The following is a 288,358-nucleotide window of genomic DNA, read 5'->3' as shown; positions in this document are numbered from 1 at the left end:
AGTTCATAAAAGCATTCCTGTACTCCAGTTTGCCATAAACCTTTATAGATACTTCAAACTAGCAATAATAAAAGAGAAAAAGAGCCAGCTGCAGTGATGAGGGCTCAGAACAACAAGATAGACTTTTCTGTGGAGTGTTTTAAACATAGTCCATTTGATTCACAAAGATTTCAGGAAGCACTATAGGCACTTTTGTTGGTACACATGTTAGAAGGATAACCCTGTCAGCAGAAAAACTCCAATGGCACATCTCATCTTTTCTGATCAATGATAGACAAAGGGATACTTTTACATTCACTGAGGTGGAAAGTGAGAAGTCCACCTTTCTAAAGAGGGCTCCGCTGTGTCTTTCAAGGGACTTATTTACTTTAGGAACAGGCTTTTCTAGAGAGATTGGAAAGTAGCCTGCCTTTATGAGGCTAACCCCAGAGATCCACACAAGCATAGAATCATAGAAACATTTCAGTTGGAAAAGACCCTTAATGGTTATTACATATAGTATATTGAAATATGCTAGACAAGCAGTCCTGATCACAGGAGAGCACACAATAGCAGAGACATAAAGGGCACAAGAGCAATGTCTTATACAAACAAAAATAATTCCAGCACCAAAAATACTGGTAAAAAAAATCACTATCCCTTCCCTAGAGAGAAAAATTTGTTTTAAAAATCATCAAAATTAAAATCAGAATGAATTACATGAAGTGCATCACTAGCAAAAAGAGAAGTATAGTGTTATACACAATTCTGCCCTTGCCTGCAGATTTTTCTTTATGTAATTAATTGGGGAATGTATACTCTTAACTTATATATGCACTGTTGCTGATGAGATTTTCTTTGTTGTCTTACTATAAAAAGGGAGTTGCATTTCTTCTGAATTTAATACAATGCAATAATTGACTTTCCTGTTTTATTGGTCTTGATGTAAGTCATGACAACATTAGGGCTACTTTGTAAGGTGATGATTAACCTTTTTTTACTGTTTTCATTTCAAAAATTTATGAACAAAATTAAACAACTGCCTTGACGGACTATTATGTGCTTTTCTTAGCAGAAGGGACTAACTGTTATAATTTGTAAATTATGAAGTCTTGCATCCATTTAACAAAAATGCAGTACAAATTTAAGCAGAGAACATGTAGTCATAGATAGAAATTAAAGTGAATATTTATATGGTAAATAAATCTTATAGCACTAGAACTATACAGAGGCATAAGACACTACTAAATGAAGTGAGATGAAGATAGCAGTGCCATGTTCTTGTTCTGGGCTCCCCAGTATAAAAAAAAGAGATGGAGTTATTGGATGAAGAAAATTCAGCGAAGTCACAATTTGTTATTCATCTGCTTGTTTCTGATACTAATGACACCTGGCCAGCTCACACCAAGTGTACTGTAGAATAAAGTTCTTTCTTCAATTAATTTATGGAAGTCAAGAAATGCTAGTTAGTGCCCAGCTCTTGAAGAATTCACATCTGTGAGTTATTCTGCCCAAATATTTTCTTCCTTTCTCCTGCTGACCACATCTGATCAACAAGACACTTAAGTATTTGCAGAGCCAATCTACCAACTCCAGAAGGTAAAAAACTATAACTGACTAAGTAAACTCAAGGGAGATCTGTTACATAAAACAATGCAGGTAAAGAAAGAAAATATCTGTTATGGTCATCTTACCTTTTACTTTGACAAAATTTTAAGGCATGGTATACTTGGAAGCAGAGAACATCTCTTTTGTGACTGGAATAGCAATATTTCATCTCAAAAGAGAGGCTTATGAGGGAAAGTACACTGCTACAGTCCAATTTTATTACTCCACTATCAAAGGATACCAATCATACATTTCCTGAACACGGCTGCCATTGGCTTCATGTTCCTTGTTACACTGAATAAATAAAATCAAGAGAAAACAAAACTTTAAGCGTTCATACTTATACAGTACATGGACTTCTGTCTCACTTTTCTGGTTGCTTAGCTTGAGAAACAAAGCAAAAAAGGAGAAAGGCTACTGAGATATATCAACCTATGACTCGAAACATTTTTTCTGTCAAAGCCTATTCTTTCCTATGGTTTGTTATTTTAGATGATGAATTTGGAGTAACAATTATGACCGACACTGTACAAGTAGTAAGCAGTAAAATAAGACACAGTTAGAAGATTCTTTTCGGTTTCTTCTTTCTATATAAAAATTCTTCTGTCTCAATGAAATGCAGTGTTCAATCCTACCAGGTTAGACTTGGTTCAAGCTTTGTGCCACATTTTTAATCTGAATGCTCAGGGCCAAATTTTCTTCAGAATTACTCTAGTAACACTGACTGCACACAAGTACAATCAACATTTCTGAGATTTCTGCAGAAAAATACCTTGATCAACTGAAAAATACTAGGTCAGCCAAAACTGCATAATACATATTCTTTGTGTCTAGGACTTACTGTGCCTACCATGTCTGCAAGTTCTACCTATGGGGGAAAAAAAAGCCAGACCAGAAATTACTACTGAAACAGAAAGCAGCACTAGGGAAGGGTGAGTTGACACCTTTGATCTTACAGCTCATATGCCCCAGCAGGAAACATGAAGGCTACCTGAGGAAAGCCTGACACACACTCTGGTAGTTTGAACCCAAAGAAAGCACCGCAGCTGCTCACAGAGCAGGTTTCATTCCAAAATACATGGTTTCCTTAAAAAACCAATAAATTACCCCAGCTGAATTTGCAAGATCTTTGTTGATTTGGTTGGTTGTTCAGGTTTTTTTTTTACCCTAAACTATCTCCCAGAGTCAGTTTGTAAAACTGAACATAGGCCATCAGAAGAGTATAATTTTGATTGTGATGCTCCAAGAGTACATTCTACCATCATCTTTCATTTGATGTTTCCATAATTCTATCCATAGTGCTGCTTCCCCAACTCTCCAACCACAAAATCATCCTACCCTGAAAGAACCATATGCCAGCACTACCTCAAAAAAATAAAGTAGGAATTTATTTTCTTACCATATGTAAATGCTCTTGAAGAACACTCGCCTATTCCTGTCCTTTCATTTTGCCTCACCAAATTTTTCTGGTCTCAATCAAGACAGATTTCTTCACTTCCTACCCAGTGATATTTTTCACCTGCTTGAAGAAATACCTTCAATTTATCAATCTCTCTTCTTTCATCTACTGTGCAGCAGGCACCAGTTCTTCTCCTTGCTTGTCTTAAATCTCCCAGGCTCATTAGTCCTCTTCTCCCACCCTTGATCTTCATCTTCTTCACCTTTGTGATTGTCTTGCATGTGCTTTCTGATATCTGTGACTTTGTAAAAACCTTTTCCTTTAGCACTGCAGTACTTGTGCTTTCTTCTGTGACCATCTCTGCATGATCCTCTAACCCTGCAGTATTTCTTGTTATTGCTGTAAACTGCTCACCTTGTACTTTGCTTGCAGACCTGCCTCCATTGGCTTCTGAGGAATCAGACTATTTCTTTTGTCCTTTCCTGATCAAGATGCTCTCTCTTTCCACCTTCCATTCCATGAGTCATCCTCCTTTTTTTGTTCTTGTACACCTCTCCAACAGATTGATCCCACAGCTTTACTAAGAGATAATTGATATCTCCTTCTTCCCATTTGGGGAAATCTAAGTGATCAAACATCCCTGCTTTTCTCATCAGCTGTTGTTGTCACATACAAGGAAGTTATTGCTCTTATAACTGTTTCCAAACTTACAAAATTATACTTGGAGAGTGATGGCATTGCATTAAGCTGAAGAAACAAACACGTTTCACAGTTTTATGCTATATTTGTTCATGCTTTTAGGGTTGCAGCACTTTAGAAACAACTGCAGAATATGATTTTCTTAGGCTGTTTATACTGCCATCAAGAACAAGCCTTGCTGTAAGCTTTGAAGTTGGACATTTTTGCTTTACGCACAGTAGTGATCAGCATAAGCACTATTGAGGTGACATTGCCCAGTCTGTATCTCAGGTAGTTTCAGCTCTTAACTCAGGACTAAAATGGTGAATCAATGTCTCTCAATATCCCTTGACATCTTTCTTTAGAGAATAAAGGTTAGCAATGGGATTTCTGAAAAACAATCATTTATGTATATCAACCCGATGGGCTCCTATTTATTTTAATTTTTTAGATTTTGTAACAAGGGGGGATACTTTATGGAACATAAACTCCCCTAACAAGATCCAGAAAATTTACAATTATTCAATATTTTTGGCTAAAATATTTTCAGCTGAGCTATGTGAGGATACAAAAAATAACAAGGACAACCATTTTCAGACAACCTCTTGTCTTGTTGGCATCAATTGGTGATAGACTTTGCATTGACCTGGATCAGGTCCCAGTTAGTTGGAAACAGTATGTGCATGCTCCAGCACTCAGGTGATGAAATGGTTTGTTAGCAGAGCACATGGTTTTGATTAGTGGCCTAATGAACTAATGCCTTAAATCAACAGGAAATGCAGCATCTGGTCATCACTTCATTGCTTCCTTAAGCCCCAGACACATCTTACTATCACCTCCAGCTCTCTTATGCTACCCCATTGCACAACAATGTTAAGGAAGTAGTTTTTCTGAAGAAAAAAAAGAGTAGATATTAATATATTAATTACTACAAGCTAGACACAGGAAAAGAAGTGTTGCTGCTTCCAATATTCTATGGATGAAGTTTCTGACAACTGAGACAAAAATCTTAGGCCTTCTCTAGTTTTCACCATCCAGTATTTTCTACAGCATGTTTTTTGAATAACTGACCAGATTTAATGATGTAAAACATATTTATTCATTCATAAATGTATTTGTGTCTAGTTGATATTGAATTTATATGATATTAATATGCTATATCATATTGAGATGTTTCTGTGGAAAATACTTTTACTTGGTTTTTACAGAGTCCCCGATCCCTACCCAAAATTCTCATTAATAGGGATTCCATATTTCCACACAGCTTGTCAGTTTGATTATTTAAGTACTTATTCAGTGTACTAAAGACCCTAATCACCCCTTCAAAGCATGCAGCTCTATATAAGGCCTCCAATGTCTGAAATACATAAGGATCATCATCATCATAATAGCATGGCAGCTGTGCTTCCCATAAGCCAGAAAAGTTGATCCTGTACACAACAGACACACCTCAGCTACTGTGTGCCATCTGCCTAGTTAGCGGTTAGACAGCCACAGCAGATAGAAACAGCTGCTCCTGACAATATGAAAAACATCAGTACTTCCTTAAAGGCTTTGGCAATGTGGATAAACAATTTCAGTGAAAAGAATATTTTAAATTGCTGCAAATTTTCGATGCAACTGCTATTATGCATCACACCACAACAAAGTGATTATGCTCAGTAGAATGGATTTTGTTCAACTGTAAGAGTGTTGAGGGATTTTTTTGTTGTTCGTGTTGCTTTTGGCTTTGCTTTTTTCCCCCTCAGTTTTACAGAATACCAGTTAAAAAGGCTAAAAGATTATTTTGTCCTGGACAAGGTTTCATGGCGCACTAAAATAATTTACTGTGAGTTTTTTTTCTATTTCATTCTTTCAAGTAAAACAATTTTTACTTTCACAAGTTCACTGTGGTCTTCATCTTGAACTATTTATTTAGGCCATTTATGTAAAGACTGGATTTCCAAGAAACCTAAATACTGTGTCTGGTCTGCAGCAAAATGATGATTTATAATAAAGCCAAATAACGAACTACTTACAATTGTGGGGATAGGAGTGTGTTTGGGAACGCAGAGAAACAGCAAAATCCTTGATCTTGGCAGCTATGTGTTGCGAAAAGGTGAATTTTACAATGAGTAAATGTTCAAATGCAACAGATGCATAGAAAGATGACAGGCTATAGAGGATGGGTGAATGCATGTGCACTACACACACACACACTTCATACCTACACAGTTTTTCTCTTCTCCTTTGTTACTCCTCATGAATAAAGAGAAAAGCGCTAGGTGTCTGCTTCTGGAACGAAGCTGCTTGTTCAAACTGGGGGCTCTGTGCCCCTTTGGAGGTCAGCTGGCTGCAGGCAGGAGGAGTGGAGGATAGAACTGCTCTCTCTCACCTGCCTAACCATGCATAAGGGAGCAGACATTGCATGGTGCCTCTCACCACCTCCTTCCTCTCTGAGTGCTCACAGTCTGGAGATGGACTAGCAAATTACTATAAATAGGTACCAGCAGTGCAGAAGACAGGCATGGAAAGGGTTAGTAGTACAGACTCCACCTCAGAAACTGATAGGGAAGTAAGATTTATTTATAGAAAAAACCCAAAAGCTATCTGGAAACAATTGCTCTCTTATATTTTGTATATATTAAGCTTTCTAGCTATCTCTAATAAGTGTGAGATTTATATTAAGTGTGAAAAGATCAGTAATGGGAGGCAAATTAATGAGAAACCTGCTGTCACATTACAGCATACGTTTTTAATGGACGTTTTAAAATATTTGGACAAAATATCTATATATTTTTAAAAGTGAATTCTTTAACTGGTAAATGTAATTAGCTAAACCTAAAGCAAAAAACATAAAGGGACAAAAATTGATTTAATCAAAATATTCTGTCATTGCCATACATAAGCCACCAGAATATCTTTTCAACAAATGAAATTATTCTTTATTTTATGCTTTTAAAAATGCATTAGTGTAATTGCTCTGCAACAAATTACCTTCTGTGCTATAAGCGTGGCTACAACATCCCTCGCATGTACATCAATTGTGCATACTGTCATGATGTTCTGATGATCACCAGGGGTGAGTTCCCCTAACAGCATGTTTATAAGGGCATTCAGTTGAGCAATCTGCAAAATAATTATATTTCAATGGAGATATTACACTGTGGGGAAAAAAACCTATTATATGTCAAGTGCTAAATGGAGCAGTTATAGAGCCAAGACACATTTATTGGTGCTTTTAATCAAAGCAAATAACTTCTGCAAACTAATAATGGTATTGTTTTCTTACAATTTTAATTTTACTCCTGAATTACAAAAATACACTTTTCTGCGGGTTCCCAGAACTTAATTTCAGAACAGATAAATACTAGTCTGATACTGCACTTGGAATGCTACTCTGTAATTGCACATGTGAGAAAGCTACCAGATGTTTAAAGTATCACACATATACTCCAAAACTCTGCTTCCAAACCAGTCACAATACACTTTATGTTTACTACAGGAAATGCAGGGGCTGGGGAGGAGAGGGGAAACAACAACTCTCTGGGGCCTGATTGCCTTGGTCATGATGGCTTCTTTGTGTCAGAGGAACATGAAAAGCAGGATCCCTGAACAGCTTCCTTTATCAGACTGTTATGTAATTCCCCATCCTGATAGGAATGGTGACACTGAGGAGGTGGCCCGGAGTGCCTGTCTTGGTGGCCCTAGAAGCCACTGGCAGTCATTATGAATTAGATTTAATTCCCAGGCATCTGGACATCTTAATTTAAAAAGTGATGCTTCTGAACAAAAACAATAGATTTTTTGAATTTTTTTTGGGGGGAGGGTGGAGGGGAGGGAAGGGGTTTGGGACCCCAGAACAGTCCTTCTAAATAACACTTGCTATGAAATAACAGTAAGCACATATATGCTTTTTAAATGGTTCCAAGACAAATCTTTCTGACAGAGCCTGCCAAAGATATTTAGGCATTGATTTTGAAAAGCTGGTTCATGCAAAATCCCAACTTTGCAACAGGGGAATGTTTGCACTGATGAAAGAAAACACACTTACGTCCTTAGTAGATTGATATAGTAGCAAGTAGCGTTATTTTTTCTAGAGATCACTAGATTTTGGCATTTACATTTTATAAATCCAATCTGTGAAACTTTAGTGGTTTACACCATAAGACTTATGCCTTTGTTTAAAATTATCATTTTTATACATTTTGTGCATAACAGGCTTGCATACCTACTTGTGATTACAGACTTTCAGATGATTTCCAACCATCCTTCTATAACATTGAAGATTTCAACATCTTCAGCATAGTCTCAATATCTATCAAATAAATTGTTTTAACTGATTTAGTCATTTATTTTCACATGCTGCTGCCGCTTCAGTAATTTTTTCTCCAAAAAATGTTGCAGAGTTCCTTCTAAATTCACCATTATTCTACCTAACATAAATACTACTTCCTTTAACATCTTAAAGGAGCAATTTTAAAAAAATCATTAGTAAGTGTGAATAACATCACAGATTGTGTCATGATGCTTCTGAAGATCTTCTTGCTGAACCTGTTTCCTGGCAAAATGCAAAACACACAGACCTGGAACCTGGGCAGGCCAGGTGACTACAGCTCAGCACCCTGGAGGACAGAACAACCTCTATCCTAACCCCAGGCTCTGAGCTACACGAGTTACACTGTGAAAGACCTCAGTCCTGTAAAACACACTGTGATCTGCCTGCTCAGAACACAGGTTTGTTATGAATAAAACCTTTGGTGTTCTGCTCTTTTCACCCAGTCTCCTTTGAATAAAAAGCCCTACTTCACACCTTATGTGAATTTACAGAGACAGATGAAAATAACTCATTTTTTATGCTTGTCTTCAATTGTGCCTTTCTCCCCAAGCTCTAACAATAGGATACAAAAGCTTGTGAATCCAAGAGAAAGAATTTCCATTAAATGGAACCCATAGAGTTCCCTCAGAGGAGAAAAGAGCTATAGAACAAAAAATGGGGTAAAAATCACCAAACTTAATTTTCTCCCAGTATACTGTTTATGCAGTAACACAGTTTATGTGCTCCACAACGTGCAGCACTGAATGAATTTTTAGCCTGCTTCCTACCAGTATGAAGAGAACAATTTTGGTGGCCTACATCCAAAGACACAGCAGTGGATCACAGTTCATATTACTCAGTGATTGCATATAATTTGGCATCGCTGAAACAATCGCAGCTCTGAAAAGGTTGAGCTCTGGGCTATTATGAAGGCTAAATTAACTCTCATCACTTGAGTGAATGATCCATTCATATCAAGGTCAAAATCACTAGTTGAGCAGCAAAGGCAAGATGGCACTATAGCTGACTGACCTGCAGTTGCATATGGGTAAGATTTTATTATTCTCAGACAACCTGAATATTACTGAAAACATTAGTTACTTACTGTAGAAAAAGTTTAAATCTCCATGGATAAAGTAAAATACATCCTGTCCTTCCCCTGCTCACTTTGCTCCTTGGGTTCAGACAGAAGTATGAGTGCTTTAAGTGACTGAATTTGCTGAAGTAGGAATCAACGTTTAGGAGGAAAACAAGGTGAGGCATTTCTTAGTTTCCTCTTGAAAACTCTTAAACTAGCCTGTAGATCAGGCACTTGAGTGCATTAGCAAGACAAAGAGAACAGAGAAGTTGGTTAGCAGGTGCTAAAGGGAAACTAGGGTCTTTCAGAGAATACAATTTTCTTTTTCTCAAGGAAAAATAATTGTCTTTTTATTAATTTTTCTTTCCTTCTCTATCCCCAAATTGAGCAGATCAAACATGAAATCTCCATGTCATAGAATAGTCTGACACTGTTTTTTCAGAATGAAAATTAATAGCTATATTAGAAAACTTTTTTCAGAACAAAACTTTTTTTAAATAGTTGTCTGAAAAGACAATCTTTCAACTTTTCTGTTAATATTAATTTCCAGCTTTTGACTCAATATTAATCTTTGCATCCATCTGCACAGTCCTAAGTTAAGTTCTGATTCTCCATGGCTCACATTCTCCAGGCAGCCCATATTTCAGAGCACACGTTGCTGTGTGACTGCATTACATCCCATTATTGGCAGCAGGGGCTGAACTACAGGAAGACAGCATGGTTTGTCACGGGATACACAGCCCAGCAGAAGAATTCAAGTTCCACTAGGGAGGAGTGGGAAATAAAAAGAACTAGCTGCAGTTCCCAGTGTAGGCCCAAGGGAATCAGCAGCATGAACTGTGGAGCTACTCTGTTACTGGGACTTCTGCCTTATGCCACACTACAGTAATTACTTAGCTGCTATTTTTGGTTGAAAATACATGGTTTCATTTGCTTTTCTTGACAGGGAGTTTACCCAAAGCATCATTTTCCCACAGAAAATGTTAATGTCTTTTGGGTTTCTTTCACTTGTTTGTTTGGGTGTTTTTTGAGGGGAAAAATGTCACTAATTATTTTTGATCATCCAAACTTCCTGCTCCTCTTAGGAGCCTAGGCTGCATGTCAGGCAATTCTGTCTAAACCTCAGTACATACTTGTTCTGGCTCCTAAGCCTAGGTGGCTATGGTTATGCTGGCTCCTCAAACTGGCTAAATTATTTCATTTCCAGTGTGTAAGGATACTTTTAATTAGAAACATAAATCTTTACATTCTAAGATTTCTAATTCAGCTTCAACAATCTTTCCATCATCTTTACATAAAATTACACTTCAGTGAGCCTCAAGGGGAGACAAAAAAGAATACAGACAATAACCATACTTTGTACAATTAGCAAATGGTTCTGGGCTAACAGAATGGACAACAAAGATACTCATTTTCCCTTGAGTTCTCCTCAATGCTGCCTATTTGGCTATGACCTCAGGATCCACTGAGCTTCTCCATTAGATGTAATAGATAACATGGTCTGAACAGGGAGACTAAGGTCTGTAGAATTATTTGCTTCCTATCTTTGAATTCAGCAGAACATCAGGCAAGGAAATACACTAGTCAGTAATCTGACACATCCTTCGCAAAACACAGGGCACTGAAGAGTACACATAACCATTATTTATTCTACCAGGTTCTTATTGTCACCAAATTTTAGGTAACATTGTCAAATAACTTAAGTACTTTACAAACTGTTGATAGATGTTGAAGAAACCTACAGTTAGAATAATTTTCATTTGGCTAAAAACAGCGACTAAAGAACACAACTATCTAGGATGAAAAGTTCCCCTGCTCCGAATGGTTACCCTCAGAAATGATTTTCAGTAAAACAACTGCAGAGGAAGTGACATCATGGAGAAGTGGAACTCCCACCGTCCCCAGGGACCACAGAATCCTTCTGGTAAATAGCTCTTTTTAGAACTACTATAGTAGACATGTCAGAATTTTAGTTGTCATTGAAGGAAATTAAACCAAAGTAGAACAAAATGAATGGAGCCAAAGGGAGGCAAGTCATTCTCCTATTTTCTATATAACCTTACTCTCTAAACAGGTGTTTGACATCAGACAAAAGATGCTGTAAAAATGAAAGTATGTCCATTGTTTTAAGGTCATTTCCATTGGCATTTCTAAAGCATCATAACCTGAAATTCTAATCTGCAAAACAGCTCTGTGTAGCAGAACGATTCCCGTTTTGCTGAAATACAAGTTAAACCATTTGGGCACATAGGCGCATCTGGTCACCCTTCAAAATAAGGAACAGTTGCTTCTGTTACGTGCACATCTGAAGCATGCACATAACAAAATGACTTTGTTGATAAATGATTTACCAGTGAGGACATCTTTTCTCCAGATGGATTAATATTATTTTTATCACAATATTTTCCAACTCTCTTATGCAAAATATTTTTGGTCTGCCAATTTCTAGGAAGTTCCTTGAACATTACATTGTCTTAAAAAATATTAAGATTATAAAGAGGATTTGAAATTAACTCACTGCACTGGTGACAGCAGACACGTAATTAGAAATTGAGTGTTTGTTTCCAAGAAGGGATATACCAACATTAAGAGCTCTAGCCAGGATTTAGGAGATTTGCTTTCACAGAAGCTCTGAAGGTGTCATTTAAAGAATCACAGAACTTTCAAGTTCCCAGCTGTAAAGTAGAGCTAGTAGCACTTTCCTATCCACAGGAGTGAATACATTTCTTATATTTAGAAAGATTAGGAGATATCAAGATATAGAGTAGGAAAGCATTTCCCATGGAAACCAAAACCTAAAAAAGTTGGTGTAAAATTCAGTAGACAGTTTTTGTTCAAACAGTTGGTACTCAAAGAGTTACATTCAAACAAAAGCATATGAGAGACTCCCATTCAGTTTTTTCCCCCAAGAGATCTCAGCCATTGTCTCATCAGCCTTTAGAAAGTGCCCCAGCCACTGAGACATTCTTCAATTCCACTTTGATGTTACCCTATATTGTACAAATACTTGGTGACCTCATCCTTCTGCCCCAAACCAAAGTAAAATTTTCATCTATATAGATTGCTTTGCAACATTTGTCAAACCGATCTATGGTATGTTTAAGTTCATAGAAGTCCCCAATACACACAGAAATTTTTAAGATAGGAAAGAATGAGAATTATTATCTTCTACACTTGTTTGATCTAAGTTAGCAGTTCTTTCACCTCCTGATCATTCATATCCCCAAAATACTGGGGGGGGGGGGGGGGGGGGGGGGGGGAGGGGGGGGGGGAAGGTTCATTTAAAAATTCAGTTTTTAAAGTAGGGTATGAATAGAGAGACACCAAGCAGAGTCTGGATTATTACGTGTCCACATTGCATCATACACTACAGCATATGCCACAGTTGAAATAGCCATGATATGAGGAGTATCACAATACAACACACAAAAAAAAAATTTAACACCATACCTCATCAGAAGACTTCAGGTGCCTGCCCATACAGAGTAACACCATACAACTTCAGAAGGCTTCAGGCATCTGCCCTTCTTGTTCTTTAGCTCAACCTTTCATACCCCTCATGTTGATGCATTGCACCTGTGTGCCCTCTGTTCCCTTTGATGATTGGTCAGTGCTCCATGGCTCATTGCTTTCAATGCTGTTCACCTGCTTCTCATAGCTGTAAGCCCATTAGGGATGAGGCTCGGCCACAGCCCCACTCCCAATCACCACAAACTGTGTACCTAGATGTCCAGATATTTAATTCCTATAAGCCAGCCCTAGGATGTTAATTTACATTCACCATTGTGTGCACCTATCTCTTTTTACTGCCATTTTCCCTACTGCTTTAGCTACACATATCTGTTCAGCTCACAGCTCCTCTGTGCAGCTGTACAATGAGAAAGTCCTCCATGTCTTATACAGCTGACAAACTTTACTTTAGAATTAAGGTACAAACATTGCAGGAATAAAGTTATCCAAAATTCTGCAATAGCCTTCACAAAGGCTATTGTGCACATAAATGCTGGTTTCTGAATTACAAGAAGTTTTAATTTGTTAAACTTTGGCTCTTTTCAGATGCATAATCCTTGATTGAACAGTGCATATCCCATGTCCTAATGCTTTGACAGGTCTTCATTTCTTACACAGCAGACCTTTGTGAACAAAATGACAGAAGCACTAAAGAAGCAAGCAGGTTAGTGACTGCATCTTGGAATTTGACTTCTGAATCTTATGTGAAAGGCAGTTGGGTAATTTGCTGGTTATGGAAGAAAAAATAAACTCGGTGAGATATTTTCAGAAGTACTTTGAGATTTGGGAGTTCAATCCTGTAATACTCGTTTCCCCAATTTTTTTAATCCTTTGAGTTCAAAAACTCTCTAATGAAGGGAATTTAACAAGCTACAGGCTCCTACATAATGCAGAGTACTCAGAACACGAGAGATTATTTCAAGTAGCGAAACACTGTTCATTAGGGAAATGATCACATTTGCAAATCTTCTGAGCTCCATCTCCATGTGCTCATCATTTATTTGTTTCCATGGGGTTTTCATCCAATCTTTAATACTTGTCTATAAAATTTAAAAAAATAAACAAACAGCTTCTACTGCATTCTCAGCAATGCCCATGGTTTCCAACTCATCAGCAGGTGAATATTTATGAATATGTATGGTATACAAATGTAACAATATGAGTTTCAACATTTAAAATCTACTGATGCTGAAAAGTAATCTAAGAGGATTTTTATCTTTTGTGCTAGAATTCTGTTTGTTATAGGGAAGGAATCCTTAACTTTATGGTTTGATTTTTTGCTTGTTTTCAAAGTAAAACCACATTTCTAAAGTATTAAAATTCCACAAATAGGAATCAGTTCACTTCTTATTCAATATCTTTTTAGTAGCATTAATGGATGAGAGGTGTGCAGGTAACAAAATAGAAAAAACTAAATTTCAAACCAGAGATAAGCAGGTATATCTCTTTTACAATAAAAAATGCATTGGCTGAATTTGTCTCAAGATTCTCAGAGAAAATTCCATTTAGGTAAATGTTTGATACTCAGGGAAACTGAAAGAAAAGTATACATTATTTAGGTGCTGTAGTATAAGCAAGGACTCCAAATAAAACTGTCTTTTAATGGAATTAATATTAATGGGGAAAAACAATCCCAAAAGTTCTCTCTTGAAAAAAATCACCTGGAATATGTATTCAGTAAACAAGGTTGCATTACAGCTACTCTAAGTAAATCACTGTCTGGGTGCTCTACACCAGTGTGAAGTGACTTTATTCCTGAGAAATTACTCCACTATGCAAACAGCTCTGGGAGACACTTGAAGATGATGTATAACCACAATTATAAGTATCTTCCACATGTAAATCAGTAGACTAGAATGTAACAAAAAAAAGTCCACCTAACATGCCGAAACATATGTTTTTGCTTTGGGACTAATGATTCGTTGAATTCAAAACTTCAAATACCTCATGAGTATCAAAAATTCTCATTAACAAAAACCAGTTAGCTGCAACACTCCCATTTTACAGTGACAGCAATTCCATTGCAGCGGCAAAATCTTTATGGTACAAGATACTAAAACCAATAGAATGTTTAGAAATAAACTTTACAAAATATTTGGGTTCTGTAAAATAAGTTCAAGGTTAAATGAATTTCTATTTTCAAAAAATGAACAATGTTTTGTTCATGTAAAACTATATAAATAAAAAATAAGGAAGATCTTTTTCTTCATAATCTTGTCAGGCACTCTGTTTCATCAGAGCAGGAGCTTTTCCTATTCTTCCACAACAATAACTTCATCTCTGAGGTAACTGTGCACTCATGGACATTAAAATAAATTTTGTCCTCTTTTGGAGACTGAATGGCTTGTGTACAGCTGCAATTACCTCTGAGGAAAAGCTGATGAAAAGAGAAATCTGTGATGACCACTGAAAGGGACTCCTGTCATTCTGAACAAATGCAAGTAAAGCTGGATGCCAGATTAGTGACTTAATCATAAAATATAAGTCAATAGACAGGATTCTGTTATAATCCATCCAAGGCCAGGTTTTCATAGTTCTTATGTTACAAAATAGGACTGCTGCAAAGGTTATTCTTCTTGGGGATTATTAAATGGCCATTTTGAAACCTCCTCTCTTTAGGCTAAAGAAATATAGAAGAAAACGAAAGACAGTTGTATAATTTCCTGAAAGACACTATGACAAACTTATCCCCACCAGGAACCATCTTATCCATCTGAATCCATAATAACGTGCATTTAGGTTTGGAACTCCTCCAGCTTCAAATTGTTTTGCCGAATTTCATAAAAAGTAGTGAAAAAATCACTTTGTTTCCTCCTTGACGACCTCTGAAACACATTTCAGCCTTGGGCACTTTTTAAAACCATGCACAACAATTCAGAATAGAAAAAAATGACAGACCCCATACTCCAGCAGTGCCAGTAAATACCATTGCAATAATGTTATCATTCACTGTCAGATACTGAAAAGGTACAAATTGAGGCAGACACTGTGGGTTCACATGGTACTGTGTGAGGCTTTTTCTTCTCACTACTCTTCATTGCTTATTCGTGCAGACACCACTAATGCATTTCCATCCAAAGGAGGGTTATGGTAATGAACTACTAGTGCTTTTTTTATGCAAGCGAATTAAACTAAGTCAGAAGTCTAAGACTTCAGTTTGTAATATTGTTCAGTTCACAGACAAAATAATTTAATATATTTTCTTAGGCCACTTGAGAAGAGTTCATAGGTACAGAAAACTTGAGCAAAAACCCAAATATTCATTCTGCATGTGTGCTAAGCGTGAGGCATACCCAGAACCTGTTTTGTTTAAGACATATACTCCCCATATCTCTGTGGTCCTTCCTCATCCTGACCATTCAAGAACTGAGCCACAGGCCTGGGAATCGAGCCAGACATTTGTAGCAACACATGACAGTAGCATGCCCCTGAAAAATTGAATACTCTGCAGTCACTTAAAGCCTACTACAAAATACTCCATCTATACTTTTTTTTTCTATCACAGCTTATGCCTGCATTCCTTTGCTGCTGATAAGGCATGCTTATGTGGCTTTAGTACCATAAACAACTATGATCTCATCTAAAGTTTGCTTAACTAGGGTCATGCAACCATACAGGCATGGATTGTATTTATTTCTTTAGAATAAAAGATGAAGAGCATAGAGTCAGATCAATAAGTTGATTTCCTCATTTTGTCCAATAAAAACCAGCAATTCTGCCCTGAAAATTTAATTTTAAAGATTTGTCTGTGTGTTTCCCCACCAAGATTTTTATGCTCTCAATCAGTGTTAGTGTAAATGACCTACAGTTCCAATAATACATTTACAAACTTGTGGGAATCCTTCAACAGTCAGGCCAAGTCTTCAGGGTTCCACTGTATAAAAAGGTGCCTCTGGTCACTGCTACAGCCTGTGACCCAACAGAAGTGCTGCCCAGTGCTCATTGTCATGGTAAACTTGATTCTTCACCTGGTGGCCCCCAGTCACCATGAAATCATCCTTAACATTCAAAAAATATTAAAATTTAGAAAGCAGTGTATTTGCTGTTAAAGACGCATCAGGAAATTCACTAAGATTCTAGACCTGCTCTATTTTTTTTTTTTAATTGCCTAGGCAATAAATTTACATTTTCAGATAATCAAAGAATTTTACACATTAAAAAATTCTCTGGATGCCTATTCAAACTCAAACATTCTCTTCTGCTTCAAGGATTTTCTGTAGTCTACATCTGGATGCTGAGGAAATATTGACTCACTTTACTTTTAGAAGTGTGAGTAGATAAGGAAGAGCCTTTCTGTATTCAAAATATAAACACACCTGCATTAATGACTATCACATCACTTTGCTTAACTAATAATAAATTCTATGCATACAGAAAATAAACATTAAATCCAGCTGTTGGAATGGGACAGGAAGGGGTTCTACTCACATTTCATCACCTCTTCAAATCTAGGTTTCATATACACAGACAAACTTGGTGTGAACCAATAAGGAAGAATAATGCACACAACTGTGCCTTAATCTGGATGTAATCTTTTGATGTGATCACAGCTTCACTTGGGTTTTGAAGTATAGATAGTGTGACGTGGAGCCAGTGACATGGAGTGTGACAGTGAAACGTGACAGCACTCTTTATCACTGACCCTTAGATTGAAATAAGAAAAAAATTCTTACAGACCAATAATTTTACCAGAAAGAACAGCCCAGCCTTATATGCAAAAATGGTGTAAGACAATGATTAAATACACAATACTTGCCTGCAAAAGCAGTAACACTTTCTGCACTGACCTTCGTCTCTTCCTGCTGTGTCTTCCCCTGAAATGCCTGTGGAGGTCAGTAATGCACAAAGCTAATAGGGGACTGTGAGTGCCGGGCCTCTGCAATGTACTGATGATCGCATCTTTTTCTCTGCAAACAAAGGTCTGCTCGCTGTCAACACTTCACAGAAAATTGCTGGACTCGTCAATTAGGCCACTATAAACAAATGTATAAGCATATATGTATTTAGACATATACCTGTACACACACTTCTAAAATCATGAAGCCTGCAAATTAATATAAAAGCAAGGCAAAGCAGGTAATTTCTTATCTGGACAGCTCGCTCTCCAGTCTAACAACAGAAGTGGCAGACAATTGAGAATATTTCAAATACAGTAAGGGATAAGAGGAGGACATGTTGAGAGAATTATAAACATTAAGAAACTTGTTTGAAACAATTCTGCTTTTGGGGGCCCCAAGTGAGCTTTTCAGTTGTTCATTTGTTTAATTAGAGATTAATAACTGCATTTAGCCCTGTAGAAATGAACTTCTAGGACCTACTTGAATTACACAAGATAATTGGGCAAAATTTGAGAAAACTATTCCTTTTTGAATAATTTTTTTTCATTCCACATAGCTAACTGCTATCCTCAGTATGCCACACTTAGATATCCACTTTGCTCTTAACATTGCAATGAATGAGACCACTGCTGAGCAAACCAGTCAAATGAGCTTTTTCCAGCTAAATAAAGGAACAGACCAGTTTGTATATTTAGCACTGAAGGACAGATATAATGCAACAACACAAAAAGAGAACTATAGCCATAATACAAATTAATATAATTTTATGCTGTTTTATTATAAATAAAAAGCTAAACACCACCTTTGTTCTCTAAGCGTTGATATATAATTTTATATCCTGAATTTGTCATTCAAAAGCACCCAGATTAGGCTGCAAAAGTTATCTATGCACAAATTTGAACAAGCAACACCCTTTCTCAGTTATTTTTGTTCATGATGGCTCCTTAGGCACACAAATGCATGAATATTTTGCATAAGCAAAGGGATAAAAGTAAGTTTACAGCAGATATAGTCCGTTATATGAATGTCAATAACTACATTCAAATTCTGTATTGAATGTTTAAGTTAATGTTCAGCAGAAAATTTCTAGCTAAACTTTATGAAATCTGGGGACTCTTTCTGTGAAGAAGTTGCAGCAGCATAGCCACATAGGCATGACATACCCCAGCTCTTGGGAACTCTGGACCCAATTTAAGCTATTATAGTTCTTTTTTATCTAGACATATCACTATATAACACAATGACCTGGGCTCTGTTCTGCAATGACAGGCCATGACCAAATTCCCTCTGAATTCAGAGGAAACATCTGACAGCTAAGGAGTCGGGCTCCTGGATTGCCAGCTACTGGCACCCTAATGGCATTTACTTTTCTTTTTCAGCACTGCTGTTTTCCATATGAAAATGGGAAGTCATTCAGAATAATTTGACACTTTCTCATAGCATTGCTTTTCAAGGCCAAATGGTACTAAAGTCTTCTTCAAGCAGGATTTAGGATTATTTTTTAGAAATCATAAGAATGATGCTGTAAATCAAGACTGTTTTTATAAAGAGTTTCCTTCTATATATGTTTCCATTACAGCTCTTGCAAGCCTAGGCAAGGTGAATATTACAATAAAACAATATGTACAAGACAAGTTGATGATCTGAGACAGCCAGTACAGCTTCACTAATGACAAACTGTGCCTGACCAATGCTTTCTGTGAGGGAAGACCAAATGATGCCATCTACCTAACCTTCTGTAAAGCCCACAACACAGTATCACAGAGCACCCTTATCTCCAAATTGGAAATGGACATGGAAGCAAAGGGTGGGCTACTCAGTGGGTAAGGAATGGGCTGGATGGGCACCGAGGGTTATGGTGAGTGGCTCTACATTCATGTGGAGGCTGCTGATGAGTGGTGTTCCTCAGGGCTCTGTCTTGGGGCTGGTAGTTTTTAACATCTTTACCAATGGCACAGACAGTGAGACTGAGTGCAGCCTCAGCAAGTTAGCAGATTACACAAAACTGAACGATTGTTCTGTACCAACCCCAACCCCCCTAAAACCCCAAAACAAGTAAACAAAAAATGGGACCACACGACAATCACCATCTCTCCCCTTATTTTTATCAATTTGGCAGTCACTGAACCCCAGATACCCAAACAACACTCTATTGACAAATCTAAGGATGAAGAGAAAGCACAAATAAAGAAATTACTTTTAACTTGAGACCAAACTTCATAATCAGCCTGCAATCAGAATATATTTTAGAATCATTTCAATGTTTCGTTAACTGAATTTTCAAAAAATACAGGTGGATTCTTCATTTAGTTCTTGATCATGGAGGAGAAAAAAATCCTCTTTTAAATAATTTATCAGCTGTTTTATTTGAAACTTGTGAATACTCTTTAATGCAGAGATCATGAGAATGGACATTCAAAATTCAATGTACTCAGATTAGTTTAACTTTCTCAAAAATGTATGTCTAGTTGGGAAAGCTCTTTTTGTTACATTTTTTGTTGTCGGAATGTGGAGTACTTGAGAATATACCTTGATAAATCATGTTGATGCAGTTTTTATTTTGACTGAAATTCTGATTGGTACTCCAAGTTACTGACAGTGACAGATACATCATAACAGTTCATAAAATCATGGTTATTCTTATCTATATCCTGAAAAATACTTGAGTAACAGACACTTTTGTTTTTGAAACATCTGTTTCTAAACCCATGCTGTTTCACCTGAAAGATAGAACTTACTTATTGAATTAGGGTTCCTTAGAGGTTAAGCAGGTAATCCATGGAGATTGTTGCCTAAGTTTTCCTTAGCTGCCATTCATTAAATATGTTCCATCTCATGAACTATGAGCCATTTCACTTTTAAGCATTCTTATTTCCTTTAAATTTACCTAAAACTTTTATAGACTCTGTCAGTACTGCCCACAGACATTTAAGAGCCCACATTTAAAACATTGCCAGTAGAGAAGAATAAAACATTTAAAATCTAGATTTGATCTGACAACAGCATTATCATGTTTAAATTAGAAACAGATTAGACATAATTGAAGATAAAGAGGACACAAGCATCACTCCCATTTTGGTGGAGTGGGCTTTAAATTATCAGATTCATTCAGAATACATTACGCAGAAACATAGAATTGTTATCTTTCGACAGCCTTTTCTAAGAGTTTACAATTTCTCAGTTCAGTGAAGCTTGCCTCCAAGCTTGTTATCAGAACAAAAAATGAAAAATCATTTGGTTCAGAGCACAGAACTGATCTCACCTCCAAAAGTACACATTTTCTTCTGATAACCAACACTTCTTTGGACTGTAGAGGTACCGCTTCATGCTTTACAGTGAAGTCAATCTTTTTAAGATTCTTCCGCATTTCAGGTAATTCCTAACCACATTTCAAGCAGATATTGTTTGTCAGTTTGCAGAGCCAACACCCCCCCACACACAAACACATATTTTCATTCTCCCCAACTTTCCCTGCTTATTCTCTTTTTCTGAAAAAAATTAGCTGAGCTTGTGTAATTCCTTCCCTGTTGTAATTATGCAGTGACAAAGATGGACTCTCTACACAGAAGAACTTGCTAAATGCAGTTTATGGGAAAGATTAAAGATTATTCTTTACAATATTCTACATTTTCTAGTTAGAAAATGTTTACATATATTCAATTTTGAAATAATCGTCAGCAACACAAAAAATACCTCAGTGATGCAACTCATGATAAAATAGTTTGATAAATATATTATTTTGACCCATCCATAAGAAAGGCACAAAAATACACATAGCGACAACTGAATGTATTAGTAAGCCTCAAACATGTCTAGTCATTTTGCTTAACCTGCTTAGCTCTTAACAAGGGTGTGCTTGAACCCAGTCTGATCCAAAAAAAAATAAAGCCATATTCCTTACATTCCTGTTAGACATCCCAAAGGCTCATCTGTTCTACCAGCCATACCTGTTGCTTACAAAAAGGTCAGCCACAATTCTAGTTGAATATGGACATGGACTCACTCACAACAGTGTCATTAGATACAGTAATTAAAAGGCAAAGATATACATAAAGATAAATGTATTTTTCCCTTGATGTTGTTTTGAAAAAGTTACATGGGGCTTTTGCAAACATCTGTGTTTACTCTGAATCTCATTCAACTTAATTCTGCAATCCTGTGACACAGCTGAACCTCATTACCTCCATGCAAGTTATATTACTGAGAAAAGTTTCCTATCACTATTTGAAGAAAGTGGCTGGAAGTTTAATAAACACTAGCAATCCTCTGACAATGTGTAAACAAGAACACAATGAAATACCTGTCTATAAATTGTACATTAAAATGCATATTTCCATGCACGTGAAGTTGATTTTTTCAGCTGCGTTAAGAGGCGTGACAGATTAGAAATGAAGAGTAAAGAAATTATTGGGAAAGAGTCCCCATTTTCATATGCAGTGTACGTCTTCACATTTCCTGCAAATGATGGTAGGGAAAAAATAACTACAGAAACACATTTAGTCACTTGGAAAAATCAGGCTGATAGCAAAACTCTGATTCATAAAGAACCACTGTTTTAAACACTGAAAAAAATCAAACATTACAATGGTGCTATTTTTACTGCCTCAATTTTTGGTCTCCTAACACTTCCCTAATTAAAGTTACATTAAAGAGTATGGTTCAAATTTTCAAGAGGATTGCCTCCAATTCGCATGTACCATCTCTGCACCATTCCTGTACCTCTGTGTGCAAACAGGCACATGCTCATCATGGAGCAGCAAGGGCTGCTCCAAGCAGAAACACCCTCATCAACCAAAGGCCCAGTCCCAGAGGGCCTTAAGCATGGCAGCAGTGCCAGGCATTCATTCTGGGTGCATCAAAAGCCCCAGACACAGTCAGCAGTAAAACAGATCCTGGGTTTCACCAGCAGGTAGAGCCAGGATGGTAAGAGAGACAGAGATAAGGGCAAGCAAGAGCACACAGCTTGTGTGCCAGTGGGGTCCGCCTCACCTGGAGCACAGGTCCACAGCCAGGTCCGAGCACCCCCAGGGGCAGGGTTGAGGGGAGGCTGCAAGACAGGAACACCCCATAGCTCAGAGGAAGTGAGGCCACAGGGATGAGCTTCTGTGGAGTCCCCTGGGTGTGGGGAGGAGCCCCAGGAGGAGCTGGTCAGGGCCATTATTAGTGCACTCAGGACTCTGACAGTTTGCACACCTGCAAAGTGATTAAACTGCTAATTACTTGACCTACCTGCACAAAAGGGGTGCCCTAATCCTTCAAGGTTAAGATTACTCTGTAGATTTTTACAGTAAAGGGATTTAACCTGCCTCAGATTATGTACAGAAAAACCTTTTAATTTTGAGGCAGGGGTGAATTGAGACATTTTCAGTATTTGTTTGCCAAATCAAAATCATTTGCTTCCTGTGAGACTTTTAGCTCAGATCATCTGGAAAAATGCAGTAAGTCTCATGAACATTTTGGACCCTCAGAATTTTAATGAAATTCCAACTTCCCTTTACTAAGAAATTGTCCACTGAGCAGAAAGTGCTCCACACGTACAATTTCATCATCAACCCATTGAGTACCAGTCTTTGTTAAAGTGTTGTTCCAGAACAGAGACAGTGGCCCTCTTCCTCATGGCTACTTGACTTATTTCTTCCAGGGTATCCATCTGATCTACATAATGCTAAACAATCATCCAAAAGTGGAAAAGCAGAAGAGACAAAGATTAAATTCAAGAAAGAAAAGACATCCTTAAAGCTAAGTCACATGCCAAGACCTAAAATATTGCACTGATGGCAATGACAATTATAACTTGTCAGTCAGCAGCAGGTTTCCTGTCTGCTCTCTGAAACAACTTAATAAGAAATGAGTGCTTGGATACATGTTTCTCAAGTATCATAATTTCTGTTTCATGCATCACACTAACATCAAAAATTCAAAGTACCACTGTCATCAGGTAGAGACAAAACAGTGCACTTGCTATTACTCACATCCCCCAACATGTTGATTTAACTTACAGCACTTGCTAGTGAGATGGACTGCGATTCAGATCATTATGGCCATCAGTGTCACTTTCCAGTAGAGCTCCAAACATGCAATATTGTGTCCAACTTTTTCCTTTGTTTCCTTTTCACTATTGTAAAGTGTAACCAATTTATATTTAATCTATTTTTGCCTGTGTAAACTGTGATATTGTGATATATTTATTTATTGATATTTGTTTCCATCACATATGAAAAACCTGCAAAAGGAAGAAATTACACAAAGACTTTGCATGTCCTGCTAGTCTGGCAAAAATACTCTTGCACAAAAACTTGCATTTACATTAAATTTCTAGCATAATTATTTCACTGTAATTCACTAAACACTTTCATCTGTGGACATAACCTCCCAGCTTATAGAGAAGGAAATTATTGCAGATACATAGCTCAGCTATACTTGCAGATCTGGGAGCAGAAATAGTATCAGGTGTCCTGATGGGAAGTAGTAACCAAGAAAGCAAACATTCAACCTATAATCACAAAGAAACCAGCAGTTCTTGACAAGTGCCCAGCCTGAAATATGTGGAAGTTGACATCAAATTCTCAGTAAAACATTGACATCAAATGCTCAGTAAAACAGGCACTGTAAAGCCAAAGATTGCCTGTACACAATGCAGAAGTGAAAGTAGATGGCAAATTCCCGAACCAGCTTTGAAGAGAGTCCATCCAGCTGCAGATTTCAGTGTGTATTAGAAAGCCACTCTCAACTTGGCAAGTGAACCAGAAGAAATTAAAAATAAGTTAGCCAATATAATTTTAAAAATATGTGCCGGTGGCTGATGGAAATGGCCAGATACACTCATAAAACAAGAGAAGCAGAGGTTATGGAGAGTCAAATATGACGTCTCACTAGGAACAGATGGGAAAAAGTCCTCACATCCTCTCTTGAGATATTAGCCTTCTTGGCATTAGCCATTGGATAGGGGTGAGTCAGCTGGCAAAACAATTACATTCTAATGTAGCCTAGAGGAAAGGTCAACTGTGACACTTAAAAAAACAAACAAACAAACAAACAAACAAAAACGGAAAAGTAGCAAAAGTAAGAATAACTGGAAAGGGTCTTTTCCAAAGTATTTAACAGTCTATCTACAGGTGATACAGTATATAGCTGGTTTTGATTAGTTCCCCCGTAATATCATAGAAATTGCCATTGACATTTAGCCCAAAGAAAGTTTAAAAGTTATTTCAATGCTATTAAGAAAAAGCTGCACTTCAGATAAAGGAGTGGATTTAAATGTTGCCTCAGTGTTTTCATTCAGATACGGAAGAAGACACTTGATAGCTTTGAACAGCCCATCTAAAATCATGTGTTCTATGTATTCAGTGTAGAGTTTCCATTCATCAGAAAGAGGATCTGTCTGAAGGAAATACTGATTGTCCTGGAAAGAGTAATTTAGAGAATCAGTAACAGGGGTTTAGAATTGCTCTTCCCAGTGTGTATTTCTTATTCCAGCTAACTGAGTCCAGGAATAAAGAAACTCTCACTTTGATGAAGAAAAGCATTCCCACTATTTACAACATAATTACCTTTTCATTGTAACTTTTACAAGTACATCTGGAACTCGTTACAGAAAACTATTTCCCTTTGGAGTTAGATTTGCATCAGCAAATTGCAAATGTTTGAAAACATTTCTAGCTTTTACTTAGTCCTGGCTTTCCTAAAAGTATTTACACCTATTTAGTGACAATAGCTACTCCCAGAACAAAATATATACAAAATACTACTGTCATGTAGACTATCTGGAAAATCGTTCCCACTGTTTCTTTAATTGTACTTCATAGGGGTTTTTTTTTAAATCAGTTGATAGAAGAAAGGATTTCTGCCATTTTTTTTCTTGACAAAAAACGTGTTTGACTCACTCTATATAACATCCAGTTTCACATTATGCTTGAATATTCTGATTCTGTCATTCACAGTTTAAGCAAGTTCTCTCTGCCCGTTCATAATGGTCACAAAGACCTGCATTCTGCCAAGTCAGAGGCAGACATCATTTGTTTGTCAAAACTTTCCAAATAATGTAGTCTACTTGCTTTGCAACATGGTCTCCCACAGCCTCTGGCACAGATTTTAAATAGTTAAATTTGCAGTATAAAAAGAGTAAGAAAAACTCTTGTTCTACTTAAGGTTATCAGAACTATCTTTAAACAGATTCCTTCCTTCTTTATTCAATCTGTTCTGTACCAAATCTGAATTTACCAGTTATGCTGCAATAAACCTTTAATCATATCATTTGGGAAGAGTCTGACAATCAAATGTGCTCAGTCTTCTAGTCCTAAAAACACCTAATTCCAGGTTCTCAGTGGATTCAACATTCTTATTATGGCATATCAGTTGAATCTGCATCCTATTTACACATTAGTAAACAACCTGGCTTTTAATGTAAACAAAAAGTTCCAGGATAGCCTATAAAACTGAATATTTCTCCCTCTCCCTAGGATGGATGACTGGACAAAAACAGGACAAGTTTCTCTTACTGCAGCTCCTCTTTTTTCTTTCTATCATACTTTCTGTGTGAAATACTCAGATTTTAGTTCACAGACAATGCAGCCAAACTGGTAGAAATCTGGAAGTGGACATCACACTCTTTTGAAACTGGATGATATCAGCCCGTTCACTATAACCCTTTTGTGCCCAAACTGTGAGCCAGTTGCTCCCCCATTGCACTGACTGGTTTATCCAGCTGTGTGCTGGACATTTTGTCCTGAAGGACCCTGTGAGAGGCAGTATCAACAGCCTTACTGAAATCCAAGAGGATGACATCAGCTGGCTTCTCCCTTAGGTTAGCCAGGTGGGTTACTTTAACTTTTACTTTTTACTTTACTGATAAAAGGAAATCAGGTTTGATAAGCAAGGCTTTCCTCTCATGAAACTGTGCTGGCTGTGACCAGTGACTGCACTTTCAGGTGTTTTTCAATACCTCCCATAATAATCTTCTCCCTAACTTTACCAGGCACTGAAGTGACACCAACAGGCCTGTAGTTTCCAGGGTCCTATTTCTTGCCCTTCTTGAAAACTGGGACAATGCTTGCCAACCAGCTGGGACCTCTCCAGACTCCCAAGATTGCTCAAAAATCATTGAGAGGGGTTTTGCAATTACATCAGCTAGCTCCTTGAGGATTCTTGGATGAATCACATCAGGCCCCATAGATTTGTAAGGATCCAGCTGGAGCATCATATCCCACACAATTTCAGGATTTCCTGAGAGTTAGTTGATTATTCTCACAGTCATGGTCCTCCAGCTCAGGACTCTGAGACCCCTGCCTTGGTCCATCATCTGTGTTGAAGACAGAGGCAAAGAATGCATTAAACTGCTCAGCCTTGTCCATGTCCCTGTTTGTGAGGCGACCATCCTCATCCTGTAATGGGCTCATGTTATTCCCACACTGTATTTTGCCATTAATATATTCAAAAAAACTTTTTTATTGTCCCCCGCAGTTCTGGCCAGCTTTAATTCCAGGAATTTTGAGCAATACCTACAGATTGACTGATGTGCTGAAAATGTGTTCCATGCCTGAGAAGCCTCTTGTAACTCATAAGATCATTTTAAACTGCTTGCAGTCACTGGTGTGTTTTCATAAGATGTATTACATCCATTCCTTAACTTAAACAAACAAAAATACTTATGGTAAGAGATTTCCATTTTATGATCGTATAAACTACACATGAAATGCCAAATCGACACTCAGTGATTAAAGAAATACCAGTTTCAGATCCAAAATCTGCCTCTGGGCAAAAACCCAAGGGCTTCCTGAAACATTTTACATTGGGTGACAGAGGAGTTTCAGGTGCTGCACAGAGATGCTTTTGTTCTCACTTTTGTGAAACAGCCAGCAAGAACAGGGCTTATGCTGGCTGCAGGCAAGTCTAGTTACTGTTCAGGGATCCCAGGGGCTTTTCTGACGGTACAAGGGGGGTTCCTTTGGCAAAACTTCAGCAGTAAACATGGATGATACTAAAACAGTTATCAACTGCTATAACCAGGACTTCAAACACAAATGAAGATACTGTTATATAATAATGAAGTTCATGAAGACGAGAGATCAGTGACAAACCTCAGTGTGGTTTGTCACCATGCAGATCTGGACACTTACTTTAAGAGCATTGTGAAATCTAATTTCTGCTGCAGCTACGAAGATAGCCATATGACCTTTCTTTATATTTTTCTTAAAGTGAAAAAATTTCTTCAAATTTCATTGCAGAAATTTTCCTCCTCTTCCACATGACCCCTGCAGAGAATTAGAGAAATTAGGAGGAAAAAATTCAATGAGGAGTATACTTACAAGTATGATTCAATGCTCATTGAACGGATTATAAGAATCAAAAAGCATCCTATGAGAACTTTATGAGTACATTTCCATATTTTTCATGCACGTCAAAATATACCTTTAATTGCTTATATAAAGATGTGCAGATCCGAGCTTTTAGAGACAGGAAATAGAACCAAAATGTCACGGGCTACGTCAGCTTTCTTGTACATCTATGCAATCTCTGCTGTAATTATTTTCTATTGGGATTCTAAAGAACTGGATAAAGCCTGTCAACTTTTTGTCTAAAGTTTAAGTGTTTTGCTTTCACTGAATTTCATCAGAAGGTAATTTTGTTGCAAAGGAAAAAAAAATCTAAGCATCTGCATGTTCATTTTAAAGTGGAAGTTTAATATAATTTGAATTTCAATGAAATAAGATGAGAAAGTGTTCAGATTTCAAGTATTTTTAAATTTATCATGAACGTGTCAGAGCCTCCAGAACTTGTGTTTTGGTTCACAAGAGCATCTGCTTTTTAAAAACCTCCCAGTTTCCTGCTACTATTACTGCACTGTCAAGTTCCTTTTTATAGTATCTCCTTTTTTAAATCCTAATTCAGGGAGAAGTCATCTTCCATACTCATGAGTATCTATTTTCTACACAAGGAATAGATATCATTACAAGCTTGATCAGTAAAGGGAGAATTTAAAAATTTCCATGGCCTACATTTTGGCTGGAAGGATTGGCAAAATAGAACAAATTTTCTGAATGGTACAATAAATCTCAGAATGAACTAAATCACTAAATTCCCATGAAATCTGCTTGTAATCAGGCTAAAAATATTGTGGGAAAACTGCTTGTGTCATGGTTCCTTCAATAATTCTAATTTTGGTCTTGTTTGTAAGCCAGAAGTGCCTAACCTGAAAATGTGTGGAATGTTCCAAAAGCCATGGCAGCATTTTGAGAAGATTAGCAAAAACCAGCTGCAGGTTTATTTTGATTTCAGTTCAGCTTTCTCCTAAGTCATTTGACTAATTTCAGTATGTGTGGAAATATGTTTCCTTACTTTCTGATTACTTTAGAAACAGTTATTACTTTAAAAACAAAATTTAATCGCTTATATCCTAGCGATTGCAGGGTTAAAAATGAAGACACTACTCCAAGCATCTTAATATTTCTTTGAAGGAGAAAAGATTTTTAATTTCTATCACCAAAGTGTGAAAATGAACAAAAAAAAATTTGCTCTTCTTGTTATCATATAAGAGGTATGTAAGTATATACTTGTAAAACAGTAAGATAACTAAAAACACTGCATAGCAGAAGGAAAAAAGAGGCCCTTGGAACCAAGCTCCTATGAAAATACAGCATGTGTCCAATGGGAAGAGAGAAATTAGTAAGTATAATCCAGAAAACAGGAAAAGAAAATTACTGTGTTCCTTAGACTGCATATAAAAAATTGAAAATTCCTAGCTAATTACATAAAATTTATTTCAAACCCCAGTTGAAATATAACATATGTCTTTAGAGAAATAAATATATTGAACTATACTAATTAAGGTATATTAGATTAATTAATTTAATAATTAATGAAATTAGCAAATTAAGAATTCTAAAAATAATAATTAAATTAAGAAGAAGTTGGAGATTTTTCCTACTTATTATCTTTGATTCTCAAATGTCTCTTTTGTAGCAGGTGATTTCCTCATCAAACATTGACAGAACAACTGAAAAACTGGGATAAAAGCTAGAGCTGGTGGCAGGCCTTCCCAGTAGATTACTAAATACCAGCAAATTCGCAGAAAATTAACTGAACAATAAATAAAGAACTGCAATTTTATTCTAAAACATTTTACTCTAAAACCTGAATTTTCCTCAGATGTTCTTCTGTTAAAATAACAGAATAATCTGCTAATTAATTATAGGGTGTTTTGGGGGGTTGGTTTTTGTTTATGGTTTTTTGGGGGTGTGGGGGGGGCTTTTCTGGGATTGGTTTTTTTTGTTGTTTTAGTTTGGGGGTTATTTGTCTATTTTATTGTGAGGTGTTTTTGCTGGTGGTGGTTTGGTTTGGGGGTCTGTTTGCTTGGAAGTAAATTAGGAATGGCATTAGGAAATACACATAGGATCCTGGTTTACAGTTAGGTTTATTGCCTCTTCAAATGCAAGATTAACATTTTGTGTGAATAGTAACAGTGTTGAGGAAGATATTAAGAACTGAATGATGGGAACTAATTTAATAAAGCTATCAAAAATTAAATATAGAAAACAAAATAATGGAAAAATCTAGGTACCTTTAGAATGAATAGAAAACATTATCACAAAAGAAATATAACTTTATATAAGTACATAGATAAGAAAATAATATCTGTCTTATTTCTGTAACTAATCATTAGAATAAACTTTATCTTTGATCAGTTTGTAAGAGTGGTTCTGAGATGCAGTTAAGAATGATGATTGGAACAGCTGCTGAAAGACCCATACTTTGTGCTACTGGAAATCAGAGCAGATAAGATGCCCAGAAAATACCTCTTAGGAAGGCATGAAGTATTTGCATTATCCATTTCCGAAGCAACACGGGACACCGGAATAGCAATCATTAAATGTGAAGAAATACTCTGACGTAGCATTGTGAGACAGCACTGCAGCCTTGCACGTGGCACTGGCCAGGAATTGATGCTTCTTAGACATTACCTACCCTCTGCAGCTCTTAAGCTACAACAACAGGCCAAGAAGCCAGTGGTACAAAGCTCTAAGGAAACCATTCTGGCAGAATACATGAAAACAGCTGTCCTGAAGCACTGGACACACATCTGTCATAGTTACTCCACATACCCAAATAATGGCCTGAGATGAGAATTATTTTTTTTTTCTCTGATCTGGTTGTACTTTCAGTTAACATCACTTGGGGAAAAAACCCCGTGCTACAGGAGGCATTTCTGGAACTATTGTGAACTGCCTGTTGAATCTGGTTTGTCCATGTCCAAAATAAGTCTTCTTGTTATCACAGAACCATAAAATGGCCTGGGTTGAAAGGGACCTCACTGATCATCTAGTTCCAACCCTTGCCATGGGCAGGGATACCCTATGGAAATTGGTCATAATTATTTCCATGATACTGTGGGAAATGGCACTGAAGCTACCACTTCTGCAGATGTCAAGTCTGCAAAAGGCAAATAGCAGATGCCTAGCGGACAAATTCAATAAATATAACCAAAAAATTTATAGTGTGATTTTATATAATTTTTCCCAATAACATGTTTGCTGCATTTGAATATGTATTACCAGCAGCAGTCTCTGTTTATGGCAGTTTGTGGTTAAACATCCATAAAAGCTAACTCATTTGTTCTATTTTGAACTCACTACACTCATGCTGACAGCCCAAATTACAGTATTTTATTATATTGTATCTTTACTATGTACTTTATTTATCTCTGTTGTACCTTTTAGTATTTGGCATCTATTCAAAACCTTTACCTGTGCTCTCCTGCTGTTCTTGGGGGGTTTTGTAACTTCTTTTGCTTTGTACTCGGAGCACTATCTTACTTTCACACACTGCAAAGTTCATTAGTTTGGAGAGCTTATGCAATCTCTCAATGACACTAAATCCCATTTGTTCATCTGATTTGCTACACAGCTGCAAAGATGGCCTGTGTATTAAATCACCAATTGTGACCACCTGTAAAACACTGCTTGTAAATATGCTCTTCATGGCATAAAGCCAGCTTAATGCAGCAGTTAAATTTTTAAATTAAATGTCATAAGAAATGTGTACGTTACCTATGAGCAATTCACAATTCAACTGCTTTGCGTACTGCCCATTTACTGTTCGTTAAAATCCATGTGTTGGTTTTTTTATGTCTCTTCATCTGTTCTGCTAACAGAGCACCCATAAAAATTGGAACTTTTCATGGGGCATCTAAGTTTAATTCCTTCTGCAACAGCCACATTGACTTCATTTTTTTCCCAATTTCTTTGAAAGAAGATGATTTTCTTAGATCTAAAAAGTTTTCCCTCAGCTTCTCAAGCAATTCTATTTCCTGAAACCTTACAAATTCTCCTTTACAGTCTTACATAACTCAATGTATTCAACCATCTCTTTTTCATCCATCTTCTCTTTCATTTTGTTAGATATTTGGCTCATTTACTCATATATTATCTACTCTGATACTTTATATTTTCCACCACTAATTAGATTGCTATTATCTGAGAAATTTACAGAGTTTACATGCCATCATGGCACACAACTCTCACTGATTTTAGTAACTCCCATTGACTTTAATGTGAATTTTGTGGCTAACTCCCTGGCAAATCAGAAAATACAGCGTCTAGTGGATATAATCTGAGTTTAGAATCACTTATTTAGGAGAATAATCTTTTAAAAGCTTTTTCTGGTCTTGTGCTCTTGTATTATTACAACTTTTAATAGCTGAGGGACCAAAGAATACATTTTCACATAAATTAGAGTATTTGAGGTCTACATGTCAAGATTCAGAACAAATCAGGAAAGATTAGTCATTTCCCCCTGAGTCACAGTCAAATTTTGCCCTTGCTTTTATCATTACAGTCTATGGTGGTCTTCTCTCACCTATTGCAGATGAAAACACGACTTGAATAATGAATGAGTCTATGATCAAAAATATGCAAATCTTGTTCTTCATTTCAGTATTTGGACATATCAACTTCAATTTCCTAAATCCTCTCTACTAACTCAAGCTATTAATGATGCTAAGACAATTATCTAAATCTACCAGACTGCCTATTGTTCATTCAGCAGAAACCCCTATTTTGCAAGAATGTCAAACTGTTTCTGTAATATTTCATATATCATTTCCTTTTTCTTTCACAGTCTTTCTGTGTCTTAAGTAGTAGCCCGGGTGTCTACAGCTACAAGACAAGGAAGCTTTGTCTGAAAAATTAAATATTCTTATAGACCATCTGATATGACTAAGAAAATCAGGTCAGCTTTTAAATTCTCAACCCCTTCATCTATACCTTAATCTTGTGTTCTTTCCAACAGGACTAAAATCTGCTGTTACTTTTTGGTCATCTAAAAAAATACATCCCGTTTTTCCTCCTTCTTCATGTAATTCTAAAGGCAGGTTCTCCAGACCTGGGTATTTCTGTACCCATTTTTCATTCCTGACATCAAGCCAACTCTCACATAGCTGCAATCTCTAGTACAATTGATGACAGCAGGTTTTCACTGTTTGTTATATTTACTTTTAAAGTAAATCCAGCAGTTTACAAAACATAAACCTGAACATTAGAAATACTTACTGTAAATCAGAACATGAAGTCTTTATTAGACACCAAACTGTGATTATCCTTTATCTAATTTCAAGGGAAAAATTAATGGAAGTATTTTATATCATATATATATATATATATACACATAGGGAAACAGCTGTGGTCTGGAACACTTCCAGTGATCAAGGAGCTGGCAAAGTCCTGAGCCACCTTCTCAGACCAGTATGAAAGCTGGCCATGAAGAGGATATTTTTGATTCCAAAATGGCCAGAGTACCTTAAAGCAAAAAACTTTACATCTTGTGTTTCAGAGAGGTAGTTCCTGCAGTATCACTTACTGTGAGCAAACACCAGGACTGCATTCATTGTTTACTGTTGCCTCTTTGTCAAATAAGCTGTGATTGGAGTCCCAGTCACTGGACATCTCTGCATACAAAGTGACTTGCAGCCACAATGGCTGGCATGATATGCATCTATCTGGTATTCAAACTATTGAAAGCTTTTTCTTTTCCCACTTTTTTTTTACTGAGGAGACATTATTCCATGTGAAAGAAAGTTTTATATAAACGTATATAGTATTTATCCAGCAATAAAAGTCTTGAACATTGAAAAAATAGCTTTTGCCAAAATTATTAATTTCCCAAGATTTGCTGTTTAATTACATGAAGGCTAAAAGCTGCACATGAATCAGATTTAAATAAATCTTTAAAAAACAGGCTGTGCAAGTACAAAATTTAAAAAGGGGAGGAAAAGGAAAAGAAAGAAAGAAAAAAAATAAAGAGCAAAACCCCCAAACCTGTAGCTGTGGAAAACAGGCTAGCTGCAGCATGATTTATTTTCATCCTGCCACCCATTCACACTATATCAAATTTTACCTCTGAGCCCCGAAAATTTCTCAAGGCAGATAAATTTCCATTGGAGGTTTGCCTGGAGCCTTTTTCATGTCTGCCTCATCAGGTGTCCTACCAACGTGAATTACTCTAGTTCAAAGTATAATTTTAATACAAATTAATCACAGCACATACTCAAATATTTATCAAAATGTTTCTCAACCTAGTAATTTCACACTATAGAATTTTGAGATATGAAATAGATTAAAACTTTACCCTAGAAGCAGCTTCCAGTCCTTTTGACTCTTGAAATGCAGGATTTAATATTGTTACTAAGTGGTGACCATTCATCTGCCAAGCAAATCTCACATGATGAGAAGCTTTCTGCATTACAAATGTATGGAAAGTTCTATCTCAGAATTCAATTACAAATCTCAATACTTGCAATTCAGAGCAACAGCTCCAAAATAAAGCTCTTTAATTTCAGATTATAATTGAAAATGTAACCAAATTACTGTATATTCTATTGCTTTTGACACCACTGACAAATACAGGAACTAATCCTGTACCTGCCACGCACATTATCACTAATGCAAGTAATCCCATTCAAATTAAGAATGTGTAAACAAAAATTATTCATGTAAGTAAAAATTACAAGATAGGGTGGATAAATCCCCTGAAATTGAATGATACAATCCATTTATTTAGTTTCTTTCTCTAAGGTATGTGGTTTCACGTGCCCAGTCAAAGCTAAAAGTACAACTGAGACTACAAAATCTTAAATATCAGATACTGCACAGGATGCAGTCAGCAGAGCTGATACAGCTGTTGATCTTATGAACAAAGCAGCTCCCAGGATCTCCCTGCATTCCTCAGTTCATGTTCTCCACACACTCATAGTCTAGGAGACTCCTGACTCAAGCAGAGGGCTCAGCCTTATGAGCTGCTACGTAAGCAGGCACAGCCTACTGCCATGACAATACCATTAGAGGAAGTGAGACAGAAACAAACACTGACAGGATTATATGTAGAATTATTTTCTGTATTCTCCTGCCTCAGTTTTAGATCCTCAGCCCATCACTACACAGTCACAGCACAGATGTCTTACCAAGAAATGGCACTATAACGAAAATAATAACATCAAAGGAGCATTTGAGTAAGAAAACGTTTTTAAAGTCAACACCATCCTCATTTAAAAGGGCTGAATAAAAATGCTATCTGATCCCTTCAAATATTAAAAAGTTTCTCATACACAAGTCCACAACCAGTACCAGACTATCCTAACCATACTTGTGCCACATCGCTGATCCAGTGGAGATAGGAATACACTTCTCAGGGACTTTTTCATTGTTTCCAGCACCTTAACCATCAGTCATGCTTCAATCTGCCTCTGTTGCAGCTGGACTTCTTGTCAGATGTTATTAACAGTCCAGTACATGAAATTGTCAGTCCTTTAAATAGCAAGGTAAAGGCAATTACTTTGTAAGGTTAAAAGCAGAGTTTTGTGGAGAGACACCCTATTTTTATACATTAAAAAAAAAAAAAAAAAAGCAAGCCATATCTAGATCAAGCATGTGTCTTCTGTGCAAGAGTAATAACCATATTTCACAAAAAATTGAATAAGTCTATTGTGTAAATGAAGGACTCCCTAAGCACACATTAACAAGAGAGACCATAGCAATCTATCATCTCAACAATCCCTGAACAACAGGATCTGTAAGTAATTTGGATAGAAGAGTTTGTGACAGCTTCATAGGAATTACTTCAAGTTGCATAGGTAAAAATCTACAGAATAAAAGGAATAGAAATAGGATGTAGGTTGTTCTGTCAATTCACATATGATCAAGCATTGAAAGTAGCCTTGATAAAACAAGTTTTTTTCTCACTAGAATAAGAAGACAGGATATTACTGGAGTGCCTGAAAAGTCACATGAGAGCTAACCATAATGAGAAAATGAAATAAATATTGTGTTGCTAAAAGAAAATATAAATAAATTAAAAATATTTATTTTTATGTTTCAGTTAAAGCAAAACTTAGCACTGTATTTCTCATATAAAAACATTATACATATATATATCTATGTCTGTCTGTCTATCTATCTAATCTATCTATCTATAGCTTAGCTTGACTTGGCCTCCCAGTCAACCTATCAGTCCTGTGACTGAAGTGTAAAAACAGAAAAACCTGGATCTATCTCTTACAAGTTAAGGCCAAATTATTAATGTATAACAGAGTCTGGTACAGGCAGAAGTAAGTGTGCTGGCATTATTTCAGTTATAAATCTTTTACCTCACCTCCTTTTTTGTCCTTGTATCATCTTATATTGAGATAGTCACAAGAAATTTGACAAGTAGGGCAATGCTTGAAAACTGTACTATCCTTTTCTTTGAGGAACAATTCTGCTTTTCTCCATCTTATGGAACTCTCAAACAAGACACACACAAAGAAATGCTTGAAGGACAGTGAGAGCATATGGCAAAATACAACCCTCTCATCTCAACTTCTCTGCAAAAGAACTAAGCAGTTGCTGTCTATGAATGATTAGAATTTATCTGCTAGCCCATAGCTGTGAATAGTCAGAAAAGAGATATTTTAGAATAGTTCAGAAATGCTTGTCCACAGTAGATTAACCCTTCATGCCAACACATTTACTGCTGGCATAAGTGTGTTTTGTCAATAGGGAAGTGTTTACAATTTGACAACTTTGCAAGAATAGAAAGAAACAACAGAAAGTTTAAAAAGACAAGCTGAAAGGAACAAAAGGTAGTATGTCAATGCCCTTGCAAAAGGCCAGTTTTTCACTTACAATATGCCACCTAAAATTTAGCACCTTGATATTAAAGAAATCATTTATATTCTCTCTCCTCTGTTCAGGGATTGCTCCATGTGTAATGAGCAAAAGCAATTCAGGTTGATGCAGATCATTTCATCAGTACCTCACTGCACTTCACAAAAGCCACTAATGATCCTTCCTCTCCCTTCGATAAAGCTCAGTGGGAGCTGTGCCACAACGTTCATGGGAGTTAGAGGTATCTCAGTTCTCAGCACTGTTGTGTGAGGTACAAAAATAGTTCACAACTGCAACACATTACTGGAAACTTAGGCCACAAGATGGTGTTCTGAATGCACATTAGAAGCCAAACCAGCAGATCCCAAAACACCTCAATAATGACTGATTCATCTAAATTGTAACACCTTTTCTCCATACTTTTCTGAAACTTTGATGTCTCTCAGTGCTATTATTCACTAACTTCAAACAACTTTTGTAAGTAAAGCACACTAAAAATGAAAAAAGGCATATAACTTAGAAAAACGTGATCATAATAAAATAACACAATACATTGCACATAACAGCTGCCTCTACAGAAAGAGCTTTATGGGAATGCTACAGCATTTGTATTTACTAACCTGTTGCAATCCAGTGGGCTGTGTTTACTTTTCTGTGTTTGCCTTCCAACTCCAATGAAACTCTTCCCTGATGAATAAACTTCTTCACTGAACACTTTTGCTCTCTGACTCCCAAGTGCTGTTTTCTCCACCTGAAATGAGTAGCTGGTGTGAAAATCTTTAGGGAACACCAAAAGAGTTTGAGACATCAAAGCTGCTGCTATCCTCTTTTACCAATAAAATGTTTAATTTTGGCTACTTCAGCAAAAGTGCTTTCAGTAACTATCAGTGGCTTCATTCATTCATGTGTCACTAACACTGAAAGACATTGCTGGGTTTTTTACCCAATAAATAGGTGTGCAAAAAAATGCAGATTGAGACAACCAAAAAGTAACTGCCCACTTTGAAAACAGTTTAGGCTACCTAAAACTTCCATAAATCCTGTTTCTACAAGAGCACTGGTGTTGGCAACTTCTTGTATCTTCTATCATATAAAAACTAGAGAACTCAGTCAGGAATTTGAGGGTATTTGAAATCGCACATTTGTCCCCTCTTTGCCCCCTTCAGAGTGCCATCACTGAGAATTTTTAGCCCTGCCCCATCCCTGGGATTTCAGGTGGGAAATTTCAATATATCTGTTGTTCTTCACTTCCTTTTTTTCCATTAAGTCATCAAAACTCATTTTTCTAATTCAGGCAACCCCCAACACATTTAAAACATGTAAATCTAATCATAATAAATACAAAAAGCAAAAAAAGGTGAATACAATAGAATGCAAACCTGACAGGGTAGTGACTTTATCCTGAAGAGAGGATTACATGGCATCAGGTCACAAACTCAGTGCAGACACCAAAGTGAGACTGCAACAGTTAGTGTCAAACTTAAACTCTTAAGTCTTCACTGCAACACCTTCACTGAAAATCCCACTGCATTTAATTTTGAAATTAAATATAAGTTCTTCTTATATAAGTTCTTCTGCTCTCTGCTCCAGGGCAGTCAAATGCAATTCAGCTTTGATCCGAAACCCTTATATTGTCACAGCATACATAAACTGAGGAGAAAAAGGACAAAAACAGCTGTAGTTCTTTTGGTCTGCAGCATTCTGTGCAGAGCTCAGAACCTGTGGCTGTTAAAATCAGTCTGCACAGGGAGAGACAGCTTCATTCACGTGCTTATAGTTAAATGTTCTTTCCAAGTGCCTTTGAAACCAATTCCACTGTACTAAAGCCACTTTTTTCAAACAGCCACGATATGATAAAGGGATAATTTGCATTAATCAAATTTCAACTACTGCAAACAAACCATTTTGAAAAGCAGAGTCCTTCTCCCCAATAACTGCTAATTACAGTCAGAACATTCTAGCTTTCCTTGTCTCAAGTGAACATACACATTGTTCTTCTAACAATTCATGCATCATATACTACACTATGTTCCTAAGTCCACTACTTTTTGAAAAATAAAAGACATAAAATTGTATTTTATTGTTTATATTGTTTAAATATATTATCCCAGTACACACAGCAACATTTCAGGATAGTTACACAGCAACATTTCAGAAATTTTATTAAACAGAAAATACTAGTGCAGAAGAAAAGTTCCACTGGCTAACAGCTGCTGCCTTTTCTAGGGTTCCAAGTAATTTTTGTCTTTTAAATATAACAAATGTTCTTAAAACTTCTGAATGCATACACTTTGCTGGACATTTTCTGTTCCTCCTTCTAGGTCTATTTTGAAAATCTCTGCATAAGCTCATTTCAATTTCTAAAAATACATGTAATTATACTCACAAGTTTAAAGTCTTGGCACTTCTCTATTTCTAAGCATAAGATTCCAGTTAATCATAAAACTGTATAATACCAGCCTGTGATAGTGAAGATGCCCCTGTAAAAAAAAAAAAAAAAAGAGTAAAAAATGTTTTGCTTGATGCATGACAATTAATACCCATTTTGTTCTAGAAATGCATGAAATACAGAAAAACCTTTAAGTTTTGACAGACAAACTGAGCAGAGATGCACATGCAGTAGTATAACAGGGCACACACTTTGTGGTATCAAGATGATCTGTGGTAGAGTAAGCTGAATAAAGGAAATAATTTTCTAGAGCAGAAAGAGCGACAGAAGTAGCAGGTTTTGGGGGTTTAAACAAACCTCTCTTGTATGAATAAAATCCTATGGATTGGCATCAATCTGAAAGTATTTTCTATCATTCTGAAGATTTTTATCCTCCTTTTTCCAAATAAATGAAAAATGCAAAAAAGTACCAAAGAAATAACCCAAAACCCAAACCAACAACAACAACAAAAACAAAAAAAAAAAAAGAAAGAAAAAAAAGGAAGCCTTTTCAAGAAAATAAAATTAAAAAAAAAACAAACCAAAACAAACAAAAAAAATTCAAGTACTCAATATCAGATGTTCTGAGATTTTTTTCTTTTAATTTTCTTTTATTCCTTCCCAGACAAAATCCTTTGCCAATGCTGAGCGAAAGTTAGGAAAGGTTTGAATTTTTAAGGGTTCTTTTTTTGATGAGTTCACTATGAACAGTAAAAAACATCATCCTACCCTTAGAGCTATCTTTTCCTCAACATTGTGCAAGATGTAGTAAATATTTACATCCTTATGCTTCACTCTACTCCCCTGTATAATGATATGCTGCCATACCTACACTGTCTTTATCTAACGTCTGATTCATTAATGATTGTAAGGAACACTGAGAAGCTCACTTAAAAGCATAATATCAGAAACAGCTTTTTCAAGAAGCATCATAAATGAAGTGTCATTATAATAAAACCCAACTTTTCTATAAGAAAGGGTACAATTACATCCATATGTATTTCCTACACACTAGAAAGAATTATTTTTAAAATTTCTAATCAACAAAAATGCACTGATATCAAGTGCATTTAAGTACAAAAGGGATCATTCAGTAATGATTCTATTTTTAACATCTCATATTTGTGAACTGGAACCCAAGTAAAAGAACAGGCTTAAGCTGATCCTTACCAGACACCAGGCCACTAAGGGTTACAATCTGCATCTCTGCTTTGTTCCTGCTCTCCTATGCCAAGGTGCAACAGAGAGGCCTAGCTCCAGGTGATTCCATGTGCCATATGTGCTGCATTTCCTGCACACACTAGGAGTTGGGAACAGTATTTCCAGGTTTACAGCAAGTCTGTTTTTCTTGCTTTTTGCCATTTTAAGCCTGCTGTCTCCTGTTATTTATACATTTTATTTAATATGTGCTTTTTCTTTTTTTTCCCCAAATACCAAGGACAACTAAAAACATACAACAGACAGGCACAGCAGGGAAAATGCAAGTATGCACTCAAAGACACGCAGCCAAATTCAGCCCTTTGGAGAATCTGCTCACAGAAGCATGAAATTTTCACAGATGTCTGAGTAGTGCAAGGATAGCATGACTGACATGTTCTGCTGTCTTTGCTATCCAGAATATTTTTGTGGATGGCTCTAGATGTGGGAGGGGCTTCCCTTTCACAGCATTTGAAAATACAAATCCACATAGCCCTTTCCAAAAGAGGAAGGCATACTGAAATTGCTGACCCACATGCCGAGCTTTAGCCTTTCTGAGTGCTCCTACTGGCTTTGAAGGGGCCATTCATATGGAAAGTTACATTATTTAGCATGGGCTCAGTTGTATGGCCAGATTTTAGGACACATGCCAGCTTTGCTGAGGCACCTCAAACTGATTACCAGCTCTGCCGTGGAGGGGCAGCAATGAACGCGGGAGGCACAGACACCGCGGGTTGTGCTGCAGCTGTGCTCCAGAGAGCTCCAACAGCAGTGATGCTGGCACGGCAGGAGAAACAACAGGGAGACAAGACATTCAGGCAACAGTCTTGGGGCTATTATTAAGAGCTGCCATGCAGCACATCTCGACTAGAACACCCTAATGGCAAGGGTAGTTCCTCATACACAGACTCCTCATGGAGCAAGCAACCTCACCCAGGTTTGCAGAGGCAGTGAGATGGCAGTAATCAATGGCAGTAATTGTCCTCTCCAGCTAACATTTGGAGTGATGATCGTTTAAACACTGCCAGGAACAATAGAACAGTAAGATATATCCCATGCTACAGATTAATCAATTCTCAGATTAATGTGGAAATTAAGAGTCTACAAAAGCAACAAGCAATAGCACACATTTTTCATTTGTTACAAGAACTATGATCCAGATTTTGCCCTCTCCAAACATCTCTATCTCTTTAAAAAAAAAAAAAACCACAATATTTTAAAATAAATTCCATGCATAAGTCTATTTTTAGCAACCAAGTCTACAAAAACAGGGCTCAGTGTCAACAGTGTTGATCCAAAAAACACTTGCAACAAAACAATATACTTAACATCACAACCCAACTTCTGTGCTCTGATCAGAAAGACTGTTTTCTGACAACATTCATATAATTAAGTAACAGTGAATCTTTCATTAAATACAAGGGCTGATTCTCATCTCACAAGAATTGATGGCAAATTTGCTGGCTGACATTTGAAAGCAATATATTCCATTCATATCTAACATATATAACATGCTAAGTTTGGGATGTGGAGAGGGTCAGTGTGTTTGTTGTTGTTTTGTGTTCTTTTTTTCCCCACAGGAAAAGGATCTGGCAGCATACATCTGTTCCACAGTAAAAACAAAGTATTAATATTATCCAGTAATTCAGCTGCTTCCCAGCCTTTGGGCAAACTTTGCTGAAGAGAGCAGACTCCCTGTGTCATACTTGTTAATCTGTCCGTTTTCTCTTCAGGAATTTACATGAGAATATGTTTGTTTTCATGCAAGTTAAAGTCTGGTGGGTTTTTTTCAAATAGCTTACCAGAGTAATAACTGGCTGTAAAGCTACATCCTGCACTATGAGTGCTGAGTGTCTGCTTAGTAAAGAAAATGTGGTAAGCCAATATCATAATTGCACAAAATGGAATCCAGACACAATTCCAGATGATTACATTGAATGTTGATCACTGGGGATCTTTCAAATAGTGTAATAAAAACCCACAGCAACACTAGAAAAATTATAAACTTATAAATAAACAAAAAAAAAATTGCTTTATGTGCTGAACTTGGTTGCCCCCAAAAGATGAGAAAGAGCTTTCTTTTTATAGAAATCTACACTGATGTAGAAAATATACTTTCTGAAATGCCAGATGAAACCCAGAAAATTAATGTTTTCTATTTCTCCTGGGAGACTTTTTGAATTATCAAGGTAGAAACTCAGTAGGAAGCTTTTTAACATGTCAGTTTTATCAATTTTATCTGCCTTTGGAATGAAATTGCTGTCCTTGGCTGCCTTGATTTCAGGCACTCCTGACTCTCCTTTTTGCCAGGTACCAGTCATTCTTTCAGTGTATGAGCACAGGCCAAAAGATGAAGACATGCTTACATTCACTACTCCCAACTTGCAGGTCAGAACAGGGTAAGGGAATGCAACATTTGTACTGCCAGGGAGCTGGAAAAGGGCCTTTATATAAATGAAAGGTAAGTCTTCAAGTTATGGCCTAGGGGAGACTTAAATAGTGCTGACACGTTTCAGCTGCCCTCCCTGTGAATTCTCAAAGCAAGGACCGAATCCCAAGGTGTTGTCCCAGCAGCCAGGGCTCGGTGCTGGCCCTGCAGCTCCTGCAGGAGAAGACAGCTGTTTCAAGATCCCAGGCAAGAGCTGGGAGTGACTCTGACACAGCCACAGATCCTGAAAGCCAAAGGTTCATTCTTTCAGTTGAATGGATGAAAATCCTTCTTGAAACTAGAACTACAGGTGACCAAAGACATTTCTCTCTCTTAAAGAAAAAGTGAAGCTTGTGAAACGTATTCTGGTATACCTAGCATTAACTGCCCAACAAGAAATTCTAACACTGTTCAGAGATGATCTACATAATTCAAAATAGAATGTAATATGCTCCTCCTAAAAGAAGTTGTCAGTATCTGGTAGATTTTATTAAAATTGCTCATGATAAAACACACTATTTAATTACTAGCATGAAAGTGATTCTAGCATAAGAGAAGAAGGTAAAATGAGACCTCTCTGCCTTTTCAACAGTTAATACACTTGTGCATTAATGTAAAAATACAATGCTTTCTCATATGCATTTTTAATAATGCATTGCATTTTCTTAGATCTGTAGGATGTAATTTCTCTCTTGATGTCCTTGGGTATAATACCTAAAGCAATATATGACTACAACACATAATTTAAATAAATCTAGACTTCCTAAGATATTGGTCAAGAAGAGATTTGTGATTTTGTGCCCAACTTGACAGTCTATAAAATGGCACATGCCTAAGTTCTCAGCTTCTAAAATATACTATCTTTCCTAAGACATTTCATGTTGAACTTCTAAGATAAGACAACTATTTCCAAAGTGCTGAATTTACATTTCTACAATGCTGTGTGCAATCTAGAACTTTACATTTTTTAACCGGACAACCAAATTTCAAAACATTCGTTCTTCAGGTACTGTAATAAAGTAAATGTCAAAATAAGCAAACTTACACAGAACATAAAGACAGAAAACCAAATATTTTTAACAGACAGTGTCAGGTTTTCAATAAAATACAGCACAAGTTAGAGTTCGTGACAAACAGGTATTTTTAGCATGCATCTTAGAATCCACAAACTGTGGAGTTTATATGGCCATTCAATATTTATATGCAATATCAAAGAAGCAACTGAACAAAATGTGAATTTTCCTTACCCTGACTGAAAACTCTTGTACCAGGACAACCATGTCCACTGGGAAAGCAGCATTATTTGGAAAAAGGCCAGATCAGACAGATGGTAGAGAAAAGGGAATCAGTAAAATGTTCAGTGTTGAAAAGTTTCAGTAGCAATGTTACATGCTAAATGATAAAGAAACTGGTCAGTCTCTTCATCTTCTGATATTACTAAAACCAAACAAAGGTATAGCATAAACAAAATATTTTTGAAATTAAATTAATATAAATTAGATAGAAACTAATATAAATTATTATAAATGTAAATATACAAACTAATAAATATAATCATCTGTGCTTTTGAGAACATTATCTGAAATATTCAGTGAAATAAGGTACCAAACAGTAAATTTTTCTCTTTACATGTAATCCAAATATATTCTTGTGTTTTCCAAATAGTATGCAGTGTATTAAAAAACCCATGCCACTTAGCTACCTTGATTTTTAACATTAGTTTTTGGCACTAGGGTAATTTGATTCTTATCATTTTTATGAACTGCATGACCATCACTAAATTTCAAATTAATAACTTTGATTAAAAAATGACAGATTTAGTTCAGTCTGTTTAGTTTAATCAAGTTCAGGTGTATGATCAATAGGCTACTCCCTTCAAGCCACTGCTCTTTATTTGATGTAGTGCTGCTCACAAAAACCCAAGACAGACATGATCTGCTTTCATGTTTCATGCACTGAGCTTAGGGACACCCAGTTCAACTGCCAAAGTAAAGATTTAATCAGATCTAATTAAGCTATTAAACAAATATTCAAGCAAATCTGCTTCTGTTTCAAAGAGCACACAAAATGTTGATGTGGCATCATCATTCAGCCACTTTTACTCCCCAGTTGAATAACTCTGGAACACTGATAATCTGGGAATGAAGCTCTAACTACTACAACTGCATCCATAGTGGTCCTGGAGATAGGTGGCAGTGAAGAATGCAACAAACACCCGCTGAGACCCTGGGGGCAATCCTGGTGAGCTACAGTGAAACCAGGTATCATTTGCAGACCCTCTGGGCAGTTCAAGGAAAATATTTTAGATAGTCACTCTATTAGGGGTCCTGCAAACATTTTTGTGTTAAACACACGTCGTGTATCTGTACATGCTCTCTGTATCTGCTCCTATCCAGCTCAAAGACGTGGACAATGTGGATCCCACTGTGCCAGTCATCATGCTATGTAACTATTTTAGTTTGTGCTGCCACAAATAAAGAATTAAATATTAAAGTGGTACCTCTGGTATGAAATCTAGCTTTTGTTGTCAAGATTATTTCCTTGCCCAGTGACATGAAAGTGATCAGTATGCCATTATGTGGATAAAACAATTAAAAAGTTTTTCAGAACTAACTCTGTCATCTTGGACAGCAAAATTACTGCTGCAAGGAGCCACCAGCACATTTGTTTTCATTATAATCAAATGCACCATCCTCATCAAAATGATAATTTGACAGGGATTTTTTTGTTCAACTCATGACAATTTATCCATGTCAGTATTTATTATCTTACTGTCACAAAAGCTCCTGTGCAGACTGTGACTTCATTATCCATACATGAGTTTAAAGCAGTAGTTTGCCTGATAAGAAGTGCCAACCAGTTTATCATTCTGTATTTGCCAAAATTATTTTGTAACAGGTCACTGGGTTTTTCTCTTAGAAAGCAATCTGTATTGAACGTTTTCTTAAAGTATTAGATAGCCAATGCCTCTACTGGATTAGTACAGTTCATTGGAGTACAGTGCTATTGTTTCAATTAAACACATCTTGGAATAAGAATTATGGCAAGTTGTAATGAAAACAACTATTAATTCTCAACCATATTTTCTATTTAACACCTCTGTAAATTCTCAGAAGCAATTGCTTTTGTCCACGTATAGGAATATAAGCTGGAAAAAAGTGGATTTATTATTAGCAAAACATCAAAAATAATAAGTGCTGAGTCTTGGCAAAAATCTGAACATTTTACATACTACTCTGAAAAAGTAACAAAGGCACAACAAAATTTACCAACAAGGGTATTGCCATGTAACAATATACAGAAGACCACTTTAGTGATGAGTATTTAATTTATGAGAGAATTGGATTTCTGGTTGCAGTTTGCTCCTTCAAATGTTAAGATATTCTGTCTGTAAAAAGCCTTCTTATATTTTCTGTAGAACATTTTCCTAACTGCCACCAACCCTCAATATGCTCACCTTTGTATGATGCTGGTATGTACTTTCTAAACTTGCTTCCATCTCTTCTGTCTGAATTTTTTTCTGAGGTACACCATCTGAGCTGACCTCGAAAGTCAGCAACACTCTTCATGATGCACTGGTCTTTCTTGACTGGGATCTAACATTTTCTTTTATTTCTAATATCTGCCTGCGTTTGCAGGGACTCTATGGCTAAATTCCTGTGATTATGCGCTCCAGTTTCCAGATTTCTGTCAGGCATTTTGTTTCTTGTGCTCCTCTGTCTGCATCTGCAGTCTCTAATCGTACACCTACACTGCAACTTCTTTGGGACTCTGTCTTTGGTTAGTGTTTCCCTCAGCCCCAGATATTACCTCTTTTGACTTCAAAAATAAATCCCTCTAATGTACACATGCCAACACAAAGTACTTCAGTTCCCTAACACCTGCATCTTTCAGTACAAACATTCTCATCCTTTCTCTGACAGCTGTCTCTAGATCACTAGCTGAATATCATTGTGGCTGAAACAGAGCTGTTACTATCCTCACCCTTCTCTCTCTCCAAGTTAACCTTGCACAAGGTCTCCTGTCATAATACAGCCATCCTGCTGATTCCTCAAACAAATAATTCAGATATCTTCAACTTAGACTTCTCTATAGGTCCTCTAATAGCTATTTACAATAATTACAGAGCCTTGATGTTTAGTGAAGGAGGTAAAGATTTTCCCAACCATCCATATAGATAAAAGTCTTCTCCAAGCTCTTACCATCTTGGTTTCTCCTAATTTTGCCAAACGTCATCCTGTTGGATGGTCAAATAATAACACATATATCTTAGCTACACTGCTCTTCATGCTCAGGAGGAGATTTTCAGAAATAATTGTGCAGGATCATGTTATCTTCAAATCCTTCCTTCAAACTTTCTTTGTGGGTTGTTTTTTTTGTTTGTTTGGGTTTTTTGTTTTTGTTTTGGTTTTGGTTTTGGTTTTTTTGGGGTTTTTTTTGTTGGTTTGGTTGGTTGGTTGGTTGGTTTGGTTTGTGTATTTTACCACTGTGTCAGTTAAATGCTGAGAAAACTGCTGTATTATGCTCCCAGATCTGCACTTCCATCGGGTCTTCTGCTTCCTGGTTACACCTACACTGCAAGGTCTTTGGAGCAGGACCAGCTTCTTGTGTTTGTACAGTGCCACCCACAGCAAAACATGATTAGGACTTCTGGAGGACACAGACCAGTCCTGCAAACCACAGCAAAGCATCACTGTGGTAAGAGCAGCTGTCTCTGTCAGCACAACTTTCCTTGCTGCAAAAGGGAGAGAAACCCCAGCAGACCCTTCTTCCCACACTTGTCTGCTGCAGCTCCTCTTAACAAAACAGTGTCTGCTTGACTTGGAGGCAGTTTCTCCAAGGGACACATGAGTGTCTCACCCTTTGAAGCCTGTCTAGCAACCAACCAGCTCTTTCTTCCTCACCTGAGAAAGAACAAGGTAAAGCTTTAAGAGGCAGGGCAAACAAAAACTGTCAAAACGAGCAGGGTTAGATCCAGAACCTGTTATATTTAAAGGAAATGCTAAATTTACTGTAATGGGCTTTGACAAAAGTCCCCTGTTACAAAGAAAAACAGGCTGAAATGGGCTGAATCATCTCAGTAAGAGGCAGAGCTCTCTTCCAGTCCCACCACTACCTTATCCAGCCATTCCCAGCCACCTGCTGGCAGTTCACACTCCCTCTCCAGGCTGACTTCCTGTAAAACTAACATATTCCAGCTGTTCTGCAGTTCCAGGCCTTAACCCTTGCTTCCCTTTACTAAATACTCACTGTCTTCCTCTGCATCTTTGTTTTTCCGAAGGAATTTTGTGTCATGGTCTTCATGTAACTCTGTGATAAGGCCTAAAAGAAAAGGTGAACTGTTTAGATTGCAGAGTAAAAAAAAAATAAAAAAGCCCCAAATTGGGATCTTCTTCCTTTGAATTCAAGCATGGGAATTCTGGAGGGGTGAATAAGATAAAAATAATGATCTCTTCTGGATCTGAACATTTTGCAATCACTTGGTATTTTAATTCTAATGAGAACATAAAAATAAATGATAAACAGGCCTTAAGAATTTCCCTTTCAAATTTATATCTCAGGAACAAAATTATTCCTTGCCACCCAAGTTTTATATATATACTCTTTCCATACTTTTCGTATATATGTGGATATAAACGCCCTTATTCTAGCTCTGTAGGGAAACTGCTGCTTTGATAAATGTACAAAAAGCAGATACAGCCTTAGTACTGTTGCTATGTGTTACTGGCCATCATGAGAAAAAAGTCATGGAAAAAACCCTACAGTTTCTTTCTAAAAACAAAAGAAAGCCTTATTTTGTTTTCACTAAACTAAACAAAAAAATATTATGAGGATTTCATATGTGTCTTCTTGTCATACTCATAACCAGACACAGTATCAAGCACTATATCTCCCTCTTATTAGGATAAGGGTAAATAAGTTCTTGCTGTCATTAATTCTTCAAGAAGGTTGCTTTACTTTGTGGCTTTTCAAAATACATTTTCACATCCTCAGGTATTGTGTGTGGCCAGCCATTGTAACTGTTTCAGTTCAAGTGGAATCTGTCAGTAAGTCAAATGCAGGGCCATAATTTAGGGAGATGATGGGGGTAAAATACTCACATTTCTGAAAGAAACCTTTCAGCAGCAGGAGGTCTACAATGACTGCATAGATATGAGGATAACATGGTAGCAGGCATTTAAACCCATCTTGCACTCCAGCTGATCACATATGAAGAGTCGATTCATAGTCTGCATGCTCAATTCATTGTCTGTTTTGTGACAGGACACATTACAAAGTCATTAGCTGATATACCTCATTGCAGGACCAAGGTACTCTCAAATGCTTACACATGGAAAGAAGCACTTGGGGCTGCAGTGAACGTATCCATGAGGGATTGCATTGATGTGCACCTTACTGGAGGGAGGTATTTACACGAGGCAAGCCAGCTGTCAAAAGGAGAAAGCTGATTCAGTGCTCTCTATAAGGACTTCAGACATTTTGAGAAACAGCCTCATTTACAAGGAACAACAAGGTTTTGGTGATCAGCAGACATCCTAACAGGAGGCTAAAGTGCACTTCGGCCTACATCTGAACTTTCATGTAGTTGAGTCCTTATCAATCAATAAAGTAAAAATTATTGGAATAACAGTTTTTACTACAGAGAAATAAAGCAACAAAATTCATTTAAATTCTAACTTTTAAAAATTGTATACAGTGATAGATATCTACATTCTCAATCTTTAGAAGTATTTTTAATTATATATTACTTGTAAGGGAATCAGAAACTCTAGAGCATGAAAAGCAATTACAGCATTGTATATCCATAGGAAGTACTTCAACAGGTAGATATAGAGAAAGAAGAATAAAATGTATTACCCTAAAGCATGCAGAAATTGGTTCAGAAATGTTTCAAAATTCTGCAATTGAATTTTGAAGGCAAATATGGGAAATCCTATGCAAATAACAAAAAAATCCTGTGGATGAGGACTAATCTTCTCTACCGAGCCTATATCCATTGGATTTTCTCTGCCCTTAAGAAAACTAAACAATGAGATATGGAATATAATTTGGATGTTTATTTCTAGATCAAATATAAATTACTCCTTTGTTCCCTTTGCCTTTTGTAATTTGCGGGGTTTAGATCTTACCTCTTAAGTTTTCTAAATTCAGGGTCCATCTGAAATTTTTCACTATGATAGGAGCACCCTGTGAAAGAAGAGAGGCAGTGGTGTCTATCAACCCAGAACACAACTGACTTTCAAGACAGCTAAGATGGCAGTCGCAAGAGGTTTGGTTTATGCTTCATTTGAAGATGCTAAAATTATATGTCTGAAGAGTGGAAATTTGAGAAGAATTATTTTAACTCTGAGTTACAAATCTCTCCAATTTATTTTTATATTTGACGCTTTAGGGAGACTTATAGGGAAAATGAAAACACAAGTTTCCTACTTAAGCTTCTTTTTCTATAAAGTGGTATGCCAGTAAAATAGCCTTCAATTGCCACACCTCTAAATGACTGCCAGAGATCCAAGGCATGGAGACACAGGGCAAGAGACATAACTATCTATTTTTTTTGAGTAACTGGTGACCTTACTCAAACCTGTGTCTTTGTCAGTGATTATATCCTTCTACTATAATGTACAACAATGACATTTAACAGATTTGCTACAGCCAGCTCTTGCTAAGCAATGCATCAACCTACCAAAAGCAAAAGCCAATCAGTCTTTACAAGTTGCTAAGAAAGGTGTTTAGAAGTATTTAAAAGACACAATCTCTAAGCTGGCTAGCAATTTTCTGAAGATAGTTTCTAACTTCTTTCTTACTCAGATAGCTTCAAATGGTGATTTGGGCAGCTGGAACCTGGGGGCATATTTGCTTCATTACATAAAATATTTTGTCAGCTGGAGCTGATTTTTTGTTAGCATACAGATGGACACATAAAACCTTCAAAGACCTTACAAATATATTTTGTTTTAAATGTAAATACCACTCTGGTATCATTAATAGCCAAGCTAGCTTGTTTCTCTTAGCATTCTACACCTTATATGACAATAATCTCAGGGCTTTATTTTGCCTGATACAAATTTTCATTAAGCTTGCAGTGGGCTCTTTCTGTCTTTCCTGACTGATTCAGGTTTAATTGGCCTCTAAGGATAGTAAGCTGTTTGAGGACTCTTTCAGAATCTGTGTTCCTCTGCTTCTTTGCCAAATATTTTTTATTTCATCTAGCAATTTGTTTCTATCAGCTTCTTTTCTCCATTTTTGCTGCCAAAGCTGCTACATTTTTTCTCTTGTAAGGTAAACATTCCCCTCCATCAGTGGCCTTGGAAGAAGCACCATTTTTTTGGAAGCTCCACCTTTTATTTCAAAGTCCATTACGTTATGTCCCAAAAAGGTTTAGTCGGAAGATTTTTTTTCTACTTGCCTCTACTCCAGTCTAAGTGAATCTCTGTAATAGATGTGTGGGCTGACCATGCCATTTAACTTTTTTCCAGCAAGGCCAAATTGAGTATGAGGAAGTCGGAAGATAATTGAATCTAAGAGACAGGATGAAAAAAATAGAAAACCAAAAACCCTATTATATAAGAAATTCAAAATGATAGACAAAATTACTTTATTTTGCTTTCTAAATAACAGCATTCTTTTGGAAAGGAAACATTTTTCCTTCTTTCTATCAGCCTCCATTTCAGCAATATTTTATTTCCATAAAGAGTACTGAAGCTATTATTTGCTTGCTATACCTTTAATTGTGCTTTTATAGTTTCAGAAACAGTCCCATTCTGCAACAGTAATTAGCAGATCTCTAAGCTGGTAGCTCACAGTTTTTGGGCTGCCTTTGTAGCCAGTACTCCTCTTCTCCTCAATGCAGCTTTATTTATTTAACAGATTTCAAGCCATAACTTTTGTAGCAGTCAAAGCCATCTCTTTTTTCAAAGGTGGGCACAACTTTCAAATTGATGGCCATTGTATACAGCTGAATACTTAGAGAGCCAAGCTTGGCCTGAGATGGAGTCTGATTTTTCAGAATGACACTTGGTTTTTCAGTAGAGCAAACCCCAAATTCTGAACCATGATATTGTCAAATATGGTCACATGCTCATGTCACATTCTGATGTTCAAACGTCTTTTAAAATGGAAGGACAACTGCTCCAGAATTTGGAGTTCTCGATGGTAACAGCAGAAATTCTATCAAAAGGAATCTGGCAAAAGTCAGTAATGCACTATACAAAGTTTTTTATGTGTAAGAACTAATAATTGCTCAGAAAGGCTAAAACAACTCTTTATACTTTCTACAACAGGGAGAGACAAAAGACAGGACTCTTGAGAGATAAAAGTTAGGGAAAATAAATAATAGGGAAGAGATAGAGAAATAAAATATTAAGACAGAGAGATGACTGTCAGAAACAGTGTGCTTCTGATCCAAATGTGACAGATGCTTCCATTAAAGCAGCTGCCTCAAATTAATAAACACCCTGAATGAAATTCTGCATCCTCTAAACATCCAGGGGGATAAAATTCCACCACAATCCTGAAATTAAATGAAGTAACTGTATAGATGTTTAAGATTGCCATTAGCATGCCTTCTGTAGTCCTTCTTGAAATGAAAAGAATGAGAGAGAATAGAACTAAAAAGTTTAACAGTTTCATGCAAGTATTTATGCTTACCTGGCTGAAGAGAATCAGGAAAGTTTGTACTCCTAGCTCAGGTTTGTAGCTTGTCTTGGACCTTTCCATTTTTCTTCCTTAGCACATACAAAACTTCCATGCTTCAATAAATAGGGATCTGAGTTAACAAGCAATGATAAACAACAAAGCCCCACATTACCTCACAATCCTCAAATACATTTTGAAGTCTTGGGATTGTAAATTCATATTTCATTTGCCTGTTATGCACAAGTAATCTGCACACACTAAATGGACATTTCAAAAAGTGTGCTGTCAAACAGAAACTAAATGAGAAAAGAATAGAAAAGTTTTGGCCTCTGTGGCATTTTCCAGTTATGCTACTTCAAGTGTTCCTCAGATTAAGCACAGGTTAAAACATACTCAAAGAGAAATGTCAGTTTAAATTGCAGGGATCACTAATACATACTGAACACTGCACTTGAAAAACAAATCACATTTTGCATGCACACACCAGTCTTTAAACATTCAGATTGCAAACTGTTTATATTTGACATGCCAAGTCGGGGGGAGGGTTGGTGGTAATTTTTTAATAACTTAGGTTACTATTAATTTTTTAAAAATTGTTGTAATCCTTCACAACTGCTTACATGCTCTGGTTCTGAAATCTACAATCTTCTTACAATGTTTGGTGCTCAATTTCAAAACTAGTCTGTTTCTAAAGTATGAGAAAAGTCATGAACATTGAGTGAAAATTTAGAGCTCTCACTCAAAATAATAAGACTGTTTCACCTGACTTACTTTTTGTGGTGTAATGCTGAACCAAGCTTTAATGTGGCAAACCCTTTATGACTTTTGCTATAAAATATTCCAAAATGAAAAGATATAACTTGTGTTTAAGCAATAAATTTTCTACAAATTTCTAAACTTAATTAGATATTTTCATAGAAGTGAGACTTTTCTCTACTTGTATAGGCTTTATTGCAGGAGATTATACAGATGGAATAATGCAGTCTTGAATAAATTTTGAAACCAATGCAATGACTGGACAAGAGAAATTAACAAACAGCTTTTTTTACCTTAACATTCCCAGATGTAAAGATCCCTTGAAGTGACAACAGGCCGGTTAATTCTGCCCCCTTTTTACACATTCAGCATTCCAGAACAGGGTGCTCAGTTTGTTTTTTCACCCACAGTCTCACCCATAAGCAGGACAGAACAAAGTTTTGACCATTTCTACCGCAAAGCTCTCTGCCTTCCAGAAACAGACAGGAAACATCTGTTGCTCTTGCTTGAGGAGGCAAGAGGAACAAAGAGGCTTCTAAGAAATTTGTAGAGCTGCAGAAGAGACAAGCGTTAAAGGAGGCTGAAAACGAAGGCAGTGAAGGGATTAACACTGGAAGGTGACAGCTCACCTCCCTTACCCTGCTGGCCATGTTTTGAGCTGACCATGATTTTCCCACTCACTAGTGTTCAGTATTGTATGTGTTCTGAACAGGAAAACTGTAAAATTTGCCACATCCTTCAATCCTCGTGCATTTGAAATATTTTTATACCTACTTCTACCTCTGAAGATTGTTAAGACTTTCAGGGAAGCTGGGAAACACCCCTCACTCCAAATTTCTGACAAGCAAATACAAAATTGTCCCATAAAAAGCTAATTAGCGCAACTGAAAATTGAACTATTTTAATTCTTCAGGTAAATACTGACTGGGGAGGTATTTTTTTTTTAAGAAATGTATGGAAAGACCCAAAATTACATTAAGAATTCATATAGTTTTAAAAGGTGTGTTTTTTACAGGAAAAAAAAAAAAACAACTTGAATAGCTCCTTTGGAAGCTATTAAATAATTATGTGTTTAGGACACATTACACGTAGTAAAAACAGCAGTAAAAACAGTAAAAATGTACATGGAAAAATTATTATTAGATCCCATTACCTCAGATGGCAGTGTTGGCACAAATATCCCCACACAGAGCTCCGGATGTACATCAGGAACACGAGGCTGTGACACCTATGGCTGCCTATGGTACTGCCTCACGTCTCACTGGCATGGCAGCATGCCGGCCAAGCACCACTAAAAACAAAGGCCGCCGATGCCACACAGTTACACCTCTGCCCATGCCTGCTCCTGATTGTCCCTTTCCTTCTCAGCAGGACCTGGGCAGCCCTTGGGATGCTCCCCAAAAGTCAAAATGTTACTCAAGCTGTGCTCCATGTGCTGTTTGTGTGCACAGGCCTGTGGCAGCCGCAGAACTGAGGGGCCGAGAGGTCTGTGGGGCCATGGGGTCTGATGGGCCGTGGGGTCTGTGGGGCTGTGGGGCCATGGGGTCTGATGGGCCGTGGGGTCTGTGGGGCTGTGAGGCCATGGGGTCTGATGGGCTGTGGTGCCATGGGTGGGGTCTGTGGGGCCAAGGCATCTGAGGGGCCTGTTGGCCCTGCGCCCACCACCAGCGTCCTCTGGGGCCTGGAGCGTGCCAGGGCGGCTGCTAGGGCCCTCACCACAGCAGGGAAACAAGGCCTGGGTAACTGGGAAATGACCTTTTCCTCAGACAATAAATAAAACCAACGTGCAAAAGAGCCACAGAAGTGAAGATGCAAGCAAGCCTGATGCTGCCCCAGGCCCAATCCATTCTCCTGTACTTAGTTCCTAAGATAGACACAATATCCTTGTACCCCAAATGAAAGGATTGAGCCAAAACGTGGCTGAAGCAGCACAGTTCAAGCTTCAATGCATATCTGGTTTTCTCCATCATAAATCACCTAGAGTAGTGCACATTTCCAGGTACAAGTTTCCTTAGTCTGCAAGAAATAAGGCATATTATGGTAAATCTCAGTCTAGCATGTGGGCTTCTGCTGGGATTATGGTATCCATGACCTAGCAGGAAAATTACAAGACAGACAAGTGCACAGGTCAGTAAAGAACCAAAAGCCAGTAAGGACTGCTATGAAAGCATCATGAATGTCAAAAAGCCTTATGCAGCTCTCAATTTTCTGAGTGCCCTTTCCTTGCTTTATTGCATCTTATCTGACTCATCAACAGCCCCCCCCCAAATGGCTGCAGTCACACTTGTGTGCAACTCATACTCCAGAAGGTTTGTCTCCACTGTGTTCTGCAACCCTACTCCAGGTAACTTATCCAATCCATCTGTTCCTACCTCTTTCCCACCATCCTCACTTTGTCCCCAGGTTCACAAATCTTCCTACCAGCCCACAAGAGCACTCTTTTCTAACCTGCTTGTTCGGTGTCTGGTAGAAGCTGCTTTTTACCCAGTCACATACCTCAGGTCATCTTATGCTGCACCCCCATGCTGCTCTTGAAAAGTGTGACAGCCCTGTGTCTATCTGTTTCAAGCACACTTGCATATTACATGTTTCTTTATGCAAGGCTATAGCTGAGGTCCCAACAGGGAGCCAGTGTTTACATCCTAAGGGATACAGCTGTGCCAGATTAGCTTGTGCTCAACACCTCAGAAATAGGCAAAGAGTACAACAGAAATAGCAGAAGCTCAGAAAAGTGGAAGATCCCAGTGCAGGTTGCAGCCAAGCTAACAATGTAAGACCTGGCTACCACTCTTTCAGAGCCATCATTTTCACCACCAAACCCTCCAGCAGTTACATTTTTAGTACTAGAATCACAGTCCAGTACCTTCTAGAGTGAAGAATGGCTGACAGAATTAAACTCTCCAAAACCACAATGGCAGAAGCAGTAAGATCTTTTTGTATTCTACTACTTTCTTGAGGTACTGATAATGATTCATGCAATGGCCTAGACAGAGGACAGAAATCAAGAATCATTTTAAGCAGTAAATGTAGAGCAGTCCCACCTAATATCATAATGATGCCTCCACCACAGGGTAATCACATGAACAGAATCCCATTGATTTTCCCTGCAAATCTGATGTTTTCCTTCTGTTACATTCTCTGCTGTTTGTCTGTCAAATCAAAACAAGTCCTGATGGAAGAAAAACATCCAGTTTGGAAGCAACTGTGATGAAATAGCCATTTGTGGTGTTTGTGCATAAATGATAAATAAAATTCTGTGAATACTTTACATAGAAGAGTAGGTTCCATAGAAACATAGAAGTTAAGAATGTATGTAGGTGGGTTACCCAGTATATGTGAGTCAGGGACTCCTTTAGATAAGGTGAAATTTCAGTGATATTTAGTCCATGTCTGGTACCCAACTCAACCATCTCTCTGATGGTTCTTTTCTTGTCAGGGACCCACAAGACTCTTACCTGAAAGACCTTTACAGAGAAAGGTGTGTTGGATTATGTGATACCACTTATGAACTCATTTTTGCTGTTTGAAAATTATTTGCTATGGCAATCTGTCATCCTATAATCCTTATAAAGCTATTGCTTTTCAACAAATTTTGTAGAAAATGCAGCTATGTTGCAAGGTATATACAGACGTAAATTTTGTTACATCTGTAGGCAGGCCAGGAGCATGGTCAAGATTTGAACTTTTGGAAGCTGTAAGAAAAGTGGTGCTCAAGCAACAAATAGTTCTAAATCTTGCCGTTGGAACCCTTTCCTGGTGGTGTCCATCTCATGTTGAGCTCAAAATCTGTCTAACTGAGTCTTCTGACAGAAGAGAAGGCATAGCTGGGGAGGGAAGGTTATTTGCTTGCAGGTAATTTCCATAGCATTTTCTGCCAACTCCACAATAATAAGGCTTGAGAAGGGTACCAACTGGTCCAAATAAAGGCTTGTACAGTGTCAAGATGCCAAATGAGCTCTGGAATTACAGACACACTGTTTTGAGTCAGAAATGGCTTTCTTTTCCCTTAGTTCCAAGATGAAAGAAGGAATTATATGTAAAATGGCTTGTAAAAAATGCTTCCTTTTGATACAATCTTTTAGAATCTAGAGCACAGAACAACCTGATGCCAACCACTAGTACTCCTGTTGTGAAAAATGGCTCTATTCCTGTCTAGTTAAGTCAGCCATGTCATCTTCTGCCCTTTTTTACAGTACATGCTCTACACACCTGGTGTTAATGGTAGTGGTAAAAATCTGGAGGAAAGACAGCCGGCTGCTCATTAGTTCTTCACTTAAACAAGCCAAGAACCACTCTTGACAGGTGACTATTAAGTCCATTCCTTCATTCCCCAACACCCAGAACAACTTTGAGAGAACATATCAGAGCTTTCCTGAAGCCATTGGCAAAGCTTATCTTCTTGATTCCAGCTGTTCAAAATGCCTAAAACTAAGGCCTGATATTTCATTTTCAGACAAGCCCAAAAACGTGCTCGGCAGAGTCCCTTGCCAGAAGAAAATCTTCATAATCAGACCAGAAATCTGGCTCCTTACAAGCCTTTCAGTGATGATGATACAGTCCTTAGTCATACTGCTCCTTGACCTGGTAATTAACAATTATTAAAAGCTCTTGTTTTCTGCAAGAATTAGTGTTAGTTTGCAACTTGCAAAGATCAAACCATTAGTTCATTCAGGAATGAACACAATACTGAGATTATAGCAAGTGTATGTACAGGCCTTGTACTTACTGAAAGTTGAATCACTGAAATTGGTAATACAGGATGCTCTCAAACTCATGCTCTCTTGCAGACCCAGTTTTAAGATCTTCTTATTTAGTGATTGCAGAAGACTGTAAGAGATAAAACCAACCAAGGATCTAAAGGCTACCTTACCAAGAAACCATACAAAGCGAGAAGCCCGACATGAAAATAAGTATGTAAAATGTCAGACTGTACCAGTAAGAAGCAAGAAGCAAATCAAGCAACCATTGTCAGGAACCCATGAAGAACTGGAAAGCATTCTACAAAATGCATACTTTTGTCTTGGTATCACATGAATGCCTGGAGAACCAGAAAAGAGGCCATGAGGTAGCAACAATCCTAGATACACCAAAGATCTTGAGCTCGTGAATCTTTGCCCTAGAGGAGAGCAGGGAGCTATGAGCCATTGGGCCCTTTGGCTGCAGGCTTTCCATGAGACTTCCAGAGTTAGTTCTTCCAAAACATCTACCTTCTGAAGCTTAACAACAACATACCTATGTGCTACCTAAACACTAATGAAAGTAGCTACTTGATGGAGTGAGCATAAAAGCTCTGAGAAATAAACCGATCTCATCTTCAGCAATGAGACATCAAAACCATTGACACCAAAACAGCTTCATCCACACATGAGTAAAAGTGTCATTCCATAAAACTTGTGAAAAGCAGCTAGAATAAGGAAATAGCCCTCTTCCCTCCCACATAAAATAATGCATTAATACAGCTACTTATGGCTAAGAGATGAGGAACAGAATCCAAGTATTAGAAACACACTAATATGCTCTGTACACTACAACAGCTTTTGAAAACCAAGCCCATCCACCTGCCTAAAGGAAGGGATTCAGAGCATGTTAATATATTGACAACATCCACGGAACACTGCAAGTCTAAGCAGAACTGTCTTCCCTCAAGCTGCTGCTCTCATCCCAACCAATTTCATCCTTTCATTTTATTAAACAGACAATTAAACTGATGCTGAATTAACTCCCTTTTCTCTGTACCTGTCAATTCCTGTTGCTCTGAATCTCTAAAAGACTTGCATTAATTTTTTTTCCACCTAATTGCAAATTCAGAACATCTTTCCTACATGACTTCCAGTTCTCATTTTTCTAGGCTGAACTGTACCTGGTTTATCCTAAATTATCCTGGTCTATCCTCTGTCATTTGATACTCCAAAACTTTAGACTTCACAATAAAAGCTTTTCACTGTCATTAGAGCATTATATACAACCACTACTCTCTTTAATCTCATAGTTCTCACTTAGTCACAGCTCCTTATTAATACTCCATGTACTGTGCATGTGTCAGAGGACTTAAACACAGCCTATAGGATGGGGCCTACATATCCTTCATGCCCTGCTCAACATGAGAGCAAAACATCCCCACTACACCAACACAGCACATTCGTGTCCACGCACATACACATGGGGGTTTGCGAGCGAGGAGGTGGAAAATTACCATCTCTGTGTCCACAGGGAAAGAAAACACATTTCTGCTTCCCACCACCTACTGCAAAATAATAAAACATCTCAGGCTATCAAGACATATTATGAAATTACACCTTGTTAGTTAACAAGAAGCACAGTAAACTCAAGTCAAAAGAAAAAAAAAATAGTGTTTTATTAACTACCACACTGTTATAATACACTTTTAAACGTACAATAAGGTAGCCTTTAAATTTGAGGTGGTTTTAAGAATAACAAATGAACAGATTTCCAAATGTTTGTAAATAGGTGAACTGCAGTAATTATTGTTGTACATTTTTTGAAAATGGTATAGCACTTACAGACTGGCTATATAACTTCATTTTGTACATTTTCTATAATTGAAAATATAAACAGTAATTAAAAAATAAAAAGAAAATTCAGCATAATAAAAAACATATATGTTTATCAGTTAAATGTACTGGATACATACAATTTTTAAGGGAAGAAGCAAAAAAGGAAAGATGGCTGATATTTAAATGCAGATTGACTAACCAAAAACTAAACAACAAACAAACAAAAACCTCATAACCCCCCTAGTTCACTATGACTATATCCATATGTTTGGGAGTACTGTCAATATGGAAGTGAAAGTGATTTTTCTTTTGTATTTGCATATGTTATATTTTACTGGTAATTTACATGATGGCTTTTAAGGCCCTGGCATACAGATGTTTTTTTTGGAAAAAGATTTGATAAAAATCACTGCTGAGACGCAATACACCTTATTTTTGGTCCTCCAATGTTCAAAAGAAGGGATATACTTCACTATAACATCTGCCTTACCACCCAAATGCTTCAACCTATACATATTTATTTTTCTTAACATTTTAAGCTTTTTAAACATTGGTTATATTGCCCACCTTGGTTATTGAAAGAATATTAACAAGACATCATTTTGGCAAATTAAATCTTAAACATGGCTTTTCAATAGGATTTAAAAGGTGACTATCCCTAGAGTTCCATGTTAAAATGTAGTTTGCAAAATCTTACAAGAGTAATGCTTAAAATATTGTACATAGTTAACCTAATTAAAATAATTAGCTTCAAAATGACAAGTTGATGAGCTAAGTAAAGCCTACACTATGTAACATTTGCTTGGAAACTTGATTTGTCAGTTATGCATAATAAAAATTCCAGTCATCAAGAAAATTACAAAATTTCTTTTATCATAATGTGATTTCTTTTCACCCATCAACTTCTTTTATCTTACAATAGATAAATACCAACATGTTCTCATTTTTTTTACACTAAACCACACAGGATTGATGCATTTGGTTAGACTACCATTTCCATCGTTAAATTCTTTTTTTTTTTTTTTTAATATAACTTGGTAAAATTTCTTCTCTTCTAGATTCCAAAAGTACCTACAAAACCCATGCAATTTTACCATTTTAATATACTATGGAATATCATACAAAGTAAGGCATTTCAGTGTCATGTATAACCAAGTTACTGTCAATCCAAAAATTTTTGCACATCAATAAAAAGATATCTAAGAACTTAGGAACAATATTCTTCTCACTACTGTATAAAAATAACCACAATTAATAGGTATCTTGTGTAATATTTACTCCATTGTCTCGTTTCCCGAAACTGTGACAAGCTGTAAAGGTATTTCAGTGTTGGTAAGAATATCCTGATTGCTGGTGCCAGATGTATTAACAGTTCCTATTCCTGAAACAGAACCTTGTTGAATATTTGCAAGGATAAGTGTTGTTCCTCCTGCAGTAATCAAAGTATCATCAGATGTTGCTTCTACTGATGCCAGCACTGTACTGCTAGAGTGAATACCTTTTTTATTCTGATGTGTTTTAATGTGTTTGGCAAGATGGTCACTCCTCATAAAGCGTTTTGAACATTCTGGACAGACAAATTTCTTCTCACCTATCAAAGAAAGAAAAAAAATAATCAAGAACACTAAAAATTAAACTTAATGCTTTTTAGTCAGAATTCTAACTAGAATTATACTGAGGAAGAAAGTGATTGAACATGATAAACTTGTGCGTTACATTTCTTGACACCCATACTAATCCCATACAATTTATATAAGAACTGATTTAATTTTCTGTGTGTCACTGAGCTTGGGGAGATCTTTCAGGCATGCTAGAGAATACAGCCATCTCATATGCTCAGGCTGCTAAGTCTCACTGCAATTATTACCAATAAATAACTTCTAGGAGGAGAACAAAACCTACCAAATGATGCACAGAGAAGACTGTATGACCTATAGCAGAATCACACTTGAGACTGACACACAAGATCATAGGGCAATTCAGGTTTGAAAGGACCTCTGAATGTCTGTGTTCTGATCTCTTTCTAAGGAGTCACCTATGAAATCAGATCTGGTTGCTGAGGAATTTATCCAGTTTTCTTGAGAACCTTTAAGGATGGAGACTGCAGGAACTCTAAAGACATCCTCTTCCAGTGCCTGGCTATTCCCACAATTAAAAAGCTTTTATTTATAGCTGTTCTGAACCCTTCTTTTATTTCAACATACATCTGCTGTCTATTATCCTTCAACCAATACACCTTCATCAGGGAAAGTAACTGCCTTCTTAAGGATGGCATTTGCAGGTAGCTAGAGAATTACTACTAAGCCCCCCCTCCCTGCCACTACTGTTCTCTTTGTGCATCTGAATAAGGCAAATGTTCCAGCTTCCTGATCATCTTGGTCACTCATTAGTGAATTTAATCCTGTCATCAGTGTCTTTCTTATACTGGGTGCTGAAAACTAGATGCCATGTTCTAGATGCAGTCTAACCAGAAGAAGGGAATAATCCCTGGGATCAGGGTTCTTGCTTCTGTTGATACAGCAAAAATGATACAGGTATCATTGCTGCTGATCTTTGACCATGTTCCACTTGTCTATCAAGACTCCTGGGTACTTTTCAGAAGAACTGTTTCCAACCTTTCCATGCTTAGCCTGTGTTACCCTAAGTGTTAATTCCATCCCAGGTGCAGTACTTTGTGACTGTTCTTGCTGAATTTCCTAGGATTCCTGTTAACCCATTCCTTCAGCCTCCATCCCTCTGAATAGCAGCCTTGCCATCAAGTGCATTGATTGGTCACCCCAGTTTAGGGTCATCCACAAACCTAAGAAGGTTAACAGAAGAATTCTGTTGATTCCTCCAGGTCAATGATAAAAATCTTCTAAGAGGTCAAAGGATAGATCCCTGCAGTTCTCTACATTTTACTGGTAGGCAGGTACACTAGGATCTATTAACCACATCATATGAACTGGATCATTCAACTTGCCATTTTTAAAAACCATCAGCCTTTCCGTCCAGACAAACTGTAACCAGCTTGGATTTAGCATCCAAAATGTCTACACAAAAGCACACCATTAAGAACAACATTAATATTTTTCACAGACACCCAAAGACATTTTTCTAAGCAATGTAAATGCTGATAAACACAAAAATTATTTATCTACAGGTTTTTTCCAATACTATGATTTTAAAAGGTAAACATTCTGTTGAATGCAAATGCAAATTCAGTTTGTAAGAAAACAGATAAAACAGACAACAGATTTTAAACTAACTGCTCCTTGATAAGGTGGAATATCTACATTAATTTCTTTTCTTTGTACTAGACAGAAGGAGAAATGTGAACCTGAAGTTCCTAATCGGTGGTCTAACCACAAAACTAAAAGGTGTAGAATGATGCACCATCACATGCTCTTCATTGATTATAGGAATGATATCTAACCCCCAGGCCACCTAGTCCTCTTTTGTTCTTATTGAAGTTTTAAGATGGGAAAAGAGTTATAATCTGGTTCAAACAAATGAAATACATTGTTGAGCCTGAATCAAAGTATTCTGATTAAGCTACATTAAACATCAGCTTAAATGTCAGTTCTGAATCAAGAGGTGTGTGTTTTATCTCCTCAGACCTACCAAAGATTCCCAAGTGTATAAATAAGATTTAACTGATTTTGGAAAAATCACACTGCCTTAAAAGCAATCCAATTCAAAGATCTGTTCTCCTCTTAAAAGTTATTTATCCAAGCTCAGTCCATAGCACTCCTTCAGTTAAATACACCAGAATCAAGGACTGGAAACCTGTGTGCGTTCTTCGGTGTCGCTGGAGCTCATCGCTGCGAGTGAACCTTTTGCCACAGAACATCCAATTACAAACAAAGGGACGCTCTCCAGAATGCCAGCGGAGATGAGCTCTCAAATGTGAGGTCTTCCCATATACTTTGCCACATCCTGGTATGTGACAAATGTGTTGCTTCTTTTTTCCCAAGTTGGAGCCTCTGTTTAAAAAAGAAAAAAAAAAAAGAGAGAGAGAGAAGTTATTCATTCTAATACATTCCTCCAAAATACTGGTCATATACATACATGGGGCTACATATACCACAACAGATCTGCAAACCAACCCAAGAAACTTCATGTTCTTGTTCCCAATACAACTGGATTCCAGAACATGTCATAAGGAGCTGGAAATAAATTCTATAATGCTATCCCAGCTCCACAGAAAACGATAAATTCAGCTGTGTGTGAAATGTATGTGATAGAAGCATAATCTTTAAGAAGCATACATGTATATGAAATTGGAAAGACAGTTATGACAGCAGTTTGTACCACTTTGATTCTGAAGTGTCCCTATTTTACATTTCCCAGAGTTTCAGGCTTTTACCATATCAAAGATAGTTTTGGCAAAGAAAAACACAAAGTACTGCAACTGCCAAAATGGACACTGGAGATTCTGGCATCGGAGTAGAGAACAGATGGGACTTCTGGCATCTTGGGGAAACCTGAGAATCAGTTTGGGATTTGAAGGCAAGCAGACTAACCTGAATGCTTTCACTAAAGGAGGTGGAAGCTGATCTTGCTGACGTTTAAATGAATTCCTTGGTTTTCCAGTTAAAAAACAGAAATCCATCACAATGAACACAGAATTCACAGATCATATAATCCAGACTAAGCTTGATGCTTATTTTAAGGTGCTGTCTCCCTGAAATGGCAGGTGACCAGGGGAAGCACCTGATACAACGGCCTAATTTTTTTTTTTTAATCAAATCACAAGCGATAGACCCAGAGAAAAAGATCAGTCTGGCCAGTGCAGGGCATCATGATTGATTTTAGCCAATTTAAGAGTTTGCTACTGCTGAAAGGGGCACTTGAGGGAATAGGTCTGGCTGACAACATAGCTATATGAATGGTAAATGCTGGTACAAGGGAGGAGATTGAAAAATGCAGCCAGGCATCAGGCCACCTTATTCATCAGCAACATTAACTTGGAACACCGTAAGTGGATTCTGAAATTACAGTCTTGGGTGCTTCATCCTCCATGACTGATTATACAATTTTCAGCTGCTTCCCCATGGCAATTTTTTTCTTTAAACTGGGTGCTTTAGCTTCTGGTTTACATCTAACAAAAGTTCAGGTTAAAGTGTGTACACGCTTCAAGGAGCTAGCAATTGCCACAAGCATTTCTGAACACGCACAAAATGAATTCACTCTAAAACCTCACAGTGTCTAAAGGGGATTCCAACCTAATCACATATGTACCCAAAACATTACAGACAGTCCAGAAAAGGAAGGAGATAAAATCCCATTAAGTCCTTGGAAATGTTTCTACGAATTCTCAATATAGAGCAATCTTCATAGTGTTTCATTAGTCATTTTATCTCAGAAGATAAAAACATCACCTGTACCTACTAATTATTTGTCATGACAAATACAAGTTTTGATTTCAGAACAAATTCAATAGAAGCAGAAGCAGAGTCCAGAAGGCTTTTGATCCTGTTGCAGCAGGAGAATCATCTAAGGACTTTATCCTCACATCTTCTCCAAACAAACTCTAGTGTCTTCCCCTCCACAGAAATTTGTACAAATATTTTGTAAGTTGGCATGATATAGTACACAAATTGGATGAAATCAATTCTTCATCAGAATTCAATTTTGACATCAAAATTCCCTCAGAATAATGTTAATATTCCTATGTCAATCATTTGAAATGGCTTCATTGCACCTCTAGTCTAGACTGAAGGAAACCAAGGTTCAACTCATGGTCATTACTATGCATAGCCGATACAGAAGACACAATTCTAAGCACCTCACCTAACTGCTGACAGAATTCCTTAGCACACTCCCAAGTTCCAAGTGAGGGGGAAGTTAAGGGTCCACAGAATGAAACTCACAAGACTATTATGAATTAGCAACTAAGTGTATTTATTCTATACAACTTCATATGGGCACCTGCATGTTTGCTTCATGTGTGCTCTAAACTAACAGGATACAAGCCAAATTCTATCTGGACACTTTGCAGCTGTGACAGTCTGGCACTATGCCCTAACACATGATGCTGAGAGGCCTTTCTTGCTGGCCAATAGCCACCATCACTGAATAGATGTATGTGACTCCAGCCTACTCTTTGAGTGGAGTTTAAAAACTAATAATATTAAAGTATTTCCACAGTACATTTTAGCTTTATGAAGATTGGATATGATGTTTCTCAATAACCAGGCAGACTGCTCGAGTTTCTGCAGGAAACACCTTCATCCACTGAGAAACTGGACTTTATATTCAGAGTATTTCCAGCAATAACATTAAGTATTTCAAGGTTAAAACACACACTCATTAATTATTTGAAGAACGTGGTTTTTAGAGTTACGTACCTGCAGTGGTACTCAGAAGCACAGCTCCTCTATATATCAGACAGTAGTAGCTATATCTCAATGCAATTCCAGATGTAATTGTTAGGAGGGTGAAATCTCTAGGTGCAACTGAGAGAAGACTAAACTTTCTACTTACTTCAGACACCTTAACTAGAAGCCTAAAACATTCTATTTGGAAACAGAGTCATTCTTTGAGGCAAGTGTGTCTCTGTCCACTTGCTTATTCTCCATTTATTATATAAGCTTGGGGCTAAAAGGTATTAATTTACAAATCTAATAGATCATCTTCTTCCCTTCCTATTTTCCCTCCCACTAAATAAGGCAAAGATGATAGTGGCTTCCCACTTCTCAAAACTGGTACAAATCTGAGGACTGCAAATTAGTTCAATTCCAAAAGCCAACAACAAAAACCAGAAAGAACTTCTCAACTCGCCTCTGAATCCAGAAAAAAGAAAATGCAGCAAGAAACACCAAAACAAACACTATATGATAAATGAAATTATGATGAAGTCTGCATATGTGAAGCCATTTTCCTTCCTTTTCCTTCTCCATTCAGAGCATAGGAGCAATAGTATTAATTGAGTGAAACATTATTCAGCTTTTTCACACTGATTTAAAGTACTTTTCTTGTTTTAATAGTTACATGTTATTTCTGTACTATGCTAAATACAAAATCATTCATTTCTCCAGAGCTTTTTTTTCCCCTCATCATAGGTACTCACTCACAGTCTCTAAGAAAACATTAATGGCTTTATCTTATCATGACGTTTTGGCATGGTGAACCTCAACTAGTGCAATCGCTTTGTACCTCCAGCTATGAGGCAGAAAGAGATAAAGGCCAAAATTGTCAAACATCCACCAGCTTGAGGTGTCAAGGTTAATGTAGTAGAAGCATATTTTCTCAGAGTACTCTAGATGTTCATAGTCTGCTCAATCAAGTTCTTCACAGGAATGAACTCAGTACTCCTGCAGTGGAAAAAGTGGGGTATATAGATCTACACCTCCAAAATTTCAGAGCTCTGTGGCTGCAGTCCTGTGTCTTGTTCCCTAAACATTTCCCACTTGCTGCAATAAGTGAAGCAGGTGACAATCATTCTACAGCCCTGATCCATTCCCTCTCAGCCATCCCATCCATCAAATGGCACTGATGCCATTTGAAAAAAATAGTATGCAATCAAGTAATTTGAAACCCAGTGATAATGTATATGCACAAGGAATTAAGTTAAAGTTGCCCAGGATATCTTAACTAAGCATTTGCCCAATTTTAAATTTTGCAACTTCAACAACACTTTAAGAATTATGAATGTTATCTGAAAGAATTTACAAAAGCAAATGTTTTACCATCTGAAACTCTGTAAATCACCAGCAGAGTTGAAAGACTAATCAAAACTCAGAATTCCAGCACTAGGGATAAACAGGTAACTCTAGCAGCTATGGAATATTAACACTCAAATATTCTTTCAAGTGGGCTTATTCCTTTCTCCTAAACTCTGAAGGAATTCTGCATTCTGGTGGGAAAGTTGCTCTAGCAACTGTAAGCACTTTCACTCTTTTCTGTTTTCCCACCATTGTCTCCATTATCCTGTTTCTCTTCCAGTTCTAATTCTTCTCACATCCTGACTTCTTGTCCTACTTTTCCTAGTTACTTTGTATGTTTGATGTGTCCAGGCCTTCCTTTACAGGGGATTTCAGATTCTCATCTATCTTAACTCTGTCGTAGCTCTTACCTCAACTCTTTCCCAAAAATCGCATATCTGAGTTTTCAGACAGACTACACCCTTCTCCAGACTTCCCAAACCATCTCTCAAAAAGGTTCTCTCACGGCCTGAAACTTTCAAATTTCATTTTATAGCAACTCCACTCAGAAGGAAGAGGATTTTACAGTATAGATTTATAAATTAAACCACTGTAGTTTGGAATAGAGCATGAGGAAGATCAACACCTGGAATCTCTGTTTCCTAAGAGCACATGCAGTGCAAATCACATTTTCAGAGTTTCTCCTGAAACGAAACAAATCTCAACCCAGGGTGTACTTTGGGCAGATTTTTATAGCAGAGCCAGAGTTCACCAACAACTTAGAAATGTCTGTGCCATGCTGCAGTGAACTACACATAGAAATTTAACAAGAGGAATCTGATGGACAAAGATGCTGCATAACCCACAGATATTATCACCACCTTTGCTGGTGATGTAAATGTATCAGAGTCTTTTTCTCTTCAACACACTTAATGTTTACTCAGCATGGCTACCTGGGATATCACCTCCCTGTACTTGCAAGGCAGGTATCTTGAATGGGCAGCAAGAACTGACAAGAGACTTGACAAGAGAAATAACTTAGCCAGTGCTATTAGAACTCTTAGTGCCACTGGACACTGAGAGGTTCTTCAAAGACATTTTAGTGATTTACACTATAGTTCCCAAATAAATAAAGATCTTCATTTTAGTGAAGAAACTGTTATCAAAATGAACAAATTTTAGCATATTGGAAAGAAGCCTCTGCACAATTCTCTCAAGCACAAACACAACTAAATATTTTTCACTTGTAAAAGGCAGCTTAGTACACCTACCCCTTTCATATCCATAATCAAGGCATTCAAAATTAAGTATTTGGAAGTAGAATAAAATCTTCAGAACAAAAAAAAATAGTAATATTTTAATGAGATGCACAATAATAAAGCATTGTTCCAATGCAACACTGAAGTTTAATGAATTGGAACTTAGTACCTCTTTGTTAGTCAAGTCTCACTAATTTTGACTGAAAACAGTTCAAAATTTGTTATTTAGAAATATTATACAAACCTTGTTATATTATACAAACCTTGTTTTTCCTAGGAACCCAGTGAATAAGAAAACTAGGAAAACTGTATTTTTGTAACACTCCAAAGCAATTAAACTGTGGAAAACTGCTCAATCACTGAGGATATGCAGGAACACAGGATTTAATCAAGTTCTTGACATATGATAGGAAGCCAATTACAGATGTGCATATTCCAAAATATTTCATTTTCATATTTTTAGGGCAATGTTCTATCCCCCTCACTTGGGTGACATCTAACTCCACATTTTTTCAACTAATCTCAAAGGAGTAACTCAGAAAGGATGTAATAATCTGCTTTTTCATCTGCAAACCCCAAAATGGAAGTGGTAGTCCTTTATTGCATAAACTCCTTTGCGTAAACCTGTAGTTTTCTCTCACTGCAGACAAACGCTGTTAACAAAAGCTCATTTCTTCTTGCCCATTATTCATTTTTCATCATTATATGTGTGATATGACACTGAACTTTACATACCTTCCACCACCTTCTTTGCAGTTGGGACATGTACATGCCACTCGTCGCAGTCTTTTTCCCTCCTGATGTGGTTGGTCCCCTTCCTCATCTACGACCTGTACTCTCAAATGTGTTAGATCATTAGTATTCAGTGTAGAATCACCACTGAGCTGCCACTCTTCTGGATCAGGATCCTCTTCTTTAATCCTAATATCTGGGAAAAAGAACAAACACAGATCTGTAAGTAGCCCATTAAACAGACAGAAAGGAAACCATAAAGATCAAATGTTTTTATTCTTGAGAGCACTATGCCTGTCAAAAGTCAACAGCCTTAAGTGCATTCTGACATTGCTTCTGTGCCCTTGTAACCTGTAGTTAAAAGTTTATCTTACTATACATTTCAAAGTTGAAGATAAGCTATAACAAAGCATTATAGTTTAAGTTTGAACTGTTCTTGGTGAGGAATGCTGTCACCAGGAAAATATTACTTGCTTGAAACTTGGGAAAAACTGAGGAACAAGAGGTTGGACAGAGGCTGAAGAAAAAATAAACTCATGTTTCAAATGATCCTGAGTAGCCATTTCTGTTTCCACAGCATTTTTAAATTAATGTCACATTAAGTAGCAACAGCCTTCCTCAATGGTCTTCAGAAGGTTTTAAAATGCACAGAGATATATAAAGTAATGTGAGAAATCAATCTAATAAAAGGTTTTCACCCGAGAAATACTGAGATACCTAAGGAAAACAAATAAATTAATGGTTTTGTTCCATTTCCCCTTTTCACCTGAAATTTATGTCTTCTGCACAATACACAGAAAACATTTAGGGAAGAATGTTATTCGGCAGCATTAGACAGAGATAAGCAACAGATGAGCCACATCTATGTTTTGATATACCAGTAGCCAAAATAGGTCTTAGCAGTTTTCTGTATGCAAAAAGGCCTCCTAATTATTCCTTATAGGATGGACATTTGCAAGTATGTGTACCCTCTCCCTACAGAGCATTCATTCAATCTAATCCAAGAATTAATTACAGCGTCATAACAACAACTGTTTTAACAAATTTACATTTTAATAGGAACATCTTCGCCTCAAACACTATTCTGCATTCCCAGGGGACTCCAAGTCTGAATTCCAAAAAAAGACAGTTTGTATGCATTATACTAGAATGCTGAACCCCAGCCCCTTCTTTGGTTCAGCAGAGTAGTTTACTTTGCATTTTTTCTGTGAAAATGATTAGCCACTTATTAGCACAAACTAATAAGCAAACAAACATAATGCAGTGTTTGGTTTGTTTGTTTGTTAGCTTCAAGTTAACATCTGTCTATCTTTCTGGACACATTCAAGAGACTGCTTCTCCAGCAAAACAAACCCAATTATCATGTAGACTTTTATCCTTAAACACTGAAAGCTTAAGCATTTGAGCTTTGTGGCCACTCTTAAGTTCTTTCTGGGAGTCAGTGTATCAGCCATCGTATCTTTGTAATGAAGACAAAGCTGCAGATTACCTGATAAAATATAAGAAAAACTGTGCTGGGTCATAGGATGAAGAGCATCCTGTCCCAGTAGAGATCAGAAAAGCAACCAATAACAAAATACATAAAGAGTAATAGTTACCTGGTCTACCTTCAAAGTCATCCCCAGTATTCATCTATTTAGAGATAAGGGATATTGCTACACAAAAATTTGCTTGATGCTAATAGAGTCTCAGCCCAGTCACCCCCAACAGCACAGTTTGTTTTTCTTTTGCACACATAAAACCATATACAGGACTGCCCTGCACCCTACATCACTGATGTAACTACAGTTAAAGTAATTCTCTACAAAATCACTGTATTCAGAAGAGAATTACAGGTCAAAACCAGGGAAGTCTAGAATATTTATCTGGTTTGGCTGCAAAAGTCAGTGTTAGAAATGAAGTTTGCATGAATTGGATAGGCTCTGAGCTGTGGGAATCCAGAAGCAAGCACAGTCACATCTGCTGATTTTTTACACATGTAGTACAACTGTGATAAGCTTGCCCAAAGTCACCTGCACACCTTCACTGTTACCATCACAAGTTCACAATTTCAGACAGCACCATAATAAATATCTTTCATGTGGAGACCTAGAAAACCTGTGGCAACTTCTGGTCTTCTACATGAGCCACCAAACAACTTTGCCACCAAATTAAGCTACTTTCTGAGACTCAGCTAAAAAATAACTTTATTATCTGTATGTTATAAATAAAATTGCTTTTATATAAGCAAACATTGCACCACAATAAAGCAAAGTTTACAGAATTATCTTTCAAATAACTACTAAGTATATTAATACATTTTAGAGCAACTTTAGAAAAAAGCAGAAGCCTGATTCAGTCTTGCACAAAAGGACACATAATAGGAATTTAAATACAGCAAGGCTGCCAGCACAGTCCAATGCAAGTCTCCAACCAGTTCTTTAGGACTGTGTGTTACACATTATACTCCAAATTCTTTTACCAATCAAATGTAACACAAAGTATACACTGTATAAATTCTTGTCTTATTTAAAATAACAAATAAAGTACTGTTAATAAAATAACATACAGTTTTAAGAAGGTAATTTCATTATGATCTCCCTAACACTAGACAGTGTGCCTGCAAAGTCAGTAGCTGAATCCAGTTAAGACTGCATTGATATACTTTCAAACAGATATGCAAAGATGAATGGTACAAATTAGGGTATGGATCTGTGCTCCCAAGACCCAACTCCACTACTGAAGTCAAACATTCCACATGATTTCTCCTATTACCCTGACCTCCCAAAGTCACACTCTAATAATAGAGATACACATAAGAGTAGAAGCATGTCCAAAAAGTCTATTACTGCATGCCAGTATCCATGACTTTCTACCTTCTATGCAATGTCTGTTCCACTTCACAAAGTTTTGTCATGAGTTCCTTCCACTTTTTCATTAGTATCTCTCTGTTTATTCCCAGTTTCTCCCAATCACCACCATTCCTGCAGCAGCACAGAGACTTATAATAGTTCTATAATGATAGATGCACAATTGGGAAACTTGGACAAAAAAAAAGGACAGAAAAACACACCTAACAGTTGAGGATACTGGAGAAGACAACAATTCACATAGATATACAATAGTTTATAGCATTATTCTAAAAAATGCAACACTGAAATGAAGACAAAGTAGTACTGTGTTCTTAATTTTGTGCTGTGCTTTCTGGTTATCTTGGTAAGGCAGAAAGTGTAGCTATTGCTTTAGTTATTCATCAGAAGGAATATCTTCTACTCCTGGCACACAGAAAATTACAACATAAACTGGCAATGTACAGACAGGACTTTTTAATACTTATCTGAGTTGACTATACTTGAAACAAAACACAATTAGAAGAAATATCAATAGATAAAGTGTTTATATAACCTCTCCAGGAGTAGTATAGCAGAGAGTGAACTGCATCAACCCCACAATGAATGTGATTGCCTTAAATGAGGTCCTCAGAACCAATGAGTCTGTTGCCCTCCAAGTAGGTTTTTACATTATTTCAAGAGATAAGGTTAAAATTCCACCAGTATTTTTGGAAGGAGAAGGAGAGGCACTCATGAAGCTGTTGAAAGGGCAAACCATGGAGAAGAGCTGGAGATTAAGTGCTCTCCAATGCAATGGTATCTGAGATGATGAAAATTCACATAGATACCAGAGACGATGTGTATCCCCAGTGCTCTTCTAGATATGTTCTATTCTAATTCAGCCTCAACTGAGAGAATTTACATAAACTCTGCAAAAAAGAGGCCTAAAATAATTTATATAATCCATAAAGTCATGACAAGCTGATGCAAACACTAGCAACTTTGAGGCTACTTTTGTCTTCTACCAAGGCTAAATAAAGGTTACATTTTCTTCATTAGTCTTTTATTTCCATGCTTTCAAATTTCTATATGCCCTTACTTTTAAATTCGAGACTTAGTTCTAGGTAAGCATGAAGGGGAATTTTAGACAAAGATATTGTTTCAAACTGCCAACAGATTCTAAAAAACATATATTGTGTTCAGACTCTGCTTCCTTTCTAGTGTGCTAGATTTGGTTTAGGTTTGGCTTTTCCAAGATGGAAATTGGGATCTTGGTGAATAATTCTGTTCCAAAGGTAGTATTTCATAGTCATAGAAAGCCCAGAGCTGGCTACAATATGGAACCAGATTGAGTGCATTTGACAAATCAAACCAATAAGAAAGAGATTTGTTCGTTTAAAGTGTTTCAGAGAAGAGTAACTAAACTGACAGGATGAAACAATGCAGATGGAAACACAGTTTAAACTATACTTGAGGACATGTGAACTATAATCTAGTGTGGAGAGAAATACTGTTGCCCACTCCTATACCCAGGTCATTTACCTACTTCTCCAGGTATCAGATGAATGCATCAATTAATCTTCACATTACGTCTTGGTCTGTTTCAACCAGGACTTAAGAACATGCTATTTTCTTCATCTATGGAAAAAAGTTTTAGTTTGCCCAAGAGCCACAGAAACAGGGGTAAACTGAGAAGGGAAGGGGATGCAGATTTTTTAATATATATGCCTTTGCAGAATGTCACAAAGGCACACTTAGTATTACATTATAACAGTCTGCAAATTGTGAGCTTGTAGTTCAGCTGCTTTTCCTAGATGCTGAAAGCCACCCCCCCTTCCACTCAGCCAAGCTTTACAAGTTCCTGATCTGAGAAGCAGAAATATGGTTTGAACTGAAAACAGATTTGCAGCAGCACTGCACATACCTTCCCACCAATATCCTCACAAAATCACAATTTGACTGCCATTTCAATTGTTTCTGATTGTTTATTTTTCCAAATAGGGGCTTCCCTTCCTATCTTTCCCAAGAAAAGAGATATAAAGAGATGTTCATTTCCACTTCTTTTCCATCTTCTGTTGTTTTCTGTTTTCTCTACAGTTCAACCCCCATTCCCTTGGAATTTAAATTTCTTAAGACACTGTTCTTGTTCTTTGCCATCTAAACTGAACTATCTAAATTAAACTTCCTCTACTAGCTGACCAGCTGTTCAAGCCTTTCAGACAAGAAACTCAACAGAAAGAATGATTTTTACTCTGATTTGCCCCCAGATCTTAAGTGTGAATTTAGACATCTTTATTACATAATAAATTACAAGGCAACATGAGGTACACTGCAAAGCATCGTCTTGAAATACTGGTGAACCTCAACTCAGAAAAAAGACTGTCATCTAGATTCAACAGCTCTAAATCAAATTTTAAGCTTCTGAGGAAAAATAACTTATGTACAAGCCTAAGAGCAGGACCTTACAGTACTCAAGCAGTACCAGCAAAATGATTACAAATACAGCAACAGATTTGTTTCCTTGCAAGAAACACCACACAGTGTATGTACAACTGATCCTATACATTACTCTAAGCAAATATTTAAGTATTTGAATGATTAAAGTTCTTTAGGTAGTGCTACCTCAAGGAACACACTATGCATCAAGGAACAGTTACTTGCCCTACAGTAACTGTACTCACTTGAGGTGTCTACAGATTCTGGATTCTTATAGACAGTAATGCCTGCTGCAGCATGCACTTACTTCTATTCTTCTCAAAGCTGAAAATCTAAGAAGGTCTAACTAAATAGGGGAAGAAGAGTTCATCATGCTTAATACTGAAGAAGCCACTAACTCCAGAAATGTAAGGAAAGCAAGAGGACAGAGAATTCTCTGACCAGCAGGACTAAGTGTTTCTACATAGAAGAGTATCTGACTGCTACTAGTGTCAAACAACAGAATTGTCAGCAGTAATACAGGAAGACCAAATTGTTCAGTAAGTGTTTCTGTCCTGTATTTAAGTAAAAGCCAAATAATTGTCCTACTACTAGATGACAATGAAAAGCTTCCCACTGACAGTAAGTCAGGAGCATGTAAAAACAGCTACGGAAGCAAACACTTAATAAATCAACAGAATGATAATTTTCATTTGACACTTTTTAAGAGAAGGCTGAAGAGCTCTCTGCAGTTGTAATGCTGCGAGCCTTTGGCCATGTGAATGCGCCAGTGGGTTTGAAAAAAGCTAATACTGTGATAATACTGAAAAAGAGTAAACAAATACTCAAAGAAGTAGGGACAGAATTAGTGCACTCAAAATGCAATTATATGAACAATTAGATTTAAAACTAATTTTTTTATTTAAATCAATGACACCGTTGTTGATATAATATACTTGAGAGTTCTGCACAGCAAGTGTCTTACTAGGATGCAGGAAAACACTTTGATTAAATGAAGTACAAGACATACTTGGAATACATGAATTAAATACTGGCATGAATTTTAGATGCAGGTTGAGAACTATCATTTCTCTATGATAAATTATGAGGATGCCATTGACAATGTGCATTTTTATCACCTTTTACTCTTGAAATTACTGCCTTTTGTAAAAATACAAGTCTTCTACAAGCAGTAAAAGACAAGCCACCTACAACCCAGCCTGATCTTCAAGAGTGCAATAGGGCAATCAAGAGGGCAATCACAACTAGGGTCCTGGTGAGTATTCCTAGCATTATAAAAATACTGTCATTGTCCTTGCAAGAAACTTCAGATACTTTCTATGAGCCAGATGCACTGACAAGTTTGGTTCTGATCTCAGAGATCAGAACCAAAGTATGTGATCCTGCCAGGAGGTTTGAAAGGCAAGAAAACTGCACAGGACCTGAAACAATGGCCCTAAAGTGCTGAGACTGAAAAAAGACAGAAGACAAGTTTCCAGCCTTCTTCTTAAGAAGTTGTAGCAGTACTGGAAATAAAATTCTTTCCCTCTTTCACTCCATGGATACCTGCCATAGATCCCCATAGGTATATGAGAGCTTTCATTTTGTGTCAGGAGTATCTTGCAAAAGGAATGTGTACCTGAAACTGGGTAATATACTCTTTTGTGAACATCCTGAGGATATCTGAGACTAAGGTAACTCCAGCTAACCCCCTTAGCTCTGAGAATCTATGCTGCATCCCCAGACACTCACCATACACAACATGTATTTACTTAGGAGTAACATACATGCAAAAAACTTTCAGCTCACCACCACCAGCTGTGAAGAAAATTCATTAATAAGCAGTTTTGGAACAAAGAGGAGAAAAGCCCATGAAGTACTAATGCAGAGGAAGGATGCAACAATTCAGTATTTTCAAGAATTTGAAGAAAAAATATCATTCTATTCCACAATAGATATTGCACTAAAAAATTAACCAGACTAACTGAAGTTCTGCAAACTTTAAGTGAGATAATTTACTATATGCTGTTATAAGCACAACTGTGAAACACATAAAAGCATGATCATCTAATTCTTCCACAATTTATTAATTTCCTTTGAGAATGATGCTAAAATAAGAAATGTAATTTAAGCATGCTGACAGCAAACTATTTACACAAGATTGGTACATAAATAGCTCCAATTCCCATACTAACTTAAATTCATCCGTTTCAAATTTAATTTTCATATTAAGAAAATAGTGGGGAGAATTGTTTCAACTGTTTTGATTTTGTAACATAAAAGCTAAATGCCTCAAATGAAAATTGGACAGCCAGAGAGAGACTTTGTCAGATAAAAATATTTACTAAACATCACTACTTCAATCTACTTCATGCATTTCATAAGACTTTTTTCTTTTTAAAATGAGATTCTATTTCAAATTGATACCATGCCCTTGTCTCAAAGTCTTGTTATAAAGAATGCCTTAGAAGGAAAAACTGCATAATTGAAATTAAAATTAATAAGGTTAAAAACTGATACTTAAAAAGAAAAAACTAAGCTGTGAAACACTGAAAACCAGCCAAAATTGTTTTAAAAGTTCTAGATGCTGGAAGAAAGCTATGCTTTAAGTAGCACTCTGCTCTACTTCATCTGAAGCACTAAAACATTGAAACATGTCGTTTCAATGCAAGTAAAACTGTGAATGCTTCATTTTTAATTTTGTTTCAGCATTTAGACTGTTTTAGGAAACAGATATTAGACCAAAGCCTCACCAGGTATCAGCAGATGAAAGATAAATTGTCACTTGGGCAACTATTTCCCTTGAAAACTGTCAGGCAATGTTTTGGTCAAATTTAGAGCAGGTGAATTCCTTCGGCCTGCCCAAGCCGTCAGATTGCAGCAGGAGTGAGTGGAACTGCCAGCAGCTCCCACTCACCATCAGCTGGGCAAGTTACCTACAGGCCTGACTCTAGGGTCAAGGCAGCAGGAAGAGGAGTCCTGCAGGACCTGTGTACACTCCTGCACAACAGCAGCTGGAAAGAGAGATGGAGGAGTGAAGACCTCAGTTTTGGAGTGACACTTCAGTCAACTCTTGAAAGGAATCCCTTTGACTTGATTCCAGCTGTAGACCAACCTGGAAAACTGTTTGTAGGCTAGGGGTTATTTCTACTAAAATAAATGAATCTTCCAGGTGAGTGTGTCTGAGTTGATAAGCAGTAAAGTCCATTCTCAAGCCAATGCTACCTTCTTTCACGTCATTTGCTAGTGTCTTCAGGTGCTACTGCAATGGTCAAAAAGAAGTATGTAAAAAAAATTATCCAGCATCCTATTGCAAGTTATTGCAACCTATATAAGACCTGGTAAAGGTATTATATAGGTTGCATATATATGCATATGTATGGCTTGACCCCAAGCCATTTTTTCCGGGAAATAACCAATCCCAAACTGATTCACTACATTAATAAATTAGCTGAGACACTATTACAATTAGAATTTTATTAGCATCAAGTTTCCTTCAGCTGGACAATGGCTTGGGGGCAGGGAGAAAATCCAGTAACTTAAAAATTCTTCCAAGCTGACAAAACTTACAGGATCAGAAATATGAAGGCCAAGTTGGTACATTTCAGTTCCTGAAAGTTTTCCAAAATAAACACTACATTATATGAAATGTTTGAAGAAGAAATCTATATAAACATGCTAATAAAAAACTCCACCTTTCTTGACCAGGCAAGTCACTAAAGAGTAATGTGAACTGTGCATGTAATGGCTCTGTTTGTTATACAAAATACAGTATTTTATTATAAACTGCCAACAAAAGAAGTACACTTCTAGAGAGCTTTCTCAGGTTTAATTTCCTCTCAAAACCAGAACAATGAAGCCAATACACAGGTGAGAAAGGTGTCACCCTTCAGTGCTTAATATATAGATACTATTTGATACAGCTTTTTGCTAGAAAAGCAATGCTGAGGAGTCCTGGCTGTGAGTAACCAATACCCTTCCCCTGGTCACCACAATGCTGACCACAATGAGGAATGTGAGTTCTAATAAACATCCTGAGAAAAACAAGCTTGGCCAAAACTTTCCAGAACAAATTCACTGCAACGTAGGTCTGCACATACATGTGCCTCATAGAATGGACATTTTGGTACAAACTTAATTACTGGACATCTTTTGAAGAAAACTGTACATTTACTGGACAAAGCTCTTAGTTTTGTATTAGGGTTTCAATGGTTTTCCATTACGTAAACAAAATGTAGGACCTAGGTAAAAACATTTTTTCCCCTCACACACAAGAACAGTAAAGACATCCTCTGCTGCCTACCTGGGGAGTGAGCCTTGGAAGAACACCTCTCACACAATGGGCTGTAACAATGAAAATCTAAAACCTAACTGCTTTCCCAGCCACAGTGCTAACAGAACAAAGTACATTATTTGGACTTCAGATAATTACCAGCCATCTCTGACACAAAACTAGGAATATGTTCTTTTTATTTTTGCCCCAGGTAGATAAATTTTCTTAAATGAAAACAGAAAATACAGCCTGACTCTACTTGGTATGAAAGGAGTGCATTATCCAGCTTGGGGGAGAAAAACAGCGAAACCCTTCTTATCTTGCTTCAAAGCTCATTGGTAGTGGACAAAAAAAAAGCAATCAAGTAGCTTCACACCGTTTAACTTCTCTTGTTCTGCTGTCTCTTCCACTTACCTTCTTCTTTCGGTTTAAAATTAAACTTTTTCCTTATTTGCAAAACAACAATAGACTTCTGACTGAAAAAAGCCCCCTATGATTTCATAATCTGCTTCTAATTGTGTATTTATTCTCCAAACTGAAGAAAGGTTGTGAGGGGTTATAAATAAGAAGGAGAGGAACACCTCTGAAAAAGATTCTCTCAGACAAAATACCAGATGCATATGGAAAAGACACTGAAAGTCAATCAAGATAATGCAGTTTGATTCTGTCAGAAGCAGTGTCACACTAATCATTACTGTGGGAAAGTGAGGTTCTTCTAACATAAAGGAAGGGACAATTACATTCTCCCAAAATTTAGGGAATGGCAGTTTTAATAGCTTCCAATCCATTTATTATTCCTAGACAAGTAGGAAAAATGTTACTATAAATCTCCATCTTATCTTTAATATCACCAGGTGTTTATAGCTATGCACTTCAGGCAAGTTTCTGCTATTCATCCAGTACTTCTGTCTATTTAATCACATCTCATATATCCCATTTAGTCTCTTGCCTTCCCATGTGAAATTCCTTATAGGAGAATACAGTTAAAGAACACTCGATGGAACTCCCTTGCATTTTATTATAAACCATGAAACACTCTTGAGAATGATCAACAGACAAAATGATACACACCACAGATCAGACTCAACTTCTTTCTCATGTGCCTAGCTGGTTTGGGGTTTTTTTGCTTTCTTCTTTTCCTTTCTATTCTTCTTCTCAAGTTTCTGCTACAGTAGTCCACAAGCAATATCATTAGCTACATGATCCTATACTAAATATAAATCTCAGAAATAATCCTCCTTGTATTAACCATAGAGCTGATAATAATTAGTAAAGGGCTCTTTTTCTGAGACTTAGATTCTGACATCTGAGTTTAGTTGTGTTAACATGCAGGATTATATGCTTTTTGTACTGACATCTATATCCTCGGAGCTAACAATGTGTGATGGAGACAAACCAAGACTTCCTGTGGTCACTGTAAACAGAAAATTTAAGAATCAAGATCAGACAGAAGAGCAAATGCTGTGAGCAGAGCATATCCCTTTGGTGCTGTTGTCTACAAGCCAATGAAAAGTAGGCTTATCTAGATCTGAAAAACTTTACTTGATGGTAAGTTCATAATACAGAAGTAAATTCCAAAACAAAATTAACTGGAAAACATCCCAGCACAGTATTTTCAATTCAAATTTTAGATTTCAAATGGGAAAGCAAGCTTCATGACATAGAATACAGCAGTATCAGTAACTATACAGGTATTATAATCAGCAGGTCTTCTAGGCATGTTTCACTTAACATTGCGTTCTTCTCACAAGCTAAAATAGACATACAAACCATGCATACTTCACTTAAATATTTATGCTTCAGTATCTTGATGAACCAGAGGGCTGGATCCCATGATTACAGTAAAACAGCAATTCCCAAGCTACTTTGTGCAACCGTTTCCCCCAAATGACCTCTACTGCCCCTCGTAACTAGCCTGGGCACAACCCAATAATGTGTTTAAATGGCTTCTGGTATAGCAAAACCTCCTGAACTGAAATCATCTCTTACTCTTTTTGTTTAGCTAGTCATGCCCCAAAATTCAGAATGGACTGTATCAAATTTATCAAAAATAAACAGCCATGTTTATTTCTTCTCACATGAAGAAATACCTATTTTAAGAAAACAATATTTCTTCTCCACCAAGATATAACATGTGATACTCATAATTAATGATTGTACTGTAAAATGTAATACAAGTAAGCAGTACTGAAAATTCACACATATTCTTAAGCATAGCCTCCATTTTGATATATGCATGCTTGTTTCACTGACCCTTACACAAGTTTCCTACATCATAGTAACACTGATAGTAAATCAGTAGGAAATTATTTTAAAGAAAGAGCAGATGAATAGCAGCACCTCAGGAGATCTGAAAATTTTAAGAGGAAAAAAAATTGCATCAACAGAAATATTTGTATTTTCCATAGAAACATCATCTACTCAGGGCTAGGAAGAATGGGTATGTTAATGATACTGATGCCTTAGAAGAGTGGCAGCTGATAGCCACATTTCCCCCTTTTCAATTTAGTATACAAATCTTCTCCAGGGTAAACCTTTACGTACAAACACTGAAGCACTGTTAACCAATGTAACTATTTGGGAATTACATGAGCTCATACTAAAAGGAGTGAGGTAAGACTATGTTTTAAAATCACAGTTTCTAATTGAACAGCATTTTCACATAAAGTCTATCATCACCATTTTGAACCCACTGTATTTGTAGGCTTCAATAGCAAGACAATGATGTTCTGATTATCGCCATTTAAACCAACAACATGCAGTAATAAAAACCAATCTTTTGTAAAAGAGTAAGATAAATACCTGCAGGACTGCCAGCATTTTCTCCTTGATGCAGCTGAATACCAGCAGAATCTATAGAGTTTACTGTAACTGTCTGTAGATTTGGCAATTGAGCAGTGCTTAGACTAACTGGAGTTGATGTCAACGCACCACCTGCTGCAACTTGACCAAGAGTGAGAGTCTGCACAGGAGTCAGAGTTATTTGTTGACCAGGTGCATTCTGAATTTGCAAGTTCTGCAAGTTCTGAACTCCTTGCACTTGAAATGTCTGCCAGGTTATCTGCCCAGAAGGGGTCACTGTTTGTGCCTGAATTAAGAAAGTTCCAGGATTCAGCTGCAGTTGAAGATTTTGAAGAGCCTGTTGAGATATACTTTGACTTGCTTGAACACCATGGATTGTCTGTTGCGCAATACCTTGTACAATCTGGGCTTGACTGGTTGGCTGCTGCGACTCTTGTAGCTGTATGTGTTGTACAATTGGCTGTGCTGTGGAGACCTGAATATTCTGAGCTTGCGTGTCATCAGAGACTGATGTCTGGATGTAATTTCCCTGAAGATCAGAACCATGAACTTGACCACTAGTCGTGGTCAAGTCATTTGCATTTTGTTCCAATATACTTGAACTGTCTATGGTAACGGGCAATTGTGATGAAGATGACGTTGGCACAAATAAGTCATTATCAGTGGCAGTTTCTGTGATTTCAGGAGAAACTTGCTCACCAGTCCTCTCAGAAGTATCTGAACTCTCCATGGCCTGTCCAGTATTTATCAAGTGCCCATCTGCATTAATGCCTGCTGTCATGGTTTGAGAACCACTGCCAAGTCCCAGAGAATCTAGATCAACACTATTAATGGGTACAAAAGTGATATTCCCTGGCAGTCCAAGAGGGACGTTAGCAACCACTTGTGCTTGGCCAGGGTAAGACGAACCACCAATTGCAACTCCCTGAACCTGGACTTGACCAGACTGACCAGATAAGATATTCTGAATATTAGCTGAAGATGTTCCAGAGGCAATGATGGTTTGATTTGAGCCAGGAATGATCTGAATTTGACCAGTTTCTTGATTTATACTGCTATTATCAGAAGAGGCTGCAAAGCCAAGTTGAACCTGCTGACCATCCGCTGTCTGGATCTGGGGTATTACTTGGTATTGTACGTTAGACACCGTACCATTCGACGAATCTGATCCTGGTGCAACAGAAAAGATTTGTTGATTTTGCAAACTCTGAATAGGAAGGACATACTGCCCACTTGAAGTTACTGTGGCAGCACCTGGAATCTGTACTATATTACCAGCTTCATCCTTTATAGTGGTAGGAGCTGCAGACAAGACCTCCCATCTGTTTGGAGCTCCAGCTAATTGCACAGAAGCCAAATCCCCTGTCTGAATAAAAAGAAAAAAGAAAACAAAAAATTAAAACAAATGTTGTACAGACTATGTGTTAGACCAGTCATGCAATTCAGCACTAGATATTGATACACTACTGGAAAACATGCAGTACAGCTCATATGACCACCAGCAATTGGATCAAAACTATGAAATACAGATTTTACAAGGATCTGCTGCCTAAGTCAGGGTAGCCAGCCTGCGGGCCATGAGCTGCACGTTGCTCGCAGACATGTCAAATGCAGCTCCTATGTCATGGCTATGTCAGGTGACCAGCAGCAGGGTTATTCTGGTGGCAGGGCTGCTGGGTAATCCAAACCCCTGGCTGTGGGAAGGAGGGAGCTGGAAGGGGCTGCTGGAGTTCTCATCACCTGAGACTCAGACACACTCTCTGCCCAGCTAGGCACCTACTGCACACAAGTGGAGGAACCGCCATGAAGCCAGTACTGCCTCTATTTCCTGGAGCTCCACTGCCTTTCAACTCTGTTTGCTATTTGTGCATGTTGTGACTCCCAGCAGTACACAGAATGTTAAGAAGTGATGTAGGCACACAGTTGGAAAGACAGGACAACCTCAGTTTGCTACACTTAAACACAAAGCTCTAGTATTTATAAGCTTGTAGGAGTTAGTTTTGCTAAGGAAGAAGACTTCTAGACTAAGAACTTTTACACTGAAATCATATTTGTATTAGTCATATGCATCAGTTAGGAGGGGAAAAAAAATATTTCTTCATTAAGTTGGAACAATAGAAAAGGCCAGTGTTTCAGAGTAGACCCCAGATGCCTAAAGAAACTATTATGCATTTGGTTTTTATTCAGTAAAGAAAAGGTAAATTGCACTTACCTTTCTTTACCAAAGCCAGCTTTTTCAGAATAGAGTATTAAGAATTAGATTTAACATCCTGCAATGCCTAGCACAGATTTGCATAGTCAACCAGACTGGTATTGTAAGTAACCATCAATCTAAAAAATACGAAGTGTCTCCTTATTTGTTTAACCATACCACAGTAAACCAATGGAATAACATAATTAATAGCAACATGTAACTAACTTGTCCTACGACCAATTCAGCTCTGTGAAACACATCTAGTCTCTCTGGCAGAGCCCAGAGGACATAGAAAGAAAAGCTCTGGTTTGTCCTTCTGCACTCATCCTGTGATCACTCCTGGTAGGGAAGTTACCAGAACAAATCACAACTTTTTTGTGATGCTGCATTCTGACTCCCTTTAGAACAAAACCATCAGGACATGCAAAATACAGCACACATCTAATTCTTTCCTAACATAGCATTGAGACCCAGCCAGTCTGAAAGAATGCTGCAGTATGCACCTGAGTGAATTTAGTCCACAACATTAGATGGGACTTTGCTCGTTTCACATTCTCATCCTATTCCATCCCATAACACTACAATGTTTACATGTACAGGAAAAATAGTGTATTTAAGTCTGAGTACTTACTAGAAGTTTTACTGTGCTTACCAAGCTTCATTTTCAATAAGGAAGCACATATTGTGGTTCTAAATTCTTCTCAAGAACTGTAAAAATAATTATGGTGCAAAAACCAAAAGAATGCTAGCCTTCTTCAGCCCTCAAAAAAACAGACCCTTGACTCTTATTAAGACTTGGTCTCAGTGATCCATGGGGATCCTTTCCAGCTCAAAATATTCCATGGTTCATAAGTGTGATTCATAATTTTTCAGATAGTATATTAGTAAATAGATTCAGCATCACCAGAACAAAACTAATTTTATGGCCTTAATGCTTCAAGGAAAAGAAACATAATGAGGAGAATAATAATTCTCATTTATTATTTTCTTTCCCTCTTATACTGATCAACCTTTAATTTAAAAAACTGATTTAAATTTTTTGGTCTTTCAAGCTTGTAACTTACAATACTAGAAGAAAAAAGCATGTAATATTCCATATCACATATCTGACCTAGAAGAACACAACAAGTTCTATTTTCCTCTGCTACCACATTACCTTTATAGACTTGTGTTTAATATTGCTTAAAGTTGCTGAAATGCTGCTAAGAAAGTTCACTCAATTCACAAGCATATAAATACCTATTAAGTGAAGGTTTCATAAAATATCAAAAGACCTATAAAATCAGGGGTAAACATCAGTCATAAAATACCAAAGGCAAAAATATGACTGTTATATGCTTAAAGTGTGTCATTATAAATAAATGTATAATACAATGGGCTGATAGCTGTTAGAACAAAAGAGAAAGGAAAAGCAATATAAACCATTACAAGTCTGATATAATTTCTCACTGATTGAAAACCTATGTACAAGCAAATGTTGAAAGCTTAGGTTAAACTGGACTGATCTAATATGCAGTAACATGTCAATGTCTATTCATATGTAATATCCTCCACAGAAATACTTCAAAGGGAACCTGTCTCCTTAGTGATATGGAAATGACCTACTTTATTCTTCTCCCAAAACATATGTTGATTTCCATATTGGCATTTTCATGTTGGGCACACATCTCACGTTTTCATGATCTAGTGAAATCTTCCCTCAAAACCTGCTCTGCAACGATTTTAGCACAACAGAGCCAATCTTTTAGTAGATGCACTTGTCAGTCCATGGAGAAGTTCAGGGCAGCCATGCATGAGGATATGAAGCTATGCTACACATACAACATAAAATGCCTGTTATTCATATTGCTCTTACAGCTGGCTGTATCAGACACCACCAGCTGAATCATGTGGAGGGAGGAGCAAAAAGAGGGTGAGGCTTTCAAGAAACTATCTGGCAGCTATCAAAATTGCTAGCATTAAAGCATGAAAAACACCCGTATGGTAAAGAGTATTTGAGGATGATCTCTAATCTCAAATGGTCATCATCAGCCCGTCATAACAAGATTGACTTTGTTCTTCCACAAAGTCTGTTGAGACAAGAAGATATTTCTTGGACTTCTTTTCCTACTAACTAAAGAGTAACCATTCTTTATGCCCTCAGGCAATTAAGCACTTTTGTTGTAACTCAGTTGTTCTGCCACTGATACATGAGCGGCAACATCTGCAGCCCAGTCACTTACTGAGCTTTACATTCAAAATACGCCAGCATTTCTCAGTGAAAATTATTTAGAGGGTAGAGATAAAGTAACAGTTTCCTTATCAACTGGTACTCAGGCAGCAGTTATTTGGCAGCTGTTCCTTTAAGAGAAGGCTGGACTGTTTCAATCCAAAGGCTGTTTCAAGAGGAAGGGACAAAGATCTGAGGAAAGTTCAGCACAACTCAGCCAAGGAGAAGAGAACAGGAAGCAACAGGGAATTCACTGGAAGCAGCATCAGGAAACAAGAAAAAGAGACAGGAACAGAGCAAAGAGAGTAGCTGACACAAGGCATAGGATGATGAATTAATATCAAATGATATGTCCACCTGAAGAAAGGTCAAGTACCAACAAAGAGTGAAAGCTACAACCACTGTTCAGCCTGTCTTTTGATTCTTTAACAGGCCTTATATAATTTCCAGTGGCTAAAATAAAGAGATGTCTCTGAGAGAAAAGTCTCATCCCTGAAGAATCATGAGCCATGATAAATAAAAATCTAGTAATTGTCTTGTTCAATATATTTAGATAAAATTGCAGGAGCATTAAGTCAAATGTGGAAGGAGATAAGAGAAAGACAAAAGATAAAATAGCTTTCAGATGTGATCTAAACCATACTGAATGATAGGACTTAATAAAAAAAATAAAATATGTTTCACCAAAGTAAAATGGAGAGGAGGAAAGAAAAGACCCCGTAAGAACTGGTATTTGTCGTTGAGACACCTACATCTCAACTTGTCAAATGGGCACATGTCATTAGCCATCAGTATTTTATTACAAAAGTCCATCAAACATTTATCTGTGCTGGTGGACAGCTTCTTACTGCACTTTTCAGAAAGTCACTTTTGCCCCATTAAGCCCTGGAGCAAAAGCATCAGCCAAACAACCAGAGGTGGAAAGATAATGAGTCACGAGCTCCTAAACATTCAAAAATCACACACCTGATGAAGAAGATTGGACACTGCCTCATCCAAATTGTTGTTTTATGAAAGAGTTAGGGTTCTAATGCATGGGTTTAATAATACCATGTGTTTACCAAGCTACAGTAAACTATCTGTGCATTCTTAGGTCATTACAAATACAAGATAAAATGCACTTGCTTCAACTCTTTCATTAAAGTATGAGCTAATACATTCTATCATGTATTTGCCATAGGTTAAAAACATGTTCAACATCACTCACTGTGGTTCAGCTGACACAAAGCTGTTTGTTAAGACAAATTAATTCTGTTGCATGCTTGAGCCCTCTGCCAATGAAGCCACTCAATTTAGAGAAATACTTCTGTCCAAAATCAAATGTTTGGAAAAACAAAGAGCATTTTGGGGAGAAAACATATTATCTGGGGCTGCTTAAAATCTTATTTTAAAAGAAATTCCAATCTGGTGAAATATATCTAACTGTATCTCAGTTAAAGAATAGCTACATCTTTTTGCTTGACATGGACAACTGCAGCTAAAACTTCAACAGTTGGTTATCAATAAGCAGAAGTTCAGAACTTTTCCAAATTAAGACAATACAATATCCCTGACCTTAGTAGAAACAAGGAAGCTGAAGTACTAAGAAACTAGAAAACATTTTTAACTAGATCACAGGTTATTATCTTTTGTTAATTATTATTATTACTATTATCTTTTGTTTATTAATTATTAAATCTATATATGTATACAAATTTCAATGTAACTACATGCCAAACTAGCACTCTATGGAATGGTTTTTGTTCCTTTTAACTCAGCTGCTGAAGGGTCTATCAAATCATCAAGAGAACAAGAAAGAGGGCCTGGGATCAGTCAGCCTTACAGCTTGATCTTTGGGAAGGCATTGGAGCAAATAACCTTGAAAATAACCTTGAAAATATTAACCTTAATTGAAAATAATCTTGAGGGTAAAAAAACCAGTAGTGTTCAGAAGTAGTCAGCCTACACTTAGGAAGGGGAAATAATGCTGAAATAGCTCACCTCACAATGCCCTATGACTAGCTTGGTAGATGGGCTTAGGCAAGACATATTCTTTGTCACTACATTAGTCAGGTTTTTGACTCTGCCCCCCAAAATGTCAGAAAAAGCCTCTTGTTTATATCATATGGGTTATCAAACACTGCAACATGCTGCCCAGAGAGACAGTGGAGTCTCTAACGTTGGAGGTATTCAAACCCACTGGACACAGCTCTGAACAACTTCTTTGCACTGACTCTACTTTGAGCAAGGAGGGACAGACCAGACATTGTCCAGACATCCTCACCAGCCTCAACTTTCTATGAAATCTTAGACTTCTTGTTAATGTTTAATATTAGAGAACTTTTTTGTCTATGCTGTTTTTAAATATGGAAATGTTGCAAACCATACATTTTCTTGCTTTCTCCAAAACTATTAGGAGAAATAAAACAATTTTTTTTAAGAATATCCCTAAAGCACCTTCTAAAAGAACTGCAACACTTGGCTCTGATCCAGTATTAGAAAGACATAATTGGAATAACAAAACCAAAGAACATTTTAAAAGGTGAGCTTCTGGACAGCAGCAGGACAAATACACTGTTAGCCATCACATTCTAGTGAAACTTCTTTGTTTTGCAAAAGTAGAGAACAGAGAGAAGCAAGACAATTCCAGGCAGACTTTTCCATAGTGGCTGAACAGGTTCTGGTGCATCTGTTCACATCCAGAAACCTAGCATCAGGAAGCTATCTTATCACCCACAAAAGCAAAAATGGATGTCAGAATAATTCTGAACTTCCTCAAAATGACCACATAGGTCAGAAACCCAAGTAGTATGGTTAACTCTGACACACGTGGCATTCAGGCATATTTTTGCCTAGTGGATGGAAAACATGAAATTTAAAATGTCTTCCTCTTTCTCCATCCTGTCAGCACTATTCCTATTTCCTCCTAAACTGAGCTTAAACTAGGTACACCTCAGATGGTTAATCTTCTGAGACATAAACCAACTATAATTCTAGACTTTGATCAAATTCTGTGAAGCACCTATAGTCAATTCTAAAGCTCAAGATATGCCAAAGCAGTCTTAAAACACTCCAGCCTTTACTTGTCCAAGATACACAGAAATGCTTTGTCTACTGCAGAGGAATTATACTCATCTTTCCCCACATATGCAAATTATTAACCTGTCCAAATGTTTTCCACATCTTGTTGGTAAGCAACAACACAAATAAATCAAATAAATAATTCCTCCCAAACCTTGTTTTTTTTTTTTTAAAGACTAGCCAATCAGTGCAGCCCACTTCCCACGAGGTGCATCTACACACCCCAGCTGGGACAGCCATCTCTGACAGCTCCCATTCTCTGGCAGCTGTCAGAGCCAACAGTTTTCTCAGAGCCTGCCACTCTTCCCAATTCGCCTTCCAGACCTCCCATACAGCCTCCCAGCAGTCCTGCACCCTGTGCTCACCGAGCCAGTCCCACCCAGCACAACCATAAGAATGGCCCTTGGGAGCACGAGAGCTCCAAGACAGCCTTTAGCTTTGCATTACAATGAGGTGAGAGAAGATAACAACTGGTTATCATCTCAGCTTTGCAGCTTCTTAAACCATCATCTGATCATGCTACAACCACACAGCTGACCATCAAGGCTCTGCTTGACCTAAATATGTCTGCTCTTTTGTATCCTCCCTTATGTAAAGCTTTACCATCTTCTGCTTTGCTTCTCATTTTCACCTAATGCTAAAATCTTTGCAGATGTTTAAACTGGAATGAAACTAGAGTATTTATAACTAAATGAAAAATAATCCTAAATATCAAAGTTTGAAGTGGACTTATTAGTCAAAGATAAATAAAAGCAAGACCCAAACTAAAACTTCTCAGATTCTGAACTCCCAAGACAGAGAAAGACATCCTTAGAGGCCAAAACATGAGTTGTCATTCTAGGTCAGGCAGCAGCACACAGCATCCCAGCAAGGCTCTCACACAAACCAGCAGGCAGCAATATTCAAGGCAAAGTTCCCATGGCAAGTGTTTGAACCAACCATGGATGCAGCAGTATGGCAACCAAGGAAAAGATGCTCAGGGAAGTAAGCCACAAACTCAAGGCCATCTAAATTAATATCAAACACCATCAGATAACATACTGGGGTTGGTTGATCATTAGGCAGAGTAAATCACGGTGTCAAAGCTGAAAGACTTTGTGCATCTTCATCAATGCACAAAGACAAGATCGGCAGTAATGCCTGCTAGTGCCTCTCATCCAAAAAGAAATACAGTTCCAACCAGAATCATCAGCCAAGCCGAAAACCTTGCTGTCTAAAGACAACCTGCCAGGTCATTGACAGGATGGAAAGGAGAAGAGGGTTGAGCATAGTTCTGTCAATTGCCTTCTTCAGCTCCTTTTCATTACAAGCAGCTGCCATTTTCATTAGTCTTTTTACTTCCTCACTAATCCTTTCAGTGGTGTCACAGCAATGAGCATTCAAACTGTAGGCCTGGACTCAGACAGTGATACAGAATCACAGGATAATTTCAGCTGGAAAGGACCTCTGAAGGTCACCTGGTCCAACCCCTGGGCTCAAAGCAGGGCCAGCTAGATCATTACAAACACAATCACATTTGCTCCAGCTCTTCCCCAGATCCCAGACACGCAATATTCCCTGTGTTCCTAGGGGAGTTTTGCTGTTGCTTTTAAATCATACTGCTGGTCTCTTGGGGAGCAGCTGCAGCATACCATTTCAGCCAGGAAAGCAGTATGCTAGCCCAGCATGCTGGCTCCAGCCCTGCCAGTTTCTACCAAGCAAATGTCAGTAAAAGAGTAACAAAACAACCGCATTGCTATCCATTGACATACAGGCTCTTCAAGCACTTCTAAGAGGAAATACCTAGTTTGACTTCTACTATCCATTAGTGTAGGTTGGGAGTTCTGCCAGCTGTTCGGCAGTCAGAACTGCAGTCCAAGGATAGAATATAACAGGAAAGAGCTGCCCTCCCACTGCTACATTAGGCACCATCACCCATGCAGAGGTCTCAAACTGATTGAGCTATACTCCTGGGAAAGGGATGAGCATCACAAACTGCAGGAAGAGAATTATGTTTGTCTGTGCATATAGATTTCATTTTCCATACCACTTATGAGGTATCTACAATGTAAGACTTTTTAGCTTCCTCCTTTCTTCCACCCTCCAATATGATAATCACAGAGGACCAGGAAAAAAAAGACTCTTTATTGCACCAAAACTCTTTTGTTCTTCTGTTTTTCACAAGGAATGTATTTCAGGGCCCTTAGTCCCTCCCCCCTCTTTATTAAGGTCATATTAATTAACTCCAGCGTCTAGTTCAGCTACTGTTTGGTATCTCCTTCAATTTATATTTAGTTTCCACCCAAAATATTCTGAATCATTCAAGAGTTAGGTTGTAGGAGTGTAAAAATTACCAGAATGCTATAACCTAACTCACAGAAGATATGTAGGAAGGGCCTATCTGCACGTAGGGAAAGTAGTGAGTGAGCTTATATTCACTTAGGTTTTTAACTAAGATTTTGGCTTCTGTTGAATTGCATTTGCTTTCCCCTGAAAAGCCTCTTAAACATTAAGACAACAACATATTAACTTAATAGGAGTAAAGAAGTACCAATCAAAACTGTTTTGCCCATTTTGAACTGCCAGGAACCATGTGTCCTGCACCAGCATTCCAGTATCCTGTCAGACCTACTGCTCCTCCTCATCAATCAATCCATCCCCAAGATGCACAATTCCAGCTGTACAACGAGAACAATCTTAAAGATCAATACAGGAAAGTAAGCAATCATTTAATCATCATCTGTTTTTCAGTATGTTTATGCTCTTCAGCACTGTATGCATCCAGTACTATGAAACAAATCTTAGAGCTATCAGGCACTTTAGAACACCTAGAAAGATTTTTTAAACACACTGGTTGAGCAAATAAATAGGTTTGGCAGAAAGGATGCTTAAAAGGGGTTGGAATCCTAATACATTTTTGAGCTCTGTCATTAGTCTACAATCTGCTGTATGACCTCAGACAGCTATTTCGCTTCAGCTTCCCTTTACGTAAAGTAAGCTGTCATGTATAGATGAAAATTATTTTAAAGTTTAGCAAGTATTTAGAAACTTCTATCAGTAACACTTTGACATTTGTTAAAAGCTTGACAAAGCCACTTCATCCACCAGTACAATGCTTTGCAGTTTTTCTTCCTATTTGCAAAATCCTAACACCATACAACGCTGTTGCACAGCAAGTTTAAAAAACAAGACTTGCTTTAAAAGAAGGAAAAAAAGGCACATTTTTTTCTAATTTTAAAGACGTTTTTGTAAAAAAAAAAAAAAAATCAGAGGTAATATGTGCAATTTTCCAAGAGCCAAGGCCAAAAAATGACATCACGTCATTTTAGAAGATATTTTGGAACTCTCTTTAAATATACGAATATTTTTAGGTATCAGTTATTTAGAAATGCATAATCGCTTTGAATTTTATGAGCATATGTCAACACGAGATTTAGCTAGACCAATTAAGGAAGATGAGTTTTCATTAGGCTTTTGTTATAGGGATTGTTAAACTAGCTTCAGCAAGAATACGTTTCTAGCCTGCAAGATCCATCTCATCACACCAGGTCCCGAGGTCATCAAGGCTCCTTTCAGAGGCAACGGCGCATGAGAGATAAGGACAGAAAACGCTACGAGGAACCGCATGATAACTCTCCTTAGAAAAACAGCGCGATACAGGAAGCAGCTTTCCACCACCGCGTTCGCTTCTAAACAGCCATTTTACTTCACTACATCCTTCCCTACTGCTAGCCTTCATTTTGTGCTCCTGCCTGGCTGCGCGGTTCCAGGCTGACAGCCTGGCGAGGATACCGGGGGCGCGCTCAGGTGGAGGTGAGATGCCTCCCAGCCTCTCCGGGTTCCGAGCGAGCCGTTCCGGTGCCAGGGTCGGGGGAGGGAGGCTTCCCGCCTCCCCCCGTTTTTGAAAGTAAATGAAGGCGCCGCTCCCAATGGCGGGGGAGGGGGGAGCTTGGCTCCCTCCTCCTCCCGGGAGCCCGGCTCCTCCTGGAGAGGCAGGGGAGCCCGGGGACCCCTCTCCTGGCAGGTCGGCCTTGCTATCGTCCCTCCCCCCGGGCGGGCAGTGCCGTGTGTCCCGTCCCTCCCCCCGGGCGGGCGGGCTGGCTGTGCTGTCTCTCCCCCCGGCAGGCCGTGCGAGAGCGGCGGGGCGGGCACTCACCGCTCCGGCAGAGTGAGAGGCAGCGGCGGCGGCGGCCTCATCCTCCTCCGGCGACGGCGGGCCGATCTTGCTGCAGGTGGCCGCCAGCAGAGCGAGCGGTGACGGCTGCGCGTCCTACCCACAATGGGCGGGTTCAGGGAGAGAAGGGGGGTGGCGGTTAGTGCGGGACAGCGACCGGGCTCCTCGCAGACGCGCACACAGGAAGCGGCGGCGGCGGCACCGGCTCCGCACCCGCTCACAACGTGTCACCCGGGGGAGGGGGGGAAGGGGCCCAGCCGGGCCTGCGCTCACCTGGGGGGCGGCCGCCCCGGCGGAGGCCGAGGCGGCGCCGTTGCCGTGCTGGAGATATTCGCTGTGGCTGCTGCTGTCCACGTCTAAGGCAGCCATTTCCTCTTGTTTCACGGGCTTCTCGGGAGCTGCGGGCACAGCGGGGAGGGGGAGGGGAGAGTCACTGACGGGAGCGATCACCCCCCTCCCTCTCTCTCCCTCCCTCCCTTCCTCCCTCCCTCCCTCTCCCCCCCCTAACCCCAGAGCTCCCCCCGCCCTCCCGCACGGAGCCCTCCTCCTCCTCCTCCTCCTCCTCCCCGTGCTGCTGCCCCTGCCCCTCTTCTCCCTCCTCCCCCTGCTCCTCCTGCTGCTGCTCTCAGTGCCGCTCTCGCCTCGCTCGCACACGGACGCTCCGGGGCCGGAGCGGGGACGCGCAGGGCCGGAGCAGGAGCGGGGAGCCCCCGGGGCGGCTCGGTCGGTGCGTACGTACCGGTCATGGTGTGAGTGCGAGCGGCCGGCTGGCTGGCTGGCTGGGCGGGAGGCAGGCAGGCAGGCTGGCTGGCTCGCACACAGGCCCTGCTGGCTGGGGCTAGGCGGCTGCCGCCGGGGACATGCTTATTGTGCTCACGGCGGGCTGAAGCGGCGGCGGCGGCCCGAGCCTACTCCGGGTTTTTTTTCCTATTTTGATTGACGGTGCGGGAAAGCCGAAAGGTGGGGCTTGCCGCGGGAGAGGGGGCCCGGCCGACACCGCCGCCCGCCCGCCCGCCTGCCAGCCCGGAACTCCCGCCCACGCCCGCGCGCGCGCGCTCTCATTGGCTGCGCCGCGCCGCCGCCGCCGCTCGCACGGGCCGCCCGGGCTGCCAGTCACCCGCCGGGGGCGGGGGGGGCGCCCCATGCCGGGGCGGCTTCCTGTTTGCCAGGGCTAGTGCGGGGAACAATGAGCGGGACCCGCCGGGAGGCCGCGGCCCGCGCCGGCCGGGCACCCGCCGTCCCGGGAGGCGGCACCGCCGCCGCGCTCCCCTGACACCGCGGGGCCCGGCCGCCCGCAGGGGTCAGCGCGTAGGCACAGCTGCGTGGCGGTGGCGCTATGCCTCCGGCCCCCCCTCCCTCCGCGCCCCCGGCGCTGTTGTGCCCGGGGGGCGCCGGGCCAGGGCTGCGATCTTTCGAAGTCTCCCCGCCGGGGCTGTCACTCACGGCCGGCGACAGCCGCGGCTCCAGAGCGACGGCCGAGCAGCGCCCGGCCGACGGACAGCGCCGCCGCGCTTTGTCCCTCCGGCGCTAAGATGTCGGCGCGGCGTCCCCAGGGGAGCCGGTCCGCCCGGGCGGGCGCTGCCCGGGACCTGCCGCTGGCCGCCCCCCCCGCGGGACCGGGCGCTCGGGTCAGCGCCGGGAGCAGCGCCCGCCTCGGCGGGGCGACCCCGCCGTGCCGCCGTTGCATAAGCGCTGTGGCGGGCTCGCACCTGCCCGAGCCGGGCGGGGGAACCGAAAACCTCCACTGTCTCTAAGGCAGAGCAAAACCCGTCCCGGATAAGGCCGCGAGTTCGATTGTAACGCGCCTCGTCCTCCCAGCCGGGAGAACCTGCTGTGAGCTGGGCACCCGCGCCTTGGCACGGATCGAACATTGTACCAGCAGGCTTTATTTTCATCGTGTTAAGGAGAAAATAATAAGATTCCCCTCAACGTCAGTTTGCTGGTCTGTGTCTCGTGTTACGCAACACAAAGGAAACTGGGAGCTCTCGGATTGTTAAACTAAGACAGGAAATATGTTTTAAACGTTACATAAGTATATGATGATACAGGAATGATTATTAGTGGGGCCTGTTTCTCTGTAACACCACTTAGCTTGTGAAGGGTTCCTGTAAAGGGGAGCAATTTGGGCTTGGCCTTCCGTCACATCTGAGTGCATGTGCAGGGTCATAGGACAGTGTGTACTTTGAGACACCGATTTTCACCCTTAGCTTGCAAATTCTCCCGAGGAATGACTTTTTCATGGTTACCCTTAGTGTGGTGTTGCAAGGAGTCTGAATGAGGCCAGAAAACCTCAAACCTACTTTCCTGTTACGATCTTTATTGTAATTAGAACTGAGGATGAACTAGGAGATACAGTGAGCACAGTCTCGTATGTCCACAGTTGGGCTGAGTGTGTGGAGTCCCAGGCTCCTGAGATAAACTCACGGCCAAGTTAGTAACTAGGAAACCCAGAAGTACGGTCAGTCAGGATTTTCAACAGCCTCTCTGAGCAGAGAATAAACAGTGCTTTTTAATCAGTCCCAGCACTATGACCTTGCAGTAACTGCCCAAGCTTAACTTAGAAACTATTACAGAACAGGAAAAAATGCACTCAGAAAATGTGAATTTAATATCAGGAAGTTATGATGGATAAAGATTGTTCTTACTGTAAGATGTACAGTCTTATTACTAACCCATTTACTTTTGCTGGTATGTTGAGAGTACCTTCAGGTGACTTAATAGTAAGTTGTAAATTAATCCCCAGCCTTTTTGTCACAATTCATTTTTGCCAAGATAGTTAAAAAAACCCCTTCTGTTTGTTAAATGTCTGTATTTATTTACATATTCTTGTGTAATTCTACTTTAGACTTAGTTGTTGGCAAGATAGATAACACAGCCATAAAGAATAAGATTTTTTTCCAATTTATATTTTTTATTTTAATAAACAAAAAGTTGTAACTGGGAACAGAAGTCAGTATTTTTCTACAAAGTGTCAGAAATAATTTTTAGCCAGTGAAAGCTAATATACACAACCTTTAAAAATCCATCAGTATACATACATAAGGACATTTCAGGAAGAAAATGAAAATGTAAAATTGCCTGACTAGTGCAGTATTTTTTAAAAAAGACTTGTACAGCTAGTCTACAACTTGGAGTTTGTTTGGCAGTATTTAGTTGCTAGTGAAACATGTGAGAGTTTGTCATCCTGGAACCAGAACTATTACTGATGACTTTAGACTTTCAGTAACCAAGCTGCTCATTTAAAGACTGATGTATAAGAGAAATAATTTCTGTTAAGATGCTGTGATGGGGAAAAATTATATTGAAAAACGGGCCCTTGCTATTTAGCAGGGTATTGCCAAAGACTATCAATGGCATTTTGGTTTAGGAAGATCGTGTTGTCTGGGGCTTAATCTAAATATGAAAGGTGTTCTTTCTTCTACAGCTGGGTGGGTGCATGTTGAGAGCTGTCTGACTTGAGGGGGATGTTGTCAATAGAGTAGTTTACCTACATGGGTCTGATTGCAGGCTTGGGACATAAGTGCAGTGCTTTGAGACAGAAAGATTTGAAATACCAATAGTGGGATTGAGTTTATATATGAAAGAGCTTTCCAGTGCAATAAAACTCAGATGTAATCAGGCTTAACACTAGCAGAGAACCATCTTTTTCTAGTCAAATATCTAAAATTGGGGGACAGTGTTACATTAAATTCAGATAAAGAACTAAACCAGAATATGAATAACCTGTTTAAAAAGTAGACAAAAATATCAAGATAAATTACAAGAAAGTTGCAAAAAAGATATGCTGATATGAAAAAGAGGTATAAAGATACTCAGAATTATTAAATACAAACTGCTTGGTAATAGAAATCACATGTGGCTGTTTTCTGCTTCCCAGCAGCTATTAAGAACACGTTAGAAGAAAAAAAATACAAAAAAAAGGAAAATATGTTATTTGTGGGATTTTTTTTCCTTACCAACATACTAGCATTAAGAAATTAATCATTAGAAAAATCCTGGATACATGAGGGAATGCTGTATCAGAGCTGGACATCTGAGTTCCCCTAGGTGCTGGTTTTCCTGCAGAGTTAGCACTGGGGCAGTAGCCCCAGAGACTGAGCTCCATGCCCAACTAGAGGAGCTGTTGTTTTCTCTTTCTTGAGCTTGCCCACAAGATGTACCATATCCATATGTGATCTGAATAAATTAACCATGACCAGTTTATTCTTAAAGAGCCTTGCCTCTGTAAGGCCTTGCCTTCTGCTTCTAGGCAGTTCCTGGTTTACTGCAGGAATGTCCTGGGATGAATTCTCTATCAATTTGCAGAAAATGGTGTGTTGTAATTTAACATGTGTAGATATTAAGAAGGTAATACTGCTCTATAAATAATAAGAATACTTCTACCAGATACCAAAATGCAGCAGTTTCAGAACTGAGATGCAGCCTTTGGGGTAAGTAGCAAAATAATATGAAAGAGGAAACAATGTCTTCCAGTTTCTGATGAAACTTGAGCGAAGGTTTTGACAGATGAAACGAGATGCAACTTGGAAAGAATGCCAAAACTTGATACCTACGCTGTATTTCAGTTGTAAGCTCAATGCTGTATTTGTCCACTGTAACTTAAATCTCATATCTCATTGGTTTAAGTGAGTTGAGCTCAGTCTCAGTGTCAGTTCAGTACAAATTCAGAAGGAAGTGCACTGTCTTAACACAACTTCCATCCAGCACAGTGTCTGCTACACTTGGAAATAGCTTTTCTATTTCTATAGTCCTTCGAAATTGCTGAACTATGACATGTTATTTCTGTCTCTAGTGGTCCCTGCTATGGGTAGCCCTTCATTTCTTTAAAGGATTATGTTATTGAAGGTTTGTTGGTATGTGGTCCAGTTCAGTTTTCACAGCTGTGGTACTCCATTCCTGTCAAGTGGTGGTTTTGCCATGCTGAAGCCTAGAATGCAACTAGACAAGATGGACAGGAATGCATTCTGCTGGGACAGAATGTAACACCAGGAAAACTCAGGCTAAGTTCACTTTAGTTTGAAAGCTGGGTCTGAAATGCCTATGAAGATTCAGCAGGGATTCCATTCAACTATCTACCTTAAAACATGATCTTTACTGGAGGGACAACAAGCAGGATTATCTGTCAATCTCATACCTCAGAAAATAACTAGAACACCAAAAAAACTAACTATTCAGGAGAGATATATTGAATTTGAGATACCTTCTTCTGTTTTAGTAATCTGTTTAAAATTTCAGTAGAATCTGGAAAGCCATATGTTTTCCTAAGTGCTAAACATTTGCATGGTACTACAAAACCCAAGATAATGACAAGGTTTTGAATCAGACCTCTTAAACTTCCTAGCATTCAACTTCATTATGAATTTCAGCCTGCTTTTGCAATTTGTTTAAGTCTCAGGAGACATGAATAAGAGTGTAGCTAGCAGTCCTGGAGATACTGCACTCTTAATTTCTACATCCCATATGGGTCCATTTACTTAAGAATATTGGGTCATCTTTACATTGGGCCACAGGCAGGACTGACAGGAAGTTGACCTGTGAGGTTTTGTGAGTCAGCACAGAGTAGTTGAGATAGTTGCATGACTCGAGTTCATCAAATAGAGAAATGAGCCCTTGCAAGTATAAAATCAGCAGTGGTTAGAGTAGAGTCTTGGCTGGCATTGTGTCATCATCCTCCAGAAAGCACCTCCCTGTTCTTCTGGCTACAAGAACAAAAATTTTGCTGGGGGAAGTAGGCTTTAGCAGTAGGATGGTCTACCCAGAAGCTGAGCCAACCTAACAGCTCATGGACGTTGCCATAAGAAAATCCTGCAAAAATATGCTTCTGATACTGCAAGCTAAATTGAGTCAAACTAGACATAGGGAGCAACAGAGCTCCATGGGTGGGAGAGACAAAGAGAGGTAAGACTCTCTTCAGCAGCTGGAAGTAGACTAATTCAGGGTTTCAGACTTTCTGAACAGCACAGGAACTTGCTTTTGGCTGTGTTTTGTGTAAAGTGTCCTGTCAGTGGCCCAGGATTTCAAGCCTTTAGAGGAGCACAAATGTTACCTGAGAGCATGTGAAATATCAAGGCATTGGTTTAGTCTGCTGCATAAGTGTGATATCCAAGTGTAACCATATGAAGGACAAATAAAACTTAGTGAAATTGGATTTTAGGAGAGCATTTTTCTGTTTTAAATGGGGAAGCAATTCTAAGAGTACTGGTCTCTGCTTGAAAGAGCTCCATTAAAGAAAGGTCAAAGGGAAACGTGTGGTACCTGGATCCAGCTGTTAGCAGGGGAGACATTGGGTCCCACTGGTCTGCTGGCATCCAGTAGCAGCTGTGCATGGGGTAGAGGTAGGCCTAGCAAACTCCTGGGCGGCCGCAGCAGGAACATGCCCGCTCCAGGCTCTTTGTGTCCTTCACTGGAGGGCTGAAACACAATGCCTGGTAAGAGGAAGAACCTGTGAATAAGTAGCCTAACAACCCAGTTAGGCACAAACCTAAAGGCTGTGACTCTTCACCAACACAGATGACTGATCTTCAAGGAATGAGGCCAACAGAAAGTCTGTCCAAGCTCTACATGCACCAGTATGTGACGGCAGACCTCTGGAACGTTGCTTTCAACCTACTCACTGTATTTATGAATTTTTTTGAGCAATTGGGACAAAATAAGTCATGTTCCTTTTTAATCAGAAATTCTTCCTTGTTTGTTACAGCTGTAACTTTCCCCAGGTGATACATTTTTGTATATTTTGCAAATTTTCAAATTCGTTCGAGACATCTGGTATTTGACCCACAAACAGCTTCTGTTCTTAATAATGTTAGAGAAAACATGATTGTATTAAAGTATGTCATTACAATAGGGAACAAAGTTCAGTGTAATTGCCCAAGGTTTTAGGGGTTTTTTTTCCCCTTAATTTCATTATCTTGGTTTTAGTTGTGTAAAGAAATAAATAAAGAGTATATTAGTTGAATCTTGTAAAATATGTGTGTTTTTTATTTAACTGGCAGCACAGTCAATCTAAGTAAGAATATTTTTCATTAACAAAATTTCTTTCTACTGAAGATGAGACAAAGATATCTAATCTCCCTCCCATTTGGGAAGAGGCAACAGGAAAAAGCAGATCAGTACATAGCTGAAAACTTGCCATTGGCTAGTTAATCATTCTTCATTTCACCTCTCTTAAATGAGAAATAAATGTCTTTTTTCAAGCTTCCTAGAAGTTACTGTCTTTGGGCCCCATCATTGTCCTGTTTGTTTATCTTTAATTGGTGCCCGTCAAGGTCATCACAACAGATAAAATCTAATCATATAAATAATTGGGGGGAAAATTGTAGATCCATTAGGTAAGGTTAGAAAAATTGTTCAGATGAAGAGGCCACATAACTGTGACTTGCAGAATCAGTAATACAGCATCTAAAGATTTTCCTCCACTACCCATCACAAAACTAGAATGGAAGTAATTAAATAGATACATAGATAAAATACAAAGTCACCTGAATGGGAAAAAATCTTGTGTATTTCTTGTCTAGTGTAATTTTTTCTCACAATTTGCTGGTTTATTTTTAATCGTAGTAATAGAAAAGGAGGCCAGTGAAATAAAAGAGACTAGCAAATTATATGTGTGCACATATGTTTGCTGAAAATTTGAAAACAGAATGGCAGGAGTTACGAATTCTGAAAGGAGGTATTTCTGGAGGGATGAAGTGACTTACCTCCATGAATCACAGTCTGAATTCCCATTCCCAAAACAAAAGCAAGTAAGACTCCGTGGCTCCCTCTAGGAGAAGGAAGTCTGGGTCTGTAGTCCAAACCGTGTCCCATGCTTTCTCTGGCAAGTCTCAGTTCCAGCAGCCAGAAGGCCACAGTGTGATCTGAACAGTGAGAAATTAAATTAATGTCCCTGTAAGGTCCCTGTATGTAAGTTCTGAATTCTTACATATCTTCAGATGAAGGAGGTTTTTTGTTTCTTAGGGGGAAAAAAAAAAATCCCTGACAGGATCTTTGAAAAAGGAGTAGTGGTTAGCAACCTACAGAAAATGGCTAGACAGGAAACTTTGACATGAGAGCCTTCCCTGGGAGGTGTCAGATGCAAAGAATAACCAGAGCTCAGAAAGGTTCTCAGCGTTTTCTTTCAGTTGGTGCTAGGGGATTACACACAGCCCATGTCATCTCAGTCTGGGGGCTTAAATGCCCCCAAGGTGTCTGGTCCACTCTCCCTATGAGGAACCCCAGTTTTTGGAGAGTTCTGGCATGTTCACAGGGGCATATAAAACTTCTGTGGTCTTTCCTAGAAGCATCATTTTATTAGAGTAGACATAAGCATTAGGATGAACAGAACAAGTTAGGTTTGTGCCTACCTTTGAAAAAGGAGGTGGAAAGTTCCAGGGTTTATTTTATATTTTCCTATGTCTACATTTCTGCAAAGTCTGAATCTATGATTTGGACAAGACTTGGTAACAGATGCATTCCCCTTATCTCTTACCTTCCTGCTTTGCCACGGATAGCACTGGAACTGCATCACAAACACCAAGGAAGAGAAAGCTGAGTGAGATGAAATTCCACTTCTGGTCATAGGAGAAAACTGTTTGGGGGGAGGGGGGAAAGGTACTAATTAAAATTTATCTAAGAAACGCCTCAGTAAAAGAATCATCAATCTGTTTCAGCTTAAGTCTGAAAGAGGCATATTTGAGGCTGAAAATGATAATTAACACACTCATGGTGCTCACATAAAACGCCAGTGGATGCTTTTTAACTGCTAATTAACCTCTGGCTTCTATAAACATCCTTAAAAAATGCACATCTTCATCACCTTTATTGCAGCTCTCTAGCAATCACATACTTTACTTCTCAAACGATGCTGCAGATCATTCCTGGTCCTTTTTACCTGTTTCTATTTCCAAACTACTGCACAACCTTCCCAGTCTAATGACACTTGCAAAAATCTGCACATGCTGCAGGTGTCCTTCCTATTCCTAAAAATTAATTAACAAAAGTTAATTATTTTTTAATGTATTGTTTCTCTCTCTTGTGTCAATTAGTATCTGAGTTATTGAAGTGGATCATTGCTATTAGTTTGTTTTCACAAAGTTGGAAAATTCAAACTCCGCTATCATCTTAATTACTTACAAATGAAGGATAAAATTCCTTCTTTTCTGTGGCAGAGGTCCAAAAGACATAATGGAGACAGGATGTTGTGGCAAGCCTCCGTTCCCCATGCATTCCTCCAGTCTCAGCAGGATCACTCTGGCACTGGAGGCAAAGCGTGCATGCCGTGCAGAAGCACGACTCTGCAGTTCCAGGACACAGAGCCCACCACGTCTTTTACTTTTTAATAGTAGTGCCAGATTCTCAGCAACACATACTATGTTTAAGCAAAGTGGTAATTGAATAATCTGTGCATAGGAAAAAAAATTAATTCATTCTTCTTTTCCTCTCCCAAAGAAGTAACATTGCAATACTTTTTTTCCTAGCCTGGATTCCTACAGAGATTAAAATGGGGTTGAGATCATTATCTCTTCAGATGTAAAATAAATTTCTATGTGTGCGCATGTGTGCAGACAGATGTGCATGTACATACTTGCATGTTGTGCAAGAGAGAGGGAACAAGAACAAACAGTAGCCAATTTTAACCACATCTGATAGAGCAAAAAAAAAGGCTGAAAAATTCCTGTATGTTTCATAAGAACAAGCTGCTGAGTAAAAGGAGACCCACTGACGTTTGAATTAAGCCCTTATTGAACACCAAGAAAGCTGTGAAGATGAAAGATGTCACGAATCCCTACCCCACAGGAAAAGCTGCAGTCAGAGCTTCCAGCTATGTAGACCTAGGAGAATCCAAACAAGATTTGCCCAAGGGGAACCAAGCCCATCAGATCTGCAGCTCAGAGGACTACTGGTCAGCACTGGATTTCTAATCCATTGCTATCCAGCTTCAATGATGACATACTCCATTTTTTGCCCTTTGACTTTGGGGGAAAAAAGATATTTTTAAAATGCAGATTTCTCAAACCTGATGAGCTGAAACCCAGCATGAAAGGAAGAACTAGATTTTGTTCTTGAAGATCCTGTGGGATACCCTTTCAATAATCTACATGTGCAGCACAAAGAGAAAACAGCATCTTCCAGTTCATAGCAAACTGGAGATAAACTTCATGCCCTGGCAGCCTGGAGTTTGATCTTAAGGTAGCAGGAATCAGTGCTGTTAAAAAGCCTCTCATCCCACTTTCTGATCTGTCACATCAGTGATGTCCAGGGGTCTAACTATTCTTAGAGTTTGGTGAGGAACACACATCTTGGGCCTCTAAATGTTCCTGGTTTTTCTGCTATACAGGTGTGGTATCCTTGCAGGAGACACAGCTGAAGGAAGTTAAGTTGGAGTTCTTGGCACTGCTCACCCTTCTCAGTGCAGTGCAGGGCCCCCAGCTCTTCTGGTCTGCCAGAGACACTCCTGCCAGTGTCACACGTCTCTGGCACCTCCCTGGATGCTAAAGGAAATGGACAGGGAGAGGCGTCCAAGCCCAGTGCTGCACCATGGATCAATGGACACAATCTTCCAGAAACCACTTACCTGCTGTAGTGCTCGTCTCAGTCACATTTCTTCTGCTTCATAGCTTGGGAGTGTTGGACAAGGTTTGTTTACTTCAGCCCAGGGCTGTGTGTTCATGATCTGCCAGTAACACATCCAGGGACAAACTCTGGCACTCCAACATGCACAATCCCTTCTGGATGATTGCCTGACTTTTTATGTTCCAGTCACAGTAACTCAGCTTTCATCTATCCCTCTCTTCTTGCACTGTATACCTCAGACCCTCCTTTGCTAAGCACACATCTCCAAAATACAATCCAGGAATTTATTATTCTTCATATTGTGTAACGTGGAAACTTGCCTCTCAAGCTCAGCAATCTTGCTTGCAGGTGCTGAAGCAATCAATGCACCTAGGCTGCCTTGGATGCCTGTGGCCATATCTAGCTGTGCTCTGGTTCACTGTCCTTCATATCCCACACAAAGGAAAGATAATGAAAGGATTCAACATCCAGATCCTATTCACCTCTTCTTCCCAAAAAGATTAACTCCAGTAAAACAGATGTGCCCATTCTTGTCACTGGGTGACAAAGGGATGTGTGTAGCATTGTTATTCTTGCTGCTATATGTTTGTGATCTTATCCTGAGATTTTTTATGAACTTCTTTTTTTAATCTTTTGTTGCTAAGAGAATAATAATGATTTAGCAAGGCATAAGGAATCTCCAAGGCTTGGAGCAATAAAGTCTTCTAAACTCTTAACTACTATAAACTCTTAGAGTTTACTCTTAGTCATCTAAACTACCTACATTTTGCTATTATTTTAATATAAATACCCATTCAATTCAGTATGTTATACCTACTAGTCCCTGTTTTTCCTAATCCAAAATAAACTAGGTGAGTATCCTTCTTTTTGTGCTTTGTCATTCATTACTTAAGGATATAGGGAAGAGGTTAAAACAGCATGTTTGTTAAATAAGTAAATATTTAACAAGTTGACTCCAATTTTAACAGTCTAAGGGAACAGTATTATAAAACCTTAGAAAGCTGGCAGTACTCACTGATTTTTTTTTATGTGACTCTCAAGTTAGTCGTTGGAGCCATTTATTTCCTGGATGAATTATACAATTTCTGTAGGAGGACAATTCAGCATAAACATCTACAATAAAACAAGTCAATTTAATCTGCAAGTTAGTTTTAGTCCAGAGGGAGAGAGCTACCTTTTTCTTGTTTACTGCTCCTTAAAGAGTCAAGGCCTCAGAGCAGTAGGACCCTGCAGAAACTCAAAGATAACTCACACTTGATTTCTGTGGTTCTGGGACCCAGACCCTCACAGTTCTGTTGTAATTCACATTTGGAAATCAGCAAGCATTTCTTTATTCCCATGATTTTCAGGCAATGGAGGAGGCAGGCTGGGAAGCAGGTTTCTAAAGGCCACAGGAAAACAAAAGAAAACCGAAAATCCACAATAATTTTAGGGGTTTACAAATTATCTGTGAAACTTTGTAATCTGCCCCCAGGCTTTCCATGAGGAAAAGAAATTTATGGATCAAAATCAGAATAAAGGACCTCAGCTTTTGACTTCTGTAAACTGTGAGTTAGATATCACTTTTGTCAAATAGAAATCAATAGGAATTAAAGTACGTTAAGGGTTTCCCATGGGGACAGAGAGGCAGACACTCATCAAAATTCAGTGGCAACCAACACAGCAGTAAGCTGATGGTCCTTTCTCCCATTTCCTCACTGGTTTGTTCACATTTGCTATGTGGTCATCAGTTTGAGGGCTGCAAGCAGAGGCTTCACAGAGAGCAGAAGTGGCTTTATCTTAAGTGACAAAGCCTCACCCTGCCCAGTATCTTGTGTTTAATTCCAGCCTGTACCAGACCATTTAGGATGTATTAACCAAGTCCAAGAACACCCAACTAGTGAACGTGCAAAGTATTTTCATTGCTGCAGCTAATCTACAAAGACCAATATTTTTGTGTTTACACTGTGAGAAACAAAATATCCTTATCTCTCAATAAAAAACATTTGCTCTTTGTTGGATACCAACACTGTTCAACTCCAAAACTGTTTGAAATCCTGGCTTGCTTCTTATCTAACTCAGCAGTGCCGATAATAGAAAGAAATCAGAGAACTCCCTCTGATACTACTTTACCTCCCTGCTTGAGGACTCCAACCAGTGAGGATGTTCCCCTCATAAAATCTTTTTAGATTGTGGAAGACATTGTCTCCATTTCAGAGACACCAATGAGATGTGCAGGAGCATCAAGAGCCTTGTCAGAAGTTATATGTGAAGTCTCACAGCAGAACCAAAAAATAAATTTCCATTTTTTAATCCCAGTCCATCCTCCATGTCACCATCTTTCTATCTTGAAGAATGGATCAACAGTTTTTCTTTTCCTCTCTTCTGACTAAGTATCTAACTAGTGTTCCATTCTGTTCTTTGGAAAACATTTTTCCTTCCTCTTGTAGATGTTCCACATACCTTCACAATTTGCAAAGTGGTACTACACAGCACTGGTTGATGTTCCTGGAAGCAGCAGACCAGCTGCTGACACAGCTCCCAAGCTCAATCAGCCCAGGTTCTGCCTCCAGCATGTACCTGTAGCTATGCAGAAGGAGAACAACTTGAGGCATTAATGGTGACAGAGGCTCTGAATTTAGCAGCATCTCAGTCCTCTCCAGTGCCTCAAAGCCTGAGCCTGAAATCCTACAAAGCCCCCACAAGTCCTGCTGTTGCCTGGTCCATGCTCTCTGCTTTGGACCATTTTGCACAGGCTTGGCATTACAGCCCCATGGCATTACAGCCAACCTGAGATTTTCAGCATGGATGTTAATAGAGGCCATTCCCAACATTTTGTCCATTAATTCTACTGCCAATATACTGGCTGAAGACAAATTAGATCTGGTTTTCCACCTTTTCATTCAAGGTTGTGCTGTAGGTAATAAAACCCCAAAACTCATTTTTCCAAGCCTACCACCAGTACAATATTGGTAGCTGTTTCCTTGTGGGACAGTGCTCCTCTCTCAATCATCTCTGGTTTTCAAGCCTTGCCACCTGCCCATCTAAGTTGTTAATTCTCTCTGACATTTTTCTTTCAGAGTAGAAAGAGCCCATTGAAGAATATCACGCAGAGTCTCAAGCAGTTCCAGAATTGATTCCTCAAGGCTCAGGCTGTTGAGAGGGCAGCACGACACAGAGGCAGGCCCCAGCAGAATTTGTGGGCTCCTTTGAGCCAGCAGCATGCTGCTTGAAAAGCCTTTCTCCTTCAGACACATTCATGCCTCAAATCACTCACTACCAAATATAGAATGTATTCTTTAAAAGATACTACTTTCCTGACATGAGGTATCTAAAACTGTTGGAAAAAGCACAGCTGAAAAATACAATGATATCCCTGGCCATATATGAGATGTGATTAAATCAAAATGCCCCTGCAGGCTGACCTGGTGGCCATGCAGACCCTCCCTTCACTCACCCTGGTTGGCATCTGAGATTGAGCCAGGCTCCCAGGGGTGCCCAGGCATTCCCACTCCGCGGGCTGTGGGAGGGATCACGCCCGCTCCAGCTGCCTGCCTGTATCTAGGAAGGGGCATTCAGCAGGGTCCTGGTTAAATAACACAAAGATATTAAAGGTAACCAAAACAAAGATGTAACACTCTCTTGTCCAGAGGCTGTTCCACAGTTGCTGCTCCTGCTGCCATCTTATCTGGCCATTACAAAAATGGTTTGTCTCAATGTTTGGTCCCTGTCAAATAGAAAATTGCCAGCTCCTCTCCCAGCAGGGCTCCAGTCCCAGGCACCCAGCGCTCCCTTGGCCCCTGGCTGTTTTGCCCTGCTGCTCTCTGGCTGCTCCTGCAATGCCAGCCCTGCAGAGCCGTGGGTAAAGCAGCAGAACCTGCCTTAGGTGCACACACACTCATGGAGAGGCCCAGGAAGAGCCCAGAGGACCACGTGTGGTTTTACATTTGAAGTGTAATCATGATATTAAAAAAAAACAACAGTTTGCATGGCTTACCTAACATATCCTTTAATGCCTAGAAAAAGATAAAGGATGAGTGGGAGAAGGATAAAGCCCCTCCTGCTACTTTTTAACCCCTTTCATGCTGAATATGCTTCCTTTTTCCATTCTGGGAGGCAGACTCTCATTTTAGGGACAGGTTTTGCTCTAAAAAACATTCTAGATTCCTTCACACAAAGAAAATGTTTCTGATTCAGTGCTTATGCTGGGTAGTTGTTTTAGTCCCAAAAACTGTGCCCAGGAAGACCAGGGTAGTGATTACCCCCCTGTTCTTTCCACTGGTGAGGCCACATCTCAAAATCTGTGTTCAGTCCCCTCACTACAAGAAAGACCCTGAGGTGCTGGAGTGTGTCCAGAAAAACACAATGAAGATGCTGAAGGGTCTAGAGACTAAGTCCTGTGAGGAGCAGCTGAGGCAGCTGGGGGTGTTTAGCATGGGAAAAAGGAGGCTCAAGGGGGACCTCATGACTCCCCATCACCTGAGAGTGTAGCCAGTTGGAACTCAGCTCTTCTCCCAAGTAACAAGCAATAGAACAGGAGGAAACAGCCTCAAGTTGTGCCAGGGGAGGTTTAAATTGGATATTAGGAAAAATCTCTTCGCTGAAAGGGTTATCAAGCATTGAAATAGGCTGCTCAGAGAGATGTGATGCTTAGGGACATGGTTTAGTGGTGTACTTGGCAGTGCTGGGTCAATGGCTGGACTTGATCTTAAAGAACTTTTTCAACCTAAATAATTCTATGATACTAAAGAAGGTGGAATAACTCTCCCCCACTTTGTTTCTTTTTCATTGTTATCCAGCCTCTGATCTTTTTCCCCTGTGGCTGATCTTATCTCTGTGTTTTTCTCACATATCTTCTGAGACTACTCACTCCCTCCATCACCTGTGCAGCTGACACATTTGCTTCCATGCTGGACTCCCAAAGGAGCTCTGTTATGTAGCACAAACCAACCCAAAGCTGCAGTCACCTACCTTGTGGCCCAGCACTGCTTAGGCTCCTCTCTCTTCAGGTGTGTCCTTGATGGGTGTTTTGGGCTGATCCAGGCCTTGCTGTGGGGGCCCAAACCCCTCAAAGCTGGTGGTCCAAGCTGAGCTCATTGCTCCTTCCCAACCATGCTGCCCTGAATGCCATTGAGGCACAGCATCCACCAGGAAACAATGAACTTGAGGGAATTCCCTCTGCTGCTACAACACAAAGTGTGAAAATCAAGATCACAAATACCACTCTAATAAGGTATTCTGGATTTTGATACACATTTTCTTAAACACTCAGAGATTCCAGCTCATCTCCAACATCTTTCAGACTTTCAGTTAATATTTGTCGTTGTGCTTCTTTACCTTGTGCATAAAGACTGATGCTGTATAAGACAGTATTCAGGCCAAAACTGAAGGCTACACAAGCAAATGTCCCCTTCCTTTGTTGTGGAGTGTTTAACCATGGTATGAATTGAGCCATAAGAAAATGACAGCCATTTCCTGGAACTAGGACTCTTAGAAATAGATTAGGATAGTCACAATAAGAAGATGCAATTTATATACTAGAAAAGCCCATGCTTTGGGTTGTGTGCATCTGATGCAAAATAGCACTGAAATGCTGCAGCACTGGGTGGTCAGGCTGCTTGGTTGAATGAAGGGAAAAACACAAAGGGGAGGAGGGAAAGCAAAATTCTCAGGTCAGAGCACAAAAATTCTGCCCACTCTGTTGCTCCACCTGAACTTGATCACATTTGAACTGCTGGGACATGAGTACAAATACATCCCTTAAATGCTGGCCAGCTGATCATTTCTCTTGCAACATTTTGCACATTAATTTTGCTATCCTTTTATTTTAAGGCTGATAAAAACAGTCCAAACACTGAGGAAACCAGAAGACCCAGCATTCTTCCAGACTGACTTTGCATTCCTAGAAGGCAAATCTAGTTAAGGCAAGTCTTACTCCCCTGCAGGAACTGAAAGAAAACCCCACATACCCCTAGTTTATATCTTTGATCCACCAGCTTTACACATGGAGCCCAGCATGTCTCCCACAGAATTTTGCTGAGGGCTATTTTCCCCTTGTGCCAGTGAGATGTTGGGAGGTACAGTGTGCAACTGTTCCAGCTGCAGGACAACAGCTGGGGGCCAGGAAAATCAGAGGCAGAAAGGGCATCAAAACTATTTTCTGACTCATCACTAAAAAGCAATAGGAAAAAAATCTTTAAAATCCTCTCAAGATGTTTTAATATTACACAATAAAAATTATACAGATGTGATACAAGTCTCTCCTAAATAAACAGGAACTTTACAAGCAGCTATTAGAATAAGACACAGTTTGTAGTAACACTATTAAAACCTCAAAAGCATTTATGGTCTGGGTCTTCCCCTCTAACCCAGGGCATGCCAAAATGTAAAAAATAATTCTAGTGACAAGAAGACATACAGACAAAAATGGTCTTGCAACACTTTCTAAGCTGTAGAAATAGAAATGCAGAATAGCTGTAGAATAGTACAAATGCATTGGAATCCTGATTGCTCACAGGCATCCCTTGAGCAACAAACATCAGGTTTAACTATCAGGTCTTATCATAGAAGAGACACTCCACAGCTCTTGTTGGCCATATGGAAGTGGGCATCTCCCACCTCCCTCTCAAAGAACTTAATAGAAGCAAAGGAAACAACGTACCACACTTCATTAATGAACTGTTTCTAGCTGCTCTGAGTGGGAAGTTTTGGATCATGAATCTTCCCATCACAGTGGAGCAAAGAAAAGTAGCTGCTCCCAGCTGGACAGGATTTAATGCTGAACACAGTGCTGATAGATGGGCAGAAGGTATAATCAATCTATTTCATTGTTAGAATCAGCCCAAGTGTGGGATTCTGGGGGTAGCCTACACAGGTCTTTCCTTTGCAATGCAAGGCAAGGATCCAAGCATCTCCTAAGTGAACCTTGCCTTTTGGTGCTGATTCCTTAGCTTCTCTACTGGATTAACCACAAGGGACTGCAAAAGAAATCATCCATTCTGCTGGAGTCTGGTCAAGCAGGTAGCAGCAGGACCAGCAGAGTCACATCCCAGTGGTGTGGCAGGGACAGGCACCTCAGCAGGGCTGTGCCATGGCCAGTGTCTGTGACCAACAGTGATCATCCTGTCCTGTCTTGTGGTTTCTTATATCCCACCACAAAGCTCTTGCTTCACTTTCCTGACCCCGAATCTTTTTTGTGTTCCCTTCGTCCCTAGCCATTCTTGATATTCATAGAAGTTTTAATTATCTTCCTTCAGCTTTGTTTATTTTCTTTTCTTATTTTCCTCAGTATTTCCACCCAAAGTTACATGTTTTCTCCTGTCCTTTCCACTTGCACACTTGGAACAAACAGCCACTCTGTGAACTCTATACTTCTCCTTGCACAAACAAGGAGAAGAGAGGCATCGAGTAGAAATGAGAAACAGGGAATGAGGCTGACTTCACTGCAGCTGCAGTGCTGCCTCTGAGCAAGGCTAGTCCTCCTACATGAGCCTAGAGCCACCTACCTGCTTCATACCAACAGCAGTGACTTCAGCAACCCAAGTGCCTCATGGCTTTGCTTCCTCCTGCCTGACATTCAGATAGTGGAAGGCACGTGGGAAAGAACTCACCCTCTAAAATAACACCTTCAGCAGATCTTTCCTGAGCCCTCTGAGGTGCCAAGTGACTGCAGTGATTGCAGCAGTTCAGTGCACAAGCCCATGGCCCCCTGGCATAGCTCACCATTGTTCCCAGCTCCTTTCCTGAGCTCCAGTGAATCCTTGTGACTCCAGCATTGCACCCAGCCCAAGGGCAGCTCCAGCTGCCATTCTCCTGCTGTGACACTGGGCCCTGCCAAGAAAGCTCCTGCCTAAGGTCCCAGTTCCTCCAGCATGCTGGTGTGGAGGAAGTGGATTGCTGCCTTTGGCTAGTGGCCTCCAAGTGCCCCTCAGAAACCCCAGGGAGATGAATGGGCCTTGTGAACTCTTGCATACTCCTTCCTTGACGTGATTGGAGGGTCACAGACTTCAGAGAAAAGTAGACCAGTTCCTCCTGTCTACCCCTCAGTCAAAGTAGTCTTAGAAATTCTTTTAAGTAACAGCAAGCTATTTTTAAGTGGCTGATGTCTTTCAAATACTGAGTGGTATCACATATTCAGAGAGTCACAGCAAGATTTTTGTCTTGAAGAAGCTTAATTTCCTGAAGCACATATCAAAATCCTACCCTATGAATCCCTTCAGTGCAACAGAACTCTCCTAGTTAAAATTCTACACGAGTATATTTCTTTCCTCCCTGCTCCCTGAGGTACCATTCTCTCTATGTATGCTACAATAACAACTGTGGCTTTACTAAAATTGAACAAAATAACCAGATCTTTGTAGAGGATAATTAACAGCCAGCAGTGAATCTTTGTGCTGATTCAATGGGATATGAATGAGTGATGAAAATTCTCCTTTGCTGGAGAGTAAATGGGATATTGTTAGGTTTACATATGCTTTGCCTCCTGTATGATAGCATGTTTATGGTGTTCATCGTTTAAAGTCAGAAATACGTACACAGATATTTTGTGATTCTGTTCAGGCAGTTCTGCCTCAACATGTTTGCCTCTCTTTCTATCATTAACAAAATCCCCACTCCATCTGCATCTAATCCAAATTCCTCATGTCCATTCTGAGCAGGATGAGTAGACCTGAGCCTCTCCAGCTGTTCCTAGAGATATGAAGGTTCATTTCTGGAATTGAATTTCTGCAGTCTTACGTAAACTATCTAGGTTAGTTGTGCCCTCACACAGGATAGTTCACAGAGCATTTGGAGGTAAATCCAATGCCCTCACACAGGATAGTTCACAGAGCATTTGGAGGTAAATCCAATGCCCTCACACAGGATAGTTCACAGAGCATTTGGAGGTAAATCCACTGACATTACACAGGTCTGAAATACTTGGAGCCCCCAGATTTTTGTGTGCTTTTCATTCCATGATAGAAGATTCTCATGTTGTTCTTTCCTATTGGATAACTAAGTATGTGGGAAAAGTAGCAACTCTCATTTGAAATACTGCATGAATATCAATTGAGTGTACTCATCCATTATATATTTAATACAGGGATACCTCTCAACTCTAGAAAACAATTGTAGAATAATTGAAATGAGAACATGGGCTTTCTAAGGTAGAAATACTAGAGAATATTCTTAAAAAGGTGAGAGGAAGAAAATATGTCCATATATGTTTAAAAAATAATTGGTAAATGAAAATTTATAATAAGTAGTAAAACAAAGCAGCTCTCACCTGGCTGCATATTGCAAGTGAACTCCTGCATCACCAGAACATATGGAGATGCAACTGCTTGAGTGCAATGGCCAGACAGGGATGTGCAGTTTTGTCACTGCTGTTACCTGGGTGTGCATTGCTAAGCACACAAAAAACTTGGGAATGCTGCCAGAAGAGGAGCCTTTGCATCTAACCTTAGGCCTGTGAAATGGCTGGAAAAGCAATACCACGATCTCTGGCACATCAACAAGCATGCCAGGCACCTGGGCTGGTGTCCTGGAGTCCCAGCAGGCAAAGAGCCTCAGCAGGGAAATGCCATTGTGGGTCAGGGTTTGCCCAGACTGGAGAGATGGTCACACTTCACAGCAGACTCCTTGCAACAGGCCTCACACCATTTCTGTGACTGCTGCTCAGTAGGTGGGGCTTTTCTTTTCCCGTGCAGCCTCAAAATCCCCCCTTCAGACTAGACAGTTATTCACACTGAGGGTGTGTTTCCAAAGTGGAGATTTAAAAAGAGGATGGGGAGTAAATAAAAACATTGCAGCCATCAGCTGCAGACAGCAACCCTCTGACACGACCTCCAAAGGTGCCCTCAGAGCCTCTGACCTCCTCTGCCCTTGTATCATGTTTTAAAAGAGTCTTGAGTTATATTTTTCTTTGAAAACTAACAGGGATGAGAGGTTTTATAGGATGGTGTATTTGCTTGTTTTCCTTTTGACATGTAGGGCCTGTCTCTCCCAGAAGGGATTCTGGCTAACAGGGCAACTAATGAAACAATAATACTGTCTGAGACAGGGGAGCCAAAATCTGGAGAGGCAACTTTTTTCTTTTTTTTTTTTGTTTTGTTTTTAATCTGACTGTTTAACATTCCTTCTTCCTGACATCTATGGGAGTTTGGTCACCAACTGACAATTTGGAGAAAAAAATATTTTTTTGTAAAACATTCAAGAACTCCATTCCTTCTAGCAGAATGTCCACACTAACACACAGCCAGCAGCCCACAGAATGGTGTTTCAGGGAAAACTAGCATTTAGCACTGTAAGCATTTAAGGGGTTAAACAGAGCAGAAAAAGGGGATTCATCTTTTAAGTATCTGTCCACTGCCTTTTTAACCATCATACAAAAGAAAACAATAAAAATAAAATAAGAATTGGTCTGTAAATCACCTGTGGACAGGAGACATGATGAGTAAAGATATTTAGTTCATTTGGAGGGATTTCTTCCACACATCGTAAAATACGTGCTCTGTAGTCCTTAGCAAATGTATCCTGCACCGTGGTATAAATGAATGCGAACAGTTTGAACTGCTGGCCAGAAGGGCAAACTCGACAAGTGCTGCACTTGAAGTTATTCATTGCACAAACAGTCGAAAACGAGTCTGATTCTACACAGGTGCAAAAAAGTCGCTCTTTGTAGAGGAGAGTTTTTTGACATTAAATTAGTTTCAATAGATGGTGATGGAGATGCACATAATGAATTTGTAGCTATGGGGAGGGAGAGCGTTGCTTCTGACCCAGATAAAATGCGAAGAGCTCTGCTGATGTCCGCGCAGGAGGAGCCCTGGCCGCCCGCCCCCGCGGCTCCCTGCCTGGGCTGACAGCGCTCCAGCACCTTTCCCAGCTCCAGCAGCCTCGTCACAGCACAAACACAAACACGGATTACTACACTGAACACGTCAGGCTAAGTCAATAGTTTAATAACCACTATTAAGGCTTTTCCAAATCCATTTAACAACTGTAAATTATTCCAAAATAAAATAGCCTCAGCCAATCAGCTGTATAGTCACTGACCCACAACTATGTGCTTATTTCTCAATTAAGCAAATGTCCACATGCTGGTTGGCTTCAGCTGCTTTTGTGGTTTTGTATGTTGCAAGTTTCAGTATATAAATCCCGGTTCCCTGCCTGAGAGCCTCAGCTGTTTCCGACACCAGGTACCGCAGCTTCACCCTCGCTGAGCGAGGCTGGATAAGCTCCCGGTGCAGCCGCGCCCGCTCGCATCCCATCCAAAGCCGTGTGCCCAGCCCGAAGCCCCCGTGCGTACCTGTGCCGGGAGAAGTGCCGCCCTCGGGCTGGAGCCATGCTGAGCCCGCCGGGCCGAGCCGGGGCAGCTGCCCTCCCCTCCGGGAGCAGCGTCTCGGCTGCAGTCAGGCTCCAGAGCTGGCAGCGTCCCGGCGCTCGGCGGGCACTGGGAGCCAGCCCGGCCGCGCCGGGGATGGGGCGGGAGCAGCGCGGAGCGAGCCCGCGGCTCCGCTCCGGCGCTCGGAGCCAGAGGGGCTCAGGTAGCCAATCAGCCCGCCGGGGGAGCGGGGAGAGCCCGGCAGGCACAGCAGGAATAATTGGAGGGAGCTCCTAATTAATTTGATAATAACCCTATCCTGTGTTAACACACTCCACATGCAAAAATGGCTAAAAAGTGCCAATTAGCAGTGAAAGTGAAAGAAAGCACGTAAGGGGGAGCAACGGAACCTCGCAGCCAAGACCTGACAGCACACAGGTGTGCCAGGCCCTCAGGGGCACCGTCCCTCCTCCAGGACAGGGGTGACATGCCTTTGTGACCTTCTGTCTGCTACAGCATGCGTCTCCCATGGAAAGAGTTAGGTTCCTTCCCCATACTTGCATCCAACAACCTGCTGTAGATGGGCTCATGATACATTTTAGGTGAGCTGTAAATTCTTTTCCTGGCTGGTTTCAAAAGACTTAAAATCCTCATCCTCCTCAAACAGAGGGGAGTCTGTGGGATCTGAGTGGCTGCAAGCCCTGGGGAGAGGTAGAGCCAGTGTACAGGGCTCTGTACTCAGCCTCTTGGAAAGCAGGGCTGTAGCTGCATGGCCAAAAGGGGCATCAACAGGCGCCCTAACCCTTCCACAGCCATCAGCTTTCTCATTTCTCCTGCCACCCGTCCAGTCTGTCTGTCGGGAGGTTTGGGGTGCAGAGGGCAGAGCAGCCCCAGGAGCTCCCTGCCAGCAGGGAGCTGGCAGGATGGAGCCAGCAGAGCCGGCCTGGGCATGGCACCTGCAGCCCTCTGGAGAGCCAGGACATGCACGGACCTCAAAACTGCCCCTGCAGAACTCATCCCAGGCTGCTGCTAGCCCACAAATCAGATTTAGGATTTAATTTCTAAATACGCATGTTGGCCTGCCACCAGCATTTAAGATAGCCTTTTTTTTTCTTCTCCTATTACTCTGTGTCAAGCTGTTTTGTATTTTTACTCCTGAATTTTCTCAAAACTATGTGTCCTGTATTACAGCCTACTCCAAGGCCAAAACTGGCAATTTCAATATATTTTCCAGAAAATAGACAACTCAGATGTCATTACATGTTGTTAAAGTTTTACCAGGTATCTTGTACTCACCACTTACAAGGCTTCCATAAAGCATGCAGCTATAATGAGCTCCAGCTTTCTTTCCAGGCAAATATGAAAGAGGGTTTTTTTAATTAATATTTGTGAACCACAGTCCATGCTCTGTGGATGCTGTTGTGATTGCTGGAACACACAGATGGCTGGTGTTTTACTTATCTCCTAATCCTGCAAAGCACAGGACAGGTACAGACATTTGTGTAGACCCATCTCTGGGCAGGTCACAGAGCTGACAAGGAGAGGAAAGCAGGGAAGAGAGAGGGAGTTGCTGCAGGCTCCTGTTGGGACTAGAGAAGAGAAGGGGACTGGAGTCCAGCAGCCCATCTTACAGCAGCTCCCATTCACAGAGCATGAGGTGACTCCCAGCCACTCGATACCCAGCACGTGCTCTCAGGCACGGTTGGGATGAAGCAGCTGCCTCCAGCACAGCAGTGTCCCACATCTCAGGTTCACCAGCCTTTGGGAAGGTCAGCTGGGGGTAAATGGATGAGAGGAGAATTGCAGAAGACTCTCACCTGGGTGAGGGTGAGCCAGGACCCTTGGCACACCCTTGTGTCTTCAGCTGGGCTGAATTAATGTTTAACAAAGCCTCAGAGGGACTCCCACCCTTGAGGAGCCCCCCAGGCTGAGGAACTCAAAGTTGGAGCATGCACAGGGGTGAAAAGTGGGGTTTGCACCTGTACAGGAAGGCCAAGCAAGAATCCTCTCTGCACGTGGCTCTGACTTCAATGCTGGGGCCAAATCTTGGGTTTTAAACAAAGCCATAAAAGGCAAACTCTCTCCAAACATTCATAAGCCTCTTTAGAAAGGTTCAGTTTAAGACCAACCACAAACTAGGCACCTTGCCATGAGACTGCACTGCTTTTAGCTGACCCCATTTGTAATGGCAACCTGAGCAGGCTGTCAAATGCTGTAATGCAGCCTTCTGGCCCCCAGGGCAACTTCCTCCTGCGAATGCCAGAGCCAAATCTCTGCAACAGCAAGCTTTAAATCTGGAAACTCCAACTGCCCTCCCATCTCATTAGAGAATGGAAGTATTCACTGGGACACCGCGAACAGTAAATTGAATGCCCAAGTTAGGAATAAGGGAGGCTACATCTCTCACTGCTGTGAGAGCACTCATGTTTGGGAAGTGTCATTAAATAATAGTGGCAGCACTTGGTCACAGCATAGTCTGCCTTCTGCCTTTTAATTAAATGATAGCAAGAGGCTGTGCTTCATACCATGTGCAACAGAGAAGGCATTGGCTGTGAAAACCATCCCTGCCACTGCTGTCAGCTCCTGTACCAACACACTGCACAGGAGGAGGCATCTGCTCCTCTTTCCCTGGGAATTTATTAATTTTAGACTGCATTGCAGTAGAGCAGATTCACCCCCCAGTAGAAAAAGAAATAAAACACCCTCCTTCCTTAGAGCAAAGAGACCAAAACTGAAGCATGAGACAAAGTTAAAAAACCCCAACAAAAATAACTTTGATGTATTTGATGCAGGAAATGACATGGTTTCTCTAGCTACATTGCTATGAAATCTTAAGTGAAAGATTGCTTCCAGCAGAACACACTGATTAAATCTGAAGAGATTTAAGAAAAATTAAGATTCCAAGGCCAAATTAATTTTCTGATCAAGAAATCAAGATGGGTAAGGAATTGGGAGTGGCAGCTGAGTTGCAAGTCTTTCTTCCTTGATTGTGCTTCTGTATATTAAAGAAGCTTTAAAACCAAGGTACAGGAGAATAAAATGCTGACCTTTGATGTATGTGATATGCCATAAACTAGAACCAGTCCTCCAGATTTCTGTTTGTCAGCTTTGCATTTATGAAACAGAAGATGCCTTTGAATACAGTTTAAAATGATTACAGGTCTTTCTATGACTGAAGTTCACTCTTAAAGAGAGTAGCCTACATATATTGCCCCTTTTCCTTCATGGAGTGTAAAGAAAAAAGATCTGAAAGGTTTGAGAGCCATTGCTTCCTACTTCCCTCTTTTGCCTGGGATCTTAAACTCATGTAAAATCTTGTCCTTTTTTGCTAGAGAAATTTGTAGATTATTTTGTCCTCTCTGTGAGGGTAGAGGGGCTTCCTTGCTCCTATGGAAATGTAGGAGAAAGACAGTTCCTCACAGAGAGAGCTTTGCTTATAGATGTACTAGTAACAACCATAACAATGAAAACAGTCCAAAGAAGACACATTTCTGTGTGCTGAGCAAGGATATTGTGCACTTGGCAGAAGTGAGCCCATATCCTCCAGCCAGCCACAGAGCCTTGCAGAACAGATGTGCTGCTCCAGTGTTTAAAAACTTACAGATGAAAAGTAAAACCCTTTCCAAGATCTCCTTCACACATTAATAATTAAGCAGCACGTTATTTTCAAGGAATAGTGACTAGAAGTAATTTCTGCAGAACCATGTTCCTAAGAAAATCTAAACCTCCAGCTGAAAAAATTTGACTACAAAGGGGGAAACCAGCCAAACTTACCATTGTGATAAGGAGTTTCAGAGACTTCTTCATGCCCAAACCAGCCACATGCAAATGCTAGAATAAGGGTTCACCTAAAAAACTGGGGGGAAAGGGAAGTCACCCAGGAGTAAAGTGAACTATAAGTGAGATTCCAATGCACTGCAGGTAGTGAAAACTGTCTAACCCCCTGAAGTTTGCAATCCTCATCTAAAGTACTGTATACTCTGTAAGTAAAACCTCCTGCCCCAGAAATCCAAGGGAGGGTGAAAGAACTCACTTGAAGGTTTGCCTCTTTGAAAAAGACCTAAGGAAAGGAAAAAAGGTCCATTTCAGGGCTCACAGAATAAGAGTATTTAGATACTCCTCCTTAAGAAAGGACCCAGACGCAAGCAAGGTTTGTGCCATAGTTTAAATCCAGGTTCCCAGGAAAACTTGCTTACAGAAAGATGTGAAGATCAGAGGATCATTACTGCAGAGGATTCAGAGAAATTATCTCCTAATACACAGTTGAAGACAGAACTAGTCTTGGTCTCTCTTTGGCTTGAACCTCTACTGAAATTTAATGCTGACAAATCAAAAAGGGATATATCCAGAATTTGTAACCCTGATAAAAATGGGAAATCTGTATCATCTTAATCAAAGGATATGCCACCCTGAGCTGGATCTCTGTCTTGTCCCTTGGCCTCATATGACTCCTGTGTGCTAGAGGTTAAGGGTTTGTTAAAGAATATCGGTTTTGATTAAGTGTCACATATGGTGTAAAACATCCTCTTTATCACTGGCAGTGAAGGTTGGGGGCCAGACAGTGCCTTTTAGTGAGCTTCTAATATAAATTAGGTGTCTTAGGTAATGGGTGGTTTTCAGACAGGATTGATCTTTCTATGGTCCAGTGAAAGTAGGTGTGTTTGGTGAGATGTCACAAAAGCAGCTTCCTGGCACCTATACTAATGGGCTGGTTACCCCTTTTGGAGTAGGACTTGAAAAATATAGCACAGGAATCCCCCCCCTCCCCCTTCCTAACTTTTTCATTTTCTTGATGTAATGGGCAAAGGTCTATATATCCTTTACTCCTTTGGTATTTCAGTCCTTGTATTTGCAGTATCACTCAGTGAATCTTAAGCCACTCATCCTTTTAGTCACTTACACCTCCCTAAACTTGCATGAACTTAAGGATGAAGTGGTTATGAGTAGACTGGGTTACTTACTATTTTTATCCATTACAACCTTTAAAGAAAAACGTATCAAGGATCCCATCACCACCACAACCAAATGATTTCTGTTCCCCATTAAGTCCTTCTTGGAAACTTTGATGGCACAGAAACCTAAGAAAAAATGTTGAGATGTTAAACCCTAAGTTCCCCTGCCTCAAAAACAAGAGCAAACATGCATTTCTATAGACATCAAAACGTGTCTGTATTTTCCTCTTTATGAAGCAGAAATTCTCTCAGCTTTGTGCAAAGAGTGGCATGATCAAAAGCACAAACTGAGCACATGAGATCCAGAAGCTGTAATGCAGAGTCTAACTATGGACCTCAGGTAAAGAGGGTACACACAAAATAAATCTTTCCTTTATAGTTCATTGACATGTTGTAGTTAAAACTTTTCTGAAAAGTTTCCATGGGTTTATGAAGAAGTGAAAGCATAAATGTTGGTATTGAAGGCTCAAAAACTCAGCTGCTGAACAAAATCCTCAAATCATTAAACATGCAAGAATATTTCACAAACATTTTAATATTTCATTGCATTTCCCATATACCCGCTCATCACAGGAGCTCTGGTAAATAACAAATTTGATAAAAATATTTAGATAATTAAGATGCAGTAGTCTATTCTGATTCTGGCCAGAAAGGTTTCCTTGGACCCCAATTTAACTAACTGGGATAACAAAGATTTAAAGCATGATTACCCTTAATTTGCTTATAAAAATGTATTTGTCTTTAGGCAAAGATAGGCACATCAGTAACTCCAAGCTCAGAGCAGTTTCACTGGATAGAGTGGGATCATTATGATTAAAATTGCATTTGCCTGAAAACCAAAACAGAACTGGCTCTAGATATGGCCTTCCATTTAGGTTATTTCAGATATGAAGCATAAAAACTCTGTTAACATGGGACACCTAGAAAGCATTTCTCCTATCTCATGACCTCTCCTGCTTATTTTTTCTTATTTGCTCATTGTTATAATGAAGCAGCTTTGGCAAAGTGCTTTTGAATATCTGTCTTATTAGAGATACTTTCCAAAAATTGGGTTTAACTAGTAGAGGTTTGGGTTTGGGTTTTGTAATACCATCAGATGAAGGACACTCATTCCTACACCCCACTTGGGTAGGGACTCCTAAGGGAGCCAACATGCTTGCCAGGCCCCCAGCAAGGCTCAAGCACCAAAATGCCTTTGGTCTCCTGTGCTGGCCTCTGAGCCCCCAAAAGAAAACAGCTGTCTTATTTTGAAGGTGACTGTCAGGGGTAGCATCTGACTTGATTTCTGATGCATTTAAAGATATTTTGTCCCAAGTAAAAACATCTAGTGAAAAACAAATAACACATGTATTCTTACTGATTGCTAGAAATAATCCATGAGTACTTCTAAGATACAGTCTGACACAGTATTAAAATACAAGTCCTGCAAACAGACCTTCACTGCCTTTGAAAATAGAACCACTGGTTTCAGAGTGAACATATCCCAGACCTGCTGCGATGCCAATGCCCTTCCAAACTATTCCAGGAGCTTACTTAGGAGATAAAAACACATTTTTCAAGCCTATCCTTTACAAAACCTCACATTATTCCTCATGGAAGAACCAAAAAATGTTTCAAAACTGCAGTTTGCCAGAATAGGTTTTTGCCCATCAGAAACACTCCCAGTCCTGCAGGAACAGTGGCACAGCAGCAGAGTCCCTGCAATGCTGAGCACCACTTAGCTTTGCCAATTTGCTGTCACTGGGACCCTGCCATCAGGAGCACACAGGATACTTGTAAAAGCTGATGCCAGAGGTAGGGGAGGGAGGCAGGGTCCCCACAGCAGAAGCACCCTACAAGCTGCCTGAGCTCTGGAAGGGCTGCCTTGGGAGCTGTAGGCAGCCTTGGGATCGTACCCTCTGACTCCCATCGCTGTCCTCACTCCTTATATTTTTAAATTGTCTTTAATGGCTCAGACACAAAGTGCTCCTGTATCCTAAAACTAATCTTACAGGTTAACAATGCCTGATTTGTCACAGGAGCATCCCTTCTCACTGGAGAAATGGAAGGGGGTGGTGGGATGGAGCACAACCGTGCCGTGCTCATTGCTCCACTCCCAGGCACCGGGCTGGGGACTGGCACAGAGCCACAAGAGGTTATTGGTCAAGTTACTTCTCCATCCTTTCCAAATATACAGCCTTGGAATTAGTGAATAAGAATGTTTCCAACGAAGATACACTGGTTTATTCCCGGCTTGCCCTGTGTGTGTCAGCAGTGCAGGAGTAAATTAGCTGTTTACAGGAGCAGCCTGCACCTCCCTGCAGCCCCATTTATACAGTGGAGAGGGAAGGTTGCCTGGGGCTTACCTCACACAGCCAGGATGGCAGCAGCATCCCAGCAGCACTTTCTGGCCTTCGTTGCCATCTTCTGTTTCCCAGAGACATCACCTGTGTGGGGTCATGAGGAGCACATGACAGGATTCAGCACCTGCCAGTTCATTTCCTCTGTTCCACGGCAAAATTACTGCAAAGGCACATAATAGGGATTTATCACTGCTGCAAACGGTTATGGAAATATAGGAGCCTCTCCCCCTATTTCACCCTATGGAAGTTTTGTGCCTGCCTTGTGTTATTTAGATGGGCAGAGAGAGCAAGGGCTGAAAGGGTAGCGTCAAGCAGAAGCTGCCTCAAAGATCTGTCCTACATTTATTACTCTCTTTTTTGTGCTGAGAATGCAAATATAAATTAATGAAAGCTATGACCAAAAAAAGTGATTGGGTTCCTGGGGTTCCCCTGTTCATCCTGTGGCCATCAAACAGTGGGCTGATCTCCTGGAGAGCCAGCTGCCCTTGCCTGAGGTGTGACAAAGGGGAGGTCCATTCTCTTTGGGGATGAAGCATGGAGAGAGGGGAAGATTTAAGACCCACTGGCATGGGGTGTTCATGGGGCCCTGCTGGTGGTCCTAATTAAATGTACAATAGATTGTCCTACTTGAAAGGCCAACATAGCCCAACAAAGAGCAATTAAATGCAGTTTGATACCCATCCCTTCTACACACCCCTATAAAGGGGCAGTCCTGCAATCCTCACCAGTGCAAAATTGCTCTGTACAGAAGTGGCCCTTCCAGGCTCTGATGGTTTCCTATTTGTGAATGGAGGAGAGGAAAAATATGGCCAAACTCCCTTGACCTCTAAAGAACAGGGGACAATTTTCATGAAATGGAGTGTTAAATTGCTCAGCGTTGTCTGTAAGCACAAGGTCCTCGATTACTACCCTGCACCCCTTTTGGGTTTATTAATTTCTAATTCCTATTGGTCTTTCTCCATTAGAGGAGAGAAGAGTGGGTTTCGCGTTCTGTGGTACAGAGCCTCCTCTGCGGCGGAGACCAACCAGAGGCTGACCGTCTCTCCCGGGATGCCTGGCTGCCCAGCCCGGCCCCTCCCGGCTGTCCCAGCCCCTCCGCTGCCTTTGTGCCGCCCGGGAGTGCCGGGCTGCGCCTCGGGCTCCTCTGGCGGCTGGGGACAGATGAGCTTGACAGCCTGCCCAGTCCAGGTGACTGAGCATTAGCTCGCCCGAGAGTGCGGGCGCTAAGTAAATCTCATTCCTAATCCAAATTGCTTTTGATAAGAACAAAAGCTGTGTGCAAATGAATATTTCCATCTTATTTCAAATTCTAGGTTTCAACTGCAATATTAATGCTATTTTACAGTGTAATTTACTTGTAATAATATGTCATTATTGTCATTTTACAGTTTTCTCTTAAAGTAGTAAAGAAAATGTTTTAAAAGGCACAAATAGCTGGAGCACAAATCTCCATTCAGCCTAAGAATCTGTGCTCTCCCATCAGAATGGCACGTAATTGAAAACAATGACATCCCCAATGGGCTAAACACTCCAGTCATTAACTCATTTTTATTTTGGGATAAAAGGGTGTGCTTACAGCTTTTTTCCCAAATAGTAAATATAAATTAAACAGTTCTCTTTCTTTCCCAGAATGCCATCTGCCAGTGAAGCCAGTGATGACCTCTAACACTGTCCAGAAGCACATCCCAAGCCAGCACCTGGTGTTGGACACAAACCTCCTCCAGGTGAAGGGTTTCCCACAACACAGCACGTAAAAGGTGGCTTGCAACAGCAGAAGTGCCCTGATTACCTGGTGACAGGCTCCTGAGCACCATGAGACTGCACTGCTGGGCTGGTAGGAATCACAGAGAGCTCAGGCAGCCTGCAGAGGCCGGGCTGTGTGCACGGGATGGAGGTGTCACAGGAAGGTGGCATCACTCCATGGAGATGACGTGTGTCACACATGTAACCGTATTCCAGGTGTGTTCCATCCCTCCTGGGTACCTGTGCATGAAAACTGATGCACTATGAGTACTCTTGAGGACAGACAGAACCCATCAAAGACTGTCACAGACCTCTCGTCCTCCAGGAGGATTCCCACCACACTTCCCCCATCAGAAAACTCCCCAGCCTGAGGAGGTCAGGGCTATTTGAGATCCGATTGGTCAGGAGGGTGTAGGTTACACAATTGTCTCCTGCAGGCTGGGAGTTTATCCCAGCAGCAACTATTGTTGAGCAGCTGTGAGATTTACACCACATTTCCAAAAATATGATTTCTCAGTGTGATCTCTGTCTGAATTCGACAGAAAAATATTTAATGGCTGGCAAAACATTAGTAAATAAAAGCAGATCAAGATGATGTTGTTACAATAACAGATTACATTACTATTCCCTGTCCTCAGGAAAACCCTGATTAGACCAAGATCCTCATGGGGTCTTATGAATAAGTCAGGAAGGGGCTCTAATGACCCCGCTGAGCTGCAGCGCAGCCAGCGAGGTGCCAGGTGCTCTCAGAAGCAGGCTCTAGCCTGGATGACTAGCAGCACTTATCACAGGGGGGTTGTTGATTTTCTTTAACAATTTGGGACACATTTTCTGCTAATGTAAACTAGTAGCCAGGAGAATGCTGTCAGTTTATAACAGCAAAATCTGACCCGTAATCTATTCTTAATCCCTTTATTTGTCATTATCTTTTTCAAGAAGTGTACCTCAGTCAGAATACTCCCCACTACAGAGAAAAGCAACAGACTTTTATTGTTAGTCTCTGTATGGGAAACTTCAATAGCTGAAGTATCCTTCCACCTTTGCAAGCACACCTAGCATTGATTGCTGATCTTTTATCTTGAAATGCATAATTACTGAACTAAGAGAAAATTACTTTTTGCTTGTGAGTGTCAGGACAGCTCTGAATCCATGAATGACTCACCCTGAGGCACTGGTGTTTAATTTATGAGTTATTTATCTCCTTGCACACACCCCAGCACAAACAATTATACTTAGTAATTTGTTGATCTTATCAAGGCTGTTTGATGTTAGTATTGCTACCTCCAATAACGCTTGTGCTTTGAAACCTAAACAGGATTTATAACCAAATTTGGATACTTTGCACATGATTCATATTACAGGGAAGTTTAACTCTTCAGCAACCAGAGGGCTTTGCATGCACTTTTGAAAGAATCTTTTGCTGACAGATTTGGCAAGGTGTCCCTTCAGCAGCATGAGAGCCCCTGGTCAGAGCTAGTTCTGTCCTTACACAGCATGGCTGAGTGTTCCTAGCACAGGACAAGGGAGGGGAGTAAGGCCGGGGCCTGGCAGCCCCATGCCCATGCCCATGCCTGGGGCCAGCTGCAGTGCCCTAGTGAGCTCAAGGCCCCAGTGTTCACAGGCTGGGCTGCAGAGTCTTCCCTCAGAGCCTGGCTTGCTCCTGGGAACCCTTTTATGTGGGCAACAGCCTTCCTCATTACTGAGCACGAGCTTTATTAGCGTTTAAACTGTGACATGTTTACTATCAATGAAGCCCTGTGAGCCCCTTAGCCCCGTGTAACTCCTCTGTTGTCAGGTGCAGGCACCAAACCTGGGCTGGGTGTGCTCACCTCGTGCTGTGCTGGGGGGCAGGCAGCTCCTCTAGGCCATGGGGGCTGAAGGTCCTCACCAAGTGGTTTCCCAAATCACCCTCACAAACCCTCCTCCCTCCCCCCTGCATGCTGCTGTGGTCATTACACCAAAATACAGCAAGGGAACTCGGTATCAGAGGTACAAGCAGTGCAGGGATTTCACAGACTCACAGAAGGGCTTGGATTGGGTTGGCAGAGACCTCAAAGATCGAATCTGACCCCCAGCCTTGGGCAGGGACACCTCCCAATACACCAGGCTGCTCAAAGCCCCACCCAGCCTGGCCCTGAATGCTTCCAGGGATGAGACATCCACAGCTTCTGGTGCCTCACCACCCTCACAGTGAAAATTTTTTTCCCAGTATCTAACCACAAACTCTCCAGTTAAAGCCCATGTCCCTTGTTCTGTCCCTACATGCCCTTCTAAAAAATAATTTACCTCAGCTCTTTTGATTCCAGGCTCAGGTGCCTTGAGGTGTGGTGCTGCTGCCTGGGAGGGGTGGAGGGTCTCTGCTGTGGCTGTGGTGGGGCCCAGTGCTGGGCCTGGGTCACTGGGGATGAAAACATGGTCAACACGGAGCAGTACTTCCTCCATCCCCACTCTTACCAAAATAGCCCTTGGTATGTTATTTATCTGTGTTTGGAGAAATCCCCATACCCAATTTAAGCCTTTCCAATTCCCCTGTTGTGCAGTGTTCCTGCCCCTCAGGGCCCAGTAGTGCCAAAGCCAAAGCATTCCCCTCCCACAGCAGCAGCAGAGCTGCCGAGGGCAGGAAACCCCCATGCTCCTGCTCAGCCTGCCCCAGGCTGCCAGGCACTGCCTTTCCAAAACTCACTGTATCTATTTTGTTAACTTACATGCCCCACACCCTCTTCCAACAGCTGCAGATTTGATTTGCTGTGGGTTTATCAGTTTCTCTGCTGAGCACACACATTTTGCACGTAGAAAATAAAACTCTGCAGGCATTAAGTGCACAGAGCCACAAAGAGCTCTGATGGCAGCACGGACACAGCCCCGCTGCTGACAGCAAGCACACACATGGAGCATGCCTCAACATGCAACACTGCCATGTGTGTCTGTTCCATGGGCCTGGAATGGGCACTACCCATGCAGAGAAGCCAAGAAATAACTGCTCCAAAGACAAAGAGAAGCCAAGAAATAACTGCTCCAAAGACAGCCTTGAAATGGAGAATTTACTTACAACCTTTCTAAACCCAACCTGCACACCATTATTTCAATCCACAGGGATACTGTGGTGAATACCATTACTTCAATTTTTTTTTAAAGCCTCCAGTGGTTTTCCTGTTTTAATTGAAGTGAAACTGTGGAATAGTGTAATCAAACATTTGGAAATAGTATGGAGGGAGTAAAAGCTAAAAGAAGTGATTAGTTTTAAACAATTACAAATTTTTTATGACTTTCTCTGCTTCATCCTCCGTGAGTTGAGTCTGTGAGTGGACAGAAATGGTAAAATTTAGCCAATATTGTTCAAACTGAAAATTTCACCAGACACACTGATTTTTCAAAAAGCAACGTTATGGTCCTATCCTGCAGCTGGCAGAATAAATGGTGTTTAGGCCACTCATTGGAATTTGGAATGCAGCATCCCTACCTCAGTAAGGACCAACAGAGCTGTGCAAGGGCAGTTTGAACAAGCCTGGCAGCTACCAGAACATGGAACACTGTCCCAGGAAAGCACCTCCCTGACGTTTGTGAAGCTGCAAGGGTGATTTGCCAGCTTGCTGGAGCAGAGCAGGGAGGGGGGCACAGTCCCTGGGCTGTGGGGACACATGGCCTGAGCAGGGCTGTCCCTGCCCTCAGCTGGCACCACGGGGCAGCAGCACCAATGGAGTGCCCAGGAGGTGCTCAGCAAAGCCAGCCCAGCTGCAGTGCTGCCACTCCAGCTGCAAGCCTGCTCTCTGGGAAAGGAGAGAAGGAAAGTACAACTAACAGCACGGGTCTCCAAAGCAGGCATTCTGCCATACAGAGGCCTTGACAGACCCTGTGAGCTGGGAAGATGTCGGGGTGACCTTGGGTGGGAAAAGGCAGATGGAAAGCTGCAGCAGGTAAGAAAGGATCCTTCAGGAAAAGGAAATCCTTTAAAACAACTGTGGCAATTCTACCAATCTCTACAGGGCTGGACATAGGCAACGAAAGAATAAATAGACATGAAGTTAGGATAGTACTTCTATATTTTATCTGTTAATCCACACAGAAAGGCCAAACCCGCTTCCCGTGTGTTAGGAAATGCCTATTAGGACAGAAAACTGTATCTTATACCTAAACTATCTATGGGTACAAATAGTCTTAAAAAGTTAAATTTCTGTGCTTTTTATACTTCTTAATAGTTTGAAATATTGTATCTTGGGGTCCCCAAGCACATCACCTTGATATTGCTATTGATTCTGCCAAAAGCCAACAACCCTAAGCCCCTGTCTACAGCATTGCTGTTATTTGACAGGAACATACCTTTAGAAGTGAACCTCCTTAGCACACCTCTTCACACACACACACACTCCCTGCCTGCTCTGCACAGCACAGGACTCTCACAACAGGCAAACTGGCTACTCCTTGGCTATCTAGAGCAAACTGCTTCTCTTGGACTGAAGTGGAAACTGCCCTTGTAACTCCTCACGGGACCAGCCTGCCACCAGCCCGAGCAGCCCCTCAAACACCAGGGGAGCATCAGGTCCCCCAGCCAACTCCTGCACTCCCCAGATCTGCTCCTACAGAGTAAACCTGAGGGGCAGTGCAGGCACAGCCACTTTCACTGCCATCTCCACAGCACTCCGGGGAAGCTCCACCTCCCTTTTGGAAGCTTGGAGGCTGGTAGCAGCCTTTTCCCTGTTCCACCAGTGTTTGTGTACCCCAGAAATATCCCATCAATGTCACTGAGGAACACCAAGTCAAGAGGAAGGGTTAGTACTCCTCCTCCCTTGCAAAGCTCCCTACTTCCTGTATTTTGGAAGACCAGTGCCTACAATGTTTTTTCATCCTCCAGCTGGAGAAACGTCATCTCCTACCCACTGCCACCAAGCTAGTGGCAGTGAAAAGTCTGCAGACAGATTCCACGGGTTTTTTCTTAAACAGCAAACCTGAGTAGGGTGGATACATTGCACCTGGAGTAGCCAGTGCAGGCTGAAATGCAAAATAATTTGTGCTTAGCTGAAGTTAAATCACAATTCTATTTAAAACAGAGTGCTTTACATTTGCTATATATATCTACAAGTTTTAAGGAGTTGTACATCTTGAATGCATAAACCACTTAGGAGAAACATGGGCTGCACATATTTAACGTGGCAGTTGTCACAAGTCACTGGTGATAGAAATAACAGCTTATCACATTACTCTTTCTTTTAATAAAATTCATGATTATTCTGGAATAATTTATTAGCTTCAGTAGTTAAAAGAACCTAGCTGAACAGCTCAAGAGTTAACTATTCAGGCAAATTAATAAACTGAAACATAAAACATTACAGAATCTATCTTTTTTAAGATGTGGTAAACATTACAATTTTCTATATTCAGGATATTTGTAGTAATTTCAAAGAACCCTGTCTACCACGAACTACTTAGTTTGATTTTTAATTATTTTTATTTTTAGAACAGGGAGGTATCATGAAGTACACACAAATAAACAGAAACAATTCAGGACCGTGGGAGTATTTTGGAAACCAGAACAAATTTCAGCCAGGACAAGAGAACACGTTTCAGTAGGTATTAGTGCAGTAAAGAGGTTACTTCTCTTTCAGCAGCACACATACTCCACTTCTCACTCACCTTTCAATGTGTCTAAAACCCAGCATGAGCCCCTCTCTGGTACAAGCACCTTGCTGACTTCCAAGAGAAACAGGTAGGCTCTGTTTTCTTTTGGATTTGACTTCTAACACAAGATTTGATGGTCCTAATCTTTTCTCAATTATGTAACATCAAAATAACACCAGGAACAAATACTGGCCATGCCAGGGAGATGATACAAAAGAGAATTTCAAGGATTCCAAAACATCTGAAGCCCCAATACTGTCCCTGCTCCTGCCACCATGAAAACAGGAGATGCTCTTTAAAACAAAATCAACAACTGCATGTTGAAGTCATCTGCCCTCCCTCCTTCTCTTTGGTGCAATTAAAGGCATGATGCCAACAATAAGGCTTGTGACTCTGGCTGAAGCATGTCTCACTCTCTCAGAAAGGAGCAAGGAGGCTCAAAGGTGGGATCTCCAGGGAATGTCTCCAGCAGGATGCAGCCAGCACTCCCAGTGCCCTGCACACAGCAGGAGGTGAGCTGGTGACAAGCTGCCTTGTCCAAGTTCCCAGCGAGGGCACAAGAGGCCTGGCACACCAACAAGACACTGGTAACAACAGCATCTCCCCTAGCCTCAACCCCACTGAACCTGTAGCCAAAACCCCCAGCACAGGGGCACCCAGACAAAGCCAGGCTGTTTTAAACACACTAAACATACTGTGAGAAAGGGCAGCTCTACACCTCACATTGAAAGAACAAACTTGGTTTTATTTTGCCAACACCTTATTTTCCTGTTACCCAGAGTGACCAGCTCTGCTTCATGGTTAAAAAAGCAGAGGTAAAAAGGCACTTCCAGCTGCAACCTCATTTCAGCAGAACAACTTACCTATCCAGCACGGCGTGACCTCTTCCTTCACAGCACTATCCCTGTGTGGTCTGGCCTCAAAACCAGACCTGAGAGGACAATGCACAACATCAGTACTACAGCTCCAGCCTGATTTCATTAATTTCAAGGCAATATTAATTTCAAGGCAAGAGGGAAATACTTCTTCAAAATTATTTGAACAAAAAAGCTTCAGTCTCATAGATAACATGATTTTTCTACACATATTCCCCCTCTCTAGTAAAAATAATTTATGCTGCCATCATTATTATCCTTAGTATCATCTTTCAGTGAAAGTCCATCTACAAATTCATTAACTTTTTTGAGACAAATCATTGGCATCCTAATCTTCTGATTCCCATGAAAGACTCACTTTCAAGATACAATTGCAGCTGCCCCACACTGCCAGTTACTGTATCATACACGTCTTAAAATTCTGTAATCAGCATCCACCAGGTGCCGTATCGCATTCAGCACACCACAGTCAGTCAATACAGACATCCCCAAACACACCAAGGCTGGTTTTGTCAAATGTTTTATTGAGTGTAGACATCTGGAGTACTGTAAAACATGCATTATCTGTAGATTCAAAAAGGAGCAAGCCACATTGTCCTCACTGTCAAACGTGTCAGGCTTGGCATACATGATGGAGATTAATGAAGTATCATGAGAGTAATATGGTTCCCGAAAAGCTTCTACAATTTGGAGTAGGGTCTTAATCGTTTGAAATGCAAAGCTGTTCACATTTAGTGAACTTGCATGTTTGCTGGAGGTGCCATATTTTAATTCAAAACAAACAAGAATAATTTCACTGGGGGGGAAGGGAGGTTCCCTAGGTAGAAAGTGTATGCTTTTTGTTTCCACATATTCCAATTCCAAATAAAAATTCATATGCTTTTTGAAGCAGCACAGTTCATTTCTGAGCAAACAAATCTGGTATTCATTTCTTCTTGGGTTGTTGAGGTGTATTAAATTTAAAGAAGATAATATCTCCATCCTCCACTACGTAATTTCTGCCTTGTTGTCTGTATTTTCCAGCAGCCTGTAAATGGAACAGACAAAAGGAAAATCGGTTACTTCATTAGACATTTTATAGTATTTTCAAATGGCAATTATTTAAATATATTTTGGCTAAGAGATGGTAATACTTCAGCTTCAGAGTTTGACAGTCACAATACTCCTCAGTTTGACACCACTTGGTTTGACATATATATAAAATATATATAAAAGTAATTTAGCCTCCACTGGATCTGTAGTGCTTAAAATGCACCTGCAGTATAAAGTGGTAGAGCCTGGCAAGATAAAGGACACTAAAACAGTTCCTTTTTTTTTTCTTTTTTCTATTTAGCTTTCTTTTACTTCATCTGAAAGCCGTGCAGATGGCAAACACTGGCACAGGAATGAAAAGCAGCATTGCTGGAAAGGGCTCCTGGCCCCCCGAGCCGCCGGACACGGGGTCCTGTCCCCACTGACCATGGGGACACCCTGCAAAAGCCACAGCTGTGCCTGGCTCGGGCTGCCAGTGGGGCTCTCTTGTCTGCTTGCACCCACATAATGAAGGGCTGAGGAGCACAAAATGCAGGCTCAGCTCTTCTGTAAGAAATTTCCTTTAGAAGGCATTTGCTTCAGAAGGACAGACAGCAGAGCAGATAGGCTGTGAAACCAGGATACAGGAAAAGGCATATGGACCAAAGACATGAAAAGAAAATACGTTATTAAAATGCTGTACTTGAGGAGAGCAGAAAATAGGCAAGGAATCTATTAAATATCAGTACTTTCTGCATTACAATTTATTATTCTATTTTTCTACTGTTATCTCATTGTAATTAAACCCAGTATTACAGAGGCTGTGGCATTAGGCCTGACAGGCTGGGCGGGAGGTGGTCTGTGGAAGCATTTATCTTGAAAAGTGTCTACAATATGGAAAAGTTGAGAGCTTCTGCTTTAGTTCAATAACCATTCCTGTTTTGAAGTTTTCTCTTGCAGGAGAAAGTGCTTCCATGCAAGACCTCACTGTGCCATTATTCTCAATGACACTATCACAGTGGTGGCATGCTAAGATCCCATTACAGGAAAGCTGTTAACTAATGACCTTAGTTGCTGTAGAACAGATCAGATTAATGGTACACAGTTAACTCAGACACCTTTCTTTCACAAAACCTGCTCTGTAAAGCAACCCATTGCCCATATTGCTGCCTAGAAATTTAGAGGCTCGATAACCTTGTTGCTGCCACTCCTTATTTAAATGTGGTTCCCAGTGATGCTAGCCTATGGAAAACAGCAGCTATGATAGCCCTGACAATAAATATATACTGAAATAGTAATTGACCTTCCCCACATGACATTATTGATACATAAGAAATAGTACTTTGAAAATGTTTTCCTATTTCTTTCCCCTGGAAATCTGTTTAGACTGTAAAATGTTTCAAGTTCTTTCCTTTGAAGATCCTAATAGTGCTTAAAGTCAAGAGCAATTAGACAAATTGATGGCATAAATACTAATAAAACAGTGCTGTAAAAATCATCAGAAAACATAAGCTGCAGGCACAGGTACAGAAACATTTTACAGTTGAATACATTTATTGCTCACAAATATTTGTAGAAAAAACTGTCCTCCACAAAGTAACACAACATAATTTTTAGTACAGTAGTGCACACTACCAGTGTGACATAGACTTCTTTAATTAAATAGATTTTGATACACTAATGTAAGTTTATGTATTTTTGTTACCAGTTTACAGTTAATTAAAAGTGACAGTGTTCCTTTAAATTCTCTAGAGACCATTTAATCCATTTCCATTGCTATCAGAAACACTGGTTGAAAAAATCAATACCCATTTGTGAATCTTGAGTATGTATTAAACAAGACACGTCTAACCAGTTCATTTGCACTTGAAAGCAGCCATCTGTAGAAGCCAGCTTTGCCTAAGCAGATATGATTGCTAATAATGTGATATCCCTGTAGACTACAAAGCCCACACAGAGCTATTCAGTGTATAGTTCACAGCACTGGCATTAAATTAGTTATGCTGTACTGGTGTTAAACACACACAAAATCAAACTTAAAAATCGATCAACTTGATAACATACAAAGCAAGCAACTCCCATTACCACTGTTATTTAAGATGACTCCTACAAGCGCCTAAATTTAATTTTTAAATTTACCAGCAATATAAAAGCAATTAGCATTGTCTATGGCATGAAACATTGTATTAAATGCAAATTAGAAAAGACCAGAGGAATATGACACTTTATTCTAAGAACAAGGTTTTTTTCCCAGCCTTGACTTTAAAACTGAGTAACAAATTCAAATCTGCTTGTTTTACAGCTACATCATAACAATAAAAATTTAATAATTAAATATGATTTGAGCATGGAAGTTTCATTTTTAGAATCTCACATTGTGAAAAGCAAATAAAAATATACAAGCAAAATACTGATTAATTTAATAGGTGTTAACTGATGTAGCCTCTCAGGGAAAACACTCATGTTTGAGCATCAAAAACTGATAGTGGCAAAATTTGAATCTGTTATGTAAAGTGGTTCCTGACTGCAGAATATTAGATTTATTTATAGCTGTGGCTTCCCTTTACAACTACAACTCTACTTCCCTTTTCATAAAGCAGTTCACATGCTGCAACGAACCAATTATATGGGATTTTTTTCCCCTCACTTCCTGGGGTTCAAACAAACCTATTAAAGTCCCGCTGCTCAGTATGATCTTCCTTAGTGATACCACTGAGAATAGGCTGAATTTGAAATCATAGTTTTGCATACCTTTCAAGCTATCAAATAGCAAACAATAAAGCCGAACCTTTTAAATTCTTTAACACGTTATTGTGTGTAGAAACCTTCAAATACTGAGATTGAGTAAATCAAATAATGTGCTTTGTAATTGCAATTTCATAAAATACAAATCTTAAGAAAATGTCAGAAGTGCCAAACAAGAAATCAAATGTATATGAAATAAAGGTAAGTTTTTCTGCTTAGAAAGAAGAAGGAAATAATGCATTAGCAACGCAGAGAAGAACAGCTTTCGTTATGACATTTTTTGCAATGTACGAGTTCATTTCATACTTAATAACATCAAATCAGATATAATTTGTCAGCTCTAAAAGGGCACAACTTTGGGCACCCAAGCAGTCTCTGCCCTCTAGTGTTGAGAAAGCAGATGAAACTCTTCTCAACGCAAGTCACCACAAAGAAGAGCAGGCTCAAGGAGAAAAGTTTTCCATTAAATATCTTTACTGTCTATTCAGCACAGAGTAGCCACCCTGAGCGACCAAAGTAAGGCATGGCATTTTTGATTAAGACATCAAAGGGCAATTGAATAAAATACTGAAATGGTAAATTTTAAAATTCTAATTATGCTTATCAGAGCCTAGAAGTAGAATCCACTAATCCTGAAAAAAGGGTACAATTTTATATTAGAATATTTTCTTAACTATTTGCATCTGACATTTTTAATACCTTTCTTCAAAACAAGATGACACATTTTTAGAAGAAACAGATTTTTCTGTTTCATGTTTCCCTTTAGAAGTGATTAAAAAAATCTCTTGCATCTTAAAAGCCTGATTTTTCAAAAACAAGTCCGTTTTAAAGCTTATTAAATACTGAACACAAATATGCAAACAGAGAGAAAAACACCCCAACACATTAGCACAGCATTTAGTTTTAGGGCTGACATGTAGTCCATGCATATTATACCTCGGGTACTGAAATAGTTGCATTCCTGTCCAGTAAGTTGGTGCATTTGAACTCTTTCTTAAATAAAAGATGAAAAAATGGATTTTGGTCTATTGCTAGAAGTGACTGAAGATTCACTTAGCATTAAGAACTTTTTCCAGTGGAAATTCAGATTTGAAATGGAAGAACGGCACGTTTGGAGGGAGAAGAAAAAGTGGGGAGCTCACCTTGACAGCAGCCTCTGAACCTCCTTCTTTAAAATCTTCATATTTCATTACTTCAGCCATAATGAATCCCTTTTCAAAATCTGTGTGAATCTTCCCTGCTGCCTGAGGAGCCTTCGTCCCTTTCTGTCAAACGAAAGACAAGAAGAAAATTAATTGCATTTAAGAAGATTGATTGCAGGAAAGAGGTTTCTCCTTTTTTACAAGCTTTAAGGTTCTGCTGAAACTTTGTTTCGTATCAGCTAAAATGCCACACATGCAGCTGGGCGATCCTCAATACTGGGACACAGACAGTGCCTTTGCCACAGATAAACCAACCGACATTAAAGAACAGCAGCTTTGTTTTTCCTAATAGCTATCAACAGCAGTATTGATTTTAGAAGCTATGACTGTGTTTTGTTGTGAGATTTGCTTCGACCCCTAGCTTTCTACAGAAAGTGAGGAAGATATAGATTTTTAAATAACTTTAAAATCTGAATTACTCAAGACTTTCACTTACATCCAAATAATTTCAATTAAAGATAACATTCATGGTGAACAACATTTGCAATGAGAAATGACATGGATGTCAAGCCGTACACATTAGCTTATTTTTCTTTCAGAATAATTTTAGTAAGTTTGATATAGAACAAACTGAGTATTCTTACCAAAACATCAACAACTGAATCACTAAAAAATAAAAAATCACTGACAACTATACGATAATTTAAGTTTATGCAATAGAGGAGAATGCATTATAGCTGCATGCTTCAAATTACAAGGACATACATTCTGTGCACACACAACCATGGAGAGAAATTTGAGCAATAATGGTGACCTAAAGGCTGCTTAATAAAGCATGTTAAAGTGCTAAGGAGTCTGACACTGTAAAGCACAGTTTTTACAATAAAAGATGTATTGGGTTAATATGGCTACTCACTGATGCTTACCTGACTAAGTATCTTTGCACATTAAATCAAAGATACTCACAATCAGTCTTAAGACAAACCAGCTTTCAAATTCTCTAATAAAGAGCAAGCACTTCTACTGAAAAAAGTGGAATTTCACAATATGCTTTTTTTAAAACTATGGCAAGAATCGGAACAACAAAATCCTGCTTTTATATTATTTTGGTTGCTGTTTCAGGAACCTTAGCAAGCAGTTATCATGTAAACAGAGATGAGAAAAAAAAGCTAAAAAAACCCCACACGCTTTTAAGAAAATAAGTTTAATGTGCTAAAACACATACACAAACATCTGTAGCAGTACTATTGAAAATATAAATTTACAGGAAATTATGTTGATTAATGAAAACAAATTAATTCCAGTGAATGAAATTAAATACAGCACTGAAACTCATTGCACAGCCCTAAATACACCGATGCAAAAAATAGAAGCTCAAAGACTGAACTGCACCTCCAAAAGTTGATATTGCTGTAATTTTTAAGGTAAGTAAGAGCTTGCAACTGTACATATTCCAAAATATTTGTTCTATATTGATCTTTATATTGCAACATATTTACATTCAAAGGCAAACCATTACAGCTCAGCTCTTACTGTCCTCTGGGAATAAATCGAATAAATCAGTTGATGTCTATGGCTATAAACATTTTACATCAATATTTAAAATACATAATATTGTTTTAGACATTACATAAGTTCCCAGAGAAACATATAAACTACCAAAATAAACTAGGTCTAAATACTAAAGTCAGTAAAAGACCTGAATTACTGCACACTGATTTTAGGATTTGGAGTCCAACTGTGTATCCACGAGGAATATAATGACGTTATATTGCTTTTATTGCTAAAATGTAATCCCAGCAAAGCACAGGAGGAATGAACCATCCGCAACCCAAACAAACTTAGTGAATACAAAATGAAAAGCAACATCAATTTCACTGCAGACAAACCCAGTCACACAGATTAAGCAAGCACAATACTGGTACGTCTTATCTCTGACCACAGGAGGAGGGTAGACAGATTCTACAGGATGAAGAAATTCAGACTATGTAATAGGCAGAATCAATTGTTACCTGCCTCAATCAATGCAGCTCCACTTTCACTGTTCAGCAGCTCACAAATAATTAAAGTTATCCTGGACAAAAACCTCATCTGTAATGACTAGCTAACCGCCACCATGACAAACTTCAAAGTCAGTGATATCAATCTGAATTCAATAGTGTGGAACTGGATATAGCTGATGAATAAGTATGAATCTTACCCTGATGGTCCATGCACGCACTTCATCTGGGCCTGCAGTGAAAAAGTATTCTAGTTGGAGTGCTGCATATCCAGCCTTAATGATCTTTGCTAAAGCACTGAAAAAAAAAAAGGGGAAGGAATCCAATTCATTCAGCACATACACATAAAACAGCTAAATGCACCAAGTAATCAATTTACGTGGAAAGACATTTCATATTTTGAAGATATCAGGTCTACTTTTGAACAGAGCAGTAATTGCAGTAGCCTCTTACTTTGAACTCTCCTCAAAAGAACTACTTTTTTACTGCAAAATCATAAAGATAGCATTTTGATTTGTTTATTTGGCAACCTACAGAAACATGGGATAAATATAAATCACCCTATCAGGCAGCACTCTTGTCTCATGCAATTTTCAGGACTCCAGGTCATGAAAGCTTATCTGTTTGACTGGAATTCAATATTGAAACGATTTATTATAGTTCCTCAGAAAATTATGGCAAAATTTTCTCCACTGTCCTTATTCCCCATAGATGACGAAACAGTTTTGGTGATCATTCCTTCTCAAAAATATACATAACTAATACCTATGTTATAATTAAAACACTGTACAGAGATGACAGATGACAGTTAAAAACTTAATTTAAAATAAATCTTTTCACTCTGTCTCATGGTAAAGAAAGGAGAAGATTCTCTCTTTATAATGGTAATTACTCTGTCATTTATTATTCTATCAGCGCAAGCAATTAAATTACTGCAAGGAAATAGTTGATAATAAAGTGTAGGGAAAATGAATGCTAATTAACCTTTGTGTCATGTTCTCTTCCAGATACTTCTGTTTCTCCTCAGCACTCATATCTTGCAACTTGAGTTCCAAGGCCCCACTAAAAGGAATGACCAAAGCTCCCGGGTCGTGCTTGTCCACCCACTCTTTAATTTTTATCAACCTGTAGACAACAAAGGGCACAACATTATCTTGTAGTGCATGCATGGCTGTACCACATTCATTATTATCAAGTAGCACATACATATTCATAAGAATTGCACGGATTTATGATGCCATCTTTTTGTGTATTGCTTTCCAAGGTCAAGGCATTAACAGGCAGCAATTGCTTCAGGTGTACTCCATTAACATTTCACTGTTTCCTGGTTTCTGTTTGGCATTTAATCTACAGAAATAGGCATAATTTGGGACAATAACTAGGTGTTTGGTAGAGGTTAAATACTTGCAATCTAAAAAGTGAATAAAACTTTCTGGGAGAAAAATGTACTTCCAAGAATTATATTTATCAAATGTGGTAAAACTGAGGGCCTTCAGTTTTTCCTGACTTTTTTTTTTTAATTAAAAAAAAAAAAGGCATCTCAGTAGCTAAGACTGCTGATATTAGGAAAGAACACTAAACTCCTATATAGCAAGCTGCACATGCTTTTTCTGCATATTGATCTTGGAGTAGGTCATGGCTGATCAACACAGTTCCATGTTTCTACTGGTTTTTCCCACCTTTTTACTGTTGTCCCAGGACAAAGCTTCTGGCTACTATACTACGATTATTTTTAAATAAAATAAAAAAAAATTCTATTCATCTTCAGTAACTGGCAGCATTTACAATAGCTTGCTATGCATAATTCTTTTAGTTGAATGAAACAACAAATTTAGAGCAAAAAACTCAGGGTGTTAGTTTTTCAATGTTAATTACCCTACTGAAGTAAACAAAACTGGCAGCCTCCTGGCAGCCAGGAGGGTCAGGTGTGTCCTGGCATACGTCAGGCACAGCATGGCCAGCCAGGCAAGGGGTGTGATTGTCCTGCTCTGCTCTGGGGCAGCTTCACCTCCAGGTCTGGGGGAAGTTTTGGGCACCACAATATAAGAAGGTTATAAAGGTCTTAGAGGGTGTCCAAAGGAGGGAAACAGTGATGGTGAAGGGCCTTGAGGAGGAGCCGTGTGAGCAGCAGCAGAGGTCACTTGGCCTGTTCAGCCTGGAGGGGACTGAGGGAAGACCTCACTGCAGTTACAGTTTCCTGTGAGGGGAAGCAGAGGGACAGCACTGATCTCTTCTTTTGGTGACCAAAGAATGAGGGAATGGCCAAGTGGTGTCAGGGGGAGTTTAGTTTGGGTGTTCGAGAAAGTTTCTTCACCCAGATGGACAATGCTCTCAGGCACACGGTGTGACTCTTGGGGATGTTTTGTGCAGGGTCAGGAGCTGGACTCAATGATCCTCATAGGTCCCTTCCAAATCAGAATATTCTGTGATTCTGTGAAAACTTTAGAGCAGTAGATGGTGTTTAAAAAAAAATCTTTAAACACAAGCATCATATTCATGACTGCAAGTATTTATTGTAAGTTTAAGGGAGACATTTATAAATTACCTGGGAGGAGTTCACTACTGTTAATAGGACACTATTTCTAAACACATATGAATGGTAAGAATGACAGCTCTATGCTCAGCAAGCAAACACAGGAGCCATGGGAATACTTCCTGTACAGGAATAATCGAATCATAAAACACAGCACTTTGGGTGCCAGCAATGTTTCAGACCTGAAGCACCCACCATACAGCACAGGGCTTTATGCTTGCTGAGTTCTTTTTCTTAGTCCTGCTAATCTGTAAGATTTAGACTAAGGTTTTAGCTGCTATTATACTAAAGTGCTTTGAAACTGTGGCCTGCAAACCTTTAAATAATCAATGCAAATGTCACTTCAGAAAAAAATGAACTCAACCACAAGTTCATCAACACACATTTGTCAGAGAAAATAGCAGGGGATCAGAGCTATTATGAGATTAAGTGCATGGCCGACTGAGTAGGGTTTTAGATGGTACAAAGAATATAAAGTTCACTCAACAGTTTTCACACATTTGTTATATAAGGCTGGTCTTCTATCATTTACTTATGTAAATACCCCGTCAATGTTTTTCAATCCTCATTATACTAATCTTTTCCTGCCTCCAGCTACCCAGTGAAAACAGAGTTTGGTATCCAGGACTGATACTGAAACACTATTGCTTTCAGAAACATCTGAACTGAAAATCACAATTAAGGTGTGTTTCTCAATGGGAAATCTGACACTTAACAGCATTTCTAAAACTAACATTTGCAGTTAACTAATTTATTTTGGCTAACAAATTGGGTATCAAAGTTCAGAGTTTATAAATGCCAACATTTTACAGAAAATATGTCTCAAAATGAATCTACGATTCATGAGTGTACTTCGACACATGTGCGTACATCCTTTATAGATGTTTTTTTTTAAGGAATTACCTAACATGGTCTCCAGACTAATTAAATAATGTGCCAAGTGAAGAAAGATGGAATGATATGTGTAAACCTGAAAAAGTGAAATGAGCATGAAAATAATGTCAAAAACTTGATTCAAATTCTGTTTGGTAAATATGGTCATCATAACTAATAAACTAAGAACTATTGTGGAACAACAAGATAAGAAATAATTACTTTGGCTAAAACACCAATTCAGAATAATAATAGTCTTAGACTGTCATTTTAACAGCTTTTCTATTGAGTCCTTAGAGGGATTATTTGCATTCCTCAGGTATTCTATTGTACGATTCAGATGAATAAAGACTTACAAATCATTCCTCTACCGCCAGTGTGAGACTTTGATCCAGTGAATACACCATTGTACCTTAACTATAATTGGCAAAAAACCTGACAGTGTAGAGCATCACAAGCTTAATAACAAAGGAGAATATCTCAAAGTGTTGACAGACGATCTTCATAATGCAGGAGCAAAGCTGGTACATTTTACCAATAAATGAGCACTGAGGTCTAAAGGTCTCTGAAGTGACTGACATCAGACCTGCTACAGCCTCTCTAAAAGAATAAGGTAGTGCATCCCACTCTGTACAGTCAGGTTCTCTGCCCGAGTCTTTTACTTTTGTGACTTTCAGTGTCACAGGAATTACTAAACAAGTACTAAGGAATTCCCCTAAATGTGATCAATATAAAGAAAATACACAAAAAAGTAAACACTCAAATATAAATATTGATATATTTCTAATTCACGTTTTCCCCAATGTAGAATGCTTAACTAATAATCAGTAAAATAATAGTGCATGTTTGCCTTCCTGTTACAGATAACCAAGTGTGCCAAACAGATCAAAATGGTCTTAACAAATGGTAACAATTAATGTCATAGTCTGTTTTATTTGAGGACATAATTTCTCCAAAGAAAATGATGTACGTCTGTAAAAGGACAGCAATAGTACATTCATTTTGGGCCTTTAAGATAAGCAAATCCTGGAGTATCTCTCCATTATTTCATGCTATACTTGAAAATGAATAATGAAAAATGTTGGATTTTATGCTTAAAGCCTTTTAATACTTAACTGCCACTGCATGCTAAAATGTAACGAAATGAAAAGTAAAAACCAAAAAGTAGAACTGACAGCACCAATGACCATGATTAACAGCTGAAACTACTTTAAGAAATGAGGAACTGCTTGAGATGAAAACCCTTCCTAACAAAGTAAACCAAAAACTAAGTGAAAACAGTGTAACAGAGTGGGATTTCTGCAACATCCAACAGACTTTCCCGACTGGGGTAGCTTGGTTCCTCCCTTCCCTGTGGAGAGGAGTGTGCCAACAGCAGCTAGAGAGGGTTCCACAATTGAAGTCTGACTGATGCCAGAAAACAGACAAAATATCTTTTCTGGAAAAAAAAAATACAGACTCAAGAGACAGCAAGACATCCATTCATTCTGTGATGGCAAGCAGAAAAGCATATTATGACTGTGTAAAAGCCTGACACAAGAAAAAAACCAAGGCAAGTGCAAAACCAGACCTCATCAACTTGCAAGTGAAGGCAGCACTCAAATTTTTGATCATGGAAAACACTAAAGAGGAATTCAGATGCTCATTTCCACCTAACACTGTGACTGTTGTTTGATAAGGACATAAGGAGTATCAGCAGCATGGTTAGCATTTCCAGTAAACCACAGGGGCCAGTGACTTCAATGCAGATGGATCAGGACAATTACTAGAGTTAACTCCTGATACTAAATCAGGATGCAAAAGACCTTGGAGAAAGGTTTAAAAATGATGGCACTCACTGAAAAGGCCAATAAACAAAGAACACCAGAAATGGGAGTTGTTAGAAGGGGGTGCCTTCACTTTAAAATGGGGAAGCTTACTGAGGCAGAAAAAACCAAAACCTGCAGCCAACCAAAATAAAAAGGTATAAAAGTTGCAGAAGGTACATTACCTACAAATCAATATTTGAGAGAGTTTCACATGAGAGATCCAGCTGGGAACAGAGACAGAGTTCAGATGGAAATCTGAAGTAGTGATGGAAGAGAGAAGCTGCAGAGAAAGCTTAAGCTCAGTGGACACCTGCAAGACAAGATGATCTGAAAAACTGACCCCTGAGAAGAAAGGTGATTTGTGAAAGTATGCTTTTGCACAAGCAGGACCAAAAAAACTAATGGAAGAGAAACAAGTGTTTTTCTGTTCTACACCTGAACTATGAGTGAAAACCAGCAGAAACAAAAGAGCACGGCAGGGAAAAAGAAAATATCAGGCAGCACAAGAAGGAAGGAAACACATGTAGGCAAGATGAAACTAAATGATAAAAATTTACAAAAGACTGGAAAAAAGATCCACAGATAGGAATGAGAATAAGAGGACTTAGAAATTCCAACAGGCTTCCTGTTGGCAGTTCTGCACAATACCGATTTTTAAAAGCTTCTAAACTTAATCTGTTTAGTGCTTGCTCCCTACTGTTGAAGTTTTCCATAGGTGGAGCCTAAGCCACCTTTATTTTAGTTAAACTGAGCCTATAAGCTGTGGACCAAGAATATACACTCCCCTATTTATATCTTAAAAAATGTAGGTAGTTTTTATTTTGAGCTTTCCTGGCAAACTACATATTACTTCTAACTTTGAACCTTTTTGTTTAGACTCTCTTTAATTGGTCTAAAAGTTTCTGAAAGCACACAGTACCCAATGCACTTCTCAGAGCTTTCAATAATAGTATCTTATAAACATTACAAATAGCTAGAGAATTAACTCATTTCTCAGGTGATTTTCCTGTTTATTAAACCCAGTCTAGCATTTGCTTTTTTCTGACAGCACTGCAACATTATCTCATACTCAGGTTATAACTTACTGAGTGACCCCATTTGACTAGCTATTCTTAATACTATGTTTGCATAGTTAATTATTCCTGTATAAAATCCTTCTCAGGAGCTGCACTGTGGCTATTTTTTCCTAATGATTTCTTCTGTTTCTTGAGATGCTCCTAGGCTCTAATTTTGTTCTACACATATGTGGACATCTCCTAGATTGGGGGTCATGCAGAGATTTAAAAAGAGTGCTTATCATCCAGCTCATTAATGGAAATACAAACAGCATTCAACCAGTAGCTGCTTCTGCAGATCTTATAATGTGATATTCTTTGTTGGGAAAGTGTACCACTGATAACTATGTGTATTATCTTCCAACCAGTCTTGCACATTCTACTTCCAGTAGTTTCCATCTAGCCAGCATTTCCTATCTTGTTCATGAGAATGCTGTGAGGCACTGAAACCTTTAAAGGCCTAATAAAAACCCCAATATGCAGTATATTTTTTTGCTATATGCAAGACTGTTACATTTACCACAAACAAAATATTAGACTCATCTGACAATCTAGACAAGTAATGAACTGTCAACATGAATTTGTGAAGACAACCAGGTTGCTTTTAGGGGATTAAAACATTGAATTGTTCCAACATTTTTCTTGAAATTAAAAGAAAAATCACTGACTTAAACATATCCTGTTTCTTCTCTCCTCTTTGTGAATTTCTTTCATATTTTGAAATCTCATCTATTATGAGGTTTCAAATGAAACCACAAATTATCTGAAATGATGATGAGTTAAGCAAGAATTGTTTCTTTTGCCACTTCCCAAAACCATGAGGACAATTAAGTTTAGTTGATTTGGTAGGATGGGAGAGGAAGACCTTATCTACCTAAGCACCAGTATTGCATGACACAGTGCCTAGGTGATGTCCTTCCCTTCTGTTCTGGTAGGCTGCACAGATCCACGGAGATCAGGTCCCACTGTTCTCACATGAGGATAATATGTATATGTATCCTTATGGAGATCAGAAACACTCACAGCTTCAGTAAGCTTTCATTCCAAATTTCTACAATTAACCAAGGATGGGATGGTAAAACCAACAGAACAAATGGATATACAAATACAATGTATAACAAATGTATGATTGTGTATCACAGAAATGGTCGGTGCCAGATGTGAAGAAGGGAAGAGGAAAGCACAGGTGGCTGTCACTCTGCTATACTGGAGCACTGTGCTCTAACTGCCTTTCTCTGAGTATCCCTTTCTCTTGCATTACATAAGAAGAAAGAATGACTAAACAGGGAAACATTAAGGAGTAAAAAGGTACCTTCTTCCTCACCATGATGAGTTTTTATGAAGATGACAAATCTACAGAAGGTTTGGGAGTACCTGTTACAGACCTCAGCAACCATGTCTTAAATCACCAGTGATGATTATAAGTTTATTTTTTTATTCCCTGTTCCCAGCTGGCCAGATGAAACACAGCAATCCTTCAATTTCAAAAAGCCCTTTCCCAGCCCTCACCTGCAAATGCTTTCTAGAAACAGTTCAGAACAAAAGCCTTGCCTCCACGCACTGGGCTGCTTCCTGGCCAAGTGCCTCCTGTCAGCCCCTCAGGACAAGAGCTTGAGGAACCCAGCTCTGCATTTATCCTGCATATCCTGAGTGCTTTCAGCTCCTCAGCACCTTCTCATGGTCCAATGCCCAATACCTCCAGTGTTTAGTCACTGCACCTACCTGAACTTTCTAAGAGGCCAGTGTGGAGAACCCATCTCACATGTTAGATATCACTGCTGTCTCCTAACACAGAGCCAGAAACAAGAAGTGGAACAGCCCTTAAAATGCTTTATCTTTTAGGGACTTACCACACATCCCATGATCACAGGAATCTTATGGCAGAATGGGTACATCAAGTATCTCATTCTACCAGATCCAGATTTAATATTTTTAAACTTCATTGTAATTTCAAGTTACACTGTATCAAAAACAAAATCATTAAGGTTCCTGACCAACACTGTCATTTGACATTTATTATAGATGGGTTTATAACTCCTTAACATTCTCCTTTGAAATGTAAGTAATCCCAGGTTCTCTGCCTCATGTGTCAAAGCAAGTTCTTCCAAAGCCTTGATCTCCATCATGGCCATTATCTTAAATCTCCAATAATTCTGCAAAATCATTTGTTAGATGGGGTGACTAGTATTGCACCCACTATTTTATTCAAGTTGCATCCCAGATTTTAAAGAAACATTTTTAGAACCTGGACATGAGCTTCTCATCTCATTCCATACCCGTCCAGATGTTACACTTGCTTTTCTGCTACCAGCTGCAGCACATGGAACAGGGCCCCTACAGCACTCCCTGCAGGCATACTCAAGCTGTTCACCAATAAAAATAATTCGGTAAAAAAGCAGCTTTTGGAGGGAGAATTTAGTTCTTTCATAGTTCCCCTCTCCAGCTGTTGCCTTTAAAGATGGACCAGTTCACTTTCCCACATATCCTTAGAACTGGCTGAGCCAATATAACTGAAGGGTGGTGCAGGAACAAGTGAAGACTACTAAGGACAGGATGTCTTAAGTTAGCCAACCACCCAAAAAACTCCAATGCCATGGAGCCAAGTTCAATCAGGAATTTCATTACTTATTACTGAAGAATGCTTATAAATGGCAGGACTCCTGAGTAAAAATTATCCCATATGAGATCACTTATAAATGGATTCTTCCAGGCAGAAAACACTGGTTGACAAGAGAATATAAAAAATCAAGGCAATATTCTGAAAATCCATATCAAAGAACTTTATGCCCTCAAGATAAAGCTCTGTTAACAAACTAACATAATATGGTAGTAGCAGAGGGTTCTCAGCTTGCCTGATCTAGAGAGCTACCCAGAGACATTGGCTGTTTAATGGTATGCTAAAAACACATAAGGACACAACGCTTCACTTACAAATTTGTATGTATGACCAACCACTTTTTGAATGTATTTCATATAAAGATTTGGCTTAACTGACATGAAATTTTTTGGTTTGCAAAATGTGGGAGCTGTGAAGGAAATAATATCAGAGAACATGAACCTGTAAATCAAGAACAGACAGTAGTTAATGAACAGAAAATTTCTGTGTCTAGGAGAAGCATGCATAACAGAAAAATAAAGTTCATGGACTGCAGTAACTTTGAATTAAAAAACACCAAGATGGTAGAAAGACAAAGGAGTAAAATAATCCAGGATGACTTTTTCTGCAGATATATATATGTAGAGCTCCCAGTAAAAAAAGATTTATCAGTACATTATACAGCTTATATAATCTAACAAAAGCTCAGTCAAGATAAGACATTTGTAAGAAGCATCACTTATGAAGAATTAAGATCTTAAAATCCAATTTCAAAACCTTCATTTCTGATCTGATTTCCAAGACTATAGTAATATCTCTAGCCAAATTATGGTCCCCACTAAGGCAATTGAAACCAATTATAAACTGGTATCACAACCAACTCAAATCAAATTATGACTTAAACAACAAGTGGTACTACACTGCCACTGTAGCACATCTGCTGGCATGTGAAAGGCTTACAGTTCTCCTTGGGCTGCCAGTTGTGAACACTAATTCTGTCTGAACTAAAAAGACAAAAAAGAGATGGCTGTTGCAAGGATCAAGAACAGCCAAGACTCAACTACTGATGAACCCACATAACAACAGAGACTGCATCAAACTGTGCATATTACATTTCCTAGTTATGGGCACAAGAAGCCCTACTTAAGCACATATACTTTGGACCAGAAAGATGCTTTTAAAGTCACATCTTGTCATTCTTTCTGCTATAATTTATAAAATGCATAATTTACAATGGTTACCTTGAAAACGATAACAAAATAATTTAACAATTACTCATTCATAAATTATAGCAGAAGGAGCAAATCTCAGTCACAAGGCTTCCATGCAAATTGATGATAACTGAGATACCATTACAGATTAGTACAAAGAGTTCCTATTCCATAGTCAGGCTTATGCTATGGCATGAAAATTTTAAGTTTTGTCTCTTGATAGGACTTCTTTATGTCACATGAAAACTATTCTTGAGAGTCCTGTACATAGCAAGGCAATTCATATCAATGCTATTATAGTAAAGTCCCAAATATATAAACTCAAAAAGTTATGAGCCATTCATAAATAAGAGTATTGACCAAAAAAACCCCAAAGATGTTGAATGGTTAATACTCAACCTAGAGCAACTCCAAGAATACAAGGCTTTATTTCAGACCCCTGATTTAGATACCTAATCTAGCTCTGCTCCCTATATAGTTAATGAAGTAGGAGGCTCTTCTGAGGGCAATTCAGAGTACTTAAATTAGGGCTCCCTTTCTCATTTTCTTCTTAAAGCATCTCCCCTCTCATCTTTCCATAGGCTGCTTTAGAAACTAACCCTTACCTTATATGCCTAAGACATTCACATAAAATTATGTGATGGGCCTCAGTCCTGCCTCCTGCTGATAAACTTCCCCAAAACAATGTCTAATAAATCCAAGAGCATACACTGTACTGTCATATGAACATGTCGTCCATGTCTGAGTAAAGCACTAAATGAGTTCAGGATTTTCACAGCATGCAGAGATGCCTTGTATGAAATGTACTTCACTAATTTGAAAAGCTGTCACAGGAATGTTCAATTCCACAGACACAGTCTGTTTACCTGTCCAAACTATGGTGAAATGAAAAAAAAAATTAACCATGTCTGAATCATCTACTAAAACATGCTTGTCCTAGGGGAGCAGAACTTTGATTTTTTTCAGAAGCCAGAATAAGTATCTGGATCAGTGTCATGCTTCATTTATCTGACCGACTAAAGGATCTGTTAGACACAGATTTTTAAGGCTGAAAATGGAATGACAAAGTATATTTCTGTCAGAAGGAAATAATCTTATTCTGTAGGTGGGTATGCACAAAACATTTTTATTTGCAAGTACAAAACTAAAATTTGATTTATTATAAAATTGTTAGCTTACCTAGCTTCATTTTTGTATCAGTTATGGAATTAGGAAGCATTCAACACCCTCAGCAATTTCAACAATAAAAAAACCAATTTCACTGAGAAGAACTCCACCTTGAAGTTACAGTGCTCTGTGGTATGCTTTACCCTCACAAACACTAGCACTAACAATAGGATCAAAAAAGCCAAACCTAAAAAGCAAGCTACTTTTATTTTTGTGACTTGGTAGAAACCAGAAACCGTTTTTCAATAAAGTCAGAACGTAAGCCCAAAATCATACTAATCCATGTTCAGTCTCTCCTGAGTAAAGAAAAGGCTCCATGTGTGGTGGCAAACATGAGAGTTGTCAACATAAATGAAAATGTTCATGAATAAAAAACAGGCTGTTATAAAGAGCTAATTATAATATTACTATCAATTGCTAGCTTGCACTTGCAAATCTTTCATATCATATAAATGCATTGTTTTTGACGTTTCTCTGTAGCTAAACATCACATCATTTCACTTTTTCAAAGTAGTTCAAACATGCATGGGATATACTATAAGGAATGTGATCTGATCTACAGTTACACTGAGAAGAAAAACTATGACAAGAAATGTGCAGTCATTAGAATGTAAAACATTAATCATCTCCCAAGTAAAAAAAAATCCTGACTTCTAACAGCCTCTATAAAATGATTTCTACTTTCTTTATATTCATTCTTGCTGTCCAAAACAGCAGTTGAAAACACTTCATCCAGTTATGCAAGTGACGACAAAAATAATACAGACATCCAAAGCACTACTGACACTGTGAACTATTCAACTTCCATCCAGATGCTTTCTTATCATGAGAAATGGTGTTTATTTGCTTCAAGCAATCGCCTACACTCTTCTAGCACATACAGTTTGAGAAATGTTTCAGTAACAATGAACTTCTCAATGACATTTTCAATTAAAAGCATTGCTCCTATTTTAATGCTCACATTTTCTTCTGTTTCAGAAGCAGCCTAGTATTTAAGTTTGGAAAAGACCTGCTCAAGAGGGAAGAGCCCCAGTAAGTAACAGATGGTTAAAAGTAGACCTAGTCAAAGGAAAAACACTAAAATATCATATTCGGCAGCTATTCTGGGCCATGATAGTCTATGCATTTCTCCACCAGTCACTTAATCAACATACACAATGCAATTTTAGTCTTAGTTTGGTTGAGTAATGACACCATCAAAGAAGAAATGATGACAGAAAATAACCTTGGGTAAACACAAGTAATTTGGTTTAAAGGAAAAAATAAAGCATGTCCTGATAAATTTCTTCTCTCACTGATATGACATATGATTTTCTGTGCAGGAGAAATGCATCTATAAAGTACCTGATAGTGTGCTGTGTGTAAAACTACTCATTCAGCTGGAGAAGAAGGGGAAGTGGATTTGTAGAGACTGAGGACTGAGCAATGCACTGGATATGATATCAAATTAACAGGAGAACAAATTAATCTTTTAGGGTACTAAATCAAAATTCACCAGGATCAAATTTAGGACTGATCATGTTAAATACATTAATGACCTTGACACAAACATTAGTTGCATGCAAATTTTATGTTTAATGCAGGGACAGGAGACATTTTCCTCAAGGAAAGTCATCATCATTGTCAACTGAAAGGGACAGAGAAGGGAGATCAGACTAGGTTAGTGCTCTTCAAAGCAAATCTAAGCCACCAGGACAATGCAACAGGGAAAAGGAAAATATCATCTACAGATCCTACTGGAAATGCTTCCCCTTTGCTTAACAGGATGCATTGTATCTGCATACAAGGTATTCCTGAAAGCATATGGAGGACTACGTGCAGTTGTGGTCAGCTAAGTTCAGAACAGGTCTAAAATTATCAGAGAGATCCGAACCTCTTGTAAAAGACACAGAAAGAGAAAACTGATAATACCTGCTTTAAATAAGGAGATAAATACCAATTAGATAAGATACTATTTAGTCTACAGGACAAAGCTGCCTGAACCACCAATGAAATAAGCCAGCCATGGAAAAACAGAGGCTGGAAATTAGCAGAACATTTTCAACCCAAGGCAGCAGCAAGGTTCTGTGAACTGCCTCCCAATACTAAGTGCAGAACAATCAGCCACTGTTAAAAAAAATCCACAACAAATCACCACCTTAATTAATTTATGGAAGTCATTATACTGTGTAGCTACCAACAATAACCGGTTCTGTACTGAATGCAGAGGAGGGATTACAGTAATTTAGGGATTACCATATAGTTACAAGGAAGCACTACACTTTGTGAATTCAGAAGTACTTAAATGCTATGCAGAAATGCACAGGAGGACAAAGAGGTCTCAATTTCATACAAATCAAGTTCCTACACCTTTTGTAACAACCAATGCCTTCACTGGGAGGAAGGCAGAAAGAACTCAACCCCCACATACTAGAATTGGCTAGTGCTGGCCAGCTGACCAGCAGCAGTAGGACTGTCAGACTGATGCTACCTGTGCTCACTGCCTGATGTCACTGCTTCCTGAAGGAGGAATTTGGGAACACTGTTGTAAGGAAACAAGACTCACAACTCTTGAACAACCAGACTTCATGAGTTCTGCTCTTCCAAAATAAAATGTACATAAAGTCAGAAGTAGCCCTCTATACCATACATAGTTACCAGTACCACTCACAAGGACAGCACAGGTAAAGCAGAAGAGGTGGCTGAAGCATAGCTTGGCAGTAAGTCATCTCAAAATTTCAACAAGGTACAATTTTTTAAATAGCACTAATAATAGCACTGGACTTCAATATGCTAGCTGGTCAAATGAAGAAAATTAAAAGTGTTTTAATTTTAAAGTATCTAAAAATTTTAATTTAGATTTTCCTGCTTGGTATCAGAAACAGAGATTTAAAAGAGACAAAAAATCCAGTCCCTCATCACCAAATCTTCAGGCATGTGGCTTTAACATAAGGTCTTCCTTCTACAGTCCCACATTTGTATTGAGTTTTGCTCCAGAAAAAGGGAATCCCATCATCAGAGGTCTCCTACCTGCCCAACCCTACTGCATCCTCAAGAGCAAGCTTGTCCTTTTCATGGAGCAAGGTTGGCCATAAAGGAAAGGTACACCCCTAAGCACCACTAACAACCTTCATTGTGGCATTTTCTGACTTTGAAATGCGTCCCATTACAGCATTAAGACACTCTAATACAGCAGCACATACTTTCCAATTTATAAAAAAGCCACCAATAAACATGCTGAATCCTAAACTGAATGTACTCAATTAAATACCCATTACACAAACCTATCTTTGAGCTAATGGAACTACAGTGAGCATTTGTCCCTCAGCAGATTAGAAGCTGTCCTGCTGCAAGGTGTCACAGGTACTTGCTAAGAGCTCAAAAACAGAAAGACAAAGTACCTCTGATTTTCATTCCAAGGAGAAAAAATCTAGTGAGTGCAGTCTCTTCTGATCATTTTCCCTAAAATAATGGCCACTTTCCCACCCAACAGTTCTTCACATTCTGTGGCTCACTCTGTTTTCTTCTCCCAGTGTTATTCTCCAGTCTTCAAAGCCTTCCATCCTGGTCCAAGAGCTCTTTAGCAAGATGCTTCCAAGGCAACTCACAGAACTGGCACTTCACTGAATTCACACTCCCTCCTACCCTTGTCGTGGTCACTCCCACACCCCTACTTCCTTTTATCTCATTTGCAGGGTTGCCAGTTCTGCTCCTGGTCACAGACCCACTTCCTGCTCAGCTTCATTCATGCTTGAACATACAGAGGTACAACTGAGACACTTCCAAATCCCTGTTAGGTCTGCTCAGTTCCTAAATTTAGCAACAGCTATTTCAAAGAAAAATCCCTTTACCACTGTGTATCTCACAGTATTTAGTATTACATTAACCATCTACCACTGTATTTTCTTGTATTTTTTTTAATAAATTGTACAAATACTGACATTTTGAAATTTGTTCTGCACAAATCCAATGCATATTGATGATTTTTCCCACTAAAGAGTGGACAAAGTACTTATGTAATAGGCTGAAATAAACAAAGCTCAGGTATAGAATACCAGCCTAATAAAAATAAACAAACAATCCACTGTACAGTTTAAGTACCAGAGACATATATACCAAATATATACAGTAATATCTTTTATAAAGAAATATTAGATACAAGTCCTTCAGTAAAGTCTAGAAAAGCACAGAGCATATAGTTGTACTGTTAGTGCTTCCACTTATCAGATGAAATCTTATCTTTACACAGAAAAAGGACAAAAAAAAGGGAATATAAATATAGTAATCTGAAACATAGTAACATTAACCAATACTGTATCCTTCCTTGAAAAAAAAATTTCTCTTAGAAAAGATGCAGTTGATAGTTTCTCTAGCACATTCAACATTATTGTACATGTTCTTCTGGTACAAACTTGTGGAGCCTGCAGTAAGAAATGCCAAGAGTGCAAAAGACTTCATGTAACAATATTCAAGTCAAAGCTGTGTATGTCCTCAATTTTGCTTTTCACCACAACCCAACTATACATTATGAATCAACCAGAAAGGACATATTTTTTTATGCTGCAATAAAAATAACACAAAGTATGGAACTTCAGTGATGAGATGCCTAAACCAGAAGCATTTCCCCAGCCCTACAGCAGTTAAAACAAATTATATAACAATCCTTTACAGAGAAAGCTCTTACTGAATTTGAAAAAACACTTACATGCTGCAATTTTCAGAAAAGCACCACGCTAAAAATGCACTCCACTCATTCAGAAGCAACCCAGATTCAGTACTATAGAAGCTAAAGGTACTGCTCAATACAATGATTCATAGTTTCTCTAATAGGAAGATTCAGCAGTTTTCAGACGAGACCTTTATTCCCTCTCTGAATAAATGATGCCTGAAATTTTTATTCTTGTTCTAATGGAATTTCAATGGCCTTCACTGCAAATCTACTGGAAATTTTCGCATATTAAGTGGAAAAAATTAAATGATGTTAACCACATTTTAATGTGATTAAGGCTGACAGGGTCATTATTTCTGCTAATCACTCAGTTTAAAAAGCTCAAACAAAACTTTGTAACAGCCAACGTTTTTTCTGGTTTTCTGTATGTCTACTGTAGTTGAGAATTAAAGCCACTACTGAATATGAAACACAGCATATTTCATAAAAGGATATATCAAATGTTTGCTGCAATTTGTTCATGGATTTCATAATAATTAATTTAAAACTTTAAAAGGGGGGGGGAATTGTTCTTTCAGAATGTATAGCTCTTTACTTCTTTTGTATTCCTCAATCAAAAGACAAAATAGAACAAGGGAATATATACTTATTTCCCCATATGTCATATTTGCTAGTGAACAAGAGAAAACATTTCTGCATGTCTTTACTGTGAACCAAAAGATATGTGTAATCACAGAAAATAATTTCTCAGACCATGTCTGTTAGCCTCTGCAATAAGAAGCTCTGCTTATTATCACTTAGGTTGGCATAATCTGGAAATTGGGCATAAAGAAGTAGAACAGAATGAGTAGCAAAGATTATATAGTTTTCAGAGTGCCTTGTAGTTCACTTGCATGGAGGATCAAACAACAGGACAGAAAATTAAGGAGGCTGCTGTTCTGGCCATGGGCTCAGCTCGAGAGGCACAGCCCTAGAGCCAGCCCTCTTGCTCAAAGGTCGGGCACCAACAGCAGCAACTGTCAGTGGAGCAGCTCCCTAAGAACACAGAAGCTTTGAGGATGATTGAACAGGGCAGAAGGACTTCACCTAAAAAACAGACATAAGTTTGTCTTGTTCATACTGCCAGAAGAAGGGATATGGTGTTTGTGGGATTTGTATTATGTTTATTTCTGGGTGGGAGGAGGCTGTTCACAGGTTTTCTTAGGCTTGCATTTTAGGCTTTTTGAGGGATTACCATTCTCTGCAGAGATGACCACTGTAACAGTTACTGCCTGCTTAATAATTAATATCACCCTCTGTGAATCATTATTTCCGGATGACCTGTACCTCTCATGCCATGTTATCTCTTTCCTCCCAACCTCTAAATTTACAGATGATTAAAAAAGAGGGGGAAAAAAAGCATTTCAGCATTCATATTCATTTTTTTCTACATAAGTAACTTGCTCATACTTAAGTTACTTTAGAAGAGAAAGAAAGTGCGGACAGACTGATTCACACTGATCGTTCCCATATGGTTCAATAGATACATTTCAACCTTACTGAATCACTAAAAACCGCTTATTGAATTACAAAAAGAAATTTTTTAAAAATTAAAAATAGTAAACAAGATCATTACCTTATTAACCTTAGGGTATGTGAAATTTATCTAAAGAATATTTTATTTCCTTCCCACTCCTTGGCAAAATAACTGAACACAGAGACTGTAAGATCTACTTTATGATTACAACAAAAAAAAAAAAGCTGAGTAAAAAAGATGGTAATTATACACAAGTCTTTTCCTATAAGACTTCACTTCTTCGTATCTCGCATGTACTGATAGCTGTATTTCAACAGCCAGCAGCTTTTTTTCCAACAAAACATTTGCTTCACACCTGAATACTTTCCATAGCAAGACAAAAAGTCCAATGGCATTAGATGACTTACTACAAGGAACAAACTACGTTAACATCAATACATTACAGCTGTAGTTTGTGGTGTTCTCAAAAAGAAACATTACCAGTATCGTTGCATTTTCTAGTTTTAGTTTTTTAGTGTGAAGCCATGCACTAGTGCATCAACTAACAACCCCACTGAATTCTTGTGCTCATCTAAGAAGGGACCCTGCTGAATGTCCTAATGCATCTTATTGTGAATCTTCAGCAAATAAAACTTCATGTATGAGCTCATGATGTGCTTTGCTGCTGGAAAGTCACAGGCTCTGTGGGAAGCTTTTTATCTTCCCAGCAGTCAGTTCTCTGAGAACATCAGTGCAGCTACTGTAGTTACCTGTAGATTACTTGTATTTTCTCACATCTGTGTCCAGCAATCTAAACCATGATGATAAAGGGTCATTAGGTTTTGAGTGAGGAAGGGGATGGACTAGACAATTTGCTCTGATAAGCTCCTTGTTGCGAGTGCTGGTTTAGAATGTGAAATGCGGGGTTATGCACATTCTCAACACAAACGCCTGTGCTCCCAGAGCACCAATTAAAAATCACACTCAACCCATCTCAAACTACATGAACACATCTTACCTGAAGTTTTTACAATTAAAATATTGCAACAAACTATTTCTGTCATGGTAAGAAGGACATCAGCTGTCTATTAGCCACAAAAGAATTCAGGTACAATTACTAAGATAACTGCTGTTTGGAGCACAGCAAAGCAATTTCCCACAGTGGGGCTTACAGTTCAATTTACCAGTTGGGCAAATATTTTGTGCTCTGTAGTGGTCCACAGAGTTAACAGTTACCTGTAACATTTGAGTAGTGTTATACTTGGAGAAAACTTTTTTCAACCTAAACAGGTGTTTCAGTTTTATCCCTTCACATGAATACAGATTTTTTTTCAGCCTTTTTCTAAGAACTCTTTTAAGACTTTCATTTAACATTAAATGCAAATTTTATGAAAGAGACAATGGGTCTATCTTCCCATTCCAAGCTACTCACAATGAGATCTTTTAAGTTATAGGCTGCTTGGAAGAGGAATAAGCACAATGTCACCTATAGAATTATGTTAATACTCAAGTAACTTGATGAGGTGGTAACAGGCTTTTTTCCTTTCTTCCTTATGGGACATAGTTAACTCAGTAAAAAAATAGTAATAATAAAAAACCCCTATTCTCATGAACAAAACAATAATGAAAGAAGGTTGCATTTTCATATGAAGCAAAACCAGGTTATACCATGAATACAGTGTACAGTTCCAAAGACATGGTCAGTGACAGAACTGTGAGAAGCCTTTAAAATATTTATCATGAATTTTTGTGTCAAACTGCAGCAAGTATCATGGTATTGTGTTAGGCAACAGATAAATATATGGAAATACAAATGGGCCATTAAATATTTCTTGGTCAATCTTCAAGCCATCACAAGGAATTCAGGGATTTGAGAGTATGAAGAATGGAATTCCTACATTTCCCTCTTCTTGAAATTAAAATTACCATTCAAATGCTAACTCATCAGCTTAGATAGTTCTAAGGGTTTCTCCATTGCCCTTGCAGAGATGATGATATCCTGCTATGTTGCTTTTGAGTCTTAATTTTAAGTCACTGAATAAAAACAGAAGGTTGATATTTTACATTAAAAAGGTCCATTTCCAAATTACAATAATTGTAACAATACATGAGCTCATAATGGATTTTCTACCAAGATTCAAAGACAGCATTTGAAAATGAGCTCCTTAATTTTATCACTTGGTTTTATTTTATACAAATACATCTTTTAGTTCCAACTGCTGCAAGAGAACTGCCTACATACACAACACTGGTTTGGGTTTCTTTTTTCTCAGTCCATGGTCTTCAATGAAAATGCATCATTTTAAGAACATTAACAGTCTGCATTATCAGAAAAAATGAATCCTTAATAATTATTCATACACCAAGTAGCTGTAAACCCAAATCATTTCAGAAGACCTGAATGTGTCAAGAACTTTGACAATTATGACTGGAGCCAGGAAACTGTAGCACTGCAGAATTTCTTATGAATTTTTCTAGTTACTTTTTATAAATGCTGTCCTAGATGACAGCTTAATGTGTACCACATGCAATATTTATTCTTCTTCAGTGTCAGACTGTCTAGCCATCCAAGGGAATACAAAGAATGTCACTTATTAGGATAAAAGCACAAGGAAGGTAATCAAGGACATATGTAACATCAGCCAATCATGCCCTATTTCAACATCCTATTCCATTCATAACAGTTCAACAATTATTTGCTTACTGATAACTTGCTTTCAGGCTGTTTGTGTTCCCCATAATGGTGGTTTGCATTTATTTTGCTCTTTAGAATTGGACACTTGCTGTGCCATGCATGTTTGTCAAAACTTTCTATCTTCTGTCAGAAAGAGCTTTAGCATATCAAACAATTTCTGTTTGTCAGAAATCAGTAATAGAACAATCTAGTTACCTTCTATGTCAATAGGGTACTAACATAACTAGAGACCAGAAACAAAAGGCTATCAGACACTACACACTACTGCAAGACAGGCAGCTAAACCCACGTTTCTATTTACTGTACTGATCATATAGCTATGTCTTTATGAAAAGCCTAGCACAAAAATTAGACACTGAATGGAATGGAAATGTACTTCAACAAGATACTGTCTGAGCACCAAGACATTAACCTTGCTGTTAAGCTTGAAAACTACATTTCTTACTAGTCTTCTGTGTCTCTTTACCACACTTTTATTTATTTATTTATTTTACCAAATGTCTATATTAAATACTTAGACATCTTATCTGCTGATTCTAATCTATACAATGCCATCAATTTATGAAAAAATGTTAGTTCACAAAGACAAGTAGAGACAGACAGATAGAGGGAGCCAAAGACAAACATTTACCCTCCATAAAGTTATTTTAAAATAATACTACTAATAATAATTTTCAAAAATCCTATGGGAAACTGAATACACATGCACATGCATGCACACTTCATTATTCTGAATATCCTGGGACATTAAGATTTTATTAAATAAAAAACAGGTATGCATTTAATGAGCCTCTGAAATAAAACATGAGCTGGAAGTACCATCACATGTTTTAGATCGGCAACATTGTGCAGGTTTTCAATGTATTAGGTGTAAGATTTTATTTTCTTTTTTTTCTTTAATAAAAGCCATTTGGATTGAAATACATTTTTGCTTCAGGAATGTACTACTGAGCCAATGCAGGAGAACAAGAGGAAGACTCAATATACAATGAATCTGATTAAACCCAATGAAGGACAATACTAGCACACACACTTAAGTCTCTTTTAAATATTTATCTTCCAAACATTTCTTCAGGCTTTAGAAATTAATGCCAGAGTACAGTAAGTCCCAAATGTTATTTAGATTTATATTCTAATCAACTTCTCTTAAAATTAACAATAATTAAGCTCAAGCATTGGTAAAAAAGGATGACAAGATACTCATACCCAATGCCTCATCTGACAGTTCTTCAATTAAACATATATCATGTACCAACTTTGCTCTCCAATTTAAACATGAACACGCATCTATTCCTTGTTTCCAGACAAAGATACATGGTTCCATCCACTGTAAGACTAGTGACTACCAACACCTGAACATCAGTCATCCATATTAGTGATTAGAAGAAACTCTAGCTGTGAAAATAAAATACTGTGCCAAAACTTTAGAAGGTAAGATATGTTTCTTGGGAAAAACAAGCAGTTAAATGAAAACATATTTCCGTATACTTAATACAAAAGAATGAGCTGTAAATAACCATAAAATTAAAAGGAAAACTATTTTTAAAAAAATGCATAAGATTTTCAAAGTAATCATCAATGAAAAATGTGTGTTAGTTGTGAAACAAAGAAGTCACTTAGAAAAAGGAAGCTTAAAAAAAGGACATCAAAGCCACAGAACCTACATTTTCAATTGTATAAAAGAATCATCCTCCTCAAATATTATTTTTCTCATTTATAATAAATGCTTGACTACCTGATGTTTCCATGTAGTCCCTATTTATAGCAAACAGAACAATGTTACAGAAGGTATTTCCCCCAGAGAAGGAGATGTTGCAGACCACTCACAAAGAACAATTTCAAGATGAGCATTTTTCCCAGACCCTACACCATGCATGAGAGAAATAATGGTAGGTAGAATAAAATTAGCTTCAACTATGAGAACTTAAATATATTAACACAATTCTGCAGGAAGTGATAAGCATGAAATGTTTCAAGAAATGAATTCAATAAGCAGAATTTTAAACAAATATACAGGTACTTGTCTGCAAATCAAACACTGCAATACTGAGTAACACATCATGAAAAGAAAGATATTTATCAACTGGGACATTGTTCAAGAGATGGTATTACAGCAATGCTAATTGCAGTTCCTAATCCAGAATACCAAAGCAATACAAGTGTATTGCCTATTTCTTAACAAAAGACAATATTATCAAAGCACTTTTTGCTTGAAAAAATTTCTAAAATCAAAGCTCATCTGTCAGTTATTACAACTGTTGATGCGCCTAACATGAGTTTTCCTCTCAAAACCCAGTTACAGGCAGCAAGGAGGTACCAGATCCTCACACAGAGAGGGAGCTTCTCTCATCACACCAGGTGAGACCACAGCCACCCACCTCTAAAGTAATTCAACAGCTTCCTTTGAATCATCTTATGATTCTCAATAGACCCTCAAAAAAACCAACTGCTGGTTTTCAAATGCCATATCAGATACAGGAACAGTGACCCAACAGATTGGGACACAACCTCCTAATCTAACCTCCCCTCCTAGTATCTATTTTCCCCTTGATTTGAAAGAGAAATTTATTTGCTTTAAGGGCTAGTTGACAACTTCTATGTTGACTAGTTGACAAAGACAGGCTAACAATGTTCATTCATTCTGAAAGGCACAGGGCTTAATAAATTAATATGAAGAAGAAATAAGTAACAATATTCAGTAAGTTAAGGATGAACAACTGTTAACATGAATAACAATCTCTTGCAAAAATCTCAATTTATTTGTAAAGCAAAACAGGACAAAAGCTCCCTCTATTAAAAACCCCAAATACTACTTTCTAGGGTAAGACCTGTGCACAGTGCAGTGAAGTTTCTAACACTTAACAACCCAAAAGAAACACAGTCTCTGTGTCTGTTCTACTTTTCCATTACTAATGGTGTTTCTCATGAGCAGCTTCAAATGCGAAAGAGATTTTGACATGACTATCTACAGGCTTACATGCACAGTCAAACTACTTTATTCTAAAATAAGTAAGAGTGAAATTCACTACTGAACTATTCCTCAACTGCCATGGCAGATTAGAAGCAGCATTGTTAGCAGACAGCAATTCATAAGACTACACAAGCCAGCTATAAAACTGGTAGGGCATCCAAACACCCATAGCTGCAGTCATTCACTATTAGAACTGAACCCACAGAACTGGATATAAACAGATCAGAAACTACAGTGATGATGGCGAAACCAAAAAACTAAAAACACTGGGAAGGGTGTCTGCACAGGGAAGAAGAAAAGGAAGAGAAGATGGGAAGCAATGCTGAACTGTTCAAAGGCAGGTTTGGATGACATGCAGCTGACAGGACAGGGATCATACACACAGCAATGAACTTCAGAAGTTGCTTGTGACTGACACTGATGCTCTCCGAGTACGTGAAGCCTGGTGGGTCATCGTCACAGCAAATGTCATGTATCAGCTGCAGTTGAGATGGCTATGATACACAGATATCACCACACAATTTCAGAAGGCTTTAAGCATTTACCCATAGAGTAACACCATACCACATCAGAAGGCATCAGGTGTATGCCCAGACAGACCTACATTGTATCACTTCAGAAGGCTTCAAGCACCTGCCCCTCTTCTCCTTCAGCACAACCTTTTATATCCCTATCTGCACACATTACACCTGTGTGTCCCTTTGGTGGCTGGTCAGTGCCCCTGGGCACTCCATGGCTCATTACCTTCAATGCTGCTCACCTGTCCTACAGAGCTGCAGCCCCACTGCCAATCACCACAAACTGTGCACCTACAGGTCATGGCTGCCGTGCTGGGCTCGTTCTGGTGCTCTGGGATGCTGGGCTGTCACGTGTCACTGTGAACACTGGAGAGGCTCTTCTTCATTTGCCTGCTCACCCTTATCTCTATAGTCTGTAGCCTTTGATGGGTTCTAAGCATAGTGTGATGGTACCTTTATCTGCCCAGGACAGGCCTTCCCAAAATCCAGGTTTCCCTCTACTACGACCACTCCTCTCTTTACTAGTTCAGGAGTCAACATATTCTAAGTAAACCACTGAGGTTTTATTTCCTGACTTTGCAACACTTTAGCTATTTGGTAGTGCCATGTTGTAATCAGGTGGACCAGAGTTTTTGAAAAAAACATCACCATAAAACACTGCCCATTTTTAAAACATACAGAAACAACTAATTTGAAAAAATTTACTGTCCTAATACATAGGAACCAAGACATTTGGCACAGAGCAAACTTGCTATCAGAGATAAACCATCACATCTGGGCAGAAGGTGAACACTGGAGTGAAGTTAGACTCCAGGAAGGTGCTTTTATGTCTGGAGCAAGGTTACATACTGAAGCTGAGAATGGGATCCATCTTTCCATGCTTAAAGACATGTCCCCAACACCTGCTATTACCCAAACTATGCATTCACATTCAAACAGACAAGGGACTCCAGAGGGGCAGGCAAATGAAAGCAAACCAAAGCAGGAAGTCTGGTGAAAGAAATCATCCAGGCCAAAGGACTGGACTGGAATTAAGCCAGCAAGAATGGGATGAAATCAAAGCAGAGAGAATCTGGCAAAGACCCATGGAGAACATATCAGCTAGGAAAACAGTGGGGCAAAAAGTATGGGATAAACAGAACAATTAAATAAAGTCACTGGAATTGGTAAAACAGAAGACTCCAAGTCGTCAATTGGCAATGCCCGGACATGGTGCTAGAAAGAAAACAGACTGCCATTTGGTTGATGGATGACTAATTAATTTGTATTCATTAATTCATTTGTATAAGAAACAATAAGAATAACTCTTTATGAAGCAAATAACATGCACTATCCCTCTCTATACTAGGTAGATGCTCCATGAAAAACATTTGCAATTCCCTAGTTTTGAAAGCCTGACCTGTAAGATACTCTCAGTCAGGCAGTAAAGATGTAGCACAGGATGCCTAACTTCTGGATCTGATTAGCTTTGAATGTCTGACTTCTCAACTTGTGTGTGCAAAACTTTACTTATACCCAGATAACATAAATCAACTCCTAATATTCTTTTAAAACATTTCAGTTGTAAGGCAGGAACAAGAACTGTAATATATTTTTAAGTATTATTTTCCAAATTAGTTAGCATAGAGGACAACCTTAAAATCATTAAGCAGCTATGTCAAGAAAACATTTCAACATCACCTTGGCATTACAAGTTATGATTTTAAAATTCCTTCAACTAATTTCTCAAATATATTTATCAGAATAAAATATCTGATAAATCCATAAACATCCATACCTGCAGAAATACAACTAAGAACTCCAAGGCTGGTAAATGGTAATAAATAATTCCATTTATAACTTCGTTTCCTACCTAGTTTAAAAGTGAAAGACCTAGTGAAAGAGATTAGTTCATACTCAAACCTATGGAGTGTTCCTTTTACTTGATCCTTGATATTTCTTTCTTCATGTCAGATTTCCCTACCCCCTCCATTTTTTTTTTTAAATATTTGGAACATCTGAAGCAATATGAAAAAGATGAATAGAAAAGGATTATTCACTCTCATAATACAAGATCTAAGGAGCACCAAATGAAATTATGATGGGGCAGATCCAAAACAAGCATAAGGAAGTACTTCTACATATAGCACATTGTTAAGCTGAGGAAGTCCCTGCTTCAGGATATTGGGATACCAAAAAGTATACTTGAGTTCAAAAGGTGAATGGGTAAATTCATAGAATAAAAATCAGTCAAAAAGTATTAATCACAAGTATATCATATCTGGCTCAGTCAGTTCTACAATAACAGATTGCAAGAAGCTGGATGCATATAGCCTATTTGCTTAATCTGTTCCTATAATCTTCCCTGGACATCTGTTAGTGGCCTGTCAGAAACACGATACCAAAAAAGATGGACCTTTCATCTGACCTAATTATACCTCTTCTAGCTTAAGAACACTGAAAATGCTATGAAAATTAATGGGCAAAATTTCATTTATTATGACATATATGTCACTTTTCTAAATACACAGGAGCAAAATACTAAGTCCTCTATCCCATCAACACTGATCAACATTTTTAACAGAATGCCTACCATAACATTTTGAGAAACAACCCCTTAAAATTATGTTAACATACATTTGGATATTCAACAAGTCTGAATTATATTAGAGAAAACAATGTTCAGAAATCCATAATTAAGTCTCAGTTTAGTTACAATGCTAGAGATACTAAAAAATCTTTAGCAGCATAAGTGGCTTTTTGAATTACAGTCTAGGCATAAGATGAAATTCACTTTATTGGACCAGAGAAATTGAGTCAATAGATCAGATATGCAGCTTTAAAATATACAGTATTTCTGGTGCTTGCTGCAAATAAGTCCAAAATACCAAACCAAACATGACGCTAAGCATGGTCCACTATATCCACTCGTTATTTAGCTCAATATATTTCATAATTGGAATCCATTCTCTGAGCCACTAGATGTATGCTCTATGGCAAGACTAAAATGTAAAGTTTAAATTAGATGAAGGGCTGAGAAATCAAATATCCTGGATTCATGTGACATCCGGGGACTCAGAATGCAGTTTTAACTGATAATTATTATTACTATTTTCAATGTTTTCATGGTTAAACTCGAATACAGTATACCATGGTTAAGGTACTAGATCCAGATTTTTTTAAAAAAATTAGGAATTATTAAAAGAAGAGTTTAAATATTCATTTAGAGCACAGCAGTGCATATTAGGAATGGTTTCAGTGGATTCCCCCATAAACATCAAGATTACTGTCATCTGATCATAACACAAGTGCGACTAACACAGCTGCCATGTCAGCTTCTCTTCAGGGGCTAGGTCTTAATCATAAATCAACTGAATGACTAATTCAACATTGTTAAAACCAGCTTGGAGCCATTCCAGTTTTTACATGTTTCAAAAGGTCAATACACCTACTCAAACACACAATAGTCCTATCTTTCACAGTGTTTTATTCTTTCCTTGGATTGAAAAATGACACACTGGCACCTAAATATAAGTGTGCTTTAACTAACAATTAAAATGTTCATTAATTCTGTAAGAGTGACCGAGTAAAACAAAGAAAATTTCAGTTCTCCTCTCCACACAAAATCAAAAAGCCTCTTCTCTCCTTTGCTGTTTTAAACACTTTTATAGTTGCAAAAGTCTGATGAAAAGAGTCTCTTGTTATATTATGAATTAAGCTCAGAAATAAACTTTTTTTAGAAGAACGACTACAACTAAATGTGGCTTGTATTTCAAATATGAATACCTACCCCTCAAAATAATAACAAAAATCAGAAAGTGGCATCTAACAGTAAAATATATTCTAATCATTTACATCTGCTTGCACCACATAAATGACAGAAGCCTACCGTTAGCATCCTTCATAGAAAACATTTATTCTGCTCTTAAATATAAAAGCTATGTTGCATAAACAGAGGATTTAAGGCTGTGGCAGAGTAGCTGAAGGAAAGGAAATGGCAATCTTTCTGGTTCTAGTAGATGCCTTTCCCTATCACACAATGTTTCCCACTCATAAATACATGACAAATACTTCCTCAATCATTTTTTACGAGCAGGGATGCACAGGGGGTAGTCAATGGCTAGCTTGAGGGAAAATAGGAACAGCAGGAGGCAGAAACTGTACTGAAAATGGCTATGTGGTAAATTCTCCTCTGGAACATCACTCAGATACCCAGGCTTTGATCTTTCAGCTACAATTACACTCACATCCATGAGATCTGGGTATACTTTTTAAAAACTACATCACTAATTGTAATAGAAACAGTTAAACTGTTTCATTGTATGACTCCTCAACTCAAACATCTGATTTTTTACAAATTAAAAACTGCAATTTATCCAAAGATTTGCTTTCAATTGGGTTTAACTATGTCATCATCACAACCAGTCTCACAAAAAACATGGGGTGACTGGCGACAGCTAAATCACAGACTGGCGTCGCCTAAGTAGTCTGGCTGCCATTAGGGTCTGGGCAATGGTATTTACTGTACAATTAGAGCCACTGAGCTCTACCTGTAATCAGCCAAATACAGGTGTGAGGATCCTTTTTGGGACATGGAAACAGACTCATCCATTTGCACATAAGCTTCCACATCTGTACTGTTACAGCAAGCCTGAAGAAACCATAGCATTTTTACTTTGAAAAAAGTATCACCTTACAGCAACAGAGCAAATACAACTACCCTGATCTTAAATATTTCCTTGGGTAGAACTATTCTTACATTTAAATTGTCATACCCAAAAAATATTTGGAGGAAAAAATTAATTTAAAATTATAAAATTCAGCCAAATATGAAGAGCTTACATTATTATACTGCTTGTGAAGTCTATTCTGAAGTTTGTGTTTGGGACTGAGAGGGTTTGCTACTAAAATACATTAAATTTTGTTCTTTAGTACCAACACAAAATGTCTTGGAGTATCAAAAGGACAGTTTTAGTTGCAGTAATTTCACAGAATTTATTCTAATGATTTATTGGAGTTAACCATCTGACATTAATTATTGTTTTGGCTTCCAGTCTATGAATGTTTATTTTTCAGTTTAAAGCCTTCTCACTCTTTGATATCATATGGAAATGAGAATTTTTAATGGAAAATTGAAACCATGTGCATCTAAGTACTTAATGAAGTACAGGGAGAAACAGAGGGTGTACTTTAGGAGAATTCAGATATTCCGCTTTAGATACTTTTGATTTGTTTGGATGAGTTACATGCATATATCTGTTCACAAACATACATTTTTAGATCTTCAAAGTATCTCACAAGCACAGTGTTTAAAATTCTGAATTGTAAGAAAATATTTGTTGTTTGGTTGGGTTTTTTTAAACTGAACACACTGCTATAGATTTTCCTTCATCATATGCTAACTACCCAATCTGTTCCCTCCTCCACAGAGCAATATTTATGCCATCTAGAGCTTCCAATGACATGCTAAATGCTGTACTTCCCAACAGTGGATTCCCACCTTACGTCTACCATGTTAGGATTGGATCTTCATCCACTTCACTGAACATCTGATAGACTGATTTTGTAAACATTATGTACCTGAGTCACAACATTGATGCCAGAAATACCTGACTGAAACCCAAGCTATTCATGGCACTAAAGCCCACCAAAAGGGGCCTGTAAACCACAAGCAAGGCACAAGAAGTGGCAAGAAAGCAAGGCACCCAACTAAAAAAAGAAGAGTAACACTAAAATGTGCAATTTTGCTTGAAAGACTTCTGTGCAACTCACATAGCTTTAGTCTTCTGGCACTGAATTCATTCCTTTGGAATGAAAAAGATGCTGTTCGGACAACCAGCATTACAGAACATGATAAAGCCACATGCTTATTTAAATTAGTACTTCTAAATCAAATCTATTTTCTTCAACATTAATGGCTTCATGTTAAATTGCAAGGATGGAAAGCATATTCTTTTCTGCAGTTTCAGTCAAGGTTTCACCATATGCATTGTACTCCAGCAGCACGTCAGTGGGAGCATAACAAGCAACAGCAGTGCAAGATTAGTTCATATAGCTATTTTAACTAACATCCTTGGTGATCTAAATGTGCAAGGAATTACTGACCACTGAAAAATGTGAAACAGAAATACAAGTTTAGACATTTATCCTCTATACTCACCACTTGTTTTTCTTCCTAATGTAGTCTTTTTCAGACAGATTAACCAAGTAGATCATCGGTTTTGAAGTAAAAAACAAATGTTTGTTCAAAACATCGATCTGGAAGCGAGAATAGAGGGAGAGAATTTTAAAAACAGTTTAAATCAACTTGAATTAATTTTATGATCATTTTCCTCATGGCATGTCTGAGAAGGCTACAGAACTCAAGTGTAATACATAAATCACAGATAAGTATAAATTCAGCTAATAAATTCAACATTCAATAAATTATGAATATGAAATCTAAAAAAACCCCAAAACCAACAACTTTAAAAAGAACTAGTAACAGGTAGCAAAATTAGAAGTCAATTCATGGAGTAATATTTATAGCCTACCTCTTTGTCATTCCAATCATGATAGAAGCGGACAGCTTTCTTTTCATCTATTACCCATGTCTTGATTTTGCACATTACGTCCTACGCAAGATCAAAAAAAAACCCAAAGTCAAAAACTCAGCTGGATATCAAGACTATTCTCTTCCATAAACAAGGCGTGTATCCATTAAGATTCAAAACATACACACAAATGAAAAATTAGATAATACCTTTTATAAACAAATTTTTACTCTTCCAGAAAAACAGAAATTGCTGCTTTCAAAGTCGCTAAAGAGCAATATGGATTATTAAAGTCATCCAAATCCTACAATTAGAAAGTTAAATACACAAGACTCGAGTATCATCTCTTGTCACCAAGAACATCAGCAGAGCTCATAAAATATATGTAAAAATAGGTACATTTTAGATTGCTTTTCGAACTCAGTAAGACGCAACATTTCAGCATCCAGCGGGAGAGACCACGTACAATATAAACATGCCATTAAGAAAAGGGAATGGGTGGGACAAAACACAGCAAAAAAAAATTATTTTTTTTAAATTGTGAGCAAAAGAAATGGAGCCTATTATTGATGATCCACCCTCAAGAAATTAATTCAAACGGCCAAAGCCCTTTTTATTCCGCATTAATTTTTCGCCAACACCTTCTCCCTCCCCCCCCAAAATGAAACCTGCCAAAGCCTCCATTACACAATGGCAAGAGCCTTGCACTGGTGACCTCCAACCAGCTGCATTCACTTTCAGAACATCTCTCTCGGCAGGAAATCTAAAGGCCTTTTAGTTAGCAAGCTAGTGTGCATTCAGAAGGAGTAACTGCAGGAAGAGCCCAATGTGCTTTGTTTCTCTGGCCTTTCTTCACAGAAAGATTAATCATCTGTGAAATGGAAACGGCAAACAGCAAGTGACACAAACTGAACCCTTCAAGCCTTTCCTCATCAGTTTTGTGGTCGTGAATCCGAAAGCTGCGTGTGGCACGGTTTTCCTTACAGGCAGGTGTTAATAAAAGGCTCTTGGGTCTGAAAGGTCAAACTCTGCTCTTCTAGGAGTAGTACATTTTAGAGTCGCCTATTTTTTGTTGTAGATAATTTATGATCATGCTTTAAATAATGCATTTTTTTAAGTTGAAATTGATGCAACTGAGCATTAAGATCTTTAAAATACAAGGAAACATTCCCTGAACTGTTGAGCACACAACATTTTTTGCACTTAATGCTATGCAGTTGAAGTACATTTATAAACAACCACAAATAACATCAGTATTTACTACCGTCTTTTCTAGTCTTGCAGTAGCTTTAGTGGAGGGGAAAAAAAAAAAGCTCTTCTAAATCTTCAGATCCTGATTTGAAACCCTCCAGGAACAGGACTCCCCACAGATTTTAACAAGGAAGGGGCAAGCTAAAACTTTTAATGAAATCTAACATGTTCTGCCTAAGAATAATCACTTTTACTCTCCTATAACTGAATTTCACTCATAAATGTTTAAAAGTGGCTAATATAACACCATTTCCTACAAGGAGAAGATCAAAGTGCTATATTACAAATGCATTATGATTAAAAAAGCACTGTGCAGCTTTGCTATTAACTGTTCTTTAAACCCTAAAAGGCTTCCCATAGATCTCACTTGGCACTGCATATACAACCTTTGACAAGTAATGTAGACCATTTTTATTCATTGCCTAAAATTGTAGGCAATTATGTGCGTCACACTGGCCACCTGCAAATTCTGAATGCCTGCTCCAGTTGTCAGAGCAAAAAACTAATGTCGGAGGGGATTAATCTAGGGGGAGAGAGTCCTCTTTAATGGCTCCAGCAGGTGAAATGGCCCAGCTGGTTACTATGATGAGTGGCCAGAACAGCTTATGTAGAGACATGCAACAAGATTACACATAAAGAAGAAAACACTGGCACCATCTTATCTTTAACCCTATGTGCTTTTTATTTTTTTAATTAATCTGTATAAACAAGATAAGGGAAGCAATTCTACCAGTAAGTACTTTTCACTTAAGATATTTATCCTCAGCTTCTCTTTAAATAGATATATACAAAAATCAACACAACCACCAAGATTGCTGTTCAGCAGTGAAGGAATTCTGGTTACACACTATTTTGGGTTTTGAACTAGTTCTGTAGGCACCTACCACATGACTTTCAGCATTACAGTTTCTCCCACAATAGCAATGCATTGCTACATATAAATTGGAGTCAATAAAAAACTGAAAAAAACCCACCATAGCAGAAGTCATGGGAGCCAAACTTTTACGTTTCTGCTTAAGCAGAAATGAAATGTTTTGTAATCACACTGTAAGGGGAGCTACGTAACACAGAACCTCCACATAATTTCAAGCATCAACACAGCAAATAAAGTTTGGCCTTTCTGAAGCCAGTCTAAGCACAGAGCTGCCAATCAAAACCTCTCCCACATTCATTTGCTACTTACAGTGACACACAGTCTAAATCCATTTTGGCACTGACCTAATTTTATTAATTTCCCGTTTATGCACCTGATTTAAAGCTGTTTGCAACTGTTGTTCTAAAGGAGTGATTACATGGACAATTTCCACAGGTAAGGCAGATCTACAGCTGAGTATGCTGGGGACAACTAACAGCCATCTACTTCCAATGTTATTTTGGTTTTATACCGAGGCTGGCAAAGTACTGGAAAACTTTCTGTAGGTAAAAGGATAGAAACTTGTAAGCAAATGCAGCATTTTTGATGAAGCTGATGAAGCAGTGAGACACAAAGAAGTTCTCTCATGGACTATATGGGCAGCAGTCACACCATGCAGAATGTAAGTAGGCAGTCCAGAAACTTAAAAATGGGTGAGCTGAACTTAGATTCCCCTGCATCAGTGGTGGTGTACCACTGAAATGAGACTTAAGCCCTTAACAAGAAATTGTTACATACAAATGACAACATGAAGAAAGGCACATATTTCCATGTATCTCTTTTTAACTCAGCTGCCCCAACACTCTCAACAAACATACAAATAGCACATTTTTGGGTTATTTCTCATGCAGCACCATTTTTAGTTATTTGCTTCTATTTAGGACTGGTAAAAGAGTACAACCTGATCTTTTTATCTTCTCTATCACTGTACTAGTCATTTAAACACATTTAATCACTACTCACGTTACCTTTGAGATGCTTAATAACAGAATACAGAGCAATGATCCACTTTGTTTTATTAGAACTGGCATCCCCAGCTGGATACTTTAAGGTCAATCTGTCATGATCCACTTTGCCTTCTTTGACCAGAGCGGTACTCTTGTTTTTCAGATAGCAATATTATAACAAGAGCCATTCAGAAAGCCACCAAAAATCCCCCCAAATTCCAATTTCTTTACAGTTGTCACAAGGCATATGAAATACAGCAAACTTAATGAATATCAAATATCACTGTTTGTAAAATCAGTTCATTTCTGACTATATGCATGGCAATACATTTAGCACTTACAAATACTCAGTGTATCTATCCATATGAAATACAGTGATTTTAATTATGTCCTGCACTCATTTTCCAAAGACCACAAGTACTCAACCCACAAATGCTAAGCAGGACATTAACAGTAAGTCCAGCAGTATAAAATAATGAAATACATGTAAATTGCATATAGCAGATTTACCAAGACCTACTCATGAAACACTACTGTGCAGAAAAATGTGCATACATTAATAGACTTTCTGGATGAATGATAGTAATAATGTGTGCCAATGCCAAATTCTTCTTACAGCATGAGGGACTAAACTGAAGCTTGGAAACCCACTTGCCTACTTGGCATCAGAGAATTGTGATTTTTTTTGTTGTAAATTACCAGGGCATGTAATTAACTTCCGTAAGTTTAATAAAGAAATAAGCAGTTGTGAGGATTATCACTTCACACTTCAAAGTGCAAGTGAATTCCCTGTGATCCTGCAGGCAGTGCAAAAGTCTCCACTAGTACAGAGTAACTGTGAGTACAGTAAGGTTTTTTCCCCCACCAAGGGACATATGCAGTGGTTTTCAGTATCTTATTCATTCCCTTCAAAACTTCCAAGATGTAAAAACTTACCATCTCCCTGTAAAAGCTTCAAAAGCACTTTTTATTAAAATGTTTCCATTGTCTAAAATTCTATTATTTACACTTCTCTGCCGCTAGGAAAAGCTACAAGGAGTACCTAAAACATTATCTGTAGCTCTTAGTTAGCTCCTCTCACTTCATTCCAAAGTCCAACACCTTTGCATATCAGTAATGAAGACGGTAGTGCATAAATAACCTATTCTGACTTCCCTAAAGAATCTGGGTCAGTGGCAGAAGATGTTTCTTTAATAAATCACTGCATATACTAAATAAAGTCAACACCACCTACCCAGTAGGTTTCAGAATACAACTGTAAATAAAAACCTCAATGTGTGTGTTTCTGACGGCACTCCAAACAAATTCTTTGCCTCTCCCTGGTTGCCATCTTTCAACAGGCAAAAAAGGCCATGTTAATGATACACACATTCTGGGAACAGTAACTTACAAACACTGGGAACTAGGTAGGAACCAGAACTGCCCCACAGCTCTAAAAAAACAAACCATGCTTTTGAATACAAAACCCTGAAGTTCATACACTGTTGGGCAGGGGCAAAGGGAGGGTGGATACAGTATTTAGCAACACAGCACTTCCCTCTTGCAAGAGTGGCTGAGAAGCCTGGAGGGTCACAAGCAAATGAACTGTACGGTAACTAGAAGAATAATGCAATCCTGGAGTATATAAATAGCCTAGTGTCCAACAGGAATAATTTTACACTTATCTCTGCTGAAATGATGAAAAACTGGAGAAAAAACCAGAGGTTTTGAGAATGTGCTTATGCATGAAGATTTGGTGTTCTCAAATTCTATGCTTTTATTCTTATTGCATATATATATATAAAACAAAAATGTCACATATGCAGGGTTTTTCACACTAGCATAGAGAAATCAAATGACTGCTAAAGCCTGACAAACATTGACTAAAATTGTCTCTTATTTCTATACAGTGAAGATAATTAATTACTGGCATATCTAATACAAGTTAAAATAATTTAACTCTAGCCTGAAAATACTTTAATAAAGGTTAATTTTTTCCTGTAAGACATACATTCCATTTTAATCACAGCTGTAAGAATTAAGTTGGGATATGCAAGGGATCAAACCAGATAATCATTATTCCATCTGACCTTCAAAATTTCAAAATGGTTTTTCAGATACAGATAGAGAGCAATGCTATTTGAGGTACTCATAGCTACTTCAACTGTGCTGCACCAAGAGCAGTTTACTGAGTACACATGAGGTGGATGAGTGCACCGAGCCCACAGTCCTTCTATTCACGGCTTTCCTTGGAAATCTTTTCACTTCTCTTGAGCAGAGCCTCAGCTGTCTGCTCTTCCTGGAGTTTTTGTGGCAATTTAGAAGATTGAGGATGAAGTGACATGGTAAGAATGTATTCTAAAAACACTGTTTAAAAACAATGGTATTTTAAAGGACAATTAAGACAAATTTGGCAATTTAAAGAAAAGGCTAGATCATGTTTTTTCATCAGTGCTTAAATAAGCTGTAGCAGCTGGGTGCAGGAAAGAGAACAAGCCAGGTACTGCACCAACTGGAGTGACAATGAGCTCCTCTGTGGTACAAAACAATGTCTAATCTCTTACAATTCCCTTGCTCACTGACTTTAATAAAAATACAATGGGCCAAGTAATGGATTTAGGACAAGTGTATTATCCTTCCTTCTATTTAATACCTTCTCACAGAGCCAGTACAAGCTGTACACGATGTAAGATTTACTTAGAACTAGATGCCAATAATGTTTATGAACCACAAAAAGCACTTTCACCCAAAACATCCTACAGGCATTCCAAGCAATGTAATTCCTGTTAATAATCCCCAAATTCTCCTGTGTGGGTCATCCTTGTGGGGTGTACAGCATTATACATGAAACAACTCAGTCACGTGTTGCTTCTCAAAGAAAAAAAGCAAGCAAGAATAAAGAAAGCAGTCCATCTACAAGTGATTATTTCCAGCAGTTCAGAAATTCAGAACAGGGCAATTGCACTGAAAAGTAAAATGAAATATCTTTCACAGAGTTTCATTAAACTTTCCTTATTCCATTAGCCAATCACAAAAATTTTCAACTAAATCCATGTGTGAATGCATTTGTTGTAGATTTGTGTGAATTAAGCTGAATGAAAAAGGTGTGTCTTTTTCAGAATACAGTTATTTTTATATAGTGTTATTTTGGCACATACAGTTTAAAATTACTTAGATCTAGACATACCAAGGGAGGCATGATTTACAAAATTAATTACTTTAAGCTACTTGTCAAATCTACACAGGAAAGATCAGCCTTGACAGAAAGTATTTAAGCACTGACTTCTCTCTGTCTACTGATAATACCAAAAAAATCCAAATGTGTGTTTACACATTATGTATTTTTAAGTCAGGCTTTACTACCAATCAATTCACAAACATCTGCCATGCTACATTCAAAATGTTCTCCAGAATGAACTTTAATTTCCTCTAAATACCACATTAAGCACAGTAAATGGTCCACTCAAGATTTTAGGCATAATTATGTGCATTAAGAATATAAATATTTTCTTGATTCCCTATGATTTAAGTTAGCAATTGTAAAAGCCATCAGCAGAGAGTATGTCAACAGTGCATGTGTACACTGCTCCTTTCTTTCCCTCTCCTGTGGAACAAACTGGCCTCTCAAACTCTCCTCACACAAGGAGACCAAAGAAACTGGCAAAAAAAAATTTATACAATTCATGACTGTATTTATCTTCAACTTGGAATGAAAGAAAGGTGAACATTCCCAACTGACATCATCAGTTAGAGGAAATAAGAGTTCATCCATCCGTGAGAACTCTGGCAAGTGCTTGCAGCAAGAGGTCAGCAAATTCTGCTTGGCACATCCCATTCATCAGAATATTGCAGGAAGGAAAGGTTTTCATCCAGTATATATTGGTAATAAGAACAAACTGAATCTACCAGCTCTTTGCTGTATGTGAAGTATCCCCCATACCATACTGGTGATTTTAACAACAAATGATGAACAAAAGAACATCTTTCAAACAGTTACTATACTCTCAGGACAGGACCAAGACATTAAATGTAAGGGAGGAGAATGGAAGGGATTAAAGCTACTTAAACCACCATTAGGAATATTTTGCTTTACTCTTCATAGTACATATATGCTGACAAATACAATGGCCATAGGCTGAGTGTAAGTGTTCATTATTAGATCATTGTCCATCACAGTAACAAAACAAAGCTTGATGCCTTTCTTTTAAGCTGAATAGGCACTATGGTGGTTCTCATACCATTATACAAAAATGGAGTCTCTAACTGCTCTTTCCATAACTGCAATTGCTTTTCCTGTTAAAAAATGTGCTTGATTTGATAAATTAATCTTACTTTTAAAATGACAGACTTTACAATGGAGACTGGTGAAAGCATCCCATTCAACCCAACACTGGAAGTTCAAATCCAGTGAATGCTGATCCTGATCTACTGCAGAAGCCGCCTTTCAACAGAGAATTGGAAGGTCAAACACTGTGCACACTGATTCTGACCTAAAGATTGTGTCTTCATGTCAGTAACATCAATAATCTGCATCAGTTCAACTATAAACAACAGCCTTGTAGTGAGATACGTAGCTCTCAATACTGTTAACATAAGAATTCTTCTGTGCTGGAATTCAAGATTTTGGGCACCGACAAAGGGCTCAAGGAATAGCTATCTGTTGCAGAGCTGTCAATTTCTAAGGACTAGAACTGAATCAGGCTGGAAGGACATTGGAAGAGAATCCTGAAATAATGTTCACTTCACTGTATTAGATGGTATTAACTTAGAGACTTGTCTCCAGGACTGAAAAATCCCACCAATTAAAAAATATTTTTTAAGATTAATTTTATCATTTGTACATTCTAATTTATAAAGTCATACATATCTGAATTTTACTTGGAAATCCTCTGCTATTCAAAATGACAGATCAATAATAAGCTAATAATAAAGTTTAACTCAGTATCTATCTAATGTCTCTGCATATACCATCATCAGACAGATTTTAAACATAAAAGTACTCTGACTGCTTTCTGAAATTATATCTGCACTGTTTTAATACATGCAAATAACAGGAGTATTTTTATTCTATAATATCTCTTTAGAAGGTTATTTAAAGGTATATAAAGTCTGAAAGACTAGTACCCTTAATAACAGTAAACAGTCATTTTTGAGAAGGCAGTGGGAATACTTGCAAAACAGACAATACATGTGTAAAGGAAGCTATTCCAAGCTTATGTCAACATTACGTGTTGGTGATCTTGGATCATATTGTGCCACTGATTTTTAAGTAGAACTTGAAAATTATTTTATTGATAGCTCCTTAACAACAGTCAGCTATTTTATTTCTGCTGACAGGGGATCAATTCTCTGAGAGACACGACAAACAGTTAACACTATTTAACTGCCAAGCCAGGTCACTGCACAAAGGTAAATTTACCACCTGTAGGCAATGTAGGCTTTCACAGAGGAAAAATGATAATTAACAAGTTATAACACCATGCAAAATGCAGGCAATCAAGTACAAATCTCAGATTTAAGTCTTGCTGACTGATAAATAGGGTCAATTTTTTTTTCTCCTCCTAAACCTTTTGGAGATTTCAGACTACCAAGTTACAATCGTGCTGGCTTATTGATAAAGCAAATCTTCTAAAGCAGACAATTCATATTTATAAAACGAGACAAATGACTTCTATAACTCTCAACCAGTTGAAATTCTTGAGACATTCTCAAGCATCTTCACCTTGAATTGTTCCAAAAGGAATGGGGGAAAGAAAACAGTAAAAAAGAGAGATACTAAAATTTTAACATAGTGCTTAAAAACAAAACCAAAACAATCTATGAATATCAAATCTTTTCCTTCATAACCTCCCGGTTTTCCTGAAAGGAAAAATGACTGGGAACACTTGGTGCACAGACAAGAGCTGTTTGTTCCACATCTCTGCTACAGAAGAAGAATATTCCTAGGAATAGAATATTAGCAATGGCTGTGTATTATACTGGCAAATAATTTTAAAAAGCAAATCTTGAGGAGTTGTCTCCCAGTCCTGTCCCATCCTCTATTTTTTTGAGGACAACCTGTTTGGAAAAAAGTATTCATTTCAGGCCATACTGTCTCTTCATAATTTTTTTTCTTTTGCACTAGAAAAAGCAAGCCTTGAACAGTAGCTGCAAGTGCATGGAAACATTACAAATTGTGATGGACAGGGAACTCTCCCTGTGACAGACAAGCTAAATGCAGAGTGCAATGGACTGGGGAAGTGCAGACTGACCAAACTGCCAAAATATACTCCTAACATCTGGCTACCCCTTTAGGAAGATGGAATAATCTTTAACTGCTTTTTTCACTAATCCCACATGGTTTCCCTCCTAGACCTGTAAATCATTTACTGCATAGTCAATCCTGCTATAGTGTACTATAGTATGTTATATATAATGCAACCACAGGCCTTGTGTGCAAGCCAAAACATGAAAGGAAAAGAGGCAAAGCAAACTGTACAGGAGTGCCTCCCAACCCAGTGGATGTACATCTGAAGCCCAGTAGTGGCCAGAAATGCCCAAGAGCTGCTGTTACAGTCTTACAGCTACACAAACCTGCTTCTGGAAGCTGCATAACTGGACCTAAGGATTGATTTACCAGGAGAAGAAAGGAGCTTTCACAGGCCTTCACCAAAAAAGTCCAATTTATGAAGTCTAGTGTATATACATAACAATTCAAGCATGCAAGTCACAGGGAAGAGAGGCAAGAAGGTCCAAGATCAGCAAGATTCAGAGGCATTATGCCCCCCATTTCCTTGAAGAGATTCCCTAGTGACTATAGTTCCTCCATGCAGCCTTTGTCTCAAGGGAAGCATTAATTTGTGCCTCCCCACTCTGTTCAGCCACCCCTTCCCATGAAACAAAGGAATTTCAAGCCTTTGAAACCTCTATTGTTGTTGACAAACTCAGCTGAGACTGGTCATGTGTAACAGCTATTATTGGGAACAGAACGGGCAGAGCAACATGACGTCAAGAACCTGATCTTTTCTGTGCATGTGTTCATAAAAACAGGATTAAGGAAACACAACAAATGACAGGAAGTGTATGTTACAAATACAAGGTGACAAAGTCATTTTGACAGGTGAACTACAGATGAAGTAATGGTAAGGAGACTGAAGGAAGAGGCAATGAAATGGATGAGAAACTGAAGCTGGGTAAAAAAAGATTAATAATAAAGATTTGAAATTTTTCTTTAATTAATCTAAATTGCATTTCTAGATTTGAGGTTTTTTATTTACTGTCTCCCTTATTTTGAGGATAATCTGATATTTTCTCTTTTCAAAGACATACCAACTTCCTGTAGTCAAAAAAATTACAAAGAACAACTCCTGCCATACAATCATAACTGTACCTACCACCCATTAAGTTACACAATCACTATTACAAATTCTACTTAAAACACACTTCAGTTATGATTCTTTGTAATCACAAAAGTGCCAACTTCTTCCTTCACACACGAAGAACATACATGGTGATATAAAATACTCAAAGCATCCACAGAGGTACACTCAAAAACTAGATAGGAATGTTCCATCACAAGGAGCTGAGCAAAGCTGTTTCCAAAGACAGCCACACAACAAAGTGAGTGAGAAGAGCTCGAGGCTGGGCAGAACAGCATCACAGCACTCCTCATTTTCATCCTGTCATACCAATGTGAAATTTAGCTTTAGGATGAACTTTGAATTCGCTACGGACAGGATTTTTGCTTGCCCCTTTCTTGAACATGAATTAAAAGGTGAAATACTGTGTGGATGCTATTTGAAACTGCAGGCATAAACTGCACTGTTCGTCTAAGCACTTGAAACCTTTTGTGAAAGATAAAAATCGCTGCCCACATGTACTCAGGGCTGGGTTCACATGACAGATAAGACCTGAAATGAAGGTTCTTAAATGAAGGTTTTCTCTATCTGGGCTTACATAAAGCCTTTACATCTTCCAACAATAGCTATTTTTTCTGGCCTAGACGAATCAAGAAATAAAACAGTTTTCATGCCAGATGAAGACTAGTTCTTCACCAACAGAAGCTACCACAGAAGTGCTTTTTAACACTGGATCATGGAGCAGAATATTTTGGAGGGGGATGCTCACTTTCAGCTCCTGTCTGTTTCCAGACACTAGGCAGGGTCAACAAATTTCAGTGCATTTCAATATTGATAAATTAACCTGGCAGCACCAATATAACAATGTTTTTCTTACTACTTGCTATCAAAAAATCCATCTGAGAAAACAGTATCTTCTTAATATTACTTGCTAGACATAAGTAATCTATTTCCACTCTGATAAACTGTTGTAATAATTAGAAAATGCATTTTATATACCACCTGAAATATTTATAGAATACTAATGACAAAGAAAAATGAATGACTATTGGCAAAGAATAGGGGACTCAAAAGACAAGTAGCAGTAAAGCAACAATTTGCAAAAAATATACTTGGAAGTTGATAATTATTATACATTACTAATTTACAAAGAAACATCACTACTACCCTGTGATAACTGAGCTCATTTAAGCAGATTTCCACAACAACATTCTAAAATTAATTTCAACTAGCAGTCTTAATTTAACATGCACTAAAAGACACAAAGTGCAATCACAAAAAAAAAATACATTCACTTGCTGGCTACAGGAATACTAATATCAACATAATACTAGAACTTAACAGCAGGAATAAGTCAGAAGTAACTCTGAATTACAACTTAGACATTGATGTAAATTTGACAAAGGATTGGCAATTCGCATACAAAGCTGTATCAGCAAGAAAATAACAGCTGAATTTCAAAAGTTACAATTAGCTACATCTATGAAATCTTAAACTGACAGCACAGCCAGTCATTCTAGTATTTTTTCAACTCATAATAATTACTTTAAAATACATATAAAAATAGTAGTAGAGTTTTGTATTACATATGTGGGATCAATAAGAAAACCCAACAATACAAATATTTCAATTTAATGCTGACAAGACTTAATGATTTACTTTTATAGGTCATGTACTTACATATTCAGGTTTTAATTTCTTGTCTCCTCCTCTTACAGCTACTTTTTCAAGCTTATCTATGCTCTGCATGATCAACTCCTCATCCTTCAGTCTAAGTTCTTCATGTATAATTTCGATGTCACGAACAGGATCTACACTTCCTTCAACATGAGTGATATCATCATCTTCAAATGCTCCTAAAACAAAACAACATTTAAATTACCTATTAAGCTAAAAAGACAAGAAATATGTATTTAGAACATGCTATAATGAGTCAAGAAAGTTTGAAATTGAAAAGCCACCCATGTACAAGTGTCCTGTGCAATGTTTTATCTCATACTGGTTTAGTATGTTAATTTACCACATCAACTCCAGGATCCAAAGCTCCCTCTCTGTATATTCAAAGCACAGCACTTAGCCATTTCAGGGCAGGACTTAGAGCATTTAAGAGTTTCTCCTACAAAGAAATAGGCTGGAGCAGTTTCCTGAAAATGGCTGGTGTGTTTTACAATATCTAACCCAGAAGTAGCAAACACAGTAGCTAAACTGAACATCGTGGAACATTTTAATACACAGTAATGATTACAAGAATGATGGAGAGAAAACCTTTCAAATCACCTTGGCAGACCTCACTGGCTGCCCAATTTTATGCATTAAGAAATGAAGAAGTTCTAGACAAAGAATTCTGAAGTTCTGAATGACTCTTAGTGTTTCCAAGGGAAACAGGGCTTAGAAAAAAAGGCCTGAAATCATCTGGCAGACCTCGTCCCTGTTTCAATCTACTTTATCACTGTGGTTCTGACGGTGATTAGATAATGAACCACTCAGACACACAATTTACACAGCAGCTAATTTCATCGGCCTGATTTGAGGGTATGGTTTTTAGGGGGCCATCAAAGAAGCAGATGAAGGTGCATTTGTCATATATGAGTGACAACCATTCACAGTATCTGAACAAAATGGTGCTGGCCCTTATTAGAAACACATGCTATTATCACATATTTAAAGTGCAGTTGAAGCCATAATTTCAAATTGCCAACTGGAAACATAAGGTTAAAACAACCAGATATTACTGACGCATGTGTGCTGACTTCATGCCCTTCTGATGACAATCTGGCAACATAATTCAACTAGGATTGAAATTATCAGATAAGCAGCATCACTTAAAAAAAATCCTACTCCCCCCAAAAAAACAATACATGCTTTAAAAATAAAAATATTAACAGATAAAAAGAGTTTCTTAATTCTTCCTGGATCAATTTTCAGAGTATTTGCATGCCTAACCTGTAATATTAAAGATACGCATGAGAAATCAACCACGAAAAGAATGTTACTTGAACATCACCAAAGTTAAAACTTATTTCTTACATAGGAAAAAAATTAAAGATGTTTCTTGTACTGAAAAACATAAGAAACAGGGTAAACAATAAACAATTCCTTAACTGATATACAGAAAGTTGTGGGGGTTCTTTGTCATCATGAACACCTTAAACTTCATCTTTTGTTTAAACTTACTGTAAACCAAGATTTTAGCAACAAAGCTCCTACACCAACACACATGGAATACAGGTTTAAAAGGTTATTCATAGTCAAATATCAAAACCATTTTTACATAAACTTATGAATAGCCTTTCAAATAGTGGCTACCAGAAGTTCCCTCCTCTCTCATTAAGTGTTACTCTCCAAAGCTGATCAGTGAACTCGCTGGGTACAAGTAGAATTACCTCAGCAACAGATCCTGATGCTGGCCATGATGGGAGAAGAGGCTCAGGCTGCTCTGTTAAATGGAAACACTCCACACTAATCTATACCAGTACCAGGCAATCAAGGAAGAGATCCCATAGCCCTTGTCTTCCATAAATCCTTACTTGCACACCTGACGGAATGAGATGTAGGCTGTTCAGATGAGCAAATATTAGAGAACAGCTTAACTACTCTGTTCTAATTTACAAGGAAAATATTGAATAAAAAGGGTAGAAGTAGGAAGATGTCACCACACAGACCAACAAAAAGTCTACTTGCCTCAGCCTTCTCAACAGATACGTTGCATTCATTCACTAAAAGTTCAACTTTCTTCCTTATATCAAGAAAAAAAGCCTCCATGACCATGTAAATAATCTCTTCTCACATCCTTCTGCATCTAGTGTCCATGGGTTTAAAAAGCAACAAAAATCCCCACACTGTTAAGTCAGGGGAAAAGCTGCATGACCATGAAGATCTTGCATTTAGAACACAAAAATAAAAAGTAAAATGAACAGTTTGTTTTGGTCTTAAGGAAGAAGCTTATTTGAAAAAGCAAGTGTAAGGTGAATTAGCAACAATAAAAAACAGCTTATATATTAGTTATATTTTTCTTTTTTCTTCAACAACAGCTTCATTTCTTCACATCTTCCCATTCCTTTTCACAAAAAAAAAGTTCTTTATTCATTCAAACCCAATTAATTCAGTGTATTCCCACCCCTACAAAACTGACTCTATAGCTTCACCTTCATTCTCTTCTCAGCCCACTAAAGCCTTTAACCCATGGTCCCTTCAATGTTCTGCCAGAGTTTTCTTCAAGTCTCCTTCTTCCATCATGCCTGTGTCAGCAGCCATGCTGCAGTTCACTCAGGCAACAGGAGGACAAGAGATCTGTGTCTGGCACAGGTGGTTGCTTGCTTGGATAAAAAGCCTCTCTTACTGAGCTGGTGATTTCCCACTAGAGGCAACCATTTACCCTTCTTTCCTCCTCACTGGGTTGCTTGACTCTCCTCATGGAATGAATGAACAGTAGTTGTATATTCCATTAAAGGCATGGATTTTAAGTTTAAATTTCCAATTTTACATTTAGAGGAATTCCCATTTAGACAGACACAGTCCACAAGAAAGTGATAGCTTTAAGATTTTTTTTTTTACACACAGAAGACCAAACTGGCAGTAATGTCCACATCTTAGTACAAATGAGAGATTCTTCAAGGCAACAAGACACTGAGCTCTTTTTGTGAATCTCTTGATCAGAGTTTCTATGTCAGCTTCAGCCATCAACCTAAACCAGATCACACTCTGACCAACAGCCTAGCTAGAGACACGACAGGGATACTCCCTCAGGGATGAGGGAGACTCAAGAAGAAGGGAAGGAAAAGGCAGAGTGACACCACTCGGATGGAAGAGCCTTAGTTTTTAACTTTGTCTCAATATCCATGTGGGATGTACCCTGAACAATCTATTATGCCAGCCTCCAGCCTGCTCTGTAGTGATGGTCTGCTACAAATCACACTGAGCACTGCAGGGAATTCAATTCCAGTCTGCAGAGCTGCATGCAGACATAGCAAGCCAGAACTGGTGGGAACGTTAGGAATTAGGCTTTGGGCGAGAGATAAGATCTCTTGGAAAAAGTACAGATGTGAGAAACTAGCAGTTAAACTACTAGAAAAATGTTTTACTCAGTACCTGATTTTAAAAACTGCCTATATAAAAATGCAAAGTAGTAGGAAAAAATGGAGTTGCAAAACTGAGTTTATAAATAAGATAAACAAGAAAATGTGCATATTATTTACAAGTTTCAATGATGAAAATAAGAGCCATAATCTCAATCTACAAACCTTACCTGTAACAGATTGTTAACAGCATTTTGCTATTTATTACTTTGTCTTTCTGCCTTTGTGTGAAATTCCTCTGTCAAGCAAGGCCTTTACCTCTCTTTTGTTAGAGAAGATTATATGATAGACCCACCTTCCCTGCAGCACACAGAGCAGCAAAACAGAAAACCCAAAGGCTTTATTTTAAAGTACAACAAATGGAGTACTAAGAATCCCATCACTGTCCAGTTAAAGGTAAAGATAATGCAATAGCTGTACAATGAACATGATGCACAAGGTGGACACAGGCTAGGAACACTGAGTAGCACCAGACTAGTAGCTGGTATGGTGCACTATGTAGAAAAACAGCCTGATGAAACAAAAAACTGCTGAACTGGAAGCAGGGAAAATGGGAGGTGAGTCTTGAGATAGAAGATGACAGCAAACAAATGAGAATTTTGTTTTTCTGAAGGAACAGGTAAGACTGCCTTGGGTATCAGGCAAAAAAAACCCCAAAATCAGTTTGTTTATGGACATTGAAGAAGAAAAATGAAAAACAAACATTGACAAAAAAATCCTCATATTAGTTTATCTGATGCCGCTCTCTCATTACAACAGAATCTATGAGAAAAATAATAGGGAAAAGGAAAAACAGACATTTGGTAGTCTTGTTTTGATCTCAAGCTGAATATAGCTTGGGAGAGCTTGGCAGAAAAATGAGGGAGCAAAGGTTCCCCAAAATTATACTAACAGGGCATCCAGATGAGGAAGCAAAGGACTAGAATGGGATGGCTGTAAAACAGCACAGACTGCAAACATGGCCACGTGTCAGAGGTAAAGCCCACACTGATGATGAGGTGTGTTTAAATTTTGTGAACCTCAAACAAACCATGTCTGTCTTCTTACTGACATAATGAGGCCTCAATGTCTGTAAATAGGAAGGAGGTTTACAAGGTTGGCAACTTGTTCACACAATGTCCTCTGTAGTACATGCACACCTGCAGGATACAGGCAGCTGAGCTCTGTGGTCTAGCATCTCAAGTTTTCATTAAGAAATTAATTTTTTCAAAGTTGTGCTAAAAAATTCATCTTTAAAAAGCTGTTATGATATTTTGGAAGTTCAACAAACAACAAATTCATCTAATTACTTTATTTATTTTAAAATAATACTACTTAAAAAGCATATTTACAATTAACATCTCCAAAACTAGTCACACCACTGTGTTCTCAAGACAGTATAACCTATGGACAATGACCTTCTCCAATGAATAAAATGAAAATCCATTGTACTTCCCACATCTTCACCAATGCATTTGCTTTTAAAACATAAGGGGCCTCAGCATTTCTCAAACATTACCCCAAACCACACCACCTTCCTTTTGACTTCTTCCTTGAGTTATAGTGCCTGTGCTCCAAAACTGCCTTCTTTCTACTGCAGGAAACTATGGCATACTACTGTAAGAGGAAAAAGGAATCAATCTGCCATATGGGCAAAAAAAATACATAGATAAAATAGACTTACTCAAGAATCTCCCCAAGGAACCATGTGTTTGTCAACAGCCAAGCTAATCACACAGCAGTAACAGGAAGGTCAACTGGGAAACTCTAATTAGTAATTTAATTACTTTTAAAAATCATTACAACTTCTCAGGTATCTCTCTTGCATATCCTAGCAGAGGTAAACTATAATTTTATCAGAAGTTTGTCAAAAGGAAGTTGAACAGAAACCATGTTTCTTATTTTAAGTATCCTATATATAAAAGCTTTTTTCAAATGATCTCCCATAACATCCTGATGGATTTGCACTCTACCTTTAAAAACCCTGTCACTTCCTTTAGTGTACAAGAGCAAAGATTACAGAGTTAAAAACATCAGGCTCACTGCAGTGAAAATCTGCTGTGGTAAATTCCCTTAATGTTTTAGTAGTATCCAGATACTGCTATTAAAACAAGACAAGTATTTGGACAGGAAAGTGGTAAAGCATAATACTGGAGCAGGATTCATTTTTGCCAGCTACCAGCCTCAAAATAATGATATAAGCTGAAATTACTAGAAGTAAGGAGCTTGGAAATTACCACTGCCACACCCAGCTCCCTCTTCTCTTGTCCTTAGGTTCAAACTTGAAATATTCTTCAGTCTTGGGGAAGGGTTTATCTTTAGCTGAGCACTTTATCTGGGGTGTTTGGGTCTAAGTGTGGTGGGCCAAATATATGTTTTTAAGTGGCATTAAAGATATAATGCAGCAATAGCTGGTTCTGCACATTTCTTTCAAATTATTGGCTTAAAAATGCAGAAAACAAAATGAATGGAGAAGATGTGCAACTTGACTATGTTTTTTTCCTGTGGAAGTGCAGGAACTGTCAATTTGTAAGGTCTTGATGGCAGCCAGGACACACAGTCTAGATTTGTTCTTGACAAGCAAAACTAAGAGCACATAAATATGTATACAGGACAGCCATAACGAATGTCACTTTTAAATGGTATCATCTAATGGCATGCACATTTCTTCCCATTTCTTTCAAAAATCAGCTTCAAACTTCCTTTGACAAAATTTACCTCTCAGCCTCCAGAAATTTTTGCATTGCTTATGTTATACCTGTCAAGATCTGATGACTGTATGTTATGTATTCATCTGAACAGAACCACTACACTTAGTTACAGGCTATCATCAACCAATTCATTCTCTTGCTAAAATCAAGTCATCCAATTACTCCTTGACTAATCAAGGCTGTTTTGGCTTTTTCTTTTTTCAAAAGGTACTCAACAGCATAAACAGTTCACTTACAAGAAATGGAAAGGGGCTAATCAGCAGAATTATTGTTTTGCTGCCACAATTTGCAGTATTTAAATGTAGTTGCTGATTGGACTGAAAGTTTTATGATATAGCATATAAAACTAGTTCGACATAAAAACGAAGAAGCTGCCTATAGCCTAAACCTTACTGTTTCTAGCTGCCCCAAGCTGCCACTGAGATGCTAAAATCCAAATCAAAATACTACTCCTAAACTTATCTTATTCTGCTCCTAATTGCAATTATGGAAATTAATTATTATCTTCAAGATTAATTTCTCTTTTATATACCAGTCGCTTCATTTCTCTAATTATCCTTACCCTTAAACTAAAATGTAACCAAACATTTGGCTAACACTAAAGCTTCACATAATGGCATTCTGGCATCTTGCATTCATTTACTAAAGGTAAGCAGTGTATTTGTACATGTTATGCTGCAATTAAGGGGGACATTTACAATTTGATCAGAATCTGAACTGCATCACATGCTGAAACTCCCATTGGTATTTAGGGTAATGATCAGCATTTTTTGTCAATAAACTATAAGGGAATGTTTAATAACACCAGCACAAACCAGAGCTAGAGAATAATTGGTACTTGCACTTCCTCTGCACATACATTCAATGAGTGCTATCAAAGGGAGCTGCTCGGCACAGCCGGGCACGTCACATCACGGTACACACACACACACACCCCCAGTACAAGCCCTGACACAAATGAGCAATAATATCTATCTGGCCACTCACTGTGGGAATGGGGGACAGAACAAAACAAACTAAAATACAGCAGCTTGAGTGGGAAGCTGCAAGTAGGGTATTTCTTTGAGCTACAAAAAACAAGACTAGAAGTGTAAAAAAAAAAATTATAATTAATATCTATACTTAGACTGGCTTGACATGCTATCATCAGTATTCCAAAGATTTAAACTGTAAAAGATACTGCTATTTCTGACTGAGGTAGAGGTATATTTAACAATACAGAATGTACTAAACTTTGATGATAGTACATTTTACTATGCATATTTATTATTAGAAGTAGAAAATACTACCATCAGAATCAACATTTTTACAGCTTCTTAAACAAAGCACATGTTAACAAAGAACCAAAAATAAAGTAGGTTTAGCATGTTTTCCCTTACAAGCTAATTTCAAGTGAAATTAATCACCTGTAACACAAACCCAATATTCTTTAAGCAGAGTAATTTTCAGTTGAAGAAGATGCACCTGCCTACCTCTTCAACATAAGCAAAATCATAAGCAAAATCAACAAAAAACATTAAATAAAACGTTGTAGTAAACCTTGACTTCTGAAGAAAGAATTTTTTAGACATCTTTTGTGGCTTTGTTTTGTGCTACAGCCCCTTAAGTTTTGTCTTCATAAAGCCCTAACTAGTTGTAATCACTTGCAGTCTAATTGTGGACATTTATCTGCTTTTCTTATGCATAGAACATAGCTATTAAAGCTGAATGGTGATGGTGTGAAGTATAGGTTAAATTGGGTGAAATTAAAGCAAATTACTCTGGGATGTGGAACTCTGAAAATAGAAACCGCCAATGATTTGCAACCCTCTTGATGATCAGCTTCACAGAACCCTAAATGACAAGAAAACTTACATATTTTAAAGTTAACTAGATTTTTTTAAAATAATATGTATAAATTTATTTCAAATGCAAGCAGTCACTCTAGCAATAATTATTTTGTCTTACCTGCATCGTAAAAATATAAGAAAAGGTTTTCATTTCCATTTAAAACACTTGTTTTTATTCTCAAGTTTAGCTGATTTTTAGCAACAAAAACCAGTTCAGAATATTAGGAGAAGCATTAATGACTTTGAACACAACATTACAGTTTATGTGTACCATATGGCTATACAGACACAGGATGGTAAAAGCAGCTGCTTTGGGCTTTCTTGACTGGTGTAGTATTAGGACTTAATTCATTACTTACCTATATAAAAGACAAGCAGCTCCATTTACCCTGCTGAGCCCTAATACCACAGCAGTCAGGAGAGAGCAAGCCGCTCCCCAAAAGTCTGAACCAGCAGCTGAATGGCAGCCCTTTCAATACCAAATCTATTGGGAGCATTTGACAAAAAAGGGCACGTCTACTTCTGCACCAGCAGACACACAATGAGAGCACGGAGAAGCAATACAGGACTCTAAATGACTGTAGTATCAACTTCTTAAGCATACAAAGAATTTACATTTGCATAAAAGTACTTGTAAATCGAGTACTGCACAAGGTCAGAGATAAAAATTAAAATCTCCCCGGAAAACACTGAGGCAAAGCAATTCACTTCAGGACATGAGAGTTGGCAGAAGAAAACACAATCCAGCTCCTGATGGAGGCAGTTTTATCAGAGAAAAGTTGTTACCAGGATAGTAACTCCAATGAGCTTCTCTGTAAAATCCTGCTCCAGAGTGTGTAAAATCCACACTCTTGAGTGTGCCTGGCAAATATTAGTGATTTATTTCAGGTGTAAAATGTGTTCACTTGCCACTGCTCTCATCCTGGCACCACAGCCACTACCTGGCTGTAGTCATCCCTCCACAGGCAAAACCTTCCACCTGCTGAGATTTGCCATCAAGTTGGTCATACTGAGTAAAGGACATTATTTGACAGTGGAAGTAATAAATCTTTGAGCCCTTTGTCCCTGTTTGCCAAGGGCTTGCTCTGACTGTCCTTCATTATGTATTCTAAATACTATCACTGAACTTCCCACCAAACAGTTGGGACACAAATGGGGCATACTCCTAAATTTCTTTTCTTGCAAAACATTACCTGGGTAATTCACACAGATTCACTATCAAAAGACACCTTGGGAAGGGCAGCACTCAATGTCAAACTTTTTGAGATGGTTAGCAGGTCACATAAATTGTTATAAATTTCCTAGGAAAAATCAGCCTCTTTGCTCAGATTTTTACAAACCACAATTGTGTTAACTGGAAGAAGGGGCCAATTAGGAACTTAGCCTGGTCAAAAGCCTAAATACCTGAAAAATGCATATGCCTGCTTCAGAGACAAGTGCTCTTGTCACCCTGAGCTCAGTCCCATTCTGTTTTATGTTATTTTCTGTTCTAATGACTGAAAACCTCGCTTTGTGAGTTTGTCATGAAAAGAGAAGCAAACAGAACAAGGAGGATTCTCCACAGAACTCCCCTCCCTGGTGAGTGTTCTGCAACAGCACTGCCTGCATAAAGCATACAGCACGCAGCAAAGTCTGGCCACAAACACCAGTGGATAACTTCCAACATGTCTCTGTGTACCATACATCCAGATTTTCCTACTCGAAAGTAGACTGAAATTTATATATTTGTAATCTGATGGAATCTACACTGTACAAAATCATGGTTTCCTAAGCAGAAACCATTTGGAAAGTAGAAATATGCCCATATGTATAACTGTGCATTCATACTGCCTCCAGAAACACCCTATGTCTGTGCTGCGTGTTGCCCCTTTTCCTGAAGGTCAGTCATCCTGGTCTTCTCTTCAGGAATACTCAGTGTCAAGCTCCATGGTGCCAGTCATATCTGCAATCTCTGAGGGTTGCCATTACAAAATATAACTGCTAGCAGTGACTATGTTTTTAAGACAATATATCTACAGAGGTCATGAATAGCAACTAGCAGCCATTAGCAGAAACACACAGGGCAGTTCTACCTAGCCTTGAATGACCAGATACATAGGAAACATCTTAATTATTCATGGACTATTTATCTGAGTCACAGATTGATTATGTCAAAGGTGCAGTAATATAAAAAACCCACTTGAGCTCTGTGGTTTTTATTTGGTTTGGAATAGCACTACTTAGCAGTTACCATGACTGTACTCCTACTGAAACACTCTGAATTCCTAATGCTATAACAAAGTCCAAGCCACTAAACTCTGCTGAGCCCACTCTGACTCCTGTGCAGAGATAGCTCAGCTCCCTGTTCCACATTCTTCACAACCTGGAAGGTTGGTCTTTGCAAAATAATGAAGAGAATGAGCAGTTCAGTTCAGCACAGAATGCAAAACTACAACCCTCCAGAAACCCACAACAAAGAGTATAAAATTGTTTCAATACAGCAATTTCTCTTCAAAAGCATTTAAAGCAATAACTTAAGATATATAAATACCAAGGGAAAAAAAAAAACTCAGTAAGAAGTTTTCCGCTACAAGAAATGTGTTATCCAAGAAGATTCCAAATATTCTAAAAGTTAAAATTTTGCTATGATAAAACAACAGCCCTACAAAGCTGTCAAAAGTCCTTGCAGTGCCTTACAAAAATGCTATAAAAATGGATTATAGAATTTGACTGGTGAGGGAAAAGAAAGCTATGTTTACAGAGCACTCATTGTTTACCAGAAGAACAACACAGTATTTGGAAGAAGAGTACTTACAAGGAGTTGTAAACTCAGTCCATCACATGTTAACAAAGAACCTTACTTTCCACTATCTCAGTGCTGCACCTTTAAGGATCTATTTTGTTGCACAAGGAAAGTGTGGAGGAGTAAACGTACTTAAGGGAAGACCAGCTGATGTATAACAAAAATGAGAGTTTGTAAAGATTTAGATCAGCAAATATTGTTTTACCAGTGCCATTAGGTATGCATATGCCCTATATAAATTTGTAATGAAGTGCAATGTGGCTAAGTGAATAAAGTAGCTTTAAAAACAAAAGCAATATGCCTCTCGGTAAATTTACCTTACAAAAATATGCCTCATCATAAAGCCTTCCCTCTGGACATTCTGACCCATGTTCATAATGTAAAACAAATTTAATGCAAAAGAAACAATACAATTAATCAGGATTTATCCTTTGCAAATCAATTCCAATTTTAGAAGAGTGCTGCCTATGGGTTTCTAGTAATAAAAATTAATAACAATAATTTTTAAATATATCATTAGCTTTAGCTGCATCATTAGGTTAACAGCTTATTATTTTTCACACACTATTTTTCACATGTTTACTTCTCTGCAAATTAAGAGATGTCACAGTTCTTAGGACCTCACATCACACTACAGGCTTGCAATTACAAGAAATATCAAATGACCTTTTTAGAACAGAATCTGAAATACTAAAAACACAAGGTAATATATAATTTGCATCTTATCTTCGATGCTAAACTTGATAAAGAGGGTTTGCAACATTTCCTGTTCAATGTTCAAATCTTCATGTAAAAGCTGACCACACAAAACTCGACACTAATATTTTATTGTGGATGTTAAGTCTCTTCCTTCACAATCATCAAAAAACCATCCCAACAAAAAAATAATAAATTGCTTGCTATAGACTGGCTGGCCCATCACATGGGAAGTAAAGAACTCATTTTGTACATTTTTTTAGTAAAGTAATCCCTAGCCCTCAGACATTCACTTTTTTCCTAGCAACGTTTTACTTAAATGGCAACTATATTGTGGAACATATCAGTGTGTTCTGTAACTATCTGGCACCACCTAGTAGCCACTGGCATCTTCTTTACTAGAAACCATTAAGAGATTGTGTTAAGAAATTGTGAAAGGCTGATACTGAATATGCAGGGAATAGTAATTCAGACTTTTTGAACATCATATGGTCAAGAAAACATTTTATGTTGAATTAGGTAGGCAGGTATAGTCACTAACTACTTGTGTACTGTGCAAATGACTTCTGGCTTCCTTGAAAAAGTACATTAAGTACTTGTGTGTATGTTGGAGTTTTCAAGCAATCAGAATCTGCTAGCAAATTTTAGCAGCAGTTGACAAAATGCACTGTTTTATACATGTATGCAAAAAACTGGCCTGTTATTCCTTTTTCCTAGCCTCAAACCACACAAATAAATTAGAAACCGAGAAAGAAAACACAGACTTTGATTAACCTGAATCCTGGATATACAGGGTGTTTTTTCTATGACTGCCAGAGCAGAGTGCCTTGTAGGCCCTAATATTGGGGAGGAGGGACGGAAGAGGAGTAATATGAATATATCAAGGCTACTTCATTATGTTCCTGAGGTATGACTGGGTAGAAATCTTTATTTCCAGCAGTATTACTCCTTTAGCCTGCAAGCAAGTACAAATATGCAGCCCCGCTGTTCTGCTCCTTGCAAAATAAATATATGATATTTTTGCAACATCTAACCACAGCTTTTTAAGCTGAAACAGTTGTTCTTCTTTTACTTTAGATGTCAAATCCATCACAGAAAAGAATTTTGTTTATAAAAGACCTCCTCAATGAAGCAGTTCGTCTCCCTGCCATTTAGCTCACTATATTTTTACAAGCACCAGGCTGAGCAAACTATGATTGAGAGAAGCCATCTTATGCACATTGCTGTTGTCCCACATCATTCAGAACAAACCTTTTTAGATCATTAACTACCACAGGAGTGCTGATTACACAGGCACCAGCAATTTCCTAACCAATGACCACCTGAACAATGATGTGTTCAGCTTCTCAGACCCTGAAGCCTTTCAGAGGTGAATCATTTCACAGTTTGGAACTAGATCTCCATAGCAACTTCCCTTTGAGGGTTTTAGAATCACCATCCCGTAATTCTATGATCATCAAGCTCAACCATTCCCAATGGTTCTTTTCACAGCAGATGGAAAAGGAAGCCTTGAAATTTTACAGTCTATTTCAAGCAATTCATCTGGCAGCCTATTAGAATTCAAAATATTTCGACCTTCAATCACAAAGCATGTTATCTGAAGCTGTGGTGATCTCAAGTCAAGACAAGCAGACGTTTTAGTCTAATCATCCATGATGAGAAGAGACTGACAAAAACTCTTAATTCAACCACCATCAAAATGCTTATTTTAACTGCATGAAAGTCTTTCAACAGGCAATGAAAACACACCATGTACCATTTTATCACAACCTTCCATTCAAGGGAAATACGAATTCTGAATATTGGCATGGATCTTTGCACTCCCTGACTGCTTTTGAACAAATATCTCCTCCTTGGAAGTCAGTATAAATCCAAATCTACCACATTATTTTTTTTCAACAGCTGTCAAGGAAAATGATAGAAGCAAACTGCAATTAAACTTCTCATGATTGAGTACAATACTGTTGCAAATGAGTTACTTATTGATAGACCCAGTTCGTTATAGGCATCTTCTAAGAAATACAAATCACTTACTACTCAGAAAATAAATACCCATTAAATTATGAAAACACAGCATTGGCTAAAATCTTGAAGCAAAGCTCAGTTTCATGATAATCATAATCAGAGGGGTGTTTAAAATTGGGGATTTTTTTTCCTTTTTCTGTTCCCAATTCCTAGCTCAATTCCCTCTGTTTGGCATTAAAGAAACGTTTCCCTTCTCCTGAATGTTTCAGTCAACCACTGAAATAATCCCATTGGGGGACAAGAGCTTTAAACTTGAACATATTTTCACCTAAAACTCCAGGCTGATTCATTTATATTCATCAACTTAAACATAAGCTAAAATCAAATGTTTTAAAATCTCACCTCTGGACTGCTGTACACTACTATGTTATTAATATCGTTATCTGGTGACTAAAGAATCTAGAAGACTTCAAACTTTTCATATGTCAAAATGCCACTAATAGATTTTTACAGAATGAGCAGTAAGTTTACTTTTAAAAAAATTCAAAGAATCACCATTTAGTGACTTGGCAGTGAGATGCTGATATTTAACAACTGCAGTAAAATGCATGAAACTTGAAAGCAACAAGAGAAGGCCCCCACCTGCACCCAGGCCCCAGTATCCATGAAGAATAGTGAAATGAGGGAAATAAGGGAAATTAACATATATGTTATATTTTGTAACATTTGTAGAGGAAGGAACACTTAATTGTTTTACTTTCTTTGAATGACAAAATGCATATTCAGAGTCCCTAAGTAGTTAGTTAACTGAGAGAGTGGCCACAATTGAGACCCTCTCCACAGCACTTAAAATGCCACATTTTATTAGCCTACAGAGAAAAGAACAACCCCCTCCCCCTTAACTGACCTTATTCTCCTAGGTATCAGCACTGCTGAGCCACACTCATACACTACTTCAAAGAAAAACTCTTTAAAAATTAGGAACTTATAAAAATAACCCATAAAACTAGAAGATCTTGAATATATGATTTATTGAGTGGTAGCTTACTGAGAGTTAAAATACTGGTGAAATAATTTTGAAAAATTACTGTAAAAGAAGTGATGATGAAAATCTTTGGGGGAATAAATTGGCACAATAGAGGATTTATGTTCATATATTTTTCACTGTTTGCAAAGCAGTCCGAGATCAGAGCTACACAGCTGCTTACATGTACTACTTGAAGATCTGAGGGGAAGTATCTGAACATAACCACAAAATTTAACTAAGAATCAAGCTAGAATTTAAGATAGAGTAAAGCAAATAAAAATGTTATGCATCAACTGAAAATGCAAACTGTTTATTTCTATGTACAATCGACTGAAATAAACACAGACCTTATTCTAGCAATCTGAGAAAGAAACACCATGGGAAAAAACCTTGAGTATGTTAAGTACCATCTCCTGCAAAGACCAGAGATTACAGCAATTACATATGAACAATATTAAAATTCTTAGTGGTTTTCAATGCTAGATCGGTTACTACTGCAAATATCTTTTTAAAGAGACAGAGCAGTTACAGGATATGTTTTACAATACTCATCATTTTTGCTCAAGAAAATTTTCAACTTTTTTTATTTCACTGTGGAAGGCAATCAAATATCTTTGTTATCAGATGTTCTAAGTCATCTATAAAGTTTAGCTTACTTCTTTTTGTCTGTTTACCAAATATAATAAACCCACCGTGTACAACCCTTCATTCAGCATTTGGTCCAGCTGAAATTGAAAATAAAACTGTCCATGACCACCAAGTTAATTGAACATCTTGCTAATTAAAAAGTACAACTGTCACTGCAACAAAACCTACATGTGTAGACAGAACTACATACATACATACATGTAATTTTGCAGTGTAGCTATTGCTAAATGTAACTTGAACAGGAGCATTTAAAAAAAATTCTTTAGTAATAGTAAATTAGAAGTATCTTGCATTGTACAATTAGACTGCCAGCAAAGGATACCTATTAGTAAGACACAGGCAAATCAACCTAGAGTTACATCTTTACAATCTATTCCATGATTATGCACATGCTTTGAAGTATTTTAATGGTATTTTACCAGAAATTTCTCATAAATATTAATTTCAAAATCTAGGAGGTAATTCTAAAAGCTGTCTTCATATGTCTCTAAGAATGAGAGCTGCACTTCCAGCTTTTCTTCTTCCCAATATTCCCACCACCATATCTGAAAAACCTCATCCTAAGCACAGTAGTTATATATTAGCTCACCGTTTAACAATCTAGAATAACCTTAAGTTTATTTCATAACATATAATCAAGCAACATACAGTAATTAAAGCACACTGAAAACAGCAGTTACTAGCTAATTAACATTACAGAAACACTTTTCTTAATGCTAGAAAAAGACAAAGATTATATAAAATACTGTAGCATGACGAAGAGTTTGTTATGAACCTTTTTGTTTAAAACACTGTAAACTTCAACTTGAGAATTTGAAGTTAAACTAGTTTTAATTCATGAATTAAAAATGTCAGTGCAGGTTCTGCATGATTAGGTAAGCCATTTAGGGACTATCCTTGCACCACATGGTTCTTGCAGGGCACGGACCACTCACATAAACCACTACATCCCAAAGGACAGCTCACCATCCATAAACATGCCCAACCTCTACATTATCCTCATTCCTGCAGAGTTGAAGAAATAATACAGTCTCACTATTTTCATGGCCAATGAAGTATTTTGGCATCGCCACAGCACCTGAACTGCAGCAGGGACAAGCAGCAGAGGCTCTCTCAGGCTGTGAGAATGACAGGCACCCTGGGCTGGAGTTTGGGGATGGCTGCCAGACAGCCTCTGTGCCCTTCTGAACACACTGGTTTGCAGTGCCAGTACAGCAGCAGACTTTGCTAAATAGTTATTTTCTGCTTTGCTGTTAAATTACCACTTTAAAACAGTAACAGTATTTTACCTCTACATTACCTCCATTTTTAAACCCACTTCTTACCCACTTCTACTTCTTACATCATATTTTATATTTTATATCTGTCTGTATTAAAAATAATACCTGAAAACACTTACGAGGTAAACCTGAGTGTACAATCAGCTCCAGCAAGCAGTCTCTGTGGAGACCAACACTTTGGTATGAAAATATACTCTTATATTTTTTCCCCATTATTTAACAGTTTCCATTTATCCTTATCTGTTCTGACATATTTTTATCATTTAACAGAATTTTTCAATGGAATTATTTTGTGTCACCTGCCATGTTTTCTAAGCTTTCCAAACACAGTGCATATGCAGGTGTATTACCTTTCTGCACAGTTTCAAGATGACTAGATGGGCAAACACAAGGATTACAGCTACAAAGCAGTAGCTGGTTAGTAGCAAATGACATCAGACCTTCCATAAAGCCTGGCACACAACCACAGCTAATTTTGTGCTCACATCCAGGCACAGGGCAGTGCACAGGCAAAAACATGGCCAACACCAAAGGGAGGGCAGACTGCCTTTCTCAGCAGTACTGCCTTTGTTTCCTAGGCACTGTAAGCTGGCAATTCGATGCACACCCTTGCAGGGTTTCTTTAAAATTTGAAATCCAACAGATGTGCTTAAACAAAGGTACACCCAAATTCTCAAAATTCTCTACACATGAATATCAGTATGGATATTTGTACCACACAGCAAAGAAAGCCTGTATCAAGCAGGCCACTTCAAACTGCCTTTTAGCATGAGAAAACATGTATCTTAAAACATCTCCTCTCTGATAAAAAAAGTATTTTAAATTCAAACATTCCAGAAAGAAAAATAAATACTAATGTTATTATCCTTCACTTGACCCCTGCCTTTTTAAACATCACTGCTACCACAACTTCTTCAATAGGCTGTGATACAAAGTATCAAACTCACAGGCAGGACACACTTTCAGAAAACCCTGAAATAGACAATGCTGACAGCTAATTCCAGAACAAAACATCATTTGTTCAAGGTTTGGTTTGACCTTAGTCTTATTTTCCTGATAAAATAATCCAAAAAAATCATTCTTAAGACAGAATGAAGATTCTCTCCATCTCAGAACACTCAAAGAAACTCTTCAAAAGAAAAGGATCATACTGGCTATCATGCTTCTGGCAATTTTTGAAGTCTCTGAAGCAAGTCGTCATCTATCAGATGCCCTTAAATCTATAAAAAAAAAAAACTTTCATCCAATTACTGCAGGAAGGTTCCTTGCAATTTTTCCCCAAAAGCTATCATGCAGCATTTGTCTTGGACCACATCTATCCTGAAGAGGCTATCATTATTATAAAAAAAGAATTATTTTAGGGTCCCTAAAACTAGTAGACTCTCAGAAGATGTTGAGCCACAATACTTAAACTTCTACAGAATACATGAAAGATGACACAAATCCCCACATTTCCAAGGATATGCAAAAGGCACATGCAATATTCAAGCATTTACATCCATGCCTCTAACACGACTGCTGTAGATGCCCCCCGGAGCAGCAAGTCAAGCCCCTCCATCCCTTCCTGCAGTTTCACTCAATTTACAGGCTGCTCACCCTCTGCCCACAGGACAGAGCTGACAGGAGCAAGCCAGAGGCCAGAACTGTTCTAGCAGACCTCACACCCCTGCTAGATCGAGGAGGAGAATCTGACAGAAAAGAAGATTCCTCAAGATTTACATCCTATTTTAGAGTAACCTTATGATTCCAAATGAGTTTGTTATAAAAAGACAGTTCACTGTTTAATTTCTCTCTTTTTGTAACAACCTTGATACAGAATACTGTACGTACTTTTTACATAATGTAATGTTCTAACCTAAATTAGATCAGGGATTAGAATAAAAATTCAACTATATCACATAACACAGAATGAAAGTGTTACTATTTCCTTTTGATATGGCAGGAAAACCTTATTTCAGATCTTTTGAAAATATGCTTAAACTTCAAAAAGTTTAGAAGAAACAAACAACAAATCAACAAGAGACTTTTCTCAAAAAAAGTTCTGAGAAAGCAGAGCTGTTTGTTGCAATGCTATGAAAACAGGACACATTCAGTTTTTCAGCTAGCCAACGCTAACTGAATGCTTATTTTTCAAACAATTTATGTCTATAAAATTTTTCTAAATTTTATGACATGCTACTGCAGAAGAAGGAAACTTCCAAAAAGCTATAAAGCTGTTAAGTTTCCATTCTGACATTTATTTAATAGTACATATGCATATAAAATCTTTTTTTTAATAAATTGGTAGGTAGTATAGCTAAGGAAAAACATGTTAAGTGAACAAAAGATGGATTACCCTTGACTAGACTTTCCATTTTGATGAAAAATCAGAACTCTGATCACAAGCAAATTTTTCTGTGGTTTGCTGATTACTAACATTAGAAATGTTCTCCGAATCATTTAAATCATCTGTTTCTTCACAATGTGCTTTCAGTTACTTGTTTTCAGTTTTTAATACAACATTGCTGATAATATTACAATATCCCTTCCTCCTAGGAGAGGCAGTCAGACCCTGTCTGCATTCCACAGGAACACAGCCTTGCTCTGGTGCAGCTCCATCTGCCCTTCTCCCCCCCACGGCCAGCCCAGCTTTACCCATCTCCTCACTGCATCAAGACATGAAAACTGGTGGCATATGATACTGATTTATGAATTCAAACTGCACCAAAAATTCAAACTGCAGTTAAATACAAGTAATATTTTCCCTTACCAAAGATTTACAAAAAGTTCTTTCTTCTCAAAAACACTGAATATTTCAGCCTAGTTTTGTGGAAATATTTCTATGCAGTCCTCGTATAATTCAGAATTAATGCACTTCCGTAAAATTATGTATGTTCTGAAACAAAGAACGTTACTTGTTCACCAAGGCAAACTTTAAAACAGAAAAAAAAGTAACTTCACAGTGATTTTATGCCTGAGATTTGAAATTGCTTTGTACTAACTTATTAAATTTCAGCAAATTTAAGGTTTCAACTTAAAACAATTCTCCGATAGCTGCAGTGGTTTTAGAGATATTTGACTTGATCTTTCCAGTCAAAAAGCTTTCAGTTCTCTGAGACTGTGAACAAATTATTGTTTCTCATATTTTCACTGCTCTACTACAATAAATTAACAACATTCTAGTAAATAGCACCACTGGTGTACAAAATCCTGTTAACCAACATCACCCTGCTGCTACACAGTAAGAAAACAAAAGTGGGAAGGGGGAAAAAAACCTCAAATCAGCAAACATGCAGAGGCATTCCAGGAAAAAAAAAATCCACAAACAGAAAGAGATGAGAGAAAAGCTTAACTTGATGTTTTTAGCTGACAAAAGCAGCATTTCTCTAGAGCAGGGAGGGAATTTGGATGTTGCTTATGGGAACCAGATGAAGGGACTCCTCCTATGACTGCAGCATACAAGCTGGAAACGCTGTTATGCACCAAGCTGTCCATCCAGGGGCAGGTGAGGGCACCTTCCAGGCAGGCAGTGCCAGCCCTGCTTCCCAGCATCACTTCCTGAGAATCCCATGTCTCCTCTCCCAATCCACACATGATCACAACACGAGGACAGCCCATAATAAGAAAGTTGCCCAGCCTGCCCAGCGAGGGCCAAGAGCAGGGCACACAGGAAGGAAGAGCCTGTGGCCATCAGCTCATCCCCCTGCTCAGGGAACCCACACCCATCCACAGGACACCAGTGTGGGAAGCACAGTGCACACACCCACACACCACTCAGATACAGCGCTCTCCTGGACCCCACTGGCTCCCTTCATTCACTGACCAGCAAGCTGCACCTTGCCACCCACAGCAAGACTAGGAAAAACTGCAAAATTCTTGCACAAAATGCTGGCTGGTTGGGAGAATCAGGATTATGATGTAAATTACCTTTAGAAGTGTCTAGTCCATCACATTATTCAACAACAATGCTCAAATGAGGTAGTCAAAATACCTTAGCATGGCAACATTACACTAACCATATAGGAGGAAAATAAAAATTTAATAACACCTAACACTTCTTCTAAAAATAGGGGGCTCCATTAAAAGCAAATTATTAAATAATTCAGAATGGTTTCTTCTCCTAGTAACTGAAACCCTGCTGAGGTTAGGTGAGCAAGACATCTGAAGAGCTGAGTAGCCAATTAAGCTGGCAGGACTTTTGCTCTGCTGGGCCTATTCACACTGCACCTCCCAGCTCCAACAATGGCTAAAGCAAGTCAACAGTGACACTGCAATACTTCCCCATAAGGAAAAAATATATATGCAATGACACCCCTCCCCAGTTATTTACTTAAGAGTGCAACTGCATCCAGTAATACTTAAAACCACTCATGGTGAATCCATAAAGAGAGGGGGAAAATTAAATTTAAACATATGAGTGTTATTATTTTATTTAGGTGTGGGACAAATCAACTAGAAGGAAACAATCTATAGCCTCATAAGAAGATTGTGAATTTGTAAATGATCAATTAACTCATACACTAAATTATTCACTCTAAATAGCACAGTCACCTTAACGTGAGTCTGCAAAAGTAATCAATACAGAAGAGAGGAAGATGTTTATTTTTGTTTTCTATAAATATATACTGAGTTGTTAAGGTTCAGACCAAGACATCTTTATTCATACTGAGCAGAACTTGACTGCAATTCATGGAACTTGAATCACACCCTTGGAGAAAATATAGAAGTAATTTAAAAGGTCACTTTTGTTCTCTCTCCCTACTTGCTTACATACACATTTTAGGAAAAATGACAACAGGAAAACATGTGAAAGGATGACAGCATGAATTAATAATTAGCCAATTAGCAGCTTGGAATTATGCTGGAATAATAAAATGGAAATATCTTAATAAAGTGAATGTTGTTAATGGCTTATCAGTTTAAAAATAATCATATTCTTATTAAAGCCACTGTATGGGAAGAGACTAAATGAGAGCTGTATTTTTCAATACTGTTTTGCATGGTCTTTAGCGAGCACTTATATTCTTTTCATTTCCCATCCCCACAGGATTATTGTTGGAACAGCACTATACTCATTATCTGTAATGAGTAAGCTACTTTTAACTTTATTTCTATCTAAATCTCTAACTTGGATTATTCCTCAGATGGGCAAGTTACTAGACCAGTGTGCAAGAATAGGAAAGTTGAATTTATATGCTCCTGTCTCAGGCCTGTTTCAGGCCCAAGGAGAAGAGGTGACTGCTGAAGGGAGCCTTTAATGCTCCAGGACTAGTATGCAGCCACAGAGATTTTACCACAGATTCAGTAGACCCAGTAAGTCCGGCACACAAATATTGAATTACACAGTAGTCATACTCCTTCCAAAAACAAAGCAACTGAATACAAAGATCAGCATAAAGTAGCTTAGTTGGAGCTTCATTTCTTCAAATGGAAACTATGCCTCACCTGAGTTCAGTATACTGAAATTCTGAAGAGATGTTATGCCTTTCCTAAGGTTATGGGGCCTACAGCATATTCAGCTAACATAAAAAAAAATCACTAATTTCACCCACTAGGTTGAATTGTCCACAAAACCCACATTTTATTCAATACAATGTAATTTGAGAAGGGGACAGCAGATTTTTCACAAATTTCTATAGCACTGAATATCTGTTTTAATACATGGAGAACAACTTTCAGAAATCATGGCCAAGTCACATGCAAATTCTTCCATTCACAGTGAAATGGGAAGATACGTAAATAAAAGAAAAATAGAGCAATAACAGAGGAACAGAACATCACAGATGAGGTATTTCCAATAGAGAAAGCCGTTCAGTAGGAATCTGTACAGTCATTAGTACAGTAGGGTCAGAATCAGAAAAACCTGGTTTGCTTGTGGGTTTTATTTTAAACCGTGCAAACAAAAACGATTCTGTTCATGTCAAAACGTGTTCATATGGAACAAAACATCTCCTGTAGTTCAGATCACTTCACTGCAAGGCTTTTTTCTCTGTTCCAATATCATCATGTGCCATTAATTTGCTAGTTGAAAAAAAAAGAAACCCTGAAGCCTAACATGTATTTTTATCTACTTGTTAAAAAAAGTACGAGAAAAGCTCTCCATAATGGTGAAGGGAGGAGGAATGGAGGGGGTGGGAGACAAGAACAGGACACAAAAAACCACCTTTTCCAAAGACTGTTCTAGGCAAAAGGGACATGTCATGTTAAACAGTAGTCAATAGCTGTATACAACCAGTAAACAAATTCAGCTCTATGAAAAAAGAACTACATCACCATTTAGTGGTTGCAATTTAGATTATTCTAGCGTGTAATACTTTAATTGTATAAAACAAAGCTGATGTCACAAACACAAAAGAACTTCTTGCAAAGCAAGCACCACAAGTAATTTTTATGCTGCCACTGATGGCTGACAAGTGATGAGCACTTTGTTCGAATTCATATACTTATGCATCTAAGGCAACAGGTGGCTTGTAAAAAGAAAACACTAAGAGCTTTTTAACTCTTCATTATCAAAATTTTTATAATAAGTTTTATCATAATGACTAAACAATCTCTACAAATTGAAGCTCAACATACTAACTACAAAGATGAACCATGGTTCAGGGAAAATGATCTATTATTTTGCTAAAAGCAGAAACTGAGGTAGGGTTCTGGATCCCACTGACTTGAGCTCTGCCTACACTCACAACATTTTGAAATTGCACAAAGCACTCAATATTTAAACATTCGCTTAAGATATATAAATTAAAATCATTTTAAGATTAAAAAAATTGTTTTTTCTTGCTGACTGTCTTTTCTATATCCATCTCAAACAATAGCTGAATATTGTGGTACCCTTGGAAGGAAATTTCTGGAAGTGTATTTTCAAGTCTCAAAACCAACTGAAAGTGATACATTTCACTTGTTGCTTAATGTAGTTTTGGGCCAAGAGTGGCATTATAAAAAAAGTGGTTTTTTCCTAAATACTGCACAGTCCAGTGAAGAGTTTTGTTTTCTTTAAGCACACAGAGTTATTAAAAAAAATAATTAAAGCAGCTATGCTGCACAGAATGAAGGAACATAGTTCATTTACATTTGCATTTATGTGCAAAAAACTTCAAAGCAAAATAAAAGACATCATGAACACAGAGATAATTCAGATTAAAAAAACAGAACTAGAATAAAATAACCTAGAGGGGTATTTGCTGATTTTGTTACATTTTTTAAAAATCGGAAGGTAAGTTGAGAAGACAAAAATGCAGTAAGAATATCAAAACAATCTTTATATTCTGCCTTGTAATTAAGCTATGAAATAATCATCTGCTTATGATTAAAACATTTTAGTGTTTACTGGTTTGGATAGATTAAACTCACATACAACATATTAGACTCTTTCCTCTGCATGGTAGTTTCATCATGCTATCCCTAACAATTGAAAAATACGACATCAATATTTCTTATCTTGTACACCACACACACACACACACAATTTCTATGGTGATGTTCATTGGATTAATTTTTCTGCTTTTTGACACTTCAGAGAACCCAACCCAGAGTCTTAAACTGCCCAACTTTTGGATTCCCTCTGTTTCTTTACATATTCTGTCTGAAAGCAAGCAGTCCCTCTCAGGTAGCATACATTTCCTGTACTTCTGCATTTCCCCCCGTTTGCAACTCTTTCACACACTCGACTTCCCATTCCTACTGCTATTTAGCTTTGAGATAGTAATTTTCACATCAAATTACCAAGGCTGGGTGCATAAAAATATGTAGTAAGTGTCAAGGAACTGTTACCTCAGTAAGAGCCATCGAAGCTAGTACTGAAATGCAAACCTCTGCTCAAACATATTATAAAAGTTTAACTAGTAAAGCGAGTTTGAGGTATGGAAGCTTCTGCCATTATCCATATAAGGAGAAAAATGTATATGATGGTAGGGGGAATGAAGACGGCAGAGAGAAGGAAGAAGGGATGTTGTTTGATTTTGTAAAGGAAGTCTTTTAAACTAACTTTAAAGAAAACAAATTAATCATGTATTACTTGAATACACAGAAACTTAATTACATACCAAATGAGAAACACTGAGGTTCTGAAGAATCTTCTTGCTATTTTATCAACAACAGATGAAGCTTCACTTTAATTGCAAAACCTAAAATAAGTACTGAAAGTAGCATTTCTGAGGTATTTCACAAAAAATGAATAAAGGTTTGGCTTGGTATTTTGTTAATTGTCTCCAGGCACAGAGGCTCCAGGGTGTTGTTTGAGGCTAGAAACCCCCTGGCATCAAAACTAAAGCAACAGTTTCCAAAGCAGCTCTTGCAACTACTGCTGATAATCATCCAGCATTTAAATCCAGCCCATTGCTAATTCTGTTTTCTGCAGAAGATACCAGGATAAAAATTCATCTTGAAATACACTAAAAAAGAGCTGGGAGAAACTGTGTGAAGGAAACACAAGAGTGACAAGTTCCAAACAGACTAAAAAACAGGCCGTAAGAATTTCTGCTGAGATGCCATTGGTAACTGACTAATACATAACTCGTTGTAAACCCAAGTAGAAAAGCAAAACTTCATCTTCACCCAAAGTGAAGCTGGACTTCATCAGAACAGAAGAGAAAGTCTGGAAAGCATATTGAAATCATACCAATTATCTTTGTTGAAGGCTCCCCTTCAGAAGAAGTCAGCAGATTTCCACATCAATACTTCAGCATTACAACAGCACAAAGGCACATCTGCAACCAAACCCTGCATCTCAATAACATCTCGCCATAAATAACAGTCATAAGAAAGTCAGATTTCTTCAGACTCTAGTGGACAACATGCAAGGTTTGAAAGAAAACATCCCTACATCTTGTAAACTTAGAAGAAAAGAAAACGAAAAAGAAAAAAAAAAGGATGCAACTGGCATATTTCCTATGGCTGCCTTTTTACAAACATTTTTCATCTTAACAATCTCAGCTTAATGCTCCCTCAGCTAGAACAGCATGACTGTTTGCTGTATTACATATTCAATCTGATTAGAGAAATTACCTATTTTTAAAATAACCCAGCAAGAAGAATATGGTTATTTTTAAGACCCAAAGCCCCTTTTACTACATGGTTTCAAAATCAGTTCCAACAGCACAGAAGATAGTGGCAGCATATCCATGAAAAAAGGTGTTGGAGTATGGAGCCACTTCAGAAGAAGAGCCACTTCAGAAGAACCTTCCCATCCAGTGTACAAGTCTGGCACAATGTATGACTTGGAAAGGGACAAACACCTATTTTTCTGAAAGTGGCATTTTGGCTGTTGTAGAAACCAGGCAGCTCCCATAAATAGCAATTCTGAAAGGAAACTGAACCAGAGCTTTTTCTGTCAGTTTATTTAACGGTCTCAAACTCTCACAGGCAAAGACAAAGGAACTCTAAACCAACAACCCAAAGATCTCAGACAAATTTGCTTGACACAGAACAAAAAGGAGGTATATATTAATTAAATCTTACAAGAGCATATCTTAACTAACCCAGAAGCTTTGTTTAGTTTGTCTAGGATAAGTAACTTACAGCCAGAATAAGAAACCCAAAGCCAGGCTCCTCCTGGTCTTCATTTGCAGTAGTTAGTCCACTGTTCAGTACACAGCAATCAGATATGTAAACTGCTCTTTGTCTATTTTAATACTGAAGGCACATAAGCCTTGGAAATGATCACCTCAGCTCATTTAGTATTGACTCACTTGCATATTCAACTCCAAAGCAACAAGGGACAGTGATAGAGAGCCCCTGAGCAAACTCCTGCCATTCACAAACCAGGGTAGCCCATGCCCTCAGCTGTGCTAGGAAGCATAGCCATCATCTACGATTCAATTGAGAGACAGAAGTGCTTCAAGGAATCTCTCCAATTTAAAGTTTTCCTTAAAACTCTGCATTAAAATAAAAACCAAAACAACAAACAACAACACTTTCTCAAAAAGCATTAAAAAAAAAACCCAACACTTTCACAAAAGCAGCTTTCTGACAGGGATGATATAATATTCTCAGTTTACAGACTACTCACCTTTCTGATACAATCATGCAGCTAATTAAAGTGAAAACACTCAACCACTTATATTTTTGCAAAGAACTGTTACTTTACCTTTTCTGAGGTAGCCTTCTTCTGACCAAAGGAAAACAGGCAAATATTTCATATTAGAAACAAAAACATTAGGAAAAAAACCCCCAATCCATCTGCAGTACTTTTCCCTTCAAGCTTTCAAGAAAGTCCATGAAACAGCAAAAAAAAAAAAAATTAATAAATTATTAAACTATCACTGTTTTTAAGAAGTCCGGATACTCTACACCATCAGCAAAGACACCCACTCAAACAGGTAAACATGTATTTCACAAACAGGCACCTGAACACCCCAACTCTATCACACATTGACGATTTCTCTGAAGTATTACAGAGGAAAAACTCATCTGCATTGCCTAAATAGCAATTACACACTGCCAAATCACACACACAGAACTGTAATAAAAGTAGTCGTAGGTCAAATAACAGCAATGACTCAGTAAAGATAGCCTGCCTGGTCTTTATTCTCAGGGGAGGGAGGGTTTACTGGTCAAGTACTTTATGACTCACAGTACAGTATATTAGAAATTTTCTATGTATTCTTTAGAATTGAGAGATTGCCCTTGTAGCTCAGTAGGTAGCTCTCCTGTTTCTGGCCTGCGAGGTCATAGCTTTAAGTCCCTGCTGAGGAAACTTAACAAGTTCCATCTATAAATAGAATGGCATTAGATGCTGCTACTCTAGCAAGGGTGGTGGCCTTTAGACAGGAAATTTTATGTTTTCATCTGTTCTGATACAAAAAAGAAACTGGACATAAAGAGGCATAGGATATTATGCTAAAGATGAATGACAAAGTGGGTTCCAAAATCCACTGTCACTTCAATCAGCATGATACTAACAAATCTAGCATTATCAAGCTATGATAAAGGCTAGACAAGAACGCAAGAACAGTAATTTTCCTTCTCAATGAGAGTAAGTAATTAAATAAAATTACAGACTTTACAATATTTGAGACTGAAACCTCGTAGGTACAATACAATCAAAATTCGATTTGTGACATCAAGAGGCAACCTCAACATAAAACAAATTTTGGACTGCTTGATTAATAACAATGTTGGAACATTCATAGCTCTCTCTATCTGAAGAAGTAAAGTACATCCTTGAGAGATATTTAATTATCATGGATTAATATGATACATATAAATTTTTGCTCCTAATATCCATATATTTGGGGAGGCTTGTTCAGCTTTCAGAACAACTATTTGAGAGAAATTTTTAAATGAAACCTATTTTAACACTTACCTGAGTTTATTTGTGCTTTCAAGTGTAACCACCTGGCCTTAGAGGAACACAGATTAAAGCTCAGGTATCAGTTTCATTTAGTCTGGCAATGTAATTTACTGCTCAACAAAGACAAAGGCTAACTCACTACAGTGATGACAATTTTCCAGCACCTGTTCCACAATCTGCACCCACATGCCCAGGAAAACAAATTCACTCCTCTGCTGGAGACAAAGCTGCAAACAGAATACTGTGAACAGCTCTGAGGTGCAAACCAACAAGTTTTGTTCATATACACACACCAAAAGAAAAGAACACCAGCAATGTAACAGGAGATCAGGGTGATTTTATAATGTGATTTCCTGCATCTCAAACACACTAACATTATGTTCAAGGACGATGACAGATCTTGCAACATTCTTCTGCAATTTTTCAGCATAAGAGGTTACTGCCCTTCCTAATTATCTTTTTGCCTAAGTGAAAAATCTGATTAGTTAAAAGTTTTCCATGGCTGGCCAAATTAAGCTAGTTGATCCTGCACTGGCACTGATCAATCAAACAGGATGCTGGTGTACAAAATGTCTCCCTCTCTCTTGCAGGTGTAGGTTTCAAAGTAGTAGTAACTGAAACTGCATGAGAGAAGATTGACAAGAATCCCATCCTGGTCCTTTAATTCCACTATCAACCTTTTGGACAATAATGTACTAGTATTGAAAGCACACACAAGGCTCTTTTCTGCTCTTCATATCCTTCTACAAACAACTGCTTTTAAGCATCAGCCTTCATCCCAGGTCTTCTTCCACGTTCTTGTACTGAAATTTTGAAATTGCAACACACAATGCAAAACCAGTCTTGCAAATATAAATTATTTCAATTTTAGGGATGATTTTGCTAAAATGAGTAGAGGAATGCCACTTTCATAACTCTGTGATTAGAAAAATTTCCTATGTGAAATCTTTTTTCAAAATCAAAACACTGTATGGTATTTAACCGAAAAAATCCCAAACAAAAAAACTACAAAGAAAAAAACCCACAAGCACTAGATTAATACACAGACACAACTGCCAGTTTAATTTGAAAGCTTTCCCAATTTCTGGGTTTAATATGGAGAAGTTACTGAAAGCCAACTGAAAGTTTAGCTGAACTATGACCTTTTGCAAATATTTTACTGAACCTTAATTCAGTTGCTCTAAAAATAAATAAGCAGAGAAAATTTCAATAGGTACTATCATCTACTCAGTAGCATACATCAATACATCTGGATAGTGTAACACTAACAAATTTGGTATGTGCACACTATTTTTAAACTTTGGTAGCTTAGCAGTGAACGATTTGTATTTGTAAACAAGCTTTTTTAACAGGTGTCAATTGCACTTAGTAATATAAAACAAAACCAAAGCATCTTCAAAAATTTGAACCAAAATATGTCAAAGACAATACCACTTTTTTTAAGACAGATATGTTAACATCATTTCAAGGTGAATTTTGACACCTCATTCACATTATAAAGACGAAAAAACAGCTTCAGATATCAGAAGTGACAGAGTCAAGCTACAGCTGCATAAACTCAGCCACATAAATGTGATTCCCAAAGCACAGAACACACATGCTGAAAGGATGAGATGTAAGTCATACTTTGTTCACTGAAATGTTAGTGCAGTGGAGTGTGGCCAAATAATATCCTCACAAGCCTCCTCTCAGTAGCAGTTGGATTCCAGGAGCAGCAATCAGCAAGTATGGCTTCTTGTTAGAGAACATGGGGGAAATCATGTTCTCATCATGCCTCAAGCATATAAAATTAGCATATAAGATTAGCATCTTCATATAGAAAATACACACATTTTTATGGAAGTCAAAAAAATCAGCAAAAAAAGAGGATGTATCTTATTCAGTTAAATTACTTTATCAACACTTTGATTTTTGTGGGCAAATTAAAACACTAACAGTATTACTAAAGGTTACCATTAACCTTCATGATGGTGAAAAAATACAGTTAAGTCAACTTGATTTTAAATGCTGAGCAAAAATCAGCAAAAATATTGTCAAACCCAGTTTTGATTAGAGCTTTTTTCAAGTAAGAATAAACTACGCTCAACTGACATGATTCATAGCTATCAAAGCTTTAAGTAATGACAAATAGCTTTACAAGTTATCTAAAACCCTGAAGGAGGCAGAACCAGGGGGTGGACTAAACATTTCCAGTTTTAACAAACATACAACTGTAGTAAAAGCAATTAAAGCTTTCTAGGAACCCACGGGCATTGGTCACACCAGTCACTTCCGTAAGACCGCAGGGGATGTTTACCCAGCTTCACAGCTCTTTCACTCCTACCACAAAGAACAAGATTTCACGGATTATCAGTTACCAATCTCCCCATCCTGATGCTAAAGGGCAGCTGGAGCTCCTCTGCTGTAAAGTCAGAGCACTTCCAGAGGAGCTAAGCAGGAGCTTCCCAGCCCAACGTGCCAGCACTGCCCCAGCACTGAGTCACTGTGAGCAGCAGGGAGCTCACAGGATCCTCTGCAGGACTGGCACACCGGGGATGCCACAGGTGAGCTCTCGAGCTCTCAGGTTCTTCCACAAAACCCAGTGTTGCCTGCCCTACTTGAAACATTGGGCATCCAACCCTAATGTCTTTTTATTAATTGAAAAGGAGCATTTGATAGCCAAGTACTTTTACAGACAAGCTTCCTCCCAATTTCTGTACCTTTGAAGAGAAAGACTGGATTTCATTAAAGAAACTAAAAATAACAGAAAAATGTGGAACATATTTTCTAGAAAACTAGGACTGCAGAATATCAGTGGGAAGAGAAATTCAAAAACATGAAGAGCTGTGGCTATTTAACACCCAGTATGTTCAAAAACTTGACAGAGATATAGCATTGACTAAATACTGATATCTACCATTTTCCTCACTGAGGATTGTTTAAGTATAATTTGTAAATTTACACTTGTAACGAAATTGCCATTTATAGTTCACCGTACAAAGAAAGAAATTCTCTACAAGTACTTGTGACCGATCTGCCATAAAAGTTGAAAGATGGTTAAAGCCATTAAACTGGGGAAGAAGGGCTATGATAACCTTCAAACAGCCTGCCTTCTGTCACCACACAAAACACTGCTGCCTCAGTCAAAACTGCAGTACACCTGAAACAGGAGAACAGCTGTCAGAAATGTTCCAAATTAAACCATGAAACTTGGAAGATGTACAAAGCTGTACCTTAAAGCCCATGTCAGGTTACTGTGGGACTGCAAACACCACTATCCAGGACAGACAACCATTTCAAAATTAAATTCCCCATTCACTCAGCCAGTAAGTAAGTAAGTGTATCTGAGGTTTTCAGAACTGGGTGTGACCAAAAGTAAATTATACTCCTTCCCCTAAAAAACTGGGATAACATCTGAAATTTTTCTTTTTAAGTGTATGGAGACCAACTGGTTTAGTATAAGTATCAGTAAATCATTTTCAGTTTGTGCACTTTTACAGAAAAAAAAAATCTACAGAAAATATCAAAAGCCGAGAATGGATTGTTCTATTCTGCAGGGGAAAACTTAATTCTCTTGTTTGCTGAGCTAAGAGAATCTACTTTGTACTGTCACTAATCATGTATAAAAGTACAGTGGTGCTCAACACAAATTTACCTCTCCTTTCACTTGTCCTGTTACCCTACCATGTGTGGTTGCCTTGTGTTGCCTGTTTCTTTGCAAATATTAAATATATCTTAGACACCTAAACAATGTTTTTATTGATTTAATGAAAACCATATATCTCAAGAAAACTAACAGTCTAACAAGGACATGGAAATTTGAGGGCTGAAAATTCACAGCCACTTCAAGATGGGGGTATTGTCTCTTTTTAAATGAAGTAAAGAAAGTAGAGAATTAGCTAGATGGAAACAGAATTTCTCCTCATATTTATGCCATGTAAGAGCTCACCTGTGTACCTTGTGGTGGATCGACTCACAGGCAAAAAATATCTCAAAATACAAAGAGGTAACAACAGTGTATTGTTATGGCAGCTAAAAAAACAACAAATAGACCTTCTGTTCTAAAGAAAACGCAGTTTAACACAACCTCAATAAATAAAGAAAACAGGATCAAACTCTTCAGCCTAGAACTATAAAATACCTTTACTGAGCTACCCAAAGTTTGTGTCACCATACTCAACTCCATTCCTATCAAGCCACTTTCTTACCTATTGTTACCTTAATTAATACAACTTGGTTAATTCTCAAATGCTTTCTGCAAAATTAGCAACTGAACCAAGCTAAGTCAGAGCCTAACAAGCCTTTCTTCAGTATACTCAGGCATGCAGAGCTTAAAGTCTACAGCACAAATCCACAATGACTTCCTGCCTGGCATCCATCAAAAGAAAAAGACCAATTCTCTGAGGGACTCTGCTTCCCATGCTGGCCATTACCACAGGCAGTAGCAGTGTGTATCACAACAGCACAAAGACAGGGAGCAACACTTTCAGTGCTCAAAGGTGAAAATGTGTTCCAGATCAAATCAAAATGAAAACAAACACTACATTTTTCATGCCTTGAAAATACACAATCCCCAGATCACTTCCTATTACAGCTCTTCCTACCAACATTTTATAATTCTTATTTTCTCTTCACCTTCAACACCACCTCCTTTCCAGCTTGCTGGCATACAAGTCTCACCCTCCAGTCCCCTGCCTACTACCCTTGAACAGGAGCAGCCTACCAGGGTTCTTCTTAAGTCACTTTCTACTGTGACTGCAGAGATCCAGTGTTCAGTGTCCACCCATCAGGCTGAAAACTGACAGCTGGTTTCAGGGCACTGGCTCCCAAAGATACACAGTTCATCAGGAACTTGGACCAAACCCTGGTAAAAGGCAACAAAGAAACTTCATCCTCTCAGGATCTGCAAAGTTTAAGGATTTACAAAAGCAGCAGATTTCTACTTCCATTTCTGTCTTTTATTAACACATTCCATTTTTCCTTCTTCATGAAATTAGACAAGCTGCCATGCACTGCCAGCAAAAGAAAATGAAACATCATTACTGCAGATTTCCAAGAACCCAGTTTCTTTTTAAGTCTTCAGTACAAGGCTAATGAAGAAAGGCGTACCTGTTACATAGCAGAGGATGAGGATTGTCTTGGCTGGAAAAACCTGATGGCTTTGAATTGAATGGCAGAAGTTGAATTGTAATGGATATTTGCTCCACAGTTATTAATTACAGTACAACAATGCTGTCCTTAAGCTAGAGAAAACAGGTAAGTAAGTTTACGTACGCATCAGATGAAAGATCCCATCACAGGCGTTAATGTGAGACAAGAAGGAATTTCCTAAGCCTTGTCCAGTGTGGGCTCCCTTCACAAGGCCAGCAATATCCACCACATTCAGAAATGCTGGAATTTTGCTGAAATATAGAAGTTAGAAGTTTCATTACTAAAGCATATTAGCCAACGTTTTTGGCACAGAAATAAATACAGAACATGAAAATCCAACACTTCTTTGCTGAAACAAGTTAAACATCACAGTGTGGAATGCACAAGACAAAATTCCCCCCATCCCATGTAAAACATCCATTCTCTAAGTTCTCTGTAAATATTTATGTAAAATGAAGTAAACTAGTTCTGAAGTGTGGAATCATACAGACAACTACACAATAATCAAGCAGGCCTGGAAGGCTGAGGTATAAATACATCATGGGTAATGCATAGTTTTCACAGGACCAAAAGGATAAGACACAAAAGGCCATTGCACTCTGCTATTGCACACCTCCAAGGTTACCATTTAGTTCAGCAGGTTATGCAACTTTCTCAGAAGAGCACTTTTTTTTTTTAATACAGTGCTGATTATAATTAGCAGTGACCAGGGTAATGCAAACAATTTGGAAAAAAAACAGATGAAGATAAGTTAAGATGGTATTATAATATAAACAGCTGTGATGTTTTCCACCATAGTGAACAGCAAAGGGTTAAGAAGACATGTTCACATGATACAGCAACAACAGAATAGTCATTAAGATCAAATTAGCTGACAAAAACCAGAAAGAAGCTTTTAAAGTAATGGGAAACTTACAAACTGCAAACCTTCTATCCTCCACAAATTCTCAACTTGTTAAAAAATGAACAAATAACATAATAGGCTTTTCATGTACACTAAACCAAATTACTTCTCAAAATCAAGCTGAATCAAGAAAAAACCCCAAGAAACCACTAAAACTTTGTGATTAGGTGTTGACTAAAAGAACCTTCATATGCTCTATGCAACTAACACCATCATCATGAACAGTGGCAGAGACAGACACAGTGATATGCTGCAAATCCCTCACTTGCAAAAGACCAGAAACTGCACACACCAGTCTCAAAACCTCCAGCTTGATGGCTCCAAAATAAATAGGTGGAAGAGTAGTTCATTCCCATCAAACACTTCATCACCATCGTATTTCATGAGCACTATGCTAGGACTAATACAGCAGCTCACCATTTTACTGGCACTAAGTACAGCAGCAAACTCCCAAACCCACAGCTTCCACACAGCCCCAAGGAGAGGGGTGTGACCACCCAAGGCAGCATGGGTGAAAAAAGCTGATCTGGAAAGCACTCGCCCTGTTCTGTGGTGAGTGATCTCAACAGGAGATTCAAATCCAAAGATATAGATTCTGTGGTCCACCTTAAGATGCCTTTTCTGAAGACCTACCTTGGCAGTGCTGCCCACAGACAGAAACTACCACAAAGGTGGGAATGAGGGCTAGGGATAACCTAGCCAGTAATCTTCTAGGCAGTATTACATTTCTGAAATCTTTATTGTCCACAGCCCAAACAAAGCTTTATTTTTATTCGTGTGACAACTTGCTGATAAATATGTGTTTTCAAATACTGAATATTTGACAACATGACTGCTGTCAAATCTGTAACAGCAGGAAACTCCACCAGCAGGAAAACCACCTGTATCATCACAGTGCCTGGTATGGCAGCTATAGTCAAGACAGAAAAAAATGTAGATACATGGATCATTGTCTCTGCTCTGAGCAACTGACTTAGGTAGAACAAAACACAATTCCAACTTTTTTTCCTTTGGTGCTATCCCATTTTCATTTGACTGCAAAAAAATCAGCAGATGTGCTTCCTTACTTCAAATTAACTCTCTTTGGGGAGATATGATACACTAGAATCTGTTTGAGTATGGACCATCAATTATTTCTGGAGGAAGGGTGACCTAAAGGTTTTGTTTTCAGCCTTGCTCTAACACTTCCAAAGAAAAATTATTTATTTCAAGTAAAATAATTTCACAATACAAGATCTGGACAAAATCTTTTTGTTTACTAAAGTGAAGCTCAAAGTGTCACTAAACCTGTCAGGTATAATACCTTAGGAACTTAGTGACATGCTCCATGTAATTAATACCTTTGTGATGTACTTAAAAAGAAACAATTATGTAACACAATACAGTATGTTACTTACATTCAGGTAACACAATAGTGACTTTAAACTTCACTAGGCCCATGAAAAGAAAGGCCCATCCTTGGGAAGACAGATATTGTGTGCTGCAAGTTAATGCTGTGGAATGCAGTCAAAAGTACATGAATATAAGTACACTATGAAGTAAACCAATTTTACAAATTTCACATGCTTGTCTCACTACATTTTTTTATCTACCAGTACACAAACTCAGAAGAAATCCTGATTTAAGACACTAGGAAGAATAACTCACATTCTGAAGACAGAAGCCAGTAAATATGAATGCATTAACCCAGTAACTCCTTTTGCCTGATACAAGAACTAACATACTTCAGAAGAAACTGCGGGCAACTTCCCAGTCCTTGCTTTTTGAGACTTAACTACTCAGCAGCAAGACAGGAAAAGCCACTCTTTAAAGCACTTCTCCATTGTCATTTTAAACTGTGTTTTAAGGAAAACAAAGGTGGTGTAAGAAATGTTCTATACTCCCCTCTCACCTTTCTGGTAGGATTAACCTCCCGGCCAGCCATCAGAACAATTCACACTTTCACTACAAAGATGCCACATTAGGGCAAGACAGATACCTTCATATGCAGATGGCCACTCTATCACCAGAATCAACCTCATTTGTTACACAATAGAAAGAAAACTCCAGCACATTTCTTTCACAGCTGAGTAACACAAGCAAGAGACCTTTGAAGTGTGTGGGTTTCCAGGGCGCTTTCTCACCTTCACTTTGGGTACCACAAAGCTCACATTCCAGGCAAATTAAAACTATTCCCGCTGTTAGACACCTTCCGGGTCTAAATCTCTGTTTCATCGTAGAAAGATGGACACACAGAAAAACAGAAAAAGGCACAAGGTGGTCACACTTGCCTTTACTCTGAAGGACAAAGAGTCAATATTATGAAACTAAAACAAAGAACACTGCACAAAATGAGGGGAAAGTACCATATATATTGAATATGGTTTATTGAAGACTTAACTGCATTTTGCTGGTTTTTCCTCCTCCTCTAAACATATTAATTTCAATTTCTTAAGATTCGTTAGTCAGCATTAGCATAATGTCACTGAGCCTCAAATGATCATCAGGAACAGGTGGCATCAACTGATCATTTGTATAAATCAGTGCTACACCAATCTACCATAAAGCATATCACAAGGATTTATAATATGAAACAGAACACCAAATCCAGAAGTGTCTCTATATTTTAACCACAGGTTTAATTCTTGAGCAGGAATTTTTTACCTCACTTTGAAAAACATCAGCATTGAGTTTGTGTTCGTGTACCAGCTTCACTGTATGAGCAACCACACAGTAAAGAGCACAAGACCCACTGGGCCAAATAAAGTACAGTTTTGCAGCCTGGTGGTTAGGGCATTTTCAGGAATAAAAGGCTTATGCATCCATAGGGTTACATATTTTGCAGAAAAGAGAAATTCTTTCTTCCTGAAAATTCATACAACTTAAGTAAGAGTCATCTGTTAGCATTCACAAATGACCTGAAGTAAAAGCAGCAAGACAGAGAGAGAACATGTATATGGTGGCAATCTCTTTGAGAGCCATTCAGCTCTCAGTCTGTCCTCACTGCTATTTTTGGCTCATTTCCAAACAGAACAGTTTGGAACTCCCTCTTCCAAGAGACTGTTACAGCTCCCACAATCAATCTTGCAAGCAGTTTTGACCAATGTAAGCAAAATCCCTCACTGGGCAGTTATAGGAATCTGTTTCCAAAGAACGAGGTACTGCAGATGGACCCCGGTCATTTCCATGCAAGAATGATTTCATTAATAGCATTTTACCCATAGTACTGACAAACAAGACTTGAACCTAATGGCACATGAACCAGAAGTGAAAAATCTGCTAATTAAATTGTGCTTATATGAATTATAAGAAGGTAAGAGAGACTCAATGTGGACTACAACACATGCTCCGTGTCCTGTACATGCCCAACACCTGCATTCTCAAACTATTCAGTAAGTTATTATACCAACAAAATACAACTAATTTCATTTTGCCTTCTCTCATCAGGCAGAAAAGACGGCTCAAGTCACCATTATTTAAGACTTTTCATTCAGTGCTGACAAACAAGCAATGCCAGAACACACATCACAGCCCAGCTGATTTATACAGAACAAACTGAAGAGCAGGCAAAGTCAGTAACACCTAAGGAAAAAGAACATTAACAACAGGATATAGTTACCAATTGCCAACAATTTTCATTAAAAAATGGAATTCTTTTACAGATGCTGATATGTTAAGAGTCCCAGCCTGCTAAGTTATTGATCTCTCACTTGGAAACTACAGGTGGTTTCTGTTTACATAAATGCTCTTCTTAAACATAGCCCAAGTCCCACATGACGTCCCTCAAAGTCCCACTGCTGATCTGGTTTCTACAAAATGCTTTTCAGCAACTGTTTACATAATTTTGACTTTAAAACTTTATCATGTATCTGAGTATGCTATCCTACAATGAGTCCAAGGGAACTTTCATTTAATATTGCAGAAGACTTTTCTGATCTAGACAGCGATGGGATTTACTCAGATTTACTTCAGTAACCATCACTTGGGCAGTAAAGAGCTAAATGAATGCATTTTATCAATCTGCAATGCAACAGAACAAATCAAATCAATCTGCTGACAAAAAGAGATCCTGAAGTATAATGGACAGTGGTGGAATTTAAGAGGGGTCTGAATACCTAGTTAAAACTTAGATATTATCCTCCTTTGAGATAACCAAAATGAACTTTAAAATTTAAGTTTGAAAAGGACATCCAAGACAGATTAGAAATAGTCTAGGTGGAAGAGAAACATTTGTGGTTGCAATAAACTTTGTGTTTGTGAACACGTGTGCAAGGCAACTCACAGGTGCAAACCAAGAATGAGACAAATACTGACAACTTTTTAAGCAGTTTGATTCATCCTTTCTCTCGACTCACTCCTGCTTATAACCACATTTGATTTAAAGCAAGAGAGGAAGCAGAAACATAAGACTTCAAAATGACCTTTTCATTAAGATTTTCAGACAGGCTGATTCCTATCAGAAAAAGCAGTAGTTGGGTGTAATTACTTACAGTTAGGCTGCAGTTAATTACCTTAGGCTCACAGTGATTCTTCCTGAGTACTTCTTTTACTTAGTCATGTAACTTAAAGTAGAAAAAATGCAAATAATTGCAGTGAGGAGATTACTGGGGAACAAAACAAATGAAATAAGGAGGAAACTGCAGTTTCCTCTACCACCTTGGTAGAAATCATTTTGAGGCTGGACTCCAGTGTCACTTGAGGCACATCTCCTCGTCAGGCACATCTCACCACAACTGTGGCAACAGGCAGGGGGACCTATGGCCTAAGAGTGGTGGGTACATACACCCAGAGGCTTTCAAGCTATTTGTGAGCTAGGACACAAATCACTGCTCAAATTACATGAGTTTGACATGCTTACATTAAAAAAAAGTAGTTCTACGTTTAAGGTGATTAAGCAGCACTTCAATTAAATTTAGAACAAAAAATACACAAGAAAATAGCTTCATTAAAGCTTTTATTAAGTTACTAAAATTTCTTCAGATGCACTATGTGCACAGTTCTTCTTTTGTGTGAGATATCCATCACTCCTAAACACACAGTGTCCCATAAAATATTAATTGCAGTTAACAGAGCAACTCTTTCTGGCTTCCATGTCATAATTTTCATGTCAGGAGCTACTTGTTGAGATGAAAAACATCTCTTTTCCATTACAGAATTAGCAGACCTCATCCTCTGCTACCTACTTAGTATTCATAGATAGGTGGGGGGGAAATACACCTTTCTGCTTTAGTTCCAGCTGAACTGAATCAGTCTACAGAAAATACTCTCTTTCCAGTTACAAAACTGGAACTAATCCAATCATTAGTCTGTAAAACCTTGCTTGAAGGTATCTGTACCGCAGTAACAGAGGAAGGAGGACAACAAAATTAAAAATCAACCATCTCCTTTCTGAGAAAGCTACACATGGGGACAATGTAACAAATGAGTTTTCACTGAATATTGTATGAAATTTATAACAAACAAATAAGTAGCTTAAATACATACATTAAGTTAGTAGCATAATATAAACAAATACTTTAAAATCGCAAGCATTCAGAGTTGTGTTTAATATATTAAGGTTTCTTTTTTTTTAGCACCCACAGTTTCATTCACACCAAAAAAGCACACAGTAGTAACATTAAAGCTCAAAGAAATCATCTATATAATTTGGCAGCAACATAGCAGCTTTTACTGTAAGTTCTTAGAGCCCACCTTCTGTGTACAGTCTATATCATTCAACTTATTTATTGTCAACAGTCACATACATCCCACTGCTGCAGAAAGAAAAAAAGCACAGGTTACAAGTTCTGCCAGTGTACCTTAATCTATTAAATACAGATTTACCTGTAGATAATCATCTCTGAATTTTGCCTATGTGATTTCATTTACAAACATTTACACTTCCAATTAATACCAGTCAGCTTTCAGCTGTTAGCATGGGCTAACAAGTGACAGCACAGCAGTCCCAATGAAGCTGATCCATTCCTCTCTTCTCTTTTGGAGAGAGGAATGGATCTCCAAGCAACAAACAGTACCCGAAGATCCCAACTGTTTCTCCAATGGCAGATCAGCAGAACTAACTCCCACCAGCAATGCCCCTGGCAATAGAGTCAGTCTGGCTGCAGCAGAGCAGTCCCAGCTCAGTGGCACAGACAGCAACTGCCAGCCCAGCCCTGCCCCTCTCCCCTCTCCTGGCTCCCTGCAGGCACCAAGGCAAGATCACTCTGTCCTGTCACACATTATTTCAGTTAAGACAAAGTCACCCCTTTTTTCTTTTCCCCATCTCCCAACAATGACTGCAGTTCTGTGAAGACTAAGTGTAACATATGGGAAATAAAAACTCGAATGCTTTAGATTTTGAAAGACAAAATCTTGAGGCTAGACAAGAGTCCAATTTAAAGAGAATTCACTGTTTATAAACATTCTGTGTGCACAGATGGATTACATCTACTAATCCAAACAAGTAGAAAATTACCACAGAACGTATTACATAAAGATGAAGAACAAAATCAAGACTATACAGATAAATTAAGACATTTAAATTACAATTCAGTAGCCTATCTTTGTGACTACAGCCTTGTTTTACTGAGTTAGTCTGAGGCAGACAAGCACAAACAGCCCAGTAAGTTACCTCAGTCTAGTGTTCTACTGGACTACCACTAATTATCTCTGCTTTATTACTGTTACAGTGAAATACAAAAATCATATAAGCAGCAGAAGTGAACTCAGGAGATATAACTATCCACTAATGCCAACATCCATTAAGTAACAAATGTCTGTAGAAAGTCAAAAGACCATTCAAATAAAAGCTGATTATCCAGCTTGTTATCAAACTCAGTATATTTACAGAGTAAAGACAGAAAATATACTATTTTCATTAATACTTTAGAGCGATGAGTTAGGAGGGAGGGAAGGAGAATTTGTGAGTCAGAGAACATACATACAAGTATTTACAATCTTAGCTCCTTGAGAAGATAGATGGCCAAAGGCAGGGTGAGGGAAGAGGTAATAATCTCCTTGTCACTTCAGCTATTAATATGGGAGTAGCCCTTCATAGCTAAGAGAGAATAAAAACGGATTATTGACACGGCCAAAGCAGCACTAATAGTACAAGTTAGAAGAAAACTGTCAGCAAAACTTAAAAGCTATGTCATTACCTCTGCACAGTCAACAGCCTGAAAGCTGTCTCTAATTCAGCAGTTTTAAGATCCATGCAGTAACCATCATGCTTAATACTGACTTGAGCAGGAAAAACAAGATAACATGTTATAACAATCCACCTAAACAAACAGCTTCATATTAATGCAGTATTTAAAAACTGCACAATAGTTACGAATGGAAACAGCTTGCTTAGACCTGAAAATTAAGTCAGAAAATGGATTTTTGGTTAGCAACTAATCAATCTTTTTTAACTGTGGGTGAGATCTGGTTCTAAAACTGAGGCCCAAGAGTTGGAAAAAAGCGCATGTGTGCATGCTAGTTTGCCCTATGATTTATGTACACTCACTTGATTCAAGATACCTCTGCAAGTAACTGCAAACTAAAATTAATGAGTCACAAGTCCCTATTTAAGTTTCTGTTTTCTGAAAGCACCTTAAATTTTGCAGTTCAAGCAAAAAAAAAAAGAAGTTCCCACATTGAACACTGAACATACACAGCAGATTACAGTCAATAGCAAAAAAAAATGATGTGACAAAATTAACACACTCCTGGAATAATGAAAGAATCAGGACAAAGGTACAAGTAGCAGAGCCTACTGAAAGGAGAAAAAGGAGAGAAAATTGGGGACAAAAAATGACTGCCCACAAAACTTATTGCCAAATAACTGAGGATGCAGGGATAATGACAGATATTTGTTTAGCTTCATAGAGCACATACAATACTCTGAATGTTTCAAAGTATAGGGTGGAAATCTTTCAAATGAGCAACCTTATGACAAGTTAGGTATGTCCACTACTGTTTATTTTCCAAATCTCTTCAGAATATCCTCCGTGGCACCTGGGAGCAACCACCTTCAAAGACAGGAACAACTAGCACCAAATGGTGCTGAGCAATGATTGAGAGCTCCTACATTTACCATTCTTATAAAATAAAGGTCATATCAGGGGCATGAGAAAGGTAAAATGCAGGCAGACATATAATTTCACATTCTATAACGATGTCAGTAACAAACTTCCAGACATTATAGTTGCATTAAACTTTCATGAAAAGTTTTGGTTCAGTAATACTACTTCAGCTGCCTAACTGCAGAAAAATATTAAGAATTACCTTGGAGGTTTGTGATACTGGCATAGGAAGTCAAATCTGTCATCTGGCACAGGCACTCGACTCTCATTCGGATCAATAGTACAGAAAGGAAAATTTTCAGCTGCCGCTTGACTCTTTGTTAACACATTGAAAAACGTTGATTTCCTATAAATGACATAAAAACATTCTTAAAGTAGCTCAATTTAGAAAAGTACTGGATTAAACCCCATTTTAACCCAAAGGAATAGTGAGCTTTCCATTTACTTCAACAGCAGTGACATTCCCCTGATTCTAGCAGAAAGCACACACCTCTGGAATGCCCCACTGAAACCCAGTGATGCTTAACTCTCCTCCCTACCTTTTAAAATTCCCCTAAGCATGTATATTGTACACACATGTTAGCAAAAAAGAGTTAAGTCAAAAGCAAGGCACAGCCCTACTGGCTATTTCTCATTTTCTTCAAGTACAGTGAGACACCAGTAAGGATGCTTGAAACTTTTCTTTTAACTAGTTTTGCCATGACTCACCCTTTCCACAGGTGCATATTGCTCCTTAAGATTTATTTACATTGTGACACAATTGCAGTAGCTTAGCAATAAAAGTCAACAATGAAAAGAGAAAAAAAGTGGCACAAAAAGCAAACCACATCAGTTAATCACTTACCAATAATCTTTGGTGCACATGAAAATACAGTTATACCTTATCAAACTATTTTCATCCTTGTTAAGTATCAGTGGCAACAAGCCTACTCTACCAGAGGAAAAAAAGAGAACACTTTCCCTTAAACCCTTATTTTGTTAGCTGGCATCTATTAAGCCAAAAGAGCAATTCTTGATTTATTAACTCCCAAATTTTCTACAGTAAATATTCAGGTTGTTGTGATTTTCAGAGCTGCTCTGCATACAGCCAACATGCTCAAAAGTTACTAACAATTTTCTCTAAAGTTACATCATAACATAATTGAAAATGGTATTTATCCCCATTGACAGGCAGTACAATGCTACAGCTAATTATTTCCTTTATGGAGTACATCTTAGCTACACCCTGAAAACTAAAATAAATTATAATGAAAACATAAGAAAGCAGTGCTTCCGGCTTTAAGACACGCACACAATCTAATTTCTTGAAGATTTAAAGATTGAGAATGGTGAGATCTTCTCTTAGTAAACAGGATAGACAAATTAATACCAAACGGCTTCACATGTATATCCTCCAGGTAAACAATTCATCCTGCTTTCCAAATAGAACTCCTATGAGGAGCCACAACAACTACAGATAAGAAGCATGACAGAAATCCATTATTAACATTCCAGCATCTCTTCCAAAGTGTCACTTAGGCTTGTCTCACTGAGAAGACTTCTTCTCTGAAGAAGTTTCACGAAAGTCTTCTTCACTGCTAATGACATGGAATAATTAACCCCTTCCTGTGCACATCATCCCAAAACATAAAAGGAATTTGTTGTGCACGTTTGCCTAAGTATTTGCATGAAAACATGCATTACGTATACACAACAGTGGAAGTAAGAAAATAGAAAAGACAAAGGACACAGGGTTTTATGAAACTCAGCAATTACTAAGACTTTTCCTTTCTTTGAACCCTTCCCTATTATCTTGTCCAGACTCGTACACACCTGCCTATCGCTGCCAGTTTTGCGTCGCTCCAGCTGCAAGTACTTCCAGCTAAAGATGGAAGCGCATCACTGAGCAGTGAGACTCGTGTCCCCCAGCTCCTGTCCGCACCCACGCAGCGCCCCAGCTCCTGCCCTGAGCAGGGGCACCCGCGGGAACACCGAGCAGCCTCCCCGCCAGTCCCCCAGCACCTACCCCACGTTCGGCAGCCCGACGATGCCGATCTTCAGGGACGTCCCGAACCTTCCGATAATCGGGTGCGACTTAACCCCGTCGCCTCCCTTTTTCGGGGGCATCTGCAAGCAGAGGAGGGCACACTGAGCTCCCCGCGACACCCCCGCGCACCCTCCACGCCCCGTCCCCTCCCGGCGCGGCGCAGCGGCCCAGCCGGGGCCTCCGCCTCCAGGAAGCCGAGGAGAGGCACCCGCGCGGCGGCGACGGCCGGGGGCCGTGCGGGGCTCCTGCGGCCGGGCAGGCGGGCGGTCCCGGCGGTGGTCGCGGTCCCGGCTCACCTCGGCGCGGAGCCGCCTCGGAGCAACAGCGCCAGGGGCCCCTCGCACGCGGACGCGCCGGCGGAAGGGGCGGTGCAGCCGCGGGGGAAAGGTCGCGCCGGGCGGGAGGGGCGAACCCCCGGTCCCGCCCCGGCAGCACGGCCCGAGCCCGGCACGGCCCCGTCCCGGCCCGGCAGTGACAGCGCGGCACAGCCCCGACCCGGCCGCAGCAAACAGCAGCGGCTGCCGCGGAACGGCGGAGCGCCCGGAGACACAAATGCGCGCGGAAATCACAGAATCGACGAGGCTGGAAAAGACCTCTGAGATCATGGAGTGCAACCTATGCCGAAACACCACCTTGTCAACTAGACCATGGCACTCATAGACCATGGCGCTGAGTGCCACATTCAGTCTTTCCTTAAACACCTCCAGTAACAGACACTCCACCACCTCCCTGGGCAGCCCATTCCAATGTTTAATCAGCCTTTCTGGGAAGAGATTTCTCCTCATGTCCAGCCTAAACCTTCCCAGGAACATCTGAAGAAGACCATGTCCTCTAATCCTGTCCCTGGGTGCCTGGGAGAAAAGGCTGACCCCTACCTGGCTACAGCCTCCTTCCAGGGAGAGGTAGAGAGTGATGAGGTCACCCCTGAGCCTCCTCCAGGCTAAGATCCTGGTCTTCTGTTTGCCAACCCATCTACACCAGAGCAGGAAGCACTGGAAAGGTAAAAGAGCCCATGCCCAGAGAAGTGCCATAGCCAGAGAATGCTTTTTGGATTCAAAGGAGTGCTGGAGCTTAGGCACACCACTAGATTTTTGTGCATGCTTATCTAGATAAAAAGGCATATGGTCAGGAGACTCCTGTAAATACATTGTGATTGATTTATAACATTTACATGGCAAATTAATAAAATAATCTAGGAATAAAATAGAGAGGTTTTGAAGAACAGATGAAACATTTAGAATCGATGAAAAATTAATTGTAGAAAATGTTACAGAAGTCAGATCAGGACTCTTAAAAAAATTAGACATTTTCTTTAACTCAGGCTCTGGTTCTCTGAATCATTAAAGACAAGCACCATCAAGTGTTGCCTGCTAAGAAAATTGAAGGAGAGAAGGCAGTAAAAACTATTCTTATAGCATGCCCTATTTTAAGGCAGTAAGACAAAATTCTCAAAACTTGAAAAACACCAGAGTGAAGGAGTCAAGGTGAGAGTATCATCAGATATATATCATATCAGCCACAGTAAAAGGAATATACTATTGAACATATTTTTGAATTTTTTTAAAGAAAGGACACTTTTACTAAGCCTAATCTGAAATTATACATAAAAAATGTCTGTTACAACTTTTATATTTCAGTGACATGAGATTTTTGCAACAATAATATTGAGGAAGAGAATGCTGTACCTGTTCAGAGTTTTTCTATTAGTATAGAGATAATAACAGTTTTTGCTGGTAATATATTTATGTGGTCTTTCTACTGTCTTAAAATCTATCATTATACACATAAGAGGGGGGAAAAAGTATATCATCTAGTTCAGATTCAGATACAGTTACTTAGTTGTTGAATAAAGCTAATGTATTACTACACCAAACATTCAGTAAAATTGAAATTAACAGAAATTATTATAAATCCAGTGTAGCACCAGCACCCTTCACATCCATAAATTACAATCTTCAGTAATCAAATTTAGTTTCCTTTTCAGGAACAAAATAAAAACATCATTGTTTTCCACCCTTCTAAAGTTCAAGACTCTTTACTTGTCCTGAAAGCAGTGTTTTGCAGGACTTCTTCACAGAAATAGTACAGGATGAATTTGCCTACCTCTATTAATAAGGCCACAAACTTTCTGAAAGGCTACTTTTAGAGAGCTTTTCTGCTTATTAAATTTTCCCACAATCTAAACCTCTTGTCAGACTATTTTGTTGTCCAATCTAGGCACAATAGCTCTCAGCAGATGAGCATCTTGTCTTCTTAAAATAAAAATATTTAACTTACCAATTTGTAAGCCCAACACAGGTGTAAAGCATAAGCAGTCTGATACATGAAGGAGTGTGTGTGTGTGTTTGTGTATACACAAAAAATAAAGCCTACTATAGGTATAATTTTGATTTTAGCTGGGGAAAACAGCTGAACTGGAAGAGAAAAAGAAATTAAAATCCTGCCTACTTTTGTTGCAGTACTTCAATGTGACTACATATGGTACCAAAGTCAGCGATGTGTGTACAAAAATGTGCAAGTTTGAATGTAAGTTTTTAATTTATGCTCTTCATTTAAGGTACTGTAAAAATGGCCCACTTCTCCCCTTCCCTCTCCCCCTCTATAGCTCCTATATCTAACTTACTGTTAGCATGGCCACTTCACTAAATGCAGATACAGGACTTCAAAGCATATGATTCTTTCAGCTAGAAATTGACTCATGACCATGTAACACTTCATCTTACATGCTTTTGATTTCAAGCTGCTTTTAAAGACAAGGTTTGCCTTATTTGGCTGAATTTTCTATCCAAATCTGTCATAATGCTGAAAACCTCATTTTAAACTGGCATACATAGTTTAAACCATAATAATCTTGACCATATTACATAAAAAATGTGTTTTATAAGTTTAATGGAAAAAACCACTAACATCTAGAAAGCAATCATCTCAATGTCAACTCTCCAACACTGAAGTACTGCACAAATACAGCTTATTGTACAGCTGGATCATGTGCAGAAGCCAAACAGCCCTGGAGCAACTCTACCTGATTAAAAGCAATGTTTAAGAGACAGTAATAAAACAAACAGTTTATTGTTTCTGCCACCAACAGTCTTTGCTTTCTGCTGCCCAGAACATATATTTACAGCAAAGTCACCATTAACTGCAAAAATAAGTGATTTTGTAGAACTGAGAGAATAAAGACAGAGCCCCTGATCCTTGCTGTGACCAGGTAATATTCAGTGCAGCCCAGGGGGTGAGAAGAACACAGCTGCTTTTGTACACTCCAGCTTGGAATTACCCAGGTCCCTGCCACTTGAAGGGAGCCAGATGACTCCCAGTAATAAATACACTCAGTACTAAAAAGAAACACTACTCAAGGGCATGATCTAAACTAAATGGTGTTCATTGAGTTCTGTGAAGTTTAAAGGTAGTCATCACACAGCTGAACTGTTCCTGAATACAGTATTTTTAAACGTTACATTTGGTAGAGTTTAACAGTGTTTGTTCTTCTAGCTGTGGATTTGGCTGATTTCATAGAGAATCTGAACTTAGTCCATTCTTTATACACTTCTATTCATACTGCCCTTTGCATTTTATATTTATGCATTTCTATTCTTTTGTATTGATAACTGTCCTTGTTTTAATGGTAACAGATTAGTGGTTAATGGGGTTAGTGCAGCCCCAAAGATGGGCAGGACTGCTGTGGTGGCATAAAACATCTCTCTCACCCCTTTCTGTGGCATCCCAGACTCTCTCAGTCTAGAAGCATCAAGTGCTAGTGCAGAACAGCCTGATCTGCCACATATTATTAATATTTCTAGATCATACCTCTGGAAATATCAGCTGAATTTCATAACTTAAACATGGACAATGTCTCTAACAAGCATAATGCATACTGAGATGTTCATAGTGAGAATAGTGAAAGAGATTTGCTCACAAGAGAGAAAGGCAAGAAGAGAGAGGTTCTATAGTAGGACAAATTACCAGTGAATTAATAAAATTTCAGTTCAAGAATGACAGGTCTACTTTAAACATTCCAGTACCTTTGCAAAATAAAAGTACCACTATAAAAGAAAAATATTTTTATGATTAATACTAATAAAAACAGAGAAAAAATTAAATTGGGACTGATCATGAGGTGAGCAATACTAGGGTTTTTCTAGGTCTCCAAGAGGCATTCTAGCATGACCTTTTTTTCAACAAATAAACCATATGACAAGAAAAAAATGTTAAAACAAAAGGAATGGTAGTGGTCTAATAAACAGATGTAGATTTCACTTTATTTAGCCTTGTAGATGGTAGCACTGAATTGTGTACTAATCAAGTTACTTAATAGTTAAACAAAAAACTATGAAAAAGGAACATAAGTATTAAATACTTCTCATGCCTTGAAGGTTATTATTGAACATGAAAGAAGATCCTCTAATTTATACGTAGGGAGACTTCTGTCTCTGAATTTTGACTATACCTGTGTTCTTCAAAAAAAGAAAGCAAACAAAAATTCAAAACCAGCCCACCCAGCAAGAATGCTGACTAGGAATAAACCCACAGGTGGACTTATTCTTGAATCAGTTTTTTGCAATCTTTGAGCAATGTTCAGCAGTCTGAGAGACACCAGCAAGAAAGAAACCTTATGGAAAATAAAATTACGTTTCTATAAAGGTCTCTAAACTCTACATTTTGTGTGGGGTACAAGTTTGAAGTTACAACATCAAAAGCTAAAATAATGTAAGTTTTGGCATTTAATGTAGATTCTTAACTGTGTGCAATTAAATGTCTATGCAAGAATAGTAGACTCTTGCTAGCTTTAAAAGACATTTCATCTTTCTCTTCTAGGGCACAAAAATGTTTGTTATGTAACTTCTTAGGATAGATAGAATGACTTCATTTATTGAACACAGCAGAAAAATGTATAGAGAGATCTGGATAGTTGAACTTCAAAACATGATCTCAGAAAAAAAAAGCCACAAACCTCATTCTGGATCTAATGCAGATTGAGCAGTTATATTCTAGCCTCATAAGATACATTCTATTTTGATGGAAGAACAAAATGAGATACCTAATAAAGTATGCTAGTTAGGTGATAATGATACATTTTATACACTACGTATTTGCAAAATGACTGTAAAATGAAAACCAAACAAAATATTGAAAGACATCATGCAGCAATTCTGGAAATCTTTAAAATTTTTTCCGTATTATATTTAATCTACCTCTTAACTTCAGATTGTAAAGCATTTTATAACCTGCTAAGTTCAGATAAAAGGGATTAATCATAGTCATCTACATTTCTAGAGGCCTAGAAAAAGAGTTACTTGTGGAAAATAGTTAGGACAGTATTTGCAAAATAGCAAAGAATTCTTTATGCTCTGGAAAATCTGCAGCCTTTACCAGGTCATCCAGAGTGCTCACAAAAGGGCTGGATGTGGAGCTTGGTGCACAAAGAGGGGGTGGAACATGTTTCTCTGGGCTTATTCATTAAAGCCCAAAAGCACATCAGCCCTAGAAAGATGGTAACAGGGATACAGACTACACCTTCAAGATGGGATTGCAGAGGAAAATGTCAAGAGTTTACAACTGCAGTCAGCTGGTTCTGCCTCATGAAGCCATATTGTTTAGCATGAACAAAGGAGTGTATGCCTCAGTCCAATTCAGAAACATTATCATATCTAGCACTGCACCCTTTGAGAAGGTGGGGTGACAGTTTCTGTTCTACATTAGCATTACAGTGACCTCTGTAAATACAATGGAGATTTACTCTATACAATGCTTCAGTTTACATGTAAATACTAATAGCATACTGTTGATACTGCATTCTTGTGGTTATAATGAGAATCCAATAATTTCTTCCTCATAGCTCAGCTACTATATTACAAAAATCCAATAAAATCAATTTAAAACTCGGATCACATCTATATATATAATTTTCTTTAATTTCATGGTAGTGTTTTTATTTATAGGAAAAAGTCACAATACAATTATGCCTCACTTGTGCGTTCAGGAGTGGACCTCTTAGATACTTTGTCATTTCATAACTCTCTATTTGGAAAAGCTTAGAAGCTCAGCAAAGCTTCACTCAACACCAATGTTTTCCCCATAATTTACTTACAAAGTCATTCCTAACTTTCTATTCTCAACTGTGCAGTACTCTCATCTGTGTATGTGGGATTTGCCACTTTTAACTTAGGAAACAACCTGTATATGCACACTATTGGTGGTCCCAGCATAAAGCAAGAGCCCACAGCAACTGCAGAGACCCTGGCAGTCCTTATCTCTAAAGGTGCCTTATCACAGCTGCCTCGCACCCACCATCATCTGGCAACAACTGCTCAGGTGCCAGTGCACCTGATACAAATCTTCTCTGCAGTCAGCTTCTCACTGTATCCCATGCCCTGGTGTCCTAAAGGAGAGTTACATTCACATCCATATCAGAAGAGATCACTGTCCTGCCCTGCTAGCTGCTGCTGTGGAGGATGCACACAGCAGGACAGACTGAGCATGCCAGAAGTGCTTGCTGAGCAGCCAAAGCTTGGAAAGACAATAAAACCCTATTACCAAACACTAAGAAATTACTTATCAAGTGGTAAAGCTTACTATAACCATGTTAAGAAATAACACGTGATCATTGAAATTCCATTGCCTCATGATTGTAATATTTTTGTGGGTGCAACCAAAGTTTGACTTGACAGCATGACTGCTTGGACACAGATTTCATTAGGGATTCCAGAACCCAAATAAATTCTGGAAAGGGATTTTCTGCCACAGTTTAGCTACTGGCTGCCACTACGTAATTTCTGCCCCAATGAAGAAACACAGGAATACAACCTACCACAAATAACTGTTTTTCTGCCAAACCTAATCTACATTATTTTTGCACTTATTCCAGTATTTTTTATACTGGAATTACGTACTTTGTAAGGCATATATATATATATGTATATATTTATATCCCAGTCTCCCTTTTAAACCAAGACTTTGCCTTACAAAGTATTTTTATTCCTCTCAATAGCTTTATTTAGACCATCACATCTTTACTACAATGTAAAAGAAAGGTTTGTGCATTGGCAGCAAGCGCATTGAGAACCCTAAAGTGGAGAAGAACTACTGCTGATCACCTGTGGGAAGGCACTGAAATAACATCAGTGACTTGCTATGAGAAGAAAGACATGGCCACTCTTGTGACAGATGAAAAACCCTTTAATAGTTTAATTTTTTATGTGAGTGAAACAGATTGAATCTCTCTTTATGACACTGAAATTTTGCCTGTCACAATGAATGTTCATAGGGAAGAGCAATCTATCAGAAAGGTACTCACTTGCCCTGTTCTTGTGCTAAGGATTCTACAATATTCTACTGAAATATTATATTCGACATGCCAGTCACAATGTAGAGGGCTCCTGACATCATCCAAGAAACTACACGTTTGTGTTGGTCTTTGTTAAAAATCAGGTTTTTAAAGTGTGCCCCCTTGTTTCTAACCATAGGCTATCTGATGAGAAGTAAATACAGTTGTCAGCTGGTGGCACAAAACTTTTTAATGTCAAGAATATGAGAATCTCTAAAGATCCATGGCCTGTACTCATGGCTGTCTAATACGAGTGGGCAGCTTAAGTAACTTAGGAAAGTTTATTTCCTGACTGCACAGAGCTTTTACTGTCTAGTTACATATAATGGTTATTCTTTTTTCACTTCAAGATGGGCAATAATATTTTCTTGTGCATTACATAAACCTGAAGTGGAACATATTATTAAGGATTTGAGGTATCTAGCTCTTTCAGACTGCTTTAAAAAAAGATTCAAAGACTGCTACTTGAAGTTATACAAGATCCCTTTAAGATATTTGTAGAACACTGGACATGAGAAAATACTCTTCTCTGCTTATTTTCCTAAATATCTCTCCTTTGAACCATCCTCTTATAATAAATGCACGTGCTGATAAATCTTAAAAAAGAACTACAGAAATATTAATTACGTTGTGATTGTTTATAGTTTTTCCCATAATAACATCTTGTGTGTATTCTGTTCATTTTTGGGAAAGTCTTATGATCTAATCTCCAACCTATTTAAAAGAAAATGCTTTGTGTGCCATTTTGTACTCATGGTCATTTGGAGTTCTATTTCAGTTTCATTAATATTGATGGAACTTGTCTCTGCACTCATTCTCAGCAGATTCTTTGAAATTAATCTTCAGCATTTATTGTGATTTGTTTCTGTTTTCTGCTTCATCCCTGAATCCAGCTCTTCTCTAGTTAATTTTATTTTTATCCACTTGCTATGACGGTTCTACTACTTGTGCCACTGTGGTGTGTCAGTCCTTTATGGGATCCCTGTTTCGTCTCTGCCTTTCACTGTGATTTTCCATCATTATGGGCCTCTTGAATAAAAATGTAGCCCTTGTTTCTGACAAAGTCCATGTTCCTTTTCTTTCTGTGTGATTTTCCATCATTATGGTTCTTAAATTTCTTGAATAATGATATATACTATGAACAAATGCATGAAGCAGTAATGGCTTCATCAGTGTTTTCCAAAATATATCTGCAGCTTTTAGAGCATACAGTGCTACAGCAGAGTCTGTCTGTGTCATGTTTGTAAAGGCATGATTTTTTAAAGTGTATTTTGTAGGCTATTGATGACTATGCTGCTCTGCATTAAAAATCTACCTTCTTTCAAATATTATTTACTTCTCAGGATAATGGCTTCCAAAAGATAGTTGGGGAATAAGTATTAGCATTGAACATCTTTGTTTAAAATGGTAAAAAATATACCATAAAAAAATGTTTTTACCAAACATAAATGTTACCTTGGTAACATTTATAGCAATACCACTATGTTACAGGACTAACAGAATTCTTGTAAGGTGTTTTACATGAAGGATGTATGAGCAGATATCAGAGTTCTTATTAAAACAAGTCAACATTTTAATTTGAATCAGCATATCATATTAAACAAATAATCAGAATAAGTGTTTTAAAAATATATCTGCAAAAATGTGATAAAAGTTTTACTTCAGTACTAATTAGTTCCATTAGTGTTATGTCAAATCCACGATGAAAACCGAAAGTGTAAAGACATTTAAAGTTAAACATCAGTTCACCAATCTGAACTATGGAAATCTTTAATATGTCATAATGTAAATTGGGGTAAAAATAGGAACCAAAATATTATAAAATATTTCCTACCTTATTTGACAGTAGTGGCACAGTAACCTAGTCCACAAAGTGCTTTAGTGGTTTAAAAGGGGGGAAAATGTTAATTACAAAACACTTACCAAGTATGTCAGCATTACTTTTTTTAGCATAGTCTGTAAAATTATATCCATTAGTATTTCATTCTGGATAACAGATGGAAAGCTTGAAGGTCTTAAAGATCTGGAGAGGCTTGCCAAAGTAGACCATCATTTCCAAAAACATTTATTATGGTATTTACAACTGGCTACAGTGTCTCACACCAAAATGAATGGGTCTTGCAGTATTAATTAGGGAAAACCTGGTCCTATGTGTCTTGTTTCCTTCCATTTGAAATACAAGTATCGAAATTCCTTGAAATTCTCTAAGGAAGCCAAGTGTGAAATACCCCTGCTGGTGGCTCCAGCTAACTGCCCAGGGGCTGGGAACACTGTCCCCTTCTCACCAGGGCAGCTGGTGGCCTGGAGCAGGTGAGCCACCCACAGAACTCCAACCAGGCACAAAGGGTGACAGCAAGACCAGTGGGAACAGCTTCCCCAGATAAGGCAAAAATCATTCACTGCCAGAAAAATCAGTAGTGACAAAACAAGTGAGCGGTCAAGCTGGGTAACCAGACTGGAGATTAGATCACATGATCTTCTTAGAACTAGGAGCTGGCACACCTACAACCTCACACCTGAGTGCAAACATACCTCTCAAGAGACAACAAGTTCCCAGTGAGACTCTCTCCCACAGGTCTATCCACAGCACCTGATCGCAGGTGACAGTCCTGCCCCAACACAGGCAAACAGATCCTCAACAGGTGGAAAAAGGCTGTCATGACATAAGTGACCCTTATGCTTCACTCAGGGTCCTGACTCAAGCAGCTCTCAATAACTGACACTCCTTACCTTGGTGCCTTGATACAGCTGAAAATGCCTTTATGTCCCTCTCAGTTTATCTTCCAAAGAATCAATGACTGTTTAATAATGTTTGTATTAATGATTTCTTCTTACTCCATTCCCTTACAATATGAGCATAGTGCCTCAGTGACAGCTATTTAGCTGCACTGCTGGTTCAGTGAAAAGCCTTGGGAAGATCACTAATTTATGATATGTATCTGCCAAATGATGATCCCACTTCAATTTTCTTCCCTCACAGTGTTTTGTAGATTGGAATGCGTAGGTAGGTGGCCAAGTTTGAATAGCTGTGTTATGTTAGTTCAGTAACAATGAAGTATCATTATTTTTGGAGAATTTTAGTAACTGGTGTATGGCCTGACAGATGCATCTGAAACGTTTACAGACTCTGGGAAAGGAATCTACAGTCACTCACAGAGCTGTCTCCAGCCATTCTAATGAGAAGATGAGATTGTTTTGCAGCACAAAGTGGGAGAAGACTTAATAGAATCAGTCACAGTTTTAGTGGTACCTCTGCTTCAATAACCAATTTATGTCAATTTATACCCAATTTTCTTAAGTAGATGGTTGAGAAAAATATTACTATTTTTTTATCTTCCAGGTAAAAGGTAATTCTCTTTTCATTTTATCTGGGATAAGTTTTGAAGTCATTTCTCAAACGCAAGTTTCAGTCCATCATTAAATAATAACCTTGAATGATTGTTTCTCTTTTCTTAACTCTTACACTGGAAGCATACTTGCCCTTTCTGAATCTGCAAGTTCCAGTCCTCATAATTCTTTGTTTCAGAGTAGTACTAGCACAAATAGTATGTGACTACTGTCCCAATCAGCTTTAACTCCCTCCTATTACAGAAAACAAAAACTACAAAATATTTCAGTGTATCCAAGTTGTTTTCCCTAATTCAGCAGACTCAAGATGACATTCTTAATTTTACTATGGAAAGAGACAAACCATGTCTTGTTTTCAAAGCAAAAGAATAATTAAAATACACAAAAAATAGGAATAGTCACACTGCAAAAAAAAGCTAAAAAGGAAGAAAATATACTTCAGAACGAAAATAGGGGCTCACACATTCATTGCATGTTTCACTGAATAAAACTCCAGATGATTTCACAGATGAATCTGAGACAAAGTTAACCACTTTCACTGCAGCTATCTGTGACAGTTCTCACCTTAGCTAATGTTTTCTGCATGATCCCAGCAGAAACATGGGCTAATTTTAAAGGCATTCAACAATCAAGGAAGATTCTGAGTGACTGAAAGTCCACCCAACACAGACCTCAATACACTTACCAACTCAGATTTCCTCATGGGAAAAGAGTAATCATACTTTGCCTGTATCTTCTGCATATTTTTGAATTATTCATGTGTGGCAACACAGGAAACATCCTATCAGTTCAGTTGCAGTCTCATGGGTGAGGTATTCGAGGGAATTGGCAATAGCAGCAGTAACACTTGAGAACTTACCTATCTGCAGGGTAGGGTAAGAACTCCTATTGATTCAGGTGATTTCAAGTCTCTCCTGTTATTTCTTCTCTAATTTCTGTGGGGTTTTTGTTCAGTGCTTGGTGCCTTGCTGGATTTCAATGAGACTAAAATAGCATTTGCCTCAGGAGTCTTTCAAGCTTAAGATTCCCACTTCTCTGGAGAGGTGTACTGTGAAGCACAAAATGCCTAAGAACAGCATCAGTCTAGAAAGAGATGTCAGCCACCAGTGTGAGTATTCACCTCACTGCTGTGATAACACAGGGGGTAAATGACCTCCACAGAACTGAAGCTATGTCTGCGATCAGATTAACAGCTGTACTAGCCACAAAACTACCTTTAATAGCCAGATTTATTAAAAAGAACATGCTCTTTGTAACATACAGAAATCCCAGCCACCTCCCCAATCTGTACCTAAAAGTATGACCAGCAGAGCAATCATAAGGCACTATCCACTGCCCAAAGCCAGGAGAGGAGTAGGCAATTAAAAACATGATTGGTCTCTTATCTAGCCTTATTACACTTAGCACCTGCTTGAATGCCTTCTGCCCAGCTGAGGAACATCAAGCTGTCTTAGCAACACCCAAGCAAGGGCTTTCAGGAAACAAAGCTCAAGAGATCTTTGGCCTAGAAAAGAAAATCTAGGAAGCTTCTCTAGTGTTTCAGGGAACTACAAAATTACTGAAAACCATTAATTGCTCAAGTGATGTTCTGTGGATGAACCTAGTTTTTCAGAAAATTTCCAGAGATTCTTTTAGAAATAATCACCAGTCTATGAATCACAGTGCCTGGGAGATGCTATGTCAAAGAGTATAACACGAACAAATGCAATCATTGTGTTTACCAAACAAATATTTTCTGGTTGGACTTTTTTCTTACTTCAGAGGTCAGTTTCATATCAATACTATCTAGTACACAACATACTATTATATGCAATAAACTCAGTTTATAAATCCATTTCAAAAGTAGTTTTACGTCTTTTACTTTCTCTACTTAAAATTGAATAAATATAGATGCAGTCCATATTCAACTATCACAGAACTCAAAAATCCCCCAGAGTTGTGACTTCAACTTCAAAATAATAAGCACGTGTAGCATTTTGAAGGAGAGAAGAAAGATAAACCAATTACTTAATTTTTGATTTTTGATATCTCTAAGGAGAGCTGATAACTCCTTTTTAAAAATTTCTGCCTTCAATGAATTTCTAAATATGGCTGGCTGCAGCTACAAGTGGGATATAGAAGCTGCAGGGTACTGAAGCCACTCCCATTACATTTAAGTGAGGGTGTACATCAAACCAGGAGATTTATAGTAATCCCCTGCTATTAGACACACTTTCCTTGAAAGTGTGAGTTCCCCTATTAGCTACTCAGCAGGGGACTACATTTACCCTGCAAGTGGTCTGAGGCATGCAAAATGTTTAAATTTTGAGAGAATCCCAAACAGCACTATCTCCAGAGTACAACACATGACCTATTTTTTTTAATTGCTCACCAAACAAGACACATCCAAAGTGACATGGATACAAATGGCTTAACTTGAACTTGCCTAGAGCCAGCTCTGTAACTCACACACCGTGAGGATTTGGTTGTGAAGCCTCATCAACAATCCATCAGGTGAGAAACTGATGCCTCAGTATCTCAGAGACCAGTCTTTCTGGAAAGATGAAACGGGAACAGCAAGGCTGCCTAACACTTTGAGTAGCCTTCCCATCCATGACAAAGAGCTCACTACTGAAAAGCAGCATGCTGTCAGCAACTTCAGTAGTGCAGTTTTAAATTTCTGTAATTCCCAAAGACTGCATGAGTTAAGCACTTGGAAAATACTTCATATTTTAACGTTTTTAGGGTTTTCCTCCTTTTTCAGTGTGTACCTTTCGGCATTATTGACTGAAGAAATACCAGCCTACTTAGTTTTGAAATTTGAAATTGCAATAGACTGTGAGCTGTGGTAGGTATTTGCATCAACAGGTTGGAAATTCACCCACAGAAACTGTTTAGGAAAAAAAACCCGAAGTAAAATTTATTTGTGCTTAAGAATTTTGAGAAACTATCTTCTGTTTAGGTGAGATTAAAGATGGTAATCTACAGTCTCAAAATCCTAACTCACAAAGATTTGTCATATTCCTGCTTATTAAAATGTTCTTTAAATATGAAATTTATAAAATATCTATGGTGGGGTGAATGAACACTAAAACAGAAGTTCTGTAATGATTCTGAAGTTGGATTCCAGTCATTAGATAATCATTTGGCGATGAGACTCTTATTCATTATTTACATTTTAGTTTTGTAACATTTAGCTTCAACTCTTCTGAAAGAGATTAAATGGAGACTATTTTTAATGTTGATTCCAAAAACTGCAAAATAATCCTTGAGATTTAGTAATACCAATCCACAATTAAACAATTTGCAAATGTGGGCTAGACATAATTAGTAAGGCTTGCTGAATGAGCTCTTTTATTCACATTTTTAAGATTCATGCTTACATTGATCTGAAGACAGAAGAACTTTAGTTTTATTGTCCATTTTCCATAGTGCACTGCTGAAAGCATATTCATATTGCAATGACTTTCCATCACTAATAGAGAACTGCATTTGGAAGTATTTTCCTTAAACTGATGGATCAAATGCAGAACTGCTCAGAGATATAGGTTATGAATCTTTTCCACTGTACATCTCTATGGCTACCCATTACTTCCAACCATTAAAAACAACAAAGAAATGATGGCATTGGTAAGAATTACAGGTACACTTCATCTTCCAACAGTGCTATGTCTGGACAGTTGCAGCATTGCAATGGCATGGTAAATGGCAGCTGGCATATTTTAATGTTAATGTATTCACACTGAATAGTTAACTACTTTGCATTTTGCCCCTGTAATTTTTTTTTTTTAATCAACACTGTTGGTTTTTTTTAAATCCCTTTTGGCTTACGCCAAAACAGAAATTAAAGTTACAAATTTTTTTCTGGTTTAGAATTTAAAAGGTATACATGCAAATGGGGTATAGATGTATGATGCCTGAGTTGGGTAGGTCTTTACTCCTTTTCACTTAGTAAAATAAATACTTGTATGCAAACATCAGATCCCACCCTAGAGCTAATATATACAACTAATATGTAATTACTTGGGATTAGATGCAATCCTAATCTAGTGGTAATGAGGGTATAAATGAGGTGGGATTTTTAAATTAACCCCTCAGTGTAGGCCAGTACAGCATCTCTTAACATTAGTTCAAATCCTGTCATTGGAAAGACTCCAAGTACAGCAGTATTTTGCTTCCTTAGACAGAGCAAAACTTCTTTTGGCAGAGTACTCTTTTATGAGAAAAGTTTCAACATTGTGAAGAGTATGAAACTCTACAGGAAATTAACTACAGTGAAAGGTTCTGAGGCCCTAAGACTGATTTCAGTGTGAGAATTGCTCTTCAAGACTGTTATACTCAACTAGATTTCCTGACTTATATTATTCACATATTACTATTTTAAGAAATAAGGCTAATATTCCCAAACTGTTCTCTGCTGAGAAGTCAATGTTAACCAAATCCAGGACTCTGCAGAGTCATACAGTACATACATTTAAAAAACAAAGCAACAGTAACCCAAACTCCCTATTCTGCTGAAGGATCATACTCTTCAACCATGAATTTAGAGGAATAGTTCTGGCACAAGTAGAGACAGCAGTATAATATATTCCTAAACAATAGTTTAATTGGCTTTATATAACTATTTTCCTCCTGCTCAGATATTGGGATGCCCCCATTCCCATTCTCCTAACCATGTGGAACACATACTCTTCTGCCACATGTTAGATTTCAAACTTTATATTTTTTAAATGCCATGTCACTGTATGTTACTAATCAAAATCTCAATATTTTGGAGCTGTTTGTTAAACAATTTTCTAGCATCAAAACCTTACAAAATCACAATCTGAGGCACTCAGTTGCCTTGAAGATCTCTTCAGAGAACACTTCAAAGAGGAAGTTTTTGTAGAGGTCACTTAACTATATTCAACCCTATAAATACAAAGAAAGATTTTTCGTTTTAAAAATTGGAGAAAAAAAGTTATGCAATTGTTTTAAGTGGTTGGACTATTTAAAAAGTCATGTTAAAATAGTTACATTCCATGATGAGATTTGTCTTACAACTTTTGACATGCATAAGCTAAAAAGCATGCCTATTATTAATTTCAGGAATAGTTTTAGGTACCTACGCTGAATTAAACTGTCACAGTTGATGTAATTATTAAACAAGATTATAGACCATGCTCAGAAGTTCAAACAGTGCCCATTTCAAAAGTCCTTTCAGTAGTTATGAGGCCAAGAGCAACCTACCACGGCTGGTCACACTTCTGAAGCAGGATATGAAAGCTCTTTCTGTTTAAAGCTTGTCTTCTCAATTCTAGTTACAACAGAGTGGGGTGAATGCAAGAGATTTTTGTTGTTAATAAATTCACTGCATCTCATTAACACTTGTTACATGCATTCACAACCAATATGGAGCATAAAAGAGGAGCATGCAGTACTCTTGATTTCAAAACTTCAGATTTGTTGCCTGTATGAAATGATCTCAGGTTGAGTAACCTCACTTCAGCAAAGCAAATCTAATGGACAGTGTGTGGATGAACATTCTTAAATCAGTCAAATTGCAGGCATCTGCAGTACCACTTCCACCTTTTTATGTCAAATCATGTGTGTCAGCTAAACCTGACACAGCTGTGTTGCTAAACCAGAAACTCCAGCAAAAGGACTCATTGCATTCTTAAAACTGGAACTAGCATTCTTAAAAGTGGAAATACATACAAGTGTGTATGTTTTTAAATACACTGAAATATGGGGGAAAATAATTTACTTACAGAAGTATTTTCAGCTACATATTGGGAAAAAAAAATCTGAACTTCACCCTATCCAGAATTTTAATCAGAGCAACAGGATTTGTGATGCTGTTTTAAACACTGTTGTCTTCAGGTTCACCCAAATGTTTTATACCTTCACAAATAAACAGAAGATTTGATGATGTGGCAGTAGTCTCATTGCAGCCTTATGACCAGATAACCACTTTGTTTTGCAGTGTCATTTACACTTGCACAAATGTGGAATGTCCTCTCTGGAATTAATTTAAACTACTCTTGTGAATGCAGATTTACATAAAAGGGTATGGAAATTAAAGTACACTGTTTAGCAACACTGTTTTAAGATTTTTCAATATTATTTTTAGCTAGTACAAAGAAAATATGGGCACACACATATGCACATATTTGGATGCACACAGTTACACACCTTCTCTAGAAAAGTAGCATGCCCTATAGGCTGGCTAGCTGCCACTCATTCTGATCCAGGTAATTAACACAGAAATGACATATAGCAATATTTTCTTCTCCTCTGAGAAGTTTTATATAGCATTCAAATATTTCATGGAACCTTCTCTAATTCTGCAGTAAATGCTTAAAAAAATTCAAACAACTTACGCTAAAATATGGTCCTAGGTAATTATAAAATGAAAAACCTGATTATAAAATAAGCCTTGCAAAAATAAATAGTTGTGTCTCTGTTTCCAGAAACAAGATGGTATTAGCAGATTAATTATTAAATATAATAATCTGGACATGTTATCCACATTCAAGTGTGTGTAGGGGCTGGAAAAGCAATTATTTCTTAGTCATGCAAATTACCTGAATCCAAAATAAAATTGCCAGCATTGCTGGGGCAGCATCAATATTTAAAGTGGATTCCTTTTCTTTCACTTTTTCCAATTCTGATTGAAATAAATTGTCTGATAGAGATAAACCACTTTCATCTACAGCATTTACATTAAGAATTTAGTAAAATATGTGCTACAGAATTGGAGAGAAATACTGGCCTCCTAAAGGATTTTTGCCTCCTTTCTCCCTCCTTTCCCTTCCCATGTTTTTTGTTTTTGTTATAGGTATGGCTCCAAGGTCTGTCTCTTGGTGCTTGGTACACTATTGCTGTGTTAAAGGAGAATCTTTTACAGTTCTGTCTGAGATAGTTTCTCAGGGTGGGTCACATTCTGCTGACAGGTATCACACTCCTTGTCTCCCTGCAAATGATCAGTCTCATCCTAACTGATATTTGCTCTTTGGGAATGGATGAAAAACCACAACGTGTTCTATAAAGCTCAAATTGGCCTTATCAAACAAAACATCTGCTAGATGTGTGAGTGACTTGTGACAGCAGGAGACATCAGCACTGGCCTCCCCAACAGAAGACAGTGCTATTAATGGAAGCTATTATGGAAGAATTCTGGCAAGAATTTTTTTTTTCCAAACAGCTAAAAAAATTTAAAGAAAAAATATGTTGTTATGGTAACAGCTATTTGAAAAATACTGTAACAATAGGCAATTTAATATCAAACTACCAAGCTGTTAGTTTGACTATTTGGTTTTCTTTTTAAGCAGTTTATTTACAGAAATCCCCTCCCTCTCCCTTATGCAGTTGCAAGTGTGAGTGTGCGACACTCACGCTTGCAAGTAAGGTAAGGCACCATCTGCAAATAATTAGTGTTTGTAAAATTTTGGTCTTGAAGCTGCAAAATTCCAGATACTGTGGGTTTTTGCACACCATTAGAACAGCTGGTGTTATATGGGCTCAGTCTATCCCTCACATGGCAATAAACCTCATTTTGTAGCATCTCTAGCATGTACTTTGGCACAAAGAGGTGTTCCTGTGCTCCTGCTGCTTCATGGAATGTGGCTAGTCAACCTGTGGGTACCACAGCTACTCCCTGGAAAAACACAGTGTTGCATCTCTGTGTTCTGGACATCAGCACTCCCCCCACTGCTGGGAAAAGAGGGTTTCAGAACAGTCTGTGGCATTACACAACTTATCTTTCCAAAGCCTGCAATTTTATTTTACACTTCACACCTTTTTAGAAAATTTAGACATTTCCTCTGAACAAGCACAAGTTTCTGTGTGTATTAATTTCAACATCTTTGAATAGGAGCATGTAATTCTCACTCAGTTTTTTCTGAAGTTAGTGCATAACAACTTGGGTACTGGCTAAAAGGTCTGGCTACTTGATTTCACATCCTGATGTATGTGCAGTGATAACAGGAAAGAGCAGGAGGACACTGCCTGCTCTTACTCTGAGAGCTGTGCTTTCAGCCAGGATGTTTACCAAAAACCAGACAAACAGGACACATTGACACATTTTTCTACATGTCTCAGGTGAACAAACCTTGCAGCTTTGCTAAATGTCCTCCAAAATTCATCATGGAGAATCAAGTTACACTGTCTTAAGTACTGCATGGGAATTGTGACCATCCTATTTCTTAAATGTGGAGATGAGATTTTAGAAATGTGAAACTTGCATTTTGTTTCCCTGCTTTCAATCCCTCTGAGGTGTATAATGGTCTGCCCCTAGAGAGAATCACATTTCAATTAGAATAACTAGCATGTTACTCTAATGTCATGGGATGTGATGATAGAGATTTTGACTTTTATTTATTTTGCTGTAACTGGGAATTTTGCAGTCAAGTTGTTTTCTAAACAGATAAATATTTTTATTGTCAATATAAAAATTTAATTATGTTCACGTGCAGTTAAAAACCATGAGAAATATTAGATAACAAAAATCCACTACAGCTTATTTTGCATCATTTTGCAAAAGAGAAAGTGAATTATTTGTTCTCAGTAACAATCCAAATTCAGCAATGGACAATCCAATCCAAACAATGTACTCTACAGGTCCTATGGACACTCATCTGCATATATGGGAATGCATTTGGAAACTGAGTGCAATTTTCCAACCTCCCCCTCAAAATCCCCTGAGCATTTCAGACATTCCACTCAAAATGATTTTTTAATGTGGGACCTACTTACCACATTTGTTTTACATTACAAAATGCTGTATAGGTTGTTTACATATGGAAAAGTCAGTGGGGAGAGATTTCTGTAACTGTTCAGAAAGAAAGATTGCAACGTTAATGTAAAAAGGACAATTATGGACAGACACAGGTAATAGCTGTTTAGAAAATGTTAGGAGCATTATTGTGGATAATAGACATTCTTTTCTTAGCATTGCCCTCGCCCAAGTTTAATTTTCCATTGGTGGTGTCCACCTAGATTGCTTAAGACAGCTGTAGTCTTCTCATTTATATGAAGGTAACAAAAAGTTGACTGCTGAGTTATCCCAGGTGGAGTTCATCAGTACAAAGGTCTGAAACTATGAGGGAATACCTAAAATGTCAGATACGTCCAACATCCAGTGCTGCAGCAAATTATCACCTCTACCAGGTCACAAAGGTCAAAATAATTTCCAGCTCTATTTTCTAAAAGCCATTTTCATTTAATCTGTCCTTTACAAATGGTAAATTTAATGAGAACTTCAGGAATAATTCAAACTAAAATTAAGAAAAAATACCTTGATATATATGTGTTCAATTCAAATATATTTTAGTAAGCAACAACATGGCCACTATTAAACTAGTTCTCAAATACTATTGAAATAATAAGTATGCTCGCAAAGGAAACCTGCTTTCTTTTAAAGTGACTGCATGCATTATTCCAGCTTCTTCTGATAATAGCACATTTAATACCGAGGCTAAGATGCAATTAATCTTTTTTGTTGGAAGAAGGTGTTATATTGTACCCGTATGCTTATACTCACCGAGGAGTTCCAATCCACTAAATTAATCCAGCCTGAGGTTCAGGAGGGCTGCTGATGGCTTGGCCTCCACTGTGCTCTTCTTGCTGGCTTTGTGGAACAGTGGGGAGCAAATCAGGTGAGAGAGGGAGCAGAGGAAAGGAAGAGCTCTGTCTCTAAACAGACACTGAATTAGACTGGAGTGAATAGCTGATGTCTTCTGTAATTATACACACATTGAACCCTTTATAGTTGACTTAAGTTACTTCAAACTGCATTGGTCTGGCCCTCCATACTGATTAAAAGCAGCATCTATTTACCTTAACAATAAATGTGGAGATTAGTAAAAATTCACTTGATCACAATAAGAAGACAGATAATTAAAGGGCAATGCAAGCCAGATTGGAATGTAAGGGCCTGAAACAGCATATTAGGAAGCATAGGCTGCTTTTGTATAAGTGTAGTTAAGTACTGCAGAAATCCCTTCAAGTAGACTGCTTTTGTAGCAATACTTAAAGTAGCGGAAGGCCAGAACATGTCCTGAGGAGATTGGCCCAGCAACTCTCCTGGGCAAAGTGACAAATACAAAGCTTTGGAAAAGGAAAAAGACATTAAAGCACAATGTGACTAAATGGACAACCTCTACAAAATCTTTGAAAGAGGCCTCCAGATCTTTTATTCTTTGATGTCTCCTCCATGATAAAGAGAAAGTTTAAGGTAAGCAGGACACACTGCTGATTCTATGGGTAAAGCTCTCGATAGTGTAGTGTCTACAAGAAATGGAACAAGTGGGTTTAGTGTATGACAGACTCACCAGAAATGCTCTTCTCACAACACAAACGCTCTTCTCAATGTGGGATCTTCTTTGGGGAAGGGGGAGGACTGCCTTTATTCCTATTGAAACTCTCATTTGGTCTTACATAGTGGACATTGTGTTTTAGTAATCCCTTGCTAGCAAGAAAGAAACCAGCTGATAACTAAATAAATGAGTAGTATCAATCCCATATGGACAACTGGAAAATCAGGAATGTCTGTATCCACATTTTGTAGCAAAAGGGTGGTATCTCTTGATAGAGCTCGACACTCATTCCTTGTTTCTTCTTTTCTTTGTACCGATACTGAGGAGCTCTGTGCTTACCTCCTTGCAGAAAATTATGGGATAAAACAGTGACTTTTGACAAGCATTGCAGCAATTTCAGAGAGCAGATTGTTGCTGAAACACAAATAATAATTGGAATCTTAAGTTAATAACATTCTCTCTCGTATGATATTCCAAAATAAATTTCCAGCTGAACCAAGACTTACAGATGTTTCGGCTTTTTTTCTAACAAACACTGTCACCAGTTACACTGGTCCCATTGAAGTCACATTTTAAAGAATGGTTTAGTTAGTTCACATGTGTGGGGTTTTGTTTCTCAGCGGTTTTAATTTGAAGCATGTCAGAACTGTTTAACAGCAAGCCAAAGATTCATTCCGTCACTTGGTATGTATAGAGAAGACTGATTTTGGAGTGCTGAGTATCAAGGTAAATAAGGTTAGCAAAAAGGTAACAAAAATGCAAGAAACAGGGGCCATCAGTTCAATAAATGGTAAATCATGGCCCTGTTCCTTCTGAACTGAATCTCTGTTTACCTAATAAATTGGTAGCAAGTGCAAAGTCACCAGTCTCTCCCAACCCTTCATTTTGGGGCTGGCAGGAGCTAGGAGGAATTTTCCAGGTATGAGAGGTTCCCTGGGTCTTGTGAAAGGAGGCAAATAAAGACAGACCCAAGTCCTACAGGGTAGCAGCTCCGGCTTTCACAGTAACTGATATTTTGTAGTTTTTTAGTTGTAGAATAGTTAGAATAACCACCCATGGTGGTGAAGGCTGCCCCTACCCTTGTCCCTGCGTCAGCTGGCACATCCCAGCCTGCTTTCCACTCCTTAGCTGTCTTGGAGCTTCCAGGGATCGTGGTTCTGCGTCCAGACTGTCATTAAAAGGTTACAATCATCTAACCAAACACTTCGCTGAGCACTTGTGTAAGCCCCTGCTTTCCTCCTTGTGTTGCATCTGCACAGCAGATTAGTGTCCTCTTTAGGAAGCAGTCAGGGATCTCTTTGTTTCCTTCTTTCAGGTACAAGGTGAATTAATCCATTTGGAAACCAGCAAATCTACCCCTCCCTTTCCCCCCCCACAAACTCAAATTCTTGCAGCCAACATCTCTTGACAATAAAGAGATAAAGCTCAGATGCCCTACATGACAGAGAACTGAGCCCACTTCTTTGCATTTAAGTTTTACTAAATAAATTGCTTTTGTTGTTTAAAGCTGTGATGAATGGAGACAGAGGGCCAGGTTGGTCGCTGGAACAGTACAATGGATGTAAGAAGGTTTTTTTCTTTGCCATATAAATCATTCACATTGTTTAAGGTACATTGATCAATCTAATGGCTTGTAATAGGCTCCTAATTGCCACTAGGAAAGTATTGCAAGCTTGCATCTGAACGTGAAATGGTTCATGATCTGAGCTGAAATTCACCTTAAGCCTGAGTTCCAGTAATTACAGAACACAGAAAGAGCATAATGAATGGCTCCCCTTCTTTCCTTGCCCTAATCCCAGGACAGGGTGAGGGGGAAGAAGAGAACATAGGAATGGGGGTCTGGCATATTTTCCCCTACCAAAATAGCAATTCATTAAATGGCAAAAGCTGCAGGAGGATTTATTGGTCATTGTGGACCGAAGAGAACTTTGTAATGTCAATCATGCCACCAATTACGCTGCCACATATCTCTATCTCTAGATAGACAGCTTGCTTAATCACAGTCAACATTCTGAGTCACGCCTGGCTAAAAACGTGGTGTAAAAAGCTAGGAGGGCACCGGAAGCGGGATGCTGGGAGCAATGTGGGGACAGGACTCCTCCGCGGGGAGGCTGCTCCGGTGAGGCACCCGCCCGGTGCTGCCGCTTCCCCGCGCCCCGACCGGGAGAGCGGCGGGGCGGAGGAGCCGGGCGGGCCGGGGCGGGCCGGGCGCTGCCCGGGACCGCCGAGCTCGCCGTCCCGGCCGCCGCTGCCCTGCTCACCGCACGCACCTCATTACCGAGTCAGCAGAGCTGCTTTAATGGACTTGTGTGGAAAGGCGGTTTTACGCTCTATAAACGTTGGGTCCAAGCGTTTACTAATTAAACTCTTTCTATTTAGAAACACCTGCGTTTTAAGAAAGCTTTCTGAACGCTAGCACTGGCTGAATTTCCAACCTGCTGCAGCCTGAGCTTGTCATGCCTAACCTATACATCGTAAGAGCCCTGGAAAGCATGTGAACCAAGAGGTAAAATCCTCGTACAATGCTCCTCGCACAGTGTTCCTCAGACTTTCATACCAAGGCAGAAAACAAATCTATGATGCTGTTGAATAATCTCCCAATAATTGTAGTAATTAAAATCATCATCCAGTCTGCAGTCACCTTCCTTCCTTTGACACTAGTCTTCCCTGGAATTGTTAACGTGTCTCCGGCTGAGATAAACAGAACAAGGGAGCTTTAAAATTCACAGTCCAAATAAATTTAGCGGAAGAGAATTAATTCCAAAGACATGCTTTTGAGTGCGTTCAGTAAACGACAGGATTTCTGAAACGACTGTGCAGATTTTTTAAACACAGGGTAATATGGGTCTCCCTGCTACTCCTAAACAGCGTCACCTTAAAGATCGAGAAAATATGAAAGCCCAGCCTGATGCTCCACCTCGGGGCTCAGTGTGCAGGGGGCAGGAGGAGAGGGGAGTGCACCGTGTAACAAACATCATATGAAAGATCAAGCAGAAATTGTGGGAGAGTGCCATAATTTTCATTTAATTTCCATTATCTATTTGATCCCAGTGCTCATTGCTTTTTTATTAACTATAAAAGATTTCCTTCTAATCAAAGGCTGCACTTCATCTTTACCCACAAATTAAAAACTCTATAGTGGAAAGAATTCAGTGGACTCAACAGGCACCAAGGTCTGTATTTTAACACTATCCTTATTTATACTTCCCCCTTGTAGTATCTAGTCTTGGGCAGAATAGCAGGGGAGCCTTTTCCTAACTGAAGTTATTAATTTATCACCAGGTACCCCTCTGAGTTGCTCTGATAATCAATGCTGGCTTCTAGATCACGTAAATGAAGAGTGTAATTGAGGGGGGAGGGGTTCCGCACGGAAGAACTGTTGCTAAAAAAAAAAAAAAATCTGGCAGGACGCAATTATTTATCTCGGCAATGTGCAGTTTGCCTGTTTCCTGCCCGTATCCCTTCTGTTTGGCAGAAAATTAGGCTGCTTCTCTTAAACTTGGAAGGGTTTGCCCCCTTCCTACCCATAACTGCCATGGGTAAAACTTCGTGCCCCTCCTAGAATGCCGGGGAAATTGTACAGCAACCTTACATTTAACTGCTGCTAAATCGATTTATTTGGAAAATATTTGGCAGCTCTTTCCCAGAGCTCTTTTTGAACAGACGAGCCATTTCATCTGATGCTCTTGAATATAAACCCAGGAGCTTCCCAACCATCTGTAATGAAAGAATTGTTTCCCAGCTCTACCTCCTAAAGACAGCAACTTTAGTAGTTGCACACATCAAAAGACACTCGTAGAGAGAAGATGGGAAACAATATTGTTCAAAGAAAGTGAACTGTTGCATTTAATTAGGCTATTCTTTATTAGCATTCATATTGAGATTTTTTTTTTAGATTTACATTGATTTAACTGTAATGTATTTATGATGTAAATATATTCTGCGATGAAAACGTCACGGATCAATTGTAAAGGACCCGGATACATAATTTTTAAAAATCAGTTTCAGTTTATATGAGGTTCTCACCCCACTTTCGCTTCTTAGTCAGATTTGTTTATGCAGAATCGACATTTAATAGTGCTAATTGCACTCCAGTTAAATTGCCCTGATTGCAGAAAGGGAAGCAATTTTCGTGCTCTCTGTCTGGGTTTGGGAGAAATTGTTTTATATTCACCTCTTTATAAAGAAGTGGAGATAAGGCACCGAGCCTTTGCACAAATTGCACTTATGGGCTGACTGGCAGCATTCAGGCTCTATAATAGAGCATTATTTGGCCGTTTTGAATAATGTAAAGCATTTGCTGAAAGCTATTCTCCTGAAAATTGCTTTAACTTTTAAAAGGGTGATGATTCACTCCAAACCAGGCCTTTGTTACATTGTCATTATCCCCCCAAATGTTTTAACAGTCAGCTCAACACTTTAGCATAACACATTGATCTTTGTTTAAAAACTCGATTTTTGGAGTATGAAAAAAATCTGTCAGAAAATACTTGACCCCCTAAAGATTTTAGCAGCGTTCCCCCTTCCGCCGCCGTTCGCTCAGCCTTTCCACCGCCTGCCTCGTTTCTGCGGGTTTTAGTTACTTTTCCGACTACAAAGGGGCGAGGAGATGGATGTGCGGCAGGCAGAGCCGCCCGCCAGTCTTCAGGCACAGCAGAATCCCTACTTTGCTGTGGGAGCGCAAGCGGGCAGCGGATGCCTTTACTCGCTGATGTAGAGGCAACATTTTTAAACGTCACGCTCTCGATCTGCCTTCCAGCCGTATTTTATTGATGACTTTCCCCAGGATGAGAGGAAAGACCCTCTCCCCCCGCCGCCCTGGGGTTGGCCAGAAGCGCCGCGCTGCCACTTGACGACCACCATGGCAGGCTCCTGGGAAGGGAAGGAAGCGGGTTTCCCCGGAGAAAAGGAAGAAGGAAAGAAGGAAGGAGGGAAGGAAGGAGTCACCTGTTGGGCGATGGCTCCCGGGTGCCCCTGTCGGACTCCTCGCCTCACCCGTGGGGGTTATGTCGCTCCCCCCGCCACCGCCTTTCTGCCGCCTCCACCCGCCGAGCGATACAGCCCCCCTGGGTACAGCCGCCGCTCAGGATCTGCTCCGGGCAGACCTTCCGAGGGAAGGGTTTGCCATGCACCACCCGGACCCCTGCGCCGGCTGCGACTCAATGTGGAAAGAATTAAGCGCAGAGCAGAATTTTTTTCACCTACTGCCCCGACTCTGTTTAATACCCGGCGACAAAAAGGCGAGCGCCCTTTGAAAATAGCCTTAGACGTTTAAATAAAAGATAATCTCCAGGGGCGTCCATGGCAGTCGTCCTATAGATTGCATAACACAATGTAGAAAAAACCGCAATGCCCACCTTATTTAAGCACACATACAAACGCACACATATAGATGTAAACATGTGAAGAAAAGCGAAATCATAATCTTAAATTCCCGATTTCTCCATCTTGCTCCTAAGCGATGCCTATTTTGCATCTGCTAGAAGGTTTTACACTGGATGGCTGAGGCGGCACCGAGAAGGAAATATTGACTGAAATGCAGAGCAATGGCCCGGCATTGCTAAGCGCACTCATCGTATTTCTGGTTCAGAATTGTACCCAGCTGCCCTGGGAATGGCAAAAAGGAAGGGGAAAAGCTCCTATTCCCATTCTCACAGAGCCGACCGCGATGATGAAAAGTTGCACGCCTATTGATCTTCCGCGGGCACAGTACGGGCAAGTTCTAGCCAATTATTTAAGAAGCCTCCAATAATTACAAATCAAAGGGACTAGCTTGCAAGACATTGAGGAGCCGAGGTCTGGACTTACATTTTGCACATGCAGAGAGCAGGTATAGTCCCTGTCGCTCACTGGGTGCGTGGAGTGTGCACAGTGCAGAGGCCACAGGCAAGTGCTAGGGCGGCTTATTCCAGCAGCGCCCTTGCACTGCTAGGAGGGAGCAAGCTTTCTGCCATTAGCAGCACTGCTTCCACAGGAGTATATGAGGCTTGAAAAACGTGCTGCAGGCTGCGAATTTGACTTTCAAAGTGTTTTGCTGCCGATTACTCTGTAAAATAACGTCCTCTATCTTAAGCGACAGGATGTCAAATGCCCCTCGTCCCCTCTCCCGCCCCAGTACAAGAGCAAAGAGATGCCTGGCGGTTCCCTGCCTTTGGAATTTTTTGGCACTTTATATAACCACAGAGCCTCCTCAGTTCTTTTTACAATGAAAGTAAGAAATACGTTGTGCACGAAATCACTTCTGGCATTTAGTAAAGAAAATAAACAAACAAAAAAATTAACGTGTTTTCACAGAATGTCATTAGGCGCTGTTAGGTTATTTGTATCCAACATGGACGGCTCCCAAATGGCTTGAAAAGGAGGTAACGGGCCTGTTGAATAAAAGCGACGCAGGTATGGTTTACGGGCCGCGAGGATCGCAGGTGACTACACCAGCAGCAGCGCATCGGACACCTCCTGCACAGTTTACAGGAGACGGCGGAGCGGCGTCAGCCGTGACACCAGCCCTCCGCCGGCGCTGACCTCGCTCTCGACTCCTGCCCTCTGCGGCTCGCCCCGCTCCCCCGGCGGGCAGGCGGTGCGGGGGCGGCGGGAGTCGCGGCCCGGCGGGAGGCGCGGCCCGGGGGCCGGGGCCGGCGGTAATTGCGGCGCGGCCGCCGCCGCGGGCCGGAGCCGGGAGTTTTCTCCCCGCGCGCTGACTGGCACGCGCCCCGCGCCCCGGCGCCGGCACCTTCGCGCAGCCTGATTGGCTGCCGGGCCGCTCCGGGCCGCTCCGCCCGCGCCCTCATTGGGCGAGCGCCGCCGCCAGCGGTACTTCAAAGCGGGCGCTGCCCGCACTTAGGCAGAGTTTGGCCCCGCCGCGCCGGAGTGTCCTTAGTGCCGCCGGGCAGCGCGGGGCGCTCACCGAGCGCCGTCCCCTCCGCCCCACCGCCCAGCCCACGGACGTGCTATGGCTACGTCTATCCTCGGGGTAAGTCGCACCGCGCGCTTCCTCGCGGCTTCCCCCTGGAAAAACTGTCGTTGCCGCCGCGTTGCGGCTGCCCCTTGCCGAAATCGCGTGGACCCGCGGATGGGAGGTGATCCCGGCCCGCCTCGGGGGATTTCATTGCGGGCTGCCCATCGGGTTGTTCCCAAAGAGTTTGGCCTGAAAACTCGCTGGGCCGGAGAGAAGCTGTGCTGCTTCTGCTTTCTTTTGTCTAGTTCTTGATTTGGTTTGGGATTTTTTTTTTGTTTGTTTTTTAACTCTAACTACGCTCGATTTCCAAAGATTTTCGCCGGCCCGGCGTTGCACGAGGCGACAGTCGGAAGGCTCCGCACACTGCTCGCCTTGCTGCCATCTCTTTTTTTTCCGTCGCTCCTGTACGGTTGCTCGAGGAGACGCCGCATTTCGTTCCCACGGGATTTTTGGTTTAACGGCGGTACGCTCGAGCAGCCCTCTCGGAACACGCGTGTCGCTTGTCCCCGTCGGGACCGGCTTGCGAGGTAAATCTCTCGGGCGATGAGACCGGTCTCCGGCGGAAAACGAGTTGTGCCCAGCGTGGCAGGGCTGGAGCCTTCCTCTAAAATAAGAGAAAACTTTTCCGCGGTACCGCTCGTTGCGCCGCGGTTCTACCCGCGCTGCCGCGTCCCCGCGGGAGCCTGGCGAGGTGGCAAGGGTTAGGCTGACGGGCCGGCTTTGTCTCTTCCCGCAGGAAGAGCCGAGATTTGGAACGACTCCCCTGGCCATGCTGGCCGCCACCTGCAACAAGATCGGCAACACTAGTCCCCTGACCACCCTGCCCGAGTCTAGCGCCTTCGCCAAAGGGGGCTTCCACCCCTGGAAACGCTCCACCTCCAGCTGCAACCTGGGCTCCAGCCTCTCGGGCTTCACGGTGGCCACGAGCAGGGGTTCCAACGGACTGGCCAGTGGCACGGGCACCGCCAACAGCGCCTTTTGCCTGGCTTCCACCTCGCCCACTTCCTCGGCCTTCAGCAGCGACTACGGCGGCCTCTTCTCCAACTCGGCGGCGGCGGCGGGCGTGTCCCCGCAGGAGCCCGGCGGGCAGTCGGCCTTCATCTCCAAAGTGCACAGCTCGGCGGCCGAGAGCCTCTACCCGCGGGTGGGCATGGCGCACCCCTACGAGTCCTGGTACAAGTCGGGCTTCCACTCCACGCTCTCGGCGGGCGAGGTGGCCAACGGAGCGGCCTCCTCCTGGTGGGACGTGCACACCAACCCCGGCTCCTGGCTTGAGGTGCAGAACCCGGCGGGGGGGCTGCAGAGCTCGCTGCACTCGGGCGCCCCCCAGGCCTCGTTGCACTCCCAACTGGGCACCTACAACCCCGACTTCAGCTCCCTCACCCACTCCGCCTTCAGCTCCACCGGCCTGGGCTCCACGGCCGCTTCGCACCTGCTCTCCACCAGCCAGCACCTGCTCACCCAGGAGGGCTTCAAGCCCGTGCTGCCCTCCTACACGGACTCTAGCGCGGCGGTGGCGGCGGCCAGCGCCATGATCTCGGGCGCCGCCGCCGCCGCCGGGGGCGGCTCGGCCCGCTCCGCCCGCCGCTACTCGGGGCGCGCCACCTGCGACTGCCCCAACTGCCAGGAGGCCGAGCGGCTGGGGCCGGCGGGGGCCAGCCTGCGGCGCAAGGGGCTGCACAGCTGCCACATCCCCGGCTGCGGCAAGGTGTACGGCAAGACTTCGCACCTGAAGGCGCACCTGCGCTGGCACACGGGCGAGCGGCCCTTCGTCTGCAACTGGCTCTTCTGCGGGAAGCGCTTCACCCGCTCCGACGAGCTGCAGCGGCACCTGCGGACTCACACGGGCGAGAAGCGCTTCGCCTGTCCCGTCTGCAACAAGCGCTTCATGCGCAGCGACCACCTGAGCAAACACATCAAAACGCACAACGGGGGCGGCGGGGGCAAAAAGGGCAGCGACAGCGACACGGACGCCAGCAACCTGGAAACGCCGCGCTCCGAGTCCCCCGACCTCATCCTGCACGAGGGGGTGGGCGCCGCCCGCGGACCGGGCAAGGAACCTACCGCGGGCCCCGGCGACTCCTAGGGGCAGCGCCGCCGGAGCCGCTCGGACTGTGCCCCGCGCCGGCCGGAGGGACGCGAGCCGCCCCGGGCCGCGGCGGGGGCGGGCCGGTGGACGGCGGGGCCGGAGAGGCGCGGCCCCCGTCCCGCCCGGCCAGTAGGTACCGAGTGACACTTTCTTCCGTTTCCCTTTTCTCTTTCTCTTGGAAGGCAAGCATCCTAAGAGAGGCTTAAGGTGAGAAATACAGCTGCAACTCTGAGACGGTCCCTCTGTATCCCATAAACATCTGTATAAATAGGGTTCAAAAAAGAAGAAAAACAGGAAAAAAAAAAAAAAAAAGAAAACCAGATCGTGTTCCCTTATTTTTCTTGTAAATGTTGATCTGATAGGGGGGTTGGGGATTTTTTTTTTTTTAATTGGTGAATTCCTGAAATTCAGGGAGGTTTTGGGGTTTTGATTTTTTTTTTAATTATAAATTTCTGATGCACTTTGTGGAAGTCAGTATATATGTAAAAGATATTTAAAATGTTGAGTTAACACTTCACTCAAATACACGTAAGTTAAGGTCTCTTAAAGAAATTAAATGCGTTTATCTGTATGGAAAAAAATCTTGACATATTTTCATTTTGGTATTATTAAAGGACTCTGAACAATATACTCACGGGTTTGTTCTTCTTCGTGTCCCCTCCTTCCCCCCCCGCCCAGTCCTCGCAGGGGTCACTTTTTGAGTAGGAGCCCTCGCACCCCTTTCCATCGTCCTTACAGTCACTGTGATTAAAAATAGTCAGCAATGATATAGCTGGGAGGGGATGGGACTGGCCCCTGAGCCGGGCTCACTGAACCACTCTGCTCGCTCTTTTCAAGCCGCCTTTGCTTTGATTTACTTTAAAAAACAAAACAAAAAACCAACAAATTTTAACCGAGTCCGAGCCCTACTACAGCCGGAAACCATGCTGAGACCTAAGTGGCTTTGGTGAAACCGTCCCCAAAATCGAGTGAAGGCAAACTGCGCTGAGGAACTATTTATTTAATTTTAAAAGCCTTCAGCGCCACAAGGCTGCCTAGGCTGGGAGGTGATCTCGGGGGAATAAATCGCTAGAGTCAATACTCCGGAAAAGACATTTCATGCCTAAATGAAAATCTTGTTAAATGTTATTAATTTTGACTTAGAGCACACAGCAGCCCCCTGTGCCTTGTATTCCCTTATTAGGGATTCATGTCTTATCAAATATCTAATTAATCTCCTAGACATCATTTGTTCTGGCCAACTTTATCTCAGCTGGTCCGCGGGGAAAACTCCGAATATTCTCGGTGACAAAGCTCCCTTGAAGATCCTTTTAATTGTCCAAATTAACTGCACCAAATTTGCATGTCAAACGGTAAAGGGCAACCTAAGATAAAATGTAAACGTTTTAAAAGCCCCAAACTAAGCACTTGATTTGATAACTAGGCTTTTTAATGTTATGGAAGACAACTGCTCCTTTCCTTTTCAAAGACAGTTGATCTATGCAAATAGTGAATTGGAAATGCTTATGTCCCCATGCAGTCAAATGGTCCTTGCATGTTATTTGAATATCAGTGGCTTTGCTATTGAAAAGGTTCAAGGATGCTCTCTGACTTCTTTGTGATTACTCAGTGCAGCGTCTTATTCTGAAGAAAAAAAACTCAGGAATAATTAAAGGCTGGGCTAAGGCCTGGGAACACATTTGGGACAGGAATCTCATTTAGACAGGCTCTTTCAAAATAAGGCACAGTTAAATTGACCAGAAGGCAATTATTGAAATGAAAATTATTTTCACTCCCTTTGTCTCCTGACCACCAACCTAACAGCCACAGTATTTTTTTAAAGGCAAATTGTTAAATGAGATAATTGTGTTATTAAAAAAAAAAAAAAAAAAAAAAAAAAAGAAGAGGGTGAGGAAAAAAAAGTTAATTTACTCTGGCCGGTACAGATTGGATGAATACAAATATTTTAATCCTCCATAAAGCAGGGAATGCAAATAGCATCGAGAAACGGATTCTGCTGTCGGCCACCAACTGGAATAAAGACGTTGCGTTAAAGAAAATACATCTGCCGTGAATACTAATAACCGCGTCCCACCTCCTCCGCGCCACTATTGCACAAAAGCGGCCGGGCAGCGCCGGCACCGCCTGTGCCCCGGGGCGGCGACGGGAGCCCGGCGGGCCGTTCCGCGGGCCGGGGGAAAGGAGCCTCCCGGGAGAGGCACCTCGCCTCACGGCTGCCCACAGCACCTTCCCCGAGAGCCGCTCCGGAATTTTCCTGGCCGAAAGCACCCCGGCAAGGTGTCTTTGCTGCCGCCCCGGCCGGAGGCGGCAGGTTTCCCGGCGGGCAGGGGAGGGCAGCGGGGACGCGCTCGGGCGGCAGTGGCACAGAGCGGGCCGGGCGGCGGGAGCCGGCTCTCCTCCCTGCCGGGCGGCCCGGGGGCTGCGCAGGAATGCACCCGCGCGGGGTGCTGGGCAGAAGTCAGCTTTGTTTTCGATTTATAATAAAACACATCAAAGGACACCATGCCGGTCCAGTTTCTGCCAGGCCGGGGTTACAATTCTCAGCTCAGTGATCAAGGACCTTTTTGCATTGCCTTTGCCCCTTCGGGTCAGAAAACGTCCATCACTTACAGACTCCCCAGAAACGAGGAAGGGAGCAGCTCTGGGCCGCAGAGCCGGTTCGTTTAACCAAGAAAATAGAAAGCGTGTCACCTTTTAAAAAAATAAATGACACCATTCATTCGTAAACGTTGGAGATAATTATATGGTCTGGGGAACTTCTACACAAAAAAATTATCCAAAAAACAAACCCTAAAGAACAAACGGTGTCAGAACCCGAAAAATAAATCTGATTTCGGTCTTTCAATCCGTAGTTCACCTCTTTAGTAAGAGGACGCGAACCCGAGAGCAGGAGAGCACCGGGAACAAGACGGGTGCCCGCTCGGGCCCCGGCGGGAAGGGTGGCACAGGGGAAGCCCGGCTCCCCGCCGCCTTGGCCCCGCTCGCCCCGGGCTTGCCCGTCAGCTGAGCCTAGCTCCCATTTACAATCTCGGTCCAGCTATTGCTGCCCATTTCCATACCTCGCGGACAGCAACTTCAACCCTGCTCCGAGAGCCCGTTAAAACACGACAAAAAACCAGCCAGCGACGGCTACCACCACAGACGGAAGACGGCAAAATGTCAGGAAAAATTATCTACTAAATGACATTCGATCGCTAGGTCCCCCGTTCGCAGGAAGCGTGTCCCTTGCCCCCCGCGGCGAGTTACAGACCCAACGGCTCGTTTTACACTTAAAAGGTAACATTAATGTTTTTGTTCTAATGAGATAATATATAAACACCCGATCTCGTGCCTGGACAGCCTCTTAATTGCGTCTTTTAATTCAAATGGAAACTTTATCTGCGGGAGCTGTAATTTATTTGCAGCCATTATCTGTTCGCCAGGATCCTCTCCCACCCTTCCAAAACGCAGATGAAGGGAAGCTAACAGACAGCCCGCCCCTTTGAGTAATTGCTGTGCTAAGTGTTTATTTTAAGTGAGAATAATTTAGCTACAAATTTCCTCAAGGAATAACATCCTTCACACGCACATTACAAAAAGGAGAGCAGAACAAGACCGAGCGCGCACACCGGGACGCTCGCGGCGCTGCCCCGCGCGGGCCGCACGGCGGCTGCCGGGCGCCACCTAGAGGCGCTCCCGCGGGCCGGGGGCGCGGCCGGGGCGGCCGCGGGGGCGGCGGCGCTGCGCGGGCCGGGCAGCGTCGAGGAGACGGCGGCAGGAGCGCGGGGGCAGCGGCGGCTGGGGAGGGCCCCGGGGAGCGGGCGGGCTAGCGTGAACTTCTATGGCAGACGGCGGGGCGGGACTGGCCCGCAGCGACAGAGCGCACACCTAGCCCGGGGCAGCCGGCCCGGCCTCGCCGCTCCCCGGGCCGCCAACCGGAGGGGCGGCCGGGCCCTCGACGGTCACCGCTCCGCGATCTCCGCGCGGCCCCGCACCTGCGGCCGGGCGCGGCTCCCGGCGGGCACCCGCCGGCGGGCCCCGGGCGCGGCTGTGCCGCCGCCGCCGCCTCGGCGCCGCTGTTGTTCCACAAACGAGCGGCAGCGCTGCTCCCGAGATGGGCTAATTGGTACCTGGCTGGCAGGGCGCGGGGTCCCTGTCCGCTCCCCGGCACAAAGTAGGCTGCTAGAAAATTTGAAATTGCCTTTCAGCCTAAAGCTGCCTCACCTGAATGTCATAATTACAGTAATTATGTACATCCAAATTACATGCTAATTAAATTAGAATCAAATCGTTCTAAATCGAAATCAAATGAGGTAGCGAGAATTAATCAATGACAACATAAATAGAGAGCTTCCTTCAGGGATATTTATTGTACCGATCCGAGCAGGAGCCCCATCTGGGAGTAACCCGTCTATTTACTTTCGGACTAGTAATAATTTATTGCACGGCGTTAATTCTAAACCATGGGTCCGGCGGGGCGGCGCACCCGAAAAGCGGCCCGGGACCCCTCGCCCGAAGCTCCCCGCCGCCAGGCCCGCGCCGAGAGCCGCCCGACGGCCCCGGCGGGGACGGGACCCCAGCCCGACGCAGCCCCAAGCCCTCGGGCCAAGCCGGAGAAGAGATCCCGGCAGAGCCGCCCGCCCGCCCCAGGAGAGCCGCCGGGCCCCGCTCCGAGGCCGGCGAGTCCCTGCCACGGGCCCTGCCCTCCCCGCCAGGCTGAGGGAACCACCTCACGGCGCCGCGGCCCCCACTGCCCGGCCCCGCAGAAGGTTAACCATATTCCACGGCTCTTACGAAAATAAATAAATAAATAAATAAATAAATAAGGGAATAGCGATATCGCTGGAGCTGCTCTTACCTCCATCCACGGAGCGACAGCACCTCCTGCCGGGCCCCGCCGGCTCTGCCGAACGCCGCGCTCGGCCCGGGGCGGTGGCGCCCCATGGCCCCGCGGGCCGGGGCGGGGCCGGGCGCGCGCAGCCGCCCCGCGCCGCGGGCCGTGCCCGTGAGGGCAGCGGGCAAAGAGCGCCCCGGGCCTGCCCCGGCCCGGCCCATCCCCGCTGCCCCGAGCGCTCCGGCCGGGGCCCCTGTGGCGAGGGCGGCCCCACCCTCCCGCAGCCGGCCTCTGGGCCCCCGAGGGTCGCTTCCTTACCAACTGGCCTAGGGAAGGTACCGGGAGTGAGACACTGCCTGCACAGCCACACCAACCTTCCCCTGGTAGTCTAAGCCAGATACATCCAAAATATCATGACTTTTCTGCCCGTCACTTCCTATAGGAAAGGGCAGGATACACTGTTTAACTACACGGAAAGGAGTAAAGTGAAGAGCCCACAAAATAGCAAACAGCTGTGGCTAATCGAGCTGTCCAGTCTTCTTCAGGTGGGAGTCAATTGCATTGTAGCTGGCAGGATTCCTCAGCCAAACACAAAACAACTGGGGAGGCCCTTCTTTGAAACGGAGGCACCTTCCAGTTATTCCCCTTTCCTGCTGCACTTAACACAAAAATGTTCATACCTTTTCCCTTATCACATTACTCTGTTCTCTCTTACACAGAGCTTTTGTTTAGATTGCTAAAACAGGCATTTTTGCAGTCTCCTCCTGTTCTTTCTAAATCAGAGCTTCCACACATCAATATGGGAGGCTGACTCTACTGCAGGGGCTCTTTAACTCCCAGCTACTTCAGCAAGACTGCCCAGAGCAACCTAATGCAGACACATTGAAAAGGTGACATCTCTTAATGGTTCACCCTTTCAAACTCTTCACATGCACTTAAACGATAAGCCAGGTCACTTTCACCATGTATTATTATACTCTGTGCAGTGCTGAAAATCTTCTGAGTGAAGTGGAAGTGGACTGGTAATAAAAGATAGTCCCATTTGTCCTGTGAGTGAGGAGGGTAAGAAAGTTGCTGGAATACTGAGCACAGTGACTGTTTCACGTGTCCACTAATGAATGTGCTTCCATCTGCCATCCTGAAAGAGCAGAGAAGCCTTTCCTTTGCAATAAAAACCTTGTGAAGTGTTGCCTTGTGCATTTGTACTGACGCAGAACTCTGAAGAAGATGGCAATTATTACTGGTTTTAAAGAATAAGGTATTTTATTATGGAAGTTCATCTTCATAACAACATATGCAGAAAATGACTGACAGCCACTAAAAACACAAAAAGGTTCATGAAAACAAAAGGATGACTATTTACACTAACTTACTACCCCAAACAATGAAATACCTGAAGCAGTTGAGGCAGTAAATATTCCTTTCATGTCTTGAGAGATTATTGAACAATAACTTGACATTGTACTGACACATACCAACAGGGGTTCAAGATGTTTAGATAGCCCTGACCAAGCTGTACACTGCAGGAGGCCAGAAAATGTTGGCTATACACTTATGTGAACTATGTCTCTCTGTTGTTTTAACTCATAAAATTGATCTCTTACAGGGAACTTTAGGAAAAATGTTTCAGTATGAAAAAACCAAAACCCTCTACAAGACAATGCTTTGATATCTAAAGCAGTGATCTTATCCAGAACTATCTCAATTGCTTTCTCTGCTCCCCTCGCAGTTGCATCTAAACAGAAATCATAGATGAAACCAAGAGTATCACATACTGCTTTCAAATATTTTAAAATCCTAAAATCAAGTTTGTGAATTACTGCATGTATACAAGAGGTATTTGCCAATAAGCATATTTAGACAGTAAAAAAATACCTTAACGTTTATACCTAATTTACAAGTATTCCAACACAATAGAATTGAGCAATACACAAAGCTGTTGGCTCTGTGTAGGAAATGCTAGTTCCAGAGGCTGGAAAATGAACAGCAGTATGCAACTGAGCCCTTGTTGAAAGCTATTCATCAAAACCCAGAGAAGTTCTGGTTTGCACCTGTCCCCTATACTATCTATTTTTTTTCCTCTCTCTGCTTCTGCTTCTACTGCGTCTGCTCCTTTCTCTGTGTTCCACTTTACTGCACTTGTCCCCATGGCCTTCTCTACATTTTCCCCTCTCTCTGTGTACATCTGTGCTGGGGCTTCTGGTGTCCTTTTTCCTGTGCCGCTCTTCACCAGGGCTTTGACTTGGACTTCTTCTTATGTGCCTTTGCCTGCAACTGCTGTGATTTGAGCACGGGCTTCTCCTGCTCCCCTCATTCATGTTTTGGCTTCTACTATCCTTCTCCTTTCTTTCAGTGTCTCTCGTGTTCGTGCTATGGTATCTGCTTGTGGACTTTCTTTCCCCCTCACAGGAGTTCCATTTGCTGTTCTCTGCAGAACTATCTCGCTTTAAAAGCTTGTACTTCTCCCTGTCTTTGTCCTTGTTACCGTGACTACTGGAGAGATCTTCATAAAGTTTTTCCTTCCTCGTTTTTGCCTTTCCTTCTGAATCGCTGCTGCTGCTAGCCTCTGAAAACTTGTCTTTTTTTCTTTTCTTAGAATCCATCTTCTTTTGTGCTGCTTTATCTCTGCTGTCAGTCTCACTGTCACTGCTGCTTACTGAAGTCTCACTGGAGGATGAGGAAGAGGATCTCATCTTATGTTTCTTGTGTTTACTTTTGCTTTTTTTCTTTTGCTGCTTTTTCTTCTTTCTATCTTTCTTTTTCTTTTTCTTCTCTAGACGATCCAACTTCCTTTTGTTTTCAAAATAAAAGAGTGGCACAATCAGATATGTTAAGATATACTAGATTACAAAGTCATTGTCTTTGAAAGTTCACTACTTCTGATGACCTACACAGTAAATACATTCATTTTTATAAAAAAACATGGAATTCTTTTCCTTTTTCAGCAAAGTGTAATTTTAAAACTTCTAACCTGCATTACCCATAGTATGTAATCCACAACTGCTCCCTCAAAACAGGAATAATATGATTTTTTAATTCTTTAATTTCCAAAAACATAAGTAAGAGATGTCAGTTTGGGCCTTGTAACTAGGAATAAAAACATTCAGTAGTGCTTTCTTCCTCCTTGTCAGGCTGCTCTGGAGACTTCAGAAAATCATTGCTGCTTTTGTTTGTGCATTTTAAAAAAGTATTTTGAAAACGAAAAAATGCAATTAGTATTCACTTTCAATTAATGATGAAAACTGAGACTAAAACATACGTCTTTGAGTTCTTTAGGCAAATAACAGATATTTCCAGTAACCTCTTTTTTCACAACTAGAAACTTACATTTTCTATCTGTAAATATACAACATTCCATCATGCTCATGCATACTATTCGACTACTTTCATGTAGTTTTTATTTTGCTTTCTGTATTTATGCTCAGAAAACCAGTGAGTGAATAGTGAAACTGCTGCCAGTGTATTAAAAAAATCCCTTCAGACTAATAAAGCCTAAAGGACCCAAATATTTACTAAACTTCAACTTCTAAAATATAAAAGATTATAAAAATTTCAATGTGTTGGGCCAGCAGAAGTTCAAACAAAAAAACCATTTTAGATTACTCTATCTACATACACATTCCTTACTTAAAAGGAACATAAAACACGTTGACTGTTTTCAGAGAATTATTACATATGTGAATACCATATGTACCTACCTACTACCTGCTTAGCCATTCACCTTTCCCCCCCTCCCCTTCCACTCCCCATATATGTGACATCTTTTATCCTAAAAGCTTGTTTCATCTGCATGCCTCTATGGGATCTATCTGCCAGCAGTTAGTATTTTTCATTTTAAACATTTTGAGATTATTTCAGGATAACATTGCAAATGAAGAGAGAAAAAACGTATTAGTCACTTGGCACACAGCATCACTTGGATAAAAGCAAAGCATGGGAATCTCATTAAGTCAGACCCACAGGGAGCAGTAAGCTGCAAGCCCTGACACAAGCACAGGGTGCAGCTGGGCCAGCCTTGGCATTGGGGTACAGAGTCAGGTTCAGTTCAGCCACAGGGCAAAGATAAACTTTGTCAAGTTGTAAACCAGTGAACAAGAGCACAGAATTTTTTATCACAAGAGAAGATACTGTAAACAACAGAGTGCAGAATAGTATTTTAAAATAGCAGCACAGCATCTCTAGTGAGCCAATTAGTATTTCAGTATCCCAGTTAAACTGGAAATGAGCCCCAGTCAAAGGCATCAAAATTAGATTAAAATAAAACAAGTAGGTTAAAAATCATGTGACATAATGCCATTTGTGGTCAAGTGTATGTTAAACTAAGCTGATTTTCTTCTGCACTGATGGTGCTAAATGGCACCAAAAAGTTACAGTGGCAATCACGGATGTAGTCAGAACTAATGGTGATACATATCCCCTCCACTAAGTACCAGACCTACCTTAGAAGTTTCTGTTTTTGTTTGGTTGATAGTGATTTTAAAAATTCAACTTCTGGATCATCATCTCCTTCACTTGTAACAAACTCCTAGAAAAATGCAGTAAGACCTTAGCTTCTTATAGATAAAAACAATATATTCATTCAGATTTCTGTTTTAAAAGTGGTGCCCCTATATACCTTATTTTTGCATAGACACAAATATATTTGTATTACTAAGTCAGCCTCAGACACTGGTTAGAACAGAATACCCACTAGCAAGTGAAAAACCCCGACATTGTCTCTCAGAGCTGAGTAGGTGTTATAATGTGGGGGCTATACAACAGGAGTTATTACGAACACATGAAAAAATCACTGCTAGGGAAAGAAACATTTCTCAAATAGTTAATAAAAACGAGCTGATTTTGAAGCCCACGATTCCCCAGGATAAGTCACTCCATTGTTATCATGCTTGGATGAATAGGTAAGACACTAGTCCTGCTCAAACTCAGAGTAATTTAAGCAAATTACTTTTCTGTCTCGGTTTAGTCATTAGGAAAATGGGTAACACATCTACTTCACTGTTGTGTTATTAGTCTTTAAATGTGCACAAAGTCTTCTAGCAATGCAAAATACTGTAATCATATAATCTACATACAGTAACACAATCAGCAAAGCAAAACTGCTTTGAAGACCCTGAATTCCTCAAATTAAGTGCATCTGGTACACCACAGTTCTCCACAGCGATGTTTTTAATTTTAGCCATACTCAGAAGACGAAAGAAATAAAGATTAAAAAGCTCTTACAAAGAAACCCCAGCACGCCTAACATAAAGCAAACATACCGATATCAATATTATTCATTTAACAGTGTCCACAGGCTACATTTTTGGGGGTACATAGCTTTTTTAAAGGCAAAGGCACATCTATCTGTGGCAACACAATGAACTGCTGATTTACTGAAGATTTCAAGACCAGCTTGTGGTCATCCCCTCTTTACTAGTGGTTTGACTATCCTGCCATATGAACAAAGGTTACTTCAAGGAGTGTATATTAATCTTTCATTTTACACTTTTATTCAAGCACCTCAATTAGTAATATACTTTGAGCAGTCTAAGTAAAGGCAATTGAACCATTTTCACTCCCAGAAAAAAAAAAAAAACTGGAACAATAGTGAATCAAGTAAAAAAAAAAACCCTTCAGATATAGCATTCCTGACAGTAATTATTTGTGCATACTGCCTCAAACTTCATCCAAAGGGCAGCACTATATTACAAGTATGCAGCAAAAGCCCTAACCACCCCATTATGAAAAATTCAATTTCTAGTCACCCAGAAGAGGGATTTAATTTATTATATGTGGTTTAAAAAGAAGTAATTTGTGATTCACCATTCTGTACGAAACAAAGCTGGAAAACTAAGTTTTCTGACATTTTTCTACTGGTATAGCTCTTCAGCTTTCCTATGGATATGCATATTTGAAAACATTAAGTAACAATTCACAAGCAATCACATTTAGATTTACAGACATTTTCAGCTTACTGTTAAAAAGATATTACCTGTGATGGATCATTTGCGGTCAAGTTTCTCCCCAGTACATTTTGTTTCAGTGCAAACCCACTGTTCCTCATCTCCGCTATTAGCTCCGAGGGGTGCATTGATGGCCCTGTTCACAAAAATCACAGTTTGAATGTATCATTTATATCTCTCTACCTTTTTTGGACTCCACAGTAGGAATTCAGTTGAAGCTTTGTTAAGTAAAATCACAGCTAAATCAACTCAATAATCTTCTGCTGAGCAAATAATCAGATATGATTTTCTAAAACAGCAGTCTGAAGATTCAGAATGGAAAATAATTGCATTTTTCTTTAAGAACAAGGGGATTCTCTTATGTAACTTTGTCATGTTGAAAACAATATATTAGAAAAGTCTAGTAATATATTTTTATTATAGTCAAAAAGCAGAGGAGATCTAAATAAAGCATATTAAATAAGACTCAAGTACCTCCTCTCCTTTAAAACAATGAGATAATGCTCCTCTAATATGTCACTACTAACTCATTTTTCATAATGACACAAATCTTTTGAACTTCAGTGTAAAAAGTAACATTAGAAGAATACATATGGAATATAAAAACACATGAAAAGTATCCATGTCCTTACTTATTCTAGGGATTGCCAAATATATGTAGGTCTAGACTATTATCCCCTCAGAGATTTCTGGTTTTATTAGCTTAAAAAACATGCTATATTTTTCATTACGGTAGGTGTTGGCATTAGGCACATGATTTTTTCTTTGCAAGAATCTAACAAGGAGAAAAATATGTATTATGAATGTATTATAGATCATTCAGACTTGACTGCATAATTTACAAACCTTGTAACTCACTCTTATGCTTTAATTGAATCCCTGTGATCATCATAATGTTGTGTACTTGTCTGATTAGGTACTTTTCTTCACCCTAAATATTCACTCTCTTGTGAGGTCACTTTCAGTAAATTTCCTTCCCAGTTCCTTCACTAACCTTACTGTCAATGAACTGTGTAAGGTAAATCTAAATTAAAAGGAATGTAAAACAGGGCATGGAGCACACATTCACTATTACTTCAGTAAACTACTGTAAATGATAAGATTAATTAGCCTTATGAAATGTACTGATTCTGCTCTGTGGTTAAAGTCTTTCTTAGTTGTAAGACTGATAAAACTCAGATTTTTAACACAGACAAGTAAGGAAAAATAAAGTGAGATTTTTGCTATAGAAAATATATGGAAAGTAATATAGCACTTTCTCAAAAGAAGGAACCTTTTTCTTAGTTTTCCTGTATAATATATTACATTACAGAAACAAACAGGTCTACATGTAAAGCAGGAAGAAATAAAACAAAACTCTGGAAGTGGTTTAAGGAGCCCCTGCATTAATGACGTTCTTTTCACAAGTTCCTTATTTTTCCAGGCAAAAGAATTTTCAAATGAGATACCTTTTAGTCTTCCCTGGAGTTTACATTTTTCTTAAGTAGGAGGTTACTTCCCATTGCCTCCGTACTCTACACAAAGTGCTTTTTATTTTTATGTGTTATAGTGTAAGCTCACAATTAATGAAGGTGTATAGGCCCCAGTGTCTACATTTTGGCATATTTCAATTTTCACACCTTGGTGTGCTTGTCGAAATCTACTCTGGCTGGAACACCTACTGACAGAATTTGGCACCAGAAGAGGCCTTGATTTGAAAGTCCATATAAAACAGCCATACAATTCAGTCAAAAAACCTGTATGAGGAAGCCAAGTGGAGACAAAGCTGGAGACAAAGTGAGAGATTTCTCCACACCAAAAAACGAAAACACTTGACCAATTCAAGCCTAGAATACCTCTACTATTCAAAGGCACTTCCTCCCTATTATTCAAAGAGCCACTGCCTACAGAAGTAACTAAACTAACTTCTTAATTATTCCTCTTCAGTGCTTCAGCATTGTACACATTTTGGTGTGTATCCAGTACCTAATTGTTCTCATTAGTGTGATTATATAAATCGAGAAATGCAACTTGTCCAAATCTACACAGCAAACTTGCTAAAGAAGCAAGACAGAAGCCCTAACTTTGTGGGTCCCTACGAGGACTATGGTCAGAATTGAGACCAGAGGGACATGAAGGCACATTAGCCTTCAAAACCACAATTCAAAATTATTTTCCAGAAATAATGGCATTCTTTGTGCATAGCACAAAGAATTTTGGCAATGCAATTTTGGCATTCTTTGTGCATAGCATGGCAAGAGGCAAGCAAAATAATTTTTTATTTTTTAAGAAAAAGCATGTCATGAATGCTCAACACTGATTTTTGTGCATCTGTTTCCTTGTATATTAATGATGTAAGTGAGAAATTCATTGCTCCACCTACAGTATTTTAGCTGCTATCCATTATTACCATGATAAGGACAATTACCAAACTACTGTTATTCCTGTTTTGTGAACGTATACAAGCTGCATCAAATGCACCCACAAAAACTTGAGACTAAAGTTTTTTAATAAATAAATTATTCCTGTTTTGGTCCCCCTACAATTGTGAGGGAAACAGTCATTTAGGTTCAGCCAAGCTTGTGAGGAGATGCAAGGATCTCCAAGAAGCTTTATTAAGTATGCTATTTTTACTATAACTAAAGGTTTTATAAAACACTAGGAAATGAGATTCAGAAAATAAACCAACCCCATAAATGGAAGTAGGGTCAAAACACAATCCTATTTCACAACTCTTGTGTGTGGAGACCCCAGCCAGGCATGCCATGGGCAGCTGTCCAGAGTGGTTGATTATAGAAGACACTTCCTTGAAGTATGGCATCTTTACAGTTTAAAAACCATTAACATTTCTGAGAGGATGAAACAGATTAACCTGCTTACACTTTTTTTTTTTTTAACAATGATGCCACTGACCTCCTCAGAAGTTCTGCTGCCCAATGACAGCAAGACATCTGTAGAGACACAGTAGGGGGAAAACAATCTCTGATCTGGAAGTGCAAAGAGACTGTTTTCTACCTGGTTACAAGTCCAGGCTGATAAGTTCAATTAGGACATCATGTTTGACAATGACTGCACAGCTTAACTGCAAACCTCTATTACTGCCTACTTTCTGCAACGGAACAAGAATCAAGAAAATGTTAATTCTCATATAAACTCCTTTGCTTGGAATCAAAGGAATTAAATGCTTGGTGACTGTCTTTTCCCATCCATACCTCAACAGACTGCTTTTGATTTATATTTTAATGATGTTGATAAGCAGATGTGATTTTCTTTGAAATATCAGTGACAGGTTGAGGTCTCTCAGGATTCCTGGGCACAGCTATTTTATGTGACAGCACTGAGGTGTGTAACATGCTTCCTTTTGAGATGCTTTTTCACAGAGTTCTAAAAGATGCCTAAATCCGTGAGTAAACAATCACATTCTCATTTCCATTATAAAATGTAATAGGGGATTTCTCCTGGCTAATGTAAATGGGAGAGACAAAGCCTGTAAAAGAAACCCTAAAAACTGAACCTCACTTAACAGAGATTTGAAAACAGCAACTTCTCCAGAGTGTCCTTGGCTTCCCTATTAAGCAGTTAAAGCTTAAACCTTGATGCCAGCAGGTTGCCTGGTAACCCAAAGTGGTAAATCTTTTCAGCCTGCCTTTGGCTTATGACCACAGTTGTGTCTTCACCCTCCACGACCATCAGAGAAAGCAGTACTGGGTATACCTGGCAGCCCTATGCTCCTGCTGAGTCATTAACAGTAAAACAGATGGTAGGACTGAGCTGAGAGGCTCTCAGTTGGCTAAAATCTTTGGCTATGATGATAGCTTATTATTCTTGAACTGCACCCATCACTTGCAGACTCACTCATCAGGCACAAAAATCCTTTATGTGTTATGAAAATCAAACTCCTCATACAGGCATTCCTTACAGACTTCTGAGACAGCGTGAGAAGAAGCCACCTCTGTGACCTCATGCAGGTGAAAACACCCTGAGATATTACACCATGAGCTGGCAGAACTTTAGATACAGGCATCTGATAAAAATAGCTGATTGCTACAACTTCTGACAACTAGTCCCTCAGCATTCTTTCATCAGCAAACTAAAAATAAGTTCAAAGTTACAATGTTCCATCATCTGTTTCTTATTCTTCCTGAAACAAGTCAAATAAAGTACCTTGCTATTTTTGAATATGACTGTTAAGGTTATTTTCTGAAATTTGCATTTTGATAGGAAAAAAAAAGAAAAGGGAAAAAAAATCTTTAAAAACCTTCCCTGATGCTACTCAGCTAAAACTAAACCATTTACCTGCTTTAGAACTAATTCATAGTCTTGGAAAAACTTTTTGTCATATAGCATGACTAACTGCTTGTGAATGTGACATTTATTTTTATGCATTAAGACAACTGACAACTTCTTATATTTTCTGCAGTTACAAGTACTTAACATTATAGAAGGGCTTGCACAAAAAAGTCTCCATCCTTAAATAGTTATAGATTTTTAAAGGGTTTTTTTTTGGCTACTGCAATTCTCAAGAAATAAATGTTGTCATGCAAAGAGGTTACAGTTTCTTCCTGCTTCTTACTTTCCACAGAAATTCTTGCTGTACTAATTCTAATTCTCTCTGTTATCTTCTGTTCAAGATACTATTTAAGGATACAATTTAGATAGCTCAGCTGACTCAAAGAGTTGGGGCACAAAATCTAGAAATTCAAAACATACAATGAAGTGTGAAGATCTGAGTCTTCACAAAGCACGACCCGAGTACAACCTTAACTTGACAGCTTTTGGGGCATCTCTATAATACTTGTAAAATTACATAAACAAAAGAGATGTAACTATTTCAATATATATCAATTACACTGGATTGCAGAAGAATATCATATTAAGATTTCCATAACATATTGTAAATTTGCTTTTTTAGAACAAGGAGCACTCCCAATTTCTCATCACAAAACTGACATGAATTAACAGAATCAGTTCTGCTTCTATTAAGCCATCAGGAAGGGAATACAGTTCTGGATTTCAATTACTTAAGTGCCTGCCTTACAGCAAGCTCTTCCTGCCCCACACCTGTCCCAGAAACCAGAGAAACCTATAGCTGCAATAAATTTCTGTTCTGTCTGTACTTCTCTTGATGCTACAAATGCAGAGGGCATGCAAGACTCTTGTTTCCAGAATGTTTTTTTTCCCTAGGAAGCACGGGCACCCTTAGGAGAGCAATGCCAGCTGTAACACACCATCTAGCAGGCCTCCATTACAACCCACAAAGCACATTTTTTCTAATTATTCAATATGAGGGAGCAGTATGCTAAAACACTTTGTCATGACTCTTGTGATTAAATGCCACATTTTCTGCAATAGCTTCAGTGGCAGTGAGGACAGACCATCAAGTTACATTTGCCAGTATCACAAAAAATAGCAGTTTTACTTCCACCTACCCATGATGCAGAGTCTTGACAATATTTGCCCAATTTACTGATAAAAGCTTTCACTACTGTCACCAGTGCAGATAAGCAAACTGAATTATTCTTTACAATCAATCAAGTTTTAAATGGATTTTTATAGTGGAATATAAATGGAAAGCAAAGACATAAGAAACAATAACACTGTAATCTTTGGCAGGGGAGATGACAGTAAGCAGTTGTACTTACATTGTGGCTGCAGTTACAGAACTATATGATATTTAACATTGTATGTATGTTTTGTTTTGTATTCTATGTATTGTTACAAAATTAAATAGAGTACACTATTAAATAGAGTACACTATTAAAAGTAACTGGAAAATGGTAGAAAATACTGGAAAAAGTAGGTTCTTCATTTAAATTGCAACTATTTACCTTTATTTTAACTACTGCTGATTTTGCATATCATCAAAACAGTATTTAGAATATGGCTTTTAGAACAAGCTTTTCTCTTTTTCTGAAAATGAGTTCTGGCATGGGATATCTTTTAGTTTACAAATGTGATCATTTTAATCTAAAAACATCACCATCATCACACCATCACACTTCTGACTTGTAAGAGAGGTAATTCACATGAAAACATAAACATAGCACACTTGTGTATCTGCTGTCAATTTGCCAGTATATGCCATGGTCAGCAAACTCCATGCTACCATGCTTAAAACTTAATTTATGAATCAAGGACAAGATACTCTCAAGGCTTCCCTTTTATTGCTACACATTTTTTGTTAGCAAAGTAGGCCTAAAGCATGCTGTCACCATCCTTTCTCCTAGGCAGCCTGGACCATGTGAGGCGATAACTCCTCTAAACTGCAATTTATTTATGGTTTTCTACACATCAGTGGTACTAAAGCCATGCTTTGCTGTGGAAAAGTAGATAAATAAATACCTGCAGAGTACAAAAACACCTCTTTTGAATTAACTAGGTTTTGGAAAATATTCTGATGGTGGGTTTCAGTCTAGCACACAACCACATGAAGGATAAATATTCTCTGAATGCAGAATGCTACCTTTTTTGGGTAGTAGCAAAGACATAACCTATGATACAATGCTTTTTAGGTCTTGCTTTAAAAGAGAAATTAACTTTAAAATTAGAATAGACAGTTGTGTCAATACATCCATATACTTTCTTGTTCTGTCCATCGAGTTTTCTATGGCTTTTGTTAATATGGAAATTGAGCAAAAATGGAAAAAAATTACAGATTGAGCTTAATCACACTCCATAGTCTCTGAACTTTTACTGAGGTTGCGATAGAGATGAGAGTAGGCACTTATTTTATCTACAGGACAAAGAACTATAATCAAAACTATGTGATCATGACACACAGTAAGTTCATGCTGCCTCCACTAATTCAGAATCAATCATCTTTTACTGATAATTTTTTCATCTATTTCAGAGATGAGTGCATTCAGACCATATTTACACTTCAAAGCAACTGCTGCAGTTGGCATTGAGAGAAATCAATGACTAAAACCTCTGGCTTTTAATTAGCTCTTCTTCAGAGGGCCTGCAGTTTAACTGTATTTAACACTTTAGCACAGATTTTCGGTGTAATTTGCCATGCTTTTGTGATATGGTATTTCAGAGAAACCTGAGTTTCCTTTTTACTTTTTTGGAGTAGTAAAAGCCATTTAATATTATCAAACTGCTATTGGAATCCATATTTATCACTTAAATGCTAAGCACAAGATTTCTAATAGAATCTGTATTTTATGCATTCACAACAAATACCAAGGCTTTTGAAACATAAATGGAGGATTATTCTAAAATGTGACAGTTCTTAAACTATGTGAAGATTTAGTTAAGGTTCCTACTGTTCACAATCAAAGGTCTCAGCTGCAGATCATAAAGGAAGGTTTCACACACTGTACGTTTCTACAGATGACCATTTATACAAATATTCACAGTTAATATATTCAAATACCTTTTCTTGGTTATGACAAATTCAAAAGGACATTTAAAAAAAATTCCTGCATTCCCAATACAATGCAGACTTTTCTCTGTTGGGAAAAAAGGTACCGTATTTGTCACCAGGAAACTGCAGTGAGATGCAGACATAATGCAACATAAACATAGATTTCATTTTTTGCTGTCTCCACCTGACTGGTAATTTCAATGATTACTCTGGAAAGGTATTTCACCTAAAGGCTTAAGATCAGTGGAGCACACTAAGTCACAGACAGATGGAAACAATGCCCACACTTAGTTTAGGGGCACTCAGGAGATGAAAAGAGAGGGTGCAAACCCCAGAACTGGGTAGTGAGTCTTTAGAAGGCTGCACCTGCACAGCTATACCTGGAGTGGCTTTCTCTTGTTAGACCTTAAGACACTAGATACACATACACAGAGCTCCATCAGAATTTTACCTTAATTTGCCTGAATTTTCTGGAAGGTAAGCACTTTACAGTACTTTTTCCTTAGTAATTCCACAGCATGGCTCACATATAGAGCCAGTCAGCTGTAAAAAATGCAAAGTAGTCACAGCAGAGGAGGATGCCCAGCACTCTCCAGGCTTAGCTTTCATAGGCCAAGAGTGCAAGAACATCTTTTAGCCTTACCATCCCACTTCTAACTATGCTGTTCATAAAATTGGAGACACTAGCCTCACTTCCTAAGATAGTATACCTTTCTTCATAAAAAAGGAACAGATACTGGGTTCCTTGTTCTAAAAACCATATAATAAAAGTTGTAAGCATTCAAGCTTTCATAGCTTTTCAGTAATCCCTACCCCATCTGCCCAAACCATCACTGAACAGGATAGATTGTTTGCAGGAAAGAAGGGAAATGAAAAAAAAAAATTCAGTTTGTCTTAACTTCACCTGACCAAGAAAGTCACAGGCAATTTTGAAGTGAAATAACAGTATTACTTCAAAACACTTTGCACAGGACACCTAATGATCTCTGTTCCAATCAAGTTAATGGCTTTTCAGGATTCACAAAAAAAACCTCACAAACCCCAACAGATGCTCCTGGTTAATGATGAGAAAGGATTGTAAAAACAGGCAAGAGAGATGCTAGTGAGCTGGTTTTTTTGCTGGTATACATTCTGTATTTTCTATATGCATATATACACAGTGGCACGTAAAGTCAGAAGCACAACTGGTATTTTCATCTGGAATGAACTTTGAAAGTTAGGATTTTATCAGTAAAACACTCTGTAAATCAGTTTAGCCTAAAGAAGCATTTTGATTGCCTAATTTACCTTTGTAAAGGAGAAGCAAATCTTCTAAGTTGGTCTCTGTAAGCCTCACAGCTGGAACATTGGAACACTACTTTGCAGTTTTCAGTGATCAAAGTTACTTTATATCTAAAACTAAGAATTTCATAATAGAAATAATGCAACACCAGGGGGTGCAGTTATCATGCAATAATTACACTCCTGGGAGATTACAGACAAGGCTGTACCCCAGGGGTGTGATTATCCCATGATAACCACATCCACTGAAATTGCCTTATTGAAAAAATAATCTCCAGTCACTGGTGAGATATTATTCAATAGGTGCTTTTTAATGGTAAGATTATTTTTTTTTTGTATGAATTACGAGCTAGATTAGTAAAATGGTCCCAGAAGCAAAAAAAACAAGCCACCATGCCCAAGGTAAGGAACTGATTGTACCTATTTTTGTTTGCTGAAGCAATGCAATGTATGTCAGATCTTGAAAGACAGCAGAAGACAGTTCTGTGCCACAGACACCCTCTGCTCTGCTGCGGTCTCACTGGAGGAAAATGAAGGCTGTGACTGGTCTTTGCACACAAAATATTCAACACCAAATCCGACACAGCAATTGCCAACCAGTTTTGTGTGTCAAGAGGAACATTACAATGTAGTCTTCACATCACATTAGAAGACAGCTATTCTTCTGCTGAAATTACAGAATCACAGCTTATAGGATTTATGGGAAAGAAAAAGGCTATATTGGACATGATGGGGGGGGGGGGGGAAATCTCAGTTAATAATTCTTCTTTTTCCCTATGGAGAAACAGAGCAGGAACTTTAGCTAAGTCAACTAAATCAGACATGAGTTTCACTTTCATTTATTTGCAGTCAAATGTTTCCTTTGATGCTGAAAAAAATGAGTCCAAACAAGACATTTGTTTAACTCTTTCCGAAGCAGGAATAAATTAGAACAAAACAAAAACTGAACTTGTATCAAGGCCTGCTACATATCTGTGACAGGGCAGCAAGACCATTTGTTAAAACCTACTTCTGCAGAAATTAGTGATGCCAGTGTCCTTAGCACACCAGATTCAGAACCATGAAGCCCAATGCTCCCACAGCCTGACTGGGCAGAGATTCATCACCAGCCAGGATGCTCAGCAGCACATGGACCAGAGCCTTCCAGCACTGTGCTGATGCATGGTGTGCCCTAGCAAGGGAGAGTATTTGCAAAGTTGGAAGAATTCTAACCTAAATTTAGCTAGGGTAACTACCACGCACTGCCAAAAAAAAATTATTCCACTCAATTTGCATGAAAAGGATGTAAGATTGACTTCTATTAGGATGAAATGATTATAAATCAGAAGAAATAAAGCACTACCAAGTAAGTTAACTTCAAAGCAATAGAGCTCTTTACTAAGAAAGAGTATTAAAAAAATCCAAAGATTTGCTCTTAAAAAAAATGTTTAGTTATTTAGAACTTAAATTTGGTCCTTCTAATACAATTAATTTCATAAACTAATTGGAATTCTTGTACATTGACTACTGTACTAAAATCTTCCTCGTTATATCTGTATTTCTTAGCTGTACCCCCTTTCATTGATGAGGCGATATTTATATTTCAATTTCCTGAAACACCAGCTAGAAAGAAGTTCACCACTACCTTCTAAATGTGCCAATACTTCCTAACCTTTGAAAGTACTATATGCTCTAATAATTTAGCCAAACGTTTTTCAACTTTTTGAGAGTTCATTGCAAATGTATTTTTACACATTAAGTTATTAAAAAGTCCAGTCAAATAAGTTTAGCACACATCCCAGACCTGCTGTATACTACCAGTAATCCCTACCTATCCTTGAAATCCCTATTCACTGCTCTGTTCAGAGACGTGTTTTAACCTCTACATTTTAGAAGTGAACAAACAGCTTCAGAAAAATTGAACGAACTCTACCTTACCTTAGAAGCCAAGTAGTTTTGCACTTTTTTTTTTCCTGTTGCTGACAACCACAAGAAATGAAAACTGTGGACTATTTCCATGGTTTTTACCAGCTTTCTAAGCATGAAGAGACATGTGGAGGAGGGGGTGCTTGGGAAGCAATTAATGTGCAACTCAACTTGTTTCAAGTGCAAAGGACTTTTTTAAATCATCAGTTCACAAAACACAGAACAGTTTCATAAAAGGATGATCTCATTAAAAGTCTCTGTCCCTTCCAAAGTAGTTTTTTCTGGAGTTCTAGCCATTGCCTGGACATTTTTGCAGTACTACAAAGCAATAAAAATTAATCAAGAATTTAGTCTAGAAAGCAGCTTAGGAGTGCATGCAATTACTGATAAAGAGAAGCAGGAAGAAAGAGAGCTTGAGGAGGTGTATTGCACAGAGCAACAGAAGAAGGTTTTTGGAGGTGGAAAGAGATGCAGCAGAGCCAGCTGTGGATCTGCAGCACTGTAACAACTGGGCTGAACTCTCAGCAATGCAAAGAAATTGCTCCCATCCCAGCCAACACAGGACTACTATCAGGGTTTCAACAACAAAAAACCTCATACTTTTTAAAAAAATATGTGGCGTACACTTTAGCATACCATGTGGATGAATTATGAGTCTTAACAGAAGCAGTGAATTCAAGAATTTGTGTTGTCACTTAACTGCAGTGCTTCATTTACACATATTTCCAGAAGTCATCTAAGGAGTGTAACTTAACTTATTATTAAATCAGATGAAATTTTAGAAAAGTTGATGAAAGGTTTGTATTCCTGAGGCTAGAAAAAGCAGACAACCTTTTATTTGATATTGTAATTAATATTACTACTTTCTCTAAGCCTTGTATTTGCTATTAAATCAAGAACTTTAAGCTTTACCTACAGTGTTCTTACATAGTTTCCCTGAAAGAAAGAGAAAGTAGCAGTATCATTACAGCTGACTATTCAAATTCAAGAACAGCTTCTTACAAATTATATATACAAATCCTGATCTGTCGCCCACCCCTACTCCCTAAAAATCCTTCCTCAGCCTACAAGAGTCTAAGCTCAGCATAGCAAACTGTCTTCTAAGTTCCAGAGTTGAAAATGAGAGGGCACTGGCACAGTCTGAGAACATCTAAGTACTTTTATACCATTTTCCTTCCTGCAAAATTCATTATATATGCTACATGCTTTCTTTAGGCTTAGAACGATGGTTTGAAAAGCCATCTGGGGGACATCTCTTCAAGTGGGATACACCCACAGCAGTCAAACGTTGCCTACACCTATACAGATAGTTCAGTAAGGTTTGAAACAAGCAGTTATTCTTCTACTGACACTGCAGTGTCTGTATTACACTGGAACGAATAATAAGGAATGCATATCAGGTTTGTGCAAGCACAAACAAGTAATTTCTGCTTTTTCAACCAAACACCCCTAAAACTGACCCACATCATTTGAACTGAGGTATGGATACTGAGTTCTGTAGCACAAAAGCATCTCTGACATGCAAGAGCTGCACAATATAATTCTACCACCAACAAATGCTCTAAGCACAGTTTTTTTCTAAGATAAGACTCATGCAAGAAAGTGATTTAACTTTATAACCAACTGAACAGAAAGGCTGAGCAAGTCAACTACAGGATGAGTAATACAATGGCATAATCATCAGACAATGCCTCAAAAGACAGGAGAATAAGGGCCACCATTTCCTTTAACTCAACTCTTCTAGGCCTCATCCCAAAGAAACTATGTATCTATGTGACCCAAATCTGGAAAACAAGCTTGTTGGTAGCCTAAATACTAAACAAAACTAAGAGCTGCTTCATAAAACAGATAATCTGAATGAAGACAGAAGCAGAAACCACGGAGAGTGTGCAAATCAATGTAATGGTATCCCTGCAAAACCCAATACACAACAGGTGACTTTAGAGCACAGCACAGCAAGGCTGAAAACTCATCCATGCTACCTGATGTTTTTTTTAACATGCCCCAGTTTTAAGAAAATTCAAAGCATTACAACTTCAGTTAACTCACAGAAAAAAATGTACTGTAGGTAAAAAAAAATATTCAATTTGAATGTTTATACCCACTTCTTCAAGCATAATCTAGCACTAACTGCTGTGTGACTTCAAGTAACAGGAGAGTTAATAGAAGAAAGAAAATTGTAGCTCGAGAAGCAAAAGGAAGTCAGATGAAGGGAAACCAGACATTTGGAAATCTAGGTTTCAATTGCTTATCCACTTATACAATTGCATTTTAAAAAAAAGCCCACAAACGTCTCCTTTTTACCAAGAGATTAACAAAGATATAATGATATATTCCATCTTATCTAAGCAGTTTGCTTAAATCTGAACTGACACAGTCTGTGTCAATCCATTCATTTTTTTGGTGACATAAATTTTGTCATTCTGATCTAAAGTCTCATTGTAGCTTCTCAGTTTTAGGCATGGATAGGATCAAAGCAATACAGAATCTTTTTAAAATGTGTTATTAATTAGAAGATTAGGTCCCTGCAATATGAAATAACTAACTCAAACTTGTGGAGCCTACATTTGGAATTCACTGTTTTCCAGATTTCATCAACTCTCTGAAATATGATAAACTTAAGCCTTCTAAAATTAAACATGATAAGCTCCCTCCATATATGTCTAACCAGAACTTTAAAAGCCATTCACTGCCTACCTGAACCATCACTGGAGACTGAACTTGCATTGATTCCAGAGAGGCCAAACAAGGGACATTCTCGATCAGTGTTTATATGACCCCACTTGTGGCATTTAATGCATCTCACATTCCGCACCTAAAGGCAACAAAGCCAATTGACATCATTTAGTCACCAATGTAGCTGAATGTTTACAGAAATCTCTGTGTCATTAGGCATAAGAGAAGCCTTCAAACCCACTGAAAAAGAGGTGATAAAATTAAGAGAGTCCATGTGAAAGTTCTGCAGTCATACAACATTTGAAATACACCCCAGCACCCACAGAACGAAATGTGTGTAACTTGCCTGGATACCAAAGGGCTGATCTCTGATATTCATATCATCCTTAGCATATCTGTACACAAACACAAGAGAGAACAAATACTCCATTCACCACTATTTTTTAAAAGACATCATATACAAAACTACCTTTTGTTGATAAGTGTGCACCCATTTCAGAGGTATAATTCCTGTAAACGTTGTTTTTAATGCGTTTTCAAATATGGATGTAAAAACCAAATGAAAATAAAGCTACGCTGGAAATAGTTCCAGGTTAACAGGTTTTCCTAATGAAGTGTTAGGACATGACAAGATCACACAAGTGACCTGCTCAAAAATAGAACAGGGGAAAAAAGGGACAAAAAGAAAAGTATATGAAAAAATCCAGATATCTTACTTTTCTCGAGGAGCAACTTTTTGCCATTCAAATTTGTATTCTGTCTCTCCTTCTTGCTACAAAACAGAGAACATGGTAAGTTTGAAGTTTTTCAGAAATTAAGCAAGCAAGAAGAACACGTAAAGAAATAATGTAATGAAATACCTCTTTTGTTTCCTCTTTGAATTTTCAGGAAGCATGCAAAGAAAATAAATGATGCATTAATTATATATGTAAAATCCAGATGGTGTTCCCCCCCAAGCTAAAGAAAAAACATTTTATGGTTTATACTAATCAATAGTGCAAATACTCAGGAAGTAGCTTTATATAAATAGAGTGCACTTACAAATAACTAGCCTCTAGTATATAGCTTTAAATCCTGTAAATCCAGAATCACCTTCTAAAACTATGCTGGCTTGTTACACAAATAAAAACTTCACTTTTTGCAAGAGTAGCAACAATACTTATTTTTAAGATATTAAAAAGAAAATTTAGCAATAATTGCTACTTTGAAATTCCATTTCCTCTAAGCTTAAGAGATTACTATTAGAGCCTCTAAAGTAAAATAATTGCAAAACCTGGTCTACAAGAACGAGTCTATCCAAGCATTTCCAAGTGATTTCATGCAAATGGGAAAGATGCATTTTAAAGGGAACAAACACATTTTCTCTTAGAGGAAATAGATTTTCTTAGTTTTTCACTTACGTTCAGATCTTGTTAAAATTAAGGGATTGATATGAGTGTCCACCAGGTATTTAGAAACTTCCATTTATGACACTACTAAGCAGTCATAGATTCACCAGACACAGGTCAGGCAGCACTTTTGACTACTGAATTTCAGCATTTATTATTTTTATAACTTCTGATAATTAATTTCTTGCTCTGGTATTTCCTATGTTTGACAAGCATCAAGCTGAATTATGGGCATAACTTTTAAACAAAAGCAACCTGCTATTTCTGTAAAGGAGAGCAGGCCAAAATACAGGTTTGTGTTGTCTGAGTCATTGCCCTGGTAAGGTCCAGTCCTCCTCATCCGATGGCTTTATAATTGGCTAAAGAAGCATCCTTGGTTGAAGACAGAATTTATGGTGTTGTCTGGAAAGATATTTATCTGGTCTTCTCTTCACATTGAACTGTTGCTTAAAAATCTCCCAACCATTCTTTTTGAAAGAAATTAAAGCTTTGTGAGATCAAAATTATTACACACTCTACACTCTATATATAGATATATATATATATACATACACACACGTATACATATCTATCTATCTATATATGTGTCTGCAAAATCTCACAGAAAGAATTAAAAAAATCACACATCCTATCATTATCTCACCATGAACATGTTATTTTAAAATAAAATACATTCTGTTTGTTTCTTCAGAAGTTTTTAATTTTGCAGTACTATCTGCCCACAATCAGGAAATTGCAATACCTTTCTTTGCTCCAGGTGGGGCCTCATACATGAAATTAAGACCATTCTTCACACGCTCATCACCCATAAGCAACCTAAATAAAAAGGGCAGTTGGAGTGTTACACACAAAACAGTCACATTGGTAACATCACAAAAAAAAAAAAACCAGTATGAAAGTGTTGGGATAACTAGCATTTTTTCATTTGTTAACGTGAGTAACAAAATCTGAATATCAAAAAACCTGAGAGACGAGTCAATGACTTTGCATGGTCCACTGTGTACAAAAATCACACATTTCAATCTCAGCTGAAAAGTAGTATGAAAAGTAGAGTTATGAAAAACAGATTTCTGTGTGATACAAATGTATTATTCGAGGTTACTGACTGTTCTGCAAAACGTAACATATTTGTAATTAATCAGAAGACAGGCACAAACCACTAAAGAAGTTCTTGCGACTTCTGCTTAATCAGATATCACTTAATGAATCACTGCCCTCTCCTACTACTACGGTCAATGGAGACAGTACTTCAAGTTGGTCACAGCAATACCACCTGCACTACCATGAAAACAAGACAGGAGGAAGAAGGGAGCAATCTACCAATTCTCACCTATTATCGTAGGATTCCTGTTCTTTCAGATACTGTTGCATTAATTCTTCTTGTTTCTTCTTATCATATGAGATTTTCTGTTCTGCCATCCATACCTAATTAAAATAATTAAGCTTCCACTTAAATACAAATACTATTACAAAATATATTAGTGCATAAATAACCCAATTGAAAATGCTTAACAAGGGATGATCACCATTCTAATTGCATAAAATACATTCTTTTCATCCAGTATTTTAATAAATGAACTTCCCACAGCACTAATTTTGAGAAACTTCAAGTTCCAACAACACTTACACGTGGAAAGGACAGGAGAAAATTTGGAAGCTCAAAGGGAAAAGTAGGCTCAGAAGACACCGTGTGGGTGCCACTGTCTTCCCTGCAGCGACCCTTGCTTGGCGAAGTCTCGGCAGACCGCAAGCCCCAGGGCCCCTCGGGGGCTCCTGGCATGGGCCACGGTCTGGAGAGGGCAGCTGCACCCAGCTCAGGCAGGTATGAAATACTGGGAAAACATGGGCACATCGGGACAGGTGGGCTTTTCCTGGACGGGCTACAGCGCCTATTTGTTCTAAGAATCAGGTGTTGAAAAGCCCAAGCCAGAAAAATGCGACAGTCATACACACCTGGGAACAAGAAAACCCGAAGCTTCAAGTATTTCTTAACTATTTCGCTGCCTCCTCCTTCCTCTGTGCCCCACCCCCGGTGCCACCCCAGGGAGGTGAGGAGCCCTGCTCGGTGCTCAGTGCCACCCCAGGGAGGTGAGGAGCCCTGCTCGGTGCCACCCCAGGGAGGTGAGGAGCCCTGCTCGGTGCCACCCCAGGCAGGTGAGGAGCCCTGCTCGGTGCTCGGTACCACGCCAGGGAGGTGAGGAGCACTGCTCAGGCCGCTGCAGTACCGGCAACCCGTCTCCGCCGTGGCACCCCCGGCCCCCCTCACCTTCTTGATGTTGGACTTGGAGGCGGGGTGAAAATCCTTCTTGCACATGAAGTTGGCGAACGACTTCCCCATGGCGGCGCCGGCGGATAGGGAGCCGCCGGCCCCCACACGAACAGGCACAAGAACAGGCACAGGGACAGCGGCGCTCCGGGCCGGCCTCGGCCGGGCCTTCCGGGTCGGCGGGCGGGCCTTCCGCGGGCACCGCCCCGCGCCCGAGCTGCCGCTGTGCGCCACCGGCCCGCGCCGCGCAGGGGCCCTCAGCCCGCAGCATGGTCCCCCGGCCGCCGCCCCTCTCCTGCGACACCTTCGTGGCGCTGCCGCCCGCCGCCCCGGGGGGCCGCGTGGTGTTCGGCAAGAACTCGGACCGGCTGGCAGATGAGGTGCAGGAGGTCGTGTACTTCCCGGCCGCCGCGCACCCGCCCGGCGCCGCGCTGGAGGTGAGGGAGCGGGGCGGAGAGCGCTCCTGGCGGGGGCAGCGAGAACGCCGCTGTCAGCCCCTGTCTGCGTGCTCAGCCCGCGGTTCGGCCGGCGGAGCGGGGACGGTGACTCCGTGTGTGCTCTGCCCTCTTGCAGTGCACCTACATCAGCATCGAGCAGGTGGAGAGGACCCACGCCGTGGTCCTGAGCCGCCCCTCCTGGCTCTGGGGGGCCGAGATGGGCGCCAACGAGCACGGCGTGTGCATCGGCAACGAGGCCGTGTGGGGCAGGGAAGAGGTCTGCGATGGGGAAGCTCTCCTCGGCATGGACCTCGTAAGGTGTGCACAAGCTGGCTTGGGTTTTTTTTTTTTTCCTTTTTGGTACATGGTACCGGATTCGGAATTTACGTGGAAAAATGTTGTTTGAACTATATGGGGAAATAGTACTTCCACTTTCAGAAGGCACTCCTTCCAGTGTTCTAGCCACGGTTAAAAGTAAGTATTTCTTGGCACAAGCACTAGATTTCTGCCAGAAGCCCATAAGAAGTATCCAGACACTAGATGAGAATTCGTCAAAACATTAGCAAACGTTTTTCTTTCTATAAAATCTATACTAAATGGAAACAAGACTTTTTCAAGAGCACAGGCAGATGGCTTTCAGGCACTACCGTTCAGGCCTTTTCCTAGGGTCTGTACTCCTTTCCTATTCCCCCATCTTTCACACATATTATTTTTAAGTTTTGGTCTCAGCTGCCTATTTCCATGTAAATAACAAGTTCATGTTCCTACACTACAGGTGCCAGCGTAAATTCCATTAACCTACAGCAGTCAGTCAATTCTTTTGGTAGTTTCCCCCCAGTCCAATAGTTGCACAGGACTTGTAAGCATTTTGTAGGACCCCTCTCCCTGCCTTTCGGTATTTCCATTTGGTGTTTTTCCCCATGTCAAGTTCATAGAGGACCCACATCAAAGAAGCTCTTTACCTGACTTGTGTTTTTTCCTTACCAGATTATACAACTGGCAGCTGCATATAGCAATATCATTCCATTCTATATAGTCCTATATAGAGCTCATAGTTCCAAAAATAATATTTTCCTTTTCTTTTAGGCTTGGACTTGAGAGAGCAGACACAGCTGAAAAGGCTCTTAGTGTCATAGTTGATTTGCTGGAAAAATATGGCCAGGGAGGAAACTGTATGGAGAGCAACATGGCATTTACATACCACAACAGTTTTCTGATAGCTGACAGAAAGGAAGCCTGGGTGCTGGAGACATCAGGAAAATACTGGGCAGCAGAAAAAGTAGAAGGTATGGATGATGCTCTTTGTTCTAAACATTTCAAGTGCTATGACCTCTTGGAGTTCTCCAGTTTTGATTTACCATTTCATTAAGGCATCAAACTAAGCTCGAGCTGCATACATGTGCCTGTAAACAACAGGCATTGCTTCCTGGGGCACGACTGTGGAGTAGCTGGCAGTTTGTCAGAGGAGCTGAGTGACAGGGGCCTTTTGAGAGCCAGAGGTAACCACTCCTGCACTTGGAAAACAGAGGACAGCAAGAAAGTCAGCATGAGAATGACAGCAGTATGTGTGGTCTTAAGGATGTAGCAATCCATGACAATTTCATTTGGGGACAGGATTGGTGTACTGGGCCATGAAGTGGCTGATTCTTCCAGTGAACTTAGGAGGACAAACTCAATCTTTGGATGTCTCAGAAGAAGAATGTGAAGGTGGGAATAATCAGGACAGAACCTGAAATACAATGCTGGCAATAGAAGCAATGAGTCAGAAATGAGTGGTGGTGAAAATTCAATCAGGAAAATACATCTAGCTGGGGAGAGAGGGCCAGAAATAAACCACCAGACTCACTGATCTTGTAGAAAACTCTTCAGGGCTAATTTGGTTTACTAAGCTAATTGTAAACAAAATACCAAGAAAAATCATTCAATGTATTAAAACAATTCTTTCTGCAACTTACAAACAGGAGGCGTACGGAATATTTCCAACCAGCTCTCTATCACAACCAAGATTGACAGAGAACACCCAGAATTGAAGGAATATGCCAAAAGCAATGGCTGGTGGGATGGGGAAAAGGAATTTGATTTTGCTGCCACATATTCTTATGTCAATACTGCCAGAATGACCACATCTGGAGGCCGATATTGTGAAGGCTATAAACTTCTGAACAAACACAAAGGTATCCTTTTGATTTTTTTTTCAAGATATGCAAAATATTTAGTGAGCTATATTAATTAAAATCATAAATTATTATACATCTGATCCAGGCAATCATTCACATGACTTGGTGAACCACAACTTACTAGAATAACTTTTTGCCTAAGAGAAGCACTGAACTTGGAAGTTTCTATACATTTTTTTCTAATTTATTGAGGAGGAAAAGTTAAAACAAGGGTCAAATGTCAAACATACAGAGCTACAGTAACAACCCTGAGAGGTCACATTAGACCATACCACTAAATGCCCTGTAAGACCTGTTCTGAAACATTTTGATAGGCTACATAATATTACTGTTCTGCTAAGGAAAAAAACTAGAGGCTAAAACAGATTCCCAGCAGTTTGCAGCCACAAAGAACCTTATGAACAGCTTCAGTCAGGTACCATTTATATAAGGCAACAGCACAGCATTCAGATAAACACCTTACATTCATTTTTGACAATAATTTTTAAATCTTTGTCGTTTCACTGTAATGCCTACTCTAAACTTGTGTAGTCTACTAAAACACACCAAGAGCAGAACAAAATAATTTTCTGTTCTCTAAGCAGTCACTAATTCAAACACTTACTTTTCAGACTCCTAAAGAATGAACCTATTACTTCACTTCTAACTGCGTCCATCTAGCAGGTTTTTGCTGTAGCTGTATTCACATGCTCATTTGAAGTAATTAATCTGAATCAAGATTACATTGCACCCCTATGTTTTTTTTATTTATTTGGCTGAACTCTGCCAGACCAGGTTTAGCATTTAGTTAATGCATCAAAGTGAATTACTTTTGCTGTCTTGCTCTGGTGATCATGTAAATCCTGCATTCATTTTGGGAATTGCAGGTTCTGAATACTGAAAGCATTTTCATAATACCTGTATTTACTTGTATTATAACAATGCTGAGATTGTATCTGTGTTTCCATTCTAAATCCCCATTTTCAGGCATTTACCTGAGCCATTTTAAAAATCCCACTAGGTGTTCAGGTTATCAGTCTCATATGGTTCACTTTGTTTAGATTTATTTTAAATAGATGCCTTAACTAAAAGCTATTTGGTTTACAGCATCAGTAAAATCACTGGTTTCTTCATCTACCCTTCCCTGCTTTTTCAGTCAATGGCATTGCAGTTCTGGGAGTTTTCCAGGCTGCCTACTCTGTGAGGGCCATTTTTAGAAAAATATTATTCATATTTCAAAAAAATAGGGAATGTATTTCAGGCATACAAAATAAGAGTTTAGTGTAAAACATGCAGTACCTTCTTCCCTGCTGGACAGGTTGCCAAGTTGTAGCTGACAAAATGACCATTGCTTCTTCTAATTTCTTTGATTCATCTAGCTTGCTGATTTCTTTAATACTCTGACCTTCCCAGGCAACTATAGGAGTACTTAAGTGTGTCTTCTTGTTGAAATGTAGTGCTGCATGCCTGTCTACAGGCAACCTGGATCATGTATGATAAAATAATATTGGAGACATGTAACTTAGCAGCAGAGTAACTATTTTAAGAGGAAAGGGCAAGGTAGTTAATAAAAAAGATATTATGTAGTTAGAACTCAGTAAGGGAAACACTAAAATAGTGGAGTGGCAGACGATACCTTCCAATAAAAAATAAAGAGTGAGTGAACTAATGTTTTTCTGCCATAAGCATACCCATTTATTTTTCTACTCCCCATTTTTAAGGCATGTTCTTATCACCTCTCTTTGAAGTAAATACTTTGGGGAAAGCAATACAAGTGTATTCCATATTAAGGTTTGCCATTAGGGTGATTTTTTCCACCTGCCAACACAGACAAACTAAAACTGGCATTGCCAAAAGCAGCCAGTTGTAGGGAACATGTCATTCAGTTATTATATTAGCTCCGTGGCTAAATAATTGTATTGTATCTTGAATAGGATCTATCACTTCTGAAATAATGATGGAAATTCTTCGTGACAAAGAGAGTGGCATTAACATGGAAGGTGGATTTATGACAACTGGCAGCATGGTGTCTGTACTGCCTCAGCAGCCTAATCTGCCCTGTATTCACTTCTTTACTGGAACTCCAGATCCTGCCAGGTGATGTAGCAGCAAGTAAATTGGACAAAAAATTGTAAATATCTAAATGAAAAAGTGTTGCAGTTTGCCTAGTTATATTCCTTTTTGCTTTGGGTTGGTTTTCTTTTTCTCCCTGAAAAAGCACAATCAAAATGTAGGAGGAACATTAATGTACATTATGTATATTAATGGTATCTACCAACCTACTTAATGGAACACTGCTGTGACAATGACTTTAACACCATTAGATGGTTTTTTAATACTTTCTTCTTAAAAGAAGCAAGTAGAAGAATGGGAAAAAACACAGCAATTTACTGACTCAAAAATTTTAACAAAACAGTGTCAGTAAAGGATCTCTGTTCTATTTTTTCTTTCTAGATCTGTATTCAAGCCTTTCATTTTTGTGCCCGGTATTACTCAGTTATTAAAAACTACATCCCCTACATTTGGTCCTGATGATCCAGTTAAGAAGCAACCACGTTTTCAGAGTAAGCCAGATCGAAGACATGAGCTCTATAAAAAACATGAAAGTGCTGCTGTAGTTATGGAAACTGTTAAGGTACGTTGATTCAATTAGATTTCAATGCAAGCAGGTGGTTTATATAAGGTCCTTGCTCCTATTTTGTTAATGTGATAGCAGTTAATGCCCTTAGATGGATTGCACAGAACAGTGCAGTGCCCCAGAAGCCCAGGGTGTTGGCAGCTGGCAGGCATGTGTTCCTGACACTGGAAACTGCAACCAGCACTGTGCTGTACTGGCAGGCTGAGCCCCAGGAGAGGAGCAGCCCCCCACAGACTCCCTCACCAGCCACATAATGGGGAAATGCCCCAGCAGCCACAGGCGAATACAGGACTCTGCCAAGAGTTCTTACAGCTGTTCAGGCCCCTGGTGTCAGGTGGACAGGAGAGCTTGCCTTGGATCATTGCTTGGTATGGACAGGAAAGGAAACAAGGTGACAAAGATAGCTGAACCCAGAACTTCACTGAACTTTAGGGAAGCAGGAAGGTAGCTGCTTACTTTTAGCAGTAAAATCTCTCCATTTACAGATACATCTTCTTAAAAGTAAGTCATATGCCACTTAAGTTTTGATAGCTAATACCTAAAGGAGCTTTAATATTCCTTCAATCTATCAGACAAGGGAGATGACATGAGTGCTAGATATTAGGAAAGATATCTAAGAAAACCTGTCATGATACTGATTTCTACCAATATAAATGTGGACCCTAGAAACTCTTAAAAGATTAAGATAAGGGCAGTAGAACAGAATTTTGTTAGGGTGATTACTACATGCTCTGTATAGTTTTTAGTGAAATAAATGTTTCTTTTTGCAGGACAAAGGTAAAGAAATGCTCAAAGAGATACAGGAGTTGGAGAAACAGAAGATAAGTCAAATGGAATCAATCCTGCAAAATGGATGCCTTGATACTAAACAAGTAGTTAATCTTTTTTCACAGTGTGTAGAAGAAGAACTCAAAATATATGGCTAAGAATATTATTTGAATGTGGTAAAATTTGGATTATAATTGGGTTTTCTAATGAAGAGGCTATATAGATTAACATCCTGTTTTCAGTATATCACATAGCATGGACAGTTTTAAAGATGCAGATTCATCTTCAGGACAAATGGCTTTTGATTAGAAGAAGAATGCTGGAAAGGCTCCCAAGAGCCAGGCAGTGGCATTGTACATGGCACAAAGCTGTCAGCAGAGATTGATTTTGCCAACCAACAGATGCAATTAGAAAGCAATAGCTTGACTAAATTAGTGAACAGCCTCATCTCTGAATGAAGAACACTAACTCAGCCTGAAGAACCCAGTTCTAGTGTACACACATGTAGCTTTTATAGTCAGGAAAATTGTAGCAGAATTTCAGACTACCTGAATTAAAATGGCCATGCTGAAGACTTTCTAAAATGTAGAAGCTATGATGAACCCTGAAGAAAAAAGAAAGTGACACACAAACCAAGTAAGATTGATACTCAGTTGTTTGGTAAAACCATTCTAACATACATTTCATATACAAACCTTCTACTCTTCCAATGTAAAATGAGGCTAAGAGTTCAAGGTATATTAAAAACAAATCACAGTTACAATAATAATATTTTGCTTTGAGTGATTGTGAAATCTTATTACCTGGAATTCAGCAGTGCAAGCATCCTGTAAGTTCCCCACAGATTTCACTTTCCTGTCTATTTTTCCCACCCTGATAGTGAAAAATAAACTTATTTATATACAAGATTATTATTGTCAAATTAATTTTACAGTGCACTTTATAACATCATGGGGGAGTTCTAAAATGTTTCTTGAATCGTTATTTTTTAAAACTGGGCAACTAGAAAGGAAGAAGTTGGGCTACACAAGTATATACATGTACTCAGAAGGACACTTAAAAGTACTTTTAATTTTTTTTTCATTTTATATAAAGCCTTTTAACCCATGACTTTTTTTGCCAGAGTTAATAGACTGTGGACTTAATTTAATCAAGCTTTTTTCCCCACCACCAGAAACTCTTCCTTCCTGATCTTGTTTAAAAGTAATGATCAATATATGACACCACTTTTATTGTCTATGGCAGGGGCCAAACTAAACAAACAAGGAAGACTCTGATTTTACCTTATGATCAATAAGTCAGGATAACAAGCATGACTGTAAGGAAAAACAACAAAAAAAAGCACTCAAAAGGAAGTACTCCTGCAAACCTTCAGAGGAGAATATGAAATGGTGCGCTAGAGCTGCAGCATCAATGTGGGACAGACACAGCAAACCACAGAAAGATCATTCTTTGACAATTTTTCACATGCAGTTTTCTCATTCTGTAAATTGTTCAATACACCACTACTAAAAAAAGTTAAATATAAAGAATAGATAGACAATGAAGTTTGCAGAATTAATATGAAAATTAAGAGTCTGGTAAAATTTATTCTTTCTGATCCTACAATAAGAGTAGAAA

At 39.1% G+C, this 288,358-nt stretch overlaps 5 protein-coding genes and 4 long non-coding RNA genes across 12 annotated transcripts; 2 read left to right on the top strand and 7 right to left on the bottom strand.

The window, feature by feature from the left end:
* Positions 1 to 17,342: 17,342 nt before the first annotated feature.
* Positions 17,343 to 23,082, bottom strand: LOC129122786 (uncharacterized). Its single transcript, XR_008534607.2, has 3 exons — positions 22,377 to 23,082; positions 20,650 to 20,766; positions 17,343 to 17,522 (listed from the first exon to the last, which is right to left on the bottom strand). It is a non-coding gene; the product is annotated as an uncharacterized LOC129122786 (long non-coding RNA).
* Positions 23,083 to 27,498: 4,416 nt separating this feature from the next.
* On the bottom strand, positions 27,499 to 38,998 carry LOC129122744 (uncharacterized). The gene is made up of 4 exons (XR_008534604.2): positions 38,904 to 38,998; positions 37,897 to 38,167; positions 37,138 to 37,268; positions 27,499 to 27,637 (listed from the first exon to the last, which is right to left on the bottom strand). It is a non-coding gene; the product is annotated as an uncharacterized LOC129122744 (long non-coding RNA).
* An 8,811-nt stretch (positions 38,999 to 47,809) lies between these two features.
* Positions 47,810 to 59,208, bottom strand: LOC129122745 (uncharacterized). Its single transcript, XR_008534605.2, has 7 exons — positions 59,156 to 59,208; positions 57,689 to 57,789; positions 55,826 to 55,945; positions 52,219 to 52,336; positions 49,701 to 49,758; positions 48,672 to 48,820; positions 47,810 to 47,892 (listed from the first exon to the last, which is right to left on the bottom strand). It is a non-coding gene; the product is annotated as an uncharacterized LOC129122745 (long non-coding RNA).
* An 84-nt stretch (positions 59,209 to 59,292) lies between these two features.
* Positions 59,293 to 93,975, bottom strand: SP3 (Sp3 transcription factor). Of its 2 annotated transcripts, XM_054636772.2 has the most exons (8): positions 93,752 to 93,975; positions 93,286 to 93,410; positions 92,995 to 93,108; positions 82,672 to 82,762; positions 81,397 to 82,566; positions 69,100 to 69,292; positions 63,246 to 63,442; positions 59,293 to 61,068 (listed from the first exon to the last, which is right to left on the bottom strand). In XM_054636772.2, exons 1-8 carry the CDS (start codon positions 93,756 to 93,758, stop codon positions 60,752 to 60,754), a joined length of 2,214 nt encoding a protein of 737 aa, XP_054492747.2. In that variant the 5' UTR covers positions 93,759 to 93,975; the 3' UTR covers positions 59,293 to 60,751. The 2 variants fall into 2 exon arrangements, with proteins under 2 accessions (XP_054492747.2, XP_054492745.2); XM_054636770.2 differs by having other exon boundaries at positions 81,397 to 82,762.
* A 12,336-nt stretch (positions 93,976 to 106,311) lies between these two features.
* On the bottom strand, positions 106,312 to 114,988 carry LOC143694516 (uncharacterized). Its single transcript, XR_013183030.1, has 3 exons — positions 114,833 to 114,988; positions 108,514 to 108,723; positions 106,312 to 107,128 (listed from the first exon to the last, which is right to left on the bottom strand). It is a non-coding gene; the product is annotated as an uncharacterized LOC143694516 (long non-coding RNA).
* Positions 114,989 to 130,876: 15,888 nt separating this feature from the next.
* On the bottom strand, positions 130,877 to 235,221 carry OLA1 (Obg like ATPase 1). Of its 3 annotated transcripts, none has more exons than XM_077181386.1 (11): positions 234,659 to 235,221; positions 223,107 to 223,207; positions 221,304 to 221,447; positions 212,297 to 212,424; positions 179,460 to 179,635; positions 167,353 to 167,433; positions 166,980 to 167,077; positions 138,255 to 138,395; positions 137,471 to 137,567; positions 135,271 to 135,393; positions 130,877 to 131,399 (listed from the first exon to the last, which is right to left on the bottom strand). In XM_077181386.1, the coding sequence occupies exons 2-11, from the start codon at positions 223,205 to 223,207 to the stop codon at positions 131,298 to 131,300; spliced, it is 1,191 nt and encodes a 396-aa protein (XP_077037501.1). In that variant the 5' UTR covers positions 234,659 to 235,221; the 3' UTR covers positions 130,877 to 131,297. The 3 variants fall into 3 exon arrangements, with proteins under 3 accessions (XP_077037501.1, XP_077037502.1, XP_054492481.1); XM_077181387.1 differs by lacking the exon at positions 234,659 to 235,221 and adding an exon at positions 224,003 to 224,056; XM_054636506.2 differs by lacking the exon at positions 234,659 to 235,221 and adding an exon at positions 223,424 to 223,557.
* Positions 235,222 to 250,803: 15,582 nt separating this feature from the next.
* On the top strand, positions 250,804 to 253,748 carry SP9 (Sp9 transcription factor). Its single transcript, XM_054636505.2, has 2 exons — positions 250,804 to 251,046; positions 251,768 to 253,748. Exons 1-2 carry the CDS (start codon positions 251,026 to 251,028, stop codon positions 253,115 to 253,117), a joined length of 1,371 nt encoding a protein of 456 aa, XP_054492480.1. The 5' UTR covers positions 250,804 to 251,025; the 3' UTR covers positions 253,118 to 253,748.
* Positions 253,749 to 259,177: 5,429 nt separating this feature from the next.
* CIRSR (corepressor of RBPJ and splicing regulator) lies at positions 259,178 to 280,914 on the bottom strand. The gene is made up of 10 exons (XM_054636402.2): positions 280,740 to 280,914; positions 279,804 to 279,898; positions 279,216 to 279,289; positions 277,946 to 277,959; positions 277,802 to 277,857; positions 277,432 to 277,480; positions 277,107 to 277,224; positions 263,905 to 264,011; positions 262,373 to 262,458; positions 259,178 to 260,723 (listed from the first exon to the last, which is right to left on the bottom strand). Exons 1-10 carry the CDS (start codon positions 280,809 to 280,811, stop codon positions 259,997 to 259,999), a joined length of 1,398 nt encoding a protein of 465 aa, XP_054492377.2. The 5' UTR covers positions 280,812 to 280,914; the 3' UTR covers positions 259,178 to 259,996.
* Positions 280,915 to 280,925: 11 nt separating this feature from the next.
* SCRN3 (secernin 3) lies at positions 280,926 to 287,646 on the top strand. The gene is made up of 7 exons (XM_054636847.2): positions 280,926 to 281,176; positions 281,313 to 281,494; positions 282,263 to 282,462; positions 283,138 to 283,350; positions 285,267 to 285,429; positions 285,787 to 285,967; positions 286,741 to 287,646. The coding sequence occupies exons 1-7, from the start codon at positions 281,009 to 281,011 to the stop codon at positions 286,894 to 286,896; spliced, it is 1,263 nt and encodes a 420-aa protein (XP_054492822.2). The 5' UTR covers positions 280,926 to 281,008; the 3' UTR covers positions 286,897 to 287,646.
* Positions 287,647 to 288,358: the final 712 nt, after the last annotated feature.

Source organism: Agelaius phoeniceus, chromosome 7 (assembly GCF_051311805.1).
Source record: "Agelaius phoeniceus isolate bAgePho1 chromosome 7, bAgePho1.hap1, whole genome shotgun sequence".
NCBI lineage: Eukaryota > Metazoa > Chordata > Aves > Passeriformes > Icteridae > Agelaius > Agelaius phoeniceus.
This window is presented reverse-complemented; position numbering and strand designations above follow the sequence as displayed.

What these genes read in the sequence shown, in the direction of transcription:
- CIRSR (XM_054636402.2), bottom strand. Translation starts at nt 280,811, where the DNA reads ATGGGGAAGTCGTTCGCCAACTTCATGTGCAAGAAGGATTTTCACCCC. An exon ending in ATCAGCCCTTTGGTATCCAG is followed by an intron (nt 277,225 to 277,431) that starts GCAAGTTACACA and finishes TGTTGCCTTTAG; the next exon opens with GTGCGGAATGTGAGATGCAT. An exon ending in CAAAAACAGAAACTTCTAAG is followed by an intron (nt 260,724 to 262,372) that starts GTAGGTCTGGTA and finishes TGAAAACAAAAG; the next exon opens with GAAGTTGGATCGTCTAGAGA.
- SCRN3 (XM_054636847.2), top strand. Translation starts at nt 281,009, where the DNA reads ATGGTCCCCCGGCCGCCGCCCCTCTCCTGCGACACCTTCGTGGCGCTG. An exon ending in GGCAGCAGAAAAAGTAGAAG is followed by an intron (nt 282,463 to 283,137) that starts GTATGGATGATG and finishes ACTTACAAACAG; the next exon opens with GAGGCGTACGGAATATTTCC. An exon ending in ACTTCTGAACAAACACAAAG is followed by an intron (nt 283,351 to 285,266) that starts GTATCCTTTTGA and finishes TATCTTGAATAG; the next exon opens with GATCTATCACTTCTGAAATA.
- SP9 (XM_054636505.2), top strand. Translation starts at nt 251,026, where the DNA reads ATGGCTACGTCTATCCTCGGG. An exon ending in TGGCTACGTCTATCCTCGGG is followed by an intron (nt 251,047 to 251,767) that starts GTAAGTCGCACC and finishes CTCTTCCCGCAG; the next exon opens with GAAGAGCCGAGATTTGGAAC.
- OLA1 (XM_077181386.1), bottom strand. Translation starts at nt 223,207, where the DNA reads ATGCCCCCGAAAAAGGGAGGCGACGGGGTTAAGTCGCACCCGATTATC. An exon ending in GAAGAGAACATGACACAAAG is followed by an intron (nt 137,568 to 138,254) that starts GTTAATTAGCAT and finishes TTTTTTTTTCAG; the next exon opens with TGCTTTAGCAAAGATCATTA. An exon ending in TGCGTGCATGGACCATCAGG is followed by an intron (nt 135,394 to 137,470) that starts GTAAGATTCATA and finishes TTCGTTTGACAG; the next exon opens with AAAGGGACGAAGGCTCCTCA.
- SP3 (XM_054636770.2), bottom strand. An exon ending in AAATGCTGGCAGTCCTGCAG is followed by an intron (nt 69,293 to 81,396) that starts GTATTTATCTTA and finishes TCTTTTTCCCAG; the next exon opens with ATATTAGGATTAAAGAAGAG. An exon ending in ACACCGAAGAACGCACACAG is followed by an intron (nt 61,069 to 63,245) that starts GTTTCCAGTCCT and finishes TTTCTTTGATAG; the next exon opens with GTGAGAAGAAATTTGTCTGT.